The sequence below is a fragment of the Cygnus olor genome, chromosome 2 (genome assembly GCF_009769625.2).
Source record: "Cygnus olor isolate bCygOlo1 chromosome 2, bCygOlo1.pri.v2, whole genome shotgun sequence".
Taxonomy (NCBI): Eukaryota; Metazoa; Chordata; class Aves; order Anseriformes; family Anatidae; genus Cygnus; species Cygnus olor.
In genome coordinates this window covers 3588134-3844104 of record NC_049170.1, presented here as the reverse complement: position 1 = coordinate 3844104, position 255971 = coordinate 3588134, and the positions used below count along the sequence as shown (strand labels likewise).

The window sequence follows — 255971 nt, the reverse complement described above, 5'->3', positions numbered from 1 at the left end:
GAAAGGTTGACTTTGCTTGTAGGTTTTCCTAATTATTGGGAAAGAGACAAGAATGCCACTTCTGGTATAAGAAGAAACAGACTTAAACTGGCCAACAATAAATATATACTACATATTGTAAGGTAATTTTAACCGCAGACAGGTTAGATTTCAGACCAACATTTAAGTAGTTTGGAGAGGCAACCAGAATAGTAAATTTTAAGAGAGTTTGATTAGCCAATGAAAGCAGTTGGTTCAGTGGCAAAAAACTAGACATGGAATGAGATTTTCTCAATAATCAATAGAAAGAAATGCTTTAGATCTTATCTAGGATGGTGGGAACTGTCTTCCATACGTGCCCATTTCTCTCAGATGGTTTCACATGAAGCAGAGAAAACTACCCTCAGCCTAAACATTAAACATGTGGATAGCTAAAAGTTGTCATGGAACAACACTGACAAGCCAGTAGACGTTCCAACCTGTCATATGGAGCCCAACTCCACCTTGGTCATACAGTCCTGGATGGGGAATTCAGCTGGCTCTTTTTCTCTCATTTTGCACTGGGATGCATCATGATTCTAGAGTGTGTTTAGGGATTTTTCAAAGCATTACTTGAGTCTGATATCAGCTATCTTGCTTCTGATTCAAACATTCCCTTCAGCCTCCAGAGCTGGGGGGGAAAAAAAAAAAAAAAAAAAAAAAAAGGAAGGAAAGGAGAGTGGGAAGGCAGGAAAGAAGGGAGAGAGGGAGCGAGAGAGTGAGAGAGTGCAGGGGAGCAAGACAGTGAGAAGAACTCAGGAAGGCAGGAAGGAACCTTGTCTTTCCTTTGTGCAAAATATTCGATAGTAAGACAAACAAGCAAAAAGACCCAATAATGTTGTGTCCACAGATAAGAACCATAGAAAATCGGGCTACATAGCCTACACCCCTACAAAAGAAATGAAAGAGAAACCAGAACTCTTTTCTACACTTCTGCTGAACCTTTTGGTCTTATGTCCAATGTAATGAAAGAATAGATAGATTTTATGCATCATGTAAGGAAACCTCCCTACCTCTCCCCATTCACCCAATGGCTGACTTAATCAGCTTGTCAATTAGTGCTGTTATGCTCAGTAATCAGAGCAGAAAAAAACACAGACAGGACTGCAGTAAAATCTCCCTGTGCTGAAATTAGACAAGATAACAGAGTCAACATAATCCTAAACAAAATGACAATGTGAGACTGGGCTTACAGCAGAAGTACAGGGGTAAGAAAGCTGAAAAATAGCTGGATTAAAGGCAGAGGATATTTGAGGACAGTTATTTTGTTACAGTCAATCTGGGCTTAGATATCATTCAGGATAGCTTACCTTACCAGACTGGGGGCACGACAAGGTAACTGGGATGAAGACTGCTGAAGATTTCTGTTGTTTATCTGAGAAAGTATGGAGGGAAAATCCTTGGTCTTTCCCTGTAAATTAGGAAGGACACAAGTGGAGAGTTCTGATTTAGTTTATGCCTACACTGCAGTCCAAAGTCATGATAATAACTCCTGTAAACATATCCAGTGTAATATTAAATCAGCTTGCTCCAATGCTAGGTCATAGAATCATAGAATCATAGAATCATAGAATGACTACAGTTGGAAAGGACCTTAAAAATCATCTAGTTGCAACCCCCCCTGCCATGGGATGTCACCTACTAGATCAGGTACCCCGAGGCCTTGTCCAACCTGGTCTTGAGCACCTCCAGACATTCACAGCTTCTCTGGGCAACCTGTTGCAGTGCCTCAGCACCCTCTGAGTGAAGAATTTCTTCCTAACATCTAATCTAAATCTCTTCTCTTTTAATTTAAAACCATTCTCCCTTGTCTTGTAATTACAGGTCAATAGTTTTCATTAGAACTTGCAAAGCCCTCCCAAAAGTCCTGAACAATATAGATCTCTTCTCCTATGTAGATATCCCAGACAGCTATTTTAATGCTCCCTTGGAATTATATGCACAAGCTGCAAGGTCACCTTTGAATTGCAGTGTTAGCATAGCTTTAGTCCTCTTTTCCAAAATAATTGGGCACTTAAATTTATTAATGCCTAGAAAACCAAACAAGGCAACAGGACCTCTGTGACTAAAAGTACCAACTACTCCAAGAGTGAAATGTCTGCTGAATACCAAGGCTTAAGATTGTCCCCACTCACATATACTTCCCACACCTTCCCACTGCTGACATTCATTCAGAATTCATCTGCACACCCCTTTCTTCATGTCTCATGTCTCACTGAAAATCAAAAGGGTTTCCATCCTTAAGAAGCTTTTGAAAATTCAATGTGTACTCCTTGGGGACTTGGATCCCCTTGGAATAAAACATGACAATTAAACCTCTCTCATCATAATTGCAAAAAGATGAGTAACAGCCAGTGTTGATTTGTCAAGCGGAAATCATGTTAAGAAAGTCTAATTTTCTTGTGCGCTTCATGAATAGGAAAGAAAAAAGTTGATGAGCTATACAATGGCATCTTCGGGACTTCTAGCAGTTGTTCATGACAGTTTCATGAGAAATTCAGAACATGATGGTCCTGGTCAAATTATTATAGACTGGCAATAAGGTCACTTTATACCATTCCAAAGGAGTAGTTATCAGGATTACAATATCAAATGCAAGTATATGTCACATATATTCTATAGGGTTCTGTTCTGCATTTGATTCTTCTTTGATGACCTGAGTCATCCAAAAGAGAATGTACATTCATTAAATGGACAAGCAAATCATTGGAAGGGACTTCAAGAAAACTAAACAGAATGTACATTCAAAAAGATCACAACACAGCAAAGAAAGAAGTATCTGAAAAGACAGAAAATGCAATAGGAAAAAATGTAATATAGTGCACTTTATCAGTAATATCTGACTTTACATGGACAGGATGGGAATTGGCAAGTTAGACAACAATTTTTCAAGAAAAGGGGTTAAAATCAATGAACAAGTGTCAGTGATGATTTGAAGATGGGGCAAATTGTTAGTCAGGCTACATCTAATCTGCAATCCAAAAATATGATGTTAGTGTAAATATACATGGAAAAATAATTATATGCTTCTATACCATTAAACTGAATACTGAGCTGTCTCAAATGGAATCACCATGACTCAGAGATGCTCACAAAGGAGAAACTTGTGTTGGTACTAGAGAGATGAGACCTGCTGAATTATACTCAGAACCAGATGTAGATGTAGTAAAAATTGCCTGAATTGTCATGCCAAAATAGTCACCAGTGCAAAGAACTTGGCAGGAGATTGATGTCAAGTATTGGACTCCACACTCCAAGAGAAAGGAACATTCACTCAAAATTCAAAAGGCATAAATTTAAATATTCAGTGCTAAGGAATAAATAGTGAAAAAAAAAAAGTGGCAGGAACTGGTGTTATCTACCGTAAGGAAAAGGAAACTAGGAAGAAATATAGAATCATAGTATCATAGAATCATAGGATATCCTAAGTTGGAAGGGACTCACCAGGATCATCGAGTCCAACTCTTGGCTCCACACAGGACCACCCCAAAACCAGACCCTATGTCTGAGAGTTTTGCCCAATCACTTCTTGAACTCCTTCAGGCTCAGTGCTGTGATCACTGCCCTGGGGAGCCTGTTCCAGTGCCTGACCACGTCTTGGTGCAGACCCTTTTCCTAACACCCAGCCTGACCCTCCCCTGTCACAGCTCCATGCCGTTCCCTCGGGTCCTGTCGCTGTCCCCAGAGAGCAGAGCTCAGAGCCTGCCCCTCTGCTCCCTTTGTGAGGGGTCTGCAGGTTGCCATGAGGCCTCCCCTCAGCCTGCTCTGCTCAGGGCTGAAAAAAACAAGTAAATTCAGCCAGTCCTCTTATATCTTGCCCTTTAGACCTTTCACCATCTTTGTAGCCCTCCTCTGGACACTCTCTAATAGTTTTATGTCCTTCTTATATTGTTGTGCCCAGAACTACACACAGTGCTTGAGGTGAGGCCACACCAGCACAGAGCAGAGCAGGACAATCCCTTCCCTCAACATGGCACTTAGTCATGCCATGCCTGATGCACCCCAGGATGGCCCTCCTGGCTGCCAGGGGACACTGTTGACTCATATCCAACTTGCCATTGACCAGAATCCCCAGATCTCTTTCCACAAAGCTACTCTCTAACCTCTCATCTCCCAATCAGTACATGTATACAGGATTACCCTGTCCCAGGTGCAGAGTCTGGCACTTAGTCTTGTTAAATTTCATACAATTAGTGATTTCCCAGGGAGATTGAATGTCTCTTGCACCGAGGAAAGGAATAATCTTCCACATATCCCTGATGGATATGACAAGAAGAGACTGTCATAAATCAGAGCATTGCAAATTCAGAATTTAAGATTTTTCCTATGATGAAAATATTGAGGCAGTCTAGGAGAGACTGTCAATGCAATATGGAGTATCATATACAATACAATCACATATCAATACAATATATATATTGATATATAATCATATATCAGTACAATACAATATGGAGTATCCGTCAATACAATGTTGTAAAGACAAGTTAGGCAGATACTTTTTAGGGACTATTTAGGGATCATCATACAGGAATTATCCTGTGTTGAGCCAGAGAAGATGTAGATGGATTTTTCAGTTTACATTTTGATTATTCTACAACCTGGATTATGGTAGCTTGACATTTTTAAAAGTGAAAAATACAGACATGGTAATAACAGATGTCCTCATTAATTTGCTTACTCTCTGTTGAATTGTTCATCTTAAAAATATGGAAAAATAAATATTTGATTTTACATTTTTTTAAATCAAATCTTTCTGATTCTAGATTTTGAAATGCATTAAATGTGATAACCAAGTAATCTGGGCTTTTTTTTTTTTTTTGTAGTACTATAATACCAATAAGAACATTAAAAAGTCCAGATTATTTATGTTGTAAACAAATACAACCTCTATAGATATGTACTGCAAATACCCTGTAGAAGAACCCTCTATAGATATGTACTGCAAATATCCTGTAGAAGAACTTGTTAATTTTATATTAGCTTTCAAAGTAGAGATGTCCTTTCAATGCAGATGCATCTGGAAGAAGAAATTTTGATTCAGTTTCATATGAATTACCTTTGTATGTATGCATGTGTGTGCATTTCACTTTGATAAAGCAAATTAAGCTGAAAGAAAACTTTCCTAAAGGCAGAAAGATGCAACTAGGCAGATATGGCTTTTCACTGGGAATTTAAATATATTGAGTGGGTTAGAAGCCTAATAAAGACAAAAGACTATATTTCCTTTGGAACTGGTGTTCTCTGCTTGTAGTGGTGGGTGCTCTTGTGGTTTTTGAGTCTTGGGGCTGATCTACCAGAGTAGCCATCAGAAGTTGTGCTCATCTCCATTGACTTTCCACCCTCAGAGATGCGTGTGCTAGGTTTTGGTCACTAGTCTTGATGCCAGAAAGACCCCCACCTCATCACATGTGTCATGCTAACTTCTCAAGCAGGACCATAGGAAATTTTACCTGTGTTTGAAAGGGCGTAGACAATATTGCCTGACACTGAAACTTCATGTTCAATGCATTCATTTAATGAATCCTCAGGGCTGTTGAGGCAGATCACACTTCTTTTTGTCCACAGAATGGAAAGAGGACCAGAAAGCAGATACATTTTTCTGCTCAGTCTTGCAAAGAAAGCCTATTTATCAGCCAGGCTTGTTATACAACATCACGGTGTCAAAGCTCAAGCTGTGAGTGAGGTGATACCAACTCTAAATTGGCTTCACTGTCAATTGAAATGGAGGAACATATCAATCTTCCTTCTCTGCTAGACCTTACTGTGTGTGATGGGGCCTAAGGCTGAGAAGAACATGTTGGTTTTGACCTTTTCTCTTCTCATAGAGAAAATGCAGAGAACTACAGAGGAGATATAGGCGCAACCACCTCTTGCCTCACCTTCCTCCCTCCTGCACTCACTAGAGAAATAAAACTGGAGTCAGCAAACTTTTTAGGCTTGAGAGAATGCATCATATGCAGATTGACAATTCCCTGGGTGAGGACTAAGGATGGTACCCAGGTCTTTAGATATTGTGTTCTACCTGTTCAGTTTGTATTTGAGAGTTATTCCAAATAACTTTCTTGTTCTTGCATAATACCTGTTTTATGGCTGCTTAATCATTCTTGTCAAGCATTTTTGCATGAGAAGTTCAAAGCAAAAGGAGTTAATACCAATGCAATGTTTTTGTCTTGTGCGAAGAAAAATGCAAACATTATTATCCATAAGTTTCTAACTTACTGGACATGTGTAAGTAAGTGTATTAAAGCTGATAGATTTGTGGTTGTTTTTTGTTGTTGTCGTTGTTGTTGTTGTTTTATTATTATTTTATTATTATTATTATTATTATTACTATTATTATTATTATTATTATTATTATTATTATCACAGCTTAATATATATATATAAAACTTTTATGATTTCCTAGCAAGACTCTTTTCGTTGCAACAGAACTATTTTCACTCAGAAAAGATAGCAGAAAAATAAAACTTACACATACCTTGCTGGAATAGAAATGCCTTATATATATGGTTTAAATCCCAGCGTGAAGTGACTGAGATCCAGCAGACAGTATGAGACAGCCATTTTTTCAGGTTCATATCAGGCTCAATGACTTAATCACAAAAAGGCCAATAACATATATACTAATATTAGACAAAAGTGGCTGACAAGAACAACCCTGGAGGTCACAACACTAGGCTGATCACTGATAGATGTTAAAGAAAGCAATGAGAAAAAAAAAAAAAAAAGAGAGAGAGATTAACTTCTGAAATTAGGAATCATCTATCTGAGTTATAACTCCAGAACTGAGCAATTATGAAAACTTTGGGAATCCTTAGCTTAAGAAATTATCTTCCTGTTTCCATGTGTTTCTTTTAAAGAGTTAAAAGAAAATCTGCTTTAAATGGTGGTGATATAACTGCTACTTTGATAAATTTGGTAATTCCAGCTTTTCCACAGCTTAAAAATTCTCTGGCCTACTAAGCAAATTTGGAACATAACATCATCACTTCAATATGATTCATATAACCTGACATCAAAATTTAATTTTTAGATGCCTAAATATGAACTGATCAGTATGGATTCCCTTAAGAAATAATGGAGAGAAATTAATACTGCCAGAGGGCAATTCATCTCCATCTAGCACAGGCATATAGTGGTCAACAGAAAAAATTAGTTTCTGAAGGCAACTTTTTCTCTCTATTTTCTCTAAAGAAAGCTTAGGATGACCAACTTAGAGTTATACACTTAACATTTAGAAGGGATTCTATATGTACATTGGCCAGAAAAGAAAGGTCAAGGAGAGTGTACCTCCTGTGATAAATGAGAAGAGAGAACTGGAGATGAGAGAACAGACATGGAGAAGGATGAGGTTCCCAACAATGTCTTTGCCTCAGTCTTCACTGCCAGTCTACTTACCCATGTCTCTTGTTTCCCTGAACCTGTAGATGGGGGATGGGGGATCAAAGTCTCCCCACTGTAAACAAAGAGCAGGTTTGAGACCACCTGATGAAATGGAACAGGTACAAGTCTATGGGGCCTGATGCCATGCATTCCAGGGTCCTGAGGGAACCGGCTGATGGAGTTAACAAGCCTCTCTCTATCCTATTTGAAGTCCTGGCAGTGAGGTGAAGTCTCTGGTGACAGGAAAAAGGGAAATATCACTCCCATTTTTAAAAAGCATAGAAAGGAGGACCCAGAGAACTACAGACCAGTAAGCCTCACCTCTGTTCCTGGAAAGATCATGGAACAAATCCTCCTGAAAGCAATGTCAAAGCATGTGCAAGACAAGGAGGTGATCTGAGACAGCCAGCACAGCTTTACCAAGGGCAAATCTGGTTGCCTTCTCTGATGGAGTGACTGCATCTGTTGACAAGGGAACACCAACCAATGTCATCTACCTGGACTTCTGCAAGGCCTTTGACAGGGTCCCACATGACATCCTAATCTCCAAATTGGAGAGATGGATTAGAAGGGCGGACCATACAGTGGATAAGGAATTGGCCTGAAGGCCACACCCAGAGAGTGGTGGTCAATGGCTCTATGTCCAGGTGGAGGATGGTGAAAAGTGGTGTCCCTCAGGGGTCTGTCTTGGGACCAGTGCAGTTTAATATCATTATCAACAACACAGACAGTGGGATCAAGGTGCACCCTCAGCAAATTTGCAGATAGCACTAAGCTGAGTGGTGCAGTCAATGCAACAGAAGGAAGGGATGTCATCCAAAGGGACCTGGACAAGCTAGAAAAGTGAGCCTATGTGAATCTAATGAGGTTCAACAAGTCTAAGTGCTGCACATTTGTCAGGGCAATCCCAGACTTGAGTACAGACTGGGTGAAGGACTCATGGAGCACAACTCCACAGAGAAGGACTTGGGGGTTCTGGTGGATGAAAACCTTGACATGAGCCAACAGTGTGCACTTGCTGCCCAGAACGCCAACTGCATCCAGGGCTGTATCAACAGATCAGTGGCCAGCAGGTGGAGGGAGGTGATTGTCCCCCTCTACTCTGCCCTTGTGAGCCCCACTTGCTGCATCCAGCTCTGGGGCCCCCAATACAAGAAGGATGTGCATCTGTTAGAGTGGGTCCAGAGGAGGGCTATGAAGATGAACAGAGGGCTGGAGCACCTCTCCTATGAAGAAAGGCTGAGAGAGCTGGGGATGTTCAGCCGGAAGGCTCCAGTATGACCTTATTGCAACATTTCAATATTTAAAGGAGGCTTATAAAAAAGATGGAGAGTGACTTTTTGCTTGGGCATATAATAATAGGACCTGGGGGGATGGTTTTAAACTAAAATAGGGGAGATTTTGATTAGCTATAAGGAAGAAATTCTTCACTCAGAGGGTGGTGAGGCACTGGAACAGGTTGCCCAGAGAAGCTGTGGATGCCTCATCCCTGGAGGTGCTCAAGGCCAGGTTGGACAAGGCCCTGGGCAACCTGATCTAGTGGGTGGCATCCCTGCCCGTGGCAGAGGGGTTGCAACTAGGTGATTTTTAAGGTCCCTTCCAATCAAAGTCATTCTATGATTCTGTGATTCTACGGTTTAGATGTCTAGAATCATGAGATATGAATCACCACTTGAGTTGCCTGAACCCCACTCTTTTGATTTTGTGAAGTGAGAGACTGTGCAAAGGTCATAAATGTAACCACAGTCATATAGTAATGTAATTCTCCTAAACATTAGATCTTATGGGCAGAGATTCTGTATTTGAAGGAATTGTGCTTTTTTTTCTTTAACCATTCAACAAGCAGGAGGTTAGCATGCAATAAGGGAGACAACAAGAAACACCTTTTAGAGACAGCTCATTTGAATGATGATCTTAATGTTCTATCATTACAAGTTACAGACTTCAAGGTACAATTTATGGTGGTTTCTAAACCTGTTTAGTTCTCCTGATTTGTTCTTCTTTATTTATAGAGCTGTTTAATAGACCCCATATATCTAGGTTTCATCTTTTATTTTTACTCATAAATATTATTTCCACCCTAGAGAGCCATGAACCTTTTTCTCTTACTCTAATACAATCGGTAGTGTGATAGTTACCCTTCTCACATCAGAAATGTAATTCATCTTTCTGCTGTCAACCTGATTCTATAGCAAATTTTTAATGTTTTGAGCAGATGAGAGGAATGTTTTAAGGAAAAGCCTAAGGGCGTTTATGGGCCAGTGTAAAAGGAAACTAGATCCACTGGACCATGCTTGAAATATTACCAGAATCTACCCTCGGTGTCCTTGAGCTTTGAATAAGGAAAGTTTTACATTCAGTTTTTAAGTCCTTACTTCTGAGTCAAGTACATGGGTATTGAAGACTACGGTTTGGAGAAAGAATGTGTCTTAGTTATGTATAACCAAACACTGCCTTTGGCATGGAATTTCAAAGATTTTAAAGATTTTCCTGAAATCTTCAAGGATTTCAAATAAAAGTAGAATGGATTTATCTCCCTTTCCATAGCTCCTGATTCAGCTAAGATTTCCACTAGTCTAAGGTAAGTTTGTTTTTGTTGTTTTATGTTCTCCAGAATAACCATTAAGTAGAAAGATCAGAATCAAGTACAAAAGGAAATATTATCTGCCTCTTCCAAATAAACTGTACATATAAACCATGGAAGCTCCTTCTAAAATATCTTATCAGATAATATCCATCTTCTTTGGCTTTAATTGAACTGGGACTTGCATCTGCTCAGTTTTACCTTGTGTTCTACATTCCAGTCAATCCCATATTTTGCATGATCCACCATAATAGGAAACATTAAACTGGCTGAAACAGATTCAAATGTAATAAAGCCAAAAGAGGTAAGGAAAGAAGCATGCTACCAAGATTTTTGCAATATAAAAGTGTATATAAGAATAGGCTAGGAACTCTGTCCTTAAAGGAGCTGTCTGTGCATGTTGTTCTGAGGGGATTAACCTCCTCCTTGAGAATCTCATAATGTGGAAATGAAACTCAATATGAGCTGGTAATGTGCACTTGCAGCCCAGAAAGTCAACTGTGTTGTGCTGGGCATGCTAAAAAAAAAAATAAGTAAATAAAAAAAAATAAAAGCAGCATGGCCAGCAGAGTGAGGGAGGAGATTGTCCCCCTCTGCTCTGCTCTTGTGAGACCCCACCTGGAGCCTGCACTCAGCTCTGGGGACCCCCTATACCTATTAGGATGAGTCCAGAGGAGGCCACAAGGATGCTCAGAGGCTGGAGCACTTTTGCTATGGAGCCAGGCTGAGGGAGTTGGGGTTGTTCAGCCTGGAGAGGAGAAGGCTCTGGGGAGACCTCACAACTGCCTACCAGGGCCTAAAGGGGGCTGCAGGAGAGCTGGGGAGGGACTCTTTGTCGAGGGTGTAGGAATAGGACAAGGGGCTTTAAACAAAAAGAGGGTATATTTAGATTAGATATAAGGAAGAAATTCTTTACTCAGGGTGTGGTGAGGCACTGGAGCAGGTTGCCCAGTTCTGTATGCCCCATACCTGGAAGTGTTCAAGGCCAAGTTGCATAAGGCATGGAGCAACCTGGTCTAGTGGAAGGTGTCCCTGCCCTATGATTTTGTTTACAACCTGCAATTCATAGAATCAGAGAATGGTTTGGGTTGGAAAGGCTTCTGTGACTCTAGGAAATAAATATTAATTTTAAAAAGCATTTGGATATTTTTCCAATTAAAAGTGTCAGATATAATGTGGAAGCTGTGTTACAGCCCACACAGCAAATGCTTTTATAACATGAGACTAAGGACGTGCATTGCATGTCCAGGAATGAGACAGTTACGTGCTCATTGTAGTGACCACAGCACTACTGTCTGCTATCTAACAGAAGTATACCTTATCTGATAGCTTTTAACTGTGACTTTTTGCCAATGAAATCACTAAGGTGAAACAACAATAGCAGGAAGATCTCCCAAAGTAGAAACAGCTGAAGTCTGTTCCTTTGGTTTTTCGTAGCAAAAGCTCGCAGAAATGTGTCTTTACAATGTAAGTAGAAAGTCAGTAACCTCATTTAGACAGCTGTGTAATAAGTTCTATTTAAAAGGGAAAGAAAAAAAAAAAGTAATACAGCAGCAGAACTTCAGAATTTGGGTAGTGGAATAGTTTTACAAGAGAGTATTCTGCAAAAGGGTGTCTTTCGCTGGTTGCTTAAACATCACTTCTCTTTAACCAAGACACAGTATGTTATAAAATAAAAGGTAGAAACACCATTGCTCGTCAGTGTTTCACACAGCATGGTTTATTTTTGGCTTGCTGCTAGGCTACAAAGTGTTGCCTGCCTTACATGGTTCAATGGCTTCAAACAAACAACCAGCAGTTCATCTCTAATAGGGACTGGATGTTGAGTAATGTTTGCAAATAGTGAATATTAAAGTGTACAGACATGGTTGAACTTTAGAATTCATCTTAATGTTTGCCGTTCATTTTTTATTTGTTTTGAAGGAGGTATTCGACTAAATACTAATGATGGCATTTCGGTTTAGGAATGGCAACTTTAACTCACAGATGTATGTATCAGAGATCGAATATATAACATCACTGTATGCAAACTTTCAGAAAATCAACCTTTCAAGGTAATTCTTTGATTATTTTTTTTTTCTGTAGGTGTTTACCAATCCCATAGCTATGGTTTAAAATTCACTCTCTGGAGGTTAGGCAATGGAAATCTATTTGGAAACTGCATTACAATGGATTGAATAGCTGGCATTTTCTCATTCTGTGGTCACATGGTTATCATTTGCTGAAACCAGTGGGCAAAAGATTTACATTTTGTATGAGTCGTATGGTAATACCGATATCCACAATATTTTTCCTAAGAGAATAGGTAAGAGCAAGACAATGGGGCTAAAGATCATAGAATCATGGAATCATTAAGGTTGGAAATGACCTCCAAGATCATCTGGTCCAACCATCCCACTACCAAAGTCACCCACTAAACCATGTCCCTAAGCACCTGGAGCTGATCCCAAAACTTCACTTACTCAAGAGGCACTACAGCAAGAAATCAGACATAAAGGATATTCATCAAACCAGTTGTAACCACAGGTGAGTTTTTCATGCCCTTTTGAATATTAATCGGTAATGAAAAGACTCATAACTTGACCGTGAGCCAGGGATGGCACTGATCAAAGACATTTTGACGGTTGCATAACTGAGCAAACTCTTCATATGGCCCATTTTGTCGGTAATGATAGTTCTCCAGGGACGCTGCTTCTGCCTTTCCATGCCACCCTGGACTTAGACCATGTCCAGACTCTCCACCGTGTGTGATGCCAAGGGTGTTAGCCAGTAGATGTCACTGGTGGAGCACTGGGCTACGCGGGCTGTCCAGAAGACGAGTTATAGACCTGCTGGCAAACAAAATGGATAATTATCCTCTGGTTGTAAAAGAAGCAAATGCAATCATGCAGAATCACACAGGAAAAAAAAAAATCAGCATTTATTTATTTATTTATTTGTTTATTCTTAATGTGGATCTTTGTCAGCAACAAATTGCAACTGGGAAAGTGAATTTTTAGAATAGCATCATCTGCCTGGAAAATGATGCAGCGATTTTCTTCTCTGACACATTTTTGTGGCTATTCTGGGGAAGTAGGATAGTGTAGGAGAGATGGGACAGTCTTCTCTGTTCATTTTACATTGTGCTCTTCTTACCCTGATAGCGCGTGGTTTACTCTGTGCAAGATGCAGGTGCCTAATAACGTATGCTAGTGGTGAATGATGCCCACTGCAGGTTCCTCTATTCACTTCTACCTGAATGCCGAGAAGACACAGGGAAGTGCCTTGTATTGAAAGTTTCATCTTTCAGCAGTCCAAGATACAAGATGGAACCAGTAATGGCATGGCCTCAGCAACATGGAGCTCAGCACTGCCATCCATGTGACCTTTAGTTAAAGCTGTCACTGATATATAGCCAAAATTAACCAAGATGAGACCTTACCCTTATTTAACCAGTCTTATTCCAAAGAGGCACAACTGTCGCCAGACTATGGACTCCAGACTCAGAGGTTTGCTGTGATTACTATTTTAGTACTGAAGTGCTGTGCACACCCAGAACCAAAAAGTTGTTTCCCACCTCAGACCTCATGAAAAAGGACAATTAATAACAAATAAAAGAGTATAGAAAAGAAGGAACAGCAGAACCAAAAGGTTTTGTACATGGGATTGATCTGAGTAAAAATAAATGTAGATTGTCTCCTGGGCTGCTTTTGGGTAGAGGAAATCTAATCAGGATATTGAGAGCAGTGCAAGACATTACAGGTTCTAAAACAGGTGTCTAAAATAGATTGAATGAATTGTGCCATGGGAGGTGTTTGTTTGTTTGTTTAAAATGCACTTGCTTCATATGGAGCCCTCCATCTCAGAGGTGTCTAAACTTAGAGGAATTCCACCAACAGAAGCACAAGCAAATGTCTGGCTCTGAAAATACAGAGTGGAAAAAAAAAAAAAAAAAAAAAAAAGTAAGTTCCAGGAGAAATGAGACCCCAAATATTTGCACTCAGCTTCTGATACAGGCCGTTAATATGTGTGTCCAAGGTGAACATGTTCTGATCGTAAGCATAATAATAATGCTAACAGCTTAATCCAAAGCTGAGATCCTTACAGTTTCTCCCAGGAAACAATTTAATTTATTTGATGACTTTTTGACACTGATATTAAGTACTTCTTTTCACTTTGGCATCAGAAACACAGGTCTGTAGTTTACTTCCAAGTTTCATTTGTATTAACTTTGATTTAACTTCAGTGGGCAAAATAGGTTTGGAGAGTGAAATAAAAATAGGTCATTTGGGTCCGAGCACCTCAAATCATACACCGCTTACTAGTCTGTTTGACAAGCTGTGTCACACACTAAGTACCCTCACTTTAAGGACTGCCTTATTTCTACTTTGTCTACGTTCACATTTTAGATATTTTTCCTGATATATATATACATTTTTATTTAATAAAAATTTCATATCTAAGTCATTTTTCTTCCATTAAAACTTTGCAAATTATATCTATACAACTAACAAAAGTCATCTGATTCATCCGTAGATCAGAGTAATTGCTTTGAGGTGGAGAGAAGTAGAAATATACTGACTCATGAAGACAGGGTTTTTAGTGAACTATGAGCCAGGATTTTCCCCTCATTTATACTAATAAACTACCTTTTACAGCACCTTGCATGCAGCAGGACACAGAAACAATTATGAAATGGATCTGATGTCCCCATCCTTGGGAACACTCATAAAAAGAAAAGTGCTTCAAAAATAGCAACAAAGGCTCTCTCTTTTTTTTTTTTTCCTTTTTTTTTTTTTTTTTTCATCTCTGTTAGGATGAAACCTGTTCCTAAAAACTCCTCCATAGTATTCCCATAACATAGGCAACAAATGTAATAGCCATGTGCATTACAAGCCCATAGCACAGGATGGGAAGCCTGGCCTTTCCACTTCAAAAATACTAGAAGTAAAATAATTGTCAGACCTGCTACATGCCATTAATCATAATAAATGGAGAAATTTAGTTGCACTTTACTAGCTGGTCTGAATGCCTCCAAGGTGAGAGAGGCTGCTCCTGAAACTGATGCAGTATTAAAGACTAAAACAATATAGGGAAGCGCCTGGTTATCTTCAGACAATGTTAAAGCTGGAGATATCATGCCAATAGTGCCTGCTTAGACTATGTACTACGAAAGTGGTTTACAAACCTATGTGTTATTAGGTGACCTCAACTCACTGAAAATTAAAAAATTAAGCACTCACTTAGAGACACCAGTGAACATGAAGATACCTTATTTCTGACTGATTTTAACTGCTTTAGGGTTGATAAACTTGTGGTAGGACTCAGATAAGGGTGTTCTACATGGATCTGAGTGACCTTGTGCTTTGAATGCAGCAAGAGCAGGGGAAGGAATTAAATTCTTAAATTCTGCTTCTGATTCTCCATGCAAGCTCTGTAGTTTGCAAGTCCTTTTTATAATGTTTCCGGTTAGGACTCTGAATGCCATGAATCTGTAATTTTTTAGTGTTTAAAAGCTCTACAGTTTATTATACAGACAAATCACATAAATAAAATATACAGTGGAATCATTTACTTTCTTATTATAGCTACAAACATACTAATAGGCAAATAAATGAATGCAATCAAACTGAATGTTCTCTTCACTATTTTGTGGGAGGTAAAAATCATCTGCAAACAAAATCACAATATGTTTTCTGAGTTTAAGCCACACAACTATGCTGAAAGGATAAACAAGGCAATGAAACCTGGCTAGTACAAAACTCATTTACATTAATTTTAATTGAGAAGAGGAAGAAAAAACAGTGTATATGGGAGCTCTGTGAAACAAATAGCAGCTTCAAGGAGAAGTGTGTTAGAATTTCTGTGGGTTGAGTGACATAGGATCACAGTCATCTGAGGAATGATTTCTGCTGTATGCCTCTGTTCACTATCCTGAAGATGGGCAATGTCTACAAATGGCACAAGACTTCCAGTCAAAGAGGCTTTAGAAATTCTTGCCTTACATTGCCATTTTTTTCTGAAAAGCCATAACAAATGTCATAAAATACTGTGCAGTGTGTATGTATGGTGGTGTGCTGTAGAGTAAGACAATATATTTAATAAGGTTTTACAAACAATGAACAAACCAAACAACACAGAACCGAAAATAAAGATGGCAGCAAGAAAAAATACCCCAGGGCTGTACAGATTGCTTGGATAGTAGCTATGAAGAGGTGCTTCATAAAGAGTGCTTAGGCATCACACCTCCTTTCACATCACATTTAAACATTAGGTTAGTGTTCACCACCATCAGTCTGCGTACAGGTTTTCCTACACAAGGTCTGGACAGAGTTAGGTTCTTGCAAAGGGTTTCTAAAAAAGGCAAAAAATCTATTTTAATATCCACCACAAATAAATTATTTGATCGTAGGTCACTACAATGCTGAGATCTCTTCAGATCTCTTATTGCTCACTGCAGTTGTGAATAAAAGAGTGGACTAAAAAAAAAAAAAAAAAAGATTCATTTCCTTTAGTTGTAACTCAACATCAGGATGTAGTCCAGGTTATTCTGTTGCTCTGGAGGGAAAAGATGTACCTGGAGGCAGGACTTGAGACTCCTTTCCACCTCAGAGAGCTGCCGTCCTTGTTTCTCCATGCTCCTTGGGCAGGGAAGCCAAACTGATGGGATGTACTGGAATTTTAGCATTTGCATTCATAGTCTATTCTTATCAACTTTCACTTGGAAAGCATACAGGACCATAAAAATAATAGTCTTTATCTTTAAAAGTACCTAACAGCTATGCAAGGGAATGGATTAGGGAGCAAAAAGAGATACAACCAGGATATCTTTCATTTTTGCCTTTAGTGTTTGCCCAGCTAAGTAAAAAAGCCTCTCTGAATCAGGATGTTCCGGTGGTACCGCATTTCAGTCTGAGCCTTAAAAGGCCAGATATCCACAACAGGCCCAGAAATACTTAAGGAGTTTATTTACCATTGGGATCCTTAGATACTGGTGGTGTTAGCTGGCAACTCAGCAGAAGTTTTGTGAATGTCAATAATTCCTGAAAAGAGAGCTTGGGACCTAAAAGAAAAACTGTTAAAGGACTAACACCTTTTCCAATTAGGGATTTGGTAAAGAAAGATGAAGATGTGTGTACACGGGTTATTTTGGACCAATCTCTGCAAGCACATATTTAGTGCATACTAAAAGAGACTACAAGGCAACTTGTTTCATTTTTAGAAGAAATAAGTTATGCACTGCACAGACAAATTAATTGAAGTTTCTTCCAAGTGAGAATTAAGTTAAACAGATCAGTCAATCTGGACTTAAGAGAATTCACAGGTGAAGGAAGAAAATTTGTCTTGCTGAGCTCAAGACCTCACACACATAAGCTCCAAGCCCCAATGGATGACTGAAACTGAGTCTTCTTGCTAATACAACTCCTTTAACTTAATAAGACAGCAATAAACATCTTGGAGAACAATTCCACAGGTTCAGATTAGACTTGTAGCCAAACAATGTTCTCAGGGATATGGGTCATGGTAGGGAAGGAAGAGCCCAGCAAAGTTGTCACTGCCTCCAGAGGTTTGCATGGACCTCAGTCACATATGGCCACATCCGTTGAAAATCACCAGCTGAACTGTGGAAGTCTGCAGGGCTTTGTTAAAGAAAACTAAATTTCATGATAGTTCTCATTCAAAAAGGTGTTCTTTTTTGTTGTTGTTGTTGTTGTTGTTTTGTTTTTTGTTTGTTTGTTTTTTCTTTTTACGCAGTAAGCATTGTAAGAAGAGCAAGAAGGACTTTCCAGTGTGCTGTCCCAAGTGAAGCAAAGCCCTCACAGGGATCAAAGGTCTTTATTGCACAGATGCTAATCTGAAGAGAATTCATAGCAGCTAACAGTTTTTCCAGTTTTTGAAGTCCAACACAGAAGAATGACACCCAAAATCTCACTACACACTGTGCTGCAGGGCTGCCTAGTCCATGCTTGGTGGCAGTCTGTCTGCATTAAATTTTCACTGACTAGGGAAGTGAGGCCACCAGTGTTATTACTTAGTGACTGCATTAAATGTGGTTCTGATTGATTAAAGCCAATAAATTTATATGGCTGGGAGACGCAACAGGGATTTTGCATTATGCAAGGGCAACAAGACTTAAAAGCAGTGGCATTAATGATGTCCTTTCACCCAATGCATATATCATACGTGTAATCACATCAAGGGGAATAAACTCAATCAAAGTAAATGCTGTCAAAGATAACTAGCATTAGGCAAAATCATCTACAGATAAAAACCATCAGAGGCCTTCGAATCTGATCCATGCATCTTTGTGGCTGGATAAAGGCCTCAAATCTTGTTAGCATTAAGCCATTTTCATTCAGAACATAATGGATGGCTCTTCCAGGGAGACATTTCGCTAGTGAATGTTCCTACCTCCTCCTTCATGGAAAACCTATGGCAATGCAAGGGGAAATCAAATCAGTTGCGTTAAAAGAGTTTGGCTGTTTTATCTTCTTTTTTATTTATTCTTAACCATATTCTCTTTTCTCATATCATCTCATTTTAATTCTTCATGGAGCAGTACAAGGTCAAACCACTTGCCAGACAGGATCAAGTATCTACTGCACTGAGAAATCAACCTTAGCCAGATGCTAATGAGAGGCTCAGAAATGCCACTCTGTGGCCGCCTTTTACTCCAATGGGAGATTTCTTCATCTCTGATCATTGTAGTTATAACCTCTGAAACTGCAGTCTTTTGTCATGAAAGTCATTTTTCTCTCATTCTTGGCAGCATATAGCTGTTCAGTCCTTTCAGAAACTTGTTTAATATTTTAACCTTGAAAATTCCCTTCTGTCATAACTACATCTGTATGAGGATACTAAGTATGCCCAGGAATGCTCCCAGGTGCTGAGTCCAGCTGCTACAGGATCACCCACGTGTAATAATAAACTCTCTCACCACCAAAATAATATTATAATCTATTAAATGTCTATTGAAATAGTCCCTGACCTGTACTTGGACTTCAGCTGTGCCAGAGACGGACCTGGACCACAATTTAACAGTGCAGAAGATTCTAGTATTCCAGTGACAACAAAAGTTTCAAGGTGCTATTTAATCTACCAATAAGATGTAACTAGTGAGGTCATTTGTACAATAATGGGTTGAATGAATAAAAGAATATCCTTTATTTATTTTTTTTCCAGTTCCTTTCTGTACCTGGCTTTATGAGAAAGAAAACAATCTTTCTCTATTTCTGATTCTATCCTGTCACTCTTTACTACTTACTTTATTACTCACTTTTACTACTTTACTACTTACCAATTATTCCCTTTCTCTTTGTGAAGCTACTGCTCTGTTGTTTTTGTTTTTGTTTTTGCTTTTGCTTTTGCTCTTTTTGTTGTTAGACTCCCCCACTTCCCATCCCACTGATCTTTGAACACTGTTTGCATCCTTCTCTGTATCATTCAGGTTCTGCAAATCCTTTTCAGGACAGAGTAACCAGCACTGCCAAATGCATACACAAGAGACCAACTGTAGTCTCTAAAGGACAGCTTGAAGCTTTGTCTGCAGAATGGAAGCAAGGACAAATTCACAGTTTCTCATGAAATGAGGATGAATGGAAAGGAGACCTACAAAGTAATTTGGGAGACCAGGCACAGAGTGAAGACTGTCCTTGCTTTAGAGACCTGCCATCTTTAAACTCTGTTCTCCATCCCATTTTCAGGGTATTATATATCAAGAGTTTTGTACACCTACACTAAACAGAAATCTTCCTCTTGTTGGTGGTGCTTGGTGTGGTCTCTAGAGCAAGTGTGGTGATAAGGGAAATGTCCAGTAGTGCATGCAGATTTTTGTGTCCCTAGCCTGGGGATCTGCTGTAGAAATACAGCCACAGATCACCCAGGCTTCCCATACTCAACTTTCTAAGCTGCCTTAGACGCTATTTAAGGGATGACGTCTTAGTTATACAGACAGCATTGCTGTTGTCCCTGAAAAGCAGTTCCTTTCTGGGCTATGTCCAATTTTACTCCAAACTCTACAGAGCAGCAGGAAAAGCAACAGGGCAACACTTGTCTCCTTTGGATATGTTAGCCAACATTGTAATATTTGTGTGACCTTAGCAAAGTCCAAAAAATGAGGAGCAATACTGAGAAATGAAGCTTGACAGAAAAGCAGGTTTAGCTGATTTTTATCCTAACATTCAGGATGACATTTGTGGTCAGAGAGAGTTCTTGTGAAAAATATTACCTAGTGAATAACCCCAGATTTAAAACTTTTCATAACAGAGATTGATGACCTGAAGTCAGCTGAGCCAAGCAAGAGGGTAATAATGAGGTAACAAAATGGAGAAGCACAAGAAATAGAAATGTTATGGTCTTTCGATGAAGAATGCCTTTAACTTGCAAACCTTGTATTTTTTTTGTAATTTCTGTGAAACCACCTTTTAAAATGAAACTACATGAATCTGCAGTGTAAACAACCAAAAAGATTTTACAGAGAAATATCCCATCATCATGATAAGAACACCAACCCAATGAAAGACATTTTCCTCCTCCTCAAACAAACTCAACTAGTATTAGGTAAAGCTGGGTGTATTTGAATAGTAAACTATTTCAGCTGTTTATTTTCTCAAAGAACAATGCCATTATTTGATATAGTTTTTTATTCCCTCTACTTATCTGTAATTTGTCTGTATATTGCACAGCTACACAGGACCCAGCTGTAGCTCTGAGTCTAAATTGTGGCTACTTTGCCTTGAGAATACGGCAGAAAGCAGAAAAACTTGAACACAGCAACCCAGGCTGCAGAGCATGAATATTTTCTTTCCATTTTCTTTGTAACTCCCAGTTTGGGGAGCTGCTTTCACTACGTTTGGTGAACGCTCATCCCAATTTTTAGCTAAATAAATCACAGCATGCTGACCTCAAGTTCTGCTGGTAACTTAATTCTCCAAGATAAACATCTTGACCATATAAATATGGTCAAGGTGCTCATGTAGGGATCTAGATGCCCAATGACAAATCTAAGCATTGAAGCATTAGTGATGCTCCAAACACCATCTGGAAGAATGTTGTGGAGGTGAGAACAAGCACTGAGATCATTCAGCTCCAAAGCTATTTTATCCTTACTATGTTCCTCAATTGCAAGTTGATATTGCATCCTTGATTTGAGCTGAAGGGCTGCTATGCATACAGGTGCAAAACTGATCTCAGATTTAACTACTATAATTCAAAGGTCACTTTTTCCTCCTTCTTTTCTCTCCTGTCATCCTGGCCAAAATCAACAAGGGAATAAAATTCAATGGGAAAGTTCAACTATGCTAACTAGCTTCTTCCCTGTGAAATAAAGCCTCAGCTACAGAGGACACCAACAGGAAGCAAACGTTTTACAGATGTTTGGGGAAGACTCCAGACAGCCTCTTAACCTCTTTTTTTTTTTTTTTTTAATTTTATGTTGCATTCACTGGATTTTATTCAGAGAAGGAAAAAGGAAATTTTAGAAAACATCAAACATCACAGGCCACAGCATTTTCAAAGTGAAAAAGAAAAAGAAAATATGATATAGAGAAGGAAACTGGAAATGTTTTCACGTATATCTACATATATTCAGCTAGAAAATCAAACTACATTCAAACTGCAGAGCCCTGTGAGCATTGCATTCCTCAAAATTACAAGGGTGGAATTGTTGTTTTCTATTTATCACACAGAAAGCAGGCTAAGGCTTAAGGGACACATTCTGCAGGGTACTGATTACTGATTCGAAGCATACTAGAATGCTTAGTGCAGCTTTGGGGAGAGTAGGATTAGTTCCAGTATTGCTGCTTGACCTTGCAAATAGACACTAATGGGCTTGGTGGTGTTGGTCTTGTCTCCTTTTTGACAGCCACATACTTTCTGGTGCCAGGATGCCTTCCACAGATTAAGCAGGAAAGTCTGAAAGGCTCCTTTCCTTTGCTTTGGAAATAATACTTTCATAAAGACTGAACCCATCAAACTTAACTCATTTATATACATCTGAGTTTTAGCTGGATGGTTTTAAAACTGAAAGTGGGTGAAGGTTGTTACATTACTTTCCTATTCATGGTCTGGCTTATATACTTAATGTTCAACAAAGATAACTTTAGCCTTCAGTTTTAATATGCCATGCACACTACAGTATGAAAAGGCATGAACGTGATTTATGATGTACTCACAATGTTCATATTACAATAAAAAACATAGAGGTGCTATTATGAAACATTTCACTTTAAAAGTTCACTATCCTAATAAACAAAATTAAGCATGATAATCTATAGGATGTGTCAGCAAGCTAAAACTATGAATACTGTGATTTGTATGGGGTTTTGCATTACAGCTCCCCACACTTGAACTATATCCTGCATAAGTCTGTTATAATATGCAGCTTGTTCCGCTGTTCATTCTTCATTAAAAAAAAAAAAAATGACACAACAGAAAGCTGGGACTTATAATCAGTGCTTTCTTACAAAAGAAGACAAACAACTCCCACACACTTAAAGATTTAGGATGCAAGACAGATACCAATGCACCCCACTCAATCCCTTGAATTAAAGCACAACCACTCCAAACTGTGAGTAACTAATAAAACATTTGTTTAAGTTGCTGTTTTAAATCCACATTTTTCCAATGGGAATGAACTTTGCCATGGTGTTTTGTTTTGCTTTGTTTATTTTATACTTTGTGGTGTCTGGGACAGCACATTGATAACAGTAGTAGAGTTTTAGGGAAAGTGTAAACTACTTTTAGGATGGAGTTTAATTAAATTATGAAAGGGATGTGTTGTGTATGTATGTTTATCACAGATTCCAGAAGACTGGAATCATTATTTGAAAAAGTCTCCACCATTTCATTCTCTTCCCTCTAATCTCACTCTGCAGAGAATATGTTATTCTTCCTGCAGAATGATTATTGAGTGAACAGGTGGTTGGAAAGACTGCAGCAGCACTCAGTCAAGGCTAGGCCCACCACTACCCTCCTTCTCATCAACATGATCAGTTTTCTTCTATGTTTCATTGGATCATAGAATCACAAAATATCCCAAGTTGGAAGGGACCACAAGAATCTTTGACTCCAACTCTTAGCTCACATAGGACTACTCAAAAATCAAACCCTATGTCTGGGACATTGTCCACTGCCCTGGGGAGCCTGTTCCAGTGCCCAACCACCTCTTAGTGAATAAACTTTTCAGGATATCCAGCTTGAACCTCCCCTGTTGCAGCTCCATGCCATTCCCCTTGGGTCCCATCACTGTCCCCAGAGAGCAGAGCTCAGCGCCTGCCCCTCCGATCCCCTTGTGAGGGGCCTTCAGGCTGCCATGAGGCCTCCCCTCATTCTCCTCTTCTCCAATCTGAACAAAACAAGTGATTTCAGGCAATCTAATATGCTTTCCTCTCTAGACCCTTCACCATCTTTGTAGCCTTCCTTTGGACACACTAGTAGTTTTAGTCCTTCTTATATTGTGGTGCCCAGAACTGCACACAGTACTCAAGGTGGGGCCACACCAGAGCAGAGTAGGGTAATACTTCTCTCCTGTAACACACATGGGGACACTGCACATTTGATAGCATACCCAGCCTCTGGAAGCTTGAACCTCCCTGTATTTCAGGGTGTGTAGAAGCCTAAGTCCATTACTTACATAGAAAAGAGCCCCTTATCTTCTTCTTTGGAAAGGCATCACCCTTTTGTACACAGCTCCCACTTTTCTCATTCAGTCATCTTTCTGGAGAACTCCCCTGACTTTCATGAGAGTTTTGCCCCATTATGATGACTCCACATCTTATAGTCAGTTGTGAACGAAAGAACACAAAAATGATCTCTTTTGAACATATTGATGGTCTAATTCTTCAGAACAGAATGCAAAGAGGGGGAAAAAAACTCTGAATAACATAACTCCAAGTTGTATCTGGTATGTTAGCTGCTTTATCTAGCCAGATATTTGAACAATGTACAGAACTAAATAAAAATATCTTATTGACTGTTCTTCCTTTAACCATCAATGCAAACTTCACAGGGGACTTTTCCATGTCCACCTTGCTCTGCTTTATCTAAAAATGATCAATGATATGTTAGTGCAGCACTTTCTGGAAAGTGAGAGATTCAGCTGAAATGACAAAGTTTAGTACAGAAAAAAAGATTCCATGGCATCACATCAGTGACCAAGGCTTGACTTCATGCTAGGACTTTATATGGACTTGAATACTTCCCCCACGCCCTGTATTTCTTACTGTATTCCGAAAGATAAGAATAAAGTCTCTTTTTTGGTTTGGTTTGGTTTGCATAAAATTTTAATTTGATTTAAGCTTAAGATTTTTGCCCTTGTGGAATGAAAAAGAAAAATCTTTCTGAATTTGATCCAAGGCTGAATGAGGATAGATGAGCTGAAGCAGTAAAAATGCCTGAATTGATCCCAGCAGATATTTAAGGCTGTTGCTGTCCCTATGTCATTTTAAAAGACAACTTTGCAAGGCTTTCAATAAATATTAAATTAACAGAAACAGGCATTAACATGGGATTTGGAAAGGGTTTCAGAACACGCACTAAGCTTGAATACAGCTTCTTTTCCTCTCAATCCATTAGATACAGAAACAGAATTTTACCCAGCTGGAAAGCCAGTTTTCCACTGGAATTAGGGGTTTTACATTGAATGTTAGTGAGACAAATCTTATGTTTGTGAGATTTTCATTTGCAGTTAATCCATTGAATCTCAAGCGTATATTGAAAAGTCTTTACAGATAATATTTTCTAAAGATTTTAGCAAAACTAATGGAGAAAAGGATACAGTTCCTGCAGAAATCAATGAGCATCTCCTTCTGTTAAATTGTTGTCATTGACGTAGCCAGACACATATATTCAGTAATATTCAGAAGGAAAAAAAAAATGGAAAAGAGTTGCCTATGAATGGTAAGGAAGGGGAACATGCCTGCTGGTATGTTTTAAAACCCAGTTATTCTGTCAGGGAGACAAGCAAGATATGAGTCTTGGAGCAACCATATGCAATTGTTACCAGAATAGATCCTGAGCTTGGTGCATGCCCAGTTGTTAAGGCATGCAAATGTCAGGAGATAGACCTTAATTAAGCAAGAAAGAAGATTAAAAGGTAAATGAAAGAGGTCAAGGTGAAATTCAAAGAATAAGCATATGGCCAAGTTTAGAACAGGACATCTGAACTGATGAGTAGCAGGAAACAAGGTTTAGGACTAAACAAGAAGCAACTAGGACAGAGTCACACTTTGCTGTTGCCAACTGATAACAACTGCTTAAACAGCCTCCTACACCTGGCACATGTGATATATCCCCAGTTGGACTCATTGGTTGCTTCTTCCTTAGCTCATCAGGCATTACAGGCCTGGTGTTCCTCAGCAGAGCTACTGCTGCCAGAAGTTGGTTATCTGATGAACCACAGATGTACATATAGATGAACCATATAGACGAACCATAGTGGAGGTCAACACAATGGGAATCTTGGATGTATCTTGGATGTATCAAGCTGTATTGCCTGGTTTCCAGGAATCAACTTCACCAGTGTTAGAACAATAACTTGCCCAGAAGCCATCTCTTGACAAGGCACAAGGCTCTGTTTTAAACACAAATTGGCATGCCTTAGAGGGAAATTTGAATCATGGAATAATCTAGGTTGGAAAGGACCTCTGGAGGTAATTAGGGGCAACCCCTTGAGTTATAGTTCAAGCACTTTATGAAATGCGTAGAATGGCAGTCTGACCTCCCAGTGCTGTGAGCATGTACTGGTTTTATAGCACCATTACTCTCACTCAAGTTAAATCAGAAGTTGTCAGTATGATTATAACAAATTTAGGTCAATGCCTCAAGGCATTAACAAGGGTGTATTTCTGAAGTATATTTGTGTCTGTGTGTTTTCCTTTCTTGGTAACTTCTATGTTTTCCACTACGCTTTCTCCATCCTGGCTTTACTGTGTCTGATTTTATAACCTTTACTTCAGCTGCAGTCAGCCATTTGGATAAATATCACAACAGTGAAGAGACCTACAATATGGCTTACTAGCAAATATATCTACTATTGTAATATTCATTCACATGCCAAATGATATTGTGCCTACCAATAAAAACCTGTGAAAAGAGGAAGGAAGAGGGATATTCATGGTTGTGGCAGTTGTCTTTTCAAGTAACTGTTGCACATACTGAGGCCCTGCTCTCCAGGAAGTGGTTGGTCATCTGCCTGCCGATGGGAAGTAATGAACAACTTCATCTTTTTGCTTTGCTTGTGCATGTAGCTTTTGCTTTCCCCATTAAGCTGTCACTATCTTCATCCATGAGTCTTCTCGCCTTCTTTGTATCTTTCTTCCCATCCTGCAGGAGAGGGGAATGAGTGAGAGGATGGGTGGGTCTTTGGCTGTTAGCCTGAGCCACCCCACCACAGGCCTCTCTCATGTGTGAATAGTAAAGCTTTGATTGCTCTTAGATGTGGTAAATAGTTGTCCTGCAAATTATGTTGATAGGAGGCTTTACATTGAGAATGTGAAACTTCTAGAGCACTACCTTTAAATCTAATTCCAGCCAAGCCTTTTGCTTAAGTGATTAACACAAATAAGAATTATGAGGTTTTTACACAGAAGTACATCTGCACCCTTTTAGTCCTTATCAATATTAACTGAGTCCACCAGAGACATACACAAATACAAGTCTCTGGGCATACACGTATGTGGACCCATGTTACATGATACCCATGGCACTACAAGCAAGCCCTCCTTAATTCATCTTAAATATGAATCTACAGAACAGTGTTCTCTATGGCATGCTGGCTTTGTTTAACCATGCCAAACAAAATTAGATATTCTTCTCTGGTGTTCTTCACCAAAAAAAAAATCTTCTCAGGAGTCCAGATGTTTTTCTACTGTTTCTCTTCTCAGACTACCAAATCTACCCTAGCATTTTACGGTTGTGATTTAAAAATGGATTTCAGGCTATCTTTGTAGATGTCTCAGACTTGCTCAGAGCCTTTGCATAGGAATACAAGATGTATAACAGCTGGCCAGTAACAGCACTATGAAATAAAAGTGAAGAGAGCCTTGTGTGACAGCATGGGGATAATGGGATTTGACACGAAATGTACCCTGCAGTAAGAATAAATGGAACTGTACTTAGTCCCCAACTTCTCTTTCTTTATTTCAAGTTTTTATATTGTTAGGAGCTCTTGAAAAAGAGGGGGGGAGAAATAAAGGAAGCAAGACAGTCAGCACTGCTGAACGGTGTTTGGTAGTATACTGATTTTGTCTTTCTTTAAGAAAAAAATCCTGGACATTATTATACAGAAGACTGAGAAGAAAAAATCTCTTGGACATAAAAACATACACTGAACAGTGAATCAACTAGTGCGTATTGCCCCTTCTGTATTCAGGAATGTAGCAACTGAAGTATAATTGCCTATTGTTTTAACAAGTTTTATATCTTTGTTGTTGATTTTCTTTCGGTTGGGTCAGAGAGTGGGTGGGTGAAGTTTTTTGTTTGGTTGTCTGTTGTAGTGTTTGTTTTTTTTTTCAGTGACTGAATTTCCATGCCTCCTATTAAGAAAGAACATCATTTTATTGCAGTTGCTAATGGCCTTGGAAATGTTTGGGGACTATGTATCAGAGCAGGGACTGAGCTCAGAATGATTGTTTACTTACTGTTATGTTAAAAGTCTATATGAGCATCTGGTATTCAATCTCTTACAATTTTCTGTAACTGCAGGTATGAAGCATTTTAAAAACATCTTCCTGTTCTTCCTCCTGAGCATTGTTTGCATCCCAAATCCAAAAGCTGCTCCAACTCCATTACCACAGTTTATGTCTGCACCTGATAGTAAAAGCACATAAACTTGAGAGAGGGGTTTCTCATCTTTGTAAAGGCTACGGCATACAGATCTTCCTGACTCACATTGCTTCAGCTGTTTGTGAAACACTACATTGATGCAATTTAGGATCATTGTAGTTGGAGAGTGAGAGAGTTTTTGAAAAAAAACATGACGCACTGAGTGACGCCAAAGAAACTATTTCCCCTTTGACAGCCTTTGCGTTGCTACCTATAAAATAGCATTAAGGGCACTCCTCTTAGGAGTAATACCCAGCTGAGTTTCTAAGCCTTCTGAAGATGTATCCTGAAGCAGGAAGAGAAAAAACTGAAATACTGGATGGAACCTGTTGCAGAAGTAATATGTTCCTGTTTAAACTGCTCTCATGAATACAAACTTCAGGCTATATAGCAGAAAATGACACAATTAAGAAATGATAACTCATTCCAGCAACATATAATCAATCTTTCAGCAGCTTTTTTTTAGCTTTCCCTAAAGGAATTGTGTTGAATGGGACAGTAGACCCCTAGACACACAAACACACACATGATTAAAATAAAATAAAATATAAAATAAAATAAAATAAAATAAAACAAAACAAAACAAAACCTTGTCTAGCTAATCCTGCAGCAGAAATTAATGTAGGCTATCAGAGATTCAAGTCAAACCTCCCTGTGTTTCTTCCATCTTTTTTCAGGAGCATGTGGACCAGACTATAGCCCATTCACCTACAGTTCAATGTTACTCTTTAGCACTGGATTTGGGGTTGACTTAGTGAGTTAATATCTTTGAGTTGCTTTATAGAGTTGCAAATTGTGTTTTATAAAGGAAAACACGACATTAACTATACATATATAATACATATATACATGTATATATATATATATATATATAAATTTATGTGCGTATACACAGATATGAATTCCAAAGTTAGTTTGGTAAAGTACAGCATTTTTTTAGTATGCAAACTGTCTGTAAACTCTCTCTTCCTCTCTCTTCTCCCAGATATTCTCACATTGCTGGGGAAAAATGAGATGAAAAGTGGAGAGAAACAGTTGATTCTGTGTACTTGCACCTGGAAAAGTAAATGGCTATTTCATTGACAGAGATTTTGAAAATGTGGAGATCTGGGGAAACACATTCCAGCATACCATCTCCCTTTTTTCACACTCTACACATGTACACAGATCCTTACCCAACAGTGCTGTGTGCCCAGCCCTTGTCAAAGCTACATCTACCCATTTTGAGCTCATCCATATGAGAAATGATGAAAATCATGAAAAATGATGGATTTTGGAAGGAGCTGGGAGTACATGACCCTTCAATAAATGAGATTTTTTTGTCTATATCTCATTTTTTTTTTAGGTTCATTGTGTTTTTGTGTGTTTGTTTGGTTGGTTGGTTTTTAACGTTTCTGTATTTGGCTTCCCACCTGCAAAATTTAAAATGTGTCTTGTTCTGCTCCTATAACACTGAGCTGTATTTTGTCATCCTTATTATGCAGAGGAGAAGGGTCCAGCTAAAGAGGTGAGCAGTTGAACTTAATGTTAACTGAGTCAATAGGGAGAAGTCATTGAGCTTTATCAAAAGAAGGGTCAATTACTTTAGGTTAGCAGCTGGAGTCTGAACCTGACCCATTACCTTTGCAGTAATTAATGTCACAGTTGGACTATGAAATGAGTCAATGTGCTGTTATTAATGATTAATATCACAGCTGACCTGAGCTCAAGAGATTCATATGTGGCCTAAAGGGACATTTAAATGTTCTGTGTTAGCAGCTAGAAGTTTTATATATGGCATAGTGTACAGAGTCACAGCACTGAGAAGATCTTTAAGGTATTCAGAAACAGAACAATAATATTTGAATCTGTATCTCTGTGTCTTATGTAAATTATGCAGGAAAACACAAAGTGCAGTCCCATATTTCAGAAGGAAGATACTAGGCAATGCAGTGACAAGCTGCTTGCTGTTGTATATAAAACAGGTTATGCACTCAGTAAAAGACATTCCAAATGAGGGGATGCCAGAAGAGATGATGTTATAAAATACTTCCCATGTGGTCTCCTCTTTTTCAGCATAAAGAGACACTGAGCCCTTTTACATGATCCAAAATGTACTTAATCTGGGAATCCAAACAGGTGGCAATGTTGACATCCAAAAAAAAGCTCTATCAGAAGTCATCTAAACCAGAGACACAAGCTGCCACAGCACCATCCCTTTTCACCTTTTCAAAGCTTACAGACACCTGCAGTGCCCCTCATGCCTTGAACTGCACTGGGCTGATGAACTAAGAGACACACTCATGCTTACACACTGCCGGAGTCCTAACATGAGCTGGAGCAGCAGATTGAGCCCAATCTGCTGGGCTAGCTCAGAGCCAAGCTGACCCCCGTGGACTCCTGACTGGTACCCTGCAACAGGCAGAGGTAATTACTTTCCTTTTGGCCACAGTAGGGGTGTTAGATCTGCTTTTGATGTAATAGCCTGCTGTTCATAGCACAGTCTGAGACATTTTAAGCCAGTATCACCCCCCTGGAAAGAGATTGCTCTAACAATCAAAGCACGGATGAGGAGGAAGAGGGAGAAAATATGTGGCGGTGATGTAATCTTGTCACAATAAAGATAGCAAATTCATGGGGACAGAGGAGAGCTGTCCACCAATAGCCAATAGTAGTCCACGAGCCTGCCTCACAACATACCAGGTTATGAGTATAAAGGAGACAAACTGATTCACTGCTAGCCTTCCCAGAGCACACTATGAGGTGTGTGGCTTCATACGCCAGGTTCTCTGCTCCCTCCAACCATGCCCTGTCATGTGTGTGTCCATATTGCTACACCTTAGTGTCCCACCACAAGGCCTGCTGGGCAGTGGTCTGCTAAACACTCTTCTGACATGATTTATGCCATCTACCATCCTCTCCTGGAGCATCACCTGCCAGATAAGAGCCTGGTGATGTATTGCAAGGTTTCTCTCATGAGTCAGGAGATCCTCATGGTCCTACACCTCCTTGGGAAGTGGATAGTAGGGTAGTCACAGTGGTGCCCTATGTGCTGACTGGCCTGGGAAGCAACACTTCACCCAAGAAATTACTATGAACAGGACCACTAGGCCTCTATTATTTTCATAATCTAAAATCTTGTGGTGGCGCTTGTATCACACATTTCTCCTGCAAGCACAGGATTCAGATACTGAGAGAGCAACTTTAACAGTTATTCTGTCCACAAGAAAAGATGCATTGCATCCTTCGCTGTCTGAGGACAGAGAAAAGGTGCAGTGGAAGCATCTGGAGGTATCTATGCACCATGTGTTCCTGCCAGGAGCATGTCTGTTTTCACATCCCTGTTTCTGGGATGTTAGACCCAGCACTGGTTGAAAGCAGCACTAATTCCCTTGTTACTCTGAGGGAATCACTCCCTTCTGGCCTTGCAGAGATTCTGGGAATTTACAGACCCAGTGTTTTACCTCGTGTTTGCCATAGGCTAAAAGGCAATCAATGGTGACTCATGAAGTCTTGGAAATGTAATCACCTGTGAAAGCTCTCAGAGTACCCTCTAAAATTCACCCTTTTTCTCTTAAAATGTCAGGAGAAAATGAGAAGGCAATAAACTTTGCAATAATAATGAAACTTTATCATCTATCAAGCCTATGAAACCTACATTATCTTAAATAGCCTAAAGTTATTTAGACTAGTCGTCACATAAATGAATGTCATTAGCATTAAGAGAAGTGAATTTGTGCGTGCGGATCTTTGTAAAGAATTTGGATGCATTATGAGGGGAAAAAAAAAAAAAAAAAAAAAAAAAAAAAAAAAAAAAAAACTGATCCAGAGATAAGGGACTCATTGTCCTGGTAGTGCTCAGAGGTGTGTACACAGAGGTACAGAAATTATTTCCTCTGTTGAGAAAACAGAAATGGGCAAACATTTCCATTTGTTTGTCATTGCGGCTTGGAAAAAATGAGCTTACTCTTATTTTGAAACTAAAGTTGAGCAAATTTTTGACTAACAACATGAGGAAAAAAAAGTCATAATCTAGTTGTCAAGATAGGGACAGGAAGTTCTCAAAACAAGCAGGTGACAATAACATTTTCTCATTTTCTCATTTTCTCTTTAAATACTCTATGCCTCCTGAGGCATTTATTAGTCAAAATAATGAAACAATTTGGTTAGCTCTTGTCTTGTTACCTGAGGTTGCTCACCAGATTAGCTTTACTCTCTTGCCTTGTGACTTAATGGTGTCATGATGCAAACAGCCTAAGAATTGCACCCAAAATTTTATTTCCTGACTTTACTCATATTAAAATCAACAGGATGAGGCATTATCATAGAATATGTAAGATAAATATATGAAGGATAACTTTTCTAATTCTCCTGTGTGATACTGATTAATTATGCCCTGTTATCATTTGCTTTCTGAAAAATGTAGTCATTGTATATCTTTTTCTTCTTGTGTAAAACAGGGATTATATCTTCTTTCTGGGTAAGAAAATGAATATGTTACAACCAATATTTCTAACTGTCACTGAGAATTCCCAGTAAAAATATGAAATAAATACAAAGGATCCCTTGACTCTAAAGTCAGTCATTTGCATCTTAACTGCACACAGAAGCTGGCAAAGAAAGGCAGCCAGCCTCTGCTGGCAGGAAAGCTTCGCCTCGGGAAGAAAGCAGCTGCTTCTGTCCATGGTGCTGGTTCCTTCCTGGGACCTCTGGCAGTATGCAGGGGGGGAAACAAGGGTTTCGGGAAAAAAAAAAAATCTGATGATTTTTATTATTTATTTATTTATTTATTTATTTTGGACAGCACTCATTCTTAAATGGCTTTTAAACATCAACATCCCATGCATCCAGTTGGTTGTGAGTGTGAGAATCTCTGCAGTGACAGCAGGAAGGAATTTTTCTGATCTAGCCTGAATGTCTACAGTCAGGAAGGTTCACTTTACAGTCTGCAGAGATCTAGTTGGTAGAATCCAGGACAGAATTAATTCAGTGCTAAAGAGGACGTCTGAATAGTTCGGATAAGTAGTGACTTCAAAATAATTGTTTCTTTTTATCCATAAGACAAGCTGTCTGTCATCAATGCAACTGTTTACTCTGAAGTTATCTATAGTTACATAAAGATAATTCTATTCTGTTCAAAATCAGCCCACATTAAAGCAATCTAAATTACAGTAATCTCTGTCATTCAAGATGGGATTCATGTTCTCCAGCACTGAAACTGTAAGTCAGATATCTACTCAGACCTGCATTATTTCAGGCTCCTTCTGATGGGCATATCTGTCCTGGTTTCAGGTAGGACAGAGTTAATTTTCCTCCTAGTAGCTGGCAGGGTGCTATGTTTTGGATTAGAATGAGAAGAGCGCTGATAACATGCTGATGTTTTAATTGTTGTAGAGCAGTGCTTACACCAAGCCAAGGACTTTTCAGCCTCTTTCTGTCCTGCTAGCGAGCAGGCTAGGGATGCAGCAGGAGCTAGGGGACAGACCCAGGACAGCTGACCCAAACTGGCCAAAGGGGTATTCCATACCATCTGACGTCATGCTGAACAACATATAGGGGTGGCTAGCCGGGGTGGAGGGGGGCCGGCTGCTCGGGGATAGGCTGGGCATCGGTCAACGGGTGGTGAGCAATTGCATCGTGCATCACTTATTTCGTACACATTATTACTATTAATACTATTATATTACTATTATTGTTGTTATTCTTTTCCCTGTCTTAATAAACTGTCTTTATCTCAACTCACAGACTTCACTTTCCCGTTTCTCTCCCCCATCCCGGAGAGGGAGGGGGGAGGGTGAGCGAACGGCTGTGTGGTGTTTGACTGCCAGCCGGGCTAAACCACAACAATATCCAGAGGGTAATCCTAAAATAGTTGGCTGTTCATCTCACCTAGTGTATATAAGTGTGATGAATCACCCCCACTCTTACTCAGATGATCTGGCCAATTAGCTGAGCAATAATGGAGAAGGTTGCTGCTTTTCTTAGTAGTGCTGTTGTTCACTTCTGTATGTCTTCTTCGGGTGACTCTGGATGACTTTACCATCAATCCGTATGCCTGTGCAAGCTACTCACCTGCCAGGCTTGGTCCATCTTGTACTTTCTTTTTAAACATTCATTTACTTAACTTCTTGTATCTCTACATGAATGTCTTGTTGCTCTTTCTTGACTCTGAATTAATTTCCCAGACAATGTGTTGTCAAATGCAAATCCCCAAATCATATTACAACAAGGTTACATTTTTTTTCTCCTTTGAATCTCAACAAAGCAGACATTTGCCATTCTTACTACTTTATTGTCTCAGTAACACATACCCGACCATGATGAATTCTTCCAAATTCTCTTTAAAAGTATACTGATTAATTAAGGGTCTGCTGCATATTCTTCCTCTAAGCCTCTAGGCTGTTAATAAACAGAAGAAAATCTTATTTCAAAACCTTTCTTCTAATTAACATTCTTTGCTGCTTTTCCCTTGGTATCTTAAACATCTAGTGCCACACTGGGATTTAACTGAACAGTGTCTTCTTGCAGAAACAACATAACCCACTACAGTGATATTACAATTTGGATAACTAATAATGTTCAATTCATGTTAACACTTAAACATTGCATGGAAAGCTGATGTCTAAAATTACTCCTTTCTTTCCTTCCCTTAACTTGACTTCAACTGTATTTATAGTACATTTGTTTAATCTGATAAACTTAGACACCTCAGTTTAGCTCCTGATAAGATTCCCGCCTGAGTACATGCTTGGTTCTACCAGAGGAAATCATTAGGACTAACAGAGCACAAAATAGACAGAACAAGAATGGTTACTTGTCTACTTGTCTAAGAGTTACTATTGGCGCTTCATGTTACTTCTAGAATGTCTGAATTGTAAGGGTTTAGCTTTTTGAAGACTGATTATTTGGAAACATTCTTTCTTCCATATTTTTGAGAAAATCACAATTATGTGGTTATTTTAGGACCTTCCCTTATATTTGAGTGTACAAATTAGTCAAGTGACTAATTATATTAGTCAAGTGACTTCGACTGATGTTAAAAGAGAATACTTTCAATAGGTGTTCTAATAAAAATATTTGTGTTGGCTTCATCTATCTACAGATATTTGTGTTATAGTCTTCTGTGATCTCTCGTGTTTCATATGTAAAGAACCTGTCTTCAGCTGGAATTACTTTGTTCTGTTTCCAGACTATTTTTATGCAACTGTTTATGCAATGGGCTTATTTACTGAACTAGTAGTTCAAGCTAGTTTAAGCACAGAGATTGCCTTGCATCTCAAAACATTATTTCAGACCTTATCAAATCCTGTCCCTTTGGTCTGGATCATTCCTTTTTTCTTCCTGCCCAATTTCTGTTCTCTTCTCATTAACTCTATGAGCTTTCCAACTGCAGATTTCTCTGATAATTTTAGAAATGTATCTGTATTGTTTTCTATCCTGTTGGAGTTCAATTAGTTACATTTACCTGCTTGCAGATTTGCCATAATTTCTGAAAATGATTCCACATTATTTGGGGTTTTCAAACTTTGAGATGAATTTAGGCATATATTCATAGGTAGCTTTCCATGTAGCTTTTATATGCAGAAGATTTTCAAAATCAATAATTAATCTATAGTCATGTTTCCCAATACCAAAAATAATCCATAATCTCTAAAACAATTCTTTAGCAGTTTTAAAACAAGATATCTGAATAGTTGCCTCAGTGGGAATTTACTATTTTAGCTGGGTGTGGAGGTTCATTATACAATTATTAAATTCACTAATGTAGCCATCTGAACTTGGAAATTCCATGTGTGCAGGATATAAATGGGCGTACTTCTCAATGGCTCCTAGGTGGTTTGTGCACTGTGACTTTTCTCTGTTGTCCTGATGATGAACTTCTATGTTTCTGCCAGTCCTCCTGTTCCAAATCATTTGATCCTTTATGGATGGTTTTGCTCCTTCCCTCTTAGTTTTCAGGAGGATTTTCCCATCTCACTTCTGATGCTATTTCAAGCATATCATTCTCATTTATCTTTCTTGGCTAGCATAGTCAGGGGAGTTAATATAGACATTTTCTGAACTCAAGGTCTTTGTGAAAGCGAATGTTGCAGTTTCTGGGTGTCATAAATGATCCCTTGTTCTGCTCCACTTTAGCAGCTAATGGATTCTGCTTATACATTTCATATTTTGACAATGGCGACAACTCTGCCTTTTTTAAAAAAAGCAAGCATGTGTATTTGAATTGCCCTCAATTCCTTTGTTGTTTTTTTTTCTACTTTCTTTCTTTCCTAGATCTGTATGCCATCATACAGGCTATCTGAAGTTTCCAGTGAAATTGCGCTCAAATGTTTTTATGTATGGATTTAGAACAGCCTCAATAGTATCATTTTAGCCTGGAGAAAAGGAAGGTCCAGGGAGGGCTTTATCATGCTATAAAATTACCATAATTAGCAAGGTGGGAATCAGTCTCCTAAGCACCAGGTAATAAGGCAAGAGGAAATGCCTTAAGTTGCATCAGGGGGGGCTTAGGTTGGATATGAAGAAAAAATTTCCTCACTGAAAGGTTGTGAAGCATTGGAACAGGCTGCCCAGGGAAGTAGTTGAAGTCTCCATCCCTGGAGGTAATTGAAAAAACTTGCGGATTTAAAGTTTAGTTACATAGTTTAATGGTGGACTTGGCAGTGCTAAGTTAAAAATTGGACCAGATGATCTTAGAGGTCTTTTCCAACCTAAGAGATTCTATGATCATACGATTTTTCTACAATATGAAAACACATTATAGAAATTAACTTGAAACGAAACTGGAACAAATGATTGTTTGAAGCCTTGCCTTCTTCCATGTAAATAACATTTTCCACAGAGGCAATCTCACAGCCAGGAAAACCTTGAAAATCTTTTTGTCTTTCTTAATACACTATTTTTGAGAGATTTATGACTTTCAGAACAAAGCAGCTTGGGCACTGTGGAAATTCAGTAACTCTCAAAATAGGACTGACATTTTAATCTTGGACTGACAGATCATATCAGATCTTCTGTGAATTTAATATCTGGATAATCCCTTTTAAATCCATTTCCAGTTAATATTTCAGATCGATAATACTGATTATTTCCCCAATTTTTCACCTCTTGACAGTATTTTCTGTAATGTTGAAAGCTTTCATAAAGATTTTGGAGAGTACTGAAGGTTAGTCCCACCTCACTCCATTAACACCTCACTCCATTAACCGTCTGCCTCAACCATGTAGTGTCTGGGGTTCAACGCTTTCCCAATAATAGAGTAAGTCCCTACTTTACCTGTAGGGACCACTAATTAAGTCTGGAAACAAACGGAGACAGGTGATCTTGGCTGCACCAGAACTTTTTATTATTCCTATTTTTTCAGTATTTTTATGTTCACACATTGTATGAATGCATTTCTAGTTCAGAGGCTGGATTTCCAATTAGAGGCTTCCCGGCAAAGTTGGGTTTCGGGGTAACAAGGGTTTGCCTAAGGGGAAGTTCTGAAGATCTTAGAAGAACCTACACACCTCTGCTGATGTGGCCTGACATACCTTCCCCAAAAGAGCTCTGAAAGTTCACAGTCAAATGAAGAACTGAAGCCTCCTTAGAGAAAGAAATATTGGGGTGGGACACAAATTTTGGGAGGGCAAAATTTGGAGTGTATTTAAAGGTCTAACAACTGATGAAGTACCTAAACTCCCATTACAGCCAGTGACAGCCAAGGGATTGACAGAAGACCAGAGCCCTTCTGCAGCGGGAGTTGGAGGTAGGTGGGATACAACAGAGCTTCTCCAACCACACTACACACCAAAGTGTGGGGCAAAATGAAATACGCACCATTGTCTATAAGGTGTGGGGGGAAGGGTGATACCTCACTTATATTTAGACAGCTAGTTGGTAATATCAGAATCTGTGTGTCTTCATTCTGACTCTTTCCTCCACCTCACAAAGACATTACCCCAAGAGTTCAAGAGTTTAATCTATGTGGGGCCATAATCTGCTGCTAGTCATGCTGACTGACACATCTGGAAATGAAGCAGGAATCTCCCATGCTGAAAACATGAGTTGAAATCCCTTTAATAATGTAGCTACTCCCATTTTCCACTGATCAGGAACCAAGAGGAGAGGAAACATGCAACACTCAGTGGTGGACAATATCAATGTAACACAATTAACCATGACAACAGGAATCCAATTACTACTACTTCTCAATTCAGCTAATCCATCTTCTTACTTAAACTACAGTGGGTAATGCTTCTGACTTCCTTAGAGCATCAAGGTTTTTTTTCCTTCTGTCTTCTCTGAAGCTGGCAGATAGGTAAAGCTGCTCAGAACTCTGTTCATTGTTTCTCTCTATCCTCATTTACTCTGTCTCAGACTCAAGACCACAGGCGTTAATGGTAGAGGGATAAAAAAAGTATGAATTTATTGTTAACATATTCATGCTAAACCTGACAGATTAAATGATGGATTTAAGAATTGCATTATAAACTCAAATCTGGTAACATTGCTGGGAAAAAGAAAGGATGTTACGTGTCTGATATTGGATGAAATTGAACCTGGCATGATTAAAATGAGTATTTCACTTCCTTTTCATCTGCTCTACTGCCTGACCCATTGAAGTCTTAGTCCTGCAATGTGTCCGTTCTGCTCTTCTAATCCTGATTCCTAAGTGAGACAGTGAATTCACTTGAATTGTGAACTTCAATATCTCTTACTTTACTGTCAGTTTCCTAACAGCTCTGCCATTGGTCATCCATCTTAAAATGTCTTTTTTTCACTCCTGTGTGTGTGCTACAGTCTTTATACCCGTTGCCTTTTGGTGGGATTAATGAATAAGGGAGCTGAAATCACCACTTCTGGGTAAGATTCAAAGCTTTCCATTACCATGGGCTGTGCTTCAGGTCATATTCCCTGTGATGTACTGGAGGCTTTGAAGCCTGTCCTCCAAGGGTAAAACCCTCATGTCTATCAGATCACTAGGCTATCCATCTGTTTAATACAAACAAATGGACCTGTAATGAAGAATACTGAGGCCAGACCGAGGGCTGGAAGTAATCAGCATTCCTCCATTGACTTCCGTGATGATTTAAGGATATTAACTGACCATCAGATCACAGAGCATTAAATCAGTGTTACACAGGAGAAAAATAATTTCCCTTACAACATTAATATTGAATACATCTATACAGCACAGTGTGTATGATGTTCATTTTGGTAATGCAGCCTCAATTCTATTTCACAATAGGATTGTTTTTTTTCCCAGCACGGAGTCATTCAGTAGCCTCTGTGTTGAACAAAGACATCACTCACATTCCAGCTTCTTGCCAACAAGCCCATGATTTGTGTTTGGCTTCGTGTTTATTGTTGGGGTTTTGTTTATGTGATTTAGTGATATAAACAGCGCTGATTGCGTGGACAGAAATTTAATAACCACATTGTACAAGTCTGAGGGTTGCATGTATTTTTAGCATGTACCAGGGTTTTTTGTTATTTTTTTAGTTTGGTAGCTTGGGTTTTCTTTGGTTGGTTTTGCAATTAGGATAAAAGTGTTTAGATTGTGAAACACAAAACAGTAATTTTCCAGCATTGGCATTAAACTTGGGACTCCTGTCTTTAAAATCTGAACATTTACTGCTGGACATTGTAGTTCCACCCCTTCTATCAGTGCCAGTTTTCCAGCTGCCTTTGTAGGTGTATCTGAAGTAACCAGAAGCTGGGGTTCATCTGAATCCTCTCCCACCCCAGGGACTGGGGAAAAACTCAGGCTGCATGCCCACAGAGAGCATCTGTCCTCTGCAACAGCACCACTGTCAATGTCTCTACACAGCTGTCCCTGCTGAGACTGTCCCTCCTGCTAAATCTGAGCCATCAGCAGGCAACAGAGAGGTCTCATGTAACGTCTGTGACGTAAATTGGCTAAGGGAGGATGGAAGATTTCCACCGAATTTTGTATTTACTCCTTGTCATTAGTCAGAGCAAGTTTGAAATCCTAGTAAAAAGGGGATTTCTGCTTATCTTCATGTTCTTCCAGTATATACAACACAAATGAAGTTTATTAAGAAAAAGTAGAAGATCTAAGGAAAATTTTAAAAATTTTATCACAATATATCATCTTTTTAATGAGAACGTATTTTGAAACCTTAACTCTGTTCAAACCCACAGTGGATTCCACATAAGAAAACTGTTATTGACACTACTGGCTCTACTCTACAGCCTCTATAACTGAGTTATATATTTTAAGGTATTTGGGTGAGATGTACGCTTTTTATACAGAAGGTCTGCTTATTTTGCTGCTGGTTTAAATATTCATTTTTCCTTCCAAAACAGTTACTGTACTTCTTCCACCTGCACCTTCCCCAGTACTTTTCTCTGTGCTTTGGAATGACAAATGTATCAAAGGAGTCATAAGGGAGAAACACTTCCATGCAGCAACAATATTTACCATTGCAGCAACACTGGTCTCTTAAACAATCATCCTCCAGCACCAAAGAAATATCCCATCTACTTGTGCACTCGTCAGTGTGCACCTCTCACCCACATCTCCTAATATCAAACACACAGAAAGCTGCAGAATCTGTGACTACTGTTGTAAAAGCCCTTAGTGAAAACTGGTCTCTTTGCTCTGTATCTGCACAGCACGTAGTGTAGTGGGTCCTGCTGTAAGTTTGGGGGCCCCCTAAGACCTGCATTTACACAAGTGTATTCATAGCATTGACCATGGCAGGGGATCACAGAGACAGGTTTGGACTTCCACACTATTTGAATGGTACTGGTGGTGCAAAGATTATTTTTAACCCAGAAAATGAGGTACTGTTGTTCCACGTCTCTGTCACAGATGAAGGATTGTTTGCCTCTTCCATACTCAGTTAAACAAGCATGATGGAAGCCATGGTGACTTTTGCTTATCCTGAGTCCTTAGCAGGAAGAAGTCAACAAGTTGAAGACCAGAAGGTATTTTTATATGATGGCAGACTCTCATATGGCTGTTATTACTCAAGAGTGAGCTCTTGGGGTAGAAATGCTTTTATGGAAATGTCACTTCAGCAGTAAGTAGCAACCGAAATAACAAATGAAATGTTAGGAATCATGAGGAAAGCAATAAAGGAAAAAATATATATATCATTGCTATGACACTAAGGGTAATAATGTACTTGCGTCTTGAAAATTTTCTGTATTTCTGGTCACCTTATAGTAACTCTATAAAAGCTATAAAGAAGAGCCATCACTGAAGGGCTGATCCATCACTGAGGGATGGCATCTGAATGTGGAGCAGCTGAATAGGTTGGTACATAGCTGGTGATGAAATGACTGAAGACAGCATGATAGACACTTATAAGTGATGTGAGCATTGGCAAAGAAGAAAAGATGTTTCCTGCTTTTGGGGTTAGTAATTGTTCTGCATAGAATCAAACTACTAAGTGGCAAGTTAAAATGAATAAATAAATAAATGAAAGGGAAATGTTAAGCAAAATTGATCTTAAACTGTGAAGCTCTGAAGCAGGTTCAGATAAAAGTTGCAAGAGGTTGAAAAGTTATTGAAGACATTCAGAAAAGGAAAACCCAGGAAACACACAAATACTCCACCTCCAGGAATCTCAGGAGTTTCTCCAAGCCATATCCAACTCTCATGCTGCGGTAGGTTTAGAGAGCATGCAACAGTTCCTAGGCAACTGTTTTGGGCATATTCACTTCATTTCACTATGTTCATATTCATTTAACTTCAATCCAGTGAATTTCTCGCTGACTAAAAGAGGGGAAATATAACCCCCCATTTTTAAAAGGGGAAAAAAGGAAGACCCTGGGAACTACAGGCCAGTCAGTCTCACCTCTGTGCCTGGCAAGATCATGGAGCAGATCCTCCTGGAAACTATGATAAGGCACATGGAAAGTAAGGAGGTGATTTGTGACAGTCAACACAGCTTCACTAAGGGCAGATTGCACCTGACAATCTGGTGGCCTTCTACAACGGGGTTACAGCTTTGGTGGATAGGGGGAGAGCAACTGACAGCATCTACTCAGACTTCTTGAAAGCATTTGATACTGTCCCCCATTATATCCTTGTCTCTAAATTGGAGAGACATGGATCTGAGGGATGGACCACTCAGTGTGTGTGACTGGGTGGTCGCACAAGAAGAGTTGTGGTCAACGGCTCAATGTCCAGGTGGAAATCAGCAGTGAGTGGTGTTCCTCAGGGGTCAGTGCTCAGACCAGTGCTGTTTAACATCTTTGTCAGTGACATGGACAGTGCGATTGAGTGCACCCTCAGCAAGTTTGTTAATGATACCAAGTTGGGTAGTTCAGTCACCACACTGGAGGGAAGGGATGCCACTCAGAGGGACCTGGACAGGCCTGAGAGGTGGGCCTGTGTGACCCTCATGAGGTTCAACAAGGCCAAGTGCAAGGTCCTGCACCTGGGCCGGGGCAATCCCAAGCACAAATACAGGCTGGGTGGGGAATGGATTGAGAGCAGCCCTGAGGAGAAGGACCTGGGGATGCTGGTGGATGAGAAGCTCAACATGAGCTGGCAACATGTGCCTGCAGCCCAGAAAGCCAACCGTGTCCTGGGCTGCACCAAAAGCAGCGTGGGCAGCAGGGTGAGGGAGAGGATTGTCCCCCTCTGCTCTGCTCTCATGAGACCCCACCTGGAGCCCTGTGCTGAGCTCTGGGGCCCCGGCACCATAAGGACAGGGACCTGTTGGAGTGAGTCCAGAGGAGGCCACGAGGATGCTCAGAGGCTGGAGCACCTCTGCTGTGGAGCCAGGCTGAGGGAGTTGGGGTTGTTCAGCCTGGAGAGGAGAAGGCTCTGAGGAGACGTCACAGCGGCCTGCCAGGGCCTAAAGGGGGCTGCAGGATAGATGGGATGGGACTATGTGATGCAGGCGTAGGGATAGGACAAGGGGGAATGGCTTTAAACTAAAAGAGGGTAGGTTTAGATTAGATGTAAAGAGGAAATATTTTACTCAGGATGGTGAGGTCCTGGTGCAGGCTGCCCCGAGGAGCTGTGGGTGCCCCATCCCTGGCAGTGCCCAGGGCCAGGCTGGATGGGGCTGGGGGCAGCCTGGGCTGGTGGGAGAGGTCCCTGCCCATGGCGGGGGGGGGGGTTGGAATTAGATGATCTTTAAGGTCCCTTCTACCTCAAAGCTTTCTTTGATTCTGTGATTCTATACTGAAGGCAGGATTCCAAGAGCTGGATTTGGGGATTGGCCACATAAGGACATTGTCACTGTTTTTATCTTCTTGATGCACCTACTTTTAATGTTTGGTTGCTGCACAGAGCAGCATTAGTGTGGGAAGTGAGTACACGAACATGGTTAATGGGTTAAATATATAAGATTAAAGTGTGGGGGAAAACAGCGTATTAATACTCTTCGAATGACGTTGTGCTATCTGAATAAATCTGGTTCGTGAGAATTGCACCTAAGATCTATGTCACTCCAAATAAATAATGAGAGGGAAAAAAAAAAAAACTTGAACACCCTCCCCCTCCCCCCTCCCCCACCCTCCCCCACACTGCCCAGTATGTTTTGCAATTACACTCTCCCTCAGAGTGTAAACTGGAATAAAATAGAAATAAATCAGAAGTTTCACACTCACATGAAATAGAGCACAACAGAGTGAGATGCAAAGTTTTTGCAGGGATGGTTATATTACCTAAAAAGATATTTCTATTGTCTGAAAGATATCTGCCTTTTAAACCACAGACATATTTATTAGGATGTACAAGATGTCTGATGGAGGCAGTGAGCTGGTGGGTGGACTACAGTTCTGGAAGCCATGAGGGTCCTGTCTTCTTCCTCTGGTTATTGAGGATTTTTCCTGTTAGTCCCCATTGCTATAATCTCTGTTGATTGCAGGTGTACAAGTAACCAAGATTTCAGTTTATTGTAGTGACAGTATAATACTAATACTACTAATAATAATAATACTACTAATAATAAAAGAGTAGAAATGGTTTGGGTTAAAGATTTTAATTTCTTAGTGAAAGAAAAAAGGGGTAAAAATCATCTTGTGCCAACCAAACCATTAATTCAAAGCAATCTTTTTATTTTAGCTATTATGCAGAATATTTTCTTAATTACACCATATTCAAAATTAGGAATTAAACAGTTATTTTGAGAAAAGACTATTCAAAAATCTCAACATTGTATTTATTTATTTATTACACTGTTAACTGGGCATGAACTCCCTCAGTGTTTTAATTGACAGATTTGTTGTTTGTTCTTGTGAAAGAGGGTTTGTGCAAAAAGAATTTTTTTCAGCTCCATTGCAAACTATTTAAATCGGGAGTCTAAGTCCCATAATGAGTTTGTACAACACCTAGCCTAACTGTGTGTTTGCAACTTGTGCTAATTCTAGAATAGCAATAACCAAAATTTTAAGTGCATATCTGAATCTTACCTAACCTTTAATTACATTCAGATTATCCACAGAACTGAGATGCTAAATGAGATTCTGATACAACAGCTGCAGAGATAAAAATAACCTAAACCTACCCATCTTTTCATATTTTCTGCTTGCCCCAACAGCTGGTGCCAGACTCAGAAAGTACAGAAAATGCAAGGAAACAAAGGTGGGTTGTGCTATACACCAGCCAAGTATTTTGACCTCCACCATGGGCTGGATTTTAACATGGAGTAAAACTTTTGAAACTGTACAGCTGAAAGAAACTGGCTTGAATAGGTTGAGATATCACATCTCGCTTTCCAAAACCATTTATTTATATCAGATTTGAGCTCTATCCAAAAACCTAGATCTCGCACTCCAGACATAAAAAAGCAGGGAAAAATATTCAGCCTTTTAACCTCACCCTGATGATCTTTACACAGAAGATAACCATTAACCAAGGTTCTCTATTTACCAAGTTTTCTGCCTTCAGAGTACTAAGCCATTTTCCCTGTTATCCTGGATTTGTGTTTATATGTTTCTTCCAGTCCGTGCATGTTGTGGGATTGCAAACTTTCTTAAACAAGTATAATTTGATGGAAAAAAGCAGCTGCACAATAACAAAGCTTTCATACAGCTTACATTCCATTTTTCCCTCAAATGTTCACCATGGCTTATGTTCTCCTCAGATTTCTTTGAAACAAATGCAGACATTTCATAGCTGGGCATGATAATCCAAAAATATCATCCTCATTATTAAGAAACATATGTGTGTTGCATGCTAACAACCACAGTTATGTTGGTTGGACTAAGTATACTGCCTCAGTGTGAGTGGGAGAAACTACATATCTTCATCCATGGTGTCTCCATGACCTTTCAGAGTTTCGATAGTTGCTTAGTAGATGATTTCTTTCACTCAGATGGCTTCAAGAGGCAAATAAAAAGGTCCTCTGAATTTGATTTTGTCCTTCTACTGAACTCCATTGATATCTACTGTGGATTATGTAGTGTTAGTCTAAACTATATATGTAAATTGGCTTGTACCTAAAGTCAGTATATTTCGGCATATGCAAAGCCAAAGTTATTAAAAGAAATTGCAGCTTGGAGGGTCATTCCAGCCAAGAAGCTGCAGGTCTCAAAATAAAACAGGACTAGGAGCATAAACAAGAGACTTCTTGTTTCATGCATTCAACATCCTTTAAAATTCCTAGTACACTAAAAGTGGGATTCCTCTAACTTCCTAAAAATCTCATCTCATAAAACAGACGTGTTAAGGGCACTTCAGCACCTAATTTCAATGGAAATTATCTTTCTGGCAGCCTTTTAGAAATCCTAGCCTACACATGCATCTTTAGATTGTATGAATCAACTCAGTTGAATTCTAAAAGATCCCCATGCCAATCCCAAGGTAGATCTGCTCCCCCTAAAGACACAGAAGGAATCTCTTGGCTGGGATGCATCTTGCCTAAGGCTACATATCCCCAGTAAGGGCACTTTCTGCAGGAGGTATCCTGCTTTTCTTCACAGTTCATGGAGGGGAAAAAAAAAAAAAAAAAAAAAGGGATTTTGAGGTATTTGAGGTCTACCCGTCCAGCTATCCAGACAGCTGCTTTAGAAAGAAACAGATCATAAGCTGAACTCCACAAACCGTACTCACTGGATCTCCCTTGTCCAGAAAGGGAGTTGAGGATTATTAGCTGAGGGGCAATTGTCAGATGAATGTCACTCTCCATGGCCCAGTGGTTACTGTTCCCAAAACATAACTCAAAGACTCTCATCCTTTCACTATTCAGCTCTTCCTGGATATGTTTTGCTTGTCTGGAAGGATGTTCTAATAAGGCTAGCCTCAGGATTTTAGTTTTTACAGCAACTAGAACAACGGCTCTCATCTATCATCCCAAATCCCTAACTCAGTAGCTCCCAAGGTTTTCTCATCTCATCTCTCTCCCATAATCATAACATTACTTCCATTTACACTTTCAGGCTAGCTATTCTACTGGAACCCCTGGTTATAGTAAATCTGGATGAGGATTACAATATTCGTGCCCATCTGCTAAGCACCTTCAATTGTTGAGCCCTGAGCTTCCTCCTGCAGGGTAGTCTTTTTTGTGACTAGCTCCCTTGTTAAGGCTCACCAGTATTGTGTCCCTGCAATTACATTGCCTAGGGGTCTTTTTTTAGGTGTGGGTTAAATTTCCATTCACAGTCAAAGCACACTGGAGCTAACAAAAGCAGGTAGCTTTCTGCCACAGCTTCTTGATAGCCTAGTTGTGGGGTCTGGGGTTTTCTTTTGGTTGCTTGGTTGCTTGGTTCTTTGCCATATATGTTTCTCCAAATTGTTATTAAAGGAATTGCTTTCCCATCCAACTAGTTGAGAATGAGAATTTCTTCCTTGGAAGTGTCTCTCTCTGCCCTATGGAGTTCTCTTTTTGGATTCATTTTTCAGTAAAGATGACTCTCACTGACGTGAATTATCCTTCTTCTTCCCAGTGGGGAAGCAGCACAAACTTCAAACAGCATTTATTACTGCATTTTTCAAGAAACCAGCCCTCACCACTGATATTAATATATGTCTGTAAAACAGCTCATTCGGGTCATCACCACTATTAACTCCTACCCTGCTCTTTCCTCTGGAGAGCACAAAATGCTTTGCAAAAGTGAGAAGACTATCAGCAATGTTCTGCAGATGGGAAAACCTGAGTTGCCAGTTCAGCCAAGCTCCAACCTGAGGTCCAGGCAGTTACCAGCCAGACGCCTGCTCTGTCACTCTGCTGGGGATTATCTTCACAGCAGAGCTGGTGGAAATGAATGTCTGATCTCCTCTAAACCATTTCATGCTGAAGTTCAGGAGCTGAGCATGAACCTTTTTCAACACCTGGGCACCTCGGGCACATGCAGAGATGCTGTTCTGCTGTGCAGGCTGCAACTGGCACTAAGGGGCGGAGATACACCTGGCCCTTGAGGTGGAGTGGTCAAAAGAGATCGAAGGGCTGCTGCTTGCCCTTTTCACAGCATCCTGGAAACCCACATGAACAACTTGTGACAAGACCACATCTATCCCACAGCTATCTATTCACCATGCACAGGTAATTGCTGTGTAAATACAGCATTGCACTGTCTGCCTTCAAAAACCTAAAATGTGGTGAGCACTGCTGAAAACTTTGTGAGCCATTCGACAGGATACAGCTCAGTTATTTACCGTGGCCCTAACTTGTGAGCAGACTACTGAAAATCCTTTAGACTCTGTCTCCCATTCACTTTGTATCTGAGACCTACATCAAGAGAAAGTCTTCATGCCAGATAAGGTGTGACGTTACTGGAGTGTGAATCATCTGGCATATTTCAGGATTAATTGAGCAACAGCCTCAGGGGGTCCCTAGGGAAACCAAGACAGACGTTGGTGTCTAGAACTATGTGGAATGAATCTCATTTTTAGGCTGGCTGTTTCTGCATTTTATCTTCTCTGTGGCACCACTATTGTTTCATCAACACTTCATTCTGACTATGATAAGCATAAAAATGCCTGTTTAATTCTTGGTAGTGTGTGCATTTCTGCCTGTTATGCAGAGGAGTCAGCTCCCACGTGTGCCTGGTGGTTTGGGGGCACCAATTCCCAGTGGTTTTGTGCTCAAAATATCTTTAATCGCATTTGAACATTCTTCCCCCAAACAACGAAAACCTCAGTCCTGGGGAAAGTGTAGTTAAAGCATTTGAGGGAGATCACAGGCAGATCACTACACACAGGGAAGAGGCAAAGACTTTCATCATTGTGAGAGCAGCTGTGGACATAGAAATGACTGACCAGCCTCTTACAACCACTGTCCAGGAAAGGAGAAGAAAGAAGACTTTTAAATAAAAATACCAATTATCTCCATAAACATTTTAGCAATTCCCTTTGGTAAAATTCAGTCCAAATTTTCTCACTAAAACTGTTGACGTTGCTTGCCAATTAAAAGCATCCAACTGGATACATTTAATTTACCTTTTTTGTCATGTTGCAGTTCTAACAGAGATCTAAGACAGACAACATCAGAGAGGATTACTCATGTATCCAGAAGCATATTCATTTCTTAAAAAGGAATAAAAATCTCTTTGTGACTACCTATTAGATAATTCCCAGTAGGTTATTCAATAGATTGTAAAAGACCAGAACACTATTACAAATAATCAGAAAATGTGTTGCTTTTTTTTTTTTTTTTTAACCCCGTTACAGCCTATGAAGAAAGACCCAGAGTTAACAACAGTACTTTTAAGAAAGGGACTGGAGGAATCCTCTTTCTTTTAACCTCCTTTCTCTGGGTTTAATCCATCAATAATTCTACTTTAGAGCTTCCCTACAGTCACTGAATTTACCTGTGTCAAACTGGCATCCCAGAATGATGAAGTAAATGCTGAATTCCCAAGGAATCAGATATCGGTGCTGAAAATTGATTTTGTGCACTCTTTGTTTCTTCTCTTGCCATTTGACAGGTGAATCCATGAATGGGAACAAGACCCTAATGAGGTTGTAGTGCATCATTTTGAAAACATATTGACTCCACAGGCAGAAACAGTCACTCTTAATGAATCTTTGTGTTTCAATTGTATTTACTTTAGCTTAGCAAATCAATAGTGCATGCTGTGACAGCTGGAGGATTGCTGCCTGTATACCCAAGCTAAATCAAAAATGTCAAGACAAGTGCTCTGGATGCAGAACCATACACAACAAGCCTAGAAGGGACCTCAAGAAGTGATTTAATCTATTCCCTCTCCACATTTGCCAAGGCCATATCTGATGAATATTTCTTTAACCTGTGCATAGATCACCTTTCAACACTCTAAGGATACTGAACATGACTCATATAACTCAGTATAGCCACATAACCAATGCAACCTAATAGGAAATATAACCAAAGTCTCTTTCCCCCGCACTTTTTTTTTTCCCTGTAGGTGGATGTGTAATAAACATCAGTACAGGCTGGGAACTTTCTGGTTGGTAGCTACCCTGCAGAATGGGGCACAGCTGTCACACTGTCTCCCTCAGCATGTTTGTGTGGTATGTGCAAATATCCCCTAAACATTTCCATAACCCTTTTTTCAATTTCTTTTAGTTTCTTCACATTCCTCTTGAGCTAGGAAGGGTGTGGGATAACAAAACTGCTTACAGAGCATCAGGAGTGGCCTCACCAATGCGGAACAGGGGAAGGACAACAGCTTCACTTGATCTGCAGATCACACTGACCCTAATGAATGCTTATATGGGCTTTGCCTTAATCTAAGCTGAGTACACTATTGGTTTATATTGTCTGGTATGCACGGTAACAAACATGCCCTGTACAGCAGGGCAGCTGCTCAGCTATAGACAAGAACATATCAACATCAGAGTTAATTGAAGGGGACTTAGGAGTCGGCAGGCTGGACTGGGTATTATCTCTCCTTACAAATCCAGAAAGGCAGCTGGGACCACTGATTGGGGCTGTGTACATGGGTTCAAATATATCTGCCTTTAAAAACCACTTGAACTATCTTAGACAAATCCTTAAAGGCTCTCAGTAGGCCATCTGTTACTGGTACTCAATGTCTTAATTACAAATCCCCTGGTCTTTTTGTTCAAGAGAGCAAAACAGATGACTCAAAGTTTAGGGCTGCTATTTTCATTTGCCTAAATAGTCAATGAGAAGAGTTAGGTGTGGTATCTGAATTAATCTATGTCAGGACTTGTGAGTTTATTCCTTACCTTTTCCATGTTTTTTCCCTATCCAAGTAGTTATCTCCTATTCCAAAAGTGTGTCATAAGGAAGCATTCATTCATTCACACTGTGATATGCCCAGGTAATATGACAGAGAAGAATATCCGTCTCACAGATAGGTCTGTCTCCAGTACTGACTGGTATTGCATATTTCAGAAGAAGCTAACTGTAAAAGTACAAATCCTGCTACCTTTTTGTTGTTCTGTATCCTGTCATTGCTATTAGTTTGTACTCTGAAGCATGACTATTTTTTCTGTTTAATGATGTTGCAGATGAATCCTACTACCCACTGACTTTCAGTGGAACATGGTCATCCATAAATGCCACCAACAGTTGTGTCTTCTCCCTCTTAACCTTGTATTTGGCTGTAAGTTTTTACTGTGGTAATTCCCCATGTTATTTGTAGTCTCTGTAATTAAACAAGTGTCCTCTTACTAACTTTAAATTAGTCACCATTCGCTTTTATCAGTCTCCTTGTTTTAGTACCAGTGTGACTGATTTTTTCCCAGCACACATTTTCTCAGTACTCATTTTCTGTTCTTCTACCACATCCCATCACATTCATCTCACAACTCCCTGCCTTCCCTCTGCCTCTTGTGGAAATCTTTCCCTGTCAACAGTCATTGCTATCACTTATCTCTGAAGATCTTTAACTGTCTACTAAATGTTTTGAGAGATGAGATGGCCAGAAACAGGGAATGGGGATGGATTCAGCATACCAGAAGGCAAGCATTTCCCTTTGACTTAGTTACACAAGGTTTCCTTTACAGTCAAAGTCAATCCAATCTTTGGAGTTCAGTTTCTAATAATGAGGGTGAGAAATTGGTAGCAAAAGAAATGAAAGTGGTGAATTCACCATCTCTTGACACTTTCAGGCACAAACTGTTCACCTTGCTAGAAGCTGTGCTTCACCCAAAGACCAAACCCACTATATGAAGTCCACAGTCCAGTAATTTACACGTCCTAGACTCAAAAGGTATTGCAGAGAAGAATGAATCTCCCTGTACAGGAAATAATCCTTTTCCATTGACTATAAAGGAGCAAAGGGAAAAGAGCTCATTTTAGAACAGGTAGTCTAACTTCACTCTTTAAAAATGGTGAGGTGAATCCCATCTCACATACTATGTAAGAGATAGGACAGATGAGCTAATGATCCCGTCTAGCCTTTAAACATGTGAAAATCAGTGAAATACTTGCTGATTCAAGGGACACAGCCATCCAAGCTTAACCAAACCCTGCAAGATAGAACTGAAGCCAAGAATTTAAAAAAATATATGCTGAGTCAAATTTACATTTTCTGCTTCAGAGATAAAGCAAGTGAGAAACAGGGAAGAAATTACTCTGTGGCTAAATTACCCCAGAGCTGCAACCAAACCAGACCTGTCACATTTTATCCCATAAATGTAAGACTCACTTTTTAAATTTCCTGGCTTTAACTCACCTTAGGATCTTTGTAGGTCCCTTCCAGCTGGACCTATTCTATTCTATTCTATTCTATTCTATTCTATTCTATTCTATTCTATTCTATTCTATTCTGCTCTGTTCTGTTCCGTTCTGTTCCGTTCTGTTCATTCACTTTGTCCAAGGATGTCATGGTTTGCATTGTGGCAACACTTTTCTGCTCCCACTGTAGGATCCCATGCATCAGGCATTGATATTGGCAGATCAGGCAATTGTCCCATTTGAGGGCATTTGAGGTCCCAATGGAAGAAAGAGACCATGGTGGTTTGCTACATTGCAAAGAATTTGACGTTATACAGCTCATTCCCCAACAGCAGCCTACTCTTATGGGATTTATAGTTACTGTGTACCCAGAGAGGTTGTGGAGTCTCCTTCTCTGGAGATACTCAAAACCCGCCCGGATGTTATCGTGCTGAAGGTGATCCTGCTAGGCAGGGGAGTTGGACTAGATGACCTTCAGAGGTCCCTTCCAACTTCGGCCATTTTGAGATTCTGTGATTCTGAGACCATTTCCTTAACATGATTATATGGAAGTCTACACTCACGACACGAACAGCTAACTGTCTCCATGACACAGATCAGTTTATATCTCACAGCAGTTTTCCAGTAATTTGAAAGGTTTGCCACTTGCTTGTCACTATCAAAACCAGCCTGTGCTATCAAAGACCATGAATTGATCCAGGATAGCAACATCTTTTTTAATTTTTTCTTTAGACAGCTGCAATTGAAATGGAGCCTTCCCCACAAAGCAAATTTCCATGTTGAATATTTTAAAGTTCAGCATCAAAAGAGAACATTGAATACAAAGACTACTAAATAACCCTGAAATAAATCTGGGGACACAGTCTTACATTTCTCCTCCCAAATGAGCAAGTAATTAAACATTCTTTTTGCATTTGAGTGATTTCAGTGACTTTCAAGCCTTTGGGCTACATTCTGAAGTGGAAGATTGATTTTTAGGGGTTTTGTTGTAAAACTGGTTATATTTTCGGAGTTGATTCCATTTCTGTACCATGTCTGAATGAGACTTATCCCTCTTAAGGTTCCAGTGACTTCACTGGAGATTGATGTGAATTAAATATGATGGCAGTGCCTCATAAATATTCAGATACCCATATGGTAAAGGGTTCTACATAGTTAAGACCTGTTGCTTTGGATGTATCTACAAATAAAGATATCACAGCATGCCAGATTACTATTAAAGGATAATAGCTACTGACATGCCATTACAGTGCTGACTTTGCAGATGCCTCTTCTGCTCACAACTATGAGACAGTTATTGTAGCTGGTTTGAAATGGCACCAAATCACACCTCAAACCTGAACAGAGATATCCAAAATACTGGCATATGTTAGCAGTGGCATAAAAAATAAACTAATAACATCATCATAGTGATGTGCCCAAGTTAATCAGCAAATTCATTTATTTATTAATTAATTATCAGGAGCATCATACTTCCTTCATGTTTTCATTTCACTGTAAAGGCCTGATCTACTTATCTACTTCCCAGAAAAGTAGCTTTGGAAAGCATTTGCTGCACTTACTAGGAGATACCCACCTTGTATGTATTTCTCAGTTAAAGGAGATCATGTTGTACTGTGCTCAGATCAAAACAGAATCATCCTTCATGAGCAGATTCAGATCATTGTGGAAAAATGCATCCAATTCTGAGGATGCAGTTTTTGTTCCCTAAAGTCTGGCCATATTTGCAAGTTGGTTTCTGCTTTGGGTTCATTCCTTGTCATGCTGGTGTTAGGTTTCCCTGGTACCTCTACTATAATCAATCTTTTTGTCTGTTGATCTAGCTTATCAATGTGGCATACTCATTAATAATTGCCTAAGGATATAAATAGCATGCTGATTAGATCGAGCATTTGAATGTTTGATATGTCTACATGACAGCTTAGCCACCTCTTGAACGCCAAATAATGCTTTCCCTAAACCACTTTCTGTGCAAATACAAGTGATTGGTAACATGACTGTAGCACTGCAACACTGCTGGGTGGGATTGCCTGGCCAGCACAGGGGCACAGAGTCCTGGCACTCCCTGCATGCCACGGGAATCAGCCCCGTAACCAGGAATCGAGCCCCAAGCAGACACACCTTCCCGCAGTGTTAGGTGGCAGACCTGGAAGTCACACAGGCATATTCAAATTATGTTGCCATGCAGAGCTGAGTGCAGTGCATGCAAAGTTTGTGTGCCTGAAAATATAAGTTATCTCACGCTGTCTGTGGAATATCTAAGCAAATACTGTCGCTGTTATGAGATAGGTGGGAAAGAGGACCATAAGTACCTAGTATATCAAGGTTTTATGGCATAACTTCTATAAATACTTTTTGATTGCTTCCATGAGGGGAATATGAATCCATTCCTGGCTAGGTAAGTAAAGAAACATTTGAAAATCCTACTAGTGAAAATTGTGGATTTTTTAGCTATCTGCCTCTATTTTTCACTTTTTTCAATACACAGAAAAATGGAAAAGTCTCAACAGGCTTTGAAATGAATGGAATATTGAGTGGCACTAATATATCTGCAGATTTTAAGATAATTTGTCATGTTTAATTATGTACCAAAAGCAAAGTATCAAGTTTGTAGAAGTATGTCAGGCAGAAGACACTGCCAACAAGGGAAGATGATAAAACTAGAAAGACAACTTCAAAACTTACTGATGCTCAGAAATATTTACACAGGAAATTATTTCAAGTAACATGCAGCATTTGCTATAGCTGAAAGAGACTGAAAAGTATGGTAATCTCCCCAGCTTCCCAGCTTGTTGCATTTCATCCTTTCACAGCACATTAGATTTCCCTATTTAAGTACAAATCATTATCCTTCCTTGAGTGTACCTTTTACAAGCTGCCAGGGAGTTACAAGAGATATTTTCTTTTCTTTCTTTTCTTTCTTTTTTTTTTTCTTTTTCAGTAGGTTGCACAACCACAACAATTTACAGGAGGGACCTATAGGGGGCATAAAAGCTGAAATAACTTTGCATTTGTTTCTTAAATTGTCTATACCTCAGACTGATGATCATCCTTTGAACAAGCCCACATGCAACTTGTTCCTTTTTTTTTTTTTTTTTCCTAGCTCAAAGCAGAGGTCAGTCCAAGCACATAATTTCAGCTCTGATTGCTATTGTTTCTATAACCATTGCACTTACCAGCCTTATGGATTGAGCAAGTCTAAAATTTAAACACATTTAACAGATAAAAAAAGGAGAAATCTGTTTGCCAGAACAGCTGAAGAAAAGAACTGCATCAGGTTTGAATGGAGGGTCCTAATTCACAGGCTGTACTGTCTCTTAAACCCTCCAATAAGACAGTGTCTGGGAGCATATCAGCACCAAGATTTCCATTCAGTCAACCATTTTTATGTCCAAAGTGGCCAACTACATGATAAAAAACAGAGTACAGGGCACATCTGGATGAGATATCACTGGCTGTCACCAAGTGCTCCTAGATGAGAGCCTTGCCAAGGAGAAAGGTCTAGGCTGTGGTCAAGATGAGTGGGTCCCACAAGTGCTTTTTGTTAACTTAATCACAGCTGGGGACAACAAAAACCTGAATCCCAGTGCAATCTATGTCACATAGCCTTAGCAGTATAGGCTTCTGTACTTGAACAAGTCATCTCTGAGCTGCATTACAGTCAAAGGACAGCAATAAATATTTTTTGAATGGGTTTCATCTGAGCTGTTTCAGATATCTATGTTGGGCTGAGCTACACCATTCCCTGGACTCAAGAGATTAAACTCCCAATAACTGTTAGAAGCCTGGGAAGACATACAAACACCTGCAAAAAGATGTTCCATAGCTCAAGACTACCACAGTTTGAAAGAAAACTTTTTCCAACACAGTACTTGCTCCTTGCCTGAGCTGCCTGCCCAGAGAAGCAGAGAAGTATTGCAGATCCTATAGATCCTGTACCATGTATACCACGCTCACATGGGGCACCTTAAATGACATTGCCTGTGCTTAAACAAACAAATTCCACCCAGAAAGCACAACAAAGAGGCTGTATGAGGGAGCGATGCTCTTTTAATGTATGACACAGTAAGCCGGAAGGTTATCTAAAGATGCAAACTGGGATGCACTGTGATAAAACTTCACTATTTATAGTTTGGCTATTGACAGTGTGCTTGTTTTTGTGGCCATAATTAAATAAAAACATGCAAATACTGACTTTTAATACAAGGCCCTTTTATTGTCCAGAAATAGACCTAGTCTTGCACAGCATGAAAAGCAGCGGTGGTGTGGAGCACACACAACACTGAGTTTTGCTATCCTAACCATCCCAGGGGAACTCCACTGGGGAAGACCTCCAGGAAATGAAAGTGGTGCCACTGAGACTTCCCCACAGTGAGCCTCATCCTGTTGGGGAATGCCTCTGCAAAGCTCAGCTCTGTGGCCTTGACAAGGACAGTCCCTCTGGGGAGAAGTTATCAGAGGAGGTGTAAATGCCATCGCATCTCCTTGAGGTAAAACAGGCTTCACCCTGCTTGCACTGAATAGTTAAAAACCAGCCACCTCCTTTGCAGAGTGTTTTGCAACCTGTGGCTCACGAGCTGCAGCAGCAAGAAGATGGGAGGCAGTTACTCTTGCTAACTCTTTATGTGATGTTTGGCTCTTGTTTGGGCCTCACTAGTTATTCTGATCTTAACCTAATCTGGGACACTTTCAGCCCAACTCAGGATAGCCTGAGTAAGTCCTTAAACAGGGAGCAACTTTGCTTTAAGCATGTAGTATTACCCCACCAGCTTCAATAGGATTCAAGTAACTGCGATTTAGAACAGGTCGATGTTTTGGGTTTTGTTTTTGTTGTTTTCCCTAACTGTGGATAATATCTTACAATGAAGCCTTAGCTGACAATAACCCACAATTAAGAGATTCCTTGTTAGCTTTACATGTTTAAAATTGTGAATTCCTCACTTTTAAGCAAACTGGAAGACTGCATTTCACCTTGGAGTTGATTATGTGTTTATGTTACCAGTTATCCTACATAATGCAGGATAGGAGAGAATCTTGGTTTGACCTGGGCATGGATGAATGGGTAAATGAGAACACCTTTAGCTCTGCAAATTTTATCCGCATATCTGATGCTCTGTCCTGTGGCCTCCTCACATGCTGCTGAAAAACTTTGATGGAAAGTGTGGTGACTTGACGCAGTAAGTTTCCAGAGCCGCATGCATCATCAATCAGATATGCCTGGAACACACATATAAACAAATGAAAATTGGTAAGCTGCAGTTAAACAAGATGGGGATGACTCACTGCAGAGTGAGTACAACCCACTCACCTCCCCAAACAGTACGAGATATGGCACAGCTGCCTTTGAATTCACCCTCAGAGAACTAGTGGCATTAAAGAGGGAAAAGATACTGTAAGTTTTCTAGCCCAGCTGCTCTTGTCAATGCCTTGTTTTATGTGCAAAACACATCCGTCGCCCCCAGTTTCTCCTGGGATTCTCACTACGAATGCCTGAAATGGCAGGATCTCAGTGGGGCCAGCAGAGATTAAAAACCTCTGTCCCCTGTGTTACCTGTGACAGAAAACTTGGGTGCCTGAGAACAAAAGTTTGCCATAAGCATATCCATGAATGCTTGACTCTGTCCTCAGTGTTTGCGCTAGAATAGTTGTTCCTTTGCCAACCACACACTGCCCAGTTTTCAGGCTATCTGCAGCCTGGGATGAATCAGTACACAGATGCCACTCCCACTCTGCATGAAATTGTGGAGCAGGAGTGATTGCTCTTTACTACTGTGAGCCAGAGCTCTTGTTTGCTGACCAAAATGTGCCTGGCACAGCGTGCAGCACAAGTATGAAAAACAGCTCTGCTCCAATGGGCCTGCAGTCCAAGAGGTGGACACAGTAAAGGAGACACTGTGAAAAACACGAGACTGAGTGTAAATAGAGAGATAGGTTAGTGTTTAGGGAGAAGACTGGTGTTATAAATGCCAAGGGTCATATTTCTTGTTGAAGTAGATATAAAAACCTCGATGAACCGTGGTGAAACTCACTGGGGCTATGCCAGTGAAGATTTAGGCCTCTAACACATGGGGAGCCAGTCAAAGACATGGCAAGGTAGCATCTCAGAGGCAAAATACAGTACCAGGCTCTTCAGCTCTTGAGAAATTCTTGTCTCCTCTCTGTGAAATCTCTTTCAGAGTCACCAGGTACATCAGCACAGAGCCAACACATCAGGAAAGTTTAATCTGTTAAATGTCTTTATCTTAACTCTGAAGCACTGGAGCTTGATGCTTCACTTCCCTTGACATATACTGTGTCATCTCCTTGGATAATGTTTAGCTTTCTACGGGCAGCATGTCTTTATAAGTCTGATATTTTTCTAGATGGCTATAGCAACATCCACACTTTTAAAATCTCTCCCTGAAAAGGCCATTGCCAAACCTCCTGGAGATGGTGGCAATTCACAGGCATCAAAGTAATGCCGTACACTTTAGCTCTTTTGCTGTCATTCATGTCTGGATACAGAAACTGAGACCAGGTCATCTCTGGGGAAATGATTGCTTCTGGAATGTCATTATGTTATTGTCATTTACAGTGTCAAAAATGATAGGAACAGTGGAAAATCCTTTTCTGTCAATCCAGTTAAATCTAATATGATTTAGTCTGTAAATACCCCTGAATGAGAAGAGGGCTTCCCTGTTTTGTATAGTCAGTCTAACAGGTTTTGTGCATGAAACCTTTTTTATCCTTACAAGGAAAGAAATGAAGTCTGAAAAAAAAAAATCATCTCAAAAATGACATTTATAACAGACAAATTCTTCCCAGACAGCATTCATTCAAGAGAATGAACTGTCATTTCTTATTCCCCCCCAGAGACTGAATTTCGTGTGTGCATTGAAGGGACTTAGAACTTAAGACTTCATCAATAGATGTAATGTTTTGCTAACATAGAGTAAGGATACCTAACCTGCTTGCACAAAGATATCCTGGAGGCAGCAGTTATGTAAGAAATGCATCAGATGAGGGAATCAAGCAAGCAGCATGAACTCTAAACTGATATTCAGTAGCTAGAGACCTGAACTGTAGCAAACAGGAGGTATTTCCTTAAGAAAGGGTGGAGGAAGGACTCCCAGCTGTGATACCTGGCTGGATTCTTCCTTTCTGAGAAAGTATAACTCTGAGGGACAGTGGATAAGCAGCTCTGTCCACAATTCTTTGCTGCAAGAAGGATTTTGAATAGCAGGTTTGAGGCAGAAACAAGGGATATCCCAGCTAAACAAACAGAAGGAAAAATCGATAGTCTTACAAAGGGTGTTCATTGACTGCCAAAAATCTCAGTTCCAGAGGGAAAGATGTATTCCCTTCTCCTTATTCTCATTTGCCATGTACAAGCCTCAAGTTCCAGCGAGACACCATGATCTCTGAGCCTGACCAAAGCCTGTAGGCAGCCTGGTGCTGGGGGGAAAAGCCCACGTGGCCCAGGCGTCCCGCACAGCTAGGCATCTCTTGCGACAGATAAATCCCAAAGAGAGTCCTGCTGCATGCTCAGCGCTTTGGATGTCAGCTGGACATTTTCCTTATGTTGGAGCTCAATTCAGAAAAAGAGAAAAAGGAAGCTCAGCCCAGCAGGTGTAAAATAAATAAATAAATAAATAGATAGGATAGTGCTCTGCAGCATAGCCATAAATGCTCTGTCGGGCACTGATTCACACTCTAAACTTCCTTCCTGGGGTCTTTCTGCCCATAGATCAGAGTCTGCTGTCCCCCAGGGCTCTGCCAGACCTCTCAGGGCTCCAAAACTTATGGTCCCCAAACCAACTGGGTGGACTGAGCAGGTCTTCATCAATAGTGTGAAGGCAATGAACAATGTTGGCATCCAAAATGTCATCTTTTTCTGCTTTTGGTCCTTCTGAGATGAATGTGGCATTTCAGTCTTCTCAAAGCTGTGGTTTCAGGTTCCAGCAAACTCAGGCATGCCCGTTCTCCTAGGTTTTGGAGATTGTGTACACAGCTGGTAGAGCTAGAGGAGGATGAAAGCTTGGATCAGAGAGAACCAGTGGACAAGTGGAGACAACCAGTGGCAAACAGGCAGACAGCTTGGAAGAGCCCTGGTGTAACTTATTATTAGTCAATGTGTATTGCACTTTCCCAGCTTACACTGTGACTTACAACACTTACAATGCAGATGAAATTCATTACAGTATAGAAACTGCTGGTTTTGGCTCGTAAGCTCTTAAACACATCTCACAATATTATCCACCGTGGTTTCTCATCACCCAAGCGGAAACTGTCTGGCGGCTGATCTATGGACACCACCAGCAAGCATGCTCTCTACATTGCAGCTCTATCATGCATTTGACCAGGCTGTGCAAAATGTTCCGTTTCCTGCCGCCTCCACAAAGACATCAGCTGTGTCACATCCTCTATTGATAAAGTGGAGCCCTTATCTCAGTCTCTAGAGCATTATGCTTTCAGCCCAGGAGTTCTGCTTGCATACTATCTGATGTCGATCAGGAAGGTGGGGATCCTTCCACAAGTGGTTTCTGCTGCCAGAGTCTGCTGTGCAAGAACAAAATGTTTCCTTGTGGTGGGTCCCACCTAGGAGGAAAACACCCAGGACAAGTTTATCTTAAAAAAGCATCATCACAGTGATGCTAGGTATTCTGCTTATCAGCTTCCTGCACACATAACACTGGTCTTGCTGCCTCCTCTCTCTTCCGTTGCTCTGCAAAGCTCTGAGAAGAAAGGAGGGAGAGACAGTCAGGCACACTATTTCCTCTGTGTCTCCAGCACGTCATGTACCCTGGAGCAATTTTAACGTGTTCCCAGTGTAAATAGTGCCATTTTAATAATGCATGGTATTCTACTCTCCTTAATCCATTCTATTTCCAGCAGACTGCCATCTTGAGTTCAGAGAAAGTTGTTGCTTGTTTGTTTGTTTGCACAGCTTTTTTATTTTTTATTTTTTTTGACTTGTTCTTCCTGAGCCCTGAAGAGTTTCTCTGCCCAAAAATAAATAAGACTTTTTTTTTTTTAATGATTTTTTTTTTAAAATCTGTTTTATCCAAATACTTCATGAGTGAATGGTCCCCCGTGGATATGTAATAGTAATTGCAAAGCTTATTTTTCTGCTCCCAGTGGCATTGATTGTGTGAAAATAAATGTTGAGTACTATGAAGCGATTAATCCTTATCTCTCCTGGGACTTTGGGAGCTGGTTATGACTATCTTTACCTCACAGAGTGACTGAGCAACAGGAGCTGGATAATTTGTCCTTACCCCAGGGACCAAGGACAAGATCACAGTCTGCTTGTATCAAGTAGATCTTTTTAATTGAAATGTTATGCTCACGCTCTTCAGATGTTTAACATTCTGCTCTGATGTATCCACCTCTGATGCTTTCATAGCTTTATGAGGTCTTGTCAGTGAACCCAGGGAGGTTTCTAGAACTTCACAACTGGATTGCTGCTGGGAACTGAAACAGCTCTGGAAAAACAAGGAGAATCCCTGAACCCTGCTGGAAGGTGGTCAGCTTGCTTTTAGTTTGCTCGAGGGTGTCTGGTGTCCGCACAGAGTCAAACTGTGGTGCTGTGCCAGCCAGGCGGCTAGTCCAGATGTCTCTGAACAGCAGAGACATAGGAGGAGATGAACAAGGACCATCCAGAGCTGCTCCTCTGCCTCTGAGAGCAACAAGTTCACTGAACTCCTTGGGTGGGATTCAGCTCCAAACCCAGGCACCTGGATCTCGGTGTCAACGTGGAGCTGTCTGAAGCCCCATAGCACCAGTGCAGAGCTGGTCAGTCCAGGAGGCTGGAAACAATTCGGCTCATCCTGCACAGACCTTTGGTTTGCTGAGTCTCTCCTGAGGCTCCATTCACCTACTGGATATAAGAACAAGCCAATGGAGCTCACCAAGTCTTTCACCACATTCCAGTACTCCTTTGCTCTTACGGTTTTTATCTGCACCTTTTGTGACGGCCTCACCGTTCTCCTGGAAGACTGGCCTCCCTGCCGGGAAGGACGGCTCTGCTCCAAGATCAGCAGTCTGCATGGCCAAAGGTTCTCCTTTCAGGGACCCTTGTGGGTGACATCCACTTTAGGAGCACGAGGTTGATACTCGGAAAGAAATCAAAGCAGGTGGTAAGTGGAGGAATGACGCTTTGCAGGGGAGGTATTTAGAATTAGGATCACAATTGAAGTAGGGGAATGGGGAGAGCACTTTCTTGAGGAAAAACAAACAAACAAACAAAATCCACAGCTTTTCCTGAAGTTTGAACTCAGGCATGGCAAAAATGTTGTTTGCTGGATTTGTGCATAAACCAAATGCATAAACCAAATGCAGTGTGATGATTAGATTCCTCCGCCTTAATCAAAGCTTTTAATTTTTCTCTGTGTCCCTTTCCTCAGTGGTCTCATTTACCAAAATCATAAGGGTTATCTCTTTTACTCTGCTCCCCCCCTCCAAAAAAAAAAAAAGAATAAATTACGGCAACGCACTGAAAACCTCGATAAACATTTATACAACACTTTAAAGGTTTTAGCTGCACCTATGCCCACAGTGCTCCTAGCTGAAGTGTGGTTAGTACAACTCGAAGCTCATAACTTTTAAAAGGACAATACCTTGTTTGTATATACTCTAACCAGAGGGGGAGGGAAAAACAGAGACAGAGAGAGAGAGAGAACTGAAAATGGGCCAGGAAAAGTGTTGCAACCTATAACTTATCACACTCACAGTACTAATGCCATAAGCTTGACAGAGCAAAACATTTTTTTTCAATGCTTGTACAGCACCATGTGATCCTGACCCACAACTGGAGGCTGCAAGCACTGAAAAAATACAGATAAAAAGAATAATATTAATTGTTAATAATTTCATTGGACAATACCTCTTGAGTAAATGGTAAGTATCATATATATTCAGAGGACCAGACCTCCAGATGGTAAAAAAGTAAGAAAAGAAATGAAAATCATATGCATATGGTATGATATTATGATATGACTGATTCACAACAGCTGAAAATCTGCCCCCTCCCATATTTTTGGTTTGTGCAATTATTCTTGGGGAATCATCAAATCAGTTTTGTTTCTGTTTTTTGGTTTTGTTTTCATTTTTGTTTTAATATATTCAGTTTCATCACTTAAACATCTGATTAATATTTTAGTTGTGAGTGATAGTTATATGTAAGTTATAAAAGGCACTCACAATACATATTTATGGACTGTTCATAAAGCTGACAACTGTGTAAAACAACATTAGACTCATTTCAGTTTTAGCACCTTGTTTATCTTTCTTCACTTTTGAGAGCTTTTTCACCATAATAGTAACTCCCTGTACACCCATGAAATATTTTTTACTAAAGTGCTATGGCTTTGATTCTGAACTCTTTTTTCTGGGTTTGATAGAGAGTAATATTAATTGTGAATGGTGAGAACAAACAAGAATAATTCAGGTTTGCATGAATGTTTGAAGCCCTAGCTACACTGAATGACACTTCATCAGCTGTTTACATCTGCCAAGAAAATCATTCAGCAATGAGACTTTAGGGATCCAGGCTGGCTTCAGATGGTGACTAGATGATTACATATGAACATTTTCATTTCCAGCTTGTCACATGAAATCCCTTTAGAGTTGGTAGAGATCTAGTCAATAGAGTCAATAGAGTCCAGGGCACGAGTCACCTCACCCCAAACTATGCAAAATAGATCAGATAATATGTGCTCAGTTGGCAATATTTTACTTCTAAAAATCCACAGTTAAATAAATTGAATCCATCAGCTACGCTTAGAAGAGATTGATAAAACACATACCTGTGTACCCCTCAGGTCATCGCACTTCATTCAGTTGCCCTGTCCTGAGACCATCTTCCCCAAAGGCATAGAATCATAAAATCACAGAATTATTAAGGTTGGAAGAGACCTTCAAGATCATCTGGTCCAACCATCCCCCTACCACCAATGTCACCCACTAAACCATGTCCTGATGCAGAAACACAAAAAGATGAAGAACACTAAACTGAGTGGAACTTGCTGCAATTATTATTATTATTGTTATTTTGGGGTGTGGTTGGGAGGTCTCATTCCTCTTTCAAATTTTGCTGTTTTCAACTAATAACCATTGGCTCAGGCTGCTTTTTTTTTTCTTTTCTCCTGAAGTATCATTTAATATCCAACACCTTTTCACTGAAGCTGCTTAAATTTAAATAAAGTCCCTGCCAAATTTCATTAATAAATTGAGGAATGAAATATTTCACATTCTCCATTTGTGGTGTTGCTCTGCGGACTGGATTTTGCTCTGATATAAGAAGGGTATTAAGACCTCTCTTGTTGCAGCTGAAGACTTGGAAAGGAACATTGGCTAAGGGTTCCAGCAGGTTTGCAGACAAGATGTCCTACTGGAGCTGATCAGTCCCTCTGTGGACACCTGCATTTCTTGGCAGAAATGGGTGCACAGACAACAGAAATTAATTTCAAAAACAGGCTGCTAAATGCATATATTCATTATAATATTGGAGTAGGAGATGGAACCAAATAAATATTTGGAGTAAATTGGGAGATCTCTCTGCATAGGAATGGAGAGATGCTGGTTAGACCAACTGGTGGCCTGGTATAATGCATTAATAATGAATCAGGGGAGGCCTACAAAAGAATAGAAACTTGAATACAAAAAAAACTTTGATCCACCAGGCCTGAAAGCTTTCCCCTACTGACTGATCAGGAGACTTAAAACACATGAAGCCACCAATAGTTAATGCTTCATTTTGCAAATAATAAAGGTGGATATAATTGTTGTGTTTGAATAACGACACGCTGAATATTTTCCTGCCTCTAATCCCAATGCAAATAATACATGGAAATATATTTCGCAGTTCGTTTATGGAATGTGATGCTATTACTTTATTTAAACAAATTCACAAAGTGGAAAGCAGAACAGATGCACTGTGTTGGGTTTGGAGAGAAAGCTAAATGGGGAACATAACCCCAAGGGCACAGAACAGCAAATCCAGCCTTCAGCAAACTGCTGCATGAATCAGCTCTAAAATGTTGTCCTTTCAGACACTACTGTTAATAGTCTTTGTATTGTTGATTGCCAGGGGCAGAGAGGAAAAATATACAGGCAGGAAACACCCCAGTTGCATTTATTTATCGCTGCTATTAGCCTCCACCAACATCTCTTACATTTGTATGGCATTTTCCCAAGCAATGTCCAGAAAGATAAGTCTTTTTATGATGGATGCCTCAGCTCAGATGTTAATTGCATTTTCGGAGGGGGACTAAATAACAGAAATGAGGTAAGGCAGCCACAGAGAAGATGCACTAGCCCAAGCCAGTGGTCACAGAAGTTAACTGTGCTGCTGCTGGTGTGAGAAGGAGTTGGATCAAGACTTTCCTGAATTGTTCATGACTGAGATGGAAAAAAAAAAAAAAAAAAAAAGCCTTCTAGTCTGCTACATCAACCTATTTGCAAAAAGACCATTCAATACCAAGCAGCTACTACCTTCCTAACCTCACAACACGGTCCTGAAGCCTTGTAAAACCTTCCACAGAAATATGTTAAATGCAAACACAGTGGGACAAGCACCGACCTAATTTGATTTACAGGGAGATTTACATGGAGATGACCTCATAATAGAGTTACGTCATGGGGGAAATGCATCTTGGTATTATAATTGATCAGGAAAATCATCAGCTTAAGACTTAGACATGTTCCTGTCTCCAGCCAAGGCAAAAAAAAATAAAGGTTTAAACCTTGGCCATTACTATGCTGTTGCATAAAACCACCATCCACCAAGACTTTGAATGGTTCTGGCTCCCTCCTCTGCCCCAAAAAGGACATGTGGGGACAAGAAGAGGTACAGAAGAGAGCAAACGGGGTGCCAAAGGTATGTCAAAGATACAAAACATGCTGCTCAAAAGTAGTCAAGACTTCTCTTGTAAAATCACTGTCACAAGAGACAAAACACTCAGGCTCCCTCTCTGCAAAGGAGCTGAAGACCAACATCTACCACTACTTTCTTCCATCTCCCCACCCCCCCCACCCCCCCACCCCCCACCCAGGGAAATCTGCCTCCAGCAGGCTACTTGAACGCATTCAGGCCACATAATAACTGAAAGAAGCAAATATAAAGTGGCTATTATTAGCTGCGAGATGCAGTGACCAGCTAATCGGCTGTTCCCTTGTCATTTTACAATCAGAATGGAGTTTTAAATAGCTTTGTTGTGTGTTCAAATCGTTGTGCAACTAATTGATGCAATTAGCATCTCGTCCCTCTTTTTACACTGGCAATTATAAGCCACCATCAGTCCTATGAAGGCAAACAAGATACAAGCCTGTTTTTATTCGTACCAAATGCAAAAGAATGGGGAAAAAATGTCCTCCAAATATCCATAAAAGCACAGATCTCTCCAAAGAGAGTAAAAGGGGAAAAAATGCTAAACTGGTTTTCCTACCTTTTACACGTTAACTTCAAGAAGTGAATGCTTTAATGATTTGCTAATGAGAGCTAGAGACTGTATATAGCAAGACAATAAATCTGCCCATCTGAGCTTGAAAATCTAGCAGTACTGGGGAGAGAAGAGAGACAAGAATATCGTTTTTCTTGCTGTCACCTTTATTTATCGGACTTGTTTGGGTTTTCATGCTAAAGCAAGCCTATACCTGTGTTTTCTTCCAAGTCAAAAAGAGCGTTGCCCTTGGTTTGAAATGAAACCTTCCACGCTGTGTGGGAGAGGGGAGGGTTTTTTACATTTACATCTAAAATACAGGTAAATTTGGCCTTGAGCTGTCCTTCAGAATCACAACTCCAGAAACGTCGTGCCACTGACAGGCATCTAGGAACTTTTCTCTCTTTTTTACGGAGAGAAGGGCAGAGAGCGGGCACACAGATTGACTGCATTGGGCTGGGATTTGCACACTTTGGCTGTCCATGCAGCCCTCCCAAGCCAGCAGCTGCTTCGGAGGAAGCCAAATGCTTCCGACTGCCCCTTCCCAGCAGTGTTGGGTTGCTCCCCCAGCACCACTCGACCCCCTCGCAGACCTCATGGCAACATCTGCACCATCTGCAGCCCTGCCAGCTCTAACCACTGTCCCTGTGCCAAGGCCATGCCTCAGCACCCTCCTCAGTGCCTTCAGGACAGACCCCAGCAAGCTGTTGGGGAAGCTGCCTGGAAGGTTAATCTACAAGGGAGCTCCTGGCTTCCTGAAGAGGGAGATGCTTATGTGCAGCTGGTCATTGGTGTGCAAGCTTCTTGCTCCAGGGCTGGAGGAATCCCATAGTGACTGCACCAGCTGGTGGGTGAAAAGTAAAATTCAAGCTCTGCTGATCTCCTCTGCCTCAGCTTCTCTCCATCCCATTGCAATGAGTTAAGGAAAAAAAATAGAAACAGAAAAGAAAAAAAAAAAAAAAAAAGGAAAAGAAAAGAATGGTGAGAAGGGAAGAATTGAAAGGAATTAAAAATGAAAGAAGGGGAAAAAAGAGAAAAATAAAAAAGGGGGAAAGGGGAGAAGAAAAGGGAGGGGAAGGGTGAAGAGGATTTAAAATTAGAAGAGGTGTGGAAATGGGAAAATGGGTGAAAAGGAGGAAAAACAGAGATAAAATGGAAAAGGGGGAATGAAATACAGGGACAGTGGGGGGAAAAGGGGGAAAAGAGAGAAAAGGGGAAACAGTGAAAAGCAGAAAAAAAAGCGGGGAGGGAGGGAAGGAATGAAACGTGTAAAAGGGGGAAAAGAGGAAAAAGAGGAAAAGTGAAAGGAGGGAGAGAGAAAGAATGGAAGAACCAGAGGAGAAAAGCAACAGGGAAGAAGAGGAGGTAAAAAGGAAAGGGGAAACAGAGAAAGGAATGGGAAAGAAGGAAAAACAGGAGGGAAAGAAAAGCGGGGGGGGGGGGGGAAGAGCAGGCAAAAGAAGGGAAAAAGATTAAAAGGAAGAAGGCAGAAGGGGTAAAAAAGAAGGGGGGCAGGTGGAAAAAAGAGAGAAGAAGGGGGGCAGCAGGAGGAGGGAGGGGACACCGTGGGAAGCGCAGCGGGGCCGCGGGCACCTGGGGCGGGCGGGGGGCGGAGAGGCGCGGAGGGGGCGCGTCGGCCGGTGCCGCCTCCTCCTCTTCCTCCTCCTCCTCCTCCTCCTCCTCCTCCTCCTCCTCCTCCCGTCCCTCCCTGGATGCGCGGCTGCCGGGTGAGCGCCGGGAGCGCAGCGCTGCGCCTTGCGCGCACCGCCCGGAGCCGGGCAGGATGGGGTGCGCGGGGCTGCGCGTCGTGGTGCTCAGCTGCCTCCTCTCCGCGGTGAGTGTCCCCGGCTCGGGGCCACGGGGCCGGCAGTGCCCCGCTGTCCGCTCCTTCGGAGGGGGTTTGGCGAAGGGGTTTTGCTTTGGGCAAACTTTGGGCAACTTTGGAAGCGGCGGTGGTTAAAGGCGCTGGGTTTCCCTTTCCCTGCATAGTCCGTGCAATAGTAATCGGTTAATTAATTAATTGTTTTTCAAGCTCTGCTTCCTCTTCAAGAGTGAGAGGATCGCGGGAGCCGGAGGGACTCGCTTTGGGTTCTCGGCGTTTTCTATCAGGACTGGCTCTCGGTTTCGTTGCCATCCAGCCTTGCAGCCTGGCTTTCAGTTTGGTTCCCGTCCGGGAGCTTTCTGCACCCTTCTGTGCAAAACTCCCCCGGCCCTGGGAGCAGCGGGCTGAAATATTTAGGGGGGACAGGGGGCAGCAGGGCAGGCGGCTCCAGCACAGAGATCAGCCACCAGGAGAAGTTGAGTGAAGCGCTGCTCTCTGCCACCCAAACCTCATGTGGATGCAATGTTTGAGACGAGCAGAATGTGGGAGCAAAGGATGGGTTTTCTGGCTGTTGTGTCCCCTGCTTACAATTCCCACGTTTGCAGGTCCCTGAGCGGGGCACTGCTGTTTCCATCGCCGCCGCAGGCAGCTGGTAGCACACTGGAGAATTAGCGAACGGGCTTGTTTCTCCTGTGCCTGGCGCTCACACACACACACGTGTGCACGCAAAAGCTAATTGTCTGTGCAAACAGTTCAGGCACGGGGTCAGATGTTGAACATCTCACCGAAGCTCTCATCTGTCAGCTTGAGCCTCGCAGTGTCTGATTTTTAAGGAGACTGTTCATTTTAATTCGGTGAGCTGCAGGGGGAGGAGATGGGGAGCTGGCTGTGGCTGAGTTTCCCTCTTACTTCTAATCCTTTCCCACACATTTCCTTCCTCTGAAGGATGTGATTGCCTCCCCGGCACACTGTTGGGTTGGGTGAGGTTGCCCCCAGGAGCTGGGTTGTGCCTTCGCTACTTGGCTGCAGGCTGCTTCTACTCGCTCGGCTGGTGACAGCGGTTCGCCCAAAGCTGCTCTGGTCCGCAGCAGGCAGAGGCAGAGCAACCCAGAGAGTGGGAAGTTACCCAGCTCTGGGACTGCATCACTTGTGTCCCCTTTCTTCTCCTCTTGCCCCTTAGGAAACAAGACAAATGGACTAATTTCAATTTTTTTTTGGCTGTCAGCACGTGCTACCCAACCACCTGCATCACCAAAGACTCTTCTTTGTGGAAGAACAGGCTGGGAAAATGGATTAAAGTATAAAAATAAATAAATAAATAAATAAATAAAGGCTAGGCAATTAGTTCCAGGAATTCTACAGATTTTGCCTTAGGGAAAATCCAAAATAGTTCACGGCCGGGGCTCGAGCTGGGGAAGTGAGAAGGGGGCAGCGCTCCCACCAGCTGCTGGAGCTGCTCCAGCTCCCGCTTCCACTGAAGCCCATGGCAAAAATCCCATTTCTTTAAACGCTGTTGGCATGAAGAGGTCCTTTGGAGCCGGATCCTGCAGATCAGTCGTGCGGTCTGCTGAAGTTTGACATGCAAGCGTTGGCAGGATCAGGCCCTTAAGGCAGTGCGCTTGCTCCTATCAATGAGCGCAGACCCACAAAGCTTTGGGATGATGGCGAGCAGCATCAGTGCAGCCCAAAGGCCAGCTCTGGTCCCTTTTCCACCTTTGTAGGACTTTCTTGTTTTGTACTTTATCTCACTTCCTTGCCTCAGTTTAGTGGAACCGTTGGCTGCGGTGGCTTTGTCGTTCTTTTGAACATTCCTGGCACCTGGTTTGTTCTAGAGGGTTAGAGAGATTTTACGAGCTCCTTATCTCCGTGTATCTGCGAGGTGACTAATGCTGAGGTGTCAGATGCCAGAGAAAATCCCTGTTGTTTTTGTTTCTCAGCTTGAGCCTGGGAATCAGTGCGCACTTTTAAAGCAGAAGCAGCTCTGTGATTGTAACAAGGCTGTGGGATCAACGATCGCTCAGCAAAGTCTTCTCGTGTAGTTTATTGTGATAACTTTTATTGGTGTGTCATTGGAAAAACTTTGAACGAGAACAATTGGCTGATTGAGAAGTTCACTGCTATAAAACTGTGGTGGCCCTGTGACTTCTAATTGCTGTTGTAAACTTTCACCTTGGCCTTCCATGATTTACAGATGTGGAAAAAGGAAATTAGGTACATTTTATTTGCTGTGGTTCAAGCCATGCTCACCAGAGTCCTGCCTCCTGCAACAGTCAAGTTTAACACTTGGGCAAAAAGTGCTAAATTTGGGAGGCCAGGTGTGCAATGCAGTGTTAATCCAGAATAGTCCCTATAGGGTTCTGTTGGATTGGTTAGCCTGTTCAGGGCTGTGATTATGCTAATCTGTCCCAGAGAGCAACAAACTGGAGATGTTTGTGTCTAGTAAATGGGAGGTGGACAATATGAAGGACTTGGTGGGTTCCACGTGCCTTCAGACTGCAAGATATGGGAGTAGCCAAGTTTGCCCCGCTGGGTAATTCATGCTTTTCTTCAAGAGTTTTGTTCTGCTGCTGCCATGAAGTGTACATGAAGGAATAAAAAACTCGGATCTGGTCCTTCAACAGCTTAAATGTAAATGCTAGAAACAGGATTGTTCTAAAAAAAAATAGCTAAATTTAAGTTCATAGGACAGCTGCTTCAGCCATATCTGCATCTCTTTCATCTGCCATTGACTGAGAATCTGATAATTGAGATAAATACACTTAAACCAAAATAATCCGTGTTTTGGTGAAGAGGCAAGGTACTCACTAGAATCCTGTAACCTAACTCCTGCATCCTACAAAAAGTTCATTTAGCAATGAAATTACATGTTTCAAAAAGGCCTTGTCACAAACCCAGTAATACATCTAGGTTTTGTGATTTATTAACATTTATCTATGTATAAATGCATTTATTTATTCATTCAAAGCCACCATTCAAAGAGCACCAGGTGCCCAGTTACTTCTGGGTAACTCCAAAAGTCTCGTTGTCTCTGTGTAACACTGGAAGTTTTCAGAGTGTATATTTTCAGCAATACACATTTTTAAGAAGCTCTCATTTAGGGCATAACAAGGCAAAAGAGCAAAATAGGCAAAACTACAGTGTCTGATGGGGAAAAAAAAAGTCTACGTGGAATATTTAAGGCTGTTTAAGCAGCGTGGTGCTGCAGCCCACCCGTGGGGGGGTTCACACCGCAATCTTCACACCCTCCTGCAGCTGGGGTCGGTCCCCAGCAGGGAAGCTCTGGAGAAGCAGACACAAGGGGGACCACAATGTGTTGTAAAAGGGGGTGAGTCCTTCCCAGTGTTTTTTAAAGAGAAGGGATAGCTGCCAAATATCCAGCATCAGAAAGCAGATGGGACCATGGACAGAGAAAGCTGTCTGGCTTGTTAATTCGGGTGTGGATGTATATGTTGCTTCCTTTTTCTCCTTTTTTTACAGTGCTCTAAAAATACTCTGGTTCAAACTCCCTCCCCGCTGCACTGTCAGCTGGTGTGACAGCCGGAGGGCCACGCCGAATACAAATGCAGGGCAGGGTCTGTTCTGCTTCGTGGGAAGTCTGGCTGGGGAGGGCTTGGGATGCTGCTGCTACTTTCAGGTCTTGGTTTTGCCCTTTCATAGTGGTGCAGATGAGCCGTGGATGGCTCTTCTCACCCCGAGGGCGGTGGTCACAGTGCTTGGTGGATGCAGAGCAGTAAGGTGCGCTGGTAGTTTTACAGACGGACAACTGGCACACAAGTAGGGGATGGGACTGGCCATGAAGGAGGTGTTTCAGCTTTCCTGAGTCTTGGAAAAGAAGAAAGAATGAGACCTAAAGAAAAATGGATTTGGGAAGGTTTGGGATGCTGAGCCAGGCAATGTTGCTCTGTGGTGTGTTGTAGCTGCCCCAAAGCCCTTCAGGCTACGTCTGCTCAGCCTGTGACTCAGCCATGTCCTTGGTGTGTCGCTGCATGTGTCACTGCATGGGCTGTACTGTACCTTGTCTCCTTAAGGGATAGCCTGTACAATTTTCAGGGGGAAAAAAAAATGGCATTTTCCTTTTACCGGATGGCCTCCAGCAGAAGCAACTGGAAAGACTGGTATCTCATGAAAATCAGTCTTCTGCTTGCCACATCATCTGCTGACTTTGTAGGACTGGGAGGTTACCAGGTATTTGGGCTAGCTTGTAGACATAAATCCTTGTTGTAGAAGAAGAAAAGGGTCAGGAAGAATATCTCCCTGCTCAGCATCAATTGTCCCTGTACAGCCAGATCTGAGTGCACCAGGAGGTGGTTTGTCACACCTGCATGGGATCGGTGGCTCAGAGGCAGGAAAGGAGTCTAATTATCTGCACAAAGAAAATGTTGTTACTCCAGTTTGGATGAGGAGCAGGGCTTAGCTTGGTTTTATGAGCATGTCAGGTCCCGTTCTGCTCTCCGTGTGGCACTGTAAGGTCACTGCTGTGTCGTGGTGGCGCAGGGGATGTAGGTGTGTGCTGGTGCCTGGAAAGGGATGTGTGATGAACACAACCCTGCTCTCCGGTCTCAACAACTTTCCCCCGTCTGTATTAGAAAGACAAGAAAAATCCCATGAGAGGACCAAAATCTAGGAAACGCAGCCAGGAAAAATCCCCAGCTGCGATCCAAATGTGTGGGTCAGAGATGCCTGGAGAAGCTGGAGAAGGCCTGGAGCTCTGGGCCAGCAGGTGGGTTGGAGAGCGCGGCTGGGCGGCCAGACAGATGGACAGACAGGCGCTCCAGCCCCCTCCATGAGACTTGCTGAGCCTGCCTGTGCCATGGCACTGGTTTGTCCCCCTGTTCTCAGGTTTCCCTCAGGGAGTGCTGAGCACTCGGTGTTTTGCTGCTCCCTCCCCTCCGGGCTCCCGGACGTTCTCCAGAAATCACGAGCTCCGCTCGGGTGGGAATCCAGCCAAGGCAGGGAGCGTCTGTGCCTCTGGAAATGAGCTCCCAGAGGGCTGCAGTGGAAGCAGGACTGGACCCTTGGTTTCTCTGTCTGAGAGAGGAAGGGAAGTGATGCCGGCTATCAGATTGGCCTCCGTCCAGAGCTAACCCAGCCAACACCATGTCAAGGAGGTCCCGTGCGTGGCTCGGGAAGGCCGTTCACCAGCTGAGCGCTCTTCTTGTCACCGTTCCCTTTTGGAGCAACCTGCAGCTTGCTTGGCCTTGTGCCTGACCACCAGGGATCTCTCTGGGATGATTCATCTCTCCGGGCACGAGCTTTACCTTTCACATTACCAGGCCTGTAGTGCAGGAAGAGTTCATTCACTAGGAAGTGCCTTGGGGAAGGTCTGAGATGCAGGTGGGCTCCCTGCAGCCGCCAGTGGCTGGATGTTCCTTAAGTCCTTACACAGCCCTTCTGTTTGTTGAATGGGGCAATACCAGACTTCTCCAGCTTTGGCTTTTTAGAGCACTTAAAGGCATGTGGAGATGTTAATAGACGTACAAAGTTTCCTTCTGATAAGGATGTTGTTAATAGCGCCAAGATGTTCTGTCCCCAAACTTCAGTTTGACTAGAAGCATCTGCTGGCTATTAGCTTTGCTACAAATCACTTTTAAACTACTTAGGCTCATGCACAAACCCTGATGAGGAAAGAGATATAATAGCACAAGCAATTATGATTAATAATTGCCAATCCACACAAGTATAAATAGCCTGTGTGAGCACGGCTTGACCTGCGGGAAGCCAGCAGGTAGGGGTAAGAGGCGGAAGCAGGCACAATATTTCTTTGCTGTTACGGTCCTTGCCTCCAACACTCATACCCCACTCCTCCGTCAGCCGTGCAGATGCGATGCCCCGGAGCGAACACAGCCCTGCTACAAAGTTAGAGTAGGTGACATCAGGATTAAGTCCAGCAGTTCTTAGGTGGTTGGTTTGCAAAGTGAATTCAGGGACACCGGGATGTGTGCTGTGGGCTGCTCTCGGCTGGAAAGCACACATTAGTGCTGCTTTGCTGGCGTTTTATTGTGCCAGATTTTATCTACAGCACTAACTTATATATGTACAGAGTATTTCCTGGACTTAAAGACCTATTTTAGCTTCTGAGCTGTGCTTGAATTCTGGAGACCCTGATGTGGTTTACGTTAACAAAGTCACTCTTCCAGTCAACTGAAACAGTGGATGTTAACAGCCTTAAACTCCTCCATTAGTCACATTAGGTGGATTTCTTACCCCCAGGGCAATCACTAACCATCCATTTTGGTGTTTGAACTGCTGGGAGATTTACACTTCTGTTGTTTCAATTCAAATTCAGGTATTAGAAATTAATCAGGAGAGTTTTCTAATTCAGGAATTTTTTCTGATGCATTTCACTAGCGGGATGGGCAATGGACTTGGTGATGCTGGTTGGATAAACTCTTCAGGACCTCACAACTTGGCTTTCTTGAGTTGCATTGATTTAAAGTTAGGAGGAGACCAGAGGAATTGAATATGGAGGTGCCAGCTCCGTGTTTGCTGAGCTGCTGTCCTCATGATCCTCTCTTCCCTTTTACAGCTGGCTCAGGGCTGTTCCTACTTGAGTTGTGAAGCTCAGTGTGAGCTCCCCAGTGGTTCATCGCTGTGAAATTGCACCTCATCAAGAAGAAAGGGAAAAAAATCAATTTAAATACAATTCTTTTCCGGAAGGGAAAACATCAATACTTTGTGTCTCCTTTGTAAATCTGAAATCTATAGGGTATCTTTTAAAAAGATGTTTATTCAAGGCTCCAACCTTGATTTTGTGTTTAACAGATGTTTCAATTAATACCTAGTGATCCATAACATCACAAGTAAGATCTAAGCAGCGAGTGTCTCCAGGGCCCTTATAAATGTCACTGTCTATCTCAACTAATCAGCCTGTGAGCTTCCTTGCAGGTGACCTCGGGGTGGGAATCACCTTGCAGATCGGGACACCTACGTTTCGGCATTTCTGCGTAGGCGTTTACGTGTGACCCAGATGATTTAGGATCCCGGTGTGGTCGGGCTCAGTTTGGCTGCCCAGATGTGTGAAGGTGCCCCTTGGCCCCACGTCTCCCCTTTCGGAAGAGCCTGTGGATGCTGTATTATCTGCCAGCCCCATACAGGTGCCAGAAACCGAAAATAAATCTATCTCAAATGGCACCACATGCCTACGTTGCGCATCTTTTTGAGCCCTCATTGACTATAGTGGCAGTTCACTCAAACCCCATGTAGACACCTACATTTAGAGGTCTTAGGCTGCAAGCCAAATCCCTCCCCAGGTTTCCCATGTGTTGTATAAGAATGGGGAAAAAAAAAAAAGGCTCACGCTGAATTTTTCCCTGCAGCCTGCTTTATTCGCTACTCAAAAGCTGCTTTTATCTCTTTTTTCCTAAGTGGCTAGGCTGCTGCTGTTCAAACTTAAGGAACATACGCCTTTGCAAAACAAAAGGGAAACAAGATACACTGAATGTGACGCCCCCTGACACCCCCACCCCAAGCCCCTCACAACTCTATGCAGTTGCAGCGAAACGAAAAGCTGCTTCAGATCTAACTCTCAGCATCTTTATGCGCTCGGCTTGGAAGCAGCCAGAATTCAAATCCTGATGCAGGTTCTACCTCTTCTGCCCTTATTTAGCTGTAGCCAAGTCCAACTCCTAATTTAAATAACTGCAGTGATTTATTTTTTCCATCCTCTTTCCCACTACAGACCCCCAGCTATTTATCAGGGGAGGGTTTCATCCCCTTGTGGCCATGTGGGATGTATTCCCTTGCTTTTCCTCTAAGTCACCTTTCTTAGCCCTCAGGAGCCTGCTGAGCAGATTAAAACCCACTGCCCTGGCCGATGTGCTTTCTTGTTGAGGGAGGGAGGGGGTGAAATCGTTGTAGTTTGCAGGTAGCGATGGCAATTCAGCAAGGAAAGCCGAGGGATGCTGCTGCTCTCTTCCCCTTGCTGAGACTGGCTGTGTGCTTTGCTCAAGCTGGGGACCCCACTGGGATTCCCTCCCTGGGGTTTGCTATTGCCCCGGCGTCATCTCAAAGCAGAGTGCAAGCACAGAGGAGCCTGCCCTGAAACAAACCACTTGTTTCCTGCAATGCCTGCACCCAGCTATTTGGGTCTCTCTCATTTCCACCCTAGCTTTTAACCATAATCAGGATTTCCTCCCCACTTTTTTTTTTTTTCTCCCCACAATAGAAGCAGCTTTTCTTTCTGCTCAGCATATTCAAAGGCAGAAAAATGCTGCTGTTGAGATGGTTCCCAGCTTCACAGGGCACCGAAAGGAGGCCAAGCGTTACGTGGAGAATTACTGACATGCTCAAGTGTCAACTGCTAGGCTGCTCGCATTTTTTGGGGGACTGACATTAAACACGGCTGCAGAGCTCTGTGGGTCTTAGCTATGCCGTGCTCTTAACTCCTGTGCTGTAATGACTCCTCTTGAAGAATTTCCCCCCAGCTTCCGTATTTCTCCACTCACTGACTTGTGTTACGCAGTTTTCTTTTTGGACAATTTCTCTGTGCAAAGCTTTTTTTGCCTTCTGTAGCTTTGCTGTTGGGGCATGAGCTGTGTTTTTGGGTGCAGGAATTCTTGTTCGCTCACCCCCTCCACCCCATTTCTTTTGAAACACCATTTGCAGCAAAATCAACCGTGTCCCCCCCTGCCCCACTCTTTTTCCCTTTCCCTGGAAAGCTATACGTGTTTCAGCAAACAGTATGTCAGGGGCTTATCTTCCGGCTGTTTGTGTACAATGCAGATGAAGCAATGTTTGTCAAGGAAAGTAACAGCTTATATTGGAACAACTGAAATAGATTATATTTTTTAAAAAAATAGATATACTTTCAGACATAGCAGTCCTTCCTGGGATCTGAAAGAAACAAAGCCCCGTAGCTGTTGTGCTGGGTTCAGCATGAAGACTTTTGTCAGTGGGACAATCTGCAAGAGAAGCATGCTGCTTGGAGAGCGTGGTTTTTGCAAAGCTATCGCTACCATTTTTCTGTGTTACAGACCTGTGAAGTATCTCCAGAAGCCAAGCCCACAAATCACCATCCATGGTTCTGTTGGGCATTACAAAGCACAGACTTGGTGGAGATGTTGGTTTTTATGACATGCTGCTGTTTTCTTCTCATCTCGGTTCTTGCTGTCTCGGAGCTGAGAGCTCTCGCCCACCCTGCAGCCCTACAAGGGCTGGTGGTCCTACCAGCTCCTCCCTACCAGTGCAGTTCGTCTGCTCTACAGGTGCTAATTACTCTTTTCTCTGTAATTAACAAACTTGACTAAACTCAGAACAGTTATTTCCGGCCTACGCATAGCCTGAAATTTCCTGACTGTTTCAGAGTTAGAGCTTTAAAAGCTTTTTTTTTTTTCCTTTATCTCTATTAGTCTAGTAAAAATATTACATTCTGTATATCACTAGGCGATCACAGCTATAGCAGTACTTAATAAAACTGGCGTGAGTTAGTTTTAGAGATTGTATTTGTATGGTTATTCTCCTTTAACTTATTAAAGTTCACTTTTTCACAATGGTCCTTTGACTGGGAAGCTCTTCCAGAGCCAGACAGCTCTCGTGGTTTAACCTCTTTGGCCAAGCCAGGACAGTTTTGTAGATGGAAAGGAAATTAAAAATCAGAGCTTGCTGCCTTGGGTCTACTTGACCTGAGCCTCAAAAATGTCTTAAGGGACCAATAAGCATTTGAAAATATTTATAAAGCTAGCTATAAAGCTGAAGCTTTGGTTGTTTGTTCAACTATTTTACTACTACGTTATGGTTACAGGCAGATAAAACCAGGATTTATTGAAGGGGCATGTTCCAGAAACACTTGATTCACTCGTGGAAGAGTAGCGAAGTAAAGGGTTGATAGGTTGCAGTTTTTGTTAGAGGAAAGACACCTGGTCTGCTCAACAGACCTGTATTTAGGCTTTGTAAAAAGAGATGCAGAAGGGAAAAGAGTCTACGTAGCTCTTACAAGCTATGATGGAGACCTTGGGTTTTTGGGGCCAGCCAGGACCTGTGATCCCAGCATGATATTTGCATGAGGAGTTGGTGAGGATGTGAGATGAGATAGAGGAGGAGGTTAAAATACAATGTGGAAGCGCTGCTGCAAGCAATGGGCATGAGAAACACAAAAGCAGCAGTCACAAAGCCCAGCTGCAAAGAGGTTGCCTGCTCTCTGTTCCAAGGCCAGCCTGAAAATCTCTGTGTGACCACTCTACACATTTGGGATAAATCTCTTGTGCGGGTTGATTGCAGGGTCCGCTGGTCACACCTGGGTTGGTGCCACCTAGAAACATCCCGGAGCTGCAGCATTCCCTAGGGACAGCCCGTGCTGGCAGCACGAAGCAGCCTGGGCACAGTTCTCTCTCCTGTGCTGCCTCTTTCCAGGCTGTTTTTCCTCTGTGTATTGCTGTAATGTTTTTCTCCCCCTGTTCCTCTCTCTTGAAGATCTGACAGGATTTGTTATTACACAACTGCAATCATCATCATAATAAAAGGGCAGCTGTGTCTTTGATTTGGGCTTGCTTTCTTCCCCACTATGGGACTGCTGAAAAGTCACATCTCTGTTTCTATGAGGGGTATTAAAATGCTTGGCAGGTTGGTGCCCCTCTACTTAGTAATTATTTCTTCTCTGCCAGTTCACCACTCAAGCCTCCCAGGCTGTCAACCCTTGAAACAAGTATTACATATATATTGCAGCCCTGGGAGGAGAGCCCAACCAGAGTACAACACACCTAAAGATAAATGCTTGCTCCCCTGCAAAGTAGCCTGGGGAGAAGTGCAGACAAGGAACAGCATCCGCTGGGGTAACTCTGAGTAGAAGGAGATGAACTAGTAAATTGAGCTGCAGGTGGAGAGTGGCAGCAGTTCAGGCATAGGATGAGGCTGGAAAGTCCTTAGTTCAGATCCAGGCTCTGTAAATGGGCTTTCTGCTAAGGGTGGGCCTAAAACCCACTCTGGAAATAAGAAAAATATACTGTTTGCTTATTTCTTTTCACTTTTGTCTGCCTAAACTAATTTCATGAAGATGAATGTGGTATGTATTGTATGTGGTTAGATTTGCCTAGCAAATCGATACCAGGGGATGGTGCAACTACCCCCTGCACGTGCGCTCGTGATAATGTCTGGGAGTGGAAGTGTCTCCAAAAGTAGAAGGCTAGTGCTGGCACAAGAGTGTTTGTACACTCGATGGGATTGAATTTGGCTGGCTATAGGAGAAGTGCTGAGAGCCAGAAAGTCAACTTCTTTTGCAATGGAGGTCGGTCCATCTCTGAAAAGGATGTGGTATCTGTCCCAGGGGAGCTTTCCCATATGATGTGTGTTATGCAGCTGCCATGCAAGGAAAGAAATTGGTGTGGTACTGTTCACAATGCAGTACTGGCCCTCCTGTTTAGGCAAAAACCCTGCAAAGCAGAGCCAGGAGCAAGACCAAGACATCATTGCAGTGCAGGAACGGGAGGGTGGCTGGGCTTGGAGACGCACCCAGGTTTGGCTTTGACATTGGTGAGAGCTGGAGATTCAAACATGAACTTGGAAAGATACTGGTTTGTTAGAGAGGGCTGGATCTTTCTAGGGTGTCATACAGTCCCCCCCAATATTACAACTTCGCCTGTTTTCCACTGGGAAGTTCCCACTGATGAGGCCTCTCTTGGCAAACTTACTGGCCTCTTTATTTTTCTTTCTTTTCTAAAATATGCTTGTGAGTGTATTTGGGCCAGGACATGTTCCTATTGCAAGAAACCCAGTGTGACCTGGAAGGCTTTGCTCTGCATGTGACGGGGGTCATTGCTCCCTGTCCCTGCTACCACTTGTTTCGAGGAATCCATTCACTATTGACTCAGGCCTTCCCGTACCAGCCAGCAGTGTCGTCATTCAGGCTGTCATGGGAGTCATTGTCATGAAGGGAACAGGGTTTTGTTAGGGAACAGAGGCAGGGAAAAGTTTTTTCATCAGAATAATGACGCTGGCCATATGCTTAGCGTTCAGCCAGGGGATTGGGTTGACAGTTGCAGCACAGTGTCTCACAGAGCAGATGAGGTCTGTGTCTTGTAAACATTTTGTTTGGGGAGAAGAGAGAGGGGAATTCATATTTCTGATTGCTCTCCTATGAGCCATAGGAAATCTCTCCCAGATTCTTCACACCGTGCTAAAATAAGTTTAAAAATGGCCCTTCTCTCCAGAAATGATACAATCAGCTGCCTCCAGCTGCATGTGCAGAGGGACATGAGCTGCTTCCAAGGGGTGGGCAGTTGGGCGATGGGGAGAGCTTAAAACTCACATTTTACTCTGATACTGAGGTCTATTAGTGCGGAAACCAGAATATTTCTGCACAGCTCACCCAATTAGTAGCTGCAGCTGACCTCTGGGTGTGGGGCACGTGGTTACCGTGAAATGAGATTTCATGAATCTTAAGGACAAAGTCTAAAGAAATTCTACTGACCACTTCACATTAGACCTTGCTGAGCATTACCTTCCAAATGTGTTTCCCTTTAAAAAATAAAAATGATAATAAAAAAAACCACCTTGAGGAATATTTTTGGAAAGGTGTATTTTTTTTGCTTGTAAAGTTTTTGGGGTGAGAGGAATATTTATCCTTGCGCATGTCAGTTCTTCACTGGCTGGGGAGAAAAATGGAGTAGTTTTTACCATTTTGCCTTCTCATCACAGAACTGGAAAGCTTCATGAGTTCTGAGATATTTTTCTTGACAGAAGAGTGAATAAAGACAAAACTTGCTTTTTATGGATTGTTCTTAAACCTTCTTTCTCAGGCCAGAAAATGACCAGAATGTGCCAAATACTGTAACATCTTTAAATAATGGCACAGTCATTTCTGGGAAGGAGGGAAATGTCACTTTGCTAGTTTGCAGGTTGGAAGACTGACACATGCAGATAAGGGATAATGACCTGCATTGTAAATTGTAGACCAGATACTTTGAGTGGAAGAGTTTCAGTATTGAAAGTAGTTTAGTAACAATTATTAGTTTGAAGCATATTCAGTATTAGTTTGGGGATTTCTAACTCACTTCAACAGAAACAGATTTAATCAGGGGGAAAAAAAAAGAATAGGCTTGGAAATATTGGGCTAAGTCTTGATTCTAAAGGTATTTAAGAACGTAACAGAGTCATGACCCATGAGATCAGGCTTTTGGTGTCTCCTGTGGAATATGTTACTGAGTACCCCCAAGTTATGCTATCAGTGCAAACGGGTAGCATCAGTGATGTGGCACATCTAGGGCTCAGGAGGGAGAGGGCAGGAGGAGTTAAAATGGCCAAATTGCATTTTCTCCATTATCAGAGACATTTTGAGATCAATGTGTCTGTCCTTGGGTTCCTCTGGGAGAGGGTTATTTCAGCCTCTGGAATCCAGCACTTCGTAGCTGCAGTGGTCTTACTGGAACTAAAAATAAGAGTAGCTTCCCCAAATAAAGTAGCGTGCGATCTTCTGTCAGTCAGGAAAATGCTGCTGAGTTCCTCTGATGGTGCTATTCTGATAGAAAGTCCCATCGGATCATTGCAAACAGCATGAGTTCAAGACCTCAGTTGTAACATCTGCCTCAACGTCCCTTTCCCTAGTGGAAGCTGGCACAGAGAATAGAAAGATAACAGCATGCAGGAGCTCGGTCATTTATTCATTCAGCCCCAGGAATTTAACTAATGGTTGTGGTTGGGAAAATCCTGCCCTGCAGTTACCATCCTCAGCCAGAATAAATCAGCTTAGCTTTGCTGATGTTACCAGTACCGTGCCATGCTGTCTGAAGATCTGACCGTAAGTTTAATGCTCATAATAATAATAATAATAATTAATTATTATTATTATTATTATTATTAACTATTATTATTATTATTTTATTTTTTTAAGAAAAGAGAAAAAAAGCTCTTAACCAATGGAGTGGAATACTGTGGCATATCTTCTAGGAATGGGTCAGATGTATGGCTTCAACCAGCCTGAAGGTGCTTTTGAGACAGTGGGAAACCTTTCAGTTGCCTACAAAAATAAATAACAGCACAGCCAAAGAGCCGAAATTAAAAGTATAGAGATTTTGTGCTTCTGTAGGGCATTTCTAGGAGTCAGAAAATCCAAACAAGAGTGAACTCCACCAGGTTCAGCCGGAGATAGGGAGGTTTTCTACCTACCTTCTTGTATAGACTCTATGCCCTATATGAATTTTTCTGATTCAAAATTGGGGTGAGGAGAGCTCGTGTGGGATAGCCTCCAAAGCGTTACACGTGGTTTAGCAGAGTGTGTTTGCTGCACAACCTGGCTGGAGAATGAGGAATGGGATGCCAGAGCTTTGCATGTTTCTTTTGTAATCAGTTAAGTGTTCTCACTCTGATAAGCAAAGCATGATTTTAATTAAAAAGCCATTCCAGATGGATTTAATTTGTATGCCATTGAAAAGGCAAATTACTGTGACTATAAAGAGAAAAAAGTGTGATGAGCTTCTCATTGCAGGGAATTTAAATCCAGAGGGACTTGGATCCTAAGTCAGGGGTTGTTTCCCTGCTCCTTGGAAGAAGTGTTGGGATTTTTTTACTTACATCTCCTCAGCAGAAAGGAGCAATAAGGTATCCTTGCTTTGACTCCAGGTACTTTTCATGCAGAGCTGGCAATTCCTCAGGGAAGTACGTAACAGCTCTCTGAAGACCTACAAGTCAGGTTAAGAAGTCCATGACAAATACAGGTACAGACAGGTTTTGCCAGCCAGGTTTAATTCTACAGGGACAGGGCTGTGTAGTTGCTGTTTGTTGCTCCAGCCTCAGGAAGTAACAATCCCTTTGTCAGTGGAAGCAAAGGAAAGCAGATGATCCAGCTTGTTGTATCCACTTCTAAGTTTCACAGGACTCTAAAGGATGGAATAGAGGGAAAAATAATCTCTCCCCTTGAACTTTCTGGGTGGAGAAGCAGGAGGCAGTTAAGGCATAAAGTTAATTGTGCCATTCAAGGGGGCTGCTGCTCTTGGAGACACCCTTGACCTTTGTTGCCTCTTTAAGGGCTTTTCAGAGCAAAGCTGTGAGTTTCAAGGTACTAAATGCCTCAAAGTTAAGTGCTAAGGAAAGCACTTAACTCTATTTGCTATCCCTTACATATGATGCATTAATTTTGTGGAGCAAAGACTGGAGCTGCTACTAGGCTAAGTCGAGGGGACATTTAGAGTCATAGAATGGTTTGGGTTGGAAGGGACCAACCCACTGCCAAGGGCAGGGACAGTTCCCATCAGACCAGGTTGCTCAAAGCCCCATCCAGCCTGGCCTTGAACACTTTCAGGGATGGGGCACCCACAGCTTCTCTGGGCAACCTGTTCCAGTGTCTCACCTCCATCATAGTAAAGGATTTCTTTCTTATATCTAATCTAAATCTACCCTTTTTTAGGTTAAAGCCAATACTCCTTGTCCTATCACTACCCTCATAAAACGTCCCTCCCCAGCTCTCCTGCAGCCCCCTTTAGGCCCTGGTAGGCCACTGTGAGGTCTCCCCAGTGCCTTCTCCTCTCCAGGCTGAACAACCCCAACTCCCTCAGCCTGGCTCCACAGCAGAGGTGCTCCAGCCTCTGAGCATCCTCGTGGCCTCCTCTGGACTCACTCCAACAGGTCCCTGTCCTTATGGTGCTGGGGCCCAGATCTGAGTGCAGGGCTCCAGGTGGGGTCTCCCAAGAGCTGAGAAGAGGGGGACAATCCCCTCCCTCACCCTGCTGCCCACACTGCTGTTGGTGCAGCCCAGGACACGGTTGGCTTTCTGGGCTGCGGGCACATGTTGCCAGCTCATGTTGAGCTTCTCATCCACCAGCACCCCCAGGTCCTTCTCCTCAGGGCTGCTCTCAATCCATTCCCCGCCCAGCCTGTATTTGTGCTTGGAATTGCCCTGGCCCAGGTGCAGGGCCTTGCATTTGGCCTTGTTGAACCTCACGAGGTTACACAGGCCCACCTCTCAGGCCTGTCCAGGTCCCTCTGAGTGGCATCCGTTCCCTCCAGCGTGGTGACCACACCGCACAGCTTGGTGTCATTGTTGAACTTGCTGAAGGTGCACTCAGTCCTACTGTCCATGTCAACACCAAAGATGTTCAACAGTGTCAATCCCAATACTGACCCGTGAGGAACAACACTCTTCACTTTGATACTGAGCCATTGACTGCAACTTTGGTCAGGCTGTTAAGCTGTTGCATGAGATGTTGCTGTCAGATAATGCTAATACTCAGCTGTCTGATAGCAACTTGTATTATTAAGAATATGAATGACATTTTTACCAAAAGCTGACGTACCTTCATGTCTATCAAGGGAAAAAGAAAGGCTGGACCAGAAATGCAGTGAGATAGTACCTAGAAACACCATCCAGAACTCCCAAGGGTCTCTCCAATTTAGGCTTTTTAAAGTTTCTTGTTTCATATATTCATCCATAACAGTATTTCCAGTCCATACAATCACAATTATAGTCTGGGGTGTTGCTGTAAATAAATGGGGCAGGATTGCTGAGTTTCATTTTCCTAAAGCACTTTGCAAGCGTCGGTTTTGGATGTTTACCTGGACAGGCCTGCTGGGAGCACGTGGCAGTGGATGGCTCCTTGCCCAAGTGGGAAAGCTGTGGAAAAAGAGAGCTCTCTCTTTGGCTGAAGTCTTATGATCCTGTAAAGTACATCAGTTGCAAGTGACAGTAAATGTGGCTTTGACCACTGAAATGACAGGCTTTATATTAAAATAAATGCCTTTTAATAGGGTACTAGCATTTAATTTTAGGCTTTGTTGCATCTTCTCTTCTTTCCTCACCCCATCCCACTTCTGTGTCTTCACTGTAAATCCCTTGATCCTCAGCCTGGGAACATGGGAATCAAATGAAGATATAAAGCCACATTTCCACACTTGGAGAAGCTGCTTCCTCTTAGAAATACTCATAGCTTAATAAACCTGAGGGATGCACAATGCACAGCTGCATCTTGGTGCCAGTTTTGCCATGATTTAAAACCACTCCAGCTTTGTGCTATGTCAAAATGGCATAAATTCTCATCTACAAAAAGCAGTCCCTGGTAATACGTGCAGTTCTGGGGATGGGATGTTCTGGGCAGGAAGCAATCCACTGGGGCAGGAAACCCAGTTAAGGGAAGTTACTGGCAAGAATCAGATAGCTGTGAATGTAATTTGTCATTGCAACGAGCAGGCAGGGCTGCTGAACAGACTATCCCTCTTTTTTTACTTGCTGGTAGGTGGTAGAGCTGGAAAAAGATTCTAAAGGTCTTCTGTCCTTCTCAAGCATGGCATCTGTTGCCAATAGCCTCTGTTACCTTGTCTGGAAGCGATTCCTTCAGTGGAACAACCTCTGCCATGTCTGTAATGACCTTGTACAATCAAAGTGCATTTTTAGCTCTGCCTTTAGCTGAGCCTTGGGGAAAAGGTTACTTTCTTCACAGGAAGCAAAAAGCAATTGAGTTGTGAAATCCCAGAACTGCAGATGTGTTCTGGGTCCATGTTCTCAGATTAGCACCCAGATTAGGCTGATAAGTGATGTACCGTGCACCTCTCCTTTACACAGATAGGGCACCCTAAGATAGCAAGAGGGTTGAAACGCTGTCCCACAGCATATCTGCAATTGTAATTACACAATCCATTTGTTGTCATTAGGTGAAGTACATCCAAGTACTTTGTAATTGGCAGTCGCAGCCAGAGTTCACTGTGTCCTGGGCCAAGTACTCCAAGCCTGGGCTGTGGGGTTCTGCAAAGCCAGAACTAATGACATGGATATCCCTCCTTTGCAGACCAAAAGATAGCAAAGAAAAGTGTAAATAGTGTTTCTTCTTCTCTGGACCAGTGGGGTAGCTCCTTTATTCCGGATGGAATTATTTCTTCTGTAAGCCGGAAGGAAGAGGCTGTTTCAGATGCAAAGGACAGCTAGATGCCCACCATCCTTCATCCTTTAATAAGACCTGGATGCAGAGCTGTAAAAATGTCCTCAAGGTAGGACTGATTTTCAGATCAAGGTGTTTAGTTATTTCATTATGGTCACTAGAGCTTTGGGTCTTAATGTAGTTGCCCCCAGGTACAGTCTTTAGCAAGTTGAGGTAGCCTAGGGTTCCCAGGTACCTGTGTAGAGAGCACAGGTCTCTTATGCCCTTCATCATACTGGTTAGCCAGAACACCTTCCCAGCTGTGCTGCATTGGGCAACAGACTTCAGGCAAATTAATTCTACCTTGGGTTGCTGGATATGCCTCTGTGTGTACAGAGACCAGCTCAGCATCACCAGTTTGCACTGGTGGAATAATAATAGCTGCTAGTCACTTTTGGCAAATAAAAGAAATTAAAAAAAAAAAAAAAAGCAAAAACAACAGTAAAAATCATGAAATGATTCTGAAAAAGTAACGAGAGTTTAATTTCTCATTTATTTTTCTCCTGGCTTGCAAACTGTCAGTATCTTTCCTTTCTGTATGCTCATGATGACTAGAAGCCTGCTGCTGCTGCTCATGTGTTGGCTGCAATGCACTGACCATACCAGGATGAAGAGCAAATACTGGTGAAACCTTGGGATTGGCAGCGCCCAGTGGCTCCAGCAGCATCAGTGTAACTTTGCTTTGTCTCTTCTTGTTTCATGATCTGGATATTTAAATATCCTCAGGCTTTTTTCTAACTAAAGGCCATTAGTCAAAACAAAGTGGCCGTAAAGTGGAGGTCACAAGGATTTCTGTGCAGCATTTCCTCCTCGTGAAGTCCAGAACGTTACTGAGACAGAAGTTCCATTATTTGACTGTGTTTGTTTCCAATTGTCCAGCAGTGAGAGCAAGAGGACTTCCATGGTTAGAGGCCAGCAGTTGTTTGAGAAAATCCAACTGGAATTTAATGTCTCAGTGCATGGGCCAAGATCAGACATCAGAAGCCTGGGAAGTCTGTGTAGTTGTAGCTATATTTAGATTAGAGTAATTCCTGATGGGAAGGGTAGATTATTTTATTTGGCTAGTTATTAAAAACAACTAATTTTCATTAGTTACCTCCAGCGAATTGAATCTAAATAACCTGTTTCTGATAAAAGCATAACTCGCACTTTGAACTCTCCTTTACAGGAGCTGAGATGGACAACTCAGCACATCCATTGCCCCTTGCCCTAGTTATTAATCCAGACACTCTGGAGAGAGTTCAGAATTTGCATAAGTTTCCACTTTGCATCTCCTTGTGTCCTTCTCTGCTAGACTGAACTCCCTTGCGGTAGAGTGCACCTCTGAAGATATTTAGCACTTGATTCTGTTACCTAAATATTGGTGTCCAGAGTCTATGGAGATAATCTTACAGTAAGGGCATCCAGGTGTTGCTCCAAAAGAATGTAAAGCTCCTATAATTGCTTTTATGGCTCCTTTCCACACCCTTTCTTGGTCTTCATTGCCCTTTTAAAATGCCTGATGTGCATCACAGCACAGATCTTTCCAAGACAGTGTGGAAAAGCAGTATTATCTTTCTGTTCTTCCTTGCTATTCAGTTTATACAGTGAACAGTTGTGTTAGCCTTTTCTCATCAGCTCATACTGGGAGTTCATGCTGAATTATTTACCTCTTCTAATCCCCAAATCCTCTGCCCCAGAACTACTTTTCCAGAATTCAAGCTGCCATACTGGAGGTCTGCACTGAATTCACTCTTTCTTGAGCACAGCTTTTGCATTTGGCTGTGTTCAAATAGGCCTTTGGCTGTGTTCAACAGGCCGAAGTGCTCTTAGGTGCAAGTTATCCAGGCCTGCAGATTTTGAATGTTTATCCCTCGTAGATGTTGTTTAATATCCATCTTTGTTACTAATGGACTGGAAAAAGCTTCTTCATCATAATCAGATACATGCACGTTGCCCTGCTGCTTTCCAAATACAGATCAAAATCACACAATGAACTTTCCTCTACTGGACTGTACCATCTGTAAGATTTTGTTTGTTGTAATTCATGTAGAGAGAGTGGGAACCTGAAAGTAATAACATCTTGTTAATCTCTTATTCCTACTAGCTGCAGATTTTTCCGTGTCTTAAGGTTCTTCTAAGCTTCATGACACAGCATTCAAATTCCTTTATGTTCCTTCCATCTAATAAATATTGCTGGGTTTGGGCTGTTTGTTTGTTTATTTATGTATTTTCACTTCCAATTGCCCCTTCTACTTCCTAGTTGAACTGAGATTAGGTTTTACTCAAAGTTAGTCATTTGCATTGGGAAATTATGCTTGGCTTGGATTGTTATATTTTGGCCCCCTGGTTTGTCTCTCCAGAAGAACTGTGATCCATCTTGCAGCACTGGGTGCAAATAGGGCAGCCAGGGAGGGGCCATGTGGTGAAGGAGGTACCCCATGATCAGGCTGGTGCCTGGCCACCAGGAGGAGAAGGCTATGTGGCAGGTAGGACACACAGGTCAGAAAAGGAGCAGTTTTTTTTGTTTGTTTGTTTTTGTTTTGTTTGTTTGTTTGTTTGTTGTTTTATTATTATTATTATTACAGGTTTATTACAGAAGCATAATCTGGGAGAGGATGGGGACATTTTAATAGGATACCACAATATGCTGGAGTTGCTTTCTGGTAAAGCAGATCAGAAGTTGGAGGTGGGAAAAAGATAACAGCATTCTAACAGGATCCTTCTAAAAGTGTAGACACAAGGTCCCAAAGAAAGGTATGAAGAACTGTCAGAGAAGAGCACATAAATGCAATGATCCATTTGCCAAAACTGTTCATTCAAAACTCAGCTTTGGATAAATGTTGTTATTTGTGCAGTGAAATTTCCCAGAGTTCACAGAGAAGATCTAAGAGAGGCACTTCATTCATTCCACAGAGAGACAGTTTTGATATTGTTATGAACAATGTAAGTGTTGTTTCATTAAGAATTTTATAGCTAGTACAATGAGTAATTCCAGAGGGGGGAAAAAAAAAAAAAAAACAAACATGCCATGCTTTAAATTCAGCTTTCAGTAGGTAGAATACATACAAAAGGGGATCTCTGTTATGTGTCATTATTTCTAGAGATATGTCTGTGTTTATAGAACATATTCATGTTCATATGACTTGGATGGCAAGCTTAATAACTTGGCTGGATTTTCTGTGTTAATGTTTTCAGAAAATTCTTGGAATACATTTGTTCTGAGTCCATGCTTAAATTGCTACTGTGGTGAATGCCTTCTGCAGGAAACCTGTGACTTCCAAGAATTTGTAAAGTGGAAAAGAAACCTCTGATTAAAAAGTTTCCTCCAAAACTTTAGAAGGAAAAGGGAGTGGATTTATTTGTATTTTTTTAGTGACACACCTTAAATGCTTTAAGATGGCTTGCATTTATTTCCCATGAGGTGTTTTGTGTCTAGAAACATTGACAGCAGCTTGAGCTATCGCAGAGGGATTTTTAACAGGGCTCTTTTAAACCTGTTTATACAGTTTCATCTTTACATACATACAGAGCTTCTTGAAGCCACACGATTTATCTTCCGTGGATGGATACACTTGACTGGACTCATTAGAGAAATGGAAAGTGGATACGGATGGGTTAGCAGACGACATCTTTCCAGTTGCGTCCTGAATGAATACCCTAACCAGACACTGGTGTAGGCTGAGGATTACAGGAAAAGGTCTTACACTGATTGCTGTGAAGTTACCCAGCAAGACATTGCTAACGTGAAGTTGTCACAGGAAAAAAGGTGAAGAAATATCATGGATCACAAATGATCTAAAAGTGCCCCAGCAGAGGGTTGTGTTTCATCAAGGACACAGAGTAAGAAGCTATGTCCATCTCAGGTGGAGTCGGAGGCTTAGGGGAGCTATCAGCAATCTGGGAAGAGGAGCGAGTGTTATAGCTGTGTGTTTCAGCTGAAGCTGTCACCCACCCAGTGAGCACGTGTTTGAACAAGGAGTGCAATACCTCAAAGCTGTAGGTGCACTGTGGATGCTCCAAGGAGGTCTTGTCCAGCTTTGTTGATGGCTTCCTGGAACCTGTACTGCTTGCACTGATGCTTAGTGATGCTGAACTCTCAGAGACAGGTCAGGGTGGAAAAGAGCATTTTTGAGAGCATTAATGTACTAAGTGTCCTGCTTGGCCAGATGATGCATGCCAGTCTGCTTATCTCAAGGGACACAGAGGTTCAGATGTTGAGGGTGATTGTGCTTCAAGGATAACATAAAGATATCTGTAGGATGCGTGTTCCTGATCAGGCATATGAACACTGGAAAGAAGGTAAAACCACAGCAGACAGCAATACCTTCTCTGCAATCGTTCCCCTGGTTACCTCCATTCCTTCAATGTTAGTTATAGCTTGAATGTGATTCAGTCCTTATTTATAATAAGGAAAGTCCTAGGCATGCCGTGAAACCTGCCTGCCTGGGGAGCTCTGAGTGAGGTTCATATGTGTGCATGTGAGCTGCTGGGGTTTATAAATGGAGAGGAACTAAAATGAGGAAATGTTGGCTTTCCAAATGGGAGCTTTTTTATCAACAGCTGTTGTTTTTACAGGGCAAGGGTGTATTTTTGCCCTTTTTTTTTTCAAAATGAACATATATATCCAGGAGATATTGGAACCTGTCCCAGCAGTTAGGGACTTGGAAGGTATGAGTGGGGATGCCCTGTTGTGATAGCTTTTCTGCTGCTCCTCTGAGGTGCTGTTATTGCTGGCAATTTACTTTTCCTGTTCAGTTGTAAGTGACCTAGTGCAACATAAAGTTCATTGGAGTAGGGCATTCACCTGTCACAATGACGTTACCAGAATTTGCTCAAAGTTGACTTTGTTATTAAAACTTTGATAAGGGATCTGAAAGAGTTACATTTGGTTCCGGCTCCTGATGAAACATCTTGTCCTCCCCAGCTTTGTTAGCTTCTTTTCTCCACTTACAATATCCAAATTTCTCCATCTTTTTGGCCTGTTTTAATTTATTTTCAAAATGAAACATTCAGAGCGGGTGCTGAACATGTAGGCAGCCCCACTTTCATTTGGCTCTTTATTACATTAGGCTGTAAGTAACATAAATAATAACAAGCTGGAACCAAACTTTTGTTATGGTTAAAAGAAGAGGCAAGTCATCCCTCATAGACTTTTAACTGGAGCACATATGTCCATTTTTGGGTAAAAGCCCTGGACCAAGCTGGAGAGAATCCAGGCAGGGTCAGAAGAATGATGCAAGGTCTGAAAAATTGTAGGGGGGAAAAAGTGAAAGAACTTGGGATGTTTATTCTGGAAAACAAAACCCTGAGGGGTGAAATCACAACTTGTCTTTAAGTACAGGTTCATGAGGGCAGAGTCCTGTTTGATGAGCTTAATTTCCTTTTATGACGTTACCCAGCTAGTTGACCAAGGGAAGCCAGTTGATGTAATCTTTCTGGATTTCAGCAAAGCTTTCAATACTGTTTTTCACAATATCCTTCTGGGTACAGCCAGATAAATTCATAATACAATGGGTGAAAAATTGGCTGACAGGTCAGGCTCAAAGAGTTATAATAAATGGGGTTACATCAGGCTGATGGCCAGTCACTAGTGGGGATACCCAGGGCTCAATTTTAGGGCCAGTTCTCTAATGTTTTTATAAATGATCTGGACGCAGAACTCGAATGCATTCTAAGGAAGTTTGTGGATGATACTAAATTAGGAGGAGCTGTTGACTTTGTCAAGGGTAGAGAGGCCTTGAAAGAGGGATCTTGACAAATTAAGAGGGCTGGGCAATCACCAACTGCATGAATTTTAACAAGAGAAAGTGACAGATTCTGCACTTGGGATGGGACTGTTCTGGATATAGGTACAGACCAGGGGATGAAAGGCTGGAAAGCAGCCCTGTGGAAAAGGATCTGGGGGTTCTGGTAAGCAGCAAATTGAATATGAGTGAACAATGTGCCCTTGCAGCCAACAAGGCAATCATACCCAGGGGTGCATCAGGCACAGCACTGCTACCCAGATGAGGGAAGGGGTTTCCCCGCCCTGATCTGTATTGTGTGCAGTTCTGGACACCACAATATAAGAAGGACATAAAACTATTAGAGAGTGTCCAAAGGAGGGCTACAAATATGATAAATGGTCTGGAGGGCAAGACAGGAGGGGCTGAGGTCCCTTGGTCTGTTCAGCCCAGAGCAGGGCAGGCCGAGGGGAGGCCTCATGGCGGCCTGCAGCTCCCTCACGAGGGGAGCAGAGGGGCAGGTGCTGAGCTCTGCTCTCTGGGGACAGCGACAGGACCCGAGGGAACAGCATGGAGCTGTGACAGGGGAGGGTCAGGCTGGGTGTTAGGGAAAGGTTCTGCACCCAGAGGTGGTCGGGCACTGGGACAGGCTGCCCAGGGCAGTGGGAGGGGACAGGCTCCCCGGGGCTGCCCAGGAACTGAGCTTGCCAAGTACAAAAAGGATTTGGACACTGCTCTCAGGCATAGGGTCTGTTTTTTGGGTGGTCCTGTGTGGAGCCAGGTGTTGGACTTGATGAGCCTTGTGGGCCCTTTCCACCTCAGGATATTCTATGCAAGATTCTAAGTATGTGAAAAGGCTGATGCAGGTAATAAGAAAAAAAAAAAATAGTACCTGTTCTCCATAACCAGTCTGGATAGAACTAGCAATTCACTCCATAAATTACAGTCACAGATAGCCAAAATCTGCATGATGGTCATTGTAGAGAAATCCAGGAATTGATTAGGGACAATAAGGACTCTGTCGAGTCTCTATTGCAGGGAAAAGATGGGACAAAAGTTTATCAGAAGCCGGTGTTGGGACTTTCTCTATATCACATGGGGATAAAACAGTTCACCCCTTAAGGACCATCCTAATCCTTTTTTTGTTTGTTTGTTTGTTTATTTGGTTGTTTTTATCTGGTCTGTGAAATTGTTAGCTAAATGGTTTAAAAAAAAAAATCCTAAGGATTTCACCTGCTCCTTTTTCTCTTGGCCAGCTTGAAATCATTTTGTAACCACAGTTTCCATATAAAACTCTGCAAATCTTCAGTTATCTTCTGTTGTATGGAACCAGAGATTTGACTTAGAGCTTTTACTTTTGAAACAAGCAACAAAACTACCCTGCTGCCTTCACAAAGGGGACATATCTGAGATAAATGTGTGTGTTTGTACGTAGGTAGGTGCAGATAGAGATTTCTCTAAATTGTCCGTCTCTTCCATTTAAACTTGTGCATTGACATAACTTGTAACTAATATCTGAGTAAAAAATATCTGAGCAAAAATACAGTAAAATACAATCAAAAGACTGAGACAAATCTAGTCTTGACCACCTGCATAGCCCTGACCAACAGTGTCTGCTTTGGACCTGCAGTACAAACCCAACTGGTTTGAAGAGTCAGTCTGGAAAGGCTCTTCCACTAAGTCATGCCAGTCAGTGTTAATCCATTCCCAAGCAGTGCTTTATTTCTAATCCACATTTGTCTCATTAGAGAGTTCAGTCACAGGAATTTGTTAAGCCTTTTTTCAGCGTAAATAGTTATCCTCTGTAGGAAATCGTCTTATGTTTTAGGCACTTACTGGTTGTGATTGATTAGACTTTTTTTTTTTTCCAGACCTTGGATCATTCTTAGAATACCATTCTTGTTTTGCTGAGCAAGTTAGCCAGGATCTATGTTGTGCCAGCTACCTGGAATCTAGGTGAAATCCTGGCTGTTTTGAAGCCAATAGAAATCTCTTTGGCTGAAGTTTGTGTTTTACAATCCACCCTCCCAGTGCAGATTTACTGGTTATTATTTCTGAAGATGAGAAAGGGGGCGCATAACTATACACCTGACCTTTTGCTGCATAAGATGTAATAGTATGACTCCTCTTTGAGTTCAAGTTTTCGCCAGGGTGTTATCCAAAATGTACCTGCAGAACTTTTACAAAGAGGACAGATTTCTACATTATGAGGGTTGTGCAGCAATGAAACAGGTCATCTAGAAAGATTGTGAAGTCTCCATTCCTGGAGGTTTTTAAGACTTGGCTAGAGGAATTGGCATTGCTGTTACTCAACGTGCTACTGCTTCTCCCTCATCTACTTCAGCTTAAATGCTTGAAGGGGCAGTTGCAAAAAAACTTTTTTTGCATATTTTCATACTTTCCCAAAACCAAGGTTGGTTTTAGTCACTATTTCTCTCTCTCTCTCCTTTTCTTTTTTTTTTTTCTTTTCTTTTTTTTTTTTTTCTTGCCCTCTCATCCTTCTCCCTTGTCTTTCCAACATTAATGTAGTTAACCTGCAGGACTGCAGTTTCTGGAACACCTGTCTGGTATCACTGCTGTCACTTGAATTTATGTGAGCAAGCATTCAGCATCAAAGGATGCTGGAAGGAAGCCAGGAAATATCAGGTTCTGGATGAGAAATTGCGGAGCAGACAGGTGCTGACAAGGCATGGAGAAGGAATGAAAATCCAGGTTTATTGGCTTTCTGGCTGTGAAGGGCTGATTAATCCTGTCTGTCTCATCACTGCTATCTTGAATCTACATTGCAAGGATCTTTTTGTTATAATTTACTGTGTTCACACTCATCCCTATTTTTAAACCATGTTTCTGTAGTTCAGTTGTTAGTATTCATACCCTGAGGGGGAAGTTCCCAGGTTGGCTGGGCATTTGCCAGAGCATCATCATCATCCTTTAAATTATCTTTCTCCATCCCTTTGTAAGGGTCCTTGCCTCCATCTCCAATTGTAGGCAAATCTGCATTGGCCATATTGGTCATTTGCAGGCATGTATAATTGTATGATGGATTCTGACCCTTTCTGCTCACTGAGGCAACCAAGCATTGCCCTCTGAGGATGTTCAGAAAATGCCACAAGAGGTGTTTGCTGGAGACAGAGACCATGTGAAGAGTATGTTGTTCACACCAGCCACTTCCTTGGCTTCCTCACAACTCTTATGTTAATCCCTATATCAATAGTTAGGGCAGTCATTTCCTTTTGGCATGCAATTAGACTATTTACTGAAGATAGAAAAGATCAGATCCATCAATTTTCCTCTGTCAAAAACAAATAGAAAAAAAAAACAGGGACCTTATTAAAAAAAAAAAAAAAGCTATTAATTACAACACCATGATTTATTTTTGATAAACCGCAAGTTGTATTTTATCCATAACTCCATTTGCTATGATGTTTTTGATTGTTCTTTCCTTCAAGTGGTGTTCAAAAGAATGTATACTTCTGTGCTCAGATTAACTTGCTGATAGATGTCTGGATCTTTTTTCCCTCCTTCTTTCATATAAAAAAAGCATTACATATGTTGACTTTCAGCCAGATGCTGCCACTCCCACTATCCAATCTGAGTCAGTCTCACCTGTATGCCTGGCAAGATCATGGAACAGATCCTCCTGGAAACTGTGCTAAGGCATACGGAAAATAAGGAGGTGATTGGTGGCAGCCAGTGTGGCTTCACTAAGGGCAAATTGTGCCTGACAAATCTGGTGGCGTTCTACAACGGGGTTACAGATTGGTGGATAGGGGAGAGCAACTGATATCATCTACCTGGATTTGTGCAAAGCATTTGACAATATCCTCCATGATATCCTTCTCTCTAAATTAGAGAGCCTTCCCGTACCTAAAGAGGGCCTACAGGAAAGCTGGGGAGGGATCCTGTCAGGGAGTGTAGTGACAGGACAAGTAGTAATGGCTTTAAACTGAAAGAGGTGAGATTTAGATTAACTATGAGGAAGAATTCTTCACTCAGAGGGTGGTGAGGCACTGGCACAGGTTGCCCAGAGAAGCTGTGGATGCCCCATCCCTGGAAGTGTTCAAGGCCAGGCTGGATGGGGCTTTGGGCAACCTGATGTGGTGGGAGGTGTCCCTGCCCAGCTGGAACTGGATGGTCTCGAAGGTCCCTTCCAGCCCAAACCATTCTGTGACTTGGTGGTGTTCTCTTTTCAATGGCTTTCAACCCATGTGTAATGCTTTCGGTACTCTTATTTGCCTTCACAGTCAGTCCTGTTGTTCTTCATTGTTCAAGTTACGCTATCTTCTCCATGTGCAATCATTCCACTTTCTATTAGTAAAATTATATTTTTACTTCAGAATTGTAGGAGGAAGCCACTGAACAGAAGGCTGAGGATGGGGGGAGCAAGGAGGAACAGGATAAACTGCATGTGACTTCTTGTTTTCTGGGCTATATTTAGTTTTATCTTTAATTTCAGCACTTTTCATAGTAATTTCATTTCACCCCCTGTTGTTTTTCTCTCTATATTCATATCACTGGAAGACATTCCCTGCTTAACTGTGTTGGTCCTAACAACAAAGACCAAATTTCTAGCATAAGTCTCAGCATTTTTTGCCTTTTCTGTTTCTCTGAACAGTTTTCTTCCAAGAGCCATCAGCCACGCTGCCCAGGTTTCCCGATCATTCCTCGTGTCTATCTCAGCTTTTATCTTCCTCATTATCTAATTTATTATTTTCCTCATATCTAATATTCCTAACATGAAATTTAAGTCCTTGTCTTGTTCCTACTGGGCAAGGGCTGACTCGTTTCCCAGTGCTTTTTCTAACTGATGTCTCATTTTCTCTGTTAGTTCTTTGCTAGCTGACTAGGGTATGTTGAGGAGAACACAGAATCATAGAATCATAGAATAGTTTGGGTTGGAAGGGACCTTAAAGGTCGTCTAGTTCCAACCCCCCTGCTATGGGAAGGGACACCTCCAACCAGACCAGGTTGCTCAAACTCCATCCAACTTGGCCTTGAGCACCTCCAGGGGTGGGGCATCCACAACTTCTCTGGGCAACCTGTGCCAGTGCCTCACCATCCTCATAGTAAAGAATTTCCTCCTTAGATCTAATCTAAGCCTGCCCTCTTTTAGTTTAAAACCATTACTCTTTTTCCTATCACTAAAACATTTAAACATTCCATACAAAGCAGGACCTCTCCTCAGACAAAGTTGGACATCAGCATAAAATGGCATATGACAAATCTGGTCTGAATTTAGTCATCTGATATTTTTGTTTGCGGGTATGTTTTTTGTTGTTGTTGTTTTATCTATTGACTTGATGGTTAATCCTGGACTTTCTGCCTCAGTTTCTCCATCAGTCAAAAGAGGCTAGAGATGCTACCTTTGTAAAAACTTTTTGAGAGCTACAACCATTGGCATCACCTGTGAGAGGTCTGGTGGTGCTGTACTGCTAAGATTCACTTTTGCCATCGGAGCACTTACATCTCTTTATATGTCACTTGTGCCCTGGTACACTTCCCCTTTTAAATAAACAAAGCAGAAACATTTTCCCTTTGAGCTTTTTCTCCCCCGCTGTATTGTTATCTGGCAAGGAATGATGAAAGGAAATGCCCGGTGTAATAAAGTAGAATTAATTATCTGCCTGAGTAGCCAGTTCATCACAATTTATTTGCATGGTGGAAAACATCTGCAAGTTGACTTTGCATCAGGGACTGATGGGAAGCAAAGCTATAGCTAACAGCCAAGCTGGCATACTGAGACCATGAAATAAATGAGGGGCTGAGGTCCTTGCTTCTTTAAAGCCATTGATAAGCCTTCTTCTGGCCAAGTCTAGCTATGTCCATATTGTGGAAATTGCCAGTGTGGGTTGATTTGTAATACAGATATTTCTAGCACCTGACGCTTCACTTTGGTCATGTTTCACTTGCCACTCATCTGTGTACTCAGCAAATGTGAAAATAATTGAGATGCAGCCTTGTCATAGCAGCCTTGCATTTGGGGATCTTGAGATTTTTGTAAGAGTGATTAAGTGGAAGGTGGTTGGGTCTGGCAGAGGCATTAGGTGTGGCCCTCAGGCTCCTGCAAAGACATCAGTGCTCTCTTCAAGTGGAAATGTTTGCATGCCTGGTTTAGACAGTGTGTGTGTGTATGTCATCTCATATTTGTTATATTTCCATGTGAGTCTAAGGCTCTTAGGCTCATGTTACAACCTGCTTAACCTGTAGATTTAAATCCTTCTCAGCCAGGAAGGGTGGGACCAGTTTTCTGAGTTATTCCCATGTTTAACTAGAAGTTGTATCCCTATTGACCATTCACATTTTGAAAATTGTTCAGGATGAATTCTGATAGTTTCAGCTCTTGTTGATTGTCTCCTCCAGGAATGTAAATCTCCATCATCAATCAGTCCATTAAGTCCTGATGAGAAGATGTGTTTCTTTATCAATTGCTCACATACACTGTGTTCTCTATATAGACCAGCCATTGGGCAGGGTGAGGGATGTCAAAAATATCTGAATCCAAAGCTCCCAAATGTAAAGGCAATTAAAAGCGTTTCTCTAGGAGAGCTCTGCAAAACCAGACAGTGATCTCCAGCAAGTTTTATTCTTCTAAATCAAGGCTGTCTCTGTGTATCCGTCCTGCACTATCTTAGGTAAGGTTCTCTTCAGTTGCTCTCTGAATGGTTTTCTCCATTCTTGTGAATCTTTTCTCTTCACTGCAGCAATACTCCCTGTGGTTGTCCTAACCTTGCACTCCCTCACATGTTTCTAGCAAGGTGATTTACCCTTTTGCTTCTATCCTCAGCCAAAGAAGAGAGGAGTGGCCTTGTGCTGATTTATCAAAGATGGCAGCTCTTGTTCTTGGTGTGTCTCTAAATCACTGGGGTGCTCTTGAATCCTTCATTATTAGGAGTCGTGACTCAATCCTTTGCTCTGAAATACAGCCTCAGTAGGGAGCTTGTCTTGGTAGGCTCTTCTTGGAAGATGCTGCTGGATCCTTTAGGCTGTCTGTGAGGAATCTTTTATAGAGAGCTCTGATGCTTTATAAAGGATACCTTACAAATCTACAAGTGATGTCCTCACCCAGAGCCTTGCTGATTAAATCCCTTTTGCTTCCTTTGAAAGAGGAAAGATTCTTTTTTTTTCCTCATCTCTGAATGAGCCAAACACATCTTTTGCCAACATTTTTGTATTTTTTTTTTCTGGACTCCCCCTTGGAGATCACCAGTCTTTGAAATTAAATGCATATATAGATTGTTCCAGATGTACATGGAGTTCAGTATGAAGTTTGAATGGTAGCACAAACAATCCCTCTTAGAGGTGCTTTTTCAGGATGGGAAGTAGTATATGAATAATAAAATCCAATGTTATTTGTCCTAATGTTGGTTTAATTACAGATGTTGAAAATATTGACAACCAAGAAGGCTAAAACCTTATCACCTACTAAAACTTTATCACCAACTGTATTGTAGAAAGATACTGTGGTGACTGCTGGAAGGATGACGTACTGTAAGAGGAATTCATGTCTTGTTTCTTATGTGTTCTATGTTTTTTGCTTCTTTATTTCCTCCTGGTTGCTCTTTGGAAATTGGTACTGACCTTGACAAACCTGTGCTCAATTAAGAAAATCAGACATTTGCTGTTTCTTATGGTTGCTGGGAAGTTTGGAAGATCCATGTCCTGAAGCCACTGACTGTTCAGTGACTTCAGGAAAAATGCAGCCAACTGCTGCAAATGCTGAATGTGCCCACTTTTGACTGTTGAGCTGGAGATGCTAAGGCTGTGCCATAATAAATGCCAGAAAGCCTCTTTCATCCACCCAGCTGGATGCCACTGAGCTTTAGAGTGCCTGCTCTGCCTAGAAAAGGCCATGCCTGGGACACTGGCTGCTGGGCTGCCCTATAACATCACCACCTTGCATGTTCACAGTCGTTTCCCAAATGTATGGGAAAGAAAAAAAATGCCTGAACTTGCAAAGAGAAGCATACTCCAGCCTATGCTTTACTGGATTAGTGCCATTTCTAGATATTCTTAAAGCTTTCAGTTCCCCTAAAGTTAAAAGGCGTTGCACGTTTCTAACCCAAACTATGGTTCCTCAAACCAGACCACTGCAGAACTCCTGAGAACATCCAGATTTCTTCATCCTGCTCCCCAGTTATAAATAATATCCAATAACCAGCCTTCTGGGAGGCTTGTAGGGTCCTGTGTGTCAACGGTTGTACACAGCTCCCAGGCAGTGGGGCCTGACTGAGAACATGAAGTGCAGGGAAGCGCCTGCAGGAGCTTTACTGTGATTTTGAACGAGCTCTTTTGCCACAGCCTCCACACTTACAAGCCCATGAGCTCCCCAGGGGGTTGCTCAAACTGCCACTCTCCATTGCTCTGAATTTGGGAGTCCCTTCTGCTCTTCACCCCCACCTAAAATCTTATAACTTAATAGGGCCATCTGAGCAGATCAATCCAACTCTTCAATACTGTGGCAGGTGGACCTGGTGGGTGGTCATGTCTGGGTTGGATCTGTGAGGAAAACAAGATTCTGGTGCCACGGTTGGAGTGAAATTAAGCGGCAATAGATGGATGCAGTGAAGAAAAGGCAGGACTGGGTGGGGGCCCCAGGGCTTGGCCAGGGCAAGAATCAGACCTGGATGGATGGAGGCTTTGCCAGGAGTTAGGGTCTTGCCCAGGACAGAGGTGACAGGAATGAACACAAGCAACTTCTGGGTTTGCTGTGATATCCACTTGGGGCTTTAAAGTCTCTTCTGGGCTTGCAGTTGAGTTGGGGACTATTTCTTCTGTGCACAGCAGTCAAGAGGTGGCTACTCATGGGATGACTCAGTGCCGGGTGGGTGGCAATTCAGGAAAAGGTTAATAGGTACCTGCACATTCTCATGAAGACAAGTACCTTTTTTTTTTTGAACAACAGCCTTTCAAATTCAATATATCTTGAAAACAATACAACCCATAAACTTATTAGCACGCTTACTAGTCTTTCACTCAACTTCTCCTGACAGGTACCATCTCTCTTCTACCCTTGGAGTACACTGGGGAATGATGGGGCTGCCTATAGGGTAATCATTCAGTTTAGAAACGAGCCCAGGTTTGTGGGTTTTCTCATTTAACTTTAGGTATTTGGAATGTAGACATCCACGCCTCAAACAGTTGCCTAAGGCTCCCTGGATGAAGCAGTATAGGTTAAGTTTCCTCTAACCTATTTTAGACAGTTCCTGTAGCTTGAGGTGTCTCGTGCCCTGAAAGTGCCTGCTTCTGTCTGCAGGCAAGGAAGGATGACTGATGTGAAACAGGCAGATGTAGATATCTACGTTAGAGATGTGTGCTTTTGGCCCACTGGATCCACAAATCATGTGTCTGGGTCCTGGGGCTCAAGCAGTTCTGGATCTGTATTTCCTTTGTTCTTGTAATTGCCTGAGCAGAAGCTTTGGAAGTGAAATTCCTCCAGAAGGTTTGATCAGTTCAGTAATTAATACTTGGAACAACCTTTAAGAAAAGAAGAATTTTCTTCAACCAGGCTCTGTTCCTTAGACCCAAAAGTAAAAGGGAATTAGAAGCAGTCAGTGACCTGTATTTCAGGGCAACCCGCAGGTTACTTTGCTGCACTCCAGTTTCTAGAGATGACAAGTAGTGGAGTCCCCCTTTTTCTTTCCTTTGCTGCCCCTTGGGATAATAACTATCATTCATTGCTTATTTTTTTTCACAACCATAGCAGAGATGTTATGGCTCTTTGTTCTTCTGTGCACTGAATGATAGATCTAAACACCACTGATCTCAGTCGTGAAGCTTCTCTATCTTTCTGCAACAGCCTACATTGATGTCCTTTGTCTGAGCTTCCTGGAAAGGAAATTCATGCTTAGCTACTCCAGATGATAATTTTAAGTAAGGAGCTAAATATTTTTACTCAGTCATCAGAGCTGTCTCCTGCTCAGTAGTGGGAATTTTCTGAATCGCTGCCTCTTGTTTAATCTCTCTGTGTCATTACTCCAGTGCCAGGGCAGAGCTTCTAGCTTAAGAACCTAATTCAGCTTTCCAACAGAGGGATATACAAGCTTGTCAGTAAGGAGTTAAGCAACACAGCTGCTCAGCTTCCCTTTCCTTCTGGTTCTTCAGGCTCTTTGCAAAACACTCCGCACATGTTTCTTTGATCTCCCAACCCCTCACAGGCAGAGGGGACAATGAGACTAAATGAAGTCTCCATGCCTCCAAGCTGCTAGATTGATTAGGCCAAGTTGCCTTTGTTTAACAGGGCCTGCTTAGATGAACTGGAAGAAAAACATCTGCTTTCCTTGTCAAATGATAGATCTGTTATTGGCATGATTATATTTGGCAGAAGCATAAAATGGAGTGAGCAAACCGAGGGTAAGGATACTTGGGTATTTGCCTGGACCTCTTTTATTTGGGAAAGTTTCCTAAGGACACATGCTACCTTGGTCTGAGAGTCCCTTACTGACGGCTGGTTGCAGAGTAGTGTACTTACAAGAGCTGAGACCATAGCAGAGTATAGGTTGGCTTTCCCTTAAAACATTTGTTTTTGCAAGTTATTCTGAAACTACAGTTTCCTTATTGACCCTATGAAGGCCACACAGGGTGCTTCATATGTTTTGAGCTTGGTCTTATCTCTCTTTTTGTCTATATTGCTGGTATCTAACACTTACTTCCCCTTGCTGACATGACATTTCTACCATGATTTTTGATTCTTAGACAAAGTTTCTTTAGAAAAGCAAACAGTTGTAATACTTCATAAATAATTTATAACTTTTTTTCCCCCTCAAGACCACCAGAACTTGTGAAGCTCTTAGGTTTGACAGCGTTCAAAATTGTGTTATCCATCACTACAGATAGAAAACCTTTGTTAGTATGTTCTGTGGGTCCACTCTCTTTGCTCGTCCTTGCACTTGAACCACACACAGTATTTTTTGGCTCACTGAAAGGGTTGTTATTAATAAAACTCTATTTTCCTGAGGATGTTCAAACGGAAGAAACTGCAAATCTAGTTTTAAGACAGAGCTGAATTAAGTTATGGAAGAAATCAGAGCCAAGACTGTTGCATAAGAAATTCCTTCAGTCCTGTGTTCCTACAAATAATAAGTGTAAATGAAAGTCTCTGGACTGAAACTAACGGTAAGCTCTTCTGGCATAGCTCGAGCAGCCTCTCTAGGGCTATGCTGTTGAGGCTTGAAATAAGACCTGCCTGCTAAAGTCTTTCATTTCCTTTGCAGCCCACATGAAAAAAAGCTTGAGAAACCTCAACACTGCCTCAAGCAGTGACTATGAAGTTGTGTTATAGAAACCAAGGCAACTGAGGCTCTTGTCTAATACAGTTACTGCCTCCCCATAGCTTCTGTGAAGGTGTCTTCATTCAGAGCACTCAGAGAAATGTGTCTCTGTTCTACAGCCTCTGGGAGCTGAGCAGAAATGGGTGAGGGATGTGGTTTCATCTTCTGTAGGCTTTCCTGTTCTACCCCTCCCTTGTTTGCCTTGAAATGCTGTTGTCATTGTGGTCACTCCAGTCTCCGTCTCTGCTGGATTCTCCAGGTGACACTCTGGATCAGGAGAAAAGGAGGTGCTGGGGCCCGTGTTACCTCTTCTGGGCCCCTATTCCTGTTTACCTGTAGCTGTGGCTTTGCTGTGAATCCTACCTACCTTTGAGGAGTTGCCCCATAGCTAGCCTGGCCCTGCCAATGACGACACAGATGAAACCGAACATTTCTGTAGCTCCTTCAGTCAATGACAATCCTTTAAATTGTATTTAATTAAAAGAGTGTACACAATGGCTTTCTTAGCATTACCAGACTGCTCAGTAATCCTCTAACAATTGTTGAGATCCTGCGGGAAGGAAAACTCTCATTAATAAAGACTTTGGGGATAATTCCACATGGGAGTTGCTGCAGAATTCAGAGCTACAGTAAATCACATCCAGAAAAGAATTTCCCTTCATCATTCTGCTCAGGGCTTCAGTGTGTGTACCGGGAAAATGGCCCCTGACAAATCCACCACAATTTTTGCATGGTAACTTATTCTTTCCAGGAGGGCATTTAGGAAGGGAGGGTGTACTGGGCTTGAGCTAGCTACACATCCATGATGGACATGCCCAGGAAAAAGGATTATTGTTCACTAGCTAACGTTAAAGTGAACTAACCAAAGCTGTGGTCATGCTTTCCCTTTATCTACACTTGTTGGGTGGGAAACATGAATTGGTGTAGTCCTTAGCCCTGTGTCTGTGTGGCCAGTTCCCCCCTGCTGTGAAAGATGCCAAAATCCCAAATCTCTGCCTTCTCCACAGGGAGGGGAGAAAAAAAAAAAAAAAAAAAAAAAAAAAGACCAAGCTGTGGAAGTAATGAAGGGAGTTCATACCAAGCTATCTATAAAGTCTCCTTTACAGGGAAGGTACATTTTAGCAGGCAAGACTCCCAGCTCTTGTGGGATCTTTGCAGTCATAAGCATTTTGTCAACTGGTAAACGAATTCAGGCAACTGAACTTGTCACCCTGTTCACCACCAGGCCAGCTGAACTGATGACCTACTAACAAAAAAAACCATTCTTTTCTCTTTCCTATTGGTGTCCAAAACCATTTTTTTTTCTTTTTCTGCAGTCTTTGTTAGCCCATAGCAATGACAGCTGTGATATGTGAGGGCTGTGTTATCACTGGGGATGTAGAAGTGGGATTGCTGCAATTATTTATTTCCTTATTTAGTGAATGTGGAGAGTGAGCCATAAACTAGAAGGCTTCGAATGTGAGTCAGTTTGACCTTGAATATTCCGTTTAAGGTCTTTTAGACACTAAATTCACACATCACTGGCTTTCTCCAGCTAAATAGTAGGTATTTTAGTCTGAACTGGTCCAACTCCAGTCAGCAAAGGGACATGAAAACCTTCAGGGCTGATGCTCACAAGCTCTCTGTGGACTAGAAGGAATAGTAAAAATCAGTTCATACAAAACACATAGCTTTTACCCAACTTAAAGAAGGGAAGATGTGTCCCAATGAGAAAGAAGGTGAAATACTCTAAAAATAAAAGGTATCTTGTGCTGTTTTAGAAAGCTTAGTGTATCTATGTGGTATCTGGGTGGTGTTGATCCAATATATGATCTACAAGGGGCCACACACTCCTGGAGGGAAGGATGTTGGCAAGGAGGGCTGCCCTAGGGCATCACAAGTTCATGATATGAATCTCACCTCAGTGCCCTGGTCTGCTTGAAACCAGTGGGGACTGGGCACCTAAAAATTTCTTCAGTCATTAGAGCCATCCACCTTGCTTAAAAGCTCGCACTAGCACTATGAAAGCCAGATCGTGTCTTAATTAACATAGATTTCATTCCTCTAGGACCGGATGGAAAAAAGATGAGTTTTTAAAAATTATATCTGTAGTCAAGTTTCCCTGAATCTATCACAAGCCCACTTCTGAAACTACTTAACAATGTATTGGCTGTGCTTTTTTTGAAAGGCGATGAAACATTTGCTCAAAAGTAAATATCAGGTAGTGGGAGTAAATATGCAATCAACCAATTTAGGCATGCAATTCTAGTGCAGGAAAGATGTGGTGGTGAAGTACTTGCTAATGGGCTTGGTAGAAAATTTGCTGCATAAAAAATTAGAAAAATGTGTTGTAAGAGTACATAGCACTTTGCCAACCCTGATCAAAGTTAGAGATGGATGAATTAATTTATAAAGTGAAAACTCAAATTATTTATAAATGTGAGATTAATTTGGCAATAGGTTAAGTCCAGAGAGTTTTAAGCTTCAATTGAAAAAGTCAGAATGTTCTGACAGCAGAACATCTCAATCTTTGTTTTTTACAGCAAACCCCTCATGCTTTTTATTTACAGTTAAAATAAAAAGGCAAGAAGCACTGTAAATTAAAACAAAAAGAAGCTACTATATTTTAAATGAGACAGGATAAAAATTCCCAAGTGCTGTTTTCCTTTGGAAAAAAAAGAAACATTTGAGTACCAAGACAATTCCAAATAAGTCTCCTACACCATGTCTTTGTTTTTGTTGCTGTTGTTTTAATTTGATTGGAAAACCACACAATTAATTGTCTATACACTACTAATCAAGACCCATTCCCCGCCAAAAGGAAACTACAGTCTGAGCAAGAGATGAGGTGAAAGAGGGAAGAGAGCTGGTTGGATTAATAAGAGATGGTGAGAATAAAAATTAATATGTTCAATTTTCTTAAAATTTTAATCTAAAGGGCAAATTACATCAAAGAATTGTTCCTTCAGAGGATTTCTGAATCTTCTGGTTTATAGCCTTGGCTAGAGAATGAGTAGGGAAGTAGCTCATGTTTTGAAATGCAGCATGAAATGTTCTTTTTTTCCTTTCTCTGCTTATTTCAGGCAAAAATACTCCCCCCACACAAATAATAATAATAATAATAATGATAATAATAATAATAATAGTCACCAACTGTGAACACTGAATCGATGAGTTTTACAGGCTCTGACCCTGCCTCTCAAATCTGTTACCAACTCAGGGTCTTTCCTGCATTTAGCAATGACCACATAGACTCAAGCCAAGACTTCTGCTCTCTCCACCTCATTTCCCTCTCACCATCTCTCTGCAGCTGAATAGGCTTCTCCCAGCTCAATGCAGTTTGCCATCTCGTTGAAAGAGACTGGGTTTTGTGTTTGTTATCCCCCTTGCATAATGGGACCTGGATTTCAGCTTGCCACTGCCATAGCAATGAAGTGGGGTGCTCCCTCCAAACTGGGAGCATATTGGGGACAGCGTGGCTGTGCTGTGTGTCCATTCTCTGGCTCCTGGTTCCATTTTTTGGACACAAATTGTCATGATACATACTTCGTGATTGAAACAGTTCATGAAATTCATGATGTAAGAAGGCCACGATTAAGTACCTGTGCGTCTATAGACATGGCTTTATTACAAAAACAATATAATTAGATCTGACTTAGCAGAAACCACTTGGGGGGAAAAAAAGTCATGTTATTGGGAATTTTCTGCTTTTTAGCTCCTTGATCTCCCAATCTGCATCTGAGATTTTGTTCTTATTTGATTTGGGTTTTGTTTTGCTTTGAATTAGCATAAGCCAGGAGGCAGGCCATGTGAGAATGGAGGGAATAAACTATGTAAGCACAGATCCCACTGCTCTTGGCATGAATTTTAAAGCTGCCATCTTCCTGCCCTAGATAGCTGTCAGTGTTAGGTTAGTCAGGCAGAGCTCCTGGAGCATAAAGAAACAGAATTCCTCCTGATCATCAAAAAAAAAAAAAATTAGATTTTTTTAAAGATGGAATGGAGGGAAATATATTTTTTTCAGTAGACACTGGGTTACAGTCCCTTCTTTTAAGCAAACATAAAATGAGACTGGATGCATATCATCACTGTGCAGTGGCCCAGGAGAGCTTGGCTGGCCGTGATTCCCTAGGAACACATCCCTGAGTACAGACGGGTTTTGCTCACTCTCCTTTTCTCTGCCCTTTCTGTAGGTATCCAGCACGCGCCCAGAGTGCAGCATCATGCTGGAGATTGAAGAGGAACGCAACCAGTGCTTGGCAGAGATCGCTGTGGATAATCAGACCTCAGGTATGGGACCACCCTCTTCCTTCCACAGCCTGCAGGCTGACATCCCTGGCCTCACCTCTACCTCACCGCTGCCATTTCTCACCCCTTCTTCTGCAGGAGCAGGGCAGTGACTGGATTCGCTCCAGCTGGTGTTGAGTCTTTATGTTAGCAGAAAGAGAAATAGGTATTTCCAAAGCACAGTTCCATCAACCAAGTGTTTGAATAGTTTGATGAGGGTCACCCCCAGTCTCCCAGCTGACTGAGTCCTGCCATTGTAGTTTCCTCCCATACACAGGCCAAAATTACTCCTGTCCTGGGGACAAAGCAGGAGAAGGAAGGGTGTGCTCCATGGCTGCAAGGGGACTCTGAGGTCTGGCCAAGTAGCTGCAGGTCCTCTCCTTGTTCACATGCCAGGTCCTGGTTTTGTGTTTAATGGAGGTGTAGGGACCCATGGAAGACTGTCAGGTTCTGAAAATGAGTGATCACATCACCAGAGAAAGGGGTGGGAAGATGCATATTCTGCTTGAAATTTGCATCCCACATCTTGAAAGAGGAAGAATTGAAAGCGGATGTCTTCTCATCCTCTTTCACTTGGCATTGTTTTAAAATAGGCTACAGACTGAAGGCTGTTCTGCACAATGCTTATTAATGATAGAACAGCATCCTTGTGCCAAGCTGGTCCCAGTGGGAGCTTTACTGAATGCAATGATGGCTTTTGGCCCCTGCTTTTATCTACTGAGATGTTTTCCTTTGATTTGGAAACTATTTCAAGCATCCCTGTACAGTTAAAATGGAGCTGTTTGAAGAAATGTTCTTCTAGAATCCAGTAAAGAAGTGAGTAGTCAGGGTAGTTAAAAATCTTCACTTGAAAGCCAGGTAAATGCTTCATTTCATGGACAAAATGTTCATTTTCATGGACATTTAGAGAAATTAAATTAAATACAGTATATTCAAAATGGAAGAATAAATATTTAAGCATTAATTTTTTTTCTGATTTCCTCGTTGAAAAGTTTAGTCCAAAATATATTTGTTTTTGTTTTTTTTTTCTTCACTGAAGTAAACTGTTGAATGTATTCTTGCAGATTCTGATGTAAAACATGCTCAGTCATATTGCAAGCCATTAACGTCTAAGCTGTAGAAAGCCTCTAAGAATATTTTGGAGTTTGGGTTTCATAGTGGAATGGTGAAAAACTGGTTGGGGTAATTCTACATTTCACTCATCACTCCCATAATCATTAAATGGGTCTCATTCAGAAATCGTAGTTGTGAGCATTATGAAATTGTCTCATCCATGGGACAATACCTGCTACTCCTGAGTCAATGTTAGATGTCATTTGCATGTGTCTGTTTGTCCTGGGTGGAAATAGTCATCAGTGATATGAACGTGGAACAAGTGCGCTAAGGGACACATACGGCGTGTCTAACCAAGTTTTACAATGCAAACTCTGTGGAAAATGTTTGGCGCCCATTTGCCCAGACACATCAGTAGGCATTTAAGAGCTCAGTACCTGCCCCTTAGCAAAACACTCATGACTGCCCTTGCAATCAACTGGAAGAAGCCAGAATCTCTCACATGCAATTGCTCTGGCTCTCAAATAGGAGACTATGAAAGTGATGTGGACAGGCAGCTTCTAAATGTCTAAATGGCATGCATTTCCCCCTTGGAGTGTACAAAGCACAGCAAGTGAGCTCAAATAGGTAGAAAAAGCTGTTTTTCTGTAGTGGGGCTTGGTAACTTGACAAATGTAACTGAGCACAGCTGCAAAATAAAACTTTGAACTTTGTGGGGTGGAGGCAGCAGGGACATGAAGATTGTTGAGTCTTAATGTTGTTGGAAATAAATTAAAAAAGGAAAAAAAAAACACCACTGCATAAAATCTCCTAGCTAAAACTCCCAAGGAAAGCATAATTTTAATACGGTTCAGTCCCACAAAGGAGTAGAATGGAAAGCAATCGAGACTCCCTGCCATCTGTAATGTAATACCTTGATTTATCACCAGGTATGCGTATTGCCTTCTCTGCATTCAACATCCCGTTAGCAAAAAGAAAATCACTTGAGATTTAACAACCGATCTATTATCCTTTCTAATTAAATGAGTGGAATTAAGGAAACACACAGTTTCAATACAGTCTGGAAATAAAGCTTTGTTTAGAAGCTATTATCAATTGTATTGATCAGAGGGGCTTAATCACAGATGTAATTTGATGTGTCAGATAGATTAGTCATTTATTAAGAACACCTGATGGTAGTACTGAGATTGATGACCAGCTCAGGGTAAGCAGGTAGATTTCCACCGATAAACAATAGCATCTGTCTTAACACTGTTTTGTCTTTGAACACCTATTCATTAGGGTGGGTGTACGGGCACAGGTTAAATCAATGCTTTCTTTTCTAATTAAATCTCTGTGTTTTCGGTCTGGGTAGTAGGTGTCAGTTGCTATTCCTAACATCAGCAATCCTGGACCATAGATACTCAATATGGGCCAGACCACAGCCTCTCTGTTCCCTACTGGGAGCATGATTCAGTACCCATGAAGTTTTACCCACAGTTTGAGGAGACTGTGTTAGGGCCACAGGAGAGGCATGGAGGTCACAAAAGTGTGGGCACGTCCAATGAGAAGATATTAGCTTGTTGAGCACAGGAAGGGCTGCAGAAGATGCAACTAGGAAGAAACCAGCAGGGAGGGTTGGTTTGAGCTGGCAGCGTGTACAAAGAATAAAATGGCTGTGAGGTTGAAGTTTGGGCTTTAGAGGAAGTTCGTAACCATCAGAGGACACTGAACAGCCTTTCAGGAGAGCTGCAGGAAGATGTGTTTTATTGACTTCGTGATGGAGCTTGCCTCGTTTGTGAAAGGGCATGGACGATGCGGGTGGGTATTGCAGCACAGGACTGGGTTTCATGAGTAGGACTGCCCTTGCAAATCCACTGCCCTGTTACCCTTTTACCTCGATGCTAAAATAACTAGGAGTCTTGCACATTTTGTACAACTTGTAAAATGATAATCATGATTCCACAACAGAAATGGGTTCTTTAGTATTAAAATCAAGAGAGGTAGACGGATCTGTTGGATTCACGTTGGCAAATAGACATTGGTTGGGAATGACCTGGTGAAAGACTTTTTTACCTGATTTTAGGTAACTCTAATGTATTCTGGCTGAATGTAGGCATCTCTCTTAGGATAAGATGAATCATGTTCAGGTTGTCTTGACTGAGGCTTAGGGAGCAGCTCAGCTGTGTTGGAAATAACCAGAGCTCCCAGATGAATCTTGTACTGGTGTTCACTGGCTTGGAGGGGGGTTGGCCAAATGAGGTGAAGTCCCAATTCCATTATTAGGAGTGATGAATCTGTGCATTCACATACAAAAATGCATTTTGGGAAACAAAACCTTCAGCTGAGTATTTGTTAAATGATCTTGCAGCCTCTTTTGCCCCAAAGAGTGTTTACAATATAACTTGTAGAATTATTTTAAAAAGTCTTCTGAAGAACTTGTTACTCTGCAAGTGGCAGGACCCTTCCCTGCTCAGTGCAGGAGGTGGTGCACAAAATGCCTCATCTCAATCTCAGTGCAGAGTATGGTCCTGAAAGACCTAAAATTCAGTAACGTTGCCTGTACCTTTTCTATAATGTGATATAGGAGACTTTCTGGGTTTTAACATGTTGGAAAATGAGTTTGGGTTATTCTTCCTTTTATCACACAGCCAAGGAGAAATTGCTGCTGGCTTGCATCACACACAGATATACCTGGGTGCTGGATTAGTGAATCATTCTCTGCAAATTCCTTAATTTCCCACCCTAAGCATGTTTTAATCTCTCTCCCAGTTGGTGTCACAGCAGTTCTCCCTGCAAACTTTGCCTCACTTGATAACCACAGACTGTTGCAAGTAAAGCAGCACTGTTGGTGAACTTGAAGTGGCTCCTAGGTTTTCTTGGTTTTAGTTTTTCTCCTTTAAAATAAAAATATTTTCCTGTCTAGAAGGGGTAAGTTAAGGCCAAACACACTGAAAAGTGTCCAGGTATTTTATGATTTGGGCTTCTGGAAGCACTGTGGGTAGATAGAATGGGAAAGGCAGTATTTGGCAGCACCCACAATTAAAATTCACAGGAATTTATTATGTACCTGAGGAGAAATAACACTCCCAAAGAGAAAAGCCACATAATTTCTGCACCGTGGGTGTACTATATGTAACTGGTAGCAGGTCAGCTCTGGGATTTCAGCTGCAGAGTTCATGGGGCTCCCAGGTCATCCCACATGTTCATCAGCCAGTGCTGGGGAAGTCCTGCCTGGACTGGATCAGTTCAGCCCAAGGATTTGAATGCCTTCAATGATTGCTTCCCCACTGGATGAGCACGATGAGAAGTTTTGAGAATCGCTCTGCAGACAGGAGTTCCCACACAGCCAGCAGCTTCTGCAATAGGAGGATGCGCGGTAGCTGCCTTGGGCTGTTGTCTTTCCCTTTCTCTTTGCTCTCCAGCTGTATGGGGCTGCTTCTCCGGTGGCATCTCCCGCCACTACAACATAAATAAATGAGGCAATTCCATAGCCCGGGGTTCTCCAAGGCTTTTGTTGTAGGAGCTAATGATAAATAGAGTTCCTCAGTCCTCAGCATTACTTTCGAAATGCTTACAAGCAAATTTCAAAAGCAAAGAATGCAATCCCAGCCCCACTGAAAACCAAGCTTTTACTCCAGATACTTTTTCAGCCAAGACATCTGTATGCAACGCGGAGACTGCTCAGCTAATAATACACTTAGCAGCAGTAGGGTTAGAGGAGAGGATAGCTGAAGGGGGTTTTGCTTTCCAGGCCCACAGATGGTGGCAAATCTCTCTCCATGTGAAGTGTGTCAGGGGCCCTAAAGGCTTGCTGCAAGGCAGGTCTCACTGCTACATGGCTGCTTGCTGACTTCCACTTGCTTTCTTTTATCCCTGAGCACAGAGAGTGACTTTTTTTGTTTTTTTGTTAGTTTTTTTTTTTCTTTATGAAAGCTTCTCTCTCCATGGGTGCAGTTTGCAAATAGTTCGGTTTAATCTGAAACACCCAAGTAAAATAATAAATAATTAAAAATCCTGTCTCTTTTGGCTGTCTCGTAAGTCAACAAAAGCAATCAGGTCTAGGTGAGTTGACTGTGCTTATTCTCTTTTTAATCCCATTACTGCTAATCAATTCCCTCCACAATCAGATATTCTTTTGGAAGGGGGAGAGTAATTTGGGGATGACAGTTGAATGAGGTACTGTGTGAGTCATAGTTGGATGGGATGAGCAGCTCTGGTGACCATTCTTCTATGCAGGAAAGCACGATGTGATACAGTAAATGGTCTTCATGGAGAGACTTGTCTTCTTGTACTGGGGAGCCCAGAGCTGGACCCAGTGCTCCAGGTGCAGCCCCACCAGTTGAGTGGAGAGGAAGGATCCCCTCCTTGACCTGCTTTTGACTAATGCAGCCCAGGACACCGTTGGCCTTCTTCGTGGCATAGGCACGTTGCTGGCTCGTGGTCACCTCAGAGTCCACCAGGACCCCCTGGTTCTTCTCTGCCAGTCCACTTTCCAGCCTATATGGGTACTTGGCATTACTGCTCCCCACGTAAAGGTCTTTACATTCCCTGTGCTGAAATTCCTTTTCTTTATGGTTTTTCAGTTTGTTTGATTTCCTCCAAAAGGGAAGATCTTGTGCTCGATTTGGATCCTAAATTCCTGTAGAAGTTAAGAGGAAGAGAAAGGGGCTCAGAACATCTCAGCTGAAGGCAGTCAGATCAACATTTTGTCTGTCTGTTCGCCACCGTTCAGTAGTGAAGAGATAGCTGAGGTGATTTTTTAAGTGTCATTGAGTATTGCCGGTAGCCATCAAGGAGCTGCTACAGTTGAGCTGCTTCTGATACCTTGGGTACTTCAGCACTGCACTTTGTAGTTGCAATCTAGACCTGTCTGTCTTGCAAGCAGGGTTTGAAACTCAATAAAAAATCAGAAAAGTGGAAAACATGAAAGAAAATAGTCCCAATCACCCTCCCAGCCACTCTTCACGTACAGTTGAGTTGTACGTGCTTCAACTTGCTTTGGGCAATAAAACTGAGTCCTGTGATCTCATCACCAACACTGCCACATGCAAATGAACCCAGGTGAAGAATGGCCCATGTTGTTTATTCTCTATATAATGCATTTGCTGTTCCACAGACCTGCAGTGGAGGCTGGCTTGAAAAGCCAAATTTGGAGCTTGGGGTTCTTTTTCAGTCTCCCTTGAAGAAGTCAAGGCGTGTTTGATGAGAGAAGAAGCAGCGAACATATGGAAATTAAAAGTCAAGCTGGAAAAACATTAATGAAGTTTAAATGAGGAGTCTGTTTATTCATCACCATCTGTTTATAGAGCAGTAAGATAAGAAATAATTAATAGTTCCTTGCTTGCAAAAGTTCAAGCGAATTCTCACCTTCCCGGTTGCATAAGACCTCCTGGGACAGATGATGTGTAGGTTGGGTTTGTGTGGCAGCCTCTCTCCAGGTGCTCCGTGGCCAGAGCAGGCGCTAGATGGCTGTTTGCAGCACAAACACTCAAGGCAGTGAACTCAGCAGGGGGACGGACGGACCGCTCACCCAAGGCTGAGGATGTGCTGCATATTTTGGCTGCATGGTGCATCCCTGAGACCTGCCAAGTGCTCCTGTAGGTGCTTCTTACCCCTTCACATGCATCGGATGGATGGTTTTGTCAGCAAAAGGCCACTGCTTGAAGCTCAGTAGTGGAGGGAGCGTTCAGACAAGCCAGCGAGCTGGCAGGTTTGAAGGCTGGTAGCTTTCAGGGGGAATATACGCCTTGGCAGACATGCAAGGGGTGGTCAGGGTGATATTGTCAGATGGCACTGGTGCAGCCAGAGGACAGACCTGTGCCCGGGCTGAGGATGTCTGCAGAGAGAAGCAGACAGGCTTGTCCCAGTGGTTCAGAGCAGTCACAGGAAATAAGAGAAGCAAACCCTTGGACAATGGCTGACTCTTGCAAGCCATTAGCCAAAAATGTTCATCAAAACATCAACATCAAAAATGTTAACAGATGCTCTTGAATAAATAATGTGGCCTCCAGTTGTTGTTTCAGAAGTGGGAAGGGCTCCCCTAAGTCCTATCTCATATCTACTAGCCTCTCCAAAAATCCCGTATACCCTGGGACATCAGGAATGGCATTAACTGCTGCCTTCTGGGGAGCTAAATCAAGTCCTGAGGATCTAGTCAACATATTCAATGAAGCCTGGAGGACAAATCAATTCAGTCTATTAAAGTAGTCACCTGCATTTGTCCTTAACAATCTCTTGGAAGGCAAAGGGACCTGCAAGACTTCCTTCTATGTTGTCTTTCATAATTTCTAACACTGGTCCAGGGGATAAGTAGAGCTCCTTCGTTTCAGTCTTGGTACAAGCAGTAGTGTTGGTTCAGCTGCCAGGTGGGACATCAGTCCTTACTACTCCTGGAAACGTGTCTCTCCTGCAAGAGCAGAATATTCAGCCATGTGTCATCAAGACCTTAAAGCCCAGACTCTCATTTGTCTGTCTTAGAGGATCAGTAGGAGAGTCAAGGTGCCTTCTATTTAATGGAAACTTTTCTTTCAGTTACCGGATGGTGGCCTTGATATTCACTTGGGTTCGGCCACTCCATGATACTTCCAAATGATCTTCCTTCATTAACACTTCCCTTGTCTGCTGTGGGACTCTTCCCTGCCACCAGCACACCATGCTGCAGCTCTTGCAGTGGTGGGCCCTGCTCTGTGGAAATTTAAAAAGCAGAAATGTGCCCTGTATTTCTTGGAGGATCATCTACCCTTGGCCATACTAGGAAACTCGGTACTGAAACATGAGGAGGAAGCACGTTGTCACCACAGAGGTAAACCCAGCTTCAACCCTCAGATGCGATCAGCCCACACAACTTTCATGTTGGCTGCTTGAACCCAGCCTGAAGCTGATGGACGTTTTCCCACGCAAGGAGGCTCTTCCTCAAGAAATGATGAGCAAAGGTGGTTTCCCTACAAAGCTGTTACTTGACTGTGCATGGTAACCCCCTGCTCAAGCTCTCTGCCAAGGACTGGCAATTCCCAGCTGAGGTGCGATGCCTTCTCAGGATGCCCTCTGTAGAGATGAAATTCAAGCACAGATCTACACAGCACCTAACCAATCTTCCCTGTAGGGCTAAGAGCTTTTTTTTTGTTTTTGCTTTTTTTTTTTTTTTTCCCCTTGACCTCATCTTTCTAGAGACACAGTCATGAGATAAGATGTTACCACATCTGTTTTCTGCCTTAATATGCTGTAGGGGTGGAGGCTTTGCTTTTGTTTTGCCTGTTGCTGACATGTCCTGGCTGCAAGCTTTCTAACAAACAGCAGTGTTTATTTGACTCAGGAACAGCTGTCCTGTAGCTTTTTGGGATTAACAACCATTTAGCGGACATAAATCTTGTACTGGAAAAGGCATTTTAGCTTGGAGAATAAGTAACATTTGGAAATACCATCGGACTCTTTGGTTATTTTTCTTTTAGAATGCTATAATATATAAATGCACACAGCATTGGTTATGCAAGGGATATAGAAATAAGGAGAAAAAGCCATCGTTATAGACCAATGGAAAGCAAATCCAAAACATTTTCAAAGCTTTGGCTAATTGCTCAGATGAAATCCATCTATGCAGAGCTCTTAATATATTTCTGACCGCTTATTTGTCCACCTCACATCCCATCAGATTTCTGGTTAGGAAATCTCTTCTTCCTGCTGTTTGGTGGTTTTTTTTGTTGTTGTTTTTTTTTTTTTTTTTTTTTTTTTCTTGCTGACTGTGTCAGGGCACTTTATTGATGGTATCCACCCTTTTTATGTACAATAAGTACACTGGAAAATGTTGCATATTCCATAAGTTATGTCAAGCTCCTGTTACAGTATATGGCTAAGATCCAAAACCTGCTACAGCCAGTGGAGTGTTTTTCCATGATTTCGATGTGCACTGGACTTTTTGTAACTTCAGTGCCTTTATTTCTTAATAGCCTGCGCTTTTAACCTAGGAAAATGAAACTGTGGAGAACAGAAGCTGAAGTCTGAAGTGCTATACAGGTCTAAGTAGGGCTTCTATTGTGAATTTTTTTAAAAAATTATTGGTGTCTCACAAACTTTTTTTTTTTTTCTTACCTTCTGACCATTAAATATGCCTCCAAGTAAAACCAAAGGCCAGGTGAAGATGCATTGCTGTCCCTCTTGCCCCTATCTACAGAACTTCTCTTCTTCTGCAGATGCTCCCCAGTGCTATGGGCAAGAAGCACACTTCCAGCATGTTTAATAAGCAAGAACCAATTCAGGAAGAATTTACTTGATAAAGCACACTCCAGTTTGTGCAACAACAGCAGTAGCTTTCTAGTAGCAGGACAGGCAATCTGTGGCTTGTGATTTGTTGAGGAAACTTCCCTTTTGCCCTTCCTTTTTTAGTGGGGTTTCATATTTACCAATATTTACCCCCCATTTACCATATTTAACAACATTTACCTGAAGAGCAAGATAAGAGGGGCTGTTGCTTGCTTGTTTGCCCTCAATGAGCAAGTCAAATGAGCTGGTCACTGGGAGGGTTGGCACTTCATTCAAGCGGCCAAGTCTTCTAAGCTCGCTTCTTGGTGCTACGATTCAAGTTGCCACCTATGTTTCCAGAAAGGCAAGGAATTCCCAAAGATCAGGGTCAACATTGGAAGGCTGAGGAAGGGTCTCTTGGCTTTCACAGGATTTGAACCATCAGTGAGAGCTGCTGCACTCGTGTCCTGTCTTTGCTTGGCTTGTTTTATTAGGAAACCCCACAAAATCTCTGCTGTGCTCCTCACAACATCCCTGTCTCTTTTTGGTCGGTGAGACCGTGAGGTATGGAGGAGCTCAGCATCAGTCAGTCCCATGTGAGATCTCACATTATCAGTGCAGTCACTGTTGCCTTCCTAATGATCAAGAAAGCATTTCTTGAGGTTGAGCCTAGTCATCTTCGGCGACGTAAATTCAAAGGGACCAAGTACAGTTTAACTTATGTATAACTTCTGCAAATACAGGGGCATTTGAACAAGGAATGAGGAAGCCCTGGATCAATCCTTTAAGCATCCTCCATGTCAGAACACTAAAGAACTGTCTCTTGTTTAGATGTTGGTGAGGAGATAAGTGATGTTTTAGGCAACCTACTTTATAAATCTTTATCTTATGTCTTGGCATCTTTTGTTTCAGTTTACGGATTCTGAAATTAGGCAGAAGGGCTCAGCTCACAAGTTTGATTTATGAGAAGAGTGATCTGGAGGGATGAAAAAAAAAAAAGTCAAGTGTTTATTTAGTTTGTTGGTTAAAGAAAAGCTGAAAGATTAGAAACTTTTTTTTTTTTTAATTTGTTTCCTAGTAGATGTTGATGATGGAAAAACTCGTAGGATTTTCATGCTTAAAAATAATCCTCCAGAAATACTCTCCAGTGATTCCTTTCATGCTGTTTATTTAGAATGACTCAGTCTGGGAGCTTAAGGTGAGTTTTCCTTCATATGTCTTTGAGTCAAATTTCTGCAAACATTCTGCAAAAGATATCTTTTTACTTTTCCTGTTGAGTTCCTGGACAGTTTCTAGTGGAAGCCCCTGCAGAAGTGCAAACCAATTTTTATAGCAAGAAACAGTGTTCTGTCCAGCTTGTACACAGAGTGGGAAAAAACAAATTGATCTCTCTGTCTTGCCACACATACAGAGGCAAAGTCCAAGATAAACTCTTTTTATTTATCCTCACGGGGGATCCTTTTTGCCTTCTGTTATTTCCCAAGTCCATTTTCTGCTGAATTGGTACTGCAAACCCCTCACTGAGGGAAGAATAAAGGAGCATATGTGTGCCACAAAGAGCAAAGCAGTGGTGGGAAGAAAATGTAACAGTGCCAGGGTTTTGCCTGCTCTGGCAGGATTGTGGTTTTCCTTCAGCTAAGTGGTTTCTCTGTCACATCCTGCCCACGGTGCTGGGGTGATAGCATGCAGCGACAGGCAAAAAATATCCAAATTGAATGCAAAGCTATGGAAAGTTGAAAGGGAAACTCTGAGGGGACAGGTTTGCTTTGGAAGAGATCGTCAGTGTTGATAAAAATAAAACCACAATAGGTGGAGGTGGCAGAGGAGAGATGCCCACAGGATGCAGGAGTGGGGCTGGGGGAGGAGGGCATAGCAGTGAACACAGGACAGAAGGATTGAGTTTTGCAGGCAAGAATGGAAGGATTGCAGTTAAACTTTGGAGCCAAGGTAGCTCCAATCAAAACCAATCTGTTGCAGAAAAATAAGGTAAAACCCTATTCTGAAAGTCCAGGCAGGGTAAGATGAGGTAGAATTAGAAACAGAAAAGACACAAGGGAGAAATGATAGGAAACTGCTTCCATGCAAAAAGTAGTTAAATAAGCTAGGACACTTCAGCTTGAAAAAGAGGTGCTTGAGGATGGATATAAAAGAGGATTTTATGGTTTCCTCCCCAGGGAAAGGGAGATTGTGACTAGGTTATAAATATTTCTGTATTCATAAAGGAACTAGGTTCCTAATGAAACCAGTGACGAGCAGGTTCAAAGCAAATTCAGAAAAGGATGTTCTTCTTTCAGCAGACACTTGAACTGTGCAATTCCTTGGCCCAGGAGGTTGTGAATGTGAAAAATTTCCATGAGTTCAAAAGCAAAATCAAATCACATTTAATTTTAATGATTTTTGTAAGAGTAAGAATCTTACCAGAATTTTGTTGTTATTATTATGCACAATTTTTAAAATTTAAATAGAAAACCGTCTCTGATTCAGGAAGCCTGGGTTCTCTGGAGGCTGGGGCAGTAGTAATAGCTCTGAGGCTCATGGTGGGCTTTCCCACTCTCTACCAAGACTGAACTCAAGTTGTCTCTCTAGAACTGAAGCACAGTTAGCAAATCCTTGCAGGGACCATCTTTTGGGGTCTGTTTTCTTCAGTAAGGTAAAAAAACATAATGTCCAACTGGGACAAGAAAGTCAACGGAAAGATAATTGATTGTAAGGAGATCAAACTGGCAAACCAGGGGAGAGCATCTTTGGGTATAATAACTTCTGCAGAAGCTGTCAATGGGAGAGTAAATGTCACCTGGTAGCTCTTTACAGCCCTAACTCCAGAGAGGATGGAAACTGCCTACTGATACTAGATTGGAGTGAAAATCAGTTCCCATTGAAAACACACCAGGTTACCACTGCCTGTGATGGTACTGGGTGATATCTCAGCTTGGTTTAATGTAGCTGTACCCTTGGCTTGCTGTTCTCTGCCTGTGGGTAGCGAGAGGCATGCAGACATCCCGACATGACCCAGGCAACAAATGGGTATCTTTGCATCTGAACGTAGATTCAAAGAGAAAAACTGTGCCCATGTCATCCAGGAGAGGCCAGGAGTGACCACATTCATTGGGGAGCGTTTGGTGGGAATGACAGATGTGCTGAAAGGCTTTTTCCCTGACTTGGGAGTTCAGCTGGGTTAAGACCATGCCTTGGCACCAGCCTACTGCCATTCACTTCTTTCATCAGCCAAACCCAGTCACGTCTCAGAGCCATGCCAGAGCTCTGCAGATTCATGTTTATTCATGAAGGGAACTTATTCTCTGCTGCTTCCCTGATAAGCTTTGACTGTATATTTTCTGTAAGTGTAGATATAACTCAAATAAATGTTCTTTGTGCTCTGCTTTGCCACTTCTGCAAAGCACCGTATACCTGTGCCTCATGCAAATTGACATGTTTTGTGTTTATTAACCTTTTAAAGGGAGAGAAAATGAGGGCCCGAGCTTTGATTCACGTTTAGCAGTGACAGTGGAAAAGGTTACCACCTTCTGTAGCTGTGGTGGGGTCTCTTAAATCACTGCAGCTGGGACTCTGCCAGTGCCTTCAGCCACTGTTGTGGTGGCAGCCAGGGAACGGGCATGTCCTACCTGGCTGGAAGAAGAGCCCTATGGTGGACACCACCCCAAGATGAGCTTCTGAGTCAGAACCTCTTAGAGGAGGGCTCTCCAAAGCCCAGGCAGCTGTGGTTGCTGCAGCCCAGACACTTGGCTTGCAAAGAGGGAGTCTGAGCTGTTGGATGTAAAGACCTGAGCTCCAACATGTGGCTGACAGCCTCCAGCACATTCATTGATGGTACTCCTTGAGCAGTGCTTCAGGAGCCTGTTTCGAGAGAGAGTTGGCTGCTAGTAATTACACTAATTGCATGGCTTATAGTGAGAGGATGAGCAGTCTGATGTGCTTAACTGAAGGAAGTAAGGTTAAAAGTCACATCATTAGAGTTGTGAAGGATTTCTCCCTGCAGCCCTTCAGAAGAAGATAGTTGGCTCCAGAGAGCACTTCCCGATTTACCAGGTAACATCAGGACAAAGCTGAGGGTCTGGAAGTCACAGTCAAAAATCTGAAAAGGGAAAGATTCTTACATATATGTGCATATTTATAATGCCAAGAGTTTAAATAGTGTACTGATTATCCAGAGAATTTGTGAATGCCACCATCTTTGAAAAAGTCACACACTTGTTTTCACACAGTGCTTCTTACAACTCACTTGTGATCCTTTCCAAAGCAGAGGATAATCCTTGGCAGTGTGCATTCCTTGGTTTGCAGTAACAAGCAAATGAGCAGCACAGTCATGTTGATTGAAATAGCATTGAAGGGTTTGTCCAACTGTTTACAGGATCACAATATTTACGAAAGGTGCATCCATGGGTCATTTCCACCTGCTGCCTTGGATAAGAAATGATAAATACATTTGCATCCCTCCTGCAGATACTCAGTGCAACAGAGAAAACATTTGTAATTAATTAATGGGGAAGCACTTAGCAATCACCAAACATGATTTGATCATGCAAAACAAATTGTTGTCTTTCTTACATCTGTGAAGGCCAAGTGATGCCACAGGGAAGACAGGGGTTTCCCTTCTCCAAGTACCACTGGAGCTGTTTCTACCCTCAAATAGTTTTCTTGGATTTTGGTCTGTCGCAGTGACACAGCTGAGTATTGCCTGCCAACCCCGTGATCCCAGCAGTCTGCCAGGGTAGGCTCTATAAGCTTTGGAGAGAGAAGACAAATTTCTCTGAGGCTATTTGATAAAGGCTGTCTGTGTCATGATTTGGATGGACAAGCACAAACTTATGCCTGAAGTTGTAATGGGCTGACTGCAGGGTGAGCAGTGAGTGCTGGACTCCAACTGCAAAGCATCTTGCTTCAGATCTTCAGATTGTTCCAATTCATTAAAAATGTGAAGGCCTGTTCTTTCTGCCTCACATTTCAAACAAAATTACTTTAAATTATTATTATAAATTATTCAAAGTTATTATAATGTGTTAGACATTAAGCTTTTCTCCTGCCTTAGACTTAGTACAAGTAAATTGTATCTCGCTGAACTTCAAATGCTTCAAAATTAGCTAAACTCGAATTTCTGGATCTCTGCTTTCCATTGGCTTCTTCAAGTTCACACCTCCAACTTCTACACACATAAAAGCAGGGGTATGAACCCCACCTTTGAAACCTGGACCCTTCCAGGCAGCTACACTAGTAGCGTCAGCAAATCTGGGGAGGCAATAAGGAAGAATGGCGCTGGAAGAGCTAATGGGCAGATATGAGAGGTCTTTGCAGAAACAATAATTATTAAAGATCCCCTTTGTGTGTCTTGCAAAATGAGTCTTGTGTGTCCTCACCTTATTTTAGTCAGAGTTTCTGCTACAAAAACACCGAAAAGCTTTTTTTCATGCACCACAGGTGGTGGTGAAAAATGCTATCACGGAAAAAGATGAGGATCAGAAATATTCTCAATCTCAATATTCTCAGTGCCTAATTCAGAACATTTAAAAAGCCATCTGATGCTATCACCTTGTATTTTATTTTGCATTATAACCTGTCCTGGGGTAATGGGCCCATTATAATTTATTGATGTTGATGGAGATTGTAGAACATGAAAGGTCTTGTCAAGAAATCATCTATTTTCCAGGGGCAGAATATGTAATATCTTAATACTTTTGGAGCTGCTGGCTGTTTGGTAGCAGATAAGTAAGACACTGTGAAAAGTGAGCTTTGCAACTGATATTAGAAATCTGAAAATTGAATTTTAATGAATGCTACAGAAGAGCTTGCATGAAGAAGATACCGTCAGTTATTCCCTTTTTCAGGCTGTGATAAACCCACCTCAGGACTTCATTTGAGAAATGCTGTTTGCTCATGAAAGAATGAAGGAAAAACTTGTAAAATAAATTTGAAAGAGAGCTGAGGGTTCTTTTTCAGCTTCGGAGTATTTTTGTGTGCTCTCTTTATTGATCTAAGACAGCTTGCTGTCTCACTCTGAACAGACCGATGATGACACCAGCCTTTTCCTTAGCAGAAGGCCTAAAAGATGATTTAAAGGAGGAATTTCTGATCAGGATGTCATCACCAAGCACTGCAGCTTGAGAGTGGTTTTCATAGTTCCCTTTACTTGCATGTGGAAAGTATTTTCTCAAGGCTTTTTTCTTCATATTCCAGTTTCTCTTGTTAGGCAGTTGACCTTAACAGCAACACTTTAGTCACGTTTGAGGAAGTGTTGCAACGTAATGGGACATGACGAGTAACTGAGAGCAGAGGTTCTATAAAGAAGCGACTCAGGGAGGTCTGTTGACAGCCCATCTATCTAACTCAGGCAGCCATAAAAGTGTCTGTTAGAAAGATAAAGAAAAAAAGAAAAATCGTCTTCAAAATTCTAGTAAGAACTCTAAAATATGTAACGTTGGCAAAAACACATCTGAAATTTTATTAATTCCTGTCTGCAAACTTCTTTTGTCTTCAGTGCTAATATTACATTATTCGTTACTCTGGTATATGTGTGATATCATTAGTGTCTTTTGAAAAAGCAGAAATAAAAGGACAAAATCAGAACATATTGCAGCTCTGCAGAAAGGGCATGCCTGGCCATTTTTTTTCTCCCAGAAAGTATTTATTCAATTCAAAAAAACTTGGAAAATGTTTCATTTTAATAAAACACTATAGTTTCTCTCTAAAGTTAGCTCTATTGGTTATGCCATCACTCCTGGCTTGGATAGGGCTTTATACCACCTTGCTCCACCCTCCCACAGAGAACCACTCCTGGTGACAGCCCTGTCCCTCCTCAGCCTCCAGGAGGGTTTTGTTCCTTCTCCCTTTTTAAAGAGAAATATTGCTTCATGAGAAGGGATTTGACTCCTGATCCCTTGATTGTCATCAGTGTCCCCATCCAACTGAGCCCACCCCGTGCAGAACCATCTTATTGCAATGGGAAGAAATACCGTTGACAAAACTTTGGGGAGAGAGGAAAAGGAGTGGGAGCATGGCTTGTGCATCTTGGTGTGTTCAGGACAGGTGTTTTAATGCAACAAGGAGAGATAAGGGCAGGGAAGAGAGAGATTTAATTAAGCATTTCTGTCTTTTTCATCTAAAAAGGCACTGCTAACTGTTAACTCTGATTTGTCTGGTTCTCTTCTTTCTGTGTCAATTTCTGGAAAAATTACAGATATCACCAGTGCTGCAATTCAGGGACTCGGGTAGCTGAAAACTCTATGTTTAAACAAAATATTTCTGTGCCTTTCCTTCCAAAAGGTGCTTGCACCAGGGCTCGATGCACCTTTGCAGAGCTGATTTCCTCTGCCCCATACAGCAGATAGCAGAGAGTCGCTTGTTTTCGTTCTACCATCAGCTTCTCTCTTTTCCCCAGGTTGCAGGAGGCAATGGGACAACATCACGTGCTGGCCTGAAGCGCAGGTGGGAGCAGTTGTGGTGAAGCCATGCCCAAAGTACTTCAGATTCCTCACCACTTTCCTTGGTAAGAGAGCTTATCTCACTGGAATGCTTGTATGGCTTCATTGCCTGGAGGGTTTTACATCACATCGCGGGTAGAGCTTCTGGTGTAATCAGAGGGAGAACAAATTCAGTGGGACTAAGGATTTGCACAAGGTAAAGAAGGTTCCCAAGCCATACAGGGATGCTCAGACCATTAAATCATCCTCCCAATCTTCTTCCAGCACAACATACTACTTGGTGTCATAGGGATGCAAAAGAGGCTTCTGGTGAAATCCAATAATACGGATGTTGTGCAGCAAAAGTTTAATCAACCTGTGTAATAGTATGTTTGCTGTACAAAATGGACAGTTTAGCACTGCAATTAATTAAGTCTCTGACATAAAATAAACAAGCTGAAACTGTGTGTAATAAAGTATTTTTCCACAGAAATGACTAATTTGGCCACCAGCCAAGAAATTAAGCGGACAAATAATGGGCAGGGAAGGTTAATGGAGAAAGCAGCTTAATACACCGGTTGGCATGTTCTGGGAAGCTTTAATTTAAAACTCAGGTCTCAAGGGCAATGCAGCAACAGGACTCTTTGTCTCCTTCTAGATTACAGTCATTACTTTCTATTTTTATTATACTAGTCCTGCAGGCCTCTACAGCAAAAGAAGCCTTTTTTTTCAGTGGACATTATGCACCAAGCTCCACTTTTTGGAGACTGCACCAGTCTCCACTTTTACAGGATTATAGACAAACACACAGGATAGGTTATGAATGGGAGTAAGGATACAATACTGTCCCTGTTTAACAGAGCAGGACACTACATTGATTAACCAGCACACACTGATTATATGATTTGCCCAAGGCCACACCAAAAGCCCTGGTGGAGCCAGAAAGGAAATCCAAAATTCCTGGAGTCCTGTCCTAGCACAGTAAACTCCCTGTTCCAAAACTTCTTCACTGTTGCATCAACACACAGGGAAAGCAGGCAGAAGCTGCTCCAACACCACATCTTGCAGGACAAAACCCCCATGCAGTGGTCCAGCCATGTGGAGGAATTGCCTGCAATCGGTGCTTTGTGCCCTCCTCTTCTGGGCACAATGTGTACTCGCTGGGTTTGAGGGTCCCAGCAGTTAGTTAAACAGGAACAAAAAAACCTCCCTAAGAAGAGTTTGTAATACTTCATTCCACCATGACAGAACAATGAGGGAAGTATGATACATACATACATACATACATACATACATACATACATGTGTCGTTGGGGTTGTGTTGAACTTAAGCTAAGTGTAATGCTTTTAATAGTGTACTAGCACAGGCTTATGAGACACAATCAAGTTGCCTACTCAGAAGCATCTGCTGCTCTCTGAGAGTCTTAGGGCATCTCAGCTGGTCTCCTGGCTCCCTGCAGAAGGGTGCAGCTCTCCCATATCACTGAATATCTCAGGCACTTAAGGACATCCTCAAAAGACGTGTTTAACACAAGTATACCTATTCTGGGAGAAGCCCAGATTCCACCAGGATCAACCAGGACATCACCTGGGCTCTCTGTGCACCTACCTCAATGAGCCAGGCCAGGAGCAAGCCTCAAATAGAAGCCAACCTGTTCCCTTTCTCTTCATACCCATGTTGCTGGCATTTGAGGCTGTCCTGCGAGCCGTGAGTTCAGCAAATGTCATCTGGCCTTGCAGCTGGCAACGTACAGTCGTTGTACTTTCGACAATCATATACAAATGTGTAAAGCAGATATGATCATAAATAAAGGCAGGATAAGACTGCCTCTTGTTTTACAGGATTTCTTGCAAAATTAATGTCATTGAAGTTTGTAAAGCAGTTCTTCCTTTGTAGTAGTGAGTATCATTGAATAGACACAGACACAGACACAGATTTCTAGGTTGGAAGAGACCTCAAGATCATCGAGTCCAACCTCCGACCTAACACTAAGCACTCCACTAAACCATATCGCTAAGCTCTACATCTAAACGTCTTTTAAAGACCTCCAGGGATGGTGACTCCACCACCTCCCTGGGCAGCCCGTTCCAATGCTTAATAACCCTTTCGGTAAAGAAGTACTTCCTAACATCCAACCTAAAACTCCCCTGTCGCAACTTTCGCCCATTCCCCCTCGTCCTGTCACCAGGCACGTGGGAGAACAGACCAATCCCCACCTCACTACAGCCTCCTTTAAGGTAACTGTAGAGAGCGATAAGGTCTCCCCTGAGCCTCCTCTTCTCCAGGCTGAACAAGCCCAGCTCCCTCAGCCGCTCCTCGTAAGACTTGTTCTCCAGACCCCTCACCAGCTTGGTCGCCTTTCTCTGGACTCGCTCGAGCACCTCCATGTCCTTCCTGTAGCGAGGGGCCCAAAACTGAACACAGTACTCGAGGTGCGGCCTCACCAGAGCCGAGTACAGGGGCACAATCACTTCCCTAGACCTGCTGGCCACACTGTTTCTTATACAGGCCAGGATGCTGTTGGCCTTCTTGGCCACCTGAGCACACTGCTGGCTCATATTCAGCCGACTATCAACCAATACTCCCAGGTCCTTCTCGGCCAGGCAGCTTTCCAACCACTCATCTCCCAGCCTGTAACGCTGCTTGGGGTTGTTGCGCCCCAGGTGCAGGACCCGGCACTTGGCCTTGTTGAACTTCATACAGTTGATCTCAGCCCATCGCTCCAGCCTATCCAGATCCTCCTGCAGAGCCTTCCTGCCCTCGAGCAGATCGACACACGCACTTAGCTTGGTGTCATCTGCAAACTTACTGAGGGTGCACTGGACGCCCTCATCCAGATCATCGATAAAGATATTAAAGAGGACCGGCCCCAGTACCGAGCCCTGGGGGACACCACTAGTGACCAGCCTCCAACCAGATTTGACTCCATTCACCACAACTCTCTGGGCCCGGCTATCCAGCCAGTTTCTAACCCAGCGAAGCGTACGCCAGTCCAAGCCCCGAGCAGCCAGTTTCTTGAGGAGAATGTTGTGGGGAACGGTGTCGAAAGCCTTACTGAGGTCAAGGTAAACCACATCCACAGCCCTTCCCTCATCCACCAAGCGCGTCACTTTGTCATAGAAGGAGATCAGGTTCGTCAAGCAGGACCTGCCTTTCGTAAACCCATGCTGACTGGGCCTGATCGCCTGCTTGCCCTGCAAGTGCCGCGTGATGACCCTCAAGATAATCTGCTCCATGAGCTTTCCTGGCACTGAGGTCAAACTGACAGGCCTATAGTTCCCCGGGTCTGCCCTCCGGCCCTTCTTATAGATGGGTGTCACATTGGCTAGCCGCCAGTCAACTGGGACCTCCCCCGATAGCCAGGACTGCCGATAAATGATGGAAAGCGGCTCGGCCAGCTCCTCTGCCAGTTCTTTCAGTACCCTCGGGTGCATCCCATCGGGCCCCATCGACTTGCGCACATCCAAGCTCCTTAGCAGGTCGCCAACCATTTCCTCATGAATAGCGAAGGCCACATCCTGCTCCCCATCCCCTTCCGCCAGCTCAGGGCACTGGGTGTCCAGAGAACAACCGGTATTGCCGCTAAAGACTGAGGCAAAGGCGGCATTAAGCACCTCAGCCTTTTCCTCATCCTTAGTAACCAGGTTTCCCCTCGCATCCAGTAAAGGATGGAGATTCTCCTTAGTCCTCCGTTTCGCATTGATATATTTGTAAAAGGATTTTTTGTTGTCTTTAATGGCAGTAGCCAGGTTGAGCTCCAGATGAGCTTTGGCCTTTCTAATTTTCTCCCTGCACAGCCTCGCTACATCCTTGTAGTCCTCCTCAGTGGCCTGCCCTTTTTTCCAAAGATTATAAACCCTCTTTTTCCTGCTAAGCATAAGCCGCAACTCTCTGTTGAGCCAGGCCGGTCTTCTTCCACGCCGGCTCGTCTTTGGGCACGTGGGAATAGCTTTCAAGGAAATCAAACATCTAGTAAACGTTTATGTCTTATGCTTTGATCCCTTTGCAGGAACATGAGAGCTTATACCAAAGTTCTGAGTGATAAAAGATCCTCTCTATATTTATAGCAAGAAAAGGGTGAGATATTGGGAAAAAAAGAGTTAATGTGATTTTCCCATTTAATGGAGAATATACTCTTACAATGACTAATATGCTGTCTCATGGTAAATAAAGGATAAAATATCTTGTGGCATTTAGAAAACTTAAAATCCCTAGCATAGTCCTGACATCATTTGACATTAAATTTTTATGCCATTCACAAATACAGAAGATTTTCATTATTTTATGACATTCGTCAGTACCCTGTGAAGGAGATAGATGAAAATATTTTTGGCACTTTTTATTATTAAAGTGCACTACTTGCTATCTCTTCACCAGAGTGTTCCAGCTTTCTTTCAATACATAGAATATGACACTTGTAATAGAGATTTGTTCCCCACAGTTTCTCCAGGAGCAAATTGTCCATCCTGCACAAGTTAAACAGTAAAAACTAGCACTGACATTTTTTTAAGCTTCAGCTATGAGATGAATTGCTTGAGGGGGTGGGGGTGGGAATAGCCAGGATTGCTGCACTCAACAAGGAAGAGATCCTGATGAACTGCAGTTCATCATTAATTCTACTTATCTGTATATTCAAGTCATCTCAAACAGACTTGTCTGAATCCTGCATTTCTGCAGGCGAACAGTGCCTACTTCCAGAGTTACCAAGGCATGGCAGTTTCCCTGTGCACCTTAATACATGCATGCATTTTCACAGTTCAGCTCAAAAAAATCCTTCAATATTGGTCAAATACCTTGAAACAGTGCCATCACAGTTATCAGATATCATCATCATAGCTTCACCCATATCTTCCCTCCTCTGTTCCAAGAATTCCTGATTTCCCAATTCCCCGTTATCCAATAAATAACGTCTTCATGTCATTGTTTGTTTTGTTCATCCTCTACACTTTTACACCAAACACCAACTCTTTCACAGATTAGAAATATGCTGCCAAACATTGGGCATGAATGATACTAAGAAAAAGAATTTGTAGGCATTGATGGATCCCCTACCATGAATTTACATTTTTGCACTCTGCTTTTGAGTGGAGATGGCATAACCTTACAGGTTTAGCCAAACTGTGATGCTGCTGTTCAGAGCAAACATTGTCATCAGTGCATTTTTATGTAGATGGGAAGCCATCAGAGATTCTAGCTGGCATTACCACCCAGCACTGATTCATGGATCCTTCTGATGCCATCCCTACCATTGTCCTATTGTATTTGAACATAACCTTTTCCAGCAGATTGAAGATCTAAAACAATATCACGAGAAGACAATCAAAATTCTCGGTTAACTATTGTGACATTCATGCACAAATGATAATCATAAAAATACAATGTAAGGAAGCAGTCAGGAAACTGATATGGAAATTTGCCTAATACATCACAGATCAGAGGTTGTGAACATACAGATTTATTTGCCCACCTGAAACACCTATTAAGTTTCCACATATCCTCTTGAATACTGAAAATCATCATTCCTCAGTCTCGTGCCCTGTACTGATCTGATCCTTGGGCCAGGTTTAGTACCTGGAAGGCTCTTGAGATAAACTGCCATCCACTGCAGCAGGGTAGCTGCTGCAATGCTCCTCGTGTTCCTCCAGTGTACAAGAGGATGGGAAATGACTTTCCAAAAATCTTACCACTGCTTTTTAGTCTCTCCCTATTGCATGTAAGTGACAAAGAAAAACTAAATCTGTACAAGATAGATCTTCTGGTAAATAAAAGCTCTGTCATTCCAGGAGAAACTGGAGTGGCATGCCTCAGTGACACCTGCTTAGCTTAGTAAAACAAACGGTGGGAGTTCTCACTGCAAGAGCAAAATCAAGGGGAGAGGAGCGCTTTAAGCCCAAATCCAACACTGGATGAAAAATGGAATCTGCATACTGTCATGAAACCATCAGATTAGAAATTGGAAGAAGGCTCCAGTGGGGATTTGTGGGGGAATTAAAGACTGATTTGGAGATATTATCTGATGATCTTTTGAAGTGGTTAGATGATGTTGAAGACCTGAGACATCCCTAGTACTGCTTCTATAAGATCTTCTGATGGACCCACCACGTTTCATGTGCAGTGAGCCTAAGAGATAGAGAGGGAAAGAGGCGGGACCATGTAGCTCACTGACTGCCAGCACAGTGGGGGACTCAATTCTGCACCTGTTCACCAAATACTCAGTTATGATTTGTGCATTATGAACTATAAAAGCAAGCCAAGACTTGTTCGTATTAGTCTCAGGTGAATCTTGAGTTGTCTCAGTGAAATTATGTCCCTTCCTCTGAATGTCATTACTAAGAATGCTGACCATCTGGCTCAGGCAATTTCCTGGCTTCAAGCTGCTGCTCTCCATCCCGTTTAGCAATCCCAAATGCTGCATACTGTGAAGCAGATTCTCCAAGTAATATTTGGCTTTGGCTGTCCAAGGAGGTGATGCTTTTACTGGCTACCTGGAGTCTCAGAATGAGCATAAAGCTGTCTGTGCTTATCACTGACAGCTTTTACATGCACTCAGTTTGCTAGACTGATTTCCATGGTGCTCATTCAGAAGGTTTCATGCAGTTTTCCATGCAAGAATTAGAGTGGGATGAGAGTCATGTCACCAGACTCATGTGGCTGACACCAACTACAAAAATTGCCAGTTGTATTGTACAGCATCTCTAAGGTCCATATTTGTGCACAGCTACAGTAAGTGTTTGGGTTTGCAGTCTTTTCTCTACAACAGTCTTTTCAAAACAAATTTGAAAATGACAAGGGTATTTATCAGCATTGATTAATGAAAACAGCAAGCCGTTATTCTTCTACATGATGACTGGGATCTAAAAGTTCTAGGCTGCTTGAGAAAGATGATTCAATCTGGTCATGGGATTTATAAATTCTTGAATTTAAACAAAAGTGTATGTTAATAAAAATGTGTTTTCTGCCTATACAGCCTTGCTCCTCTCTGTCTATATAGTGTGGGTAATCAGGGTCAGAATCATCTCACCTAATGTCAGCTATATGAAAGGTCGACATTTCATCATTTAATCCCAGATGTGTGGACTTTCTCATGAAGTCAACAGAGAGGCACCTCCCATTTATCCTGGAGGTGATTCTCTGTGGTTTGAATCAGCCTCTGATTACCTCCACTGCTCTATGGAGTAATTCAGAATAGGCACTTAGGATGTCAGCTGTAGGTGGACCAAATCTGCTCATCCACAGGCTCATAGGTAAAATTTTCAGATTTATCTAAATAGTGTTTGTGTTAAATATTATTGCAAGTTATACAAATATTGGCTTATATTTAAAGAACCGTGTGACAAAATCTTCTCTGGTTTTACAGTCTTTTAAACCTGGAGTAACTCAAGTTCATGACAGCATTAGCATTCAGAATCTGACTTAAAGTCCTTAAACAAACCCTTTCCTGCTTAAGCAGAGCCCCAAGAATTGCCTGAGAAATTATGGATCTTATTATGTTATTGTAGATGTTTTAAATCACAATCCATCATGAAGATTAAGTCTTCATTTGGTTTTTGGTTTTTGCATGTCTTCCATCATTTTAAACTTGCAGATTCATAATCGTCTGTCAGATAGCTTTTCCTTTTGAATTTAAAAGGCATCTTTCTCTCTGTGGCATATTTCAATTCAACAAATATCAATCAAAAACTTTTTTCGTTATCTTTTGTCATTCTGCTTTTTGGTATTGTGCCCAAAGTTATTTTAACTACTGTTTGATCTTAGGTATGAGTTAATGTGAGCACTTATACACAAGACATGGTTCATTTCATTCCTGCCCTCTGACTGATGACCTTTTAACAAATTCAGTATGATGGACAGCAAAGATTTAACTCTGTCATCTCATTTTTCTTCCTGATTCATCTGCAGAGAGTTTGGAAATGGCACTCTCTCTCCATACCTCCACCCTGAAAGAAATGGACTAATCCCTTGTAGCATTATCTAACCTCATTAGGGCAGAGGCAATCAAGTCAAATCCTTTCAATGTATGTAATTTACTGGTAACATCCAGGTCTTAGTGGTGTTTGGTAAAGCAATTCCCAGCTGTCAGAGCTCCCCACCCCTCCAGTTCTGGCACACACACACACACACCGACACAACTGCACAGAGCAAAGGGAAGAGCTCCCCATGAAATAACCGAGTCTGAGTCACCTGCAGATATTGAAATAAGTTGTTAAACAGACTACTGGGGGTAACTCCACTGATGTCACCTGCAAGCTTGTGGAGTCCTCGCATGCCCCACAGGGAGTCCTTCAAAAACACCTGAGTCTCTCAGGGTGGATCTTGGGGCAGGTGTAGCCATGTCCTGGGAGAATCAAATGAAATTTGTAAGTAGGACATGGATACAGGCACAGGGATCTGATATTCTGCTGTCTTTCTATGCAGTTGGTTAAATGAACAGTCAAATTCCTTCCACCACACCATGGGCACCTAACAGTTAGGCATCCAATCTTAACTCCTTGTCTAATTTCTCCTCTAGCCGGTGGGAAAGAGAGGCATTTGCAGGGCATGAGTTATCCCACAACATGTCATAGAAAGGGATGAGATGACCTTTGGAGGTCTGATATAACCTCTGCAGGGAACCTGAGTCTACTGTCCTTACATTTCAATGGCAAAAGTTTAGTGAGATGAACCCCAATCTTTTTTTCACGTGAAGGAGGTTTACGAGTAGACAAAAACAAACAAAAATGCAGAATCATACTCATTTCCCCAGCCTCTAAAAATGATTACCATTTACTTGCAAAACATTTTAATTTCCTTCTCTTGAACCAGGGTTATTTTCTTCATTTTCTTTCCTCCTTTTTTTCTATCTTGCATTTGAAACTGAAAAGAAAACAGAACAAAACGGAGAGAGGGATGACCAGATGTTGGATAAGGAAAAGACATTACCACTATCATTGAGAACCCCAAAATGAACCAAAACCACTATTTATTTACTACAATGTTCATTTGAAAGGAGAAAAAAAAAAAAACGTTGAGTCTATCTGTTATGCAGGTTTGTTCACTGAGATCCGTCAACGTCCTCAGGTGCCAAGCAGCCTCAGTCCAAACGTACCTTCATGACACAAAGATAAAATTGCTAGGAAACGTCCTCATTCACATGGAATTGTGGCAGTTATTTGCATAGTCCATTCTGAAAGTCACTGAAAAGGGGACAGGACAGCCAATGCTGCTGCTGCCTGTGCTTGTCAGGGCAGCCTCCAAGCACTCTTTAACATCCATTTCACTCATTTGTCATGGACAACTGGATGCCCAGCTCAGAAATCAGTGCTGGATTACTCTGTTTCCATAGATCAGTGTTGATCTTTTTATCTGCATTTAAGAGTGCACCCTTCAAGTCAGCTGGCTCCAGCAATGTGCAGTGGTGTAACTGACTGAAGAAACAGGTGGCTATCTGGATGTGCAGCTTATTTAAAGCTTAGTTTTGCTTCAGACCTTTGAGATTTGTTTGCAGCTGAGGTGTCGTGACACGGTTGCCCTGCTCCTCTGAAGGTCTGGTGCTGAGAAGGTCATGTACGCCCAGGGATAGCAGTGCCGTGAGGTCCTCAGATGGAAAACCTGCTGTCAGCCCATGCTTTGTGGAGTTAATACCTCCACTTAGCCAGAACTGTTCATTTTATTCTTGTAAATAATTCCTGGTGTACTGTACTTGCAGTGTCTAAAGAGCTAATGAGAAATTTGTCCTAGAGTTTGACAGCTCTGCTTTTATTGTGAGAAAACAAATGGAGTTTGCAAAAGGTGCCTAATTAAGGGGAACATGTGATGTTAAGAAGAGAGGAATTATCTGTGTTTATTAAGGATTGAGATCTTCACGCTGAGAAATGTGACGTGCAGGAAAGGGAAAGGAGGAGAAAGGAAAATGGGGGATTTCCCGAAATCACAGGTGCGGTAAGCTTTAGGGCAGCAGCAGTGTGAGAGTAATAACTACAGACCAAGTGATGTGAAAAGGAACAAATGAAGAAACTGAAGGCTGTGACTGTTATGTGATGTGCTGAGTCTATGCCACAGTTTGTTTGTCTGTTCGATACATCATGTTGGCAGAAATTGTACTGAAAGAATGATCTTACAAAATCATGGCTGAGACACAACAAGCAAGTTTGGAAAATATCTTTGTTGTGACTGACAAGTCGCAAGTTTCTCCCAGATCTAACCACTTCTGTATCCAGTTAAAAAACAAGCTGTAGCTCTGTCTAGAAGTCTCAGGTGTTTCCCAATAACAGCAGGACAGATCGATAATAAAAATGGAACTACACATGTTCCAGTGGGCTCAGCAACATCTCAAGAAAAGTGATAAGATCTGCTATTGCTTTAATAGCTTCTGCTTGAAAAAATCAATTTCTGACCACGAGGTAATGGCAGACCAGCAGGACAGATGGCTACTTAGAGCAGACCTTCCCTCTCCTTTAGAAGCTATTACACGAAAGGGCAAGAGAAGCAAGAGGAAGACTAAAGAGAACATCCTTTAGCAATGACTGGCCTCAGATCTCTTTGAATGAATTTAGGCTCCCATTAAAAGCCAATAAGAAGTTTTCTCCCACTAAGATCAAAGTGTTAAAATCTCACCTATGACACAAACTTTCAGATATATTTCTGAGTCTGAGGTGTGTATTTGAAACAGATGAGAGAGAAAAATAATTAAGAAAGAGAAAAACCTTGAGAGTTAGACATATGCAACAAATTGCTTGTAATACAGTTACCTCTTTGTATTTATTCCATTCACTTATTCAGTGTTTAACTTCTACACAGATCAAACACCTTTTATAAAGAAAATCTTCTGTTTCTGTCTCAGTTGCACTGACTCTTCACTCCTCCTTCACTATGCCATGAATTAATCATGTAGTTCCTCTACAAGACTTTACTGGTGGGTATAACACAATCTGAAAGGTTCTTTTGATACATGTTTCTTCCACATCATCCCCAAATTCGTTTATACATCAGGAAACTGAATTAAAAGCTTTACCTTACTGTGTTCCTCTTCAAGAAATTCTATCCCAATTAATACCAATTAATAAATTGTGTGCAGTGTTTTGCTGTAGAAGAGTGTCTCCATTTTTCCTAAGGAATGGCAATGAAGATGAATATTCACTGCAGAGCTTGAGTTAGGCATCTTTTATAGGGCTTTGAGGATCCTGGCGACAGAGGAGGAAGCCTTGAAGTTGACCCTTTGTGCTGCTTGTGTGGGCAGCAGAGGGAGCACCAGAAAGGCCAGAAGACTTCATGGACGGTGAAGCTGAGCAGGTCCATCAGTGATAGTTGGGGGACTCAGGTCCAAAGGAGAATCCACCATCACTGGGGCAATGTATGAATAAAGGAGGGAGTGGAAACTGTGCAAGGGGAGTAGCTAGATTAAGGCTCTTCAGCTAGAAAAATGTGGATTCAAAGGATGTAAGTCATAATGTTGTGGAGAAAGTAGGTAGGGAATGATTGTTTCATGGTGTACAAGCTAAGAGGTAGAAAATGAAACTGTCTAAAATAAGGAAAGGGGTGTGTGTTTTCACCCAACATACAAAGAACTGTTAGGGCTGATAGACCAGGAAGGTACAAGTGAAAGCCAGAAGTGCAAAGAGATATCAGATCACTAGAAAGACGTAAGATATATTGAGAGTATAGAAATAAGTTTGATGGTTAGGTGTATGGAACACTAGCCCATACATAACCTCCATTTGAGGGAGCTGAGAAGATGTTTGCTTCATTACCAGGATTTACAAGATGCAAAGCTGTACAATTATTTTGCTGCTTAATTTGTCCTTCTTCATAGGGACCTTTAACAGCTCTTCACCCAAACTGGGGAAAAGGAAGAGGAAGGAAAAGATAAAAAAGATGTCCTCCTTGTCTCCAGATTAGTATCAATAATGTCAACTCATTGTTATTTGTAGTTCCAATGGAAAAAGACAAAAAAAGAAAAAGAAAAAAAAAAAGTAATGTCAGAGAGAAAGAGGAGGAGAATGTTTTTTTTCCATAGAAGAAAATGAATTAAAACAATTAACAAAATCTGAATATACGCAAGCTGAAGTAAAAACAAGAATATTTGGACAATCTTTTCATGAGTATACAGGTTTAGGTATTTTTTCTTTTACTGCTTTTTTAATGCTAAAAAGAAATGTGTGTTTTCTTTTGTTTTTTAACAGATATCAGGCAAACAGTGAATTTAGCCAGTCCTGCTTGTTTTCACTGAGAGGGATTTCCTTCCCTCTCTCTTTGTTACCCATAGCAGAGAGTTTCTGAATCACCCTGCAAGCAAGGCAAAGCTACTCAGGATAGGTGTGCAGCATGTGCCAGATTTAATACAAGCTGATCAGAAGGAAAGATTGAAGCATTCGGCTAATTGCTTACAACCATCAATTCCATTTTCATAATAGGCATGCCATCAGACTGTGCAGATTAGCAAATTAGTGAGGGGATTGTGAACTCTAAGGAAGCATTTGCTTAGACCAGGAGCAGCTGCTGGGCCAGATGGCAAAGTCCTGTCCTATAGCAGACGTACTACCAGAAAGATGAGAAGTGTACGGAGGAAATGCAGTCACTCCTCGTGCTTCATGTAGATTATTGTTAATTGCTGTGGCACACTGCAAGCAGATTTTCAAGGAATGCAGGCAGAGGTAGCACATGAGGAAGAGCCGTGTATAAATCCCAGCAGTTTATGTAGGCTTGGATGACCCTTCCTGTCACCATAGAGGATTAAATTTGCAGTTCGGTAACATGTAGTGAGCTGGTGTAGATCTTGAGAAAGACCCTGCTGATCCTGCTGGGGCTCATCCTGAAGCCACTGACACATTTGCACTTTCATACAGTACATCTACTGGTATCTGGGGCTGGATCAAGGGATATGGTGGTTTGATTAAACATTTATGGCCCATCATGCTACATGTGAGCCTTTAAGGCGCTGCTGCAGTAAAACTTTGTGAAAACTGGTTATTCAGGCCTGCGGCTCTACCCCTTGCCTTTCAATAGTGATTTATGCCTTGATTGTCATAAACACTGATATAAATGAGCCAAAGGTCTAGCCTCATATTTACACTTGTCATTCTCTTCTATAAGCAGTGGCTTTTATGTTACTGGTTCTCCAGCAATAGCTATAGTTCCTTTAGCTTGTGTAAGGATTACCTCTGCACATTATATTTGCCAGCTTGAGAACTCTTTTTTTTTTTTTTTTTTTTTTTTTCAGATGTCTGCACTGTTATTTTCCTTCCTTTGTACATCAATCCCCTCCTACCTGGCAGGGAGTCTTATGAAAAGGTCATCACCTTGTTCCCTTTAAAAAACATTTGTCCTAGTATCTGCAAAGAGAAAAGGCAGCACCCAGCGAAGGACTTCAGTTACATGCAAGGCTCCCATGCATAGTGAGCTTCTAAAGTAATGAGACCCTTCTTGCACTTTCTAATTTCCTTTGCATTTTCTAAACACGACCAAAGTGAAACACAGGAGGCTTCGTCTCAACCTAAAGAAACACTTTTTTACAGTAAGGGTGACCAAGCACCACAGCAAGTTGCCCAGAGAGCTTGTGGAGTCTCCCTCCTTGGAGAGGAGATATCTGAGGATATCCAAAAGCCATTGGACATGGTCCTTGGCAAGCAGCTCTAAGTGGCCCTGCTTGAGCAGGAGGGAACCAGGTGGCCTCCAGAGGTCCCTTCCAACCTCAGCCAGTCTGTGATTCTGTGAAATCAGGAAGCTGAGTTCTGGCAAAACATGTTGTTGGGTTACTGTTATCATAGATGATAGCTAGTTGTGGCTTTTTTTTTTTCTTTTTTTTTTCCCCTTTAGGTAGAAAACCTCATCTCTTTGAAATGGTTGTGGCTTTTAGGAGTAGGTGCACCAGTTTGACAGTTGTAATACTTCTAATAAAAATGAAATACAAAACCTACAAGAGCTTCATTTTCATGTCTGGGACAGGGAAAAAGCTGTTAACGAGTATATCCCCTTTCTAAAGCCCTGCTATTGGTGGGGAAACAGAAACCTAGTGAGGACAAATGAACTGGCTGCAGTTCCACTGGAGGTGTGTGACAGAGCTGAGCTTTGAGCCTGTAGCATAAAAATCTTAGCTTAATGCTTTAGTCTAAAGTTCACAGCCTGTTTATTAGGTAAACCTCGGAGTAAGTACTAAGCTTGTGAGGCATTTTTCCAAGTTTTATGTTCATCTTCAGGAGAAAGTAATCAACCTAATGTTAAGTAGTAATTAGAAATGTTGTTTGCTCTGAGGGGAGATATCATCCAGCACTTGACCCAAAATGGTAGTGTGGTAAAATCTATAATTTCTTACCTTGTACTTTTTGCACCTCCCAGGCATCTAGCACAGAAAATGAGAGTTATAAAGATGTGTTGTATCAGACCATGTGTTCGAATCTGTGCATCAAAAAGTAAGATGAGCAGCAAAGGGTGGTAGAAAAACTTATTAGGGAAGAGAGAATCCCTAAAATTAGGCAGATTTTTTTCTTTTTTTAATCCCAGTGATGCTACATGATTTTGTTTCCCTCTGCCTTAGTTTACACATCTGCTAAACCATTAAGACAATTTTGAAAAGTACTCATGTGAACAGGGAGGACAAGAATTACAAAGAATCAAACAGTTATGGGGAAGTGCACTTAAAAAGAAGAACTACAAAGAAATGAATGGAACTGAAACTGGCACCCCTTAGTTCACTGACAATAAGAAGCAAAGAATCAAAACCATCATGAAAACTGAAGACATCCCCAGACAGAGAGAGCAGTCTTGAACAGGAAATAGGAAGCAGAAAAAATCAGATAATGGGATCCATTGTAATGGAGAAATTACATAACACCTTAAAAAATAAATAAATACTGAGCAGTCATGTCCTTGATTTGTTTGCACATGATCTCTTATGATTTTGATATGAACCCTGGAAAAAGAAATGTAAACAGTGACCATGAAGGAAAAGCCTGGGGACCAACAACCCACCAAACTGCTCAAGTTAGCTACTTTTGGAGCAGCTGTTGAAAGGAACAAAGGCACCAGAGCCTTCATTGTGTTCAGATCTGTCAGAAGGAAGAATTACAGAGGCAAGTTTTGGTATCAAAATTCACCTATCACAGGGATTCAAGAACTGGATTAAGTAAGGTGATAAGCTGATGATTATTTCAGTGCAAGGTAGGACTGTACAGTTATGAAGATGTTCAGATGACTCAACAGTCAGAAATTCCTGGAGGTGATGCTTGGATATTTTCATGACTCATAGCAGCATAATTGATTTTCTCCTGTGTGCAGTTTTATTATTCCTGTGTGCAAAGGTCCTCACTGCTGGAAATGTTTGCAAAGCTCTTGAGTTTCACTGATGTAATTCTTCAACTAAAAAGCCGTAAGCAAGTTTTGACTGTTTACCATTTGCTTATTCTGTTTATTGTACCAGCTTTCCGGTCACGGATGGCAGGATGTTTTATGTGATAAAAGACACCAAAGGAATGCCAAGCATTCAATTTGTGAAATTTTATAAGTTGATAATACAATGGTGTGATTCACTTGAGATGGACTGGTTAGGGATCAGTGGTCAGAGAAGGTGCTGGGGGAATATGCAATTTACTTTTGATGTTTTGCTTCTTTGTTGTTTCTGTCTGACAAACATCTTGTACACATGTTAAAACAGGCAATACAGATGGTCAGTATCCGGTTTTTCTTCCCTCTTAGCCAAATTTTGAAGTATTTTTTTCTCAAGCACCAGTACAGTAGGTTTCATGGGAATCGCAGTTGAATAAAGTTTAGGACTTGTTTTGTAGGCAAGGTCTGGGTTTTGAGGACTGGGTTCAGTTCCCAGCTCTCCCACCTTACTTGTATAACATGAAATCAGCACTTTATCTATCCCTGCCTTGGCTTCTCACAAGCAAAATGAAAGCTGTAAATACTTCACTGCTCTGGTTAGATGAAGAAATTTCCAGGAACGGAGACAATAACACTCTCAGACAATAGCCTTGCATTGCCCACAACCAAGGGACTCAGTCCAGGTGGTATTATGGTACCATTAGAAGAGATGCTTTGTGAGCACCTCAATATAAAAACTACTTGTATCTGAAGACTGAATTTGTGAGCCAATTGGTTCCTCCACTTTATGTGTTGTGTAAGATGAGTACTTCTTAACAGAGAAAATGTATGAGACTTTTACTGTGTTATGAGAAATGTGATCTGACATTTAAATGAAGAAAAGGCAAACATATGTTTAAGAGCAAGCCCAATGTTTCTTCTGTTAATCATCCCTTTCTATTTATTTTTTTAGGAAATGTGACCAGGAATTGCACAAGTCAGGGCTGGACAGATGTGTACCCTGCACCGTATACTGTAGCTTGTGGATATGATTCCAACAGCACTCCAGGAGAAGAGGTCTGTAGAGCTGGATGAGTGGATATCATGACTTACTATCATGAGTGGATAGATAGCAGAATCACATGGTATTCTAAACCTCTATTTTTTCCATTCCTACTCTAATTCCCTGAAAATGAAGGATCATCTTGAAGATCTCTGGAAGCAGAGATCAGTGTCTGGTTAAAGAGATGATCCTCCCTTTGATTTCCAAGGGGGTGGCAGGAACTCAGCACCTGAGAAGATCAGACCAGTGTCTCTGTGATGCCCAAGTGTAACTTCAGGTGCTTGATGTTCCATGTTCAAGTTTGAAACAAGGCTTCCCTTGAGATATTTATATTTAGCCTTGAGTAGGTATGGTGATTCCAGTATTTGTAGGCCAAACACAATCATCAAAAGATCAGAAGGGATAAACCGATATAACTCATTTGTCATCAGTGCAGCTGTGCTGATCTCAACCAGATAAAGTCTAGGAAGCTAGGCAGCACACACATTTTCAGGCCATGTTACTGAATTTTGCAAGAAAATCCACAAACTCTCTGGCATATCGCTTGCAGGTAAATTAGTAATCACTGAACTAGATATAATTAGCTTTCAAATATTACAGAGTATTGTCATTGCACAGAAAGGAATTTGTTACTGGTTTGCTGCATGCTGAAGCACAAAGGGTAAAGTCTAAAGAAGATAAACGAAGTTGTTAGATGCAGTATTCACCTCACGTAACCAAAAGTTCAACATCTAGTCTAAACTAGACACCGATAGCTCTCCTATAGTCAACAAGAAAAAGCTCATGCTAGAAAAATATTATCTTTTACTGCAACTGTATATTTATATTAAACCTATGTCCAAGTGTGGGTTTTTTGTTTGCTTGCTTGTTTGTTTCTGCTGTATGGCATTTCTCAGTGTTTGTAAATGTTGGACACAGGAATCTTAATAATGAATGTATATCTATGGTGAGTGGTCTTTGTGTATTGTCACACATTACAAAGGCACTCAAAGAGTTAACAGAAAATCTGAGCTGAACTTTGCTAGCCTTAATAGTAAAAGAATTCAGAAAATACCAAAGGGAAAGATACACAAAGAATATCAGGGATCTACTGAAGAGAGAGCTTTAGTCTGCCTTCGAGGTCAGCCACCTCTTCACATCCTCGTGTCCCATTCCTAAGATCGAGTTTTGTGGCACCAGTTACACAATGCGAAAGCCATTGTTACAGGTCTGCTCTGGGAAGACCCTCCAGCAAGACCTCTAGCTTATGTTCCAGCTGCAAAGGGATTTGGGAATTCCTGGGACATGCTTTGGCAACCCAATGGATTGCAGCGCTGCCAGAGTGCTGCGTTACCAAGAGAACATGTATTGTGCTCTTTTAATTCTTTCTTAATTATTTTCTCTTGATTTGCATGGTTTTGTCATGCTGTTTAAGTCTAATTTGTGTGAAAGGTGGCTGAGGGGGGTGAACATGCAGTCCTAGCCCGTGAAGAAGAATAAATTTTTGTTGTTGTTGAATTGGCTGTCAGTTTGTGGAGGAAGAAATAAAGGGAATAGAAAAAAAGGAGAACAGCAGGCCGTATGGAACATGAGGTCCAGAACAGACTGATAACTATCCATGCCTAAAACACTTCGTGAACTTTAAACATCTACTGGTCTCAAGGCAGAAACAAAAAAAAAAAAAATTAAAAAATAAATAAGGGCTGTGTGCATGATTTCAATTATAAATTCTGGCAGTTTTTATGAAGTAGAAGACATAGCCACCAAAGTAGCGCATTTATGATCTCTGCAATGGTAATGATTCCTTCTCCAATCCGACCTTGAAAACCCATATATTAGTTAATGGGGTGTTGTTTTACTATCCCATTATCAGGCGTGACGCACAGCTTCCCCACTCTGTTCCTCCACCTGCTCAGATGGGAGCCACCCAACTGTCCCTGTAGGCTCTCTCTGAGGCAATGAAGAAAATAGATCAGTTCACCCCACAGTTCTCTCCAGAGGGGCCTCTTTGCATTTACCAGCAGAAACACAGAAGACTTTAGCATAGGTGATGTGAACACAAAGCAAGTTTGCATGCAGGGCTGCTGGAAGACTTGATATCAGTGTTTCTGTTGTTTTGCACTTACAAATGTAAATGTTTCACATTCTAATTCCATTTACTAAGGGACAAATGTAGAGGCTACTGAACAGAAGTGAAAGAAGATAATTCTCAGTTAATCTGAGTTTAGCATCTACCTTAACTAATCGTTCATATCACATTCCAGTGAAATTAAGGACAGGCTTTTAGAAGTCATAGAGGGAATGATAAAATTGTCTAATTTTATTCAGTAAGTCAGTCTAGGTCTAGAGACAGAACACGGGCATCCTGGCATGCATTTCCTTCAATTCTCTAAATACCTGTTCCTTCTAGGATGAATATTTTAGTAATCTAAGCATTAACAGTGAAATTCCAGTTCCATTTATGATCTTGGGTAAAATTATCTCCTTTGATATCTGTAAAACAGGAGGTGATTGTCATTAGCAAGTACAGCAAGGTGGAACCTCAACTGTTCCTTAATGCAGTGCAAGTCCCTCCATGCTCTGCAGGTGGGCGAGCATAGGTATGGCCATATTCTGTAGACTCCATCAGTATATCAGGTAAATAAATTAGAAAAGAAGCCCTTGCTATGAATCCTGACCCAAAGTTCTTAGTGATGTGGATTCATTGAATGAGGCTACAAAGACACTGTGCTTTTATCCTCTCTGAGCTCTGTGGTCCAAGGAGCAGTATAGACGTGACCAGTGTAGCCTTTGCACTCTGAAATTTCTGTCTTAACACCCCTCTAAGCTGGGTTGTGTAAATGCTAGAGGATTACCTCTCATCTCAGCCTCACTGGTCCTGAACAGCACCTAGTGCTTATCAAGGCCCATGAAAATAACCTATAAAAAATCTCAGCCCTTACTGTTATTAAAGAGTGTTTTCCCAGATAAGGCTGGGTTTAGATTTTCTGTCAAAACTGCTTTTTGTGGTTTTGGTTGGTTAGTTGTTTTACAGAAAATGGTGGCAAGAAGGGCAGAGAAGGGTCAATCAAGGGCTAGAAAAATAAGAACTTCTACAAGCTGGGTTGGACTCTCATAAAAACTTGGATTTTTCATTGATAAATGTCCAAATACCAACTGATCTTTTCTTTTTAATCTGAGGATCAAAATATATTGATTTAATGTTGCTGGAGAGCCTTAGGAGAGCTGGATTTTTTTTTGCCTTATTTCCCCATTTTATTTAGAACAGGATTCCCTGTTGGATTTAAATCCCATGGTGCTCCATGTTCAGAGACTCCCTCTGTATGCAGAGAGAAAAGCTGTGGACTAATTTCTAAATTAACATATATTTCTGTGTGTTCAATGAGAATACTTTAAGTTGGTTTGTTTTTTTTCTTGCCAAAACACAATGTTTAGCTTCCACAAAAGCAAAACCCATTTCCAGACCAGTTCTGTCCTCAAAATTCATTAATATAATGAAGCTGATCATACTCACTGCCTCAGTGCTGACACATCAGTGCACTATTTAACTGAACATTAGTCGCTCTTGTTTCACAAGGTTATAACCATGTAGCTGTCTCTGCCAGTGTCAAATCAGAATCCTTCCTCTATGAACGTTTCCCTCGTGTAACAGTAACCTGGTTTTGGTGTAATCCAAGCTCTGCTGCAACCAGACACATTCCCCTTATTCACACCAGTGGTATTTGAATCATGTAGTCTGGCGGATGTGATTTTAAAGGGTGAAGGAGGTTTTCTTTAAGATAATGGAGTAGGATGGTTCCCTCATTTCACCAAGAAAGTCAGGAAAATATCAGTAACAGGGTATTTGGACAGATGTTGGCAGCTCTTTGAAAGTCTTGTTTTGCTTTTTTCCTTCACGTTAGCAAACAACATTCTATGGCACAGTCAAGACCGGCTACACCATTGGACATACCTTATCGCTCATTGCTCTCACAGCTGCTATGATCATTTTATGTCTCTTCAGGTAAGAGCACGAGCAAAAAAAAGACAGAGGTAAGGGGGTGACTCAAAGGAATTGGTGGCTGTTTAAATACAAATAAGTCAACTGTTTTGGCTATAGACCATGAGTGGATGCAAAACACATCTAAGATGGACAGGAGAGGGATGTTCCTCCGTCTTTTGGTATCAGTGTTTTATGATATATGATTTGTGGCATTTTTATGACAGTTAAAACCCCCAGTCCAATTATTTAAGGTGGGATTCATCTGACTAAATGTAAACTTTTACATGGTGGATCTCTGTATCTGAGATACCTGGTCAGAATAGTATGGATGGGCATTATGGAATGATGCATTTCAGCTAAAGTAGGTATTCAGAATGGGACAGATGATTCATACCCCAAATCTACCTCCAGAAATGCATTTCAGAAATACTTCCTACTATAGCCCATGGAGCTCTAGGGCAAAACAGAGCCACCCAGAACCATATTAGACATGCTAGAGACTCTGAGTCATGCACAAACTGAACAGATGTGATGTAGGACCTTCAGGAGACCCAGGCCCTTATGGATTGAAAGGTAGATATAGTAGAGCAAATTAAATGGCATTAGATGCCTAGGTTGTGGCATCTGAATTCATCCTCAGTTCCTGTTGTTTGTAATAGATTCAGGCATCTATATTTGGGTACCTCTACCAAACAAGCCTATACACGAGGCAATCTCCTGTTACAATGGTGTTTGTATGTAGGGAGAACAGCAAAAAGCAGACCTCCAAGAGTTGGAAGAACCTTCTAGATCCAATTCTATCTCCTTGTGCCACTCTCTGATAGCTTCCCTGAAATGTGTGATATGGTTGTCCGATTAATGACAATTTTAGACATTGTCACCAAAGAAAGCTGTAGGAAGCAGTGTATGCTCTAGAGTAATTCTCACGTTTTCTACAAAAAAAAAAAAAAAAAAAAAGATTAGAATTCTACACGAAAAAGAGTAATTTGGCTTGGTTTCACCGCACGAACAGAGGACTCAGCTCAGTCTCTTTATCTTGCCATCGTCAGAGATTAAGAGCATAAACTCTGCCGATGCACAGTAACTCATTAAAACATGGTAATTTGATCATGTTGCTGAGTGCAGTCTGTTGTGTTTCTGATGACTGAACAAAATTCACTTGAAAAGCAGACCTGTTTGATGAAAATTCCTCTTCAAAATATTGGTGGGCAAGGGACAGAAAAACCCTTGTGTTGTTCTTAATGTAATTAATAACTAGCCATTTTAAGTGAAAATATTATTCACATTGCTCCAGAAAACCTGCAATATGTGTTAATTTTGGCAGCAGCTGCTAATTTATTTCTCCCCCTGAAGAAATATTTCGCCTTTAAAAAAATTATTACAGTACAAACATTCTGTAGAAAACAGACCTTTATCATGAGTGCAGTTTACTGAGTCAAAACTATTTCTTTTCCAATGGAAAGCAGTATGACGGACCTGTTTTCTATCATTCTATCTTTTGACCATTTTTTCTGAGAACTGGAAAAGAAACAACACTGCTACAGATATATGGAATGCCACATCTTTTGTGGCTTTAAAAGGCTTAAGTGAATTTGCAGTGATTTACATCAGAACATTGTCTGTGTCAGGGTTTCTAATGCTTAATTGTAAGTCTATATCTTGGCAGAAGAAACACGTAAATAGATAAATAATCTTTTTGAGAAGCCTTGCTATTCAGAAATCTTATTTCATCTCTCCTCAACAGAAAGTTACACTGTACTCGAAATTATATTCATATGCACCTCTTCATGTCCTTCATAATGAGAGCCATCGCAGTCTTCATAAAAGATGTTATCCTATTTGAAAGTGGAGAACCTGAACACTGCTTTGTGAGCTCAGTAAGTAGCTGTGCATAAGTTTCTGCCGCGTTCTGTTGCCTCTCTTAAACAATGCACCAAAAATTACTTTGCAAATGCATGTAAGACACTACCTTGGGAAGACTTCAATATTTTTGTTTAATTTGAAAAGAAACAAAAAGCTGATTGCTGAAGCTTAATTTGTGTGGGAAGGGCATAAAATAAATTACCAGGCTGAAAAGTTTATAGACCTCTAGCCCCTTCTAAGGTCAAACCCACAACTTGGTCACTGCAAGATTTTGGGATTCCAGTCAATCCCGCGCCTATCTCCCAGTTCTGTGCTAATTTCTTAGATATTCTGATCAAAGACTTGCCATCCTCTGCTTCAGGATTCAATAAAGCCTTTCCCCTCAGTGGTGGTGGGAGATCCAGATTGAGATAACTCTGCAGGTTAAATACCAACACATGAGCTCCATGTGTAAAGTGCAATCACAGTCAGCTGAGATCTAACCAATATGTCCACTAGGGTCCAGACAGCTGTCCACCTCATTTTGAAGAAGGCACCTACATCTGGTGAGCTGGATGGCTCTCTGAGCTCCACTGATTGTATTGACCAGATCTCTGCACGAGTTCAGGCAGAAAATCTATATATAGACATCACTGTCTATTTTTCATCTGGATCTATATCCGACTAAAGTGTAACTGTGAGATTTTCCCTCTGGGATGAAAAAGGAGGAGAATAAAGGAGTTGGTGTATTTTCTCCTCTTTCAGACTCAGTGTAATCAGCTGGAGCAAACATTAAGGCAGGAGAAGAGCTGTTTATCTAATGGCAGTGTTGATGCAAGAGGACATTAGTCATGAATAAATTTAGGCGGGAAACTGAAATCACCTAAATAGTGAGATGTGATCAGAAGTCATCTAAAAAAAAAAAGGAAAGAAATTAAAAAAAACCTCTATAATAAGTTCATAACATTAGATGAGCTACTTGCTGGCAATAGCAGGGGACTGGACACAGCAGTCCAGCAGATCTCTCCAAGACCTGTGTTTCTCTGCATCATAAAGCAACAGAAAAGACTGTCTTTTCTCTTCCCAATCTCACCACCCAATCTCTTCCTTGCCTTCTGACTTTTCTGTATCTGTACCCTGAGTCCCATCCCTGCTGTTATAATGGCTTTTCTGCTTGAGCACCTCCCAGTTAATATCAAAGAGCAGCCTACTCCCATCATTTTCCTGAGAACTGTGTACACCATGTCTCCATTGCAGTGACCACACACCACCCACCCTCTGCTTTTTTTTTCTTTTCCCTCTGTGGTTCACTGGGATGTGTATTTTTCAGCAATGGGACTTTATTATGTAGGCCCATGAATGACAATGACATATAAACATGGATGAACAATTGGCTGGTGTCTGCTGCCACAGATAATTGCCAATGCTAATTGGCAGAGGAGCCAAGAACCCAGTGAACCATGGAGTTTGACCTAACCTCTCACTCCTGTGGGAGTTTGCACCAGGTCGTGACTCAGACATGATTGCAGAAGGCTCTGTGAGAAGTGTCTGCTGCAATAGTCCATCCTGAAGCACTTCTGTGTATAAATACTGGGCTTTGTCCTGCAGAATCTGTCGTTCCTGGAAGCCAGACTCATGGCTACCACCACTGTGTGTGTCAGAGGATTTTAATGGGAAATGCCAGTTTAGGGTGAATGGTTGGATCCTAGAGAAGGGTTACAAAAGTATGTAGAATAAATTTGTCTCCACTACACAGGACTGAGCTTACCCCCTGCAGAATATGGGTGATATTTTAGGCCATAAGGAAAAAATACCTATATGGTATGCAATCACAATGCCTCTCCTAATATTCATCTGCTTGCAGACATAGTTATAAAATCCATTGAATTTATGTCGGGCTTGGTTGCGTTAGATTGGCTTGAGCTAGGTGAAATAATTGCATTGTTTGTGCTTTGAAATTGCAGGATATGATTTTGACTTGGGGGACATGGGTACTAACTAGTTGATATATCCAGGGCCTACTATAGGATTTGTGGAAGGTTTCGTGTTTCTACTGATAATGCAAGATATGGCCTTGAGCTCATTCAGTCTGAGGAGAGATTTGAACAAACAATTTAATTTACTGAATGCTGTCACCACTATGCTGTTTCAGAAGAGGGGAGAACCAAAGCAATAGAGGTCTTTTTATTAGAGGAGAAAGTACTGCACTTAGTTCCTTTGAGGAAAAAAGGACAAAAGCACCTCCCTTCTGAAACAGATTCAGGGGTATATAAAATCCAAATGAATTACAACCTCTCCTAGCATTACTGATGAAGGGATCTATTTCCCAAATTTGACCTTACCTGTTGCAGTACAAAGACATAAAATTATGCTTTATGCACTAGCCACCTAAAAATATTTTAAGCTCGCCACCAACATATGTGCCAACGCTCCAACCTGTTAGGAATTCCACTTAATATAGATGAATATGTAATTGAAAAAAAATGTTCATAGGCTTTGCTGCAGCAGCATTTTTGCTTCATTTTATCTAGTATAGGAAACCTCAGTTACAGTGTTAATTCTATGGAAATTTAAACTGAAGTAGTTTTGGGTTGTAGAATCACAGGTTCATAGTACCATTTAGGTTGGAAAAGACCTTCAAGAACATTAAGTCCAACCATTGCCATTGTGTTCAACATGAATGCCCTGAAAAATAAAGTTTGTTGGATGTCTCTATGGCCAAAGAGAATGTGGCCATAAGCATTTCAGGGACTCAGGGCCAATGCTGCCAATCACTGAGCCATCACATGAGCCAGAACATGCACTGTGCACTTGATGGTGTTGGGGTGTGGTACCAGTAAACTGCTTAAATTCCTTGGTTCATCTTCCTTGATAGATCCACTCCTGGGGGAAAGAAAAGTCTTCCTGCTTCAGTGAAAAATTTACCCTGCCTTTCATGGGGCAGAAACCCTGAGCTGACAAACAAGGCTCATTTGCATAAGTAAATGTAGCAGGCTTAAGTGACCGTTGATCCCAAGATCTACACGAAGTGGCCCAGGCCCTTTGTGCTGCTATAAGGAACCTCACCAGCAGCAGCTTTGCAAATGTCCCTCACTCCTTCTCCTCTCCCCAGCTGCCCAAATGAATTAGGTGTGTCCTTAGGCGCATAGCAGCATGTAGTCTGACCTTTAGAGACAGCTGTCCTTCTAAAAGCACAGTGGGATTTTCCCGTGGGAAACAAAGCACCACCAGTGACCTTGAACATTTTAGAGGGGTAGAAACAGTATTGAAATCTTATGGCCATGTATACACACAGCTTATTGCCAAATGTGCCAACAGTCAGTAGTAGAGCAAACCTCACTTTCTTTGTCATGCCCTCAGTTGCAATGTTTGTAATTATGTGAAACTGAATCATCATGTTGGCTTAAATTACTTTAAGATAGGTATATGCTCAAGTGTATTAGTGAATATGGGCTTTAAGCACCCAGATGTAGAGATGATCAGGCTAGGAGGGTTCTGTGAAATCACCCACCCTGACTTCTCCAATAACTATTTGTTCCGATTCATTCAGAATACATTCAGTCTAATCATTTAGTCAATCATTTAGTCATCACCTAGTCAATCATTTCTGATTTAAAACTCATGGCATGTGGCTTCATTGCATCGAACAGTTACTCATACTGCATGAAAAATTGCACCACTTTCCAGTGTGTATTTGACTGCATTTTTCTGTGTTCTTTTTTTTTGCTGCCAGACTGAAGAGCCCTTTTAGCAAATTTTAGTTTTTTCACATTAGCTTACTCTAGGCTTTGTGACCTTCCATTTAGGCATTCCCACGCTTTGTCTTCTTCTTTCCTTCACTCTCTGGAAAATGTCGGGTGACGCTCAGTAGCCAAAATAGCAAACCTGATAGAAGGATTGAACTGAACTCTTTGCTTGTCTTTTCATTTGGTTGTGTGTGTGTGTGTGTGTTTTAATAGCTAAGCTTTGATTTAGTTTCATGAATGTAATATCTGGATAGCATAATGACACACCACTTATGTTTCCAGCCTAGCTAAAGCAAAGAAGCCAACAGTTTGATATAAAGATTCAGTTCTACAGATTGAATTCAGACTTCTGTTGAGCTCTGCAAATTTGCGTTTGCTGAGAATCCAGCCAAGGGAGGGATCATTTCTCTTTGTCCTTTTGCATTCCAGTAAGACAATTAAATTCCAATGAGAAATTCTTCTTTGCAAAGGAGGGCAGGACCTTTAGCAATAGTGAGCATATATATGTCTTGTATTTTCAGAGTGGAAAATTAGTTTTTTAACGTGAGCTGCCTCAGGCCAAATTGATAAAAGCTACAGGCTCCTACATGAACTTTATATATGGAAGTTGAAGATAGACACATTTTCTTTTCCAGCACATCCCTATCTGGATTCAAATCCATCCAACTTCATGAAGAGTGCTTTGATATGCAGGCTATTGTGAAAACTGGAAGAGTATAAGCCTTTTTATGCACTTGTGTAAAAATAAAACCGATATTCAGAAGGCCATAGGAAGGAAGAGTTTCTGACCTAGTGGTTGGAGACTGCATCTGGCCTCTAGACCAGGGAGCAGCAGAGCCAGGTTCTGCTGCAAAGGTTTTTCCTGTGGTTTACCCAGCACTCTAAGCCCTTCATATACACAGCCCCTGGCTAATCTAGTGGTGTTTTATAGGAGAGAAGGTCCCCCGCTCTGCTCTCTGAAATTAAAAAAAAAAAAAAAAAAAAAAAAAAGCAGGAGTCTGTGACACATCTGAGAAAGAGGGAGAGTTGGAAAGTAAAGACATGGCCCTTTTACTGGGTTACATCCTCTCTGATAGACGTCTACTCTCACCTACACAAAAGAGGGCAAGCTCATTTTAGCATCACAAACTGGCGTCTGATGAACTTTGGCTGACTGGCTTGGGGGAAGAGTCTGGCACAACTCTGTCTGCAGACAATGAGAATTTTTCCCTTGACTTTAATTGGAGTTGGGTCAGGCCCCAAAATGTGTAAATTCATCAGCTGGCACTTTTTCAGTAGTTCAGCTCATTGCTGCAGAACTGCTCCCCATCCACTGAATTCAGTTGGACAAGTCAGGCACAAAGATGCTGCCTGAGATAAGGAAAGGCTTTAAAGTCTGTCCTGCCATGAAAATGAGACCCAGTATGAAGTGAGGACTGCCTCTTTTTGCTCAACTGTGTAGAGTGATGACGACCCTCACCCTTCCCAACTGATAGATAGTAGCCACATTTGGTTTTCATCCCAAGGAGCAGCACAAGGAGAAAAAGAAAAATCACTGTTAGTGGGATATTTCTCACTCTGCTCTTCCACTCAAGTCTTACCTGAACCACTTTACCTGTCCAAAAAATTCTGTGAAACCCGGCCAAACAGTTTCTGTTGGCTTCAGGGACAGGTGTTGAAACACACTGGCTTCAGTTCTTCTTTCTGAGCTTTTTGACAGCATTTGGCTTCTACTTATGATTCTGCTGAGAATGTCTGTGGTGTTGCTGTCACAACACAAACCTAACACACCCATTTCGTTGGTCTACATTTTTACCACTAGATTAGATAGATAGATTTGCTTGTACCTAGCAGTGGAATATTATCTTTATACTAACTGATATCCCCATATCTGCTGCTATCCCTATATCTGCTGATCACTGCTACATTCGAAGTTTTACAGCAAAGTAAATGAAAGAGGAAGAAAAATAACTAGAGAAAGCTCCTGTATGTGATACAAATAAGTGAAAGAAAGAAAGAAAGAAAGAAAGAAAGAAAGAAAGAAAGAAAGAAAAAGGAAGAAATGGGGCCATTTTATGTTTGCCAAATCTCTTTCAAATCTCACACCAGCATTTTAAGGTTCACTTCACCAAAGGTATTGAGGCACTTCTAGAAAGGATCAGAAAATGGAGAGGAGGTGAGGGGAGAAGGAGAGACAAAGAGGCTACAGCTACATTCTTTAATTAACAGAGGCCTAATAGTGAAAATATTACCCATCAGCAAATAAAGCTAAAAATAAAAAATAATGCCTTCAAGTACACTTTGAAAATCAGGGCCAGAGTTAATCTGAGGTTTTACTGGCAAATTCAGTGATGAAGGGTGTTTGAAGCAATGAGAAGCTATAAATAGGTTTTGGATGTTTACTACCCATGGCCAGCAGCAGCCATGAGCATGGGAGATGGGCTATCTATCTACCTCGACTTTTTCACGTTCTTGTTTGAAATTTAATATTAGCCAGAAACACTCCACACAGGAATGTGGTATCTTACCATCTCTTCTAGAATAGAAGAGGTTTCCATCTGTACAAGCCACCATTCTGATATTTATGAAGGAGACATAAAACCACCTCATACATGCCATAGGAAGAGGGCATGCACACAGGTAATTGCTGTGGAGCTGCTGGTAAACAGTAACTTCCTTTTTTGTTAGTGAGACAGCAGTTTCTGGCAGCCCCATCTTTGCACAAAGACACAACTATGATCAGGGCTGGCAGTAGTAAGAAAAGAATAAAATGGGTTGGGAAGAAGGGTTGTGGTGTCTGGAGATGGAGATCTACTAAAATGATGTGGGAGAAAAAGGGAGCAAATGTCTGAGTTTGAGAAGAAGAGAATGTGCAGTGTTGGAGAATGAAGAAAACCTTGAGTGTCAGAGAAGCCGAAGGTAAAATGATCATTTTGAGACAGGGAGGCAATGAATGGCAGTGGGGGATAAAGCTGGGTGCATGGCATGTGGCACTGGCGGCATGCCAGGCTAGGAAGGTGAGGAAGGTCCATGGATACAGTGATCCATTCCTTAAAGGAGAAAGTATTAGATTCTGGGTTATGCCCCTTCTGGTCCTTGGACTGTTGTCATGCAACCCTTGAGAGGGTATGGACCTTGCAGACCAAGCTTTAACATGGTTTTACATTGTTTTACTTGGATGAGTTATCCCTTACCTTTCTCCTTTGCTCCTGGAAATAACCCAGGAGTGAAGGTAGCAAGTTAGACTGTGGGAGAGCTCTGAAGCAGGAACTTCCTTTGAAAAGGTGACTTTATCTTGCCTGACACTGCAATGCCCCAGTCATGTGCTGGCACCTTAGAGCAATGCAGAACAACAAGAGAACATGGGGCAGGTGTGGAGAAGGACATAATTAAAACTCTGATCACCTTCTCCCTTTAGTTGCTGACTTGTGGTTGAATTGCCTTATAACTGAAGATGTGTTCAGAAGTGCCGTTATCATTCTTCAGCTGATGAGCGTGAAATAAGGACAGTTACCCCATTTACCAAGACAATTCTATTTTTATGTTTAAGCTCAACTCTGAGTCATCTGACACAGAGGCTAGACCATCTAGAGCTAATCAACATCTTAAAAATATTCACAAGACCAACTCCCCTTCCCCTCCCCAAAAAAATCAAACTAATATTCCTAAGAGACAAAATAGAAAGGTCCAGGCCCTCAAGGCTGTCAGTTACATAACCCTTGTTAAAGTCAGCCGAAGAGAAATGCTTAAATAGCCATGAGGATTGCAGTCACGGGGCTTAAACTTGCTTCTTATGTGAGGTACAGCAGACATAAAAGCTGCCTATGGAATTGAATAGATAGTGTTGTGTTTGAGGAGGCCTTCATGGGAGGTGAGCTAGGCATAAAGTGCAGTCATGTGGACCACATTTTTTAGTTGGAGTAAATGAGTGTAGCTTCATTTGTTTTAGCAGAATTCGCAAGGCTTCTGCCAGTTGAGGATCTGACCCTGCCATGCTTTGCTGGGTTGGAAGCACATAAATTAGAGGTTGTTTTATGTAACTTCCATATTAGCAGAGAGAGACTTTTAAATATCCTACCATTTGCAACTAGCTTTCAATTTGCATTAAAGACGTGAAAGCACCATGAAAAGACAAGGCTACCTTAGGGGACTTTGGGGCCCATATGCATTTGGCTATTGCTAGAGCAATGATACTCAATCCAGAGAAATAATGCCCTACCCAGGCTCAGTCCTGGCTCAGCCCAGCCAGCACAAGTGGAAGCAGGGGCAGAGGAAAGAGACGTGGAGATTAAGCCCAACATCCTTCCACAGTCATACTGGAAGCCAGCAAGACTTAGCTTGCTGAAGCAGTATGTGCGTGTGCATGCATATTGCTGTGTGGCACAGCTCATCAGTCTAGAAATAGCATTTCTGTTTTGTGAAGGCAGTGACAAATCAACAAGCTTACACACAAATCCAGGTTATAATGGCTTAATAAATTGCCCTGTGACAGCTGACATTCAGTAAGTATTCCAGTGTGTGCTCTTAGGCAAAGATGGGTGCATGAAAATGTAATGCATTGTGACCTAGAGGAAAGAAGGTTAAGATAAATTGAATTAATTTGCTATTGCTAAGGCTTAAGAGCACTCCCACATAATGTTTCTGGGCACCGGTGTTGCAAAGCAGCATGTTAACAGGGAAAATCCGTGTTTGAGGTCTCCTGTTCCTGTGTCTGATATAGATGGTGATCATGAGCCCTCTGTGAATTCAGATACGTTGATCTGTCTGCTGTACATTTTATAGGGATGACTTACAATTGAAGCTGCTAAGGCAGCAAGAGCTGAAGAATCTGTTATCAAGATGTAAAATTATTATTCTAGTGAACGTCTTTAAAGACATTTTTTTCTTTATTTTAATTCCTGAAAGATGAAAAATTGCTTTAACCCAGGCTTTAAACTTGACAGTTTAGGTCCTCGCAAACTAAAGGTTACATGCTCCAATCAGAAGCCACATCATCTCTATCAGGATGACATTTTAAGAATTTCCTTCATCAAACTACTTTACACCTAGACAGTGCTAGGACTCAACACACAAAAATTCCATGCATCTCCCATGGAAGCTTGCAGAGCCGCCCACTAGTGTAGCAATTTAGCATTTAAGATTGCTTGCTTGTCAGACTACATGACAGGGAAGGAAGAAAGGAGTCAAATGCCCCAAGTGGCTTAGGAGAAGTCTTCTTTGAATAGACCTTGCTTCCCTTTCATGGTAGAACATAAACATTGCGGGTCTTTTTTTATTTGATTACCTGTTTGATTCTAGTCTACAACTGCAATTAAAGAGAGGGAAGAAATAAGCAGTGGCTTTGTGCCAGCCTGTCTTGTTTGTTTGTGTTTTCAATTTGCTTTATTTTTCTGTTGTTACACAAAAGGAGGAGCGTGCCAAGGGCAAGTTAGCACTTTTCTTTTCCTTTTATTTTTTGTGGCTAAGCAAATTGGCTTGACCTAAGCGCTCATTTTCAGAGAAACAGAATCACCCAGTAAGAACCTGTTTTATTTCTGTCAACAATTCCCATTGACGTCATACAGAATTTCTGTAAATTAGGCCTCCAGCATGAAGCCCTGTTGAAGTCAGCAGGGGCTTTGCCATTGGCCTCTGTAGGGTCAAACCATCACCCTAATTGTCTCTGAAGAAGACTAGACACAGCAGCAGAAGCTGAGATAACAAATTGATATTCGCATTTTCAGTTTGCCAAGTCAGCTTCTGGAAATGTCTTCTCTACTGCAGCTCCTCCTTTAGGACCTTGGATGGGGCATACTCTTCCATTTTTCTGTCAAAGCCAACTAAGCAGTGAAAAGATAATATATAAAAGCCAGTAGCCTTAAGCATGGAAATGAGACAAGAAATAGGTGTAGGCTTTAAAGATACAACTTCACATCTTTGCCAGCTCCTCATGAGAGGGCTAAGCCAGGATCAACAGTCACTATGGAATAACCATCTTCCTAGGGAAAAGCTCACTGAACATCATCCTCACCTTTCCTTTCTTAACAGACGCAGTAATACCTAGGCCAGTATAGTGTATCTATTCCCTATCAGCTTATTTTTGTCTTGGAAAGTAACCAAACTTATAAAAGGAAAATTAAAAGCAGAGAGAAATACCCTGTGAAAAACAAAAGCATGTATTTGGAAACTAAGTCTATCCTGACATCTCCATGCAACATGCACAGAATTTAGTGGGCCATGCAGAGTAGAACTGTATGCCACTACGGATAGTGGCATACAATATTTAGGTTGTAAAACGACTGGTAATTGGATAGCCATATGAATTCCAGTGTCCAGATGATAGTGAGATGAGGAAATAATCATATTGTACAATCAAACCAGCAGAGCAATTATCTGGTTATTACATCTTCATTATAAATTACATGATGCCTTGGCTGAGGTGGACATCTCAACAGAAGAATAGCTGGGATGGGATTCAGTCTGATTTAGGCATGTGGGACAGGAATCAGTTCAAGACTCCTGTGTTTAGCTGTGATTAAGACTAAAATGGCACTGTAGTTACGGAGATGTAGGGCAAGGCCATTCCTGTGCCTGGAGACCCAAAATTCAGCATCAACAAACTAGGTGGTATTGCTGTGTGCTAACCCATCTTCCAGCCGTGCCTTGGAAACAGGATCACAAGTGGGATTTATATAAAGCTTTTAAATAACATCGAGGAAGCCTCCTTGACCAGGCTGGGGAGAAGAGCAGCTGTTGCTGTGGGCAAATTCAGCATGAGTCACTCAACAACTAGCCTTTCGGACAGGTCATGTCCTCTGGGCAACATAAAAGAAAAGTGCTGGATAAATCTGTCACTGAGAAAATGAGTTTTCATCTGTCTCCTGTTGAAGAGACCAGCAGAACTCTCTGTGTAAATCTCTTCATCCTGCTTCGGTGGTGGTAGCCCAGGTAAAAAGACCCAAGTACCTTAAAGGAGATTTAGAGGCCTCCACGTTTCATGATTAATTGCAATAAATCTGAGCCCATACTTTTGCCAAAGGCACTAGGGACTGGGCTGAAGGCAATGCTCCAACTTCATCAATAATGCCAGGTGCTGCAGCATTGCCCAGGATTGCATGTGGTGACTTAAATATATCTTTAAGTTGACTTAAATATATCTTGGTGCCCTGCCACAAACCCCTCAAGCCATGTTCCACACTACAGCAGGATGCAGAGTTTGAAGGTGCAAGGACATGGGGGATGCACAGGGGTCCCATCCATGCAGGGACATGGTCATACATGTATGACCATGCGGAGGTCAGGTCAGGTCTCCTGATGGGAAGTCCAGTGCTTGGGGTGATGAGACTCAGGCAGACCATTTACATCACCAGGCATCTCCAGGCCAGCTATAGCCTGTGGGGCGGGAGAATGACCAATCATTCAGGTGTACATTTGTACTTGATTGGATTTAGATCTTTCTTTAACCCCGATGCTAAACGTGTAGCACACCATCTCAGAAGAAAAGCCAGGAGAGATTTGTGCTGGTGCAGTGATGATCTCTGGTGCACAGCAGTGTATCTATAGTTACCTGACTTATTTTTTTGTAGAGTTTTATTGCATTCACAGGAGGCTGCTGTATGTACATGTGTATGTTGTGTGTGTACCTCCATCAAAACCTCATCCTCCTCAGACTAGCTCCTGTCCAACTAAGCTACTTACACTGAGCTAGAGAAATTCTTGACCAGCTGGTTAAGACTTCTAGAGAAATCTTGACCAGCTGGTCAAGACTGCCAGTGCTTAGCAGTTAATAATGAGCAGAGATACCTTGAGTAGAGTTGTTATCTCTGACGGGTAGGATATATGTGTATTTAATGCAACAACAGGTTCAGATCTGTGTTAATCACCGCCCCCAGCATCTGGACTGCATTTCTCTGGGTAGGTCAGATAGTCACTACATCAGTTTTACAAGAAAAATGTTTTTTTCTCAGGGCTAGCATTAAAGCATAAAGAGCTTCTAGGCACAGTACAGAGCCTGGTAGCCTGTGGTCATTGCTCTATCTTGTTTTTTCTACCCTTATGCCCTTTCTCTTTACCCCTCTCTCAGAAAGCCTGGTTGTGTCTTGAGTGTTTTTTTCCTATGACCTGACAAAGTGGGCTGTGGATTTTGCAGCTACTGTGTAGCACATGAACTCTGTGCTGCATGCTGGCTGTGAGTAGCTCTGTTGTTTTACCACCATTACAGTAAGCTTTGAATTTGACCCGCTATTGACATCCTAAAATTTTTGCCCAGCTTCTCAACTAAGTATATTTCTTTGAGTCATGCCAGCAGTCTAACCACTCTTGTGCTTCATCCCTACTCACCCCTTCCTTTTTGGAAGGACAGTCTACATCCCTAAGTATCAACAGCCCATTAAATATTTTCCCTAAAATGACTGTAAGATGTTCTCTTTCAAAGCAATGCAATCTCTTCTACCTTCTCTATTCCTTTGTTAGCTTTTAGACCATTATGCTTCTCCATGTCTAAATCAGTGTGATCTCAGAGCAGCTCTGTCTAGGAGGGCAATATATGCCCAGCATGACATGGAGTCATTGCTTTGAAAGCCAGGAGCCTGTTTCCTACCCAGAAAGCAGACATTCACACCCATATACTTGTAAATGGGAATGCTAAATACTCCGTGACCAGCAAGACAGCATTTTGCATGTTTTTTGCACAACTAACATGAAAATAATAGAAAATGATTTCAAATATGTGTTTAAATTTGAGGAGACTAGCCTTTCTTTCTAGTGTACTTCAGGACATTCAGGCACTGCAATAAATAAGATTTTTCCATTACTTGCTAGCTCAGCACCTTTAAGGATTCTCCATAATGGGCAGACTTCTGCCATCTGACAATGGACATCTCATATCCTTTAAAATGCCTGTGAATGTCCCAATGATATCACTGTCCCATCACACAGCACTTAGGAAAGTGATACAGAGCCTGTAGATCTCCATCCTTCTGGAACAGCAGCTGGAAGCCCAACAAAATATGTGACAGTGCCTACAATGTCGTAAGCAGCCTACTGGTAAGCAGCTGAATCTTGCACAGCTTCTCTTTTTCAGATAGTCCTCAGTTAAAGAGTCCAACATAGATGGTTGGCCACAGTTAGGCAAGGAAGGCCCATGCAGAAGCCCTAAAGCATGCCTCATCTCATCCTCAAGTAAACTTCTGTAATAATAGAAATAGAAAGATGAAATTTTCTTATTGACTATGATGAATTTAAAGAAAAGCACAAAAGTGCTGGTCTGGGATCAGAGAGATTTCCATCCCTCCTTAGCTGGAGGCAGAATCAGTCTCCACAGTTAGTGGCCAGAAGCACAAGTGGAAAGGAAGGGGACCTTAATGGAAAAAGCAAATATCCCATGTCCCAAAGAGGGAAAGCAGAGAGGAGACACTTGGGTAGATACCACACCAGCAAAGCTGGGGAAGACCATCTCACTGCAAGGTCTTGAATGGACACGAGCAGGGCAAGCTGCCTGGAGAAAGACAGGGAAATGGGTTGTTGTAAATGAGGTAGTGGAAGAGAAAATAGGAAAAAAAAAAAAAAAGTATTGCAATGCTGCATTTCCTGTTGAAATGCCTTTTCTAAACATAACCTGTATTGGTCTTTCAACACTGACATGTCATGAGGTCTGATCTTTAATGAAAAAAATCTTCTATGAGATGTTATAGCTCATGTCTGCCTAGTGCCTGTCATCTAAAGGGTAAAGCATCTTAGGTAAACACAGATTTTGTTTCCCAGCGTTGTAACAGCCATTCTGAGGCTGAATACAGCTGATGAGAAAGGCAGAGACCCATTATCAAGGGCTGCATGCAATAATGAAGAGGTCTCTCAAAAGCCAGGAAGGGCTGATTTCTGAATGTGTCACAGAGCTGGCTGTCAAGGAGGATTCAAGGGAAGAACAACACTGCAGTCAACAGTGAAACTGCATCTCTCTGTGAAATAGATGGTCTAGTTTAAACTTACCCATCTTAGGTAAAGGTAGCAAGAAACCCAGGCAGCAAGGAAGTATCATAAGTACCACGAGTACCATGAGTTAGTGATAGAGCTTCACTGTAGGCACCCAGATAAGCTTGGTCCATGCCAGTGCATCCAAATCTGTTCCAGTGCAGGGCATCCCTGTGTCACAGGGGATTCCAGGCTGCAAAACATTATTGCCATGTGCTTGCATTGATGCATAAAAATATCTTTTCTCCAGGTAAAGCAAAAAATGCCCGGGGTGGTAGCAACTGCTCAAATAGCCCAATATCTCCCAACACAGAGCAGAGAATTGCAAAGCTACAGCCCCCTTAGGAAAGGAGTTGACAAAAACCAGCTGTTGCCCATGTTTGTGATTTGCCTCAAGGCTGTAACAAGCCACTAGCACTGTGTTAGGGAAGGAGGTGAAGGCCAGAGACTACCACAAAAATAGCTGCCATTGCTCGTGGGAGAAGAGGTGATGGATCTGGTCATCCTTACTTGAGGATATTGCTGCTGCAGCTGTAGTTCAGTGCAGTTTCCTCTCTGTGACAGCAGTAGTTCTGCAAACTCAAGTTGGGGATTTCTGTCTGAAAGCCTCTCTTACACAAAAAAAATCACACACATTTTTTGTGAGGTGTCTTTCCTGATTCTGTAGACCATCCCAGCCCCTTGTGGCATGCTCCAGTCACAGGACTCTGCTGTAGCTCCAACACAGCCATCCAGAAAGGATTCCCCCAAAATTCATTCCCCAAAGCAAATTCATATTTGAGGAGTGTGGGGTTGAGATGCATGAAGTTTGCTCCCTTAAACCTCATGTCTCACCTGCAAGCTGCTGAATTAGGGCCAAACACTGCTGAGCACACTCACACCAGCAAATCCCCACTGGCTGCAGACACACCAAGACTTCAGGCAAAAGAAATGAGGTGTGTCAGTGTCACACAGCTATATGCACACCAAGGCAGGGAGAAACGAAGAGCACAGGGATGCCACGGGGAGGAGGATGCCACGTCCTGAGCCCTTGTCAGCTCAGCTCCGTGTCACCTTCGCTGCCTGGGAGTGAAGTGCCTGCTCTGCCTCCACCGTCCCCCATCACCACCCTGCAGCAAGTCTCTGTTTATGCCATCTGCCTCACAGAGGGGAGGTGAAGTGCATATAAATTGATTAGCAGGAGCCTGTGAGGATCCCCCAGCGTGACATACTGGCGGGTGCTAGGAGAGGGTTGAATTAATTTTGAGTGATCAGCGGGGAAAAGTCTCTCTCCAAAACATGTTGCGCCGAGAAAACATTTTCTGTGCTTCTTTTTTAACCGGTGGGTTTCATAGCAACTGTTTTCAGCAGGAGAGGTGAGCAGGGGGATGTGTGAGCTTGTCCCTGGTGCAAATCAATTACTGCTCTAACTTCCCCGTAGTGCACACACAGAGCACCAAGGGCAGGCTGCTAACAGAGAGTGCTGTGAGCCGGGTCCTTGTGCCCTCGTCCCGACAAGAGCAGGGCATAACCCAAGCAGACTCACTGAAGCCAGCTGAATCAGCATCTCGAGGATGTTTAGACAACACGGATTTGTGCAATGATGCAACCAATGCTTTTCTGTAAATCTCTAGGGAATAGAGACCCAGCTGTGGACCTGGATCCATCAGGTGCTGGGGCAATGGCCAGGGCTCCCATACCTCTTGGGACATCTGACTTCTGCCTTCAGGTGTTTTGCAGCAGTTTTCACCCTGAGTTCCAGATAGAAATTTCCCATTCACTTTTTTTTTTTCTTTCATTTCTAAGCTGACTGTTCCCACTGCCTGTAAATCATCCTACTTCTGTGCTGCAGTGAAATCTTCGCAGCAAGTTGCAGTGTTTAATTATTCATTTTCCGAGGAAAAATAATCCTCTTTCCCTTTTCAACTCTCCCCTTCCAATGCAATCAAATCTGTCCGTGCTCATTAGTGTTTACCCTCTTTTGCCTCCTTATCCTTTTCTTTATTTAAAAAAAGATGTGTCACGGATCTTTACTGAGCATTCACAGCCCTTTGTAGACTTGACTTTCTTCAAACCCCTGTCTCAGACCCCTTCAGTTTTTGCAATATCTTCCAGGCCACAGAGTGATTATAATTGGACTTTGCTTTCAAGGGCAAATTTGTTTATTGTTGTTGCTGTTTTTATTATTTTTATCCTGGGCAGTCAGTTTGTTCAAGTCAGAGCCTTCACTTCTTTGGGTTCAGGGGGATGGTTAATACTAGCAAGCAGACCCACTGAGAATGATGGGGGAACCATGATACTGTGATGCCCAAGTCACTCGAGATGTTGTTCATCAGGACACTGACTCTGGTGGCAAAAGTAGTATAAAAAATTCCCACTTCATCTTGTTTCCTCTCCAGTGCAGATCACCTCCACCATGCTGAATCAAGGGTTTGTGGGCTATACCGCCCAGTCCCTGGGTTGGTCTCAATTCAAAGTGGAGCCTTTTTGGAGGGTTCTTCTGAACCAGGGCAATGGTTTGCCTCACAGCTCAGACCCACAAGCCCTCCCCAGCTCAGCAGAGGGGCTGGTAACTGCCCATCGGGACAAGACCTCCCAGTATCCACTCTGCCACTAAGCCAGCTCCCCACACCCAAACCCTACAGGGAGAAGCACCATGCTGGTAGGGATCATGGTCACAGCTTAGCAGGGTTACCAGGCTTGAGTGCATCTATCTCTGGGCTCACACAGTCAAACAGTGCCCAGAGCTGAGCTGGCTCATTTGAGGATGCACTCCGTACACAGATGTTTACTGCTAATTTGGTGTTTTTGCTATGGAAACATGCTGCAGTTCACCACTCTTTTTTTCTTCTCTTCCAGGTAGGCTGCAAAGCCATGATGGTTTTCTTCCAATACTGTGTCATGGCCAACTTCTTCTGGCTCCTGGTGGAAGGGCTGTATCTTCACACCCTGTTGGTCATCTCCTTCTTTTCGGAGAGGAAGTACTTCTGGTGGTACATCTTGATTGGCTGGGGTACGCATCTTCTCAAACCTGAATTCCAGGAGGTGATCTGGGCAGGCGTTTTTAACAGCAATTTAATCCCCAGACTTGGAGGTTCAGGGGGGACAGAGATGTCCTATATGTTACATTGCAGACTAGAATTCAGTACAACCAGGAGCAAGATCAAGTGACTGGAGGAGTTTAACAGTATTAGCCTAAATCTTCAAAGGTATTTAAGAGCTCAATTTGTGCTAGGTTCGTTGAGAGTTGGCCACCTCATTATCTTACAGGACTGTTGACTCCATCACATTTATAGTGAGTTGTTCCTACTTGATCCTGGCTGGGGTCCCAAGGTTATATCATGCATTGACCTTAAATTGTAAGGGAGGATCTCAACTAAGCAGGACTCCTGGACTGAACCCAACCCTGCAGTCCCTTGCTCTCCTTGCCTTACTGAATTCAGGCTAGGTAGCTATCCTGAGATCCCATCACCTGTGTGCTAAAGCTGATAACCTTCTGCTCACTGCATTCATGATTTCTCCAGCTTTAATGTGAATCCAGTCACACACAAAAATAAAAAAAAAATAAAAAATAAAAATAAAATAAAATAAAATAAAATAAAATGCTGAGGAAGGCAAAATGAAACTCTTCACAAAGTTGCCCAGAGCTGAACTGCAAACTTACACAAACTAATCCTACTATATCAACTTTTTTCTGCAAAGAAGAAACAGATCTCTTTTCCATTTTAAGCCATTTATCTGAAGTATTATGTATGAAGCAAAAATGGCTTTCTATTCCATGTTCTCAATAGCTGAAACTGGGAAATAATTAGAGCAGGGAGTAATCTTGAAAAGAAAAGGAAAAAAAATCATTTCTGTCATCTACGGGGGTATGCCTGGACTCAGGATTTGACCAGTTAGCCATAGAGTAACTTCCATTGAAAGTGACAGGAGTTACGCTTGGGTTCACACTGCAGAAGATGATTCTCCATGCTATAAGCATAAGAAGAGGTGATGTTAGCAGGCCTTGTTTAAGATGCAGTTAATCAGGTTAGACCTTCTTTAAACCTGCCTTGCACATAGATACTCTTCCTTTCAGCACAGTACAGCTGAAAGATTTTAAAGAAAAATGTATGATTTTAAAGGAAATGTCTTGCATTGGTAATGTGTTCAGAGGTTGCTAGGGTAAGGAAGGGCAACTCAAGGAAATGACAGGAGCTTGAAGGATTTTTGGCCTTTCAGTCATACATCATTTGCAAGAGCATCAGTGATGTGTCTGAAATGGATCATGCAAGAATTAATGATTTGGACACACTGATTACTGTTCTGTTTGCATTTGGAAATCACTAGTAATACACAATGTACAATACTGTGACTAACACAAAATGGAGATGTTCCTTCCTGGCATATTTCCAACCTAAATCTAATCAAAGAGGAAAGAGGGACCACAAGGATGGAACAGGACCACCCTAGTCAGGGAGAAGATTATGGAGTGAGGAGAGAAGGCAGGTTCATATGGCCAGCTACTGTCATCTCCACATGAACTCCCTTGGTAGTGTAGATTCCAGGCTCCAGGCTCCCTTGATAGTGTAGATTCGGGCAACACAGTCAGGGGAGCCCAAAGTACTATTCCTTGTCCTAAAGGAAACATCTAAAATAGCTCAGAAGGTCTCTGTCTTAAAACTGCATATTTCTCTCCACTGATGTTAGTGTGGTAACTGTCTTAGTTACTGGTGTCCACACTGGAAGTCTAAAGCGATTCCTGTTCCTTGTGTTTCACCATCACCAGTTTGGTTTTTTTTTGCTTTTGTTGTTGTTGTTATTTGTTTGTTTGCATTTGGCTTTGCAACAGGATGATAAATCTGGTAGGGAGCAGTTTACAGGAAAGTCACCTTACGGGGCCAGTGGGAGAGAAAGGCAGCATGTTGTGTTAGGCACGTGAGCACCAAAGGCATGAAGCATTTGCCCACTGTTAAGGGAAGGCATCACATCAGTCACTCAGGAGAGATGGAGTGTGGGGGAGATCAGCCTTCAAAATGTGAACGATGATTTGTAACAGTAGCGTCATCTGTTCTCTCACCAGGTGCCCCCTCCGTGTTCATCACTGCTTGGACTATTGTGAAGATTTACTTTTTCAATGTTGGGTAAGCCCGTGGACTCAATTCTCTTTTCTGTATAATTTTTCCTTCCTTAATATCCAAGGAAGGCCAAGGAAATGCCTGCAGCTGTAGAAATCCAGTCATCCTTCTGTAACCCCAAAGGCAGTCAGAGCAGAGGCTTTCTTTGCCCTGCCACCACGCACCAGGAAATTCCCCCAGACCTCCATGAAGACACACAGTTACATGAACTTAGGCTTACTCTCTTTGTTTCCCAGTCTGATGATGAGAATATTTGTGGGGAATTTGTGACCAGTCCCCAGTGGTCCCATTAGGTGCACCAGCTTAGCAGCTGCCCCACACTCAGAGCAGCACTTGACATCCTGCAGAACTGACCCTATATACACTCGTGCAGCACAAACTTAATAAACACACCCATTTTTATCCCATAGAACAGCTTTAAAAACTCTTGATTTTTTTTCCAGACAAATCTTGGGATCTGTTCTTCATCCTCTTTAACCTAACAGCTGCCTTTGATACTTTATATACGAAATAGATAGAATACAGATAAGTAAATGAGACAGATATTTGAGCTACCCAAGGAGATATGCAAGTAAACAGGATCTGATCCTGCAGCCCTCCCTCATGCTTTGACTCAAGCAGTCAAACCAGAGTAATTTGAAATGCTTTTATGAGAAAACACTCTGGAGAGTTACAGAATCAGGTGCTCATTATGTACTCACTGTGCATACACTGGCATCTTGCATTTACAGCATATGGTTAACTCCATTTTCTCCCTTGCATTCTCTCTCTCCAAATGTGTCCTGATTTGTCCTTATTTCAGTAAGAGAAGCAGCTCAGATTTCTCATTGCGTTTTTGATGTATAGTCATGCTAACACATTTCCTTAGGGCTACTGAATTCTTTTATGGTTTCATTCTATGTGCATAAAACTGACCTTATTTACTGTGTTAATAAATAGCCCCTAAAATGAGAAAGAGACCTAAGGATTTAACCACTCTGACTACCAATTCTTCTTACTATATATTCCCACTCAGCTCCAGCAATTTTTAATAAAAATACAGACTGCTTTGCATTTTCTGGAGGCTTTAAAGTGGTACATTTTTGCACCAAGTAAAACAGAGTGTGAATTTACAGGATATTTTAATACCTAATGTAGATTTTTTTTCATATTAAAATGACCTACAGAGAAAAATTACAAGAAATTAACCCAGATTAAATAAAACCTAAATATGTAAGATTTGTTAAACAGTATTAAGCCTCTGTTGAGACATTCTAACTCCAAAGTAAAGTGACCTTCATTCAGACTGCCTGAATTTATTTTAAAAATGAAGTGCACTAGACATAATTAGGGCCCCTTTAATTCTAAATGAAAGGGCAGTGTGCACCTGACTAAGTATAAACATCTATATTTGAGCAATTCACTCTAGCCTCCTCTAATAGCCAGTGGAGATTTAGCCAGTGTGGTCCATGGAGGGTAGTTCTTTAGTAATTCTTCTCAACCTAAAGGTGATGCCTAAAATAGGTCTTGGGAACTGTGCCCTAAATGTGAGTCTCTCCATCTACCATTACTCGCTCAGTCAGCATTTTGAGTTAGATGAGCTGAATCCAGCCAAAACTGTCTATAATGGGTTCCAACAATCTATTTCAAACATGAATGAAGACCAATTTTCATGAATGCTCTCCTGAAAATGCTCCCTTAATCACCTGACTGTTGTGAGGACTGCACAGAAATGTGTTCCTAGCTGCATTAGTCATTTCTAATTTATTCCTAGTTTGTCTTTTCCTTGTTGGCTTTAAATACAGTTCCAGATGACCTAGGTGAGTGCTGTGGTTTGCAGACCATTTTGATTCAGGAGGAGGTAAATCGCACCCTGGATCTTATGGACATGTCTGACTAGATCCATAGCTGAGATGCAGCCAGCTAGATTTAGTCAGACTAATCCCACCATATGCCTTCTGTCATCTTTTTCAGAAGGGGATTTTTATTTTATTTTTTCTGATGGTGCTGATTACTCGGTGCTTAAGGAAATCCCCATCCATGATGGTGGATAGCATTAGAGGCCTTACTAATCTGTGATTTTGGTAACGCTTCCTTGAAGGAAACCTCAGTGTAGGAGAAGTTAAGCAAATCTCCACCCTCCCCCACTATCACCCCAGCATAACATCTTTCAGCCCATTCCATTACCAAGGAGTGAAGTTCTCACAGCATTATATCTGGGCAAATGCTACCTACCGGTGCTCAAAGCCACTGCAAAGTAAGTTGTCAGCCCTTCCCAGATCATGCATGCCAGGTTTAGTGCTTTTCATATAACCTGTCATAGCCAACTTTAGCATTTAGGGAAACAAATTACCTGAGAAGGTTACACAGCTGCCTGTTTGCTTTTCTTGACATTTTAAGTCTGATTTTTTTTATTTTTAGGTGCTGGGAGGAAATAATAGAATCCCCCATCTGGTGGATCATTAAAACTCCTATTTTGGTGTCTATTTTGGTAAAGTATCAGCACATTCTGCAAAGAAATCTTTAATACTAAGTGTGGGGGGTGGAAACATGTTGAGAAGTGTTCTGTAAAAATCCACAGAAAAGGCACTGACACTGTGATGAATATCTGTCTTGGGATAAGGAAGCTCACCTTTTGGATAAACTTCTTTACCATTAAACATTGACTGCAGGAAGAGCTTGAGTGTTGGAGCATCCAAATTGGAGCTCATTTAACTCAGACCAGCTCCATCTCATCATGTTGCTCTGGGCATTCTGGTGCAGTAGCCATAGGAATTTGCAGCCAGAGGAGATCAAGGAATGTGCTTAAAGACCCAGAAAGACTCATTTTGTGTAATGAATCAATGTATGTCTAAATTAGATCAGATGAATTTTGCCATTAATGTTTTTGTTCTCTGAGCTCACCATATGCGGAGTCCAGGGTGACTTGTTCAGTTGTAGGTGTCGACACTATAAAGTAATATGGGATGAGTCCTACCCTAAATTTCTGCCTAGCTAAAAAGAAGTTAGATGAATTCCTCCAGGTATTTGCCTCTTGTTATAGCATCCAATACAAAGCTGGATTCCAGCTATGTGTTTTTAAAGTTCTTGAGAAGCTTGGCTAGTTTCCATACAGATCAGCAAAAATGCCTCACTCCCTGCTTCTCTGGATACGATCAATTCTGACCACAGAAACCATGACACTTCTAAGGAACTCTGAGTACTTCCATCCTTGTTGAATATTATGTTTCCTCTGTTAGGTATCAAGCCAAAACTTGAAATCAAATGAACTTGAGTTAAACTTAGCTTTGAGTTTTCTCAAATCAAGAAAAATGTGTGGGAAGGGAAGGAAAAGAGTACAACAGAAATCAAACTAAATGTGTCTCTTTTTAAACTGAAATCTTTTCTTAGACTTACATTCTTCTTATTCCACATATATTACGTGCACTGCACAGAGACCTTTTCTGTAGCATTTGTCATACAGAGATTCCAAACTGAAACAGTTTGAATAATTACTTACTCTATTCACCTTACTGAAAAGAAATAAAATACTTAATGACATGTCTTAAAATATTTATGTCACCGTAGAAAGATAAAAAAGTATCTTCCCTTTCCCAAGATAACCTTTTGGTAAAGAAACACACCCTATTCTCCTAGGATCAATGATTCTATGTTTTCTTTTTGTCAGTAAATCATTTCCTCATTACCAAACAAAATCTACTCAGCAATTTCTGATTTTACTTTTGCAGATATCATATAAATCTGTCACAAAGGAAGGCCATGATAACAGCTATCTGATGAATAGCATGTTTCTGCAGGGAGGAATGCAACATTTTCTGCATGTCAACTGGAATAAAACATAGACCTCAACTGAAGGAAGAAATACATATATAAGTTAAAAGTTAGAAAAATCTGTCCAACCTAAAGATATTAAGCACTGGGAATGGGTCAAGTGCCTTTAATTGAATTCTAGGTTGAAAAATATGCTGAACAATTTCTCCAGTTGCCTGATAGCCGTATCTTCTACCATGCAATGCTAAGGCCATACTAAACCTTTAAGTCTCACCCCACCTGCTTACAACTGCCCTATTTCTTTGTCCATGTTTACTCTTAGCCACAACAAGCCAACACAGTCAATATTTAATATAAGACAGGAAACTGGGAAGCAGCTCCAATCCTACCTGCAGTGCTGCAACTTGTGTGCTATCAATGTTCATTAGAGTAATTGATCTAGGTAATTCTGTTTTGAACTGATAAATTTTACTTGCCATAATGTCAGATGCAAAACATTTCATAAGCAAATAAATATGAACAGAAACTATAATAAATGGCATGGGATAGATAAAGAATCATTAAGCAGTGCATCATAACAAAGAAATACAATTAATTTCATTCACTCATAGCCTTCTAAAAAAGAGTGATTGTCTAAATGAGAGATATGCTTTAATCTACTTCATTCACCTGTTGATGAGATAAATGTAGGAATTGCTAGGGGAAATGTTATAATTTGTTTTTTGCAGAAAATCAGATTGGCTGGTTAACACAATCCTTTCCAGCCTTTAAATCTCTAAAAATCAGAATTATATTTGCCTTCACTAAACATGAAAAGATAAAGAAAGAGGTTGTTTGCCAAACTAAAACTAAACTAAATCCACAGAAATCCATCATCACTTTTTTCTGTTGTATATGTTGCATGAAAAACAGCATGGTTCAAAGGCTAGGACTTTAGAAGCAAGTAGATCTTCATTTGACTCATGCCATCTACTAGCTCCACACCTTGTCTATAAAGTAAGATTAGCATTGCTTGAGTATGTTAATGGAGCAGTTTGAGATTTTTAAGTGAAAAGCACCATCTAAGAGCTAGGTATTAGCTGGATTCGTGTGGTCTAACCTTGTAGAAGATAAAGTTTTCCACCACTATGTTGGTGAGGTATGTCCCTTGCTATACAAGGTCTCTAACTTCTCTCCGGAGAAAAAATGCCCAGTAGCATTGAGAAGAGGCCTGCTTAAGTGGATACTGCTTTGTGTTTTGTTTTGGTTTCTTTGGCTTACCGCCTCAGTCTTTGACATGCTCAGCAGCCGGTCCCATGTCACCATCTCCTGAGGGCTTTGACGTCCGTCGCTCCGCTAACTCCCAAGGCTCTTTTCCCACCCTGTCGTCGGCACTCCCCCGCGCAGCAGGACGTCGTGCATAGCTGTGCTCTATGGGTTTGACATCATCATACTTGGGATGTATGACACAAAGTCCCAAGCAGGCTGATGTCAGGCCCAAGATGGCTGCCATCCTATGTCGGTTAACTATGTGCTCCTAGAGTGGGGTTCTCTGCTCATGGCTTTTTAACAACGGCTTGCTCCATGGCAAAAATATTGCAGTGAAAGGAATCCCCTTTAATGATCATCTCTTTTCACTGGAGAATAATACTGCAGGAGCATAGCTCTTACTTCTTTTTCTGTTTCCTTTCTCCCCATTCCAACAGGTGAACTTCATTCTCTTCATTTGCATCATCCGTATCTTAGTCCAGAAGTTGCATTCCCCAGACGTTGGACACAATGAAACCAGCCAGTATTCGTAAGTCCTAGACTTTTTCAACAGTACTGCATGGTTTTGCAAAACCTATTTGGGTCTTAATTGAAGTATTGCATCTGTCTGCATTTTACTCATCAGAATCTTGTAACTGTTAATTGACTAAAGATGATCAGAAATCAGGAAATGGGACATCTGCCTAAATGTCTGGGCACGAGAGCAACAGCAATGATCATGAAACAAAAAGGCTTTTTTCGTTGTATATTCAGTATTGGATTCTGAAGGTCGAGGGATCCTGATGGAGAACAAAGAGTAGCCATCTACAGTACAGGTGCTTTTTTATCTGAAATAGTTACCCTCAGCACACCTTTTTCAAAGAAAGATCCAGAAAATCCATACATTCAGTAGAATATATCGCAAATTTTCCCTATCCTAAGAAAGACCCCTGAACCAGATTGAATTAATCCATCCCTAATATTCCCATTTCTCTTCAATGTTGAGAAGTCACATTGTTTTAGAAGTTTTGCTTAGTGTAGCACTTTTATCGTAGGGATAAAAGATTGACCTTAATGGGGCTTTTTGTAATGAACAACAAGTGAGATCAGCATCTGTCTCCGTGTGCAAGACTGGTCTTAGGTGCAGCACTTTAAGTCTGTAAGAAATCAGTCTATCTGTATGGATTTCTTATGACCTCAAAGCAAATAAAATAAAAGTTCAGACTTCATCTCATTTTTGTCTCCTGCAACTGTCCTGGCTTAGCATTTTAAATATCCTGGATATTTATTAAAGGATTTCTAGAAAGTAACTGAAAATTAAAAAAGTACAGTGTCTACCTGGTCACTGCTCATAAAATCTTCTTTGTCGCTGGAGGGAGCTGTGTACATTGAAGAATCTGAATTCAGTTCATCCTTCTGCAAGATGGAAGACTTAATATCAATATGGTTCTTAAATATCGACCAACCACAATACTGAGTCTTTCTCTCTAGTGATGGTAAATTATGTATTTCATCTCCTTCTAGAGATTCTCAAATTTATGAAGGGAAATTCCAGTATTTCACCTTAGCTTCTTCCTTCAGCAGCCAAAACCTATTATTTCTTTTTTCATCGTCATAACACGCCAACATTACCAGGCCCCCTGCTTTCTATCACGTCTCTTTATGTATTTCCAGTTGGGCATTGTATCGTCCTGCCTCCAGGACTGCAACAGCTTCAGCCAGGTAGATAGATTAAATCAGCATATTGAAATATGTTCTAGTACTATGCAGCAGCCTGGAGCAGTTGGCTCCCATTCATCTCTGCAGAAGTGCAGCCAACAAGCATCAGAAGGGTTATGCCCAGATTACCTAGCAGGTCATGCTGAGCTTTGAGTTCAGGGCTTTTTTCTACAAATTTTCCAGTGAAGTGTGAGCTGCCAGTAAATCTCTCATTGCCTGGTAAACAAGCCTAGCATGACATGGCAGTAAATAACTCAGACTTCCCCTCACTGGCCTGCCAGACAGGAACCAATTGCTGAAGTATGAATGATCTTCGTGTCTTCAGTTCCTCACCTTCCTCCTCTGCCTGGAAGAGCATCTCAGCTCCATTAGGGCATGAATCAGTTGCTCACATATAGGTGTCCAAGCCGTATGAAAGGCCTTAGGACATTTGATATACTTGCCTATGCCTGGCATCTAGGACGCAGGAATTATGGAAGACTTGTACCTTTATACAGTGACAGCTAGGCACGTCTGGGGTCCAGATCCTTTTATGAATGCCATCCGGCATGTAATCTGCAGTCTGGATCCTTTTATATGTCATACCCCTATTATCTGAAATGCTGCTGCTTGCTTCAGGGGGTTTGGCCTGCAGGACCCAAGAGAGCTTACCAAAAACTGTTGCTAATGATAAGTGCTGGTTCCTCCTGCCAAACCTGGGATGAATATGTTTTAAACTAACAAGATCAGAAATCTCTCATTTGAATTTCTCCCTCCTTCTCTTGTTTATTTTATATTGTTTATTTTTAAAAAATGTTGATATGTTGACCGTATTGTTCAACTCAACCAGTTTCAGTTTAGCTGCAGGCTGGAAATTCAGGTATGCTGCTGACTCACTCATTAATGCCACAGACACTGAGCTGGGCTTTAATGTATCAGAGACTATGAAAACAAGTCTCCCAAAACAGCTTTCTGCAAATGACAGAGACTTGTGCAAGAACAGGACAGCAATATTTCAGGGAAATAGAAGAAGAAAACACCTTGTTTTCTCCAAAGAAAAGTTGAGCAAAATTCATCTCATTCTATTCTGTGCATGTTCATAGATCAATATTACCATCAAAGTTTTCTGGGCAACTTTCCATTATGTGTTCAGGAACATGACTAAAATGTTGGTTCACTCTTACCACTCCCAGTGGGAGGAGTAGGTTCAGTGCAGGCTAGTGACATGGACGTGCTCGAGCGAGTCCAGAGAAGGGCGACCAAGCTGGTGAGGGGTCTGGAGAACAAGTCTTACGAGGAGCGGCTGAGGGAGCTGGGCTTGTTCAGCCTGGAGAAGAGGAGGCTCAGGGGAGACCTTATCGCTCTCTACAGTTACCTTAAAGGAGGCTGTAGTGAGGTGGGGATTGGTCTGTTCTCCCACGTGCCTGGTGACAGGACGAGGGGGAATGGGCGAAAGTTGCGACAGGGGAGTTTTAGGTTGGATGTTAGGAAGTACTTCTTTACCGAAAGGGTTATTAAGCATTGGAACGGGCTGCCCAGGGAGGTGGTGGAGTCACCATCCCTGGAGGTCTTTAAAAGACGTTTAGATGTAGAGCTTAGCGATATGGTTTAGTGGAGTGCTTAGTGTTAGGTCGGAGGTTGGACTCGATGATCTTGAGGTCTCTTCCAACCTAGAAATCTGTGTGTGTGTGTGTGTCTAGTGGAAACGTGTTTTTCCTAAATTACCTGTCACCATGTATATCTGTCAGAGAGGAAAGGTATAAGACATGCACCCTGTGCCAGGAGTGGAAGTTAATTTTTTTGAGAAGCCATGGTTTCCAGCAGGTAACATTAACAAACTTGAGACAACCTCTCAAGCAGTTCTGTCTCCTGCACGGTCAGCTTCTTCGGAGAAATTACACCATGACTAGGGACAACAGTTTTCCTTGTGGTTTTCAGGGAGGTCTTTTTAATATCATGAGGCCAGACAAGAGGGAGCTTGCCTTGAAGATGACAGAAGAGACAAAACATCATGCGGTATTTTGGGGAAGCTCAGTGCTGGAAGCAGGAGACTGGTTTGAGGTGCTGTGCAAACTGGAGGAGGGAGCTCCTAAGTGTACAGGTATATAGGCCCTGTTCAATGCTAGAGTTCAGCAGGTGGAAAAAAAAGCTGTACCTGAGACCCCAACATTGCCTGAAATGATAAGACAAATTTTTCTAATCCACTGGAGATTGTAAACAGCTCCCCTACAAATAGGGTAGGTGAAGGTGGCATTACTTCAGATTCCTTTAGCTTGATTTGTTCCTGAAAGACTGGAGAGGAGAGATCTCTGCAAAGCCAGTATAGATAGCTAATTGTGATTTGCTTAGAAAATTAGTTGCTTTCTCATTTGTCAGGAACTGGGGGTAATTAGGGCTGGATCATAGTCATGTGTGTCACACTGGAGGGAGTTGCTTCTTACAGCAAGGAACATGGTACTCTGATGGTCAGTGATGACAATGACAGTCCTTGCTTTCCTGGGGGCAGGACATCCTCTGGCAGAGCAAGACATCCACAAAAACTCTTATTTTGAATCCACTCACTATGAGCAGGGATGTGCCTGCTAGTGAGGGATGGGGTGAGAAAAAGGCACATTCCTGGAAAGTTCCCCAGCTTCCTGCAGGCACTGATGTTGCCTGGAATGAGTTGCAGCCAGCAGGTTTTCCTTGGAGAACCACAGCCTCCAACCAGAGCTTTAACATCAAACTGTCTTTGGGCCAGGCCCAGGGAAAGCTGGAAATGTCTGCTGAGAGATACAGTGATGAACATCATCTGCATAATGCTGGCACAGCAGCCTTCCCAGTGGGCTTATACAGATGGAAAACAAATGAAGATGATCTGAGGGGACTGAGCCTTTTGGGACTTGGGAGGTGAAGGGTTTGCAGATGGAAGAACAAGTATTTCCAGCATCTTAGCCTTACCTTCAATTCCTCCAGAAGTCTCTGGGAGAGGAAGATGCTGGAGGATGTGAGTGACCAAGGGAGCCAAAACCACCTTAAGCATCCTTAAATTCTTAATTTCTTAAATCCTTATTTTTTTTGTCAGCTAGATTCTAATAATGATTAGATTTAATAAATTATCATCTCTTCCTAATTAGACCACTGATTACCCAGCCTGATGCCATTAAGCACTAATACTGCTCATCCCCCTCCTTTGGAGACATTCATTGTGCGATAGCCTGTCATTATTCTGAGCTAAACATACCATTTCTCTCCCAGAAGCTGTAATTTTCAGAAATCCTAAGCAAACAAAGACAGTGCTAGATGGTGATTTAGCTTGTAGAGATGAAAAAAGATCTCTGGTGGGAGGGGAAGAAGAGAGGAGGGGGGAAAGAAATACCTTCATTGAAGTTACTGGGAATAAAGATATCACATTTTAATTTGTCACCACATCTGAAATCACCAGCCATCTGCAGTCTGCAGGCCAAGAAGAAATGATCTAGGGCTGATCACTCTGCTTCAGCCAAAGATGTGTATTTCTTTGAGAGCTGTTAACGAGAAGGAAAGTAAGCGTGTGGAAATGTGCCCAGCATGGTCCTTGGCTTGTGTGAACTGGCGTAGAGCAACTGTGCCCAGCTGAGGGTCTGGTTCCACATTTCATCACATCCCAGTCCAGGTTGTCAGGGGGATCTTAGGGACGTTAAGCTGTGAGGAGCTAATCTCAGCTCCCTCATTGTGCTATATCCCAGACATTTCTGCCCAGTGGGTGAGGTCAACATCCTGACATTGCTCGTTCGAGGCTGCTGTTGAAAACCTGGATGTTCCCAGGACCTCAGGGTAAATGGCCTGTATCACATCACCTAATGACAAACAAAGGCATTTAACATGTGTGATGCGGGTGACAACATCATGATCCTGGCAATCAGCAAATATGTACAGCAGCAAATTAAAATTTCAGGGTTGCATAAGGCTCAGCTGCAGGATTTCTCATCAGCTTACCCTTTAGCTCCTCTTCCCTCTCCCCTTATGACTCATGTTTGTCTTTCCAACAGGAGACTGGCCAAGTCCACCTTGCTGCTGATACCTCTCTTTGGCATTCACTACATCATGTTTGCTTTCTTCCCTGACAATTTCAAAGCAGAAGTTAAGCTGGTCTTTGAGCTCGTGGTTGGGTCGTTCCAGGTAAGTCACCCTTTGGACCACCAGTTAGTCACCACATCCATCACAGGAATAAACGAACATCTGAGCTGGGTTTTCCCTGGACATACCCAATGTAATTCTTATGCCTTTGGGGAAAAAGCTACTCACTCCTGCTTGGCAGGGATGGAAGACAATGTTATATTTTGCCTCCTGAAATTCCAGGAGGAGATTCTCTCTCCTCATTTTAGGCACCTGGAAAGAAAACAGATCTTTATAAGCTAGTTCCCTATTGCTGTTTTTTTGTTGTTGTTGTTGTTGTTTTTTGGAGGGGGGGTGTACTTAGCAGAGAAAATCAAACACCTCCATTCAGTTTATGTATCATTAGCAAAGTAAGATGAGATAAACGCTCTTCAGCAAGAGTTTCTTTCTTGCCATTAATGGCATCCTACTCTGTCTTCAACAAGCTGACTTTCGTGCACCATCTCTTCTGTTAGCAAAGTCTTGCCTCTAGATCCTGCCCAAGGCAAGGGGCAGGTGCAGGAGGCAGGTTCCACAGGAGGATGCATTAATCTTGAGGAAACCCTGATAGAGTTTTCTTTGTAGACCTTCTCACACACTTCACTTCAGTCACTTCCAGAGCTGGGCTGTTAACCTTGGCCTTGCTGTTCCATGGAGAAAAAAAAAAAAAAGGAAAAAAAAAAAAAAACTTATTAGTGCATTTGTACCCATCCATTAGTCAGCTCTAGCCACTTTGGCACAGCCTCCAAGCAGAATTCCTCGCTGTGTACCATACACGTCAGAGGTGTGCTTAGATGTTAACTCAGTATATTTGTTAACATCCCTGCCTACATCACTTCACATCTGGCATCTCTGAGAGTTAGATAGACCTGTTCTCAATTCCTGTCTTTAGTGTCTGCAAACATAAGGGCTGGAGAGAATTTTTTCAGGGAAAGGTGAGATTCTCAAAATATAGGGGTGATAGGGAAGGAACAGTTTAGCCCTATTCTCTGCCTAAGATATTTCTGACCTTGACAACACACTAGTGAGCATGGTTAGATCTCCCCAGTTTTAGCTGTGAGAAGCAAGCTGGCTCTGGTATCCTTTAACATCCAAGTCGGAGTGACCAAGTGCTCCACTTACAGCTGAGCGGACTGATGATGGCTTTAAACATCAGTCTGGAGCAAGCTTTGGACTCACAGCCATGCATCTTCTTCAATGTACCCTAATCAATCTTCCCCTGCTCCTTTTATAGGGAAGATGCAACCAAGTGGTTTCTAAGGGGCACCTCAGTAGTGCCTTTCTCCAGGGCTGGAGTGAGGTTGAGTTGCGGTCTTGAGGAGCATAACCTATGAGATGCTAAAAGCCTATTCTCTCCTTTCCCCTAGGGATTTGTGGTGGCGGTTCTGTACTGTTTCCTCAATGGGGAGGTAAGATCAACAATGTTCTTTGGTTAATGTTTGCAGCTGAGGCAAATTGAATGCTTGCGGAGAGCAGATTGAGGAGTGTCCCCTTTCTGATATTACCACATCAGGGAAAGCTTCCAAGTCAAATGGTTCACCCCACAAAAACAACTCAACCATTTGGCAGATGGTTTCCAGCACAATTAATAAACATTTTAGGACTTTACTGTGCACTTTAGTATTGCTGCTACTGAGTCTTTCCTTTACTCAAGAGACAGCATCAGCAAAACTCTCAAATAACCTTGTATAAACCCTGATCTGAAGGGGTCACCTTCAGCAGGTGATAAAGCCCATCTTCTGAGTCCTACTCATGCTTACCCTCTCAAGGAAACCTCCACAGAATCAGGCCCACTGCCAGGATGGAGGCCTATTACCACTGATATTTTTGTACCACGCTCTATCTGCCCGTAAGAAATTCAGCAGAGACTGAACAAACCCAAACCGCAAAGTCTACCAAGTAGGTGTGAGCAGCTGAGAGCTTGGAGCTGCTGCTGTCAGCTGGAGCACGTTCAGCTCAATAAACTGACAAGAAACAGCTGTGATTTGGGTTGTGTTCCAGCTTCCTGGGGAGAGGAAGAGTGTCCAGAATCACAACTTGCTGTCTTACAGCTCTGATACTTCTCTCAGCCATGCCGATGCCATGTGTGCATCACGCAGTGGCATGCAGTTCCAGCAGAGACCTTTGCTGGTAAGCCTGCTCGGAGCAGGGCAGTGCCACACAAACCTATTAACGATCCAAAACCCAAATAGGATTGATGTGACTTGTTATGCACAGGCCAATGCCAGGTGAACATGTTTCCACCTTAGAGGAATTGGTCTTGAGTTTTCCACATTTCCAGTCCTGGGGTTTGCATCTGTGTTGTTGTACTCTTCCTGTGCTTGCTGATCCCAGAAACCCTCAGACACAGCTATTTCATCTAATTCATCCAAAACTTTGCACTGGAAGCCTGCATGAGGGGACAGGGACGGTGGCCAGATTTGTTCAGGATTTGAATCTGAACAGTGCAGACCAGATGACGTGTAAACTCTCTGAGCAGGAACAAGGAGCTTCTGTCAAAAAAGCGCAGCTGTATTGATGGCTTTACAAACAAGCTGTAGTTAAATCGGTTGTATTTGGACAAAAACAGGGCAGTAAAAAGAAATCCTAATTGCACACAAAGTATAGAACATGTTTCCATTGAAGTTAAGTAGTCTAACACCTTCACCTTGTCAGATAAGCAACTTTCTGCTGGCCTTTCTGCTGAAGCTCAGGAATTTCTGCACTGTTAATTTATCGACTGGAGTGTCACCTCTCCTCTAAGTGGCTAACAGTTCTTACCGGGTTGAGTTAGTGACCTGTATAAAATAATTCTTGGCCTCTAAGTATGTGGGTTGCCCATTGCTGCTCACACAAACAAGAGCAATAGTAAACTCTGTCTTCTGCTGACGTGTGTGTCTTTCCACCACCCAGGTCCAAGCTGAGCTCAAGCGAAAGTGGCGGAGGTGGCACCTGGAGCGGTTCCTGGGCTCAGACATGAAGTATCACCACCCTTCCTTAGGCAGCAATGGCACCAACTTCAGCACCCAGATCTCCATGCTGACCAAGTGCTCGCCAAAGACACGCCGGTGCTCCAGCTTCCAGGCCGAATTCTCTCTGGTGTGACAGAGAGAGGCTCTCCAAGTACTGAGCATCCAAGGGAGAGAAGGATCCCCAGGAACCAGCAACACATTGACAAACCCTTGTGAAATGACGTGCTCCGCATGAGCCAACAGAGGACAAAATGCTGGAAAAGCCACTGGCATCCAGAACAAGATCAGACAAGCTAAGAGGCAGAGAAATACTGTTCCTCTCCCTCTTTTCAGACCTTTCGCTCTGAGTTGATGCCCTCAGGGGCTGATAACTATGAGTAAAGGTCCCTGTCACTTGAGGAGAGCCTGGGAGATCCTATTATAAATACTGAAGTAAGGGGGGAAAGGGAGGGGAGAGCCTGAGTCCTTGGTGGCTTTACCAGAACCGGCATCTCTGAAACAGATAAATTGCACTTTTTAAAAGATTACAAAAATGAGCCAGTAAAGGAGAGAGGGAGGCAAGAAGTGAAAAAAAGAAAATAAATTTTAAAAACTTCTGAATGTGCCAAACGCCCAGCTAAGAGGTGGTGATAAGGCACCAGAGAGTCGAAGACGGCAAGAAAGGACAGGAGGAACATGAGCAGGAAGGGTAAAGGCCAGCGCATGGCCCCCGCCCTGTGTTTTACCCGTGCGAAGAAAAAGCTGCAGCACCAGGAAAGCCCCTTGGAGGATGTCCCGATGTTGGAGCGAGTTCTGCTAATTGCTCGCCATCTTCGTTAGCAAAAGGTTTCCGAGCGCCGTTGGGTGCCCTCTGGAAAAACACTCACTGAGAAGGAGCAGCACAAATGTCCTTCTCTGCACTGCGTTCATGGCATTGTGTCTTGTTTGGTTGTTTTCAATGGACAGGAAACTCAATTTGCATGTATAAAAACCAGGTACAGATGCCAAAAGCGGAGAACGGCTGTGTTTTTCATTCTTTTTAAGTTCACCCATCGATTTTGGTGCATTACTGCACCCAGCATCATTAGGGATCAGGGGAAAGCAATTGGTCTGTAATTCGTTTGCACTTGCTTAGCACACACTGCCAGGGAAGGGAGATGTAGAACCCTGTAATCCTTAATTGAATCAGACCTGCCATAAGGAGCCACTCTCCAGATGAAAAAATTAGCTTCACAGCAGCAAGCAAAATTGCTTTCATCAAAACAAGGTTGCCTCAGCACGTAACTGGCACTCCAGGAGTCAGGAAGGAGCGAAGGAGCTATTAAATTGATTTCTTCTTCAGCTTTTGCAGGGAGCTTTCATCCTGTGATGAAGGCACTGTTAGATCTTTAAGATGTGCATGTGCATTTTACATCTTTTTTTGAAGGTCTATTAGTTTCCATATTGGGGCAATCCCTATTTGAGGAATGTACATAGAGCCTGCTAAAACCAATGGAATAGTTTTTTTTTTTTCTTTTATTTTCTTGATGGAGGGGATAAGGAGAAAGGTGAAACCAAATCCCACTCAGACATGCCAAGCTGGCAGCTCATGGGGAATCACATACAGCTCAAACTCCCAGACCCTGCGTTTGAGGCAATCCCACAAACCCAAACATAGAAAATAGCAGATGCTCATGGTTGTGTCCCACCCTTTTTGATTTGGGGTTATATCAGTTTTACACTGGGTGTGGAAAATCCAAGATCTCAACTTTTCCACCAGGTACTGACAGCAACTGGACTTTCTTCAAAATTAAGTTGTAGTTCATTGAAGGGAAACTTCTTTAATTTAATGGGTTTGAGGTTTTTTTGCTTGTTTGCTTGCTTGCTTGAAACATCTCCGATTCGCTGCCAACAAACCACACCAAGCCCAGGAGGAGGGCTGCAGACCAGGACATCCCATTCCTTTCTCAGTTCTGAGGAGCTGTTGTTCCACTGCATACCCCTCCCTGGAGCCATACTTATCATCTGAGCTGGATGCTGCCAAAATATTTCTCCACATATGGGACTGAGGGCAGCAGAGAGGGACGAAGTTAGTAAGGGGCACGAGTGTGATACAACTGCTCTGAAAGGTGGACATGTACTCACGGGTTTCCAGCAAGCTAGCTCAGATGCTATCACAGTGTAACCATGGCTATCCAGCCTGAAAAAAAAAAAAAAAAAAAAAAAAAAAAACACTAAGAGAATAGGTAGATATTTGTGAAGATAGTCACACTGACCTCCATGCTCCTGGAATTAAACTGCAGGCTAGACAGGTACAAGTCATCCTTGCTATGGCTATGCTGCACTGAAACCATATCATTAGCAGTCAGGATCCAACACTGATGTGCCATGAGGTCTTTAAAATCCTCTTAGCAGTTGTCTAATTCCCAAAATCTAGAAAAACCAAGAAGGTGTTTAAAATTCCCACATGTTGCTTGCACCAAAGCCCTTATGGCCTGACACCCCGAGGAGCAAGGTACCCACTGAAATCCCCCTGAAGCTCTCAGAGGCAGGGAATTTGTGTTTGGAACTGGTGCTGCTGTGGTGAGTGCAGTCAGACCTGGATCAGGACTCACACAGAACCTGCTGGAGAAGTCCCATGAGCACGACCAGTTCTCCCATGTGTGATTCAAAGCAGGGATTTGACCCAGCTCTGCACTTCACCACACGAAGGGCCAGCTGCTGGGATGCCCAGAAGTGGGGAAAGCTCTCGTTCGGTTTCCAAGTTTTCACACTTTCTGTAAAATGTTTCCTGATGTTGTAAACTGGTTCAGAGTTTGGGAGCAGCGTCAGTCTGGGAAAGACCTGAGTCCTCAGGCTGCAAAGTCATGCTCCCATCATCTGTCATGGTGGTAGCTCTCAATGCCCAGCAAACTTGGTGGACTGCAGAGGAGAACTGCCTAATCTTGTCAGTGCCTAAGGTGTGAACCTGAATCCCAGGTCCCAGCCAAGCAAAGCAGGGACTTTAAGCCCAAAGCTGTTGAGCACAAGTGGAGCACCACTGGCAGCACCCTCCTGCCTGAGATGTGAGGGAAACGTGTCCCATCTGTCTCAGGCAGCACTGCTGTGGGAGAAGGTCCCTGCCTGGGAGCCTCAAGCAGGATGTTTCAGCCCTGTGCTTACCTGTGCCAGCATCAACCACGTGCCAAAGGCAGCAGGAATAGACTTGCCTTTTAGAAACATAACAGGGAAAAAAATTGGCCGATTATCCATGCAACAGGCCCCTCTGCAGCCCCTGAGCTGCACCACCAGCCTGAAGATAGGCCGCAACCTAAACTGAGGAGCTCCTTCAGAAATTAACTACATTAACATGCCAGCAACAGTGCTCCCAGACATCCTGCTTGCAATTACTTAATCACTGAAAATCCAACAGCATTGCCATTATGCTGTCAGGGGTGTTGAAGGGTTGAAATGGATGTGGTGAATACCTGCTGTGACAGGCATGACAATCCTGGGGATGCAGACAGGGCAGAGCTGCCAGCCCGGCTGTGCTGGCCCCGTCTTTCAGGAGAAGAGAGGAGCCGGGGATGAAACCAGAGCTTTTCTCTCCGGGGATACGAGCAATCGACTGACGGAAAAAATGTTTCTCATGCCTGCTCTGGCTTTCGGATCGGGCCCTTGTTTAGGTGACTTAGTGCAGGAATTTGGCTGGATAACTTGGCCTCTCTGCTCTGAATTTTTTTTTTTCACCCAATGCATCGCTAACATAGAGTTCAAGGACCTCACTGCAACCCCAAATGACAACCCAAACCGCGTCGTGCTAAAGCAATGCAGAATACACGATGCTGTGCTCAGAGCTACTGCTGTTTGTCACAAAGCCCAAGTCTGACCTCTTTAACTTGGGGTAAGACAGGAACAACTCTGGTGAATGCAACAGTTACTTCAGTACAAAAGAAGTTGAGGAGGTATAACTGGATGTGTTAAGCTTTTTGACATGTTTGAGGATCTTGAAGTTGGACTCTGAAACTCTTTACAGAAATCAGGCCAAATTCTGATCCCACATGCATCCATCAGTTCCCTGCAGTGAATCCTGATTTACACAAGCTTGAAACTGGAATTTGCCTTTAGAAGAAATCCTTTATCTTCAGCCTGGAACTGTTTACTCCTATTTTATACCAGTGAGAGATCAAATCCAATCCTATTAATTAGTCACTCAAGGTTTCAGTGATTAAACTCTTAATTATTAATATGTATGGAACAATTAAATTATAAAAATTAAATTATTTTCTTAAGGTCTAGAGGTACAAAGTTCAATGCTAACATTAGACTAGATATTTCTATTCAGCTGGGACCTATATAGCTCGGTGGCCCTCTTATAGGCAGCTAGAAATGAGAATATGACCACATTTAGGACTTGAAAAAGAGCAGTAAAGAAATTCTAGGCTGTGGCAGAATTTCAGGGCATTAACTTGAAATTAGGTTTTAAAAACCGAACTATGTGCAGCAGCATCGTTACTGCAGTTTTGAAAGAAAAAAGGGATCCCAAGCAAGACCAGGAGATGAAACATCTGATTTTTTTTTGTTTGTTTGTTTCTGATTAGAAAAAATTCTGTTGGATTTTAAAAAGCAAAATGAAGTTACAAAGAAAGCTCAGGAGTGAATGTCGCTTGGCTCTGTTGCAGGGGTTAGCAGGTTTTTGTGAGAACCCTCTGCCTGCATTCCTTCTACCATCACCATAGTGTTCAAACAAGGCAGAAACCATTGGGTTTCTGCAGGAAATATGTGATATTTTCAGACTAGAAGGAAGCCCCTCAAACTTGGAAGTGCCAGTATGTGCCATAGCAAAGCTCATTTTATTCTGTCATGTTTGCACCTGGTTTGATTAATGCTCTCTGGGACTGCATGTGATACCAGAAGCAAGGAGCCTGAGAAGCCCCCCATAGGGAAGAGGAATCTAGGTTTGCCACCGCAGCCCATGTAAAACATGCCCTTTCTCCGCTGTGTCCTGGTCTCCCACGGCATCTCTGCACCAGGACGAATGTGCCAGACTTGGGGACAAGGACCAGAGTCCTGAGCTCCCCAACTTGCAATGCAACTTTGCACTTTTCACAGACCAGTGCTTACAGGACCGTAACGCCTCCTGATTGTAGATGACCCTTGATGAGTAGGAGGTGGAGCTCTTGGCCTCGTACATACCCATATCAATCTGGAATGACTCTGATGGTATCATTCTGGATATAAACTGGTGTAACAGGGAAAAGAATAAAGTCTGGGACTGGTACTTGGAGTCAGACATCCCCAAATCCAGAGCAGAATAGATTTCTATCCATTTTCTTTCAGACAGTCAACTTTTCACCCAGTTGCCAAACCCACTATTTACATACCAGCCTGATGAGATATAATTACAGTGACTGATCTTATTCCCTTCAGAGATCTGTAAAGTTACAAACCACGTCTTTCCTGGGCCAATGGACAACCTCTTCCACCCCCTACTGCCTGAAAGTCCCAAGTCCTTGTTTGCTTGCATGGTGTTGCATTATGTATTGAGGAGCCCTGGGTTTGAAACCCTAGTTATTTCTAGCATACTGTGAAGTCACGGGGAAGAAGATAGTCATTGGGACTGGAAAATCCATAACAGGTTTCTAATGGAAATAATGCCCATTTCGGTTCTGAGGGCCAAGCCTTTGGGACACACAGACTGGCATCAGCAGAGAACTTGGTGTTTTATACCCTAGTTTTGTGGATATTGTAATCTTGTACATAGAGGAAATCTGAATAGCAGATTTAAAAAAAAAAAAAAAAACACTTTTGATACTCTATGGGTGATAAATTAAGTTTAAAAAGGCACTTTTGAATTCAAGAGTGTATTTTTCATACTCTGTTTCAAACGCAGCTCAGGCTGTTCTTGCTCAGTAGCTGGTGCCAACTGACTCTTTTCACTCAAACTGTAAGCACCTCTGCTCTGTCCTCCTGTAAATACGCTTTGACAGCAAAGAGTGATGAAAACTGGCTGTGAACAGAGAATCACTGTTAAGCCACATCTCTGTGGATTGTTATGTACCTAGGTGCTTGTGATGTATTCTCCATGCCAGTGAGACCAGGCCTGCTTGCTCAGCACAGGTGAAATCTCTGCCTTGTTTCATGGCCTTTTGCCTGATGTTATTTATTTTGTTCTGACTCTGTACATATGCAATAAATTGGCTATTTTTTTTCCTTTGTATTGGTTAATCTCCTTGCTTCAGAGGAGGTTCTTCTCTGTGGTTGACACTGCTGAAAACAAGCAATAAAACCATTGTGAAGAAATCATGTTTTAAGGTGTTCCACCTGATATTTTGACACATTTTTCTCAGTCCTGAAGAAGACACAGACAAAGGCAATGTAGGAAGAAAGGCTGAGACAGAGGCAGTGAGCTAGTAAGGAGGCATGGCAAATTAAGCATGATAATCTCACACAAAATCAGACCAAATCACTCTCAAAATGAGAGACCATTGAGAACATCTGTGCCAGTAGAAGCATCAGTACCATGTGTGATCCCCAAAACCACCACAATGAAGGCAACACCACTGCAAGAACTAGGTGGCTGGATGTGATTTTTTTATTATTTTTTTTTAAGACTCATATATGGAGGTAATAATCATGCAATTACAAAAACATTACAGTTCTTTTGCCATGGTAGAGTTGTTAAGTGATTCCTGCATTGTTAAGTATATTATTGCAAGCGTAGGTTTGAGCGCTGGAATATCCTGCAACTGTCTGGCAATGCCAGACATGTAATGGCATATAATGGCATAGGACATCGTCCAGTGCAGTTTCCAGCCCAGGGCAGTGGTTTGATTTGGGCTTGTCACAACCAGATGATACTGCAGCGGTAGTGGTGGGAACAAATTTCATGAAATTTGTGCATCATGAGTATATGTCCTCTTGTATGTGGCACTGGTGAGACTGCACTTCAAATATTGTATTTGGTTTGGGCCCTTCGCTACAAGAAGGAGGATGAATTGTTGTGTGCAGAGAAGAGCTACAAAGCTGGTGAAGTGACTAGAAAACAAGGCATGAGGAGTGACCAAGGGAATTAGGTTGTTAATTCTGGAGAAGAGGAGGCTGAGGGGAGACCTCATCGCTCTACAACTACCTGAAAGGAGGTTGCAGCAAGGAGGCCATCAGTCTCTTTTCTCAGGTGACAAGTGATAGGATGTGAGGAAAAGGACTCAAGTTGTGCCAGGGGAGGTTTAGATTGGACATTATAAAGAATTTCTTCACAGAGAAGATGGTCAAGGATGGGAACAGGCTGCCCAGGGAAGTGGTGGAGTCCCCGGCCCTGGAGGTATTTCAGAGACGTGTGGATGTGGCACTGACAGGCATGGTTTAGTGATGGGACTTGGGAGGTCAGGCTCATGGTTGGACTTGCTGATCTTGAAGGTCTTTTCCAACCTAGAGGACTCTATGATTCAATGATATCCTGCACACCACTCTTGCAGCTATCTACCTCAGTACCACAGAGAGCACTTCAGCACACCAACCCCGCACATGCAGATGCAAACACAACAGATCTGACGGTAGGAATAATTATATGAGTGGGTAATTAATGACTTGCAGGTGTAAATCAGTTGGGTCTGGGGTTAAGCATCCTGCTGCTTGGTTGCTACTCTAGTTCAGCACTGGGATACAGTGCTAGGTTAAGTGAATCTCCCAAATGTGTTTTTTATCCAGCTCAAAAGGAATGCTTTGATTTCTGGAAACGCAGAGTTCATGGTAAGTTTTTGATGTCTAGTGCAAATCTGTCCACTTAAATCTCTTCACACGCACTTTGAGTTGAAAATAACACGCTCCATGGGAGAAAAAAAAATGGACTGGTCTTTTAACATGGATTTTGCAAGGCATCAAAATCTGTGCTTATTGATTTAAATTCCTTAGCAAGCCATTTAAAATAAATTTCTTTCAAGCACAGAATTGCCCAATAGGGCTAATGAGACTTAACACCCTTTCTTTCCATTTCTGCTGCCCCTTCATGGAGGGGCATGCAAAGCCCTGGCCTGCCTGCCTCCTCGACACACCGTGCATGCCAAGCACTTGTGTGCTGGTCCCTGGCTGCAGGGACTCTGTGCTCATCCCTGGCTGCTTTCCCACCCTGCCAGGTGACCAGTACCCCCTGAGCCTTGTGGTAGTCTTACCCGTGCATCTTCCCCTCCAGCTTTCCTAAGGGTGCTTCATCTGCTCCTGCATCATGGGTGTGTTTCATCCTTGCTGTGTGCCCAGTTCAGTAGTGCTGTCTTCTCAGGTCTTTATCGCTCAGAACAAAGCATCAGCCTTCCTCTGTGCTGGAGAAATGCCTAGCAGGCAACTGCAAGTGAACAGTAATTATTTGTATAAAAGACACAGTATTTAATGCACTTGAATATCAGGCAGTGAAAAATAGATCGCAGTGAGAGATCAGTGAGCTTTTCCTTGTCCATGGGACCAGTTCCACAGATCACCCCCTTCTTAAGCTGATTTACACCAGTTCACATGACTGGTAGAGGCCAAATCTACAACTAGGGATGACAAGTCTTTGCTATATCTGTCCCTCCTTTCCCTGTGAATTAACCATTTTCATTTAAAACCAAAGGGTCTAATGCTCTAGGCCTTTCTGAGAAGCAAAGATATTGCATACTGACTTTCACTGGATTCCTCTGCTGATTAAATCAGAACTCAGAAATCAGAAAAACATGATACAAATGCTGAGGAAAGGGAAGCATAACCAATTGCATTTATTATCTATGGAAGCAAGGATAATCACCTGCTGCCAAAAACTGTTTTCCATGTGAGGAACTCCAGTTGCTGCCCAGAAATTAATTAATATAAGTAGCTTTAATGAAGGTCACCTGAGAAGTCTGAGGCAAAAATCATCACTAAAACCCAGCCATCCCAAATGCCTGCAGAGTGTCCTCTGTGCAAGAGCCATTCCTCCTGGTTTATAATGAGCATAGCATTGATTAGACCCTCACAGTCTTTCTGAATTTGATCGAACATGTGATCACATATACCTGGAAATCCTTGAGCTTGGCTTTCAAAGCTTCATTGTGTAAGTTCGGTGGTGAAGTGGCTTTTCATGGCTGCAAAAACATCACTCAATAAAAAAAAAAAAAAAAAAAAAAAAAAAAAAGAGCCGTGATTAAAAATGGGCAATGACATTATTTTCCTTTGATCCCCTGTGGTTTCCATGGCAAAATGCCAAGATGAGGACTTTAGCGATCTCCATGACATTAAAGCAATTTCCTGTGTAGTGAATCAATTTTAGCTGTTAAATTATCTTCCCTCTACATGCAACCGGTTGCATTCACTGTCTCTCACTGGGGATATAAAGTTTGAACTTCAACTCAATGTGATCCATAGAAAGAGTCCATTTGCCTTCAGATAAGTTTAGAAAGACTCTGGATTGTCTGCAGATCACAAGGGAGTGTGGCACAGAGAGCCCAGGCACTGTGTCACTGCTGTAATACCATATGCATTCAAAGGCTTAACACCTCCTCCTCCAGCACTGCTCACAGAGGATTCAGTCCTACCAGCATAATTCCGTATGCACTTAACGTTTTGTTGGATCATATGGACAAAAGCTGAAACATCACCTAAAAATAGCCATTTCCCACATAGTAGTATTCTAAGAACCAAATTGGACTTGCAGCCAAAGACCAGAGAAGGCTGTTTTGTGTACATGGCACTAGATCTCCCCATGAACGTGCTCAGTGATGAACCCTCTCCTAGAGTCCGTCCCTGCCTACTACTGGTTGAACCTCTCCCCATGGGGATATCTCTGCTCTGCCCACTGCAGATCAAGGATTTGCACCCTTATCACACGCAGCCTAAGGGTACAGGAGTGTGGTGTGCTGAAACCAGCTGGCATCAGTCCTGCTCTCGGTTTTCAGAGCAACTCTACAGGACATCCTTATTGCATCTCAACCAGGACAGAGGGAGAGAGAGAAAGGAAAACAACGTCTGACTTGTAAGCCTGAGGGCTAGTAGGCTTATTGGAGAACCAAGACCAAACATATACTCTGCAGCACACTTAGTTGTCCAAGAGTTAACAGGACAATTACTTCAACTCAGAACTTCAGTACCTTGATCGTTAGAAACCCTGGGTGACAAGCAGGAGTCCTGCCACTTATCAGCTCAAAATAAAGGAGAAAGAAGATTCAAAGCCGGGTTTCCAGCCAAAATGTGACAAAAGTGACAACAGCAAGCATCTCATTAGCTATAGAGAGTTCTGCACTTTTCCAGTCCTTAGAAACTGAGCGGTGTGGGTGGGAGCTGGGCAGAGTTTTTTAAAGCACAGTGATGCCTGTATGCGATATGAAGAAAACTAGGGTGGAACAGTGCCATACCAACACCTACAGGTTTGTACATCCTTCCCTGCCTTCTGGCAGGTCCTGATGGCACCCAATTATCACCTTTTACCTGAATCCGCATGTGAATCTTATTTTACAAAGAAGTCAATACTGGGTTGGTCACTGCTGCCAAGAATCTGCCTACTCCAGCACTTACAGACTTATGCTGCTGGGATGCCTTATCAATGACCATTTCTTATCAAATACCCAACTCTAAGCTCTTCAACATGAAACAATTAGAAGCCATAATATTTCATTAAAACCTGTCCGCTCCCAGCTAATAATTATGGGCATCTGACAGAAATGCAGTTCTGTCTGCAGTGTTGGAGGAAGTTATTACAGGATGCTGCATGCAATGTGATTTCTGGTTTGGACAAGGTGCAGCTTTCCATTGCATCCCATCATGTATTTCCCACCAAGTAAGTATTTGTGTGATCTAGTTCTCTACTAAACTTCAGCCCTGTCTCCTTGTGTCCCATTTGATTCATAGATAGGAGTCTAATCAGAGGGTTCCATTGGAGTTATTCCAGCAAAGCTCTTTGGCTTTTGATAAAATGCCATCTGGTTTGGTCTATGATGGGAGAAGGTCCACACAGGTCTCACGGCTCGCAGAGATGTTCCTGAGACAGCAATAAGCATGGGTGCACATTACTCAGCCTGGTCCTCCCACTGCCAAAGCATGTCCAGCCTTATCCTCTTGGCTGAGTCTGAACTCACCCCTTTCTTGGGTCATGCTGGTTACATTTCCAAGGATCTGTTTGTAAATTAAAAGGTTATTTAAAAATCACCGTCATTTATCAGAACTGGAGAAGAATACTGGCCAGTTTTCTCTTTTCCTACTTTCATTACTGGCCAGGGACCAGCAGTTTCTGAGAGGATTGCTGTCCCTGTGGCCAGAGCTGAACAATGATAAAGCTTGGAATCAAAATTATAGAGAATCTTCAATGCTGGGCTCTCACCAGCTCTCCAATGTCAGAGGAAATCTTTGGCTTTCATCATTTGTCGTGTTTATTAGGACCTGTGTGAATAACTGATTGTATTTGTTTGGCTGCTGAAGAGTAAAAGGAAGGGAAGAAAAAAAAAAAAAAAAAAAGAGTTATTTGGAAAAAAAAAGAACAACATAGTTTATTTGGAACAAAACATTAAAATAGACATGTTGAGTTCCTTTTTTTTTTTTCTTGTGAAAAGAAAAACCTTAAAATCCCACTTGAAGAAGAAAAAGTAATATGAGAAGGGACATTTTCATTTCTGCTTTTTGAAATTATAAAAAAAGTAAAGGAAGAAGTTAAGAAAAACTCAAATATGCTCACAAAAAAAAAAGAAAAAAAATCCCTTCCACTAACTCACCTTATAACCAGAAAGCCAAAGCAACCAGGTAGGGTGAGTGCAACAACCTGGATCTGCAAGACTGAATCCTTTTTCAGTGTTCATAGTTGAATGAGACTAGTTTATGTCCTGAGCTATCAAATAGAAACATTTGAAATCCCTCAGTTTATTCCAATTGCACTGACTTTCTATAACTGAAAGAAACAGGTTCACGTGCTCATGCCTTCCCATCCCTTTTCCAGCACTATCAGTTCTGATAACCAGTCTGGGGAGTTATGCTCCATTTCAGCAGATTTGGCAAACAGTACGTCTTTTATATGCACAGTTTTCTTTCCTTTTGTAGGATGCTGCATGTTTGTCTAAGTCACAGTTTAAATCATTTATTCAGGCTAAGAAAGACTTCAGGTATTGAAACTAAAAGTAGCAGTATACAAAACAGCACAACCCAAAGAGCTGGAGTTTGGACCACCATCTCAGAATATTGTGTGGGCTAGGTTACTAACTTATACTGTCTAGGGTGGCAATATGTAAGTCAAATTAAACTTATTTGAAGGCTTAGCAAAGTTAATTTATTTACAGTAATCTTTCTACATGGGTAGTATTTCCAAAATAATGATCAAAATTAATTCTTGTTGCTGCAACATCCTACTATATCAGCTCATTATTTCTACATACACAATGATTAATTTTGTATGTAATTTATAACACACAACTTTTGTGACAGACTAGAAGCATAAAGGTCACCTCTGTGGAGGTAAGAAGTGATAAGAGTCATTGGTTACCTTCTATAACATCAACAATAGCTGTATATAATTTAGCAACTTGCATTACACAAATGCCAATCCAATTACACTGCAGAACGTAAATTAATAGAAAATTGTTTTGTGAGCTGCCCAGGTCCATAGTAATATTCCAGTTCTGGAATTTGCCCAAGCCTTGAACAAGGGTGAGATTCTGCAGATTCAATATCATCTAAAGTGCTATGGCCACAAAAAAAAAAAAAAATCTTTAACACTTTTTATCTTTTGATGTGAGCAAGGTAATAGTTACTCCAGCAAGGAAGAAATTTCTAGGGATCATTTAAGAGGAGTTACAAGTGGGTCACACTAGAACATATCTCCTGCCAGAAGAAAAGCAAGTACTTGAAAAGGCAAAAGGTTTGCAAAGTGCTGGTGAAATGTAGTGTGACACAAAGATATGAAACATTGAAGATAAATGACAGAATCCTTATTATTGTTCTGAGAAATTGGCTGCAGAAACTCATTACCAAAGTTTTTTCCTTTCTTGAACCAAAAGAAAAGCAAATAAAAAATACAATGGAGCTCAGTGAGGGGACAATACAGATTCCCACTATTCTGGCCTCCTCAGATGCGAATATTTCACTTAAACAGATTTGATTTCTTCATTTAATTTTATCAGGACAGATAAAAATTTATAGCATCAGCTAGGAGAATCCATCTGATAGACCCCATTCAACCTCAAGTTGTTTTGCTGTCAAATGAGGAAAAACTTTCCACCCAACTGCTCTGTAAAGTCATTGTCCCTCTGTGGAGACAAGAAGTTGAAAAGCTACATTGCATTGCACATAGAGAATCACTATTTTCTCACTGTGAAGTGGGTCAGAGTGTGAAAAACTATTGTCAGCTTTGTAAATAGAAAGCAAAGAGCAATTGTTATTGTCGTATTGACTTTCTGGGTGGAATTCCTCTCACCCAGTGTATGTATCTATTATACAGTTGTTAATGTTGGAGCTACTTGTTTGAACTCATTTCTAGGGAGCTCTTGTTAATCCAGTTAATTCAGTTTAGAGGGATATTCATCTGTCCAGGTGTAGCAGATGAATCGAGGCAACGGAGAGATGTAATACTCTCAAATAACCCCAGGTTGTCTGACTTAGGACTCTGGACACTAAAAGGCAGAGCAGACATTGAAATTACCAATTCTCCTGTTTGAAAGGGGGGAAAGGTCTACCACCCAAAGACCTCCTCTTCCAGAGTGCATTGCACATAAACTGTCAAGAAGAGATTTAGAGATGCGTGATGGATGTGAACTGCTCTGCAAAGGTCTAAGGTGATGGCTACAGAGGCACTGCCAAAGGGAATCTGTACATTCAATGAATGGCTTAGATCACCAGCACCCAAAGCTCCCTTTGACCTTATGAAACACAACTACTCTCTTTCCCGTCAAATCATTGAACACAACAAAATTAGTAACAAGCTCTTGTGAACAAAAATGTATACCCTAGGAGGAAATGCCAATCAAGATAGGACGATGAAAAAGAAGATGATATGAAATTTGTTTTTTTTCAAACCTGGAGGAGAAAAGAGACAACAGTTATATTTTTGCTTGAAATACACACTTGCAAGCCTCAGAGTACATCCAATATTCTTTCCTTAAAAACATATAATTGTTATTTGTTTATGTTCTATGTTAATACTGAATAAATATTATCGTAATAAGAATCTTTTAGTGACCAAAAAATACGAGAGTATTATATTATAAAAATATACTTATGACCAAAAAGAACATTGCTGTCGCTAAGATCATAATTACTCTTACTATACGAGCACTAAGTGAAGGTTACCATTTGTAAGTAAAATAGTAATCGAGAGTTTTTCAATAAAAATAGAGAAAGTGTTTGCTACCTCCAGTACTATACTTTACTCTTCTACCCTTGGCTCATTGACAGTACTCTTTAGAACAATTTTTTGGGCAACTTAGGTTCATCAGGAAGTTAATTTGACTATGGCTTCAGTGAAGAGATATTAGCTTGGATAGAACACCCACAAGATGATCATTAAAAGAGTAGTTTTCCTTGTAGGTCATAAAAAGTTATTTCTCTCCACAAAGATCAAATGAGAACAAAAATGCACTAATTTATACCCCTCTTCTTTACTAACAGAGTTTTAATTTTTATCTTTCACAAGGTTGTTAGGGAGGCTTTGGTTCGATATATTGAAATTGCAGCTGCGTACATTTAAATTATTTATGCACCCAGCCATGTACATTGTGACTAAGTTTCTTATTTGATTGTAACACAAGGTTCATTTCATTTGCTGGTTGATTTAGCATGAAGAAAGCATCCCCGTGGGGCTGATTCACAGCAAATTGCTATTGGCAGATAGAAATGTCAGGTTTACCCTCCAGATAGGAGCAACAACAAATCAGACCTTTGCTTGCTCTGTTTTTCCTCCTGCATGACAGATGTGCGTTTCTCTGCTTCTTTCTCTCTGCTCTCAAATGTAGAGTCATACTGGGGCAATTTTTCATGTAAGAATTTCATGACCACCAAAAAGCTGAAGTAATGTAGCTCAAGTTATGTGAAACTGGCTAAGAATGGCAAACTTCCCAAGCCCAAATTTCAATTTTGCTATTAATCTATTGAAGCTGAAATCATGTCATTTTGATTTTCTGGATTGCACTTCTATAGCTAAGATCTCCTAATAGTCACTGGAGATTTGGTTAATATAAGCAATGCAACAATGATATAATCATTTCATCTCAAGTAGACAGCTAAATCACATCAGATAAATTACACATTAGATGGTAGCATTTCATTGTGTCTAATGCCACATGAGACCCCCAAGGTGTTACAGACATCTGCATGGGAACAAAAGATGTAACACAGGACTTGCAGCAGATACACACTGCTTTGTAAGAGCAACGGTACTCTTGGAAGCCCACAAGCAACTCTACAAGTCTGTGTTTAGGAAGCTGGACCTCACCTGGAGTGCCCATCTCTCACTTTGAATACGAAGGGTTTATTGGCACTACCTCAGCTTCATATGTCAACATTGGAGATGTCTACGGCTATGCCAGGCCAATTCAGCCTCAGATGCATATCTTGATTTATTGTGACTGCAAAGTGTACATAACAAGGAGACTTTTTCCATAGGTACGGAATTTATCAGAACTTCCTGGTTGGGGCGCAGCCCAAGGCAACACTAAGGCTTCCAAGCTTCTGAAAAGAAAAAAAAATCTTAGCTCAAACTCTGGATAAAATTGCCACTATGAGGGAAACATTGCCATAGCACCCCTAGGTAAGAAAGAAGATCGCGGTAATTACAGACCTGTCAGTCTCATTTCAATGCCTGGTAAAATTATGGAGAAGGTTATTCTGGGAGTTATTCTCTGAGACTCAAACCATTTGATCCTGCTACTTCTGCATGACTCTCTGGAAAAGGCAACTAATCACAACTGCTGCTTGCTCCTCGTGGGACAGTGAATGGTTAGCTGCTGCCACCTATATTTTCAGCATGGTTTTCAGAGCACTCCCATCCTCCCAGATCAAGTTGAGCTGTGATGTCTGAAGCTGGTGAGTAGCCTGGGAATGTATTTCTTGCATTTCCTTGCTTATCATTATCAAAGAACTGAAGCGACGGTGCTAGGATTGCATCTTTTTTCCCTATATTTTATTTTCAATAGCCTGTTACCCTTAAGGAGGATGTAAACACTCTTGCACATGACATCACTGTTCATAACCACAAGAGACGCACAAGGGGAAGGGAAGTGGCTGCTCCTGGAGGTGATGACCTTGCACAGCCAAGTCATCACACTCAGAAGGCAAAGCCAGACGAGGATATCTTGTAACAGAAGAAGGGTTTGTTGCTGGGAGTTTTTCTGCTAGCTCAATTTGTCAAGCTATCTAGGAAGACAGTATACAAAAGGGTCAGTCACTTTAGGCAGCAGATGTTATTAGATAGCAAAAACGGCCATAGTCCTGCTGCCTGCTTTGCTTCTGCCTGCTGATCCTTCTGGCAGCAGCCTGTGTCAGTGCTGACAACACTTGTTCAGAGCAGTCCTGGCCTCCTGAAAACATCAGAGGGTGTCACTGTACAGTGGCCACAAAACTACTGGCTGCTGAAGGGAAAGCACAGATGGACAAAGCTGTTCCCACCGAGGAAGAGAATGACTGTGCAACGTCACCAATGCCCTCATCGGCATGCTTATGTGGCTGTGCTACCAAATAAAAGGGTCAAGGTGTCATTTTCTGCCCCTGAGGAAAAATGGCCTAGGACAGTTTGTGTTCTTACAGATAAAACTTCTGTTTCTGCCGGAAGAAGTTAAATTTTCTTATTGCCTTACACAAACATGTCCACAAACACATCCCAGTAAATAAACAGTTAGACGTCAGCCACTTGAGATTTAGATATTTCCCAGTTTCCCAGTGATGGGTGTCATCATTTAGAGCAGCTTCTAGATCATGCATACATTCAAAGAGTGTCTCTGTTAAAGTCCTGGCCTGGTGGTAGCAAACAGTGGCTGAAAAATGGCTGCTAGTAGTGCTAAGCTAGAAGTCTGATGGAAAAAAAAATAAAGAAATGACAGCCCCAGGCACTGAGCAAGCTCACAACCAAAGCTGTAAAAGCCAGTCGCATTTCTCTGCTTTTTTGTCCCTCTGTTTTCACTCATTTTCCCCTTGCTCTGGACCCTCATTGCATTTATCCCCCTTTTACCCCAGGGTTTCACAGCACTGCTTGGGAATGTGAGATGTCCATCTGCCAAGCAAAAAGACAAAGGAACAGGGACTGCAAGGGTCACATAACGTTGTTTACATCCAAGATAAGCAAGGTGGGTCCATGTTTGCAGCAAAACCCTATTTTGATTTGTCCTGTGCTGGTCACCAGTTTAAAGAAGCTATTCTACCAACTGGCCAAACCAGCCTTGCTTTCTGTGCAAACAACTGGACAAAGGAGACACCATTTGCCTAAGTCACAGCAGCTTGTTCTTAAACATGACCTGATGTGCAAACATTTGTGATTATCAGATAGCTTTTTATGAGGCTGGTTTGTTGTTGTTTTTTCGATTTCCCTGAATTCTGTGAAACCTGCCTTATATTGAGAAATGCAGCATTCTTACACCTGGACAGTTGCAAAGGTGCGTTTGAAGGCTTCATTATTAATTCATTTTACATCCATTAATAATGAAGCCTTCTGATCCTTAGACACTAGAATGACATAGGCCTTTAAGGCCACCCTTTTGTAGTTCACTGAAATGAACTAAATGAACAAGTTTTATTGAAAGAAAAACATTCTGTAGTGGAATTTTTCTCTAGTAGAAAGGGAATTAAGCTGGAGAAAGAATATCCTGATAAGCAGAGGAGGAGCTCTGCTGCAATGAGTCCTAACGCTCCAAGAGGATTTTATGGTACTTCATTAAATGGAGTTTTCACCCCACATGTGGGTATGTGAGGTACCTGTAAGGCTGTAGCATTCACATTAGGTGACACATACACATTGACATACTGATTCCTGACTTTTCCAAAGATATACGCTCCAGATTTACCTTCCCAGAGAAAGCAGACGCACCAATTTTTATGGTTTCCAGAAAATAGCATTAGAAACATCCAAGTCAAGACAGATTTCATGGTCCTCCTCCCCTTCCTCACCTCCTCATAACAAACTTTGCACTTCTGTGAGCAGCTTTTGGGCACTAAAAATCCTATTACTGAAATTCAGCTGTTTCTCCTCAATAGAGGAGCCATTCTCATGCACTTCTACATAATTTTCCTTTTGGTCTAACTTATCTGACATTTAAGATCAATCTTGAAAAGAAAACCCTATCCTGTGAAAGGATTTCCCAGTTCTACCTGTTTTCTGTTTAAGTTTCTTGCACGTGAAAGTCTCTTCTAGGCCTCCTTTAGTGTCTCTCGTCCTGGCAGAACCAGTTTTATTTAGCCTGTTTGCCGGCGCAGGGAGAGGTGTCCTTTGTGTTAGCACCACCCCATCAGTGTGTTATTTCTTCAGGAAAATGCAAATAGAACTAGATCCATTATTCTTGTTAATTTTCGTCCTTGGTCAGGTAAATATGTACAATGGACAATAAGCATTTTTTACACATTTTATTTTTTATATGCCTATCAGGTTTTTATGCTGCCTCTAGCTTTCTACTGGGCCAGGCAACGGATTCTCATGTAGTCTCAAAGGCAGCCATTCATTCCCTCACTTACAAACCCAGTAACAATAGTAAATATCAGTGGAAAATATATATATTTTCCTTTCAGGAATTTTATCCAAGATTCAGTCAATTTGAGCCAAACTCCTTGGACTGGTATTCCTGGACACCAGCTACCCCAGCAAGTCTTTCAGCTGTAGAGGAAGCATCCTCTATTTATGATACCTTCCATTTGGGAGACAAATTGCAGCCCATACGGCAAGTGGCAGAACAAACTTAGAGCAGTTTTATAATATCCTTTAGGATTCATAAGCTATAGCACAGAAATTTTACAAACTGTCACATTTAAAAGAGAATGAAATTTTTAAAACCTCATAATAATACATGCATTTTAGGTCTGTCAGGTTTTTTTGTTTGTTTGAAGACTGTTAAAATCTGAGCTTTCCTCTGACTGTAGGAAGTTTTCCCCTTCCCTAATATGTGCAACAGCAAACAGAAGTTTTGCACTGTCTCCTTAACAGAAAATGACAAGAAGAAAAATATTACCATAGATGAAAAATCACCCTGAATCTTTCAGGAAAAATAGTTTCTCTCTTATTACCTGTTTCCTAACAGAAAGAAGGGGAACTTAAAAGTCTTAAAAGACAAGTAGACTGTTAAAGCAGAGAGGGGAAAAAGAAATAAATAAGTTTTAAAAAAAGCAAACTGGTTATAAAAGGTGTCCTTCCAAGATCCCCCTACTCCTTCCCAGTACTTTCACCCACAGTGGTAGAAATCTGATTTCATCAGGGGTGACCACAGCAAAGGTCAACAAAATCTCCCTGCCTTTTTTGCTTTATTTGAAAGAAGTCTTCACAAGTGATCCAGGAAAAAAAAATAATAATAAATTAATTTAATTAATTAATTAATTAAATGCTTCTACAGTTAGCCTTAAATCTTGTTTAGCCCCTTATCCAGGACAAAATTTCCTGCCTCAGAGAAAAGCCTCACACGTGTTTATTAATACTTATGGTTTGGGATCTTTGACGACAGAGCTGGCTCAGATCTGGAGATGTCATTTTAGCCATCTCTCTACTACAATATATAAGTGAAAGAAGCTGAACTCCTCTAGAAGGATGACTGACATTTCCAGATATATAGATTTAAAATACATCCACCTCCTGCATTTTAAGGTACTGCGAGAATAAGTCAAATGTGTTGCATGACACTAGTGTACTTTTGTGGCTGTGGACTATGGAAAAAAGAGTTAAGTTCATTCAGGCATGTTTCTAAACTACCCACCTCGTAACTAGTTGCCTGCAATTACAAGAGATTAAACTGGGTCAATGTTCTGCTTATTCCCAACCCTACAATCTGCACCAGAAATGTATAACAGAATGCAGTTCAGTAATTTTTCAGCTGCTCTTCCTCATCTCCCCTCCATGTTTTGTGAATGGCAGATGATTCATAGAATCATAGAATAGGAAGGGACCTTAGAATTGGAAGGGACCTTAAAGATCACCCAGTTCCAACCCCCCTGCCATGGGCAGGGATGCCACCCACTAGGTCAGGTTGCCCAGAGCCTCATCCAACCTGGCCTTGAGCACCTCCAGGGATGGGGCATCCACAGCTTCTCTGGGCAACCTGTGCCAGTGCCTCACGGCCCTCTGAGCAAATTTCTTCCTAACGTCTAATAAAAATCTCCCCTCTTTCAATTTAAAACCATTCCCCCTTGTCCTATCATTATCTGCCCAAGCAAGAAATCACTCTTTGACTTCTTGAAAACAAGTATTGAAAAGCTGCAGTGAGGTCTCCCTCATTGTCATTAGTGTCATGCTGCTAAATTTCACAGGATTTACACCCAAGGATGAATCTGATACCCAAAGAAAGTATTGGGCCAGCAGGGTACTTGACCTCTCCCTGTATACCTTATCTTACTGACTCTAGTTCCATGTTTAATTATAAATGTGAAATTCTCTTGAGAGTGATAATTATTCATTGTCACAACTGTCACAGTTTTTATTCACATGATATTGATTGTCTAAAGACCAGGTTAGCGACGGGGTCCCAATGCACTTTGCTGCTCTGTAGGAAGTCAGAGAGTCAGAAGTCACCTGAGGACAGGAATTTAAAATCAGTGAAGACCATGTGGAGTTTGGTGTCTAGTTTCCCTCAGCCATAGGCAGCCAACCCATATACATCCTTTTCCACCAGGTCCTCAAGTGTTGTACACTACAGACTCTTCCCAAAACCTATCACAAACTTAAGGCTTCTACTAAAAGATGAAAGACTAGTATAGCAAAAGAGTAGGAGGCCTTCGCAATAGCAGAGAGAGGTTTTTTTTAGAAAACTCACGGGTGATGCTAGGAAGCCAGTCATACCCCACACCCCAAGAAGAGGCAAACATTCCAGGCACCTCTACAAACCTGATCCAAGGGAAGCATCTTTTCCTAGCTTCCAGTTCACAGCATGCAATCAGGACACACTAATTATGAACCAGAGCCACCCCCAGAAATTCTTTGGGAAAGAGTTAATCAAACCCAGGCACGGGGCACACCAAGGAGCATCAGGATAATTTCACAATATGGATAATCAGTTCCAGTGTCTGGGAATGTCCACAGGCACTTTGTAGCCATAATCTCAAACATTCACCAGATTATCTATGTGGCTAACTTCTATCTGCAAACCTGTTTTACTGTAGCTGAGTTTTAGATCAATGCGTCAATGCACTGTTGTCTCTGTAGTGTATGTATGTCTGGACAAACGGAGACAGACATCCAGAAAAAAAGGGTTGGACAAAAAAGAGGCTCCTTTTGCCCAAGTGGCAGGACTTGTTTTGGAGAAGGAGCTGCAGGGCTACAGTGCAAGATCTCGATTCACTCTATTTCTTCTCTTCCAGTGCTAAGGGACTCATCAGGTTTAATGCAGAGAGGCAGCACGGGGCTTGCAAGCCAGCAATCTCAGAGTGCTCTTTGAAGGAGGCCAAGACTGCAGTCCTTCTTTATTGCACAGAGGGAAGCTGAGGCTTGTGCAGAGACGTGGCAAAATCCATGTGACAAACAAGTGACAGAGCAAGGAAAGAGCCCCCTCAGGTCACCCAAAGCACATCTGAAGCTGCTCATCACCTCGTGTCTCCATCATGGCTCAGCAAAAGACCGAGTGAAAGCTCTCCCCCTAAAGAAGGTTGTTCCTGCAGTTATGGACAGCTGCTCGCTGCTTTGTTCACGGGGGAAAAAATAAAGTTTTTCTTCATTCTGGGATGTTGTGGAAATGGGGAAGGAGAGAAGGACAATGAAATAATAGGCTTTGATCTCTTTTTTTTCCTAATACTGTCAACTCTCAAGTGCCTCTAGCAGCTGCCAGGCCTTCCTCCTCGGTGTGGGCTCTCAGCCAAGGCACTGCACCTCTTCAGCAAGGAGAGAGCAGCCTCTTCTGCATGCGAATGCTACAGCTGCTGGAGCAGCCAGGCTCTGGTGAGATGTCCCTCACAACGTGTTTTTTGTCTTTGTTGTGCACACAGGGAGACCTACCACGCACCTGCCGGGATTCTCCTGGTTGAATCCCCTGAGCCCAAATGCTCCAATTCAGGCTTGTCACCGCAGGAAAGCATGCAAAGCTGCAGCATGCACCAAAGCCACTGCATGCGTTTGCTGTGTTTAGGTGGCAAAAAAAAATCTTCAGGTGTCCTGTTTGAAAACGTAACTGAGGAAGTAGCCCACCAGAGCAACGAAAGCACTCAGTGCTTGCCTCCTCATCTGCCACAGCTACTTCCCAGGTTTGATATTCAGTGTCTGAGCTACACTGAGAGATTTCAGGCTGCTTTATTTGTTAAGGAAGAACATTTGGTAAAAGGTAAAAATTGCCCAATATTACACAGGAAATAGGTAGTAGATCCAGGGTTGTCTGGCTTATTTCCACCATTTGGGATCTGCTTCTCACCTGTGAGTCCTACCGAGAATCCTCCTGGAAAAAAAGGCATGGGCAAACTTTCTTTGCAATCTACCTCATGCTAAGCAAGACCAAGCCACATTGAGCCAAAGAGCAAAATATATTTTGTGCCAGATCTTTTTTTTTTTTAGGATACAACATATTCCTTCAACCCGGCATACAAGGAAGGATTATGGAGCAACATCAGCATCCCAAAACCCCAGCTGACCATTCTGCAGATCTCCCAGCTCTGACATACCTGCATAGCTTTGAACTGCCACACGCCCAGATTGGCTCATTCATTTCTTCCCCACTATTGCTGAGCGCATTAAAAAGGCTATTGCAGACTCTTTTCTGCACTGTTGATAAAATTTCGAGGCAGCTGCAGCTTTGCCAGTCATTCACAGGCGAACCTGAAGCTGAGGTAATCGTGCTTTTATTGCTGAGTTTGGAAATCCTCTTTACTTCCATTTAGGCAGAGGAAATGGTTATTGCTCCTTCGGCCTGTCTGCCGTCTGCATCCATCACAAGGCAAGGGGGGCTCATGAAGTACCATTTGCGAAGGAGCAGGGCAGGGATGTAAATGAGATTATCCACAGGGCAGCTTTTACAGACAATGGGAAATCAAATGTGCTGTCTCCCGAGGGAGAGCAGGTGGTTTTTTGAGCGCTGGCCTGATGCAGTGTGGAGCCGAGACCTCGCAAAGCACTTCAGTGCTTCAGTAAAATGCTTTGACATCAGTAACTGTGTTAAAACTGTTTCTTCATTTGCTGTGCTGGTAAATTTATGCAACACCTCTGAACATCTACACGTGCTGAGAGTGGTGGCAGCCTGCTCAGAGCCCCAGCTCTGGCCCAGGCACTGGCTCCCCAGCAGAGGAGCTCTTCCCCTGGTGGGCCTCCGTCCTCCAAATGGTGTGACCATGTCCCAGACCTCTTCTAGCAGGCTCAAAGCAAAGCTTGTTTTGCTGCTGAAGGGACCTACTCCACTGTTGCATTCAGCTCTCAACCTATGACACCCTCAGGGACAAGCAAAGAGCAAGCAAGAAGTCCGGTTCAAGAGGCTGAGTTCCTTAAAACTGGGGTTCATCTCATCTAACTGCAGTGCTCTAAAAGACAGCTGTTAAGTCTACCAACTCTTTAGGCTACCTCTGGACCAGAGCATACAGCTGCCTACTTGCCAACTTGCTATAAGCCCTACCAAGCCTCAGCTGGGTGATTCACCAGAGGCATCTGCCTCCCTCCACTGGCCCTAGCAAGAGCACAGAGCTCCAAAACATTTGGTTTTGCTGGACGAAGAGGTATCTGTCAGATATAGATGAATCCCACCCAAAATAATCAACCTGTTACCCTCCATCCAGCCCTGGAATGCACTATTTGATTTGCATCCCAGACTGAGGACTCAGCCCTGTGGGACACAGTACAGGAAGCTGAAGACGCTTTTATGAGCTGTTTCCCAAGCTCCTACATCTGAGATATGCCCCAAGCTTTCAGAAAGCAAGGCACAGGTTGCCTGACAAGGATCTTTAATTGACTTTTTTTTTTCCTGCTTGTTACTGTTATTTATATAAAACTGTGATTAAGAAAGTAAAATATATTAGCCATAGACACTACAATAGACAGAGAAATTGCTCTCACAGATAAACAAAGTAAATCAAAGCTGCAGGCAGGTCAAGAAAAGTTCAGACAAGCCTGAGAAACCTCAATTTGGAGGCTTTGGAAACTCGGTGCAAAGCTTATGGTCTTTTAGTAACAACAGCAATACTGTATTAGAGAGCCACATAGTTACATACTGTGCTTTTTTTTTTTTTTTTTTCCTGTGATTTCCCTGTTTTAAGCCTTCCAGACCACTTATCTTTGATGATTTTTAATCATAAGAGACAGATCGTGGAGGTCGGCTGCACGCATGGCACTAATTGGAGCTCTGGCTGGACTTTCCAGTGATGTCTCTGGCACCTCAAAAGAGCATTTTGGCCAAGTGGAAGCTTAAATGCTCTCAGTAGGCTCCTTATGCTTTGTTTTGATGTGTGCATGGTTACTACAGGGATCCTGGTTGCATAACAACAACCACAGATCTATCTGAATAGACGGATCTATCTGAATAGACGGATCCCAGCAGACAGCTTGATCTACCTGGTGTAACTCACCTAGCATGATGTATAGCTCTCAGTCCAAGTTCCTCCTCTCAAACATGTTGGCCCAACATGTCTGTTTGGCCAAAAGTGTGATTGAGCATATCTTTGTCAATCTACATGGTCCTGCATCGTCCTTTGTGAGCTTTCTGGCTTGGAGTCCCCACTAGTTCCAATATCTCTTCATGACCCCAGTCTTGTAGCATTGGATCTTGCCATGCACGGAGTCTTTCTCATTTTGTCATTTGGGCCACAAAAAATATTCACTGCTGCTCTCCTCGGATAGCAAGAACTCTAGTTCAATCAGCAGAAGTCACATTTCAGAAGATAACACAGATAACAGATTTAGCACTGACATTTCCCTCTCTATTTATGGTTTCATTCACTCAATCAATGGCACTTGCTTTTTTGGCTTTTTTTGGTTGCTGTTAGCGAGTTCTCAGCAAGACATAGCATATAAAAGTGCTCTCACTCAAAAAAAATAAAAATAAAAATAAAAACACCCTAAAACCTCCCTTGATATTTTTCCTTCAATATTTAGAATAATAAATCAACTTCAGTCTGATTGCTGAGCATCCACCCTGGCAGCTAAGCCACATGAGGCATGAGGGCATTCAGATCTCTGGCCTGAAAGTTCTAGGCTGGGATCAAACTTCTGGTCTCACAGAGCTTAAAAGAGAGCTTTACCCATGGGGACATTGCACAGCTTCTTTCCTGGGTGCATTTCTGTGTGTAGCCCAAGCCAACAGATGGTTTCCCAGCAGGCCAAACTGATCAGGCTGTGCAAGAATAGGAAATAATTAAATACCTCCTTTACTGAATGCAGGAGGGCTACATTGGCCTGCGAGGTCGTACGTGTTGCCATCAGTAGAAGTGGCGGTTTTATGAAGTCTTTCTTCATGGAATTCAGAGCAGGTTGCTACAGCAAAATAACATATCCTATAGGTAAGAAAACTAGTTCTGAATGAGGCAGCTTTATGTTGTATCAACATTTGACTACATCCATCACTGCCTGAGCATTAATTTTGATGACCTCAATTTAAGGAGACGTTAATCAACCGGATCCACCCCAAATAATTCTCCGAGGAACTCACTACATTTCCCTCTTTTTACAGGTAGACAAGTTGAAGTCATGAAGAAGCACCACAACTGGTTGAAGGTTACCCAGTGGTCAAAGACAGGAATAAATACTGCACCTTTTGCACCCCAGTTCAAACACAGTAACCTCTACGCAATAACCTCTATCACTTCTCCAGTTATAAGACAGGAATGATCTAGGAGGAATGCCTGACAAGAGTCTCTCCATTGGCCTCATTATCATTTGGAGCAAATATAAATTCAGATATTCCCCTACAGAGTTATGCTCTTAAATGATTCATACAAATGAGGTGCATACATTAAATTTGTAATGCTGTAGGCATCGATATGCAAGTGTTGGAAAAAGTCTTCATTCAAGAAACCTGAGCAAAACCCTTATTCTCCTATGAAATAATAATAATAATAATCCTAAAGGATTTGGGATAAGTATAACTCTTTTAAATACACATTCAAAGAAAGGCAGAGTCATTTTGAATACATCTGGGCCCTCCATTATTCCATGGAAAAGGTCTCATCTTTTGTGCATTTGTAAATATATTCAAGTTTATGATTATGCATTGTCATGACTGTTTTGTAATAAAATCATCAGTCTGAGCTGCTCTGGAATTAAGCTGAATTTTGCAAGTGACTCTTTTCAGAGAAAAGTTATAGAGCAATCTCTTGCCTCTTGTACTCAAGGAATCAGTACTTTTTTTTATTATTATTATTATTTTGAATCCATTGAGTTAATGGATTTTTGTGATGGCTTCACAGCCCAGCCTTCCATCAAGCCTTTGAAAGTTTTGAAGTATCTTAATTTATACGTGAATCTCACCTGCTGGCTACATGGACATAACCACAGCTTTTGTGAAACAGCTTAGCCCTGCTGTCTTTACAGAATCATCCAGCATTACTTGAGATGCTTCAGGGTATCTCACCGAGCTCTGAGTATTACCCTAGAAGGACACAAATCTCTCATCTCCTCTACATCATAACTGCCACCCTCTTATGGATGTTTCAGACACCCTCAGATACTTGTTCTGAAGGTCTCACAGAGGAAAAGAAGGAATTACAAATGATATAATCTGCCAAATTAAGTGTTGACTTTGAATGGAGTAGGTATTAACACCAAATGTCTCCAGCTCACGTCCTGTGCTGTTACTAGAAGATAGAAGAAGATACTTTCCTGTCCAGCTATGGAAATAAACCCTCCAGAGCAGTTCAGTGTGCTGGAGAAGTATGACCCGAGGGAAAAATAAATAAAATAAAATAAAATAAAATAAAATAAAATAAAATAAAATAAATAATAAACAAGAGAAACACTCCAGCAAGATCCATACCAGTAACCAAACACTAGCACAGGCTCCCCATACTGCTAAGCCCATAGAAATGCTCTTTTTGGCTCAGGACAGCTCGCCATGCAGCACTCTCACATTGTCCAGGCACCATCAGGAGCCACCATGGCTCTAAGGGACACACTGTTCTCATCTGGAGAATAAATATGCTCAGATGCATGAAAAAGGGCTATGTCCATGTTGGTTTCGTGGCCAGAAACCCATTGCAGGCTCAGTCTTTTTCCTATTAATGCAGCCAGTGATGTCAGCAGAATTACATTTAAAGTCTAGTGTCCCTTCAGACAGACTCCAGGAAATAGAAGCGTGGAGCTCAAAACCTCAAAAAAGGGTAATACATATCTGTGACAAGCTAGGCAGACACGAATTAGCAGGCAAAAAATAAATAAAAAATAAATAAATAAATTCTAGTACTTAGAGCAAAATATGTCACCTTCCCATATAAATAGCACAAATCAAAGAGGGGAAAAAATACTTAGATTTCATAAGTATATAGAATAATACAGAATCTTACTTAGGTAGTAGCTTTTCATCAGCTGCAACCCACATCCTCTCATAACATTTATTAATAGAGCTCTGAGAGCGTTGCTTTCTCAGCTGGCTAATAATTCGGAGAAGAAAAAAAAATCATTCCAGGATAAAACAAATTCAATTTTTTTTTTTCAAAAATTTAAAGTAATCAATGGTTCAAACACATTGTTTGGAGGTAAATAACACTTTCAGTCTCAGCTTCAAATGTTTTCTTTGGAGATCCTTGAGTAAAGGGCTTTTTATTTAAATGTCACCGTGAAAATACAAAATTCCATTCAAATCAAAAAGCTCAAGGATTTAGTTCCGAAAAGCAGGAAAAAGGGACATTTTAAGAGCTTTTCAAATATGCTGTTTGCTTTCCACACAATCAAAGTGACAACAGCAGCAGTCAGCATTCTGGTACCTCTAAATCTGAATATTTACCCTAGAAAAAATGTTTAGCCATGAAATGTCGTCCAGCTTTTCATTGCACCTTTCCCTACCTAGGAGGATGTTCAGAAAAGGCACCGTTTGCAAACTGCACAGCATCCAGAAATTCGGTTTTGCTGAACAAACGGAACAAAGGGGAGCTGGGACTGGAGCATGAATTAACTTCAGAGAAACCTGTAGTGGCAACGCTAACGTCTTGGCAGCCCCATGAAAAGCTGTTTGCAATGTAGTCCCTGTCTAGCACAGAGAATTTCAGAACTACTGCAGTAAGTGTAGCAGCATCCAGCAGTCCATGTCAAGACTCTAGTAGTCCTTAGCGCAATTACCTGATGGAGAACTCAGACAAATGGCCATTACCCTTCTGAGAAGGGACTTTGCCATTTCAGTGCCTTCAGAAATCAGAGCTTTGGGCTGATGTCTGGTCTGAGAGGCAGCTCTTCACGTAGCCATTGCCCTCTCTTCACCTCTCCATTGCGTTGTGTTGGTCTTTTTTAATGGCTGCAGGGAGGCCACCTATTAATTAACACTTTGTAAATGCAGACCTACCAGCTCCTCCAGTGTAGGTCACCCCTGAAATCCTGGATAAAACCTAGATAAATGGCCCTCTAGCACACATAGGCTGTGTCTATACCATAAACGTGGTAAGTCCCCTATATCCTGGCCATGCTGGACCCTGTAGCTCGTGGTCCATCAGACCTGGAGCCCCCAAGGCACAATGTGTTGGCTGCATGCATGTAAAACATTTCTGCACTACAGAGCCACGGGGTTTGGGGTGCAACCCATGATTCCCACAGCATTACAGCTGAAATTATGGGAACTTCCACACTTTGGCTCTTCCCAGAACTGCTTTCCCTAGCCTGGGGTTTAAAGTAACTCCCTAACTAGTGCAAATCAGCTACACGGGGAAGATTTCTGCCTCTGCTACTTTTCTGGTTCAGAAAAAGTTAAATCTCTCTTTTCACTGGCAGCTTAGCCTATTATGCTATGGATTGATTGTTTCTTTAATTATATGCTGTCAATCCAAACTGTACAGATTTTCCAGTTATATTTCTTTCTTTTTATAAGCACACACGTGTTTATATAAATATATATATATATACATTAAATCCAGCATTCAACTGCAGGCAGGAATGACCTTAGCCACACTTGAAATGAAAACTCCTGCAAGTTCCTGAAATACTTTTTTCAACATATCCCTTTCTTCCCACCTCCTCCTCATCCCCCTCCAAAATCAGTTACAAAGGAAATAGTAATTAGCTTCCAGCATTTCTGTATTATACACTGCTCTCAACTGACAGATACCGTACAGTAATTGGGTCAAATGCACAGATGCTCAGAATAACCAAAGCATTGTGTTTTTGCCTGCAGCTCTGTTGGAGGAAGAACGGAGAATTTCACATTAAAGGAGGACCTAACACAGTTACTTGCAGCTCAACTTCTTTAAGGATGCTTGACTAGAGCTCTTTACTAGAATTAAAAATTTATGAGATTTTTTTTGCAGAAGCTACCAATATCTGACTAGTAGAAAAAACATTTCAACTTTATAAAAAAAAATGGGATAAAGGATTACAAATATGTTATTAACTTCACACCGATATCATGATTACCCTCTGCCATGTGCATCAACTGTTCACACCATTAGTATTCTCCAAAACTGAAATTAAGGCATTTAGCGAACATGTGGTGGTATCTTTAAGATCTTCACATTTCTGCAGAAAGGTGGTTGCAGTGTTGCTTGCGCTTAGCAGGGAGACCATCAAAACCAGCACAGCAAATCCAAACAGTGCTGGCAGTTCATGTAGACAGCATGCTGGCTGCAATGCGAGCACTTAGGCAGCCTGAAGGTTGTGAATCTTTTCACCAGGTATGAGCTGAAGTTGAGCCTTGCAACTGATTAATTAGATGGTGGTGAAGCTGGAAAGGGCACAACACCATGAAAGGCCACGACATGAAAGGCAGGACACCATGAAAGGCCAGATCCTGAGCTAATACAGATCTGCACCCGCAGAAGTCAAGGTGGAGTGTCACAGCAGCTAGATGGGAGTCACGTTGGTTCCTCACTGGTATAAATGGATGTATTTCTTTTACAAGCAAAGATCCTAACCAGTGAAAACCAGCCAGGAGAGCCGGTGTTACCTTACCAAAGCCTGTAGAGTTGTGTTACTTTATGTCTGCAGTGGTTTGGGCCTGCGTATTTAGAACTAGAGCATTTTTCAAATTGAGCTGATGGGCATTTCTGCTGGCCACGCTTGAAAACCTGGCTTGTCACACAGTGTTGATGCTTTTCTTTCTTTCCAGACACAAAGGAGAACTCAGTTAAAAATCCTACATGGCATTACTACCTACCCTGCTGCAGTACTACCGCAGGATGCGCTGGATGAGTTCCTCGAGGAGGAGATGGTCTGTAAGACCTTGAATTAATGAAGGGTTGCCATGTGTTGCTTTTTTCTCAAGCCAGCCCCATCTATGGAGAGAAAAAAAAAAAAAAAAAAAAAGTGAGTTTAAAAAGGGCTTTATAGAACAGGATATCTTTTGAAAGGAGATTTTAAGAAGCAGATGGCATCTCCTCCTGGTTGTAGCTCTACATAACCTTAAAATCTTTCAGTGGGGAAGTTTGACCATTCATCCCATCCCAGGGAGACACCAAAGCACCTCATGCAATAAGATATTTGCAAAGTTCGTCTTTTTACTCTGCCCAGTTATTAGCTTTGGCCAGACACGAGTGTGACCTACATAATAGCCTGTCCCTCTTCAGTTCCTTGGACTTTTCTTGTCCAAGCTGCTCAGCAGGACTGTTGCAGTCTTTATTGTTTCCACTCTAAGAGGGATGCAGATTCATGCCTGGCATATAATTTACCAGATGCAGAGCAGCCCTTGATCCCAAAGCAAGGATCTTCAGTGCTATGAAGGCTTGACACGCCAGGCATGCAGATCCCAGCTTCAAAGAACAACTCATCATTATCTGCACAGCAGTCAGGGCTACCGCAGCTTTTGAAGATGCCCACTAAAGACACTCCAGCCCTAGTCCAAAAGGAAATAAATAAACGCCCTCCTGAGATGACTATTTTTCACAGATAAAAGTCAGAGCAAGTGCTGGGTGCATCTGGAAAAATCCCAGAGTGCCGCTCACTTCACACACACTCCCTCCGTTAGCAGAGCAAAGGATGCACAGCGATGCTGCCCCAAGCCCTGCTGGGGAAAAACCTCACTGAGCTGGGAGTGGAATGGAGCATTTGGTCAAAACCTTGAAGTTCGTCTACAAGGGAATGTCCCAAAGGTATGTGAGCCTGGGGAACTACAGAAACAGCCTGGGAGTTGTTCAGTGTGGTTATTTTCATATCTCAGACCAGCAGGCAGCTCGGACAGGCTTAGTTTCTTGGCAGTGAATAGCACCAAAACCCCCCCAGACTCCTCGCATTGCTTCTGCCCTGAAATGTGAAGACCCCTGGATGACAGCTTTAACGGGCTGTATCTTCCAAATGCTCTATGTGGGATGAAGTACAGGGAGAGGTGTTGGTGGGCATACGGCCTGACAGGAGCTGTACCATGCCACAGCTCTGCTCCTGCCTTCTCCAGCCCCTCTGGCTCACAGGTCAGGCACCAGGCACAAGGCCACCACTGCACAGCACCAGGCACTGCCCTCGCCGTGGGTCAGGGTGTGCTCAGCTCACACGCAGCTCATGAGGCTTGACAGGCCTGTGAGGATTGGCACGGATCAATGATGAGCGCTGGAGAGCTTTGTCAGGCAGCAGTGCCAGTTGGAGCAGAAGTGGCCAACAAGCTTTGTCCTACAAGAGAAAAGAGGCAGCCTAGGTTTAGATATAACAGTCCTCTTGAGAGATATTCATGGCTCTCAGGACGGGTTTCTTCTGCTGGAGCCGTGCCCCAGAGCTCACAGCTGTGCTCTGGGAAGAGACCCTCCATCTGCTTTGCAACAGCAATGGTCGAAGCTGATGCCCTCAGGTCAGACTCAGCAAGGAGCTTGGATGTCTGGTGGTCCCCACCGACCTGGGCTCCCTGCAGACACCACCACCCCTCCGCTCACCTTCCAGTGCTGTCCTGCAGCTCACCAAAGGCTGGAACCTTCCCCACTGAGTCACCTCGAGTAGAAACCTCCTGCCCAAGCCACACACCTGCAGAGACCTCAGGAGCCCCCAGTACAGCTCGACTGATGCTAAACAAGCCCATCCTTAACCCCATGCACCTCCCCTGGGTGAAAAGCAGGGTGGAGATGAGGCACAGCACACTGCTGTCCCTCTCTTGCCTGCATTTCCCTGATGCTGCCAGAAACTAGGACAGCTGCAGGATCATTATCTGTGTGCATAACTTCTGCTGTCAGCCTGCAAAGAAATATCAAAAAGGCAGTTCCTGGTGCTGCAAACTTCCTAAGAAAATGAGACAGGCCTTTGTCTTTCTTATTGCTGTGGGCTTGCAGGCAGAGCCTGGCAGCAGCATGGGAACACCCCCTGTGTGCTACCCCGTCCTGCTGCTCTTGCCCATACAAGTCACACGCCTGGAGCTACATTCTGCAGTCACACGAGTTTTGACATTTTTTTGAGAACACAACTCTAGAGAAAGAAGCATAAGCTGTTGCTTTCTGACTATTAATAAGCACAATACATATGCATATAATATGCATATTAATTCTGTGTATTGGGCACACAGCAGTCTCTAAGAAACTGAAGCAGTCTGAGTACAGAGCTGTGATTTCTTGCACTCTTCACCATTTATTCCCTAACAGCAAGGGCAGCAGCCCCACTTTTATACAGACGAGGTACAAGGCAAGCCTGAATCTATGACTGCTTTTACAAAATGTTCTTCAGTCTCAGAATGCCTCAGGGCACGTCCCAGAGCCATGTTTCCCTGGTTCTGCCAACTGCTTACTTGGTTCAAGCTAAGGGAATATCCATTAGAAATCAGTAAAATTAAAGATCACATGCAGGAGAGCAGTACATGCAGATACACTAAGGAGCAAAGGGATCTTTGACAAAGTTCCCTTCCCTTCCCTTCCCTTCCCTTCCCTTCCCTTCCCTTCCCTTCCCTTCCCTTCCCTTTCCCTTTTTTCTTTTTCTTCTTTTCTTTTCTTTTTTTTCTTTTCTTTTTCTTTTTTCTTTTCTCTTTTTTCTTTTCTTTTCTTTTCTTTTCTTTTCTTTTCTTTTCTTTTCTTTTCTTTCTTTTTCTTTTTTCTTTCTTTTTTCTTTTTTCTTTTCTTTTTTCTTTTCTTTTCTTTTCTTTTCTTTTCTTTTCTTTTCTTTTCTTTTCTTTTCTTTTCTTTTCTTTTCTTTTCTTTTTTCTTTTCTTTTCTTTTCTTTTTTCTTTTCCTTTCCTTTCCTTTCCTTTCCTTTCCTTTCCTTTCCTTTCCTTTCCTTTCCTTTCCTCTTTTCCTTTCTTTTCCTTTCTTTTCTTTTCTTTTCTTTTCTTTTCTTTTTTCTTTTCTTTTCTTTTCTTTTCTTTTCTTTTCTTTTCTTTTCTTTTCTTTTCTTTTCTTTTCTTTTCTTTTCTTTTCTTTTCTTTTCCTTTCCTTTCCTTTCCTTTCTTTTCCTCTTTTCCTTTCCTTTCCTTTCCTTTCCTTTCCTTTCTTTTCCTTTCTTTTCCTTTCTTTTCTTTTCTTTTCTTTTCTTTTCTTTTCTTTTCTTTTCTTTTCTTTTCTTTTCTTTTCTTTTCTTTTCTTGTCTTTTCTTTTCTTTTCTTTTCTTTTCTTTTCTTCTTTTCTTTTCTTTCTTTTCTTTCCTTTTCTTTTCTTTTCTTTTCTGTTGCTTTTCTTTTCTTTTCTTTTCTTTCTTCTCCTTTCCTTTCCTCTCCTTTCCTTTCCTTTCCGCTCCTTTCCTTTCCGCTCCTTTCCGCTCCTTTACTTTCCTTTCCTTTCCGCTCCTTTCATTTTCTTTCCGCACCTTTCCTTTCCTTTCCTTTCTCTTTTCTTTTCTTTTCTTTTCTTTTCTTTTCTTTTCTTTTCTTTTCCTTTCCTTTCTTTTCTTTTCCTCTTTTCCTTTCCTTTCCTTTCCTTTCCTTTCTTTTCTTTTCTTTTTTTTTCTTTTCTTTTCTTTTCTTTTCTTTTCTTTTCTTTTCTTTTCTTTTCTTTTCTTTTCTTTTCTTTTCTTTTCTTTTCCTTTCCTTTTTTACTTTTCCTTTTTCTCTTTCCTTTCCTTTCCTTTCCTTTCCTTTCCTTTCCTTTCCTTTCCTTTCCTTTCCTTTCCTTTCCTTTCTTTTCTTTTCTTTTCTTTTCTTTTCTTTTCTTTTCTTTTCTTTTCTTCTCTCTCTCTTTATTATTTTTAATAGGGGTGTGTGAGTATGTTCCAGATCATGATACCTATCAGAAAAGGGGAAAAAAAAAAAGTCTGGTGTTTGCTGTTTTTTTGTTTGTTTGTTTGTTTTTCTTAGAAGAAAATTATCTTAATATCTCCCACCAAAACTCCATTGTAAATCTCAACATTTTTTTGCCATGGGGAGGGCTTTTACAAACCTGACAAAGAGAAGGAATGGAAATGCTTCAAATGCCAGATAGCCTGTGATTAATCTGAGAGAGGAACATAAATAAAACATAATCTGCTTCTCTTCAACTGATAGACTCATAAATAATAAAGCTATGAGATTTGGAGCCCAAAGTGAAAAGTTTTTTTTCAGTGGCAAGAACAGTGGGAAAAAATCTCCAAAAATTATGTGGGAGAAGATAATTTAGAAGCTCCTGTTGCCTATTCAGTGCTCTGCCTTCCTTCACCCCCCTTCCCACAGCATCCTTCCACCTGCACGAGGCATTAAGCACCCAGCACTGAGATATCAGTGAACCACTAGGTAGAAGATGTGATCTAAGTCACACCTAGCTGCCTTTCTCAGCTATACTAGTGACTTAAGAGAGCATGAATTAACACAAGAGGTAATAAATTCCTCCCTTGCCTTTAATTATGCCAACAGAAAGTCATCTTCCAGGAGCAAAAGGTTCAGGAATGAAAACCAAGCCAACGACTTTCCTTGATCATAGGTCAGAAAGCGGACTCAATTCAATGATTAACAGTTTGACTTACACAAAATAAGATAACTCGGTGCTATAAAGAGTTATATGAATGTACTTTACAGAGGTGAAGGTTGGTTAGTGTTCGTAATACCCAATTGTCTTTAGCTGATGAAGATGTGATCTCTGTGATAGCAGAAAAGGGACCCGGAGGTGTCATTGCTGTGGCATGGGACCTGTGTCCATGCTTAAATTCCTGCCTGCAAAGGCCCAGCTCTTTGGAAACTTAGTTTTCAATTTGGGTAAGATAAGAAAGATGTATTGTCTCTTGATTTTAAGTGATCTTCAAAGCAAAATGTGGATCTATAGTTCTGATTTTAATCTAAAGCTTTATTTCCTTTGCCATCTATTTGCATCTCTTATTTTTTTTCTCTACTACTACACACAGAAATTTCAAAAGTGGCATAAGGCTGCCATGTAGGAATTCTTCATGCCTTATTTGAATTACTCTTTTTTTTTACTAATTAGGATATGTTTAACATTTTAAGCAAATATTCCTTTCTATTCTAGTTGTTTGAGAGACTATTTTTTCCTGAGTGGGTTCCTTGAACTCTCTGTTCAAGGCTGGGGGATACAGAAAGATTCAGAAGCCTTAAAAAACAACCGTGTCTGCTGCTCCCTTGGTGTTTTCAGCAGTGATGAAGCTGAGAATGGTTGGACTTGGGCTGCAGTTTTGCTATCTTTTCAAGTGCATTATAGTCCAGTCTGAAATTAGCCACTTAGTTCAGAGCAGTCAAGAAGCCATAACCTTAAACTATCTCATGGTGAACTCTGGAGACCTGTAATTGTGATCAACTGTGCTAGCCATGGGTAATTGTGTTGCTCCAACATGCTGAATGCAGGTAGAAATGGAGAAAAATGCATTGCAAAGCAACATGCCAATGCAATGCAAAAAGTCTGTGTGCACGCTGCCCCAGGAGAGGGAGGTGAGATCTTAGCTCTGCTGCCCGTGGTTTTCTCCTTCGTCTAAGGTGGCTCGTGACTGTCTTCTGGCCCAGCATGAGCTACCCGTGCTTCTGCAAAAAGTCCACCCTCCTCCAGCTGCTGAATTCTCCTCATACCTAATGGTAAAATAGCTAATACGGGGTTATTTTCTTTAACAGTCAACTTGCAGAGTGGTGGACAGGACACCAAGTTACCTCCCTGGTGTCAACCAAACACATTCGTTTTTCATGGCTACTTTCATTCTTCAGCACCTCCCAAAATGACAGGTGGAACGCAGCTGAGCTTTTGGTTTTGAATGACTCCTGGAAATCTGTGTGGAAGCGGAGGGACTTCAGGGTTGCTAACCTGGACAGAAACCGGTGGCTGATATGGAAAAGTATTAGCAAAGCCAAAAGCATCAGATCAGAAGCATATTCTGTCTGTGCTGGGAAATCCTTTCTGGGCCTGCCCTTAACAACGATGGGAAAGAGAATAAGCCAATGCACCCATCTATCACAGTGACAGTATCTCTAAAGACAGCACTTTTCATCTGAGGAAACATTATGCATTTATCATAGTGACTGTCTACAGAGTTTGCAGTACACTTCTCAGCCTGGTATCTACCTATCACCCTCAACCCTGTCTGTGAGAAAGAGAGATAAATGCACTGTTCAACAGAAACTGAAGTGCTGGACAGTGAGGGTGGTAGAAAATAGCTATTCAAATGGCAAATCAGCCCTGGAATTAAAATGCATGCAAATGTATTAGTCCAAGAAGGTGCAAATCAGCTGCCCCCATCGTTTCTGGTGCTGCACCCATGAGCTGGAAGGAGGAAGGATGTCCTGATAGATGGCACTGCTCCTTCCTCCATGATGGGATGCTCTTCAGGGGCCTTTGTGTCCTTCCCAACCACACCCATCCAAAATTATGTTGTGTGTACCCCTCCAGAGTTTGTGACTAAATACTCATCTAATCCACGGCAGTTTCTGCACCAGGGAAAATGGAGGAGCCTGAGCCCCAGTAATATGAATTTGTGAATCCTGCACAACAGGATCCCAAAAATATCCTCACAGAGGCTTAATGGGGCTTTCCCATCCATCTGCTCTTCCACTAGCAGGTGGGGCAGAGCAGGCAGCTCCAGCTCTTTATGAGGAAACATTTCCCTTTCTGTCTGAGTGAGGGACAACACCTACATGCAAAGCACCCTTTACTAAGACAAAGACAGGGCAAAGGAGGTATTTGGGTTCCTCTTCTACCTTGAGCAAATTGAGAAGCATAGTTCAGCCCTGTTTGCCCAGGGATACACTGGAAGGAAGAAGAAAGCAACCATCACCTGACAAAGATAGGCACAACTGACTTAAGTCAGTACTGCCGTGCAAGTTTTAGAATTTGATCAGATGTAGTTTCAAATCAGGCTTTAAGCAGCACTCTCCAGCCACAGAGAAGAGTGAAGGGCCCAAACCTGTTGCCAGAGGATGCTGTGGAGTTGCCATCCAAGGTTGTGTCACCAACACTAAGGCCCCAAAACTTTAAACAACTTTTAAAACAAATCCTGTGTACCTCCAGCCCCTGCTATCATGGCTTGCTCTCCCAGTTACACCCACGCTCAGCAATGGGGGCGACTTCTCCTCCTCCTCTTTGGCCCAGTCAGGCCTGTCCTCGCCAAGTCCCTGCCTCTCCCCATCTGCTCCGCTATACACAGAGGGCCCAAACCCTGCTGGTTCTTTTTGCTTCTTCAACTTCAGTCTCAAATATCTCCTGAAAACCCTCAGAACCGGTGGATACCCAGTTTTGCAGTATCTCACCATCACTAGATTGATCGGTGTCAGTCAGATATTTCTTCGGTGAAGATTTGGTTGCCAGGCTCTTCCCCAGCAAGCACATCACAGGCCTGTCCCCTGCTTGGTCTCCACAGTTGCCTACGGGAGCTTGTTATTTTTCTCTTGGTGGTACTCAAACAGCTGCTAGAAGCAGATGCCCTCCTAGGAAGAAGTCTCATTTTCTCTGTGTAACTTCAACTCCAGTATCTTAAGGTCTGAATAATGTATCAGAGCTGTGATGCCTACCATCCCTTCAGCTCCGTATTCGCCCAAGTCTGTCATCTTGGCCTGATGCAATCAAAGAAATAGCACAGGATGTTTTCCTAGCTCCTGGCTACCACTGCTGAAAAGTCTCTGATCACTGTTAATAACACTGGTTGCAGCAAGGCCCAAATTCTAACGCAATTAACAGGGGAGTAACAAAATCAGCTTTACTGCTTCTCCTCTGGGGACACACAAAAGTGCCTCAAGGCCTATTGAGGCTGTGTGTAATTCCATGGGCTTAAACACTTTTCCTTCACATACCCCCATATATGAAACTGCCAGAAGTTTAATCACATTTTTCTTCCCAAATTGCAGCATCAAGGTGACCGGGTGACCTATGGCTGAAAATCTCTTTTACAGAGGCTCTTGATTTATTCTGATTAAGATGGATAAGCCCATCTCATATTCCCAGCAGAGAAAGGCAAGTTTAGGATTGATATGCACCACTGCTAGATGTGCCTCCAGCAGTAAAATCACAATTTCCACCAGGTAACCAAATGCACTTTGAGCAGAGCCGCGCAGCCGGCAAGGAGGGTGGGTGGAGGCTATTTAAACCCAGACCCTGATTGCAGGTCTCAGGAGGGAACTGGCTGCTGCTTATTCAGCAGTTCAAATATTTTGTTTCCTCTCTTCCACAGCTCTCTTTTTCCTTTTCCAGTTTTACTATGACTAACGGGAAAATAAGAAAAGAGAATGGGGAGAAGGCAAGTGAATCTTGAACATCTACCCCAGATGGGCAGGTTGTGCAGGCAACTTTCATCGTTGCATTCATTAGGCTTTGGTTGCTTGACTTTTATGTTTTGTGAATGTTGAATGTGTATGTATGCAATCAGAGAGGAAGAAAAATGAGTGAGCAAGACAGATTCTCTTTTTCACGTGAACCGCTTATCAACATTTGTGGAACACTGTATCTTTCTTTTATCAAGCTAAATGTGAAAGTTCAAAAAGCTGCCCTTCTCCTGTGCCTGGATAACAATACAGCCTGAGCAAAGTGCCACATTTAAGTAGGCACAATAATAGTAAGGTCTTTCTTTCTCTGAAATTGTGCTCCAAAATGCCTCGTGTATATCAACAAAGCTTTTGAAGTTTTTCTGGTGGAAACCAGTGAAATTTATTGAGCTTTAGCAATAGCCGGTGCAAATTCTAAAAGGAATTGACTTGTGTCATGACACAGTTGAAATATAAAATTAATTCCAAAAATACTTATTGGATCTAGAGGGAAAGTACCCTTCTTGGCCAGTAAGCTGTGGCCCATATTAGCATGGGTGCTACTGAGACTGCTTGAAACAAGCAGGGGGAGGAAACCCAGTGTACCACAAATTTGATCACTAAAATTCAGAGTTTACTGTTGAGAGGAGGGAAAGTGACAGCAGCTAATTCCAGTCCTCTGATGTCATTTTAACGGCACAAAACCTGGCATCACAACATTAGCATTTAAGACCACCTGCCCTACTTCCTAGGTGTGTCCTGGCTGGGAGAAACAGGGGCCCAGGGAAATTGGGATTCGGTTCACGCAATGCTGGGCATCTCCAGTGTAGATTATCTTCAGCTAGGCTAAGCACTGCAGGCTTCATTTGGTGGAGGCAAATGGGCACGTTCAGTGAGTGTTTCTTTTCACCTATTTTAGATGCCTTCTCTAGGACAGGCTGAGCTCCATGGCTGGCATGGCTGATCTTCAGGAACTGTGGTGTGCATCTCTGCTGGTGTACCTAGGGGTGGACCTCATCACAGTGCCAGGGTCTGTCCTGTCAGATGAGTCTAGCCTAGGGGTCTTTCTTTTGCCAAGTTAAATATCTGGAGTTGAAAATTCAAGAAGAAGGAAAACAAAAACAAAAAAATCTTCATGCTCTCACTGTAATTCACATAATTTTCAGAGTTTCAGATGAGCAACCAGGGGGCTGATCTCCTCAGCATAAGCTCACCTGCAGTCCACTTGGCTGGGCTGGGGAACTTCCATTAGCTCTGACCCAAGGCATGTGGCACTTCCTAACAGGCTCTGTGATGACATTTTGGTCACCAGGCTCAACCTAATAAAGTAGAAGAGGAGGAAGGCTTCCTAGACAGCTTTGTGAGCTCCAGGTCTCACTTAGGAAGGCAGCACCAGCTGATTTTCTCTGAGATGGGAGAGGGTCAGGTGTGTCCTCTGCTGGACTTGCATGCACCTTGTTCTTTTCCGTTTACATGCTAAAATTCAGCTAATTGGTAATGCCATTCTCTCCTAAATCACAGATTCTCTTTCCCATTCCTTGTACCAAGAGTTAAGGCAGCTTATCAACCTTTCAGATGTGGCTCTTTATGGGCCAGTCAGATTCCTAGTCCTTTCCCATGAGCTATTTACCTTTAGCAGGGTTCAGGTTTTGTCACCCAAACTTCAGGATTCCACACGTGGTGAAAAAGCTTTCACCTGTCACTTCCAGAAGCCCCTTGGTCGAATCACTGGAAAATTCAATTATTCTCCATTTAATATCTGCAAAATTCTAAACTGTGAAGTTCTCTCCTCATGATATTTTTACTGCTTTAGTAGTGACACATAGATCTTTTTCCATATTCAAGCCTGAACTGATAAAGTTTTGCTCATGACTGCTGGGTATGCCAAACTTCAGCAGATAAAATAGTAATAGAGATCAAGCAGTGAATGTGTCCAGAACAGCTTTAACACCTCCAGAATAAGCATAGAGAAACCATCCTCAGCTTTTGACACCTCTCCACATGCCAACCCAATTCACAGTAATTATGGGCTTGTCAATAAATAAATCCAGTTTAGCATATTCCTAAAAGAGGTAGATTAGAAGTTAAGCTGGTATTCAGCACCTTTTCATGAGTATCTCTCTCCCCTATGAGAAGCTGTCATGATCTGTATAGACATGTATGAACACACAGCTTCCAAAGGACTAAAATACTGTGGATGTTTTTGAATGCATTGATGTGACTATGGGCCAGAATCTCTGCAACCATTGCTCTCCTGAAGACCTGGTGACAGTGGGGAAGGTGAAGATGGGAACCTACTTCTGGGCCTGACAAGTCTGAAATGCTGATATTTGAACCTGTACTTCTCACCCCAGTCTCCTATAAGCAATAGGGAGAAATGGGCACATCCAGAGGGCAATTTGCCTCACCATAAAAGAAATGTGTAAGGTCCGTTTGGAAAGGATCCTTTGGAAGGGCTCACTGACAGATACTGGTCATAGGGCGACCTCAGGAGAAGCAGGAGAACGTCAGGTGTGGACTCTTCTCTGTGTTTGGGATTAAGGAAGCAACCCACAGCAATGTGGTGAGGGTGGGTGGGTGTTCAGCCACAGCAAGAGAAGCACAAGCTGGAGGTCAGTGGGAAGAAAAGAGTAAATCTAAGCCCAGTAATCCCCCTGGATCAGTCCACTAAAGCAAATAAGGCTTCACCAGTGAAGGCCACCTGTGTTTAGGTTACATCCAAAGCCCTCACTCACAGAACATACGATGAAATCCTGTATTTCCTAGAGAGCTCAGTTTGGTTTATTTTCTGCCTTCCTTTCTACCCTCCCTTGGGAACAGGTTGATAAGATCATCGCAATTGCATAAGAGGCCGATCTTGGCTGAATCACACCCCGTCAGGGGAGCGCTGCTTCATACCACATGATGACAAAGGTGGCACGCCTGAATTTTTACCTGTGCGGCGAGATGATTTCAGCCTGAGCTGGACTCATTATAGAGGCAGAGCAGCTCCCATGCTCTGCATTCATTTACGCTTGGAGGCATTCTCTAAAAGTTCATCTTTTTCCTCAGTACCAGGAAATCATTTCACTTGTCAGCACGACAGAACCTTTTTGATCAGCCTCAGACAGGATGTCTTACAGTAAATACCTTGCTGCCTGCAGCAAGGTGCAATCTGCACTATTTTCCAGGCATCATTTCCTTTGTTTTCCACCCTCGAGTTTTCTTTCACAAAACCACTGCAGACTGGGACAACTCGCACACTGTTGGAACCCATTAGATAAGTTTTCAGTCCCTGTGAGCCCTTCCACTATTTTTTTTCTTCAAGGGTCCAACAGAATTAACTTTACTGGACAACTTTTTGTTTGAACTTGCCCCCAGATGTGTCATAAACACTCCCATGTGTAGGCTGGAGGAAATTTCAGCAGCCAAATCTTGGTCTCAGGCCTGAGAAACTGACCTGCCCACGTAGTACAAACAGCATGGTGTAATGTTCTGGGGAATGAGGGAAAAAAAAGAGAACAGGTGATACCATGCTATGATACAGCCGTGCTACTATGTTGTTCTCCTAAATGAGCAATTCCAAAACAAAAAGAAAAGGAGCATTCTTAAAGAGTTCAGATGTTTTGATGACATTTTTGAAAGAAACTATTTCCACCCACACGAGCTTTTCATTTTCAAATTTTCCTTAATTGCTCTATTGTTACCTGAGTACTCAAACTTTGATCAGAGCACTTTGATTCAAATGAAATGTTTTATTCTTAGTTGCTAGTAGCTCAAAACATCACTTACTCTAACTGCTCTAATTGCAGAGGAAGGGCAATTTGCCTACTTAAAGCAGGAGGTATCAAATGGCCTTTTTGCTCCTAGAGCCAGAGCTGAGGCACACAGGTCACCACAACGTCCGGACTAGGATAAAAGCAGTATTCTTTTTTTTTTATTTTTATTTATTTTCTGTAAAGGTTGGTCTTGTGAGAGAGACAATGGAGAGGGACATGAAAGTAAGGGTTCAGCTCCATTTTTTCTTAGGCATCCTGTGTGGCATCCAACTCAGTAGGCTTAGCTGCCTCTCTCTGAGCTCTTCATCCCAAATGAAATCAGTCAAGGGGGTAATTCAACACATCCTAAAGAGGATGTATAAGTAGGTGGTCAAACATCTCACTCTGTAAAAGTACCAGCCTCTCCCCTAAGTCCGTAATCAGAGGCTAGAGGCATAGTTTAGTTGCCTAAAAGCAGACTTCTAGTGGCTTTTGAAACCCATAGGGCTCTCCCACCTCCTGTCTAACTGCTACTTCATAAGACCCTGAGTATTTTGTAGGTACAGCCAGTCCCATTCAGACGTCTCAGACCTGAGAACATGTAAAAAGGCCCTAAACATATGTGTTTAGTCAACTGAACAGAGCTGATCACAAACTTCAAGAGATGGAGAAAACAGTAACTCCCTTAGGAGTTTGCTCCAGTAAGTGAATCACCCTCACCATTAATATTTTTCTCCTTGCTGTGTTGTGCTCTTGTCGAGATTAAAGAGCCCATTAGCATCCAATATTTTCCTCTCAGTGATGTACTTTTAAAGACCACAATCAATCCCCCTATTGACTGCAGCAGGGTAGATAGTTTGTGAGGTCTTGTAGTAAGATCTATTTTGCAGTTCTGAAATCATTTCCAGAGGTAGCAGCAATAGGCAGCGTAGGGCAAAAATAATCTTTGAATGGAAACTGGCTCTTAAAAGGAATTAATTCCCAGTCAGTGCACGTAGTTCACAGGACTCAGAATTGCAAGTACACAATAAAGTCTGCTTAAAAACCAATTTCTGCCCCTTCAAAGCATCATTTCTAGCACAGAATGTCACTCTTGCATTCAGGAATGAATCTTGCTCCATACAATGCGAGTAGTCTCCTCTAACCTCATCTCAGCTCTAACCTGCTCTCAGCTACCATGGGGTAAGCAATCAAGGTGAGCTCTCTAAAGGAATTGCTAGTAAGACTAGGAAAAAAAAAGTAGCATAAGTAGCATGTGAACTACCGAGTTCCCTTGATGCCAAGGGCATGGGGGAAGGGAGCTCTGCCAAACAGCCAAATAGTTGAAGGGAAAGTCATTTGTTCAGTCACCCGTACTGTTGGCTTTTATTACCGTGCTATCAACCTCTACCACTTTCAGCAGGAGGAACAGAGACATTTATTACAGTCGTCAGCTAATGCAGGGAAGTAATTATGTTAATGAACAAGACAAACAGAGATTTGTGAGGCAAAGTCAGAGGAATTAGCTCATGCAATACATCAGAGTGCATTTTAGCAGAGTACAGGTGACAAATGTCCTCGTGACTGACAAATGAGGGAACTGAACCAGCAATCTCAGGAACAGAGGTGCAAGCAGTTACTGCTGCCCTGGGAAAGAAAAAAAAAAAAAGGAAAAAAAAGAGAGGGAGAGAAATCTAAATGATAAGGATTGTAGAGTACCTGGCCAGAGACCTGTTAGACTTGTGCAGTCCATGCGTCCAACCTCTAAATTTTATCTGACGGACATAAACCTGCTGATTTACAGCTGAATGCCACCCAACTGCCTAGGACATCATCAGAGAATGAACCACCCTCTGGAATTATCTGCTTCTCCTGACTGGAATAGAAAGACCCTGGAAGAATAATTTAAAATTATCACTTATCTTTTTAACATCTGAGAGCACAGATGAAAAGTATCCTTCCCTTCTTGTTTCAGAAGGAAAGACAGGATGACCACTTGCATGGAGGAAAGGATGAGCCTGTAAAATAGAGTCTACCTGGACTGCTTGAGCTTAGGAGTATGTGTGCCTTACTGATTTTCTAACTGTTTTTGTGGTTTTGTTGTAATAAAAAAGTAAAGTCTCAGGGAAGCAGCTTCAGCTTCTACACTTGGTATAAGTCCTCCCCCATCAGATAGATATCTCTTCCCTCTCCTACCTGTCTGTATGAGAGGGGACAGGTGAAACCACTCTTCTCCACAGCAGGTGCATTTCAGCAGCCCCCTGCTCCTCTTCTTTGTCAAGAGTTTCCCAACAAACAAAGTTTTTTCCCCACCCTAATCCTTGCACTTGCTTCTAGTTGTCCATGCAGAACCAACAGAGGAGCCCACGATGGCCCTGCTGACCCCACAGCTCCCCAGCTGGGCTGTCAGTACCCTACTAGCCTGCTTTCCCCTGGCAGGGACTCACTTGGCTGATAGGGTTTTGCATGTCAGGGGGCTTCAATGAACAGTGCATGTCTCTTGTTTTTTGTAGAGGATGCTTTCGGGGTGTACTAGATACCTCTGGCAAAACATGCTGCCTGGGGACACTTAAAAACCAGACAAGGAGTTAGTCATGGTGAAGTTTTTGAAATATATGAAAACTACACTTCTGGTGGACTAAAAGCTACATATTTGGTCTATTTTTAATGTCACTGGCAAAATATTACAGTGAATATAAATACAATGTTTTAGAGGATGAAAAGTTACAGATCAAGTCCCCAGTTAACTGATGTGTTCTTGGCTTGTTCCAATGACAGTTGTCCTAACCTGTTTCCTTGCCTCACATTTGTTCTCTGTTGAAAGCTCACCTGTAACAAGTCACCTTCACTCAGCTGATAGACGGCAACTTGTCCATGGGCAAGTTGTGCTGATTCAGATCACTGTAATTAAAGCTATTTAACACCCCTCAGGCCAGTTTGGGCATTACGATGCAAGAATGAGTGTGTCAAAATAGCTCATTCCCATAAACCTTAAGCAATGGTAGCATGATTGAGATGAATCAATTTAAATTCAGAAGTGTAAATCTGAATGTCTCTCTACACTTACACCTTACACTGCTAACTGAGGTGTAAGCAAATACCTCACACATTCTGTGAGAAACAGAGTCAAAAGTTATTCTGGACACACGGTGCCACTGCACAACCCTGGTTAACAGAAATATATGTGTCTTGACAAAGCTGGCACCTGGGATTGGGGCAGGCTTTTGACCAATTTCAGTAGAAGAAATGGAATAAATGACATTGCCTTGGCCATCCTTGGCTGTCCTGGGGGCTGGATGCTCCTAGGAGGCTGTCTTAGCACGGCACTGGCTGTGTGTGAGGTATCACTTAAAAATCAAAAGTCTGTGGATGAAAAAAAATAAATAAAATAAAATAAAATAAAATAAAATAAAATAAAATAAAATAAAATGGAGTTTATGCTGAATGTCAGGCCACAGAAATCCAATGGCTTGGAAAAACTGTGACTACAAATAGAGCAGGAGCAAGAAAAGGGGACAGGTTGTCTTTCTGACAGCACATTAGCTTTTGCTTCAGGTGCTTCAAAGCTGTAATGCTTAAGAAAACACTGCCTACCAACCCAAGTGGTGTAAAATGTTACCTGAGGACCTGGTTCAAAGTTCACGTGTCCCATTCTACCTGGATGGAGGAAGAGCTTACCCTGCACAGCTCCACGTGGTGCCAGGGCATGGTCTTCTCAGGGCACTGCCACCAGACGTCAGTAGGAGCAGGATGTCACCTGCAGTGCAGAGACCAGCCCTGAGCAAAGAGCTTCGTGTGAAGGACACATGTTATTTCTTCCTCCTGAGGAGGACCAGACATGCAGAGGTTCCTGGCCTCCCTCCCCACAGGGTTTAGCACACCTCCTGATCTGAATGCACCTCTCTGTCACTCCAGAGTCACCCACCAGGACACCCCAACATTCCACACCCTGGTCTAGCAAAGAAATTGAGAGTGCCGACTTTACTGCAGAAAAACAACCAAAGTCAGGAACGACCTGAAACCAGGCAGCACAGCTTCTACCTCAACCATAAATCCTCCTCATTTCGCAGGACAGATAGGAGCTCTGATTTCCTGGTCTAATATTAGCAGTGAAAAATCAATTACACTGAGGCTCTTTAAACTTACTGAGCAAATGCATTAGTAGGTACATGCTGTCTGGGCATTCACACAGGCAGGCACCTAAGGAAAAAGTGAAAAGCGGTAGCAGAACTTGCTCACGATTGATTTTAAACATATATTCAGAACTGAATTGAGGGATATATCACTGTTCACTCTCCGGAGAATAATGGAGAGGGCTGAATAACTAAGGAGAGTTTTGGATATATGTTAGTCTTTCAGGTTAAATAAGGAGCCAAGACAAATTAAAAGAATTAAAATGATGTGGTTCTTGGGTTATTCATTAAGGCAATAATTTGGCTATGGGCATTTCTGGCATTTGCATGCAATGGATCCTTCATGAAAGGCAGATGGAGACATAGCCACATCCACATTTTGAATTTTGTGGGCCTTGGGGTACATTTCTCCAGAGTACACAATTTATCATGACTCTTGGCACAGACTGGTCATGACCTGGCATCAGGGAGGATGCACAGCAGAAACCCTCAGAGATCTACCCAGAGCATTTTGTGGTTGCCCAGGTACCTCACATCATTGACATTGGCTCTTCACAGCTCTTCTGTCAATGTGCTGCCTTTGCAGCACAAATATGGATCTCCTGAAATGTGCTGTGCTACTGAAGCCTTGAACATGTCCTTTCCAGACATAGCACAGACATGTAACAAGGGCAGATATCTATGCTTTGAAAATGCGGCTGCATATCAGCTGAGCTAGAATCATAGGATCAGAGAATTATAGAACCATAGAATCACAGGATGGTTTGGGTTGGAAGACACCTTAAAGATCATCTAATTTCAACCCCTGCCACAGACTGGGACACTTCCCACCAGCCCAGGCTGCCCCCAGCCCCATCCAGCCTGGCCTTGGGCACTGCCAAGGATGGGGCACCCACAGCTCCTCGGGGCAGCCTGGGCCAGGGCCTCACCACCCTCAGAGTGAAGAATTTCTTCCTTATATATAATCTAAATCTCCCCTCTTTTAGTTTAAAGCCGTTACTCCTGGTCCTGTCACTATACTCCCTGATAAAGAGAGAAATCACAGAATCACTGGATATCCTGAGTTGGGAGGGACTCACAAGGATCATTAAGTCAAACTCCTGGATCTACACAAGACCATCCCAAAACCAGACCCTATGTCTGAGAGCATTGCCCAAACTCTTCCTGAACTCTGGCAGGCTCAGGGCCGTGACCACTGCCCTAGGCAGCCTGTCCCAGTGCCCGACCACCTCTGGCTGCAGAACCTTTCCCTAACACCCAGCCTGACCCTCCCCTGTCCCAGCTCCATGCCGTTCCCTCGGGTCCTGTCACTGTCCCCAGAGAGCAGAGCTCAGTGCCTGCCCCTCAGCTCCCCTCATGAGGGAGCTGCAGGCCGCCATGAGGCCTCCCCTCGGCCTGCACTGCTCTAGGCTGAACAAACCAAGGGACTTCAGCCAATGCTCATAGGTCTTCCCCTCTAGACCCTTCATCAAATTCATAGCCTTCCTTTGAACACTCTCTAATAGTTTTATGTCCTTCTTATACTGTGGTGCCCAAACTGGACACAGTACTCAAGGTGAGGCAGCACCAGTGCAGAGTGGGACAATCATTTCCCTTGACCATTAAGAGAGTTTTCCTTAACACAATGGGACTTTTCTGAAATCACAGGATGGCAGAAGATCACATCAGAGCTCTGCAGTCCAGATGGAGGCTAGATTTTACATGTAGAGAACGAGACTGCATTCAGAGAGGAGGTGAAGGTTGCACATAATCTGCTCTTAACCCCAGAAACATCTTCACAGAAGATGAAATTAAGCTCGTCCTAGGGAAACGGGAATATCGTAAAGCAAGATTTTTGCTGTTACACATAAGCATAAAATAGATGTTAAAGACCATAAACGCCATAAGTTCATGGATGCAGAGAACAAATTCAAGTACCATTATTTCTGCTTGACTTGCGCTTGACAACACAATTTCCTCCCAATGCTTGTTAATGCCAGCATAAACAGAGGCCAACCACTGACACATACCATCAATGCTAATAAAAAGCACGGTTGCTTGGCACACAAAGATTCTTCCGAGAGCTCCTAATAACTGAAAAGCTGCTGCTAATATAACTACAGCCTCTATGAATGTAAGTTAAAGCACCTCTAAATGGACGGAGTAAAGTGCAAGGGAGTCATACCATCTCGGCTGATTTTATGGAGGCAATAACATTTCAATTTCTAATTCATCATTATTTCAAATTAGAAATTCTCAGAGCTAGAGCTCAGCCTCTCTCAGTCCTTTGTCATATTATCTCTTACCTTATGGCAACTCACAGGTGGTCCCACCACTGAGGTATTTGGTCGACCATAAGTTGTAGTGCACTGATCCCTGTGGTGACCCAGTAAGTGAGGGAAATGTCTGCTTTCCAGAGGATTTTATGTCTATAAGTGCTTGCTAGGTCCTGTTCTCTGGCTCTGGGGTCAATAGGTTCACATCCAAACAGTAGAAGTTAATGCTTCTGCCCACCTCTCATGTAACTGTCCCCATAGCCCTCCACTCACAATCCCCGTCTTCTCAGACCAGATCTCTCATTGCCTCCCTGGTGGAGCTGGCCAGCCCTGATTTATGGGTCCCTTCTCATTCCACCACCTTTGAGAAGCACATTTTTAATTGTGAGGGTTGGCTGAGGCATTTCTTACCTTGTCACTGCCACATATTTCCTTGGTCCCTCAGTTCAGCTAAGCATTTTTCCTCCCTCCTCCTGCCCTGTGTCACTGTGAACATCCTTCCTGTTGGTCCTAGCCGGAGGTCTACCTGTGCTCAAGGCAGCCTAACGAGCACTTTGTTAAAGAGTGAGGGTTAGAGAAAGACGAAAGTAATTTTGATGAGAAATACCTACAGTTACATAGCCTCAGGCTGCATTCTTGGCAGATCTTAGACCTCATTAGCACAGTATTGCATTTATTTATGGAATCTGTAATACACTTAGGGATAAAAGATGCTATATAAATGGAATATTGCCAGGAATCATTAAAGATTCAAACAATGTAAAAATCAGGATTTTCAGTACTTATCCACTTCAGCCCTCATCCCTTTTGCAGTTCTTTATATTGCTGTACTCGGTAACTAATAGGGGGTGTGCAGAGTAAGGGAAGAGGTCCAAAGGGCACCAAAGAGAGTGGTTCAGTCTGTGAAAATTGTTAACAAAAAAAGGTGAAAATCTCTTTTCTTTCAAATGTGACTAAGAAAGCAAAGAATTGTTTGGAACATATTATAAGGCCTGGACAATACAGTGTTTGTACCAGTGTAACCAGTGATGGAGATGGCCATGTCTTCTATGAAATCTTGTCCTTCAGACAAGAAAAGGGCCAGTATGGTGCCAGTTTGACCAGCACAGTTAGTTTGGTGCTGCGAGAAGGGTTGTTACGGTATAAACATCTGTGGCAACACATTTCTGCTGCTGGATATACCTGTTTGGGTCATGCAGTATGCTTTCACTACACCTGGACCATTGTACCAGTACTGCGCCTGCTGTGGGTACAATTACAGATATATAATTCCATCATTTCTGTGTACACTGAGCTCTGGTGATGAAACATAAGACCTCAGGCTATAGGCAGATGTGCTCTAGCAGATGTAGCTCTGCTGGTGAGAGACACCAACCACCCCACCAGCTTTTCTCCTCCTCTTTGGGTGAGGACACTGGTGGTCAGCCAGGCTTCTTGTGTGAGCCCTCCCAGACCACAGCAGGCAAAAACAGAGAGATTAGCACAGCTAAATTTATTTAGTAGGGAATTTAAAAAAAAAAAAAAATCACTGCTAAGCTGGAGCAGCCTCAACTCTCCATCAAGAAGATGGGATGGTAGGAGAGTGACTCTATACTTTCCCCAGGAAAGCCTGGGAGAAATGCCTGTTCACAGTCTCCTTTTACAGAAGTGTCAGTTTGGTGGCCTCTATCAGTATGTCTGTTTGCTGCAAAATCAAATCTGACTCTTGTGAGAATGGCACGCACCACGCACCTGCACAGGTTTGGTTTCCTGCACAGGCTGGGTTTTCCTTCCTGACCTTGCTGGCTTCATGACAAAGAAATGACTTTTCCCTTATCTGTAAACATCTTTTCTTATTGAAGACATTTACCTTCACCACTTGCATTAGGCTTACATGGCAAAGGTTTGTCAGCAGAGGGGCTGCAGGGGTGGCCTCTGTGAGCAGAGCCCAGCAGCTGCCCCATGTCAGACCAGAGCCAGCTCCAGCCGGCTCCAAAGGGACCTGCTGCTGGCCAGAGCCGAGCCATGAGTGGTGCTGGTTGGGCCTCTGGGAGAGCAGAGTTAAGGGAAAAAATCAGCTGTGCTACAGCAGCTGGGAGAGAGGGGTGAGAAATGCGAGAGAAGCAGCCCTGCAGCCCCCAGGGTGAGTGCAGCAGGAGGGCAGGAGGTGCTCCTGGCCCTGGGAGGAAGTAGAAGAGGGTGTGTGGGGGAAGGTGTTTAAAAACCTGAGGTTACATGACCTCTCTGTTGAGATAAGATGTTTATATACTGGTAAGCAAATAACACTGAGGCACAGACACTCTCCAGTGATCATCCACAATGCCATCACAATCTGTTGCTCTGTAGGGGGGCTTTCAGGGCCTACTTTATGACACATGGGGCACTGCAGGGGTAGGCCTGGACTAAACCAAAATGAAGGAGAGCAGCAAAGATGTCCATTGGAGTGCTGGACAACAGAGTGGAGAGAGAGGAGCAGACAGCTTTCACAAATGAAGGGGAGGACAGCCTCGGTCTTTCTCAGGTACATCAGCTTGCTGCATGCATGTTGTCTCTCTGAAAGCACTGAGCAAGCTCACCACAAGGATATAGCGCGTGTTTCAGGATCGTGGCTTACATTCACATGTGCATGACTGAAATAAAAGCTTGAACACCCCCACACACACGTATCTGTTTGTCTTAATGGTTTTGTTTCTGTCTCTGAGGTAAGCAATATGCATCGTTGATGTTCCTCTTGGGTCAGCTGCCAGCGCCATGCGATGAGCAGCAACCTGGTGATGGAGGCTGCATGGCCAGGAGGAAGCAACACTCCAAGAAGGTGAACTTTGGAGGTAGATATGTGATTGAGACCCAAGCATGGCAGGCAGAGGTCATAACCATGCTGCTTCAGAGCAGATTTTAAACCAACACTTCCTCCAGCCTTGTTGTGTGACCACAAGTTTAAAATAGGAAGCAGACCTTGTCTTGCAAAGACAACTGTAACTGTAAAGATTTGGTGGGGGAGGAAAGAAATAGCCCTTCTCCTCCACCCCCCAAAAAAAAAGAAAAAAAAAAATGAAATGCAGCTGGCCACAGCTGATGCTGCCTAAGATATAAAGTAGTCTGCAAATGCTGACTGTACTGATAGGGCTCCCACACATCTCGTTGTCCATGGACTGATAAACGCCTCAGAGACATCAGCCTGCCCCTTATCTTGAGGGGCTGGCCATGCCCTGCCCTCAGAAATGACACTTCAGCACTCCTTGGGAAGGATGTCCCTGGTTTGGTCCCACAGCCCAGGAGTACACAGGTAGGCTGTGAGAGATGAGTTTAACATTTGTTCATCCCTCTTTGACATCCCCTTCTGCTGTCAGAGAAAGTTGCCTTTTCCCGTGCTTCTAAGGAGGGGAAAGCAGTGCAGTTTGACTTCTGGTTTAGGAAACCTGTGGCATCACAGGGCCATGGGCCACCACATCATGAATCCTGGGAAAATGGCAAACCTTCTCTCCATCACGCCTTCCTGCTGCAGAAACCTGAATGGTGCTCAGTTCTCCTCCTGAGCTTCTCAACAGGGACATTTCTCCCCTAAAGCCAGAGAGAGGGCTGCCTCTGGGAGCAGAAGGAGCAGGCAGCTTCATGCCACACCCTGTTCCTCTCCTTTCTTGTCCTACAATGGAAGCAGCCTGGATGTGGCTTGGTCGTGGCAAAAACCCAGAGAATCCTTGACCCAAAATCCACCAAAAGTTTTGGCCAAGACTCCTGCGTTGAGCCTGGCTGGCCTTTGTACTGCAAACAAAAGGGCTGGAGAACCACTGAGCATCTTCTCCATCCCCCCATGCAGCCATACAGCTGGGATCCAAGTGACAGCATTCCCTCGGGATTAGTGTGCACTTCAGGAGAGGCACCAGCACCCCACCAGTCCTCTCAGGCCACCCGTAATCCCTGAGAAATGCTGTCTAATATCAGGATAATTAGTGATACCCCAAGTTAAATGAGCTGTGGATATTCACTTCAGCACAGAGTGCAGCTGAGAAGGGAGCAAGCTCTGAAGATGCAGGTGGTCAGAGGCGAATGTCTTCCTGCCATCCAACACAGCCACAATCTCTCCCCTTTTCGAAGCTCTCTGCATAGTGCAGATATAGAGGATACCGTCCAAAACCACGGGGCAGAGATATGAAGTATAGCTAATGAGACTGATAAAATTTCCGACAATGACTCTACGCCACTGGGTCCCTTCGTCCCAGGGCAGGACCCAAGCCTTTGTGTTGCTGTTGGCTGTGATACAGGTCACAGGATTTTCCAGAAAGCAAAGAAATGAAGATTCCTATCTTAGCCACAGTGATTTAATGTCATTAGCAGAGGCATGCAGAGAAGAATTTGTCAGCCTTTTGCCTTTTTCTGATATTCCCGCTCACAAAAGCCTAAATCCAGGCTTCACTCCAGGGCTACAGAGCAAGGCAAATCCTCCTCAGCACATGAGTGATCCGTGCAGCTTCCAATGACATCCAACAGGCTAAATCATTTCCAGCCCCACCAAATGCTGAGGACAATTACTTTTTCTCTACCAGCAATAACAGCCTGCAAGCCATGAAATACGCCATTAATAAACCATTCTGACCTCTCAGTCCCTATCAGAGGGGTTTTCACACGCCTTGGTAACAGAGGAAAGCGAAAGGACAGTTGTTCTTCATTTAGAGTATAAATACGTGGACATTTCCAATCCCCGGATTTCTTCTTTGGGGCTGGTTTCACCAAAGAGAGCAACAGAAAGACTGAGAGGCTTCTGAGTTTCCTCCTAGGTGAAAACGTTGCCATTCGTTATCGCAGCTGCACACAGGGAGGGACTCAGTGCAGCCCCCAGAATGGTCAGGAACAACTCTCCCAAGTCCTTAAGAGGAGGGGATCAGATCTGCAGAGCTAAAGGGGCATCCCAGGAGTGTCTTTCCAGCTGATACAGAGGGAAAATGAGCACCTTCAGAGCACCTTGGCATTCCCAATCAGCCTGAAGTGTCACAGGCTGGGTATTTAAGTCGGGAAGGGTCTGGCTTGGTCAAGACGATGCCAATAACTGCAGTGACAGACTGGCAGTCTCAACAACTTTACATTTTGACTGAGAGAGGAAAAAGTGCAATGAGCAAAGACAAACAAAGTCACAGATCTCACTAAGAAGCCATTCACATGGCCCAAAGGTCACAATTTGCAGCCAGAGGGAAGAAAAAAAAAAAAAAAAATCAGATGCATTTGCTTTTAAAAGACTGATCAAAAAAAAAATGAAGATAAATATAACCATGAGAATGATTCACAGGCAGCAGAAAATTACTTAGAACAAGATTTAAGGGCTGAATCTGTTCAGTTAACAGAAAGGAAAATTAAAAGAGACTTGACCAAGGGGTGTAAAGACCTTGTGGTAACCCTGGGTTGTAGAGGGTACCTTGGCAGGAAAAATAGAGTTGAAACTAAAGCTGGACAAAGTTAATATGGGAACCAGCAACAGATATGGGGAGTGGGGCTGGGTTTAGTGAAATGGCAAGTTCTTCTTTACTGGTGGCTGCAAACGAGGATGGGTTACTTCTGGCAGAGCATGCACAGGTCAGGGGTTAGCGAAACAGAGCTGAAGCAGAAGCAAGGTGAAAAGCAGTGACTGCTTCACACAGCACAGACGTTGCCCTGGGACCTCCCACTGTCCCAGATCTGTCTTCGATTCACAGAAGAGGCACCAAAGTGTTGGGATCAAACTTCTCTGAAATATTGAGAATCGGTTGCTGGGTTATAAACACGTTCCTGTGTTTACATCGGGAATAACCTGGTGAGCTGCTCTGCCAGCCATTTATATCCTTCTCTGAGTACTCAGCATTCCTCGCATATCCCCCTGCAATGGGAGGCTTCTGTCTGTCCAAATATTTATGTGGGTGTCAGCACTTGAGTATCTGAGCATTTACTCTTCTTTAAACAACCTACCCTTAGGTGAAGCAGCTTTGTTCCTGGCCATGAGGAACATCTACAGCAGGATGCATATTGGGCCAGAGCAGCGTTGCTAATGCTGTAACAAGAGAAAATCTTCTTTTTAACAACTCCAGGTAGTCTGCATCCTATTTCATTCCTTCCAAGAGAAACCAGGTTAATATCATGCTGCAGAGATTGCCTACAAAACAGAAAAAAAAAAAAAAAAAAAAAAAAAAAACAAAGAAAGACAGTAGAGATTATAGCGAGAGCCTCGTGTCCTTGTGTCCCTTTTTTTCAAGGGGAAGCACCAAAAACTGTCCCCAGCATCCAAGATGCAAACAAATCCCAATTAACCCAGTGGCAACTGGTGAAGCTTGCAGCACCTGAGCTTTTTCCTGCCACCCATCTCTCCAGAGCAGCACAGGGACAGTATTTCTTGATGATACGCGCCAGCAGCACGCAGCTGCCCCATTTCTGCCCACTGACCTGTGAAGACTCCTGGAAGTAATCAGGGAATCGGGGTGGTGGCCACAGCTTGGTGTCAGCTTCAAGGCCAGCAAATGCAGGCACTGCTGAATGCCTGCTGAGACAAGTGTACACGGACACACACACACACACCAACACGTCTGGTGTCTTAAAAGCATCCACTCTTTCCATAGGGAAATTTGAGAAAACTGTGTTAAAAATGAAGCAGCAATGGACTCAAGGTCCAATGAGCACCTGGTGCAATTTGGTGTGGCCTCTGTTGCTCCTGTCACTCTCCAAATAGCTTTTATAACTCTAAGACCCAGCCTGGTCCAAGAAGAAACAGCCATGTCGCTGGAAACCAAAGGCCAGGTTTGATACGAGAGGGCCTGCAATTAAATGATGCTCTGAGCAGACCAGGTGAAGTGAAATAATAGGGGCTGTTCCTAGGTTCACACTACCCATTTCACACTGGTTCACACAGCACCTTCTCCAGTCCTGGCTCCCAGAGTCTGTCACTGTTGTTTTCAACTCCTCACCCTCAGAAACGTCTTTCATTCCTTGTAGTTCCCCTGTTTCCCATCCATCAGCTGAGTTTGGTCTCTTGGTGCTCAGGTGGCATTGCCTAGCCCTAAGGACACGTCACTGTGCCCCAGAGCAGCTCCATGTGGGCTGCAGGCTCCAAGTCAGATGTGCTCCTCTGGCCCAGAGGGGCTGCTGCTGCCTCACCCAGAAATAAAAGCTCTGAGAGGGGGGAAAAGCAAAAAACACAGCTTGCCAGCACCCAGGACACATCAGACACACCATGAAAACCCATGGAGTTAAACTTAGGGTTGGCTCCAGAAAAGGGTGGGACGCTTCCTTCCAGGATTTTCCTCTGGAGCACCACAAGCTTTTCACATTTGTACTTTTCAGGCTTTAATTCAATTCCCAATTGTTAGAGCCTCAGGCAAAAACATAGGACACACAATAGCAAAACTGGTTGCGGTGGTTTCTTACCCTGGTTTGATCCCACCACTGAGGTGAAAACTCCCATCACCTGCTCAGCGCTGAAATCGCTATTTGAGGCTGGGGTTTTCAGGGACAGATGCCCAAATGCCACAATTTGGGAGCTCCTAGTCCTTGTAAGTGTCTGCAAATCCCCACGTGCATTTCCTTTAGCAAGATGGTGAAATCTAATGCAGATATATACACGGTGCTGATTTAAATGAACAAATAAATAAAGGTGAAAAGCAACACAAATGTTAGCTGCTGCAATGAAATTAGTAGCTAAAAGGAGGGTGTTCAGGCTCTGGTCGTTCAGTGCTGGCACCGAGGCCACCAAGGCTACACGCTGCAAGATGCAGTCCCCGCGGGATGCTCTCAGTACCCATCCTCTCCCCTCGGCTGGTGATGGGACAGCACGAGGCTGAGAAGACAAGACTTACCACTGCTCCCTCTCCTCTCCTGGACGCCCCCACCAAGAGCTGGAGCTTTGTGTCCCCTCCCCAGCAGACCCTCACTGCCTGCTTCAAGAGCTGGAGAGCAGTGGCTTGGTTTGCTGATTTGCCTCCCTCTTCCCCTCTTTTGCACACACACGGCATCGCCTTCCTCTGTCAGCTTTTTGTTTCTCTGAGCCGCTGACAGAGGAATATTTCCTCCACGAGTTCAAAGAATTTTCTGTTTTTTTCCAGCTTGAAACTCCGGGTCCTGCTTCCTCCAACTCCACCTAATGGCACACAAGAAAACAGCATTTGGGTCCCGTGTAATTGTGTACGACCGGTGTGCAGGAGCAGGCTCCCATGGAGGCACCCGTGGGACTCGCCTGTGTGTCTGCCTGTCTAGGTCGAGGGGAAGCACAGCCAGGCCCTTCCAGATGGATTTGTACAGACAATTAATGGCACCGGGATGTTCTGACTCCTTCCCACAACAAAGACGAAGCCACCAGTCAGACAGTCCTCTTCTTATACAGGTCTTCACCTTGTACGTCCGGGGACAATCACAAGCAGTCATCTTATCTGCCCTCACTCACCTTTTAGCAAGACATCTAAACTTGAGCTGCTAGGCCTTTTTTCCCCCAAAATACTCCTCCTTTTTGCAGTGCTTCTAGCCATGCAAATGTCCCACTCAAGAAACATTCAAAATATAATTTTCCTGACATATTCCTGAAGATAGGTGTGATGCTGTATGGTCTGAAAGATCTCCAACATGCATCATATCAATAAATCCCGAGCAGGAATTTGCGGTGCCAGGAGGTGTTTAGTGCTCCAAGACTACTCTTTAATGAAAAATTTCAGTGGAAGTGCCTAGACTAGCAACGAAATCCTCATCAAGAAGTGACACTGTGGGTTGTATCTCTAGAGGAGACAGTACTTGTGGAGAAATATAGATGGAGAAATATAAAGCCTTGGCTCTTCCCCATTCTCTCCCACCACCACCACCACCACCACCACCAAAAAATAATAATAATAATAATGCATTTTTTAGCATTGAAACTTCATCCAAACACAGGAGTGACCCCCATTCCCTTACCAAAACCCATCCCTCAAAGCTGCAGACAGACAGGGCTGTGTCAGGGCTCTGCTGACTGCTGGCTCCCTCTAACCCCACACAACCCCACACCCTGCCCCAAAAGGGGGCTGTTGCCTGCCCGGTTTGGGTGACAGCCCCTGCGGGACCAGGCTGCCACCAGACATCAGAGTTTCACTCCTCAGCCTCTCCGAACAGAAACCATCCTCTGGCAGGCCCGAGGAGAGCTCAGCTTTGCTCTTTTGGGAGCTCACAAAACACCACCTTCCTCCCCACCATGCACAGCAGTTAATTACAGCATCTGCGCTCCGGAGAGCACCCAGGCTTAAACATTCCCCTGGATTAAGAAAGAAACCGTCGTTTGGCACTGACGAGCACAATAAGGAGAGGCTCTGACAGGTCTGCCAGCGCTGAAAGCTGCTGGCAATGTGCAGAAAAAAAATCAGCGTATGTGGCACGTCAAGGATGTCTTGTCCCTTGAAGGGCGAAACAGAGGGAGGGAGTGTGCTTTGCTTTAGCTAAGCCTCATCCGAGGTCTCCGAAGAGGGAAATCATCCATCCTCGAGAGCCCAACTCCGTTACAGAGGGAGTAAAGGCAGACTGGGGAAATTTGGACTGCTAAGTAGCTCAAGGACCTGCCTAACAAAAGCATTGCTCCTCTTTCCATCTCCTCTGCCACACAAACCTGTGACTGTGGCTTCTTGACCATGGCTCAGTTTCCCCGTTTGAAATGCTCGGTGTTGGCCATGGCTGTAGAAACATCCTGATGAAAGTGAGATGGGGTAACCAGCGCCATTTGTACCTGGGGTCGATCCTCTCCCATCATTATGCTGCTCCCTGCAGGGTCTCCTGGTGATGATGCTAGGGGAGGAAGAAGTCAGCAGTGTTTGGGGCACATTTGGCTCCATTCGACAGCTCTCCAAGTGAAGGCACATGTTTTTAATTCATCCTCTGTCTCCAGCAAGAGAAATCCTCTCTTGCTTATTCATTACAAATATTTATGGTGCTTTGCATCACGCTTGGTAAATGCAGAGGGGTCTGTTCCACCTCCCACAAACAGGGTAAAATTTGCTTTCTCCTAACAGCCAGTTTCACAGCTCTAGTTGCCTTTCCACAGAGACTTTGAATTACAAGTCACCGCACTTCACAGGCAGAGGAGGAGCAGGTTTTCCCTGTGCAGTCATGTCTGACATGGGCATTTGCTCCTCGCTTGTTAGGAACGCAGAAGGAAAACAAGCTACACACTGATCTCAATCAAATAAAATACAGCCCTGTGTTCTCCTGCCCCTAAAGAACAAAAAGAAGGGAAAGTGCAAGCACCCTGGTACCCCTTATGCTCACTGCATATAGATGTAACTAATAGTGAATCTGGGCTAATGGCACAGATTTCCGTCATCTCGGGAGCTATGATCCCTCAGCTCAGCTCTGCAGCGGTAAGGTATAAATTTAATCCCCGTTACATGGGGATGTGCAGCTCCTGGCATAACCCCAGCTAGTTTACAGGCTGTTTGGGGTTTTAGCAACCTGCAAAGCTCCCAGGAGGATGCTGGTGCTGGGGGGGCTTCTGGAGAAAAGCACTTCCCTAACAGCCAGGCTTGGGATGAGAAACTCATGGCACGATGGACGGGGTGAGGATTTTATCTGGCGGCTCCTGTTCTCCCCAGCGGCACACAGATCCTCACAGCAGGTTTGAGAGTTGCCGTCTGCCCGCAGCTCAGCCAGCCTTGCCCATAAAATCCAGCTGAGCACACGCTGCTATCCCCTCCCTCGACATCAACCTCCTGAACCTTGGTCCTCGGGCCGGCCGTGTTTTCCTAAATCCAACATCAGTAGGCACAAAGGAGGTGCTCCTCTCAAGTTTCCTTGCTGCTCATTCTCATTCAGGTCTGAGGGGCAAAGGACTGGTTTTATTGTCGGGGTAACTGTTTATAGCTGCTCTTGTTAAGAACAAGACAACAAGAGACAACGCCCTCACGGGAACACAACTTTAACACAAGCTCTTAGGTCCCAAGTCGTAAAACCAGATGACATTAGTCCCACGCAGAAGTTCATTTTCCACAAGCAGCATTTTCATTTTCGCTGTCTCTACTGCTGCTGTCCATATACTTGCACAACCCTCTTGATATCTACAGTTGGATTCAGAGGTCACCTTTAACCTTGGCTTGATTGTGACCTGCAGCACTCTTCCTTAGGATTTCCTCCCCTTAATTTTTACATGTTAGGTAAGATTAATCCTGCTGAGAGAGCTGAGGTTGTCTAGCCTCAATAAGAGAAAACTCAGAGGAATTTTGTTAAGGTGTACAAATACCTGATGCTGGGGGACGTAAAGAAAATGAAGCCAGACTCTTCTCAGTGCTGAGAGGAGTGGCAGGATGAGAGGTAATAGGCACAAACTAAAATATGGGAAATTCCACTTCAACTTTAAAAAATACCGTTTTCACTCTCAGGGTGGTCAAAGCCTGGACCAGGCTGCCCAGAGCAGTTGTGGAGGCTCCATCCTTGGAGATACCATCCTTGATGTTTGGACCAGATGATCTTGAAGGTCTTTTCCAACCTTAATGACTGTATGATGCACAAAGCTCGATGGGGCACAGCCTGCTGTCAGTGACCCTGGTTTTGGGAGGGGGGAGGACTGGAGACATCCAGACACCTCTTCGAGACTCAGCTATCCTGCAGCATCCCAAACATGGGCATGGCCAGAGATCTCTTGGACAAATGTCCAAAGTCTTCCAACTCCACCTAACCTAATTTCTGATGAAGAAGACAGACACCTAGGCATAATGCAGGTCCTGGCTTGAAAACGGCTCAGTGCCTCACTGACAGTGTAATGAAGACAGCTAAATAGGGTGCTGTGAAGCCCTCTGAGGCCATCCTTATTCATCACGTCCTCTCTGACCGCTACTAATGATGAAGCAGAGAACATGACTGAAGAGGATGTGGGCAGCAGACCAGAGGCTGTGAGAAACCCTGAAGTTTTGTGCAGCTGCATAAGCTTAAGAAAAGTCATGACACATAGAAAGGGGTTTATTCAACTCTTTCCTCCAAGTTGTAAAAGATATTGTGATAGCCACAAACCTTCTTCTGGATGGTGCCCAACAAACAGTGGGCACCTAGAGCCTGTTGTCCTTATGCCCTCATGTCCTTGTGCCTGAGCTCCTTGGACAACTACAACCCTACAGTGCTGTGTGCGTCCATAAAATCATTCCTATGGGTGGGGAGACAAGGCAAAGAGAGAAACCTGTGGAGGAAACTCAGGAAAACTATAACAGGGCAAGGAATTAATTCCAGGTCTCTGGAATTAATGTACTTTTAAAGTACACCTTTGTTTGTACATCTCTTAGAGATTAGCAGAGAGAATCTCTTAGAAATAGAGATTAGCAGAGAGAAATCTGCTTCCCTGACCCTTTCTCCATGAAGGAATGGATGAATGGATACCCGTGCTGGTGGCAGCTGCTGGAGGCTTCATCCCTGCTGGAAAATGTGCAGAGCAGTTCTGATTACGGGAGGGTCTATCAGAGCTCTGTCTCAAGCCCATAGCACAAAGCAAGGAGGAAAACTGAACCCCAGGGACTGAATATCAGCTGATGACACTAAACTTCTGTCTGCTCAGAGCAAAGGGCTGAGCCGTGGATCGCGGTGGCTGGCTGGAGCAGCCTTTTCCTCAAAGAGACACGGAGCCTCAGGCCAACAAGGGACTCCCGGCAGGACACTCCGGGGAGCAGGAGGGAGGTGGTGCTGGCTCTACCTCTGCTTTGATTACCCTTTCTTAATGGTTTGCTTCCCCGTGGGTTGTTTTTAGCTGTCTTTGATGTTAGAGGGAAGGACAGGCGCAAGGCTCAGCGATGCTCAGACAGAGACATACTCATCGCCCCGAGCACTGGGGAAACGACAGAAGAAGTGATGGGAAAGGACATCAAGAAGCCACTTGTCTGCCTTCTGCTTCAAGGCTTCTTTAGTTTTACCCAGACTGTCCTGATAATGTGTTTCTAACCTTCTTCCTCCAGGGACATAAGCCCTTCCTCAAAAATCCCTTCGCGTTTTAAACTACTTTTACCATCAAGAAGCTTTCTGTAACATTTAACTAAAAATTCCCTGTTGCAGCATAAGCCTACAATTTCTAACCTTTTCCCTTTGGATGTGAAAAATGGTGTATTGCCTTCGGTTGTATAGCTCCCTATTACCTTCCTGAAGACTATTAACATCTCCTCTGCTCTCTCCCTAGTGCTGAACAAATCCATCTCTCCCATATGACAGTAGGATATAAGGTGCTCTGACACTCTTATTGCCAGCAGATCTCAAAACCTGCCCTTTGTCTGATTCAGCCTCACTCGCAGAACCTTTCCTTGTCTACCCCATTCCTTAAATACTCGTTGATGAAAGTGAGCAAGCAGTTCAGAAGCAAGGACAACCCAGGCTCTAGCACCTGAGCTCAGCCCCCGGCTCTTCTATTCTGCAGCCTTAGGAGCACCATTATGCTTACCACAACGGAAAGTTTTTTCACATCAACTCATCTCACTGCTTCTTCTTGGGGTGCAAACTTACTTGCACATGCCTCTCACACACGCAGCCACATACCAAACACAGTCATCAGAAGGCAAACACACCTAAAAAAACACATGCCCAAGCACCTTCGTGGTCCACCCAAGAATGGTGAAGTCACTGAGCCCATGTTTTTCGTTACCTTCCTGGTGTGATCAGACTGGTCTCCTGCAGCTTTCTCCACCAGGGCCCCATTCATTAGCTCTTCTACTCACAGCAGTTCTGAATCGATGTGGTTTCATTGACTTCTAAGGAGTCACTCTGGATTTATGCTGGTTGAACAGATGGGAACCAGTCGGCAGTTTTGTTAAATGCTCGCCCCTCGAATCGATACTTAATGGATGAGAGGGATACCTCAGAGTGAATACAATTCCTCCAGAGTGTAAGATGCTTCATTACAATGTGACTGGCTGCTTTGTTTCCGACAGCCAACTTGTAGTCTCTTAAAATGATAATAGATATAACTTAAATCAAAACAAACAAGCAAATATCCCATGTGAAAAATAGCACAATATTGCCCTTGGCAGATTTCCCTTTGGAAAGATAAATGGTATTATCACCATTTTAAAGGATTTATCCAATTTATAAAGACAAAAATTGCAGTTCAGAAGAAAACTTGACTTGTTCAAGGGGGACGTGGTCCCGGCATCCTGCTTTGGGTGGCCCGGCTTGAGCAGGGCTTGGACCTGATGGCCTCTGGTTGTCCTGCCAACCTCAGCTGTGCTGTGACCCTCTGACATCTCCCCAGACACATCCAGAGAAGCAAAGACGCACTATATCATAAAATACAGTGTCACATTGCTGCCAGTTCATAAATATGTGCTGGTTTGGTTATAAAACTTTTTTTTCTAAAGCGCCAGACCTTGAAATCTTGCAAGAACCTAAGTAGATGCATCTCAGCAGGCTACAGCCATCAAAACTTTAACTCCTCCTGTTTTCTGTTTGGGACACTGAGTGACGTGAGGAGAGGTCCCACTGTAGCCCAGTTCTCCCATTCAGACCATGCTGCAGCTGCATTGTGACCTGTCTTATAAAACATTAACTTGATCCTGGTAAAACAAGCCCAAAGGCAAAGCCCAAGAACAGCAATGGGAAATCGCTAAAGAAATAACTTCTTTTACGGAGGACAAGCCACAGCAGGGCTGGACTGGCTTTATATCATGGTGACAGACCAGGCTAGGAATGTCCATATCAGTAGAAAAGCAGTTGAATGAAGCAGCCCCATGCAGCAGATCCCAGAGGAACGGGGCAGCGTTAACCCCGCTGCCAATCCCACCAGGTGTGAGGGTGCTTCGTGACATCTCTGATTCCCCGTGAGAAAGCCCTGTGATCTCAGGGAGCTGCATTTTTGCACCCAGTGATTTGAGCAATGGAGTGAATTGCTGGTTGATCTCCTTGTGATCCAGATGTCCTCAGCATCCCGCAGAGCAGCACAAGCTCGGTTACACCATCCATCAGCTGAGGTTTCTGTAGAAGCCAGAGAAAGAGGGTTTTCTTTTGTAACTCGTTATCTCCTTTAAAAAAAAATAGCTGCTTGAGGTTCTTTACCTGTTGACTGAGGCATTCCCTCACCAGCGATGTCCTCTCAGCATTAACTAATTGCTTCTCTGAATTTCTCAGCAGAAGCCCAGTGCAGACAAAGAGCATCTGAGGATAGGGCCAGAACAAGGCCAGGAAGGATGCGGGATTTTTCACACCATTACTGCCATGATGAAGACATTTGAGCAGCACAGACACACTCTCCAAAGCTTTGAGTCCAGAACAAAGTGGGAAACCACTTTTAAGGTAACTTTATAAAACTGGAGGAAATCAAACCTCTGCAAGACTCTCATTGCCATTTATCTGCTAGAGGAACAGGCACTCCTGTTAGCCCAGAGCACATTTACCTGGTTAGTAACATCACTGTTGTCTCCTCCAGACAGAGCAATCAGGTTTGGCTCAGCACAGTAGCTTCTCCTTCCATTCATAACTCTCATAAACACCCTGACCTCAACACTGGCTGTGGGAAAAGAAAGCATCTTCGTACACAAGAGCCTTTCATAGCTGGCCTTGCAGCAGCTCAGCTTGGCACGGGGACAGTGAGCTTGGCTTTGGTTTGAGGAAATGTTCCAGGAGATGATGGGACTAAAAGCAGGAGTTATTCTGGGAAATCCACGGCAGGTTTTGGCCGTGGCCCTAAAGGAAGGAGGAAACACAGGGCAATAGTCTCAATAAGGAAAGGAGCAAAGTTCCAGGATGCACAAAAAACAAGGATGGATGGACTGAGAAAAGGGCCGTCCAGCTATCCGCCTGCCTGCCTGCCACCACCCCTGGAGCAGCACCCGATCCTGCAGAGGGAAAGATCTCTAAAAACAATGTCATCCTCCAAAACAAGTCTCCAAAATCTCTAAAAGTCATCCTCCGAGGCATTAGGATACCCCAGTCAGCAGGAAGAAGGGAAACCAGAGATGTCCTGGGCTGAGAACTGCACGTTGCAGCCAGTTCTCTCCAGGGGTGTGGTCCCTGCAATGAGAAGTGGTGGTGCTACTTTTGACCCCCTTTGGTGCTGAGCTGCTGGTGCTGGGAACGTCTCAAGACCATCTTCACCCATCACAGCCCCTTGCGGAGTGAGACCCATCCATGTGGACGTCCAACTTCCTGCAGGTGGGAATCCCAAAAGCCCCATCACTGTCAGGGTGTGTCACCCGTTTATTCCAGCTGAGAATCCAGGCTTTTATTTTGAACCTTGATGCATTAAAAACTGGCGGCGACCTGAGCTACAACAGCCATAGACAAGTGAAAAGTTAACAGAGGGTGCTGGAAAAATAACCAGACTTAAGAGAGAGGTTCTTCAAATAAACATGACCTCAGGTTGGCTCCAGCTCAACAGAAAGATGGAGATGAATTAACTTTTCCCAATAAAATCATATGCCCTGCTACTGTCAAGATACACATGAGACTGGTGACATTTTCTTGGCTAGGGTACAGAAAGAGCAAGTTTATGTTGGCCACGTGAGCTCTGGGAGATGAGGGACCTCTGAAATAGGGATATGCACAGATTCACCTTCCACCCATCTACACAAATGCACCCTTCCATGGATACATAGCTCTGCACCTTTACGTACCCCACAATGCATACAGGAGGGTGTGTGCATGTCTTTGTGTCACCCTGGGCTCCTCCACACCCCACAGAGGTCCCCTAAATGCAGCCCACCTGCAGTTCACCTTGTGAACAGCCATCCAAGCAGAGAAGAACATGTGTCTTCAAAGTGCTGATGTGGGCAGCCACAGAAATCCATATAAGATTAATCTATATAAATCTCACATGATTTAAACGTGGCTAGGTCATACACCAAGGACAACACAAGTAGTAGACGGGGTGAGCAGCTTATTCCTGCTGTGACCTCAGGGAAAACGAGCATCAGGAAAATCAATCACTGCACGTGTGCTATGTTCGAAATGCCACCAGGAAGAGTCCCCTGCCCGAGGGTCGCAAAGGGCTCACGGGACACAGCAATGGCCTGGAGCTCTTTGAAACGTCCCTTCTGTCCCGTTAAGGAGAGGTGCAGCGGTTCCATCTGAGCCAGGTGAGACGGCTCCTTTCCCCATCCACTGACCTGGGACAGAGGATTTGGGATTTGGGTAGAAATCTTCTCTTGGTGATGTCTTTCAAGGGCCAAACTTCAGAAAAGAGACAGGTTAAGTTCTGACACACTGGGCTCAAGGCATCTGCCTAAACACAGATATCTAATGACACCTGAGAAATGCTGAGACACCTGAGGTGTCCACACAGGACAGGCACACACCTTCAGGAGACCCAAACCCAGGCTGGCAGCGTGGGACCAGGCAGGAAGCCCAAGAGGACCTCAGGAGGCATTAGGCACTGACATTCAGACAACCGAATCTCAGTGTGCCTAAATTAGGGGAAAAAAATAACCAAAGACACGAATTTACATGTCTCTTTATCAGAACCACATTAATATTCAGATGTTTACCACACCACTTATACCACAAATCATTTCTTTTTAAGCACCGCTTTTATATGCTTTGTATAAATCTCTTTGCAGAAGAAAACCAGCAATTATGCTAAGCTCTCTTCAAGTAATTCAAGCCTTTATCGGCCCAGTTTCAGTGTCTGCTTGTCTAGCATGCATACTATCACTCTCTGCTTGAATCCTACGAGTCTAATAAATGATCTTCATACTGATAGGTATTGACTAAATTTATGGATAAAATTCAATGCATCCACATCGTCGAAGGGCACCCGAGACGCAAGATGATAGAAAGACTACCGAGCAACTTTTAAATTTAAAATAAGAGAAACACCACTGAGTTCCTTCCCTTCGTGTGTTAGCCACAGCTAAAGAGGGTGAGCTCTTTTGTTAGACCTACCACCATTCCGAAAACAGAGAGGATTTTCTGAACAAGCAGTCCCTTCTTCAGACCGAAACCAAAACCGAGGTAGTGAAACTAAATATAGGGTGAGAGGAAAAGCTCCAAAACTAATAACGTTGGACATATAGGCAAGTTGAAAGAAGCAAATAGTTAGCACCTGCAGGCCTCAGGTAAGGCTATAAGCTTCATGAGACGCAACATAATGGGATGGGGAGGGAGAGAACAGGAATGTAATTATTTATTTACTTATTTATTGCCTGCCACTGCCAGGGGGAATGAGATACAGTGTGGGAGAAAGTGTAATATACCATGAAATCAATGTCTCTATTGATTTTTCACATCTAGTAGATTTATATATTTTACTTGATAGGCTCAAGTTTCAACAGATTTTATAGGTCTTGCTTGGGGATGAAGATTGAGTGATTGGAGATGAAAGTGTCAGCCCATGAAAAATATTTTCCCGTAGGCGTCAGAGTGTTTCTGCCTAGCTTTGCCCAGCTGGTTTTTTTTTTTTTGGATCCACACAGGGTGTATGGAGGTATTTGGTACCCTGAGTGAAATAATATGAAATATATCCCATTCTGCCACATGATCGTACAGGGGTTAGGTTGGAAATGAGGAGACATTTCTGCTCAGAAAGAGCAGTCAGGCATTGGGACGGGTTGCCCAGGGAGGTGGTGGCGTCACCGTCCCTGGGGGTGTTCAAGGAAAGGTTGGACGTGGTGCTTGGGGACATGGTTTGGTGGTGACATTGGTGGTAGGGGGGGTGGTTGGACCAGGTGATCTTGGAGGGCTTTTCCAACCCCAATGATTCTGGGATTCCACGATTTTGGCAGTCCGGTAGTGGTGCATTTCTCATGATACATACAGGTAATCTTTGCATTTGGTTCCTCACCACCACCGGGCTCCTGAGACTGCACTGGTCCATGCAAAGTCTGTAAACTCAGCCAGCAGGGGTGGAGGGGACATCTGAAGACTTGATCATCCAACGAAACCTTTTTTTTGGATATGTTCTTCTGTGAGTACAATTCTTTCATGTTTTTTCTACCACATAGTTGGATATGTTACGACACAGACATACGCATAGATAATTCAGAGTCTATTGACGCTGGGTCTCCCTGATTTGTGTTCCCTGATTTGTGTTTTTTGGTCTCCCTGGTTTGTGTTGCAGCGAAGGCTGGCTGGATGTTCAGGCAGCTGGTTTTGAAGGTGAGAGCTGTCTTCCTCGATAGTGATTTGGAGCTGGTGGTTTTTCACGCTGATCATGGTGTCCAGCAAGGGGATAGATCCTAGGAGGGAGGGGGAGAGGGAGGACAAAAATGGGTCAGTGACAGCTCAGCACTACGGTCAGAGCGAAGTGTTTTATTGCTGTTATTGTTTATGACATCACATGCAAGAAATAAAGCTTGGGTATTTGTTGCGCCCTTTATAGTGCAACCTAAGGTAAATTTAGCAACCCCAATGCTATGCTGATGCTAAAAAGCATCTCATGCTGCCATCCTGACTGTCTTTTAACTTCCTAAATCAGCTGAACAGGAGGATAATGAATTGCTGGAGAGGGAAAGCAACTGCACACTGAGCAGTTGTTTCATTTGCTTTCTCCAGTTTATGTATCCAACTCTCCAGTGGCACTTTGCCCAGTTCATTTTACTTTAGCAGCTGGTAAATGAATATGTGATCAGGAAGCATTTCCAATAAATGTAATTACTCCTCTGCTGGGGAGGCTTGTGGCAAACGCAGCCCAGCAACATTTTACACAAAACAATAAAAAGAGAGAGAAGAAATTAGACAGGGAGGCTTTTCTCAAGAAATTCCAGCTTAACTCGATTCTCACGGGCTAAAGAAACCTGGTGCACAGATCCTAACCTGGTGGAAATCTGGAAACAGCCTTTTAAACCAGGGGAAGGATTTCCTCCACTGGATCTAGACGCTCCGCAGCCACTATGAGTTTCTCTTTAGGGGAATAAGCTGCGGGTGGAAACAACAGTGATTTTAATGCAGCAGCAGCTGGAAGCTCAGCTGAGAGCAGGGTCCAGCCGTGCAAGGCGCTGTAGGAAGCACAGCAGCTGTGGGGTTTGCCCTCCAGCATTCAGGCACTGAAATTATGTCCCAGCCAGCAGCTGTGGGGTTTGCCCTCCAGCATTCAGGCACTGAAGCTATGCCCCTCTGCTCCGCAGCCGGTTGCTCTCAGATTGCAGGCTGTGATCATAAAGCAGGGCCTCTCTCTGAGCAAACTTAATGTATACAATAAAAACATTCCCAACCTGTGTTCAAAGGCACAGTTCTTGAAAATGTTGCATTTAAATAAAGGAGAAACAAAGGAAAAAAAGAATAGCTGCTTGGACACCCCATTATACCTTTCTGTTTAAATGTGCTTGCAAAAGTATTGCCATTCCACAACAGAAGCAAAAAAAGCTAAGGTGAGGGATTTTTTTTGGTTGTTTTTGGGTTGTTTTTGTTTGTTTGACTGTTTTCTGAAAGAACTTCTATTTGGGCTCATTCAGACATTCCCACAGCAATAAAGCTGGACGCTGTGGCAAGACTTCGACTTCTGTTTCCTTTGATTGCCAAACTGGAAGAGGGGGAATTGTTTCAAAATTTCCCAATGCTCCTGTGTTTTCAAGAGAAATTTCATGAGAACAGGCTCATTTCCACCGGACTTTTCTTTGACAGAGACTAGTCCAACAAAAAACTTGTGTGGCCGTTTTGTGCAAGAGGAAGAAGACAAAGTGAGACATCCCACAGCCTGTGCGCAGGTCAAAAGAGCTTCCCATTGGTGTCAGATATATCGCTCTCAAGGGGACCTGAGCCTGGAGAGACGCTCCAATTCACTTTCCTGAGCTTAGGCACTCTGCTAACCATGACGACTGGTTTCTGTGCCTGCCTGATGGAGTACGAGTCCTAGGTGAGCTGCCCAAAGTCAAGCAGGATCTGTAGAGAGGAATTGAACACAGGTCCTTCACAAGTGTGCCAGACTCCATCTTCTTGGCTTTCCAGGACTCTCTGTTGAGACCCAGGTTGGTGAATCCAAAATGGGAACCCCCTAAGTCTTCAAGTTGGAAAAACTTTATCAAATTAAGTAAACTTGGATTTACTTTATTTGGATTCAGTAAGATGAGCTTCAGAAATCTGGCCCCAAATCCAACCTACGTACCTAAAGAAGGGAGTTGAATGGTCAAAGGTGCTCTGAAATTAGTCCTGCTGCTCGGGTGCCTGGACATGCATCTCATAATCTGATATGAAGTTCTCTTTCTGTGTTCCTCGGGCTTCATCCTTCCTTCCATCCTCGCTACACCCAAACCTCGGGTCTCTCCTAGTGGTGCAGTTTGAGCACTCCTACCGGCCACAAGGGACCTGGCACCATTTCCTTATCTCTCAAATACTCCCGCAAAACAGTGCCTACTGATCCTTGGTACAAATGGTTTTTTTTACTGCTGTTTCTAAATCCAGCCTGTTGCATTCAGCACCCACAGGCCAATTAAAAACTTTGGGACTTGTCCATCTTGACAATTTGCTTTTGTAGCTTCATATAATGCTGCAGTTTTACAGCTGAGATCCTTTTTACTGAGCCATTCGTAGCCATCAGGAAGGCCAGATCTAAGCTGTCAACCTCAGGGACTGCAGACAGTTCTCTGGTCTTTCAGCTGTGCATAAATCTCTGCATCCATCACACCACAGCTCTCATTTTTTCCTCTTTTCCCCCCATACTCAGTCTTGGCTCATAAAGTAGGTTTACATTTCTGCCACTTTGAAGTAACTAGAGTTACTGATAAAACAGAACAATTTAGTTTGAAGCAATCTCAGGATGTCTTTAATCCAATTCCCCCTCTCAAAGCAGGCCCAGCTTCAGCATTTACCAGGTTGCCCCATCTTCTCCAGTCCAGTTTTGACTACCCACAAGGACAGAGATTACACAAAACCTCTCCAGACCCCTGCTGCAGCATTTGACCACTTCCATATTGAAAAATGTTTCCTTATATCTCATTGAAATGTCCTTTGTCGCAAGTTTTGCCTGTTGCTTCTCATCCTTTTGCTGGGTATCTCCAAGAAGAAGATGGCTTTGTTTTCTCTCTAGGTAACTGAGGACAGCAATTAGATTCCCCCAAGCCACCTCTCATTCAGGCTGAACAAGTGTAATGCTCCCAACTTCTCCTGTGCCACGTGCTGTGGCCCCAGAGTCATTTCGCCTTGGCTGGACTCATTTCAGTACATTGGTATTTTTCTTGTGCTGGGGGGTCCAGACCTGAGCGCAGCACCCCAGGTGCAGTCTCACGAGTGCCAGCTGGGAGGGAACCAGCCCTTCTCTTCATCTGCTGGCTACGCTCTCGTTGGTGAAGTCCAGGATGCTGTTGGACTTCATCACTGCGAGGACTCATTGCTGACACACGTTCAACTTGTCCACAAAAATAAGCAGCTCCTTGTCTGCAGAGCTGCTCCCCAGCCAGCCGGTGTGGCACTCAGGTTTGGAAACTGACACACAGTTGATCTTGTCCTTATCTCCCAACCATCCAAGAAGATCATAGCTTGGTGCCACCACAGCATCAGGCTAGCTATGTTGTACCCTACTGCAGATGTGCCCATGTGAGCCACAAGGGAAATGACCCCCCCACCTAGGAATCTTTTATATTGGTGTGACCCGCATTGCCACAAAGTCTGGAGACATTACAACCCTCGCAAATATCCGTATATATATTTATTTTTGCAAACACCGTGAGCATCTATCTGGTGCCCAAAATCGTGCCATGACTCTCAGAGATGTCCCTTGAGAACCTGCTGTTGTCATGCCATGGCTTGGTGCCTGCCCCATTGCAAGCACCAAGCAATGCTCTGCTAGTTAGAAAAATCAATCCTACCTGGCCAAGGCAGATCCTGATATCCCTTAAACAGACAAGACTCCGATGGGACGGACGTCCTTGCACTGGAGGTTCCTGGGCAGCACAACATGCTGAGGCAGCTGGATTGCTGTGAGATGCCTTGGCTGCTGCTGACAAATTGAACCACAAACGTGCAGGTTTTAAAAGGTAAAGCCATAGACCATTCCTCCTTTAAGACACCGCCGCATTGTGCACGGCACCGTGACCTTTTGCGTTATTGAATATGCTCATCGCTACAGAAATGATTGATTTTCTTCCCGAGCAGTTCTGGATGGGTAGATATGATCCAGGAAGAAGAGCTGCTTATTAAGTTGTGTCAAAAAAACTCTCAAAGCCCTTTTCTTCCTTCGCCCAAATACCCAAGAGTGTCTGAATCAGCACCAGGTCCCACAATTAGCTGTCTGAAGCCCGTAATTACTGAGTACATCAATGGATTTGGGCACCATACAGCTGACCAGCCAGCAGTGGATGCACTCAGTTGCATTCTTTATTTTATTTATTGAGTATGTCAATTTTTCAGCCAGTCCTAAAAGGCAGTGAGGTTTACACAGGGCTGAACACTGAATTTTAGCTGCTCAAGATTGTCAAAACAGGTGCTGAGGCCAGATATATTCCTGTCTTTAAAATCCTTGTGATCAAGCTGTTTGCTCACAGCTTACTGCTGCTGTCTCTAGGCCTTTCAGGACAAAAACTGTCTTGAATTGGACAAAATGTTTCATTTTCAGGATGTTATCCTTTTAGCTTTTACTGAGATTGCAGCTGACAGTGAAGGAAGACAACGTTTTGAACAAAAACTGCAACATTTCAAGTTAAAAATACATCATCATCTTTGGGTTTTTTCACTTTGTGACTGAAACAACTGAATTATATCAGTTTATGTTTGAAAATCTCCCTTATTTTCTGAAGAAAATATCCACCAAAAATATTGTGCTTGGCCCTGACGCATTCTAAAATATTCATTGATGGGAACAGCGAGGAAGGATTGTCCAAATTCAAGGCAGCAGGCATCACGAGTGGCAGATGTTGTGGTGCATGTTAGTCCCCCTCTAATGAGCATTGTTCCCAGCCATTAGATCGGCTCCACAGCGTGTTTGAAATCAGAAGTGATTCACAGGGCTTTCAAATGGCCAGAAGTGATCAAATCAACACCTCAGTTCTGCACGAACCTGACTCACCCAGTCCCCAGGGGATGCCAAGATGGTGAGGTCCACACGGATGGTGCTGAGAACCAAGCAGTGTGGCAGCAGCCTGACAGGAAAACCAAAACACAGCCCCACAGGTCCCAGCACACTGGTTTTGTTCAGGAAGACGAAGGGTCACTCTTTGTTGCCATGATGAATGACTAAAAGTGGCTGGGAGTCCTCCAGAGAGTAGAAGCTCCCAAGAATGGGCACAAAGGTAGAGCCGGGAGTACTCAGGGGATGTCGGTGCTTCCCGTTGCAGGTTGGATCCTCGCACACTCAAATAGTCAGTTAGGTCTCTGGTACAATCATGTTTGGGTTTTGTTTTTCTTTTTTTGGAGCGCGATATGTCTCAAACACACACACACACACACACACACACACACACACACAAAAATGGTGCAGAGGAACATCACTGCCTTTCTCCAAACATAACCCACAGCAAACATGAATCCCGCTTGGGGAAGGCACTGGTGTTGCCCGATTGTTGTAATTCTCCCAGAGATATATTATACACATGTAAATTGGAGGTTTATTAAGTCATATTCCCAATAACTGCAAAAATGATGCAAAGATGATGCCCAGGAAAAAATAAATAAATAAATAAATAAAGGGAGGGGTATTTTTTTAGGAACTGTTTTAGGAACAGTTTAGGAACTTTAAATAACAATCCATGTGTAGTTATGCTGCTTTGCTACCAGCAGGCCCTAAGGTCATCTTTCTAAAAGGGAAGCGAGCTCATTAAAGCAAAAGCAATCTGCTCAGATGGTATCGCCAGCCCTAAATCTGCCGTGCTGCAAGTCAGCGCCGCTTCCAGCCTCGGTGAACCCACTGCAGTGCATAAGGTCAGATGTGTCCCGACCAGGAAAGCCAGACACTGCCCATGTCAAGTGATAAAAGTGAGGGCCTACAAATTACACTTCAAAGCCTCCCTGCTCTTTCCAAATTTTGGTCAGTTTAGATTGAGAGAACCCTCAGGATGGTCAATTTGATTTAGGGTTGTTGCCTGGGATCCTTTTAATGTCGTGTTAATTTATGAACCAACAGATGTGAAGTAGCTAAGCAGCATCAAGAATCCTAAACCACAGCACGCCCTAGGACACATCTCTGAGATGCTGGTTGGAAGGCACCTATAGTCCAGCCTCCTGCCTCCAACACCGGATCATGCTGACTGTGGCTTGGCCCAGCCAGGATGGGACAGCCTCTGGAGATGGAGGAATCGCAACCTATGCGACCTATTCCAGTGCTGTGCTTCCCTTCCAGGGAGATTTTTATCTGGTGTCCATGTCTTTTGCCCATAGCCATCCTGACGCTCTTACACAGCATTGTCTCCAGTTTCCCCACATACCTTTTGGTTGGGATGCAGAGGTGCAGAGCAGGATCTGAACCGCACACCGGACATGCGATGACCATGTCCTGTCAGGGCTTTTGCAAGAAACACTGAACAAATCACTACTGTGAAAATAAAGGACCAGGGAGAACAAAGGGTTATCAGTGTTAGAGCTAATGCCAAAATAATGCAGTGAAGCCAACACAGGAACGGTTTAAAACTGAGCCCTCCAGCCAACTCACTCCTCCAAAGGCCTGAGATGTTTCTTCAGGCAAGCAGGGAGCATCCCTCTCTGAAGTGCCTCTGGGAGAAGGCAGCGTGGACAACTTTCATGCCAGTTCCCGATGAATTTCCCTCCAGAGCCGAGCTCCTGTTGAGACATCAGCTGGCAGTTACAGGTCTGATTGCTCCTGGTTAAACATGGCAAGCAAACAGCTGGGAGCCGTCTGAGCTGTGTCAGGATGGAAAACGCTCTCATTAGGTCACTGACCCAGGAGTTCAGTTCAATGCTCATGTCCGAGCCACGGCAGCAGATGTTGGGTCGTGTTGGGTGTTCCTGGCTCGCAGAGAGCCTCTCATGGCCATTCCCAAAAGGAATTATTCCCATGGGGAACTCAGAAACCTTTATCACTCCTCAGCCAGTCAGGAGCAATGTCCATGCAATCGCTTGGCTTGCTGCCGCCCCTGCCAGCAACCCCTTACCATGGCCAGAAACCTTCGGGGCAAGCTGGCAGGTGGCTCCCAAGCAAGGCAGGAGCACACTCGGGAGCTCAGAATTTGTGTAGCAAGCCTTGAAACTTCAGCTGCGAGCACACGGTGCCAGCTGAGATCCCCCGACCTCTCTGCTGGTAAAGACGTGGTACGCCACTGCATCACTATCCACACAATGATCAGAAAGATTAAAGGGGGAAGAAAAGGGTGAAAAAGCCTAACATTTTTGATAGGGAAGGAAATTTATTCCTGACCATGTGGTGATAGCAGGAGCAGGCCAAGCAGATTTCCCCATCTCTCTCTGTGGAGCAGCCAGATCCAGCCCCGCCGTCCCAAGGAGCAAGGCCTGGGGCCTAGCAGGCCGAGGAGCTCCTGGCACACACACATATACACACACACACACAAAAAAATCTCTGAGGGAATATCTCAGGCCACGACCACCCAGAGGAGGTCCCTCACCAAAACAGAAGCTGTGCTGATCATCTCAGGCTGCCACCTCAACTCCCCTCCCCAGCCTGGCAGCTCTCTTCCACCCCTCAGCTGCAGCAGATTTGCTGTGGGATTAAGAAGGAGACCCCACAACCTCTCTGGGCAGCCTGTTCCAGTGCTCTGCCAGCCTCTTTTTGTCTTTGTGCCGCCCACTGCAGCGTGCTGGTGTGTGGAGGCAGTGCCAGGTCCCTCCTCCTTCCCATCCAATCCCCCCTGCAACCATGGAGGGGGGCACAGGGAAATCCCAGCAGTGCTGCGGGCAGGGCAGGAGGAGGACGCAGTCACTACAAAAACAAGCTCATATAAGAGCTGAGAAGGTGCTGAGAAGGAGGAAGGACTAACGGGATCCCGTGAGGACCCTTCCAGCACAGGCAAAGCCTCTCCCAGCCCATGTTGGTGGCTGGAAGCGGCCTGGTGAGCTCCACCAGCTCCAGCTCTGCCCAGTGCTGGCTGAGGGCACAGACCCCAGCAGCATTGGGTCCCCCGTGTCCTGCAGCCCCACCAGCACCCCAAACATCCAGGCACCCCATCTCCTGCTCCTGGCGGCATCACTGCTCACTTTTTTATTAGCAAAGCTTCAGAAACAGGGTTTTTGCCTCAAACGCCTTCCTCTCTGCCTTAACTTTCCGAGCAGTCTGCAGGTGGATTAAGTGCCAGAAATGTATGCGTGCCTGCCTCCAGCCTTCTCGCTAATTAAGCCACCAGATTTTCCTCTCTTAAACCCTCCGGACCCTTCCTGAATCCTTCAGGCTGAGAACAAAGCCCTGATGCTCGGAACAGCAGAGCCAATATTTAGCACAAAGAATCACACTTTGTTCCTTAAAGACTAGCGAGGCAAAAAGAAAAAGAGATGACTTTGCTTTTGACAAATTGGTTCCAGCCTAGCAAGATTTGCATCCCTGAAGTGATCCTCCTAACGTCTCTGGGGTGTTTTATCTCTCTTTTGCGAATCCCACAGCAAAATCTTCTGGGAGAGCCGTAGCATTCGTACGAGCAGGTAGAAAAACGGGCAGGTTCCCTGAACCAGCTGCTTGGCTCGCCTCCCAGCCTGGGCACCCAGCCTTAGCTTGTACACTGGTGCCTCCCAGTGCCTGCAGGAGAGAGAAGCAGAAAGCTGGAGAAATAACACTTAAAGGCTGTTTAGGTATTTTGATTTCGACTTCAAATGCACCTTGCACCTTCAAATCAGGCCTGGGGGGATCGGGAAATCCTGCATGAGCGTGGGCAGTGCAGCTAAGGACACAGGAGGGGAACCAGGGCTTCTCCCCGCTGGGTTTAGCACCTTCACCTGCAAAGCCTGCTCCCTCTGACCCCAGCATCCGCAGAGCAAACCAACCTCAGCAAGAAGCTTCAAGGCAAGAGGAACAAAACAACCCCGTGAGTGAGGTGTGTATGGGCTGGATCCAGAGCAGCAGCTTCAGCACCAGCACGGGACACGATGGGGGAATTTTGGCTTGTGAGTCCAAGCCAGCAACACGGCCTGACTACACTGCCAGCTCTGACGATGCTTCAAGCATCAGAGGTTTCTGTTCTGTGACCAGAAAGTTTCTCAAATATTAACAACTTTTACCTGTGCACAGGCCCCTTTACCTTGCCAGGAGTCCCATATTTTGGAAGGACGCTCTAGTTCCAGACCTTAGGCCAGTGTCCCCACTTGAGCCTCCAGCCAGCCTCATCCAGCCAGCACACACAAATTTTGGGAGGCTCATCGTGCCAGGAGAGCTGGGCCCATAGTGCTCAGCCAAGGCCACAGCGGGTAGGAGGAGGTGGCACCTCCCAGGAGAAGGCCCCGTATTTGTTTCAAACAGTGCATACTGATGAGCACGAATGTATTTCAGAGCTGAACTTTCCGCCTAATTGCTTTTTAGTGTTTCCCTACAAGAGCTACGGAGTAAGGGATTTTGTATGTTAATGTCTTGCCTCGCATAATGAACGAATAAATCTCAGGCCTCCCCAGCTGTACGTCAGGCTATACCGACTGGTGCCCTACGTTTTAATGGTCATCACTTCAAGCCTTTCTTACCACTCTTGCATGAACAAGATTTATTCCAGCAAAGGGAATTCAATATGCTTCCGTGTTTTGCTATTCTTATAACTGAAGTAGGAGCAGAAAGTACCAGCTTTTAAGGGCTCTTTGAGGTTTGCATTACCATTTCCTTACCTTACACACACAGTTGTCCAAGGCAGCCCTGAACCAGCATTTCTAGGGCTAGAAAAAGGGGGTAGAAATTACAGGGAGCCACCCAACCTTTTAGCCGTGTCCTCCTGAAGGATGGGCCTGAGCCAACTGTTAAAGATGGATGAGTCTGAACTCATGATCCTCTTCACTAAGACTGCAATGAGGAGGCACTGCCCCATCTCCTCCCATCGAGGGAAGGGACCTTTCCTGGTCGGTCTGCCCACAGGCAGAGGTTAACAGCCCTGCTCTCCAAACATGAGCCACCAACCCTACCTGAAGTGGCTGAAGAGCACAAGCCAATGACGTTAGACACTTGTATCAGGGCACACGTACACGGATACCACTCATTGCCCCTCCAAGGTCCTCATTTTTGCCAGAACAACGCTTTGGAGGGGAAACACAGCACTGTAAGCAAGTGAACCGGTCACACTTTAAAATCTCTTTGTTAAGCCTGTTGGAAAAGAAACCAGGGGTGGAAGAGCTCTAAGTATTCCCGTCCCCAGGGAGCTCAAACACACCTTCATTCCCTTTCAACAGGATGCTGCTTCTTTCCAAAAATATTCTCCGAATGACTCAAGCGGGCATTTATTTGCCGACAACCCTACAAAACAACCTACAAAAGCCACCAGCTGTGGAATAAAGCATCCAAGCTCCTCTGCCCGCACCGAGATGTGCTTTAGAGGCAGCCGGCACCCGG

The 255971-nt window shown here is 42.7% G+C and overlaps 1 protein-coding gene across 1 annotated transcript; it reads left to right on the top strand.

The window, feature by feature from the left end:
• Positions 1-67435: 67435 nt before the first annotated feature.
• VIPR1 (vasoactive intestinal peptide receptor 1) lies at positions 67436-180115 on the top strand. Its single transcript, XM_040549730.1, has 13 exons — positions 67436-67563; positions 106527-106623; positions 123281-123388; positions 139553-139656; positions 143524-143624; positions 145348-145480; positions 161957-162110; positions 164160-164220; positions 166615-166684; positions 169650-169741; positions 174900-175029; positions 176373-176414; positions 177898-180115. The coding sequence occupies exons 1-13, from the start codon at positions 67513-67515 to the stop codon at positions 178087-178089; spliced, it is 1335 nt and encodes a 444-aa protein (XP_040405664.1). The 5' UTR covers positions 67436-67512; the 3' UTR covers positions 178090-180115.
• The last annotated feature ends 75856 nt before the right edge of the window (positions 180116-255971 follow it).

Bases quoted from the DNA above. Each gene is read 5' to 3' on its own strand.
- VIPR1 (XM_040549730.1), top strand. From the start codon at position 67,513: ATGGGGTGCGCGGGGCTGCGCGTCGTGGTGCTCAGCTGCCTCCTCTCC. The intron at 166,685-169,649 runs GTAAAGTATCAG...CCATTCCAACAG, and splicing joins CTATTTTGGTGTCTATTTTG to GTGAACTTCATTCTCTTCAT. The intron at 169,742-174,899 runs GTAAGTCCTAGA...TCTTTCCAACAG, and splicing joins AATGAAACCAGCCAGTATTC to GAGACTGGCCAAGTCCACCT.